Raw genomic sequence first — 240,860 nt, forward strand, 5'->3', positions numbered from 1 at the left:
TCTCTTAGTAGCCATAGATTGCCTATAGCTCTCCATCAGGCACTGGGCCTTATGAAATTTCTCCAATCCACATTGATATGTTGTATATTTTATAAGTGCATAAAATACTGAACTAGATCATCTTAAAGCCTAGGAGCCTAATAGAAGATAGTAAGCCCTCTGTCCTTGAATCAGGCAATCTCATTTAACATAGCAAGTATAATGCCCTCTGTCCTAGAATTCTGGAGCCCATACAACCCAGGCTTCCTTCTGGGCTTAGGAAGAGTGCTCTGCCAGTCCTCTTGGCCTGGTGCTCACCTTCTAGATGGGTGGTGGCAAAACACCAACCTCTCCAACAAAGTATCTGACCTTGCCCTCTATGATGGCTCATCCCTCCAGCTTCTAAGAAGGGCAGGATTCAAGAGAACCAGTGATTAAGAAACTCTTGTGTGTGAACAAGGCTGCTATCTCACAACTTTTCATCCGATTTCTACCCTAGGTGTGGATTTAAAATGTCATTATCCCTAAGGCTCAATAGATGACACTCCATGTTCATACTGTCATCATAGGCCACAGGCAACCTTCTAGAGTACTCTTCATGGGCCACAGAGCTCAGTGTGTGGTAAAAATAGGCTCTTCCAGAAATGGAGAGCAGACCTGTTCCTTCATTGGTTGGCTGAGAACCCTTGGCAGATAAACTGACAATCCTTAACCCTGGGTTTCCATTGAAAACTGAAGACAGTCGGCATCCAATTCCTTAACTTTATTTACTTAGTGATGATCACAGGCAAAGTGACATGTTAAAATTGAATAGACCCTCTTGAAGGGGGTACCTAGAGTCACCAGAGACCCTCTGTGCCTCGGGGGCACTGAGAAAACCCAGCCTGACTAGGAGCTACCCTTCTCTGGACACACCTATGCTGTTTCTGGCACAGGCTGGCAGGCTACTACATGACACATGCTTTTAGCCATTCGCTCTCACAGTTTACCCAACACCAGGCAGGCTGGGATGAAAACATCCTGGCTGAGGTTCCATCCAGATACCACAGGTTTTTCCTAGATGAAGCAGACAGCAGATCTCACTCCCACAGCTTCTCAGCACAGCTGGCCTTTGACTTGGGGGAGGCCCAGTCGGGGAAAGGTGTGGCAATCTGCTTCTGTCACAAGCACCAGTCCTACACATCGATGAGGAGGTGCAGGTAGAACCTGGGGACACCTAGAATGTGGAATGCTAGAGAAAGCCCCAGAAGAAGGGCTAATGGTACCTTCCAGGAACGGGTGTGGCTGCAGAGACATGCTAAGTCTGGTTTTAGAAAGCATAGGGCAAGTGAAAGGCCCGTACCAGCTACATCCCGAGCTCCGTCCTATGGTACTGGACTAGAGTTTAGAGACCCAGCTGTTTTTCCTAGCTTGGGTGACCAAGTCACACCGCTTCCTCAGGCTTTTATAAAACCCTGAATTGACAGGGTTGGGGATGAATCCTGCTGCTTCAATGAGCACATTGAAGCCCAGCTTCCAAAGTGGTGACAAACGGCAAATGACTCAGCCTCCCACATGCTAAGTTTACTTGGGAGTTAGGAGATTGGGAACAGTTTTTCATTTTTCAAAATAGTTTTATGAATTCTACTTCACATCCCATATGATCCACTCACTTAAAATAGGCCATCAAATGGTTTTGAGCACTCTATCACCACCACACCACCATCGGTTCTAGATCAGAGCTGTTCCTCCTTAAAAGAACCATGAGCGTTCCCTCATCACCATCTCCCAGGGCCCTGCGGCCCTCCCAGCCTCAGCAACTACTAATCTGCTTTCTGCCTCTGTATATTTGTCTCTTTTGAACATTTCATACAGATGGAGTCACAGATATGTGGTCTTGCAGGGATAATTTCTACATTAAAACAAATCATTCTGCTATGAGAAGCAGGCAGGAGATTAGAACCATTTTAAATCACCAAAGATTTATTTCAAAGACATCCTCCTTGCATCTGGCAGCTTCTTGCTAAATCTGACTTTCCTTCAGGACAGTAATTCATTCTCCCCTCCCTAGGGCCGCTTTGTGGGTGAAAGGGTCTCAATGACCTTATACCCCCATTTTGGCTCTAACCTTAGGAGACCCCAGAGCCCAACATGATAAGTTCAGAGAGCACTTCTAGAAAAATCTATTTGTGATTTTTCTCTTCTCATCATCCTCCCTCACTCCTTATACACAGAGTTTGTCCTTAGTGAGAAAATAGTATCATGTCAGTGTTTCCGACTTCTATGTATTAGCAAGAGGCTAACCAAGTGGGGCTGTTCCTTGTTTACCTCACACCATCCTCTCAGCCTCATGGAGGGGCTGCTTCCTGCTTATTTACTGAGGTACAATGTTGGCACATCTTTCTGGAGTACAGTATGAGGAATTAATATAAGCATGGATGGATACAGGATGGAGATGGTCAGGTGGGAGAATGCGTTGGGAATGCCTGTTCTTCCCGGCTGTTTGAAGGGTGCTTCCTAATCTGTCATTCACCACAACATGGAACAGTGCCATGGAATGTCATGGTGTGGATAGTGCCAGTTCAGTGAGTGTTTTCTGGAAGAAAAGGAAGGCAAGAGGATAAAGCAGAGAAAGGAAGAGAAAGAGGGAGAAAGGGAGCAAGAAGGGGGGGTAGGAGAGGTTGGAAATCTGTCTTCCTATTACCGTCTCTTGATGAAACATAAGCCCTGAACTTGCTTTTTCATAAATCTTCCCTGCCCCGAAACAGGACAATAAAACCCAGACTTGAGAACGGAGATAGAAGCAGGTTGAGAGGCATCGGGGCTGAGTTACTAACCTGACACAGGGTGCTTGTCACCCACAGAGGGCTTCTGCATCTCTTTTCTCATTAGGCTTTTCTAGAGGCCAGATGAGGCTTCTTTGGGCTGTCTTGTGTTGAAGAAACCCTTCTGTGGGGTACAATGCTTCCACCCACACTGGTCCCTTAGAGCTGTCTCCTTGACAACATGGCTTGACCTTGGTTATTCTAAGGGACACAAGCAACCAGTGGGCATCACAAAGAGAAGGGCCAGGGAGTGTCAGGGCCCATCTGCCTTCTCTCTGGAATTCTACTTTAGAATCTACCTGGCAATGTGCCATGAGTGTATCCCAGAGATCCCAGCACCGTCACTCTCTCCGTTTATGGAGCATAAAACAAGCTTGACCAAGGACAAGAGAGAAAGCTGGCAGGGCAGTCTGAGTACAGATATAGGCAGTTTCTCAAGGAAGTATTCCTGTCCCAGGCAACTTGAGGACCATCCACTGAATGGTTAGTTTAGCATATCTAAGTTTCTGTTTCCTTTGTCAATGGGTGCACTGGTGCCTCCCTCAGAAACCTGTAGTGATGGCGACAGGGAGCCTGCCCAGAAATTCTAATACATGGACTGTCCTGTGTACCCACCCACAGCTAGACGTGCTGACACTGGACCTTCAGCCACAGCTTGGTGCTCATCCAGTGCCCCCTTAGGGACACAAGGCTGTCTTGCTGTACCCAGTGCATTGCTGGCTCTGTTCACTGGACTTCAGACAAGTTTTCTGTCTTACTAGTGGATATCCACCCCAAGGCATCTGCCACTGTGGGGTGCAGGAGAGCCAAGGGATTTACCCATGAGGCACAAAGAACCTTCTCCACCCAACTCCTTCTTCTCATTTCAATAACCCAGGGGTTAAAAACAAATTTACAGAAAAAAAAATATGTGCAAAGATGAAGCATGAAGCTTGCACATACTCCAGCAAAGATTCTTAGGAGATCTTTGGTTCTTTAGCCGAGAAATGCTTGCATCGTACCTCACCCACAGGCTGGTGTGGCTCAAAGATGAGGACCTCTTCAACTAGTTTTCTTTTAGATGTGACAAAAACAGCTTAAGAAAGGGAAGGGTTTAGTGGGGCTCAGAGCTGTAGGGTATATTAATATATATATTAAAAGCATCAATGGGGTATTGTCAAATTTCTACTCCATGTTACGTGTCATTCCATCTACAAATCAGTCAGCTAACAGACACAAGCTCCACAGGCCATTTCTCCACAATCCATGCCTCAGACAATGAGCTCACAGAGCCAGCCCTCCTGCAGTGGGAAAAGAGCCTGCAGCTCCCCATGGGGGTCAAGTGACCTTTAAGGCAGTGTGGTAGCAGCCAAGGTTTAGAATCTGATTTCTGCTTATTTTATAGCAAGGTAATCCAACTTTATTCAAAATTTCACTCCCTAAATTATCTAGGAGAGAGCAGAGTTTGGGCAAGGGAGATGGCCCAATATGCAGGCATGGGATCCTACTAGGCCTCACAGAAATTGACTTAGCCTCACTCACTCTCAACTTGCTCACTGTAACATGGGAATAGCACTCTCTTGCCATGAGTCAAAGCTGTGCCACGTATAGGAAATGGAAAAATAAGAAAATTCAGTCTTTAAAGCTCACGTCTGGAGAACGGGGAGATGGCTAAGTAGATAGAGCCTATAAAGCATACACAAGGTCCAGAGTTCAGGTTGCCGAAAGCCAGATAAATTCTGGGTGGCATGGCGGCCCACCTATAACTCCAGTGCTTAGAACGTGGGGACAGGACCCCTGTAGCAAGCTGGCCAGACTCACCTGTTATCAGTGAGCTCTTGGTTCAGTAGACACACAATATACAATATACAATATACAATATACAATATACAATATACAATATACAATATACAAACTGGAAAACAATCAAGGAAAACTTCCGATACCAATCTCAGGACTCAATGTTCATACACACACACACCTGCACACATGTGTATGCTTTTTTAAAAAATATCCCTTATAGCCTCATGTCCAGCACACACAAGAATTCAGTTAATGTTGGCTAACTCAAGACTTCTACCTTGTTCTATAACTAGAACCAAGAGATAGGTGTCATAGCTTATGGATGCAATCCCAGCACTTAGAAGGTTGAAACAGGGGCATTAAGAATTCTGGGCCATCTTCAAATGTTGTAAACCCTTTTGGGAGATGGCTGCCAGTAGATCCAGTTGCCTTTGAACACATTGCCAAGTATCTGTGTCCTTGGAGTCTCCAGAGTGCACCTGCCATCCACCCTGCATTCGGGAGCACAGTGACAGAAGCTGCTCAGCATGCTGCTACAGATTGGCCACCACTAGACGTCATGTTATTGTCAAACAGCAGGGGTATGTCCAGCAAACACATCACAACAGACCTCCTCCCAACTATGGTACACAGACAGGAATGAGTGGAGAAGAGAAAGACTGAGGTTTTAGGTATGCATGTCTGAGACCTCTTGGTCCTGAACAGTCTGGAAGGGAGAGTCCGCTCTCTTGCAGATATGTCAACTGTTCTCTGGTGAGCTACCAAAATAATAATATAATGATGATAATAATAATAGTGCCAAGAGGAGCCCTCTTTATCATCCCTTAAGCCTGACTGTTTCAGAGAGAATGTGGGCCTGAGGGACAACCCAGAAGCACTAGCCTGGTTCTGACAGCATGTGCTAAAAAGCAGACTCAGTTTCTACTACTGGTGTGCTCCGTGAGCCTCCAGGAAGGGTAAGCTCCCACATAAACATCTTTGTGTTTTGCCTGGGGGTTTCTGAGAGAGTGGAGAAGAAGCCCCCTTAAACCACAGATCCAGGGAATGTGAAGCAAAGGAGGGAGCATAGCTCCCAGGCCCATGGAGCCCAAAGGTCATTAGACTAAAGCCACAGAGCTGCCAGAGTCAAACAGCAGGATACATGGCCTGAAGCAGCAAGGTGACAATCATGTGTCATGGAAAGGTGTGCATTCCCCTTCCTCCTCTCTACCTTCTTTTTAGAACTGGGCACTGCACACTCTGCTATTCCTCCATCACACGAGTTCTGTATGAGGCACTAGCCCTCTTAAGTCACCAGATGTCTCCACCACCACCTCAGTCTCCAAGGTTTACCACTGTCATGTGGGATTTTTCTTCCTTTTAACCCAGTACTGGGGATCGAACCCAGGGCCATACAATTGCTAAGTATATTCTCTAACACATTAAAACATACATATAAACATACATATACATATGAAGTTTTTTATAAACCAATAAACAGTTTTAAAGAAATTGAATAATTTCTAAATCCCAACCCAAAGATTTAAGATTTGAAAGTTATAGTTGCCAACATGTTATAATGGGGTTTGGCATCGCCAAAGACATTCTCTTAGCTGTTCCACTTTAAGAGACCTTCATTAACAGTGAGTTTCCCTGGAAATGCAGGGATGAAATCTACCCAACACCATGAACACCAGCCCCACCCCCACCTTCTCCTCAGTGCTGATGGTGAAGGGAAGGGACCTGTGTACCACACCCTCCTCTCTATGGCCCCTTCATCCTTGGCATCACTGGTGTCCACTGCAGCACGCCCTGCCTCGCCCTATGCTTATCCCAGATACATACCCCCTCGTCGTCAGTGTCCTTCTTTTCTTGGATCTGAAAGAACTGGGCAATTCCAGAATGGTTTGTGGCCATTCATTAATTTTCATTAATTAATATAGATGCATTAAGAGCTTAGAGATGCCTTGCCCTATGGAATGTGTGGAAACCCACTTTGCTTTGTGGGCTATGATCCTGAAAAATTGTTCAGTTGTTCAATTCTTCTAAAACTGCTTATTTGTTTTTAAAAACTTCATCTATATACTTTCTTTAATGCATCAAATATTATGGTTTATATCAATTGACAACTTGACGGGATCTTGAATCATGTAGGAGACAAATCTCCAAGCATAAATGCTGGTATTAATTCAGGGGAAGGACACACATAGGTAAATGTGGGCAGCATCATCCCATGGGCTAGGGTCTTGGACTGAACCAACAGGAGGAAGTGAGCTGAGCACCAGCATCTATTACTCTTTGCTTCCTGACTGTGGATACAAAGCAACCAGCACTGCGGTGCCTTCCCCACAATGACAGACTACTCTGAAGCATCAAGCCAAATAAAATCTTTTTCTTAAGTTGCTTGCATAGTTATGCAAGTGTAATGATACCTAGGTATCCTTTTACATTCTCAGTGGGTCATGTGGAATGATTTCCAGTCAGCCATTGCAGGGGAGGACAATCAGGATTATAATACTTTATTGTCTCTTTTTTAGATCTTGGATGAGATAACAATGAAGGAATTCCCTCATGAGGAGGGGGAGCAGAGGACTCTGAAACTCTGTACTGCCTGAAGGCTGGCACCCCAGGCAGTGATAGTCCTGCTTGTCCAGTTTGTACAATATACTGTCAGCAGTTGAGGCAAGGGCAGTTTCTAGCCCAAATAGCTAGCTCTGCCACAAAGAAAGCAAAATCCATATGGAGGTTCTTCAATGCCCATCATCCTTTTATGAAGTATATTGGTACTGTCAGGAGCAGGCATATTTCACTGTCATGAAAAACCCTATATTATTAAAACATTAAAATGCCATATGCTGTAGGTCTCTGAAATGTTTGAAGACCACCTACCTATTCAAAATATGTCTCTGATTGACCTTGAAAATAGACCTATCATGACTAGAAGTTTGATTGTTATAAATGACTAACCACTACCCTGTATTTCTTTATTATCCTAAATAGCTTTCAAGGACTAGAACTTAATATTACACCTTTAAAAGAGCTGAATAGGCTCTCGCCAGGCGTCCTCATTTGAGTGACATCGTCTTTAAACCCTGCGTGGCAATCCCTGACGCACCACCGTGATGCCCAGGGAAGACAGGGCGACCTGGAAGTCCAACTACTTCCTTAAGATCATCCAACTTTTGGATGATTACCCAAAATGCTTTATTGTGGGAGCAGACAATGTGGGCTCACAGCAGATGCAGCAGATCCGCATGTCCCTTCGAGGGAAGGCTGTGGTGCTGATGGGCAAGAACACCACGATGCGCAAGGCCATCCGGGGCACCTGGAGAACAACCCAGCTCTGGAGAAGCTGCTGCCCCACATCCGGGGGAATGTGGGCTTTGAGTTCACCAAGGAGGACCTCACTGAGATTAGGGACATGATGCTGGCCAATAAGGTGCCGGCTGCTGCCCGTGCTGGTGCCATCGCCCCATGTGAGGTCACTGTGCCAGCCCAGAACACTGGTCTGGGGCCCGAGAAGACCTCTTTCTTCCAGGCTTTGGGCATCACCACTAAAATCTCCAGGGGCACCATTGAAATTCTAAGTGATGTGCAGCTGAGAAAAACTGGAGACAAAGGAGGAGCCAGTGAAGCCACACTGCTGGACACGCTCAACATCTCCCGCTTCTCCTGTGGGCTGATCATCCAGCAGGTGTTTGACAATGGCAGCATTGTCAACCCGGAAGTGCTTGACATCACAGAGCAGACTCTGCACTCACGCTTCCTAGAGGGTGTCCGAAATGTTGCCAGTGGTTGTCTGCAGATTGGTTACCCGACTGTTGCCTCTGTGCCACACTCTATCATCAATGGGTACAAGCGGGTCCTGGCTTTGTCTGTGGAGACTGAGTCCACCTTCCCACTTGCTGAAAAAGGTCCATGCCTTCTTGGCTGATCCATCTGCATTTGCGGCTGCTGCCCCTGTGGCTGCCGCCACCACTGCTGCTCCTGCTGCCGCTGCAGCTCCAGCCAAGGCTGAAGCCAGGGAAGAGTCGGAGGAATCAGATGAGGATATGGGATTTGGTCTGTTTGACTGATCCCTCAGAGCAACCAACTCAGCCAGTTTGAGAAACATGGAAATAAAAGCTTACTTCTGTTAAAAAAAAAAAGAGCTGAATAGGTACAATACCATAAGCAAGAAATAGAAACATATAGTATAACAAAATGACCTCAAATTTGTATCACTGTACAAAAATCCATACCAATATAAACTGTTTGAGACTTATATTTGCTCTTTTAGTTTAAAAGTAGATTCACTAATCTATGCTTTTGTCCTATCACTCCTATATCCTCCTTTTTTATTTCCAGAATGAGGTCCTAGAATCTAATCTCTTTTGCTTAGTTTCCTCCCTGACCATGACCAAAATAATGATTTATAACCAACCCCCTTAAACAGTGGCAAACATGCTTAACCCATCTACTGAACTGAACCAACCCACCTCTTGGGAATATGGTGGCGTGTTCTTAATATTACTTCCTGCTTGGGGGGTTGTGGCAGTGACATCTTTAGGGGACCCTGAGAAAATCAAGATAATGGTCAAGTCCTGGAGGACTTAGCTGTTGTCCAGTCTTGGTGTGATGGGATAATGCAAGGCTCATTGAAAGCCCTGGCTGGGGTAGTTCTATGAGGTTGGACCATCTTAGCTAACTGCCTTGAAATTGTCTTGAACAGTTTTTAGTTCAAAGCTGATCTTTGGATGATATTTGTCAGCTTAGTGGTGTTGCCACAATGCAGGTGGAATCATCATTGTGGGGTCTCATCATCTTTTTGGAGACTTCAAAAGTTGCTGTTAGGAATGGTCACAGTTCGCTGCAGAAACCTTAAACATTTTAAATGACATATGAGCAGATCTTGGAGAGGTTAAAGGACCATAATCTATTAAATACATCCAGCTACACAAACTTAGCTCCTAGATACCTGCTTCAGACTCAAGCCCCAAATCATGTACAGGAAGCTAGGTGAAGCCTAACTCTAGAATCAGTTAGTACTCTATATGACTATTAAGATCACAAAAAGGTATATATATATATATATATATATATATATATATATATAATTTACATATATATAGTATATATTTATATCTTAAGAAAAATGTATATATGAATATATATGTAAATATTATATGTTTATATCTTAAGAAAAGTTTTAAAGAGTCAAAACAAAACAAAATGATTGTGAGAATAGTCCTAATTTGGGTTTTTCTTCTGTCCCATACCAGGTTGCTCTTCTGACATGAGACAGAGATGTTATATTTTACTTTAAAAAGTGTGCTTGGGTTTAGACAAGAAGAGACCTACACTCCAACTCCAAAGCCAACTTTAAGTTTTAATTGAATTGTGACTACAAAAAAACCATTTGCCTTGTAAGTCTGTAGAGAACGGCAGAGACAAACATTTGGGAAGATTAAGTAAATATGTATGAATATTCATATATATATGAATATATATTCATATATATATATAACATTAAAGTAAAAGGGGGCTATGTGAAAGTTGGATCCTTTTAATGGAGGAGGTACAGGCAATAAGAGAAGGTAATGGAGGGTAAGAAAAGCAGAACATCTTATGTATTATCTTGCATGCAGAAGAAGCACTTGCCAGGAGGAAAAGAACCAGTGGAAGAGGGGAAGAGGGCCAGGGGAGGGCTATGGGGGAAGTGGTATATGTGTATGAAAATGTTATAAAGAAACACTATTTTCACCAGCTACAAAAATTAATTGGAAAAAAGAAAACATAGAGACAGTGTGAACTTGCATGCAGTAGGTTCTCAGAAACCAAACACAATCACATAAACTATAAAGGGGAAGATTGGAGACTTCAAATGTCAAAATTAAGTTCTGAAACAATCTGCCAGATTGAGATCACAGCTGTGCCTCCATACCTGAGGGAGACTGGTGCCAAGATGCTCCCCACCCAACAGGGACCAAAATCAACGGGTTCTCAAGACCCTTAACACAGAATGGCTTGTTAACCGGGTGCAGTAGTGCATATTTGTAGTCCCAACTATTTGGGCATCTGAGGTAGGGGAATTGCTTGAGTTCAGGAATTCAAGACCAACCAAAGTAACATAGCAAGATCCATCTAAAAAAAAAAGAAGAAACCTTAAATAAAATGGCTTAGTATTTGCAAATCTATGCACACTTCCCTTCTGACTCTTAGACGCTTGTGGGCACTATGGGGATAAACTCAAACTCACTGTCTCCTGCCTCAGCTTCCCTAGTTCAGGGACTAATTCAGTATGCCCAGCACACAGTGTTCTTTTGTTTGTTTTGGGTACATAAGTTTATATTCTACCCAAAAAACATGTGGAAGGGGCACTCATGATATCCAAAGTTAAGGTAGAGAAATAGCCTTTCTGGGCATAGTGGTGCACACCTGCAATGCCAGTACTCGGCAGGCTGAGGCAGAGGCCAAGCTAGGCTACATAGCCAAGACCTTGTTTCAACAAGCAATGGTCATGTGTTTACAGTGGATTCTCATACTCAACATGACTCGAGCATGTACTGAGTCAGGATTTTTTGTCCCCCCCAGAACTGGCAATTGGCAAAGGCAGAAGTGCCACTACAGGACACCTCTCCCCTTCTGGTCCAAGCATTGCCAGATGGCCTTGAGAGCCAGGCAGCCTTGGGAGCCAGGGGTTACTGTATTCTCTGTTTGCCTCTCAGAAATGAGAAAAGCCTGCTTGCTCTTTCTCTTTCTTCTCTGTCTCTCCTTTCTTCGACAAGTTTTCCATCTTAAGTACATTCGGATAAACTCCCACTGACTATTCAAGAATGATTTATGTTTGAACATACGTGGTATCAGTATGAGGGGCTTAGCGTTGAAGAAAGAGACAGAAAGAGATGATGCAGTGGTCACATTGGCAAATGCCCCAAAGACCAGGCCCAGTATGAGTGCAGATATGAGAAAGCTCACCATAGCAGCCCAAAAAATGAGCAGCTGGGGGAGCAGAACCCTCTTCCATGGTGCCCTGGAATGTGCCTGGTAGATAAGCACCTGGGAAGGAAAGATCTGGGGCTCTTCGACACTGCCAACCTCATATCCTTGCATGTTTCGTGAATGATTTACAAATGCCTGAATCCTGTTGGGCCTGTCTAGAGGGTGTTTGCCTCACCCAATGCCAGGCATTGCTGTGCCTTAATTCGTCCGAAAGCAAAACTTGGCATCTGTTCTCTTTTGGCAGAAAGACAAGCCCACCCCTCTCAGGCCATTCATTCCTCGCAAGGCTGGAGTGGAAAAGGGAGGTGGTGTATGAAGCACCCCAGGGAAACCAGACCTGCTTGGTTTCTCAGTGCAGGGTTTGAGTCTGCATCAAAGGTGCAGGAGTTAGAGTTGCAGCTGCTGAGATTCTTTGGTTTTATTTATTTATTATTATTATTATTATTATTATTATTATTATTATTATTATTTCATTAGTCTTTTGGAGAAAAAAAGTTTTGAATTAGCAAGAATCAGTGGCCACATGCTTTATTATAAATATCTCCAGGCAAACGTAGGGTTAGTTCATAGGACTACCAAAGTTAAACACACTTTCTTTGGTTTCAGCAGGAATCTGGAAGGAGTACAAACAAGAAGCTCACTCTCTAGGCTTTGAGAGGCCTTTGTTTTAGAAGCTGGCACTCATTCACCTATGACAGTGACCAGTGGGGCAAATCCCAAACCCCTAAGGAGTAAAGACAGAAAAAAATTACCCATCCACACTTCCTACTAACCCACCAGTTAGAGGGTTTGGGTGATCCTATTGTTTACAATAAATTTTCAGAGTTCCAGAACTCCAGGCTCCAACTGGGTCCTCAGCTCTAAAGAAGACATCAGAGTTTGCTGTATTAAGGTCTCCCTCCTTCCTCTCCTGAGGAAGGCTGAAATTGTTAAAACAAAGATGAAGAAGGGACTCCGGGTTCTCTTCAGATACTGGGCTAGTCTTGTTCCTTCAGACCCTGAAGAGGCCCAGCACTAGGCCTGTAAGGGAGTTCACAGCAGGCCACATGTTTCTGTTCTTTCTTGTGTAGACTCCCATTTCAGCCTCTTCAGCTAGGTTTCCAGCAATATGTGTCCTGCATTACAGAGTGCCCCCTTCCTCCCCATAGCCCTCCCCAAGGTAGCAATTCCTGAAGCCAAGTTTGTCTTTCGCGAAGAAGAAACAGGCGTGTGGTGCTGGGCTTAGTACGGTTGGTGGTTCACAGGCTCTGGGGTGTGCTGTGCACCTTATCTGTCCCAGCCTCTCTGGGCATTTCATATTAAATCATCTCAATGTGCAAACAGGTTAGGTCTCCATGCAGATTCATGGCAGAGGACAGATAGCAGCTGCCCAGAATACGGCTGTGCAGCCACTCAGAGCCTGAGAAGATGCCTACTATTGTTCCTCCCTGATCTTTCTCAAAATGACTCTTTCTGGCCTCCTCCAGGGAGACCCTTACCAACCAGGTCAGTGAAGCATGAGACGTGAGAAGGTCCAGGAATTGTGCCCCCCGCCCCCCGTGGATGTTGCTGTTGAGGAATGCTAGCTTAAAATGAGTTACATTTGTTTATGCTGTGGAGCGGTTGTTTAATGATGCAAAGATGTGTTGCGTTCTCTTATATTGCATTTGTTTAACTCTGTAAAGATGTGTTATTTTGCCCTGTCTAAAATGCCTGATTTGTCTAATAAAAAGCTGAACCTGCAATAGCTAAGCAGTAGAGGTATAGGCAGGGCTCCAAGGAAGAGTAAATAAATAAGAGAAATCTAGGTGTGAGAGAGAGAGAGAGAGAGAGAGAGAGAGAGAGAGAGAGAGAGAGAGACAGAGAGAGAGAGACAGAGACAGAGAGAGACAGAGACAGAGAGACAGAGAGAGAGAAGGAGAGAAGAAGAAGAGGAGGAAGAGGAGGAGGAGGAGCAAAAAAAAAGGAGGAGAGAAGGACGCCAGGGTTCAACTACCCAGCCACAGAGCAAGAAGGCTACAGAGTAAGAAGGAAAGAGAGACATATAGAATAAAGAAAGTTTAAAAGGCCCAAAGGCACACTCCAGAGCAGCTGCCACTTGAGCCCTGCCCCGAGATGTGGTACAGAAGCAACGTATTTACCTTCTGGTGCTACAGCTTCACAAGACTGAGCCATGAGTGATAGCTGGCACCTCATCTGGGAGTCTAGTCATACACTAAAAGTCCAGACACACCTCAGAAGAGACCCCGAAGTGAGAAGCTGGCTCTTCAGCAGCCTCTGACCCCTACAGTGTTACCTATGGCCCGGCTATCACTCAGGCCTTTCTACCAACTTTTATAGTGACTGCCACATATATAGAGGCTCTGCAGGCCTGGGAAAGGACACCGACTGCCATACCCACAATGGACAGCCAGCAAATACATAACCTCCTTGGGAATCACTGAGCCAGGAGTCGCCGGAGACAGAAGAAATGCTTTCTCTCAAACTCTACTTCTGCAGGAGGCAAATGACACTTCTAGACCACAGGCTAGTCCCCTGGCAACAGAGAAGTTAGCTAGCTACTGGCTAATTGCCCATTTTGGTGCTGGGATCAAACTGGAAGTCTGGCAGGATGGAGCAGGAGGGTTTAAAGAAAAAATCTGTCCATGTTGACTGGGTCATGTGGCTTTGCTTGGGGTATAAAGGAGAACAAGGAGTGTAGTATTGGTAGTCTTTCCCCCGAGGACACACCCAGTCCTGTATGAGGTGAGGATGACATATTGCCATTGGGGTGGGGGGTATGAGGACTAGAGAAGGGTTACATCAGGAACCCATACAGTCTGTGTTCACAGTACTGCTGTGACTTACGGGGGCTTAGGAGTTAGGGGAATGTTACTATAGAACTCACTGAGAAAGGCTTTACTAGGGAGCATGGTTAAAAGGCTCAAGGGATCTTGGTGGCTGCAAGGTTCATTAAGCAAATAAAAAATGTTTTTGCGTTTGGAGTTTCTACCAGCCATGCTGAGGAGGCACCTTGGGGAACAAGCACGTGACTCAAAAGGCAGCCTGTGCTGCCACCCACAGTCAAAGGACAGCTGCCAGGCCGTCCCTGTGCTGGTTTTGACTTCTGCTGCCTTCAGGAAGTTCTATTGCAAACAAGTTAAACAAAAAGTAATAAGGTCCCTGTTGGTGGACTCCAGATCAGCCTCCATTTCTGACAGCTAAGAGGCTGAGGGCTCTTGGAGGGACTCTGCAAGTGCTAAGACCTCCAACTCTGTGGACATAATCCCTGTCTTCTGATTTTTAAGGGACATGTGTGTCCTTCTGTGGGGTTGCAGTGAAAAGCTACCTGTTATATGTTGCCAAACACCAATCACTGTATCTACACCCTAACCCCTAAACAACCTAGGAGAAGATGGAGTATGGTCCCAGAAAGAGGATAAGGGTCCTATGATCCCATGGCTCCGCAGGGCATACCTTCAAATCCTGACTCACTTGGGGGTGGGATCTTGAAGGGTACTAGGTGAAAGCAAAAGGAGATCACATAAAGACTTAGTCTTGAGCTAACACACTAGTATTTTTCTGAAAGAGAAGATGCTTACAATGCTAGTTGAGAGAATTGGCATTAAGTTGCACTACAACTCCTCTAGTTGCAGCATGTCTTTTTAAGAGCAGGTCTCCTAACATGTATCACACAGGTAACATATCTCATGTAGCATAGAGCAATGTGTGTGTCTTCCTGATACGAATCCTCTCTGAGTACTCCTCAGAATGTGATATGTATGTCATAATTTTAAAAAGTAATTATAGGCCTAAGCTATTTATTTTAAATATGTTTTTTACATGCTCTTTTTTAATTATTTATTTATTATGTACATGGTATTCTGCTTACATGTATGCCTGCATGCCAGAAGGGGGCACCAGATCTTAGATGGTTGTGAGCCACTGTGTGGTTGCTGGGAAATTGAACCCTCAACCTTTGGAAGAGCAAGCAGTGCTCTTAACCTCTGAGCCATCTCTCCAGCCCTTAAATACATTTTTGATTGATTTAGTGTGCACGTGGAGGGAGTATACATGCGCCACAGTGTGTGTGTGCTGGTCAGAGGATAACTTGAAGGAGTTGGTTCTCTTCTTCTACCGTGTGCTTCCTGGGATCACATATTTGTCATCAGTCTTGGTAGCATGCTTGCCCAATGAGCACAGGCCTAGGACTGTCTGAATAAGATAAACTGAAATTAAAAAATGGAGACACATACAGTCACAGGGATGGCAGTCAAGGCAAACACATGTCCTTGCTTTACTCTTGGCACACCCTAGTCTAACCATCACCCAGAGACTTTATCCACTGTGGGAGGAGCTCCCAGGGGGAAGATCTGTCCTCCTTTATCCTGGGCTGGTTGTATGAGATGTGCCATCTGGTGCAGTACACATCATGCATGTAAAACCAATGAACAAGAGAACTTGTGAGATGAGAATGGCAGTATCATACTTAGAAGGTGGATGGAAGAATGGTGTGAAAGGGATCTAGCTTATCAACAAGAACTCTATAGATGACAAGTGGGGGCGGAGTGCTAAAGTTAAGCTCTGTAGCTGGGGGATGGGGACTCAATGCTTTCCCAGGTGCTAGAACAAATGCTCAGATTCAGGCAGCTTCCAGGCCTCGTCCTAAGGGCACAGAGATGTGTGAGTAGCCCCAGAGGATGACCCAGGTTTTTCTATGCCAGTTTCTGCTTTGGTGTGATTATATGTAGTGCTTTGACTTGGATCATTGTCCCCAGTGTCCCATGTACTTCAGGCTTGTTTACTAGCATGTGATGAGATTATTTGATGCAGTCTTTAAGAGACAGGGCCTTCTCGGAGGAAGTTAGGGCATGGGATCTGCCCTTGAAGAGCATACTGGAACTTCACTCACCCATTCCTTTTTCTCTTGACTTCCTGGCTGTCATGATGTGAGCAGTGCTCTTATTATGTGCTCCTAACACGGAGCACTGCCTTGCACCAGTTCCAAGCAACAGGGCAACTAATTAAGGACTGAACCTTGAAATATGAGCTAATATAAACCTTTCTCTTCATGAATTACCTTAGGTATCCTATTCAAGGCTAACACAGATATTATTTATTCACCTATAAAATGAGTTGCCTGTATCAGTATCTAAAACTGCTTTGGATATATGCATCCTACCACCTCAAAAGTCCTAAAAATTTTGTGGCTAAATAATAAATGACCAGGACCACTACAAAACACAAGAAAAGTGTTTTTTGCCAGGTATTAGTGGCCCACACCTTTAATCCCAGCACTCCGGAGGCAGAGGCAGGTGGATCTCTGTGAGTTTGAGGCCAGCCTGGTTTACAGAGCGAGTGCCAGGATCCAAAGCTACACAGAGAAACCCTGTCTCGAAAAAGCAAAAAAAAAAAAAAAAAAAAAAGAAGAAAGAAAGAAAAGGAAAGTGGTTTTTAAAGATTAGATAAACGTATGAATCAAATGGAAAATTCAGTGGAGAAAGCTCGTAAGAACATAGCAAAAAAAAAAAAAAAAAAAAAAAAAAAGAACATAGCGACATTTTTTTTCACAATCATAAGCCATGCTAATAAATTCTCTCAAAAGCCCATTGAAAAATAAAATCTTTAGTTATTTTTATCACTATTAGAGTTCCTATCACAATTACTTTATTTTCACAATGTCTGATTTGTATGAGAAACTTGTGAGGGAAGTTTATGAGGGGGTTGGGGAGATGGCCACAGGTAAAAGTGCTTGCTATGCAAGTGTAAGGCTGTGCTCAGATCCCCAGCACCCATTCGAAAAGCGAAAAGCCAAGCACAGTAGTGTGAGCCTGCAATTGCAGTCCTGGGATGGGGTGGGGAGGGACCCATGCTGAAAAAACGGTGAGCTCCAGGTTCTATGAGAGACCCTGTCTCAAAGGAATAAGCAGGGAGTGGCAATGTTGAATAATGGACAACTTCCCTAGGGTTCCACACAGGCCAATGGCATTTGAATATGCATTAATATGGAAATAGAGCAGGTGAGATAGCTGAGTGGATAAAAGCATTTGCTGCCATGCTTGGTGATCTGAGCTCAACCCCTGGAACCCCCAAAGTAGAAAAGAGAGAACCACTTCCCATAGATTGTCCTCTGACCTCCACAGACGGCATTGCATGAATGTATACACAAACACACAGATACACATAGACACATGCAAATAAATGTGAAAAAAACAGAAATTCAAAATACGAAAGATGTGTAAGGAATTCTTAGGAACAAGGCAGATATTGCTAATGTCTTTTCTGACAGAAGATAACTAGAGTGCATGGTGAGTGTTGAACCCTCTCCCTGGAAGAGAGGGAGGTTAGGGTTAGGGTTAGGGTTAGGGTTAGGGTTAGGGTTAGGGTTAGGGTTAGGGTTAAGGTTAGGGTTAGGGTTAGGGTTAGGGTTAGCATTTCTCTGTGAGATGGTCCTTCTTCCTTCATCTGAGCCCTCTTGTACTTTAATGCAGTTGAAGAATGCAATCAGCGATTTTATTCTTTGCTTTAGGTTTAGAACCACTTCTTAAATATATCTGGCTTAGGAACTGACTTGTGCTGCCAGGCTGCTAATGAATTTTTTAATAGTACCAGTGTTTCTAGAATTTGTTCATAATTTGAAATGCATTCTAGTGCTGTCTTTAGGCTAATGACCTTATCTCTCTAGGTGTCAGTTTCTGGGTCTGAAATCTGACTGTGGCCAAAGTTTAGTTGTGCTTTAAGATTCCTAAGCCTGGATATGGTCTGACCCATGAGGTTATATAGGCATCAACAATTTCCTTATACTGAGAAGTCCAATATAGTTTATTTACCATAAATTAGTAAGAGTGTATTTGCACTGAAGTTCTTATCGCTTAAAACACATATGCCAATCACTTGGACATCTTGCTAAAACTCAGATTCTGATAGGGTCACCCAGTGTTTACATTTGTAATAGGCTTCTAGGTGATACTCATGCTGCTGGCCCATGGGTCACACACTAAGTAACCAGCCTGCTGGGCAAAAGTCTCCCTCCACAAAACACCCTTGCCTGTGGTCAGACTTTCCTTATGCCTGTGACACTGCCGTCTGGCCAGGTTGTCTGCAATGGGGACAGTCCCTTGACTCCAAAGCAGCCATCTCTAGCCTGCCCACTGTGCTTTGCAACCCCAAAGAAGGGTTTCTTTACTTTGAGGCAATCTTTTACTTTAGCCAGGATTTTCTTACAGAATATATGACAAACAGTAAATTTAAAAAGGTAGTTTAAATGTAGACTTATTTATGGAGTAGTTTGCCTCAAAGACGGTAAGATCTCATTTAGATCATCCTGTCACATTTAGGGTGGCTATAGGTTTAAAGTAATTGGCCCCCACAAGTTCATAGGGAGTGGCTATGAACTATTAGGAGGTGAGACCTTGTTGGAGTAGATATAGCATTGTTGGAGGAAGTATGGCATTGTGGGGGTGGATTTGAAATCACACAAATGCTCAAGCCACACCCAAGTCTCAGTTTACTTCCTGTTGTCTTCAGATCAAGATGTAGTTCTCAGCTACTTCTCCAGCACCATGTCTGCCTGCGTGCCACCATGTCTCACCATGACAATGGACTAAACCTCGGAACTGTAGCTACTCTAATGAAATGTTTTCCTTTATATGAGTTGTTGTGGTCATGGTGTCTCTTCACATCAACATAAACCCTAACTAAGATAGTGGTCAATGCCACTAAAAGGCAATAGAGAAAGAATTGAAGGGCCACAGGGCTGGCAGTTTAACACCAGAAATTAATTTCCTACAGTTCTAGAGGCTATAAATCCAAAGTCAAGACCACAGCTGAGCTGGGATGAACCAACGCAACTGTACTTGGCTTAAGATGGCCATCCCCTCCCTGTCTTTGTCTGACTTCCACTGTATGTTTGTGTCCTAATCTCTTCTTGAGAAAATACCAGTCACTATATATTATGGCCCATCCTTGTGGCTTCATTTTAACTCTACTTTTTAAACCCTCTACCTCTAAATACAATCAGATTCTGAGTTAGTTGAGGGTTAAGACTTCAACATAAGAATGGCTGTGTGTTTCACAATTCAGCCCCTAACCTTGTCATGTTCTTCTTTGGGATGGCCGCTGGGCTGGTTAGCCATAGCTAGGTATCACTATAGCAATTGCCATGACCTGCAACAGTAATTAGACACAATCACAGTTGGCCATGAAAGGATAGCAGTGCTAATTAGCAGATCAATGTTGGAGGGCAATGACATGCTTTGTGGTTTTATTACTGGCCCTGTCTTGTTCAACACATTTATGGACAAGGAATAAACACAGAAGACAGCTTATGAAGTCTTTGGAAAACATAAGGCTGAAGTGGGTATGGTGAAACATGCTTGCAATTCTAGCACTCAGTGGGTAGAGAGGTAGGATTAGGAGTTGAAGGGCAACCTCAGCTTCTCAGCAAGTTTAAAGTCAGTCTGAATTACATGATACTCTCTCAAAACAACCACTTTTAGCTTGAGAGGATTAATGAACTACATAGTTGCCTGAGTAACTTTAACTCAAATGTCTTCATCAGTGACATTGTGATGTCCTGAAAACATTTGATAGACTAAAGACTAAACTGTAATTCCTAAAAGTGGCACTTACAGGCTGGGATTGTAAGCAACAGCAGATGCAACTGAGGCTCAGCTGTCCTGCCAAAAAGAATGTGGCCACTTAAGGGAGGGATTACAATGGGAATGGGACATGTGGCTTGCATTCTTCACAGAAACCTTTGATTTGGACTGTAAATTGGATGAGGATGAGGTGGAGGTGATGGTTGCTATTTCCTAGAGGAGGGAACTGAATGGGAAAGAAAGGTCAAATTAGATCTGTTACAAAGCCTCTCCTGGGACCCAAAAACTTGGAACCAAGAATCAGACAGCAAGAGAACACAGTAAAGTTGAAAGATATGCCTCTGCTTCCATGATTGAACATGTAGGCAGGAGCCTTAGCAGTAACCCAATACAAGAAACTATGTTAATCAGGGAATACTTGGCACCCAAACTGCTTGAATTGAGAAAGCCTTTTAAACATTCATTGAAAGAGCCTGTCACAGCCTAGCTCAAGAGATTATATTGGGCTTTGATAACATTTAATTTTTATTTATTATTATTATTATTATTGGTTTTTCGAGACAGGGTTTCTCTTTGTAGCTTTGGAGCCTATCCTGGCACTTGCTCTGGAGACCAGGCTGGCCTCGAACTCACAGAGATCCACCTGCCTCTGCCTCCCGAGTTCTGGGATTAAAGGTGTGCACCACCAACGCCCGACAACATTTAATTTTTAATATCCCCTTAGCTATCCAAAACAAACATGAATGGATGGTGTTGAGCATTCAGAGAAGCTGCCCAGTCTCTAGAAAGTTTCTTTAATGCTAAGTTTACATGTCTTCCACATTTGTAAAAGCATGTGGAAAAAACAATAAGGACATTAAAAGAGCTTAAATATAGGCACTCCCCAGGAGTGGGAAAAGTTGTTGGATGAAAATCCTACTAACAGGGGTAGACTATCTCTTGCTGAAAATTCCTAAATCATAAGAGATATTGACAGTGTCTAGTGAATTCAACTATAAGCTTTAACAGCAGGACATTTTAAAAACCAACCTGAAACTGAACTGGAAGCTCCGTTCCTACTGGCTGGCTTCCATAGGTGCCATGCAGGCTGCTCAGGGAGAACAGTCACCAACAGTTCTGCTTGGCTATGGGCCCTGTGTGGCTATAACAGTACCATGCTAGGCAAGATGTAGCCAATGGTGCAATAGTGGCATGACTGCCTTGGGTGTAATCAAGAGCTTTCTTAATAGATTCAAGGTTTGTTTCCCAGGAGAGAACTCACATCTAGTACTGTATTCAGGGTATACACCTGTGACTGAGAAGGTTATAGGTCCCAGTGGGGAGATCACAGCTGTATTTTTAAGTGAATGTGATGTGCCTGCCAAACTGCCTTCTATACATGTGTTTATGCTCTATTGGCCACCGTTGGTCATGGAAGGAAACTCACATTTTTTACAGTGGGAGGTGTACTACAAGTACTCCTAACTAGTCAAACTCCTGAGAAGAAATGGCTGCTGCAGTGATGCATGGGTCTGATGCTCAGCCATAGACAGAGAGATCTCAGGGAATATCATGGAAGATGGGAGAGAAAAATATATAAGAGCTAGAAGAGGTAGAGTTGAGTAGCAATTTCCTTGGAGTTGAAACATTTCATCCTAGAAAGGCACTTTTTAAGAATCAAGAAGTAAATGAAACCTTAAAAACCTCAGTGAATAACTCAAGTCTCAGGAAGTTCCTGAAATTTATAAAATTCACAATACCCCCTCACTAAGGTTGCAAAAACAGTAAGACTAATCCCAGATTAAAAAAAAAAAAGTTTTCTTGATATTCACTTGTATATATGACTAGGAATACCAAGATGGCATTGTTTAAACTACAACAAAGACATTTCTCAGAAAGAGCCACCTGTGAAGAATTTTGGGTTTGGGTTTAAATGAAGGAGAAGGAAAAGAAAGTAATGACTAGGGCTGGAGAGATGGCTCAGATGTTAAGAGCACTGACTGCTCTTCCAGAGGACCTAGGTTCAATACCCAGCACCCACATGGCAGCTCACAACTGTCTGTAACTCCAGTACCAGGGGATCTGATAACTTCACACCAATGCACATAAAATAAAGTTAAATAATTTAAAAAAGAAAGTAATGACTAGCATCTTTATAAACCTTAAGCTTCTAAGTTCCTAGTCTAAGAAGACACAAAGTTAACCCAGTCACATCTTAACAAACTTCAAATTTTCACTATTTATTTGTGAAGTCAGAAATTGAGAGTAGAACACCTATTAGAGATACAAAATCATATATAGTATGCTTCTATGGTTGGCTGACGGGTGTCCTCCAGAAATTCAAGTCCACTGGAGCCTCAGAACACATTACTGAGGGAAAAAGTACTTACAGTGTTATTTCTAAGAGTCAAGATGAAGTCATATTGGACTAAGCACATACCCAAATCCAAGGACTAGAGTCCTTCTGGGAAGAGAAGACATAAAGACCCAGAGAATCAATGGAAGGACAGAAAAGTTCTGCTGTCACAAGCCACGCTCTACCAATAGCCAAGAGACAATGAAGGAGTGTCCTCAGGGAGGGAGTGTGGTCCTGATTGGAGCCCTGCATTTGGACTTCTGGCTTCCAGAACTGTGAGAGAGTAAGTTTCTTTTGCTGTGTGACTTAGTTTCTTTTCCAGTTGTTGTGATAAAATACTGCCAAAAGCAACTTAAGGGAGAAAGAGTTTGTTATAGCTCACAGTTCCAGGGAATAGTCCATCACAGCAGGGAAGCCAAGGCAGTGGCTTAAAGCAGCTGGTCGCATCCCATCCACCATCAGGAAGCAGAAAGGGATGAATGCTCAGCTCCTCTCCACTTACAAGGTCCAGGATCTCATCCAGGGAATAGTGCCATTCACAATGAGTGGGGCTTTCCATCTTAATTAACGCAATCAATATAATCCCCACAGGCATGTCTCAAGCTACATCTCCTTGGTGATTCAAGATTCTATGAAGCTGACAATTAAAACTAGCTACCTGTGGTATGTTTAATGAGAAATATCTGTTATAATCTCAGGTATTTGAACACTTTAGTCCCAAGTTGGTGACATTGTGGAAGTTATGGAACTTTTAGGACTAGCCTTGCTGAAGGTATTCACAGAAAAGACTTTATTGATCATTTATCAATTGTCTCCCTCCCTTTGGGAGTAGAGGCAAACATATAATTTTGTAAGAATTAACATTACTAACATCTGTGTGATGAGAGATATTTATATCACAAACTAGATGTTAAAGTTTCTTTGGATAGTGTCTTAGTTACCTGCAGACAAGACATGTTGCTGGGGCAGTAGACAAGAGCTTACATCAGATCCACAAGCACCAGGGAGACTGAGATAACATAAAAGCTTGGGCATTTGAAACCTCAAAGTACCCAGTGACACACCTCCTCCAACAAGTCCACACCTCCCAACCCTTCCCAAACAGTTCTACCAACTGAGGACCAATTATCCAAACATATGAGTCTCTGCGTGCCAATCTCATTCAAACAACCACAGAGAGAGACCCAACACAAAGGCTTCAAGAGGCCAACTAGCATCTACTTCAAGGCTTACATTTCTATACTAGCTTTCAATTTGCTAAATAATTTGCATAGAATTATGACAATTTTTCTCCCATATTACAACACATAAAGAACCACTGTTAGTAGTGACACAGGAAGGACATATTCACCTTGTTCCTAGGGTCAGCAAGATGAAATAGTTTAAGCAAATCTATGTATGTGCTCCTTGAGGGAATGAGAAACATGGCCTCCATATCACACTGAGTGATGGAACTGCACAGCTTTATGTCTCTCTCCCTATTTTTCACTCTCCCTGATGTCTCTTGTGGTATGTTCAAAATGACAGAGAGCTGCATTAATAGATTGAAAACACCTATGGTTAGCATAGGAGGAACCTGGAGAGAAATGCACTAAAGCACATTATTTTTAATATTTTAATTGCCAAATTTCCTAAGTAAGATTATATGATCCTTATATAAGGATTTGCCTTCCCCTTACATTGCCAATGTTATCTTCCATTTCCCTCCTCCATGGTTCTCAAAATTAGCCAAAGTAAATGTTTTATTTATCTTGATTATACTTAAGATCAAGTAGCATACCTTTATGCCTCATGCTGTTTTTCCTAAAGCCCTAGAATATGATTAAAACTCTTGAGGGCCAGTGAGGTGGCTCAGCTAAGCAAACCTTGACAACCTGAACTTGATACCCAGAACCCATGCAAAGATGGAAAGAAAGGATGGGCTCCTGGGTGTTGTCCTGACCTCCACATGATTAGTGTGTGCCACATTTTAAAAAAATGTCTTTTTTCCAAAGCCAAGACCAGTATTAATTTCTTTGCTGAACATGAATGATTCGCTTATATTTCCTCCCTAAAGATTCTGTGAAACCTATTTTAACCATTTTGGAAAAGAGCCCACAAAGCCATGTGTGAGTATTTATGTGGGTATTCTGTATTTCTGATAAGAGCACCTTCCTCTGTCCTGCATATTACCTCATTTACAGACGATTATTAGAGGCTGGCTGAGTAGTTTGGGTATCTGGGCAATCCCATCCATGATCACATCTAGGAGTGTCAAATTCATATCATTCCTGTTCTAACCCATTCATTGTTTGTTTTTTATAATTTCTTTATTGAATTTTTGGGGGTTTCACATCACACCCCAATTCTGTTAACCTCTCAGTCCCTCCCATATTCTCCTTCACCTCTGTTGCATCCCTCCCCCACCACAAAGGAAAGCAAAGTAAGCAAGCAAACAAAAGCAAGAACAAAGAGAGAAAACCCAATAAACAAAAACACAACAAAAAACACACCCCAAACAGCAAAATCTCCGCTTCTCCTTCTCTCCTACTTCTCTATCACCTCTTCATCCATCCTGATGGCATTGGAGGCTTCAGTGTGTCATATAGTATACTTCTTTGTCCCATCAGCTTGACTGGCAGCTGTCCAAACCAACGAGTCATTGGTTTGGTTCAAGGCCTCTGGTCTTTTGGTACACCATCCTCAATGGATCTTCACCGGAGCTCTTCAGGGGTATTCTGTGTCTTGAAGATCTTGCAGGCATCATTCAGTACATGCTAGGGTGTGTCAACCCAAGGCCTATTTGTGGGCCTGGGTGTTAGCCAGTCAGGTCAGATTGAGCCCTGCATGCATGCCCTCAGGGTAGGTTCATCCTTACCTGTGGTGAGGGGTGGGGCCCCTCTCTCTTGAGTGTAGGGGCAAGCTCTCTTGCTGTAGTGGGCATTGAGAGGCAAGGCCAGCTTTCCCAGGGCAGCAAAGGGCAAAATTGACTCAGTATAGCCCTCTGATTTCATATTGAATGATTCCTAAGGCCTCCTGAGGTGCCACTGGCCACAGATATCAACACAGACCTCAGCTGTGGCTGGACCATGAACCCAGACATGGCCCTTAGCAGAAGTTTAGCCCTGAACGATATCCTGGCTCTGCCAGCCATTGTTTTTAACTAATAGAAAGCATACGGAGAAGAGGTTGCAGTGATCTCGAAGTCAGGTTGGTTCACAGTGGGAGGATGATGCCAGTGAAGCTTCACAGTTACAACCGACATAGTGGGTCCTTCCCATAGAAGACTTTTCTGCTTATCCTGTCCTCACCACCCACCCCAGTAATATGCATAGGATACCTCTTCTCTCCTGTGGCTTTTACAGTGCTCATTTGGTGGAGGGATAAAGGAATCCACAGACATATTTTGGTGGATTTTTCTAGTGAAATAGTATAATTCACAAAATAGTAAACAAACACATACTATTAAAAAATAGTAAATAAGCTAAATCCCTCAAGGGAAATTTGTTTTCCCCTAAAGGTTATAGTAAGATTCTACTAGCATGGCTGGTCTGGAAAACAGGATAAGTGGAATTACAAATAATGGAATTGTGAAAATAGGTTAGCATACTGTCATATGCAATTAAGAGGGTAAGAACATAGGAATTGAATGGAGTGATAGATATGAAACTGATAAAAATGGACAAATCTTGAGAAGGGAATAGATGCCCTGGATAACCTACAAGAGAATAATTTTGGTGTGCCATTTTACTGTTTCAATGTGCCCTATATGTTTCTATTGTTTTCAATAAAAATATGGAAGGAATAGCAATTACTGCTTCCATCCCTACAGGGAACTTAGTAAACAAAGTCATAAACGTGGACATCTTAGTTATGGTTTCTATTGTTGTGATGAAATACCAAGACCAAAAGCAATTTGGGGAAGAAAGGGTTTATTTGTCTTCTATTTTCAGAATCACATTCTACTAAGCCAAGGTAGGAACTCAAGTCAGGCAGGAACCTGGAGACAGAAGCTGATGCAGAGGCCATAGAGCGCTGCTTATTGGCTTGCTCAGCCTGCTTTCTTATAGAACCCAGGACCACCAGCCTAGGGATGGCACCACCCACAATGAGCTGGGTCCTCTCACATCTATTACCAAGAAACTGCCTTACAGGCTTTCTTTGTTTCTCTTTTTTTTTTTTTTTTTTTTTTTTTTTTTTGAGACAGGGTTTCTCTGTGTAGCTTTGGAGCCTATTCTGGCACTCACTCTGGAGACCAGGCTGGCCTTGAACTCACAGAGATCCGCCTGCCTCTGCCTCCCGAGTGCTGGGATTAAAGGCCTGTGCCACCAACGCCCGGCTAAAACTGCCTTACAGGCTTCCTAACAGCCCCATTTTATGCAGGCATTTTCTTAATCCAGGTTCCCTCCTCTTAGATGACTTTATCTTGTGTCAAGTTGACATAAATTTATCCAGAACAGTGGGTAAGGGTTGTGACAGTTCATCTTAATTGTCAACCTGACTGGACTTATACTCACCATGAAAACACACTTCTAGGCTTGTCTATTAAATATTTTCAGAAATTTGAAACTGAGCAGGGAAGATCCATCCTAGATATGAGCTGCTCATCACACCTGCTGGGGGGGTCCTGACACCAGCATTCACCTGTTTTCTGACTGCAGATACCATATGACCATCTTTTTTACATTCCTGCTACCATACCTTCCCAACCTTGATGGATTGCTTATTTTTTACACCATGAGCAGAATAAATCCTCCTTGCATAAGAAACCTCTGGTTGGGTATTTTGTTGCAGGAACAAGTAGCTAATACAAGGATGAAGCTCAGTGGTAGAACCTTTGTATGGTAAGACTCTGAGTTCAAATCGCAGCACCAACGCACACACACGGGGGGGTGGGGGGTACACCTTAGATGGCTCTCTGTATTAAGTAATACACTCAGGTTAGTGCATTTAGCCAAATGCAGTAGTTAGGCAGGATGCAAAGCTGCGTCACTTAAAAATCTCCAAAAAGCATTACTCCTGCATTATGTTTCCTACTATATGTGATATATTGGTCTGAGTGGTTTACATACAATCACAATCATTTACTAAATGCTCACAGTCACCCCATAGGCCAGGTCTTTTTTTTTCTTTCAGAGAGAAAACAAAAGTAAAGTAAAATAATTTGCCCAAGGTACGTGTCGCAGGCTGTGATAAAACACCATGAGCAAAAGTAACTTGAGGAGGAAAGGGTTTATTTCAGTTTACACTTCCACATCACACAATCCATTACTGAAGGCAGGAATAGGACAGGAACCAGAGGCAGGAACTGAAGCAGAGGCCATGGAGGAGTGTTGTTTACTGACCTGCTCAGCATGTGTTCTTACAGCACTCAGGGCTACCACCCCAGTGGTGGCACCACCTAGAGAGCTGAACTGTTCCACATCATCAATCAAGAAAGTGCACCACAGGCTTACCCACAGGCAAACCTGGTAGGGGAATTTTCTGAATTGGGGTTCCCTCTTCTAAAAAGGACTCTAGCTTGTGTCCCGTTCACACAGAACTAGCCAACAGAATTGTCTGTGATTAGTAAGAGACCAGAGCCACAAGTGTGAAACCTTTGTTTTGCTGTGACAATTGATACTGGCCAACTGAAGCTGAGATATCAGCAGTGATTAAGAAAAGACTGGCATCATAGAGGTGAAATCTTCTGGAACTGTTTCCTCTGGGTCAGCACACAGAAGCTGTGTCCCAGAGGCATCCAGGGATGTATCATGTGCTGTTAGCTGATGTTGATAGTATAAGAGTCACTCAGGTGGTACTGGTTTTAAAGGTGTGAAGTGTTCATGGAGAGCAGTTGAGTCTTGGTACTGTGTGGGAGGGCTACAGTTCCTGAGGAGATTCCATTGGTGAAGTTACAGACTTAGTTGCTGTAGAGACCCAGGATAGAAGGGCTCATGGAGAGAAGTTGAGGCCTGGCACTATGTGGCAGCGTTAGAGTCCTTAAGGAGAGGCCATTGGAGGCTACTGGCAAAGATACAGGCTAGTTGCAGAGACCCCAGTATTTGGGGATGACAGTACCATGGGACATCCACCAAGGACTTGCTGTAGAGTGGAGCCAGCTTAAACCTATGAGACAAACTATGTGTGCTGCAGACTAGGCAATAAACTTAATCAACATAACCCCTCACAAGTTTTCCCAGAAGACTGTCTCTGACATTGACAAATGAGACAGAGTATCACAAGGCGAATGGTACAATGTAAAAACTCTCCACTAGGTTATATTCAGACATGTGACACAATTTTCCCTCTGTAGAATATAATTATAACTTTTGAGGGCAAATTTGTAGACACACTTAACTGATTCATTCTACAACAGACAAAGTGATAAAGTCCAAATCAGTGCAATCAGAACCTTGGGTTCTGTTACTTTCCTAAAAATTATGCCTTAACATTGATTGCTGTGTTTTCTGCTGGAACCATGACATCACTAGTATAAAGTCTTAGTTCTAAATAAATTTCTCTTGACAAAAATTCTAATGATACAAAAGAGTCATGCATCATAAGTTTGGAGAGTTTTATAGGTTTCAAAAGTACTTATTGGGTCACTGAAATGGCTCAGCAGGTTAAGGACACTTGCTGCCAAGCCTGATGACCTGAAGTGATCTCCAGTCCCACATAATAAAGACGACTAATTCCTGCAAGCTGTTCTCTCACCTCCACATGTTCATGCCTATAAACATAAATGGATACACACAAAATAGAAAAATATTGTCAATGTTTCTTTTGAAAAAAAGACTATTGAGGCTAGGGAGGCGACTCAGTGGGTAAAAGTGTGGCTATACAAACTTGACAACCTGAGTTGGATCCACAGCACTCACATAAAAAAAAAATTCAACACTCACTAATATTGTGTATTAAAGAAAAACACATCTTGAATCCAAATCTACCCCAAAGCCTCTATTTTGCCAACTGTGAGGAAGAATATCTTGTACATAAACATTTTTCTTTGTGTAATACACACTCTGCACCACAGGTTTCCAAACTTAAAGGCTCAGGAACTGGTTTCGTGGTTGGAGTGCCTGCTGTGTGACCATAAGGTCCCAAGTGTGGAGTCCCAGCACCCATGTAAAAAGCCATGCTGGTACGCTCCTGAAATCCCAGAGCTCAGAGGTGGGGACAGGAAGATCCAGGGCAGCTGCTGGCCACAGTGAGCTCCAGACTCAGTGAGACCTTGTTTTCAAATGTAAGATAGAGAGGTGAGAGGAAGCTATCCACACATAAACCACACATTGTGTATATCACAAAAAGATTTTATATCAAAAATTTTGAAAAAAGAGTATCTTGTTAAGAAACTCAATGGACCAAGAAAAGCTCTCATAATAACCATGTTTAGCTTTCTTTGTGAGTCAAATAGCAGGCAAATTTACAACTATTGCAAAGGAAGTGATAAAGCAACTTAGATCTAAGTGAGATTCCAGAACCAAATGTCCACAGTCCAAAATAAATAAGAGACTCACTGCCAGGCAGATCCGAGTCCTCCAGGGACTGGCTATTAATGAAACTGCTACAAAGTCAGTGACTGAGCAAAGTTTTGTGTTTTGCTGCTTTTTTTAATCATAAAATAATTATTTTAATGGTGTATTTGAAATAATTTTAAACATCTGACCAACAAGATTACACAAATGTGGGAGCATACTGCACTTTACAAAAAATAAAGCTAAGCATTTAAATATACAAACAACTTTGGGTATAGATTTCTTGTTAAGTTACTTTTTTTAACATATACACAATTTACGGCATTTTACATAACTTGCTAAAACAAAAACTGTGGCTAATTAAACTCTTAACAACAGTAATAGAATATGGCCGTAACAGACCCCATGGGAAGAACAGGATGGAGAGTGATATACTAGAGGTGTTTCCCCTGAATCCTTCCTCTAGCATTTTCCTGTAATTAGCTTCTGGGAGGGTGTGGCATTCTTTCGATATGCAATTTCAATTCCACTATTTTTTTTTTTAATGGGAGAGCACAAATGCAGTCCACTATTATTTTTTTCAATTATGATCTACACAGGCAGATTCTAAAAACTGGGGGGGGGGTACTTTAAATATCAGCTTACTCCTCAGAGAGTGGTGCATAATGTGTTGCTCACATTTAGAGCCACTTCCCTAAGGGTGAGACACTGAAAGCACCTCTAAGTAGACAATCTGAAGGGTGTCCTAGAATATTTTTGCTAGCAGTTAGAAGTTTTGAAAAGCACTAGATGCTTAAAACATAGGGTAAATGGGAGATTCTTTACAAAAGAAAGAAAGAACTCCATTTTAAAACATAGGGTAAAAGGGAGATTCTTTACAAAAGAAAGAACAAACTCCATCTTGGAAATTAAAATAATACAAAAACAAACTGTCCTCTTCTGAAATACTATAACTAAATGTTTGTCAGGTTTTCTTCTTTGGTTGATCAATAATTTTCTTTTTCCATCACCAAAACAAGGACCAGCTTTGGCATTCCAAGTGCAGCCACCCTCCCTGGGCACACAGTACACAAATCTGTTTCATAATGCTGTTTTCATTTTTCCCCTGTCAATTTGAATATAAGGCCTCCTCATATCCCTTCCAGTACTTTCTAGTTTTTACATTTTTCAGTGAGGTATATGAGTAGCAATTTCAGTTTTAAAACTTAGCTAACAAGGATTCCCCTTACTAGGTATCAGAAACAGTGCAGTGTGGGGAGCCAGAGTCAGCAACCTCAGGCACAAATGGTCCCATCCACTCTATTTGTAATTCTAGCTCAACTAACACAAGTTGAAACTGACCCTACTGTGTGGTTTGTCACACTTCAATTCCAGAAGGTAACTGTCACAATTAGCTAATTAACTTCTAATTGCAGGCATAAAATCTAACACTAGGAGACAGGTTCAGTATAAGATACATTCTGACTCTCCCTTTCTCCTACATCTAGATGCAGCCTGTATCAGAGGGAAGCACCTTATTGCTATGGTGTAGAAAAGAAAACAGAAAACGAAAGTGGTAAGAGGGAGCCCATAGCTGCTGTAATGCAGGTGGGAAGGTGATACTTCTATATATAAAGTATACTTGGTACTGACTTTCAGGAAGCATCTGAATTCTCATCTGCAAGAACCCACAGGACATACAGACAAGATGTAGGAAAAAAAAAAAAAAAACTTGTCAGTGTAAACAGAGGTCTTCCATACTGGTGACTATTTTCCAGAGTAAATTTCAGGACAGGACAACAGTGCTCTCTATATCTTCTTTGGCAGTAAACAGTGAGCAGATGGATGGATGGATATGGATGGATGGATGCAGTGAGTGATCACTTTAGAAGGGCAAGGTATAGGGCTCGAGAATACTTCATTTCTCTTTCCTGCTCCATACAGAATATCAAGTCCCTGAGGCAGATTCTTGTGATTCTTGGACGAAGCAATGGTTTGGTGGCTGTTAGGCTGGATGTCCCAGAAGCAGAAGGGTTATCTTTGAAGCCCTAAATGGGGGATGGGAGGGGGAGAGAGAATTGGTTAGTTTAAAATAATGACAAGGACTCTCATAAAGAAAAATCTGTTTCCTGTGGCACATAGGAGCCCACTGTCCATTGGGAAGGTATTATGGAAGGCTAAACCCACTGGGGTCATGACATGACATCAGTCACTCTATCTCTTGGCCTGGCAGCAGCCTCTGAAATAATTTCTTCTCTTCCAGGTGCTCTTTTGCTCCACTCCCCTGCCCCTTCCAGGTTAGACTTCCCACTTGGAAGATTTTACAAACAACTTCAAAGTGATGGATGAATTTATTTTGATCATGGTACTGATGAAGGGTTACATAAACATAAAACTCCACTATCTCAAAGGACAACAGTCTTTTGTGCATCAACAGGAAGACTAAACATAACAAAAGCCCATTATGGCTCATATCTCATCATGCCACAGTGCCAAAAATTCTTAATGGCTCCCTGGTGACCAGAGCATCACCTGAAATTTTGTCTCCTTTCTTTCATACAATATTACAGCAAGGTCTGTGAGGGCTATTTCCCACGTCTCAAACCAAACAGGAAAATGATCCTGGCCTGGTGAAGTCATGTGTCCTAAGCCTCACAGCAAGGTAGAATAGAACTCCATTTTTACTTTGATCTGAAATTAACCACTGTGCTATGCTCTATTATTTATTGATAGTGCCATTCTGGTTTCCTCCAATCATACACTTCCTATCCTCTTTTACAAGGACGCTAGCATGTTTCTCTGCAATAGGATATTTCCATACCATCACAAACCAGCAGAAGCTTTCGAAGCACAATGACTACTATTTATAGCCCCCACCCCCAACTTTGCAAGTGAGGCAACAGCATGATTATCCGTAACATTTTGTTTTTGAAAAGGGGTCTCACTATTTAGCTCTGGTTGGCCTGGAACTTTACTTGCCTCTTGCTCCCAAGTGTTGAAGTATTGGCATTAAAGGCAATGAACTACTACACTTAACCTAACAATATTTTCTTAACGAATTTACTGATTACAAACAGAACAATCAATGTAAGAATTAAATTCATCCAAGAATAAACTAAAACCCAGTACTCCTGCATTAAGACAGTTTCCTAAACACTGACATCTATGCATTATTATGCTAACTTTTTAATTTATTATTATTATTTTGTGGGGTAGAGGGGTGGCACATGCATGCTATGGTATATATGTGTGGGCCAGAGAACAACTCTGTGGAATTGGTTCTCTCCTAAATTTATGTGGGTTCTAGGAATCAAACTCAGGGTGTCAGGCTTTTGTGGCAAATACTCTATCCACTGAGCCATCTTAATGTCACTTTTTTAAAAATGAAGATAACAGCAGTCTTACTAGCTATGACATCTATGAACCACATGAGCAACCAGCGTGGCATGGTAACCCTTTGGTTGTAATAGTGCCATGCACACCTTGGCAGTGATTGATCAACGGCTCTCTAATTGGACTTCAGACTCACTCGACAAAAAGGAGATCATGCCTGGTACTGGAAACCTAGCTGACTACTCATTGCTAGTAAAATGGTGGGTACTGGAGGAGAATCTACCATCACTAATTTACTAAACTAACATAACCCCTAACCACAATCCATAAACATTTGTCAGTCTTCATCCCTCATCAAGGAAACCTCTCTTTGCAACAGTCAGAGACCACTACAGAAAGCCACAACCAATAAAAATGCAGAGTTGTAGAGCCCTGTCCCGATAGACACATCCACAACACAACTGAAATTCCACCCAAGGCTCAAAGATCATTACAGAAGAGGGATTAAGTTTGCTGTGAGATTGAGTCTTCTATTAATATCATAAGATATACAAATAAAGTCCCACCAACATGACCACCCAAATGTGAGGAAGAATGGAACATGCCAAACTGTTTAGGGAAAAGCCCATGAGGCCTCAACCCAAGAGAAAGCACCATAGGCAATTGAGGAAAGTATATGCCAATTAATTGTCCAGTGCCAAAGGGTCAGTCCTGAAAACATATATACAAGTAATATATGGATTCAACAGGCTAATTTAGCAAGGTACATGCATGTATAGAACACACACACACACACCATATACATATATATATATATATATATATATATATATGAATGAAGCAGGTGGATCTCTGAGTTTGAGGCCAGCCTGGTCCACAGAGCAAGTTCCATAATAGCCAGACAGAGCTACAAAGAGAAACCCTGTCTCAAAAAACCAAACTAAATAAATTAATAAGTAAAATAAAAATATTTTAAAAGGAATTATTATTATTATATTATTATTGTGTATGTGTGTGTGTGGTACATATGAGTGCTGATGGCTACATACCATATTAAATGTGTAGATGTCAGAGGACAACCTTTAGGAGTAGGTTCTTTCCTTCTATCATGAATTCCAGGAATCAAACTATGGTTATTGGACTTGGACAGTAAGCACTTCTACCCTCTGAATCATCTTGCTTGTACCAAACAAAGAATGATTTAGAAGGATAATTGTATAAAAGTAAAACTCTTGGTCAGTGACCAAGCCAGAGGCCCTGAAGCTGGGAGAAGGAGAGAGCCTCAGCAGCTGAGCAAGAGGCCCAAAAGCATCAACAGCAGTGACTTCCAGTCACTATCTTAGAAGTGCCTCTGGGCATGCTGAGAGACAGTAACAGTGCTGCAGTAGGCCACAGCAGGAGACAAAACTATCTAACCACCTGAGCCTTGGTCTCAGCCCCGCCTACACCTACAGGAGAGATCACCACAGTCTTGGCCCCGCCTACCCCTAGAAAAAAGACCATCTGAGCCTTGGGCCCATCACACATGAAGGAGTGATCATTGGTGATTCAACCGTACCTGCACCTGAAGGAACATTCAAGGGAGCAACAGTCCGCAACTATACCAATTGGAGGAAAGGGGCTGACCTGAAATACAGACTCTACCTGTACCAATTAGAGGAAGAGATGGATAGAGAACAGTGTAAGAATACACTCAACAATACAAAGAGCAATACAGCACTACCAGAAACTAATGGTAGTAAGAAACCAGCTGGCGTAGCTATCCTAATATCTAACAAAATAGTCTTCAAACTAAAATTAGTCAGAGAGATACAGGTCATAACATATTCATCACTGGAAAAATCCATCAAGATGTAGTATCAATGCTGAACATCTATGCCTCAAATACAGAGGCACTCACATTTGTAAAAGAAACATTACTAAAGCTTAAATCACACATCAATCTCCACACAGAAATAGTGGGAGACTTCAAGATTCCACTCTTACCACTGGACATGACTTCCCAAGCAGAAACACAACAGAGAAATAAAGGAAATAACATGTTACAACTCAAATGGGCCTAACAGACATCTATAGAACATTCCACCCAAACACAAAAGATTATAACTTTTTCTCAGCACCTTATAGAATCTTCTCTAAGATTGCAAACCTCAGCAGATACAAAAAAAATTGAAATAATGACCTGTATCTTATCGGATCACGTGGCTTAAAGTTAGTATTCAACAAAAACACTAATTGCAGAAAGCCCATAAACTCATGGAAATTGAACAATGCTCAACTGAATCATCACTGGGTCAATAAAGAAATTAAAGACTTCCTCAATTTAATGAAAATGACAACACAACATAATGAAATGTATGGGACACAGATAGCAGTGGTAAGAGCAAAGTTCATAGCAATAAGTGCCCACATGAATTGAAGAAGCTAGAAAAATCCTACACTAATTAATGACTTAACAACTGAAAGCTCAAGAACAAAAAGAAGCAAACTCACCCAGAAGGTGTAGACAGCTGAAAATAATCAAATTGAGGACTGAAATCAATAAAATAGAAACAAAAAAATAGAAAGAATCAATGAGACAAAGAACCAATTCTTTGAGAAAATCAAATTGACAAACTTTTATCCAAACTAACCAAAGGACAGAGACAGATTATTCAAATTAATAAAATCAGAAATGAAAAGGGGGACGCAAGCCAACAGCCAACATCAAATTAAATGGAGAGAAACTCAATGCAATTCCTCTAAAACCAGGTACAAGACAAGGCTGTCCACTCTCTCCATACCTCTTCAATATTGTCCTTGAAGTTCTAGCTAGAGCAATAAGTCAACAAAAGGAGATCAAGGGAATACAAATCAGAAAGGAAGAAGTCAAACTCTCACTATTTGCAGATGATATGATAGTCTACATAAGTGACCCGAAAAACTCTACCTGGGAACTCCTACAGCTGATAAACACCTTCAGCAAAGTGGCAGGATACAAGAGTAACTCAAAAAAATCTGTAGCCCTACTATATACGGATGACACATTGGTAGAGAAAGAAATCAGAGAAGCATCACCCTTTACAATTGCCACAAACAACATAAAATACCATGGAGTAACACTAACCAAAAAAGTGAAAAACCTGTACTGTAAGAATTTTGAGTCTCTAAAGAAAGAAATTAAAGAAGATACCAGAAAATGGAAAGATCTCCCATTCTTGGATAGGCAGGATCAACATAGTAAAAATGGCAATCTTGCCAAAAGCAATCTACAGATTCAATGCAATTTCCATCAAAATCCCAACACATTTCTTCACTGACCTTGAAAGAACAATTCTCAACTTTATATGGAGAAACAAAAGACCCAGGATAGCCAAAACAACCCTGTACAATAGAGGAACTTCTGGAGGCATCACCATCCCTAACTTTAAGCTCTATTACAGAGCTATAGTCCTGAAAACAGCTTGGTATTGGCACAAAAATAGACAGGTAGACCAATGGAATAGAGTTGAAAACCCTGAAATTAACCCGCACACCTACGAACACCTGATTTTTGACAAACAATCCAGATATATACACTGGAACAAAGAAAACATCTTCAACAAATGGTGCTGGCATTTGTTGGATGCAAACATGTAGAAGACTAGAGATAGACCCAAGTCTTTTGCCCTGCACAAAACTTAAGTCAAAATGGATCAAAGACCTCAACATAAACCCAGCCACACTGAACCTACTAGAAGATAAAGTGGGAAATACCCTTGAATTAATCGGTATAGGAGACGGCTTCCTGAACATAACACCAGTAGCACAGACACTGAGATCAACAATTAATAAATAGGACCTCCTGAAACTGAGAAGCTTCTGTAAGGCAAAGGACACAGTCAGCAAGACAAAACGACAGCCCACAGACTGGGAAAAGATATTCACCAACCCCACATCTGACAGAGGGCTGATCTCCAAAATATACGAAGAACTCAGGAAGCTATTCTCGAAAACACCAAACAATCCAATTAAAAAGTGGGGTACAGAACTAAATAGACAATTCTCAATAGAGGAATCTAAAATGGCTGAAAGACACTTAAAAAAATGCTCAAAATCCTTGGCCATCAGGGAAATGCAAATTAAAACAACTCTGAGATACCATCTTACTCCTGTCAGAAGGGCTAAAATCAAAAATACCAATGACAGTTTATGCTGGAGAGGATGCAGAGAAAGAAGAACACTTCTCCACTGCTGGTAGGAGTGCCAACTTGTACAGCCACTTTGGAAATCAGTATGGCGACTCCTCAAGAAAATGGGAATGAGTCTACCACAAGATCCAGCAATTCCACTCCTAGGCATATACCCAAAAGAAGCACATTCATACAACAAGGACATCTGTTCAACCATGTTCATAGCAGCACTATTTGTAATAGCCAGAAACTGGATGCAGCCTAGATGCCCCTCAACCGAAGAATAGATAGAGAAAATGTGGTACATTTACACAATGGAGTACTACTCAGCAGGGAAAAACAATGGAATCTTGAAATTTGCAGGAAAATGGATGGAACTCAAAGAAACCATTCTGAGCGAGGTAACCCAATCACAAAAAGACAAACATGATATGTACTCATTCATATGTGGACCTGCTTTATGATACATAGTAGTGACCGTGGTTTATCAGAGCTGTTTTTAATGATGTTGCTCAGAATGGTTTCCTTCCAGATGATGATTGAGAAGCTAATTAAAAAAAAAAAATGGTGCCAGGTACCACAAGAGTAACAGAACTGTACTGTTTTTCTAGGATTTTGTTTTTTATTTTTTTATTTTATTTTTTTAAATGGAGAGTGATGGATGTCTCTACAATTTTGTTCAAATGACTGCAGAACCTGGAAAAGCTGTTGCTGCTATTGATGCATAACATACTGCCATTATTGGTATGTATATATATGTATGTATATGTATATACATATGTATATATGATATATATATATATATATATATATATATAATTTGAATTTTTGGAAACTTAAAAAAAAAGAAAGAAAAGGGGGACATAACAACAGACATTGAGGAAATCCAGAGAATCATCAGATCATACTTCAAAAACCTCTAGTCCACAAAACTGGAAAATTGAAAGGAAATGGACAGTTTTCTGGATAAGTACCAAATACCAAAATTAAATCAAGACCACATAAACAAACTAAATAGACCTATAACGACTATGGAAATAGAAACATTCATCAAAAGTCTCCCAACCAAATAAGCCCAGGGCCAGATGGTTTCAGAGCAGAATTCTACCAGAAATTCAAAGAGCTAATAACAATACTCTTCAAATTGTTCCACACAATAAGAACAGAAGGAACACTACCAAACTCTTTTTATGAGACTACAGTTAACCTGATACCCAATACACAAAAAGACACAATTAAGAAAGAGAATTACAGAATAATCTCCCTCATGAACATTAATGCAAAAAATACCCAATAAAACACTGGCAATCTGAATCCAAGAACACATCAGAAAAATCATTCACCATGACCAAGTAGGCTTCATCCCAGACATGCAGGGATGGTTCAACATATGAAAATCCATCAATGTAATCCACCACATAAACAAACTGGGAGAAAAAAATTACATGATCATCTCACTAGATGATGAAAAGGTCTTTGAAAAATTCAATACCCCTCCATGACAAAGGTCTTGAAGAGATCAGGGCTACAAGGAACATACCTAAACATAATAAAAGCAATATACAGCAAGCCAACAGCCAACATCAAACTAAATGGAGAGAAACTCAAAGCGATCCCACTGAAATCAAGAACAAGACAAGGCTGTCCACTCTCTCCATATCTATTCAATATAGAATCCAAAGTTCTACCTAGAGCAATAACATAACAAAAGGAAATCAAGGGGACACAAATTAGAAAAGAAGAAGTCAAACGTTCACTACTTACTGATGATATGATAGTATACATAAGCGAAACCAAAAATTCTACGAGGGAACTACTCAACTGATAAATGCCTTCAGTAATATTGTAGGATACAAGATTAACTCAAAAACAAAACAAAACAAAACAAAAATCAGTGGCCCTCCTATATACAGATGATAAATGGGATAAGAAAGAAAGCAGAGAAACATCACCCTTTTACAGTAGCCACAAATAACATGAAACATCTTTTGATAACTCTAACCAAACAAGTGAAAGACCTATATGACAAGAACTTTAAGTTTCTGAAAAAAAAAAAAAGTTGAAGAAGACATCAAAAACTGAAAAGATCTCCCATGCTCTTGGATAGGTAGGGTTAACATAGTAAAAATGCCCGTCTTACCAAAACCAATGTACAAATTCAATGCAATACCCATTAAAATCCCAGAAAACATTTTCCACAGACCTACAAATTACAATACTCAACTTCATATGGAAAAACAAAAAAACCCAGGATAGCTAAAACAATCTTGTACAATATAGGAACATCTGGAGGCGTCACCATCCTTGACTTCAAACTCTATTATAGAGCTACAGTAATGAAAACAGGTTGGTATTGGGATAAAAACAGATAGGTAGACCAATGGAATCAAATCGAAGACCCTATCATAAACTCACACACCTATGAAAACCTAATTTTTGACAAAGAAGCTAAAAATATAGAATGGACAAAAAGAAAGCATCTTCAACAAATGGTGCTGGCATAATTGGATTCTACATGTGTAAGATTGCTAATATATCTATATCTATTCCCATGTACAAAACTCAAGTCCATATGGATCAAAGACCTCAATATAAAACCAACCACACTGAACCACATAGAAAAGAAAGTGGGGAGAAGCCTTGAACACATTGGCACAGGAGACCACTTCCTAAATAAAACACCAGTAGCAGAGACACTGAGAGCAAAAATGAATAAATGGGACCTCCTGAAACTGAGAAGCTACTGTTTTTTTTTGTTTTGGTTTTTTGGTTTTTCGAGACAGGGTTTCTCTGTGTAGCTTTGGAGCCTATCCTGGCACTCACTCTGGAGACCAGGCTGGCCTCGAACTCACAGAGGCCTGCCTCTGCCTCCCGAGAGCTGGGATTAAAGGTGTGTGCCACCAACACCCGGCCTGAGAAGCTACTGTTAATGCAAAGGACACGGTCATCAAGAGAAAATGGCAGTCTATAGAATGGGAAAAGATCTTCACCAACCCCACATCTGGCAGGGGGCTGATCTCCAAAACATACAAAGAACTTAAGAAACTGGTTAAGAAACTGGACATCAAAAGACCAAATAATCCAATAAAAAAATGGGGTTCAGATCTAGATAGAGAACTCTCAACTGAGGAATCTCAATCCACTGAAAGACATTTAAGGAAATGCTCAACATCCTTAGTCATCAGAGAAATGCAAATCATCTTACACCTGTCAGAATGGTTAAGATCAAAAACATGAGTAACAGCTCATGCTGGCTAGAATGTGGAGTAAGAGGAACACTCCTCCACTGCTGTTGGGAGTGCAAACTCGTACAGCCACTTTGGAAATCAGTATGGTGGCTTCTAAGAAAATTTGGACTCAATTTACTCAAGACCCAGCAACAGCACTTTTGGGCATATACACAAAGGATGCACACTCACATCACAAGGACATTTGCTCAACTGTGTTCATAGCAGCATTATTCATAGTAGGTAGAACCTGGAAACAACCTTAGATGCCCCTCAACTGAAGAATGGATAAAGAAAATGTGGTATTATTTACACAATGGAGTACTACTCAGCAGGTAAAAAAAAAAAAAAAGACAGCAAATGGATGGAATTAGAAAAGGCCATACTGAGTGAGGTAACCGAGACCCAGAAAGACAAATATAATATGTCTTCACTCATAAGTGGATATTAGATGTAAAGCAAAGGACAACCAGCCTACAGGCCACAACTACAGAGAACTTATAGGACCCTAAGAGAGACATACATAGATTCCAACTAGCAAGGGAAAATAGACAAGTTTCCTGAGTAAATCAGGAGCATGGGGGGGAGGCAAGGGGAGGGTAGGAAGGGAAATGGGAGGAAGGAAGGGGAGTGGGAGAAAAACCTATATAGCTCAATAATAAAATGGCAAAAGGGGGGGGGGCGGCTGTGGGCAGGGAAAAAGTAAAATCTTAATTTCATTGTGTATGTGTGTGTTATATTTAATCAAAACTCTGGGTTACAGTCCATCATAGCAGGGAAGCCACAGCAGCAGGGCCTTTAGAAAAATGGCACAATGTATTATATCCACAGACAGAAGAAAAGAGTTACAGATATGTCTATGCTTTCACTCAGCTCACACTAAGCATTATACTCTTGCACTGTTTGGATCCCTTTCTTAGGGAATGGTACTGCCCACATTGTACGTGTCTTTTAATCTCCAATAACATAATCAAGATAATCCTGCACAGGCAGGCCAGTCTAATCCAGACAATTACTCATTGAGAATCTCCAGATCATATAAATCTTTTGCCTTTTATTTCATTTCAAAACTATATTTTGTTTTGAAATTATCTTCAGGGCTGGAGAGATGGCTGTGGTAAAGGCACATTCAGCACAAGCCAGCCTGGAGACTTGTGTTTGATCCCTGGAACCTGTGTAAAAGCAGGAGAGAACTAATTTCACAAAGTTTTCTTTTGACTTCCACAGAAGAGTAGGGCATGAACACCTACACAAGTGTATCATGAATGCAAACACGACAATAAATTAATTTTGTAAAACCTTAAAGTACAAAGAAAAAAACATTTGATAGGATTGGCAACTCTGCTTCATCCACTCAAGGCTTACACAATGGTACTTAGGTAACATGGGAATCAAATCTTCCCATTCTGTTTTAACAACATTGTGTTTTAATTATTTCCTCCACAATTTTTGTTTTGCCAATGTAGAGCATGGTATGTAAAGTCTAAAAAAAAAAAAAAAAAAACAGTCAAAAGCAGGTAACCTAATTCCATGCACAACATTTTCAACTTTTGAGGGTTATACCATCCTAACCACATCTGTTCTCTCATTGGGTTGGACAGCCCATGAGGAAAAGAGGATTGTTCTCTACACCACCTACAGTTCAGGGTTCCTGCAGGTTCAGAGCATAATCTGTCTATTCCAAGTACTAAGCTATGACCAAACAAGCATGGGAGTCCAGGGTGAATTATCTGGTGTCTTTCTTCTCTGCAAGCCTTGCTACTCAGGTATGCAACAGACAGTACCTTACTACTGTTGATTACTGCCACTGAAGTATTTTTGTAAGATTTCTGTAAGATGATCTCAACAACTCAGCTTTGGAAACAATAAATACATACATTAGGATATCAGTAAAATTTATTATTGACAGTTTACAAGAGTTAGAATTATTTAAAACTTCAATGCATTCTAAAGAAGTACTAATTCCAGGCTTGGTGGCACACACCTTTAATCCCAGCATTTGGGAGGCAGAATAAGTTTCAGTACTACACAGAAAAACCCTGTCTTGTAAAAAAAAAAAAAAAATTACTGAAAGAAGGAAGGTAGGGACAAAGGAAGGATGGAAAGGAGGGGAGGGAGGGTAGGTGAGTGGGTGGACGGATGAAGGGATGGGTAGGTGGGTAGATGAATGTCATATAGTTCAGGCTAGCCCCCAAATAACCCTGCAGCCAAGGATAAACATTGAACTTTGATCCTCCTGTTTGTACCTCCCAGGTGTTAGGATCACAGATGTGTGCCACCATGACTGGTTTATATGGTGGTGGGGATCAAACCCAGGGCATTTTCAGCAAGCTGCACATGGATTTTACTTACCTAACTACATTTCCAGCTCAGAGCAGGGTTTTCTTCAGCCATAAATGATCTATTATTGACAATTGTAAATCTACACAAATTTAACAGTGTTCACACCAAGCATCTTCCTGCAACCAAGTTTACCATCTTATATAAGTTTTTAAATGACTCAGAAACACTTAGAAATGTCATTTTTACCAAAAGTCACATGTAGTGAAGTAAGCTGTAACAACTGAGAGGACCCAGGACACAAAGGAACACTACTGCCTGTGTGGTTCTAATTTTGCCAAGTCTCCATACAGGCAAGGCTTCAGGAGTCAGGCAGTGAGTTTTCTTAGACAGCAAGGAGCAGCTAGAAGGGCACAGTAGTTTTCTAAAGTTCCCATGATGCTTCCTTCTTATTCTGACCACTAATTAGGTGGGTATATTCCCCACATAAAAATTTAGTCAGGTTATGATTTGATTTTTGTTCCCTTTGCACCAGTGTTGCAATCTGATAGAAAATTAAACTACTAGCAAAAAAACAAAATCAAAAACAAAAAAACCCCACTCATCTCTGTGGGAAATTTTAAGAAGACTGTTAAATGTAAAGAAAATAGATACAATCATCTGGTTTAAGGAACAAAGGGGTCACAGTTCATGTCTGTTATGTGACAAGCTCTTCCAAGGGGAAGAGCTGCATACAGCTGGTAGCCCAGGGTTGAATAGGAGGTCATTCTAACACGATACAGCAGAAGGCCTGAGGCAACATTATAAATGAAACAAACCCCAAGGGGCATTCCACAATTTATCACAAATATCTTTCATAATTCACAACTTCACAAAGGTGATAGCATTCTCTTCTCCCCAAATCCTGACTGCCTTAGAAAGTCAAATTCTTGAATCTATGTGCAAAAAAAAAAAAAAAAAAAATTCTATCATTTTTATAATTGGGATAGTTAACAATAATGACTGGTTAGTTTAACAATGGCAAAGCCAAAATAATCAGATAATTCTTGGTTATCAGATGAAAATTTATATCCATCAACACCAAACCTGCCTCTTGCACCAGTTTTCTTTTTCTTCCATGCCACCAGCTCTTTCCCCCAAAATTCACTCAGCTCTCTAGGGCCAAGGCTGAATCACTAATGGGGTTGAGGAGAGTATACAAGGAAAAAACAGGCTTTTACAAAGAGTGCATTGTTTATTTCTAAAACAGAAGGATTCCTAATCCACTTCTCAAATGAGGATACTCTTTAATACTGACTCTTACTAAGATGAAAAAATAAAATGGTGCAACACCTAACTCACCAAATGCTAGCCAAACTTAGTGTCAGCACTCTCTAGAACTACAGACCAATTAAACTTGCTTCACTGATTTGTTTGATTGTATCACTGAATAAATTCAAACTTATTTCTACCTATAATAAAGCAGCAGGTATCTTTTCTTTTTATAAGGAGAAAGTAGTTAACAGCTTTAGATATAGCATCATTTAACAATGACTAAAAAACATCCAGTCATCCAAATTTTTATTCCCATCTACATAATAGAGCAAGCAGTATAAAATAAAATCTGTAAAAAGTCTTTCAACTTTTCCTTAAGTTATATTACTGCTACACCAAGTTAGAAGCAAAACAAGAGCTGTGTGACCCACATGGCTTCAAGAGTTCTGCCACAGGTCTCCTCACTTCATATGGGCCTTTATCCAAATGTTACCACCCTTGCAGAAGAAGAGCAGAAAGATTCTGAGAGTCAGGGTCAGGGAGAACTTGATCAAAACAGTGTCTTCTGGACATGACAGGGTCACTGCACTCATGAACTCACAACTACTGTGTTGGTCAGGAAAACAGTGGAGTGTGGCTCATGAGCTGCTTACAACAAGCAGAGAAGCTACTGACAGCTGATGGCTTCTGAGGGAGGGAGACTTAGTTTAAGGGTGTGGCCCTAGTAATCAAGCATGCTCTAGTGGATGGCCCAGCATATGTTAGTGGATGGGTAACCCAAATTGGACTTGGTGGGATATTAAAAGAGGACATGAAATTGGAAGGAGGCAGGAAGATGGGGAGTGAATTTGAAAGAATTAGGGGAAAAGTCATGGTAAATCTGATCAAAATGGATTATAAGAATTCATAAAATTCTAAAATAATTAATAAAAATATTTAACTAAAATGATGTCACCATCCAAAGTAACCTGGCTTCATGCCAAACCGCATGTGATCCAGATCAAGTATCTTGTCACAAGATACTGCACAGAAAAGACACTGTCAACTTCATAAACAACCTCAAACAAACTTCTCTGTGCTTCAGTTTCTTAAACTGTAAACAAGGGAACTAACAGCAATACCCCCATCAAAGATCTATAAGAAGATTAAATGAGAACATTTGGCACTGTGTTCGATCTCTAAGTGTTGGCCTTAATCATCTGAATGAAATAACTGGTCATTTGGGAGTCACTGACTGTTTAACAGCAGGTAGGAAAGAATATAACTTTACTCTAGAATTTTTCTCCTAATCAAATTTTACCACCTGTACCCTATTCTCTCAAGTTTTCACTAAATCACCAACTCACTAACTTAGAGAAATGATAAATGCTGTTATGCTCCTCTTCGTTTCTCAATGAACTGTTTAAATCTCAGTGGAACTTTCTGTGATTAAAGCTAAAAGGTAGACTAATGGCCACTTCCAAATATAGCTGGTGGACAATGGACATTTCTACAGACATCTTTCCTATACTTCTCCAATAACAACAGAAAAACTGCTATAATCTTATTAAACACTGTCTCTAGATGACTCTACACTGTTCCCTGAATTGGGAAAGCACAAATGTTCTCTGAACCTTAACAGTTAATCAAGCACAAAAGCTGGGGCATTTTTAATAGAAAGGAACTGGAAACAATGGTACACCACATTTCTCAGAGTCTGTCCAATTTATAGTAAGGCCCAGCGCCAAAGTCACTCTAACAGCTCTTATGATGGATTCAAGTCTTTGTAAACTCGGAGGAGGAAACAAAGGTTAGACACAGGAGTTAGGGATCAGAATGAGACCTGGTTCCATAATAAAAACTAAACATTCTCTATGCCCCAGAAGCAAGGATAAATGAGTACACTGGGACTGGCTCAGTAGATAAGAGTGAACAAGCATGAGGACCTAAGTTCAGATATCCAGAAGCCACACAAAAAAGCTGGGCATGATCATGTATATATACTTGTAATCTCAGCCGTGGAGGGAGGCATTGAAATAGGAGAATTGCTAGGGGTTACAAGCTCCAAGTTCAGTAAGAGACCCTTTCTTGAGGGAAGAAGGTGGAGAGTGATAGAATTCACCAACTTCTTCTGGTCTACATGTGTGCACATGCAGAGGTAAATACAACTGTACAGGCGTATAGCACCACCCCCATATAAATAAATGAATTTGCTGCCTGACCCAATCCAACAGAATCTATACTCAAAAGACTAAGCTTTCACCTGGAGACACAAGTCAGTTGACAGAGTGCTGGTTCAAACCTTAGCACCACATAAACCAAGTACTATGGCTCATATCTGTAAATGCAACACTTAGATGGTGGAGGCAGGGAGATCAAGAGCTCAAGGTCAACCACATTGACACAGTGAGTTGGAGATGAGCCTGAGCTACACAATAACCTGTCTCAAATCAAAAAAACAAGACTAAGCTTTCTAAGCCTTAAAGAGAATACAGCAGAACTAATGAACATTAAGACTGACTGCCCTCTGCTGGTCAAGGCGAAGAACTTTTGAAGTCTATGACTTAACACATCAAATTTATTTTATCCTTGAGAGTTGTAGCATGGCACAGGCAGTCGACATGTCTGTCCCTGCCCAAGAATTTTGTCATTCTTAAATGTATTGCAAAAGAAGTAAAGAGATTTAAGTGGCACTGAACCACACACAGGCTCTGAACTCTAATTGCAGTTCTGAAATTATGTCAGCTACAAAGGAAATACACTGGTTGTCATATGAAGTAACACTCATCTTCACCTCAGGCCCCACTATTCAGTTTTCTAGCAAAGCTTCCAAATAAATAAGCTACATATATCGCACATTCAACATGCTCTGAACCATCATTCCTTCCCTATAAAGATTTCTACAGTCACTGAAAATGAAGTGTATGCAGGTTGACCCCTGTGCAGGGTTCAGTATCACAAAATAATTTAACTGGTATTAATGAGCAATGAAATCCAGCCAATAACAGTGTCTAGATGTTACCCTTCTAAGTCAAAATGTGCTGCTAGTCTCAGCTGTAAGCCAAACAAATCTAGAAGAAAAATATAAAGTTACTGGATGGTATGGTTATAAATATTGTCCAGTCCTCTAAAAAGGTGTTTTCTTTTTTCATCTATCCACTCTCACCAAGCTACCATCAGATGGAATTTATCCAAAACCACGGTCTTTTTAAAGACCTCTCCCTCCAACACACACATTTTCAAAACAGTGAGAAGACACTTCAGCTGGCCAAGTAATAAAACACATAAGAATATTGAATGTCTAGTTTCTTGAGTTCTATGTATTTTGGAGATCAGCCCTCTGTTTCAGGTTTTGTGAAGATCTTTTCCCATTCTGTAGGCTGCCATTCTGTCTTAATGACAATGTCCTTTGACTCTTAGGAGCTTTTCAGTTTCATGAGGTTCCATTTATTAATTTTTTATTTTAGTGCCTGTGCTGCTGCTACAGCAGCCTACAGAATGGGAAAAAATCTTCACCAACCCCACATCTGACAGAGGGCTGATCTCCAAAATACATAAAGAACTCAAAAAACTAGATAACAAAATACAAAGTAACCCACTTTGGTATATGTTTCAAGGATACTCAACCATACCACAAGGACACTTGCATAACTGTGTTCACAGCAGATTTCTTCTTAATAGCCAAAAACTGGAAACAACCTAGATGTCCCTCAAAGAATGGATAAAGAAAATATGGTGCATTTACACAATGGATTATTACTTAGCTGTTAAAAACAAGGACAACAGGAAATTTTAGGGCAAATGGATAGAACTAGAAAAGAGCATCCTGAGTGAGACGACTCAGACCCAGAAAGACAAACATGGTGTATATTCATAAGTGGATATTATCCATAAAGCAAAGGAGAAACATGCTATAACCCACAGACCCAGAGAAGTAACAAAGAGGGCTGGTGAGAAGGGTGGCTTGCAAGAATCTCACTGTGAAGGGAAAATAGAATAGAACATAGCCAGTGGATGCGGGGAGAGGCCTGGAATGGGAAATAGGTATGGGAATAGGAGGGACCAGGAGGGGGAAGGATGTAGTGATAGAGTACTGGGAGGGACACCTGGAATTGGGGGCATCTCTGGAATGAGCTAGAAACCTAGTGAAATATAAACTCTCAGAAATATATGAGGGTAGCCCTAGCCAAGACCCCTAGGAATGGTTGATATGGAGTCTGAACCAGCCATGTCCTTCAACCAGGCAAGACTTGCAATGAAGGGATTGGAACACCAATCCAACTACAAATCCTTCAACCTACAAGATGTGCTGGAGTAAAGATGGCACAGAAATTTGGGACTAACCAACGAATGATGGGCACAGTTAGAGAACCATACCCTAAGAGAGAGGTTCCCCCACCCCCGACCCCAGGGCCAGGACCCAGACAGAGGCTGGGTAGCCCAGAGATCTAAGAAAGAACAAAACACCAATGGTCAAAAAAAAGTCAATGAAATGATTCCTAATGATATCCTGCTATTCTCATAAGATTGCTACCTAGCCTAATTGTCAATCAGAGAGGTTTCATCCAGCAACTGATGGGGAACAATACAGAGACCAACAGTCAAACATTAGGTGAGTCTGGGGAGTCCTGCAGAAAAGGGGAGGAAGGATTATAGGACCAGAGGGCTCAAAGACACCACAAGAAAACTCACAGGACTAACATGGGCTCACAGAGACTTTACTGACAATCCTAGAGTCGGCAAGGGACTTACCTAGGCCCTCTGTATATGTTACAGTTGTGTAGCTTGGTCTTCTTGTGAGACTCCTAACAGTGAAAGCAGAAGCTGTCTCTGACTCTGATGCCTGCTTTGGGGAGCCATTCCTCCTACTGGATTTCCTCATCCAGCCTTAACAGAAGAGGAGGAGCCTGGTCTCACTGCAACTTACTATACCTTGGCTGGCTGACATCTATGAGGCCCACAAGTATCTGAAGAGAAACAGTAGGAGTGGTAGATGGGGGGGGCGCTAGAGAGGAGGGAAGATTGGGAGGAGAGGAAACTTTGGTTGGGATGTACAAACAAATAAAACTCCACATCAATATTCAAATAGCAGCCAACTCTGAAAAGACATAGCTTGACTGCCTCCTGTGGCCAAGTAAAAAAAAATACAATTTAGGACTTTCCTAAAAAACACTTGTCAAGTTTTCAGAAAACTCACGTAAACTATGTCTTGATCTGTTTTACATTTTGTTAAAAGTTCTTCAAAGAACTGATAGTGATGGAGCGCTAGTTTCATACTTAGAGAGTCATGAAGGCCACTATGCTGAACAACTAAAGAGGAATCTATTAATAGCTCTGAATGCATTATCAGTATAGCTTCATTTATAAGTTTATGAATTATAGTTGGTGAGCTGCATACAGGATAGAAAATGCTCCTAGAAAAAAATCTGGACTGACAGAAAAACAGAGAGCACTAGCAGTGGTGCTTTTCCATATATTCTTTACGAGCTAGAGCTACATGGCTAAGCAATAGCACACCATTACAGAAGTAAGTCAAAGGCAAAGGCAAAGGCAAAGGCAAAGGCAAAATCAAAGGCGGCAGCAGCACAAAGGACAGAAAGCATATGAGTGGTGGCTCACAAGGCTGCTACATAAAATGAACAATACTATCTTCAAGGTTGGGAACAGTCAAAGATACATATTGTACACTTATACAGATATAGATACCACTAAAAAGACAAAAAAAAAAAGCTCAATTTATATGGTATTCTTAAAGACCAACTATAAATAAAGACACAGTTAAGTTAGAAGTCTGTGTGTAGAAAAGACAACCCAAAAGTCCTCAGCATAAGAAAGCTATCTTAGCTATAATAAAGGAAGCAGACTTCCAAACAAAGAATATTTCTAGAAATGAGGATCATTTCATTATGACAAAAGGACAATTTTATAAAAAAGACATAATATTTTGCACCTACACACAAGCCATCTTATAATTGAAGCAGAAATTAAAGCAGAAACAGTGGGCACATAATCATAGAAGCCTACACCTGTTTCTCTCACAACTTTATGGAATTAGCACCTCCAGCCCAAAATAAATTGTTAGAAAACAGAGGATTACAGACACTCTACTGATAATGGCATAACTTCCATGTTCCTAACTACTCATCCAAACTGACCAACACAAATAAGCAAGCGTCAACAGATTTAAAAGGGTACAGTAAGGACATCTGTATGAAAAAAATTCAACCCACACCTAACACCAGACAAGAAAATGGCAAGACAGATCAAAGATCTAAAAGGAAAAAGTTAAAACCATAAAGCTTCTAAGAGGAAAAAAACTAACAATAACATAGTAAAATTTTAAGAACATGGATCAAACCGTTTTACTTTAATACAAAAAAAAAGACTAGTCATTAAAAGCCTTTGTGATAATTGCCTTCACTTCTTCCAAGTCAACAACGAAGTACATTGCTCAAAGTTTTAGGAAGTAGTACAGTCAGTTGAAAATCACTTAGATCTTTGGAAAGTTAAGCATATGACTTTTCTATGCTCCAATACTTTACATATCCACAAAATTACTTTTACAAGCATGTTCATAGCCACTTTATCTGCACTATGCAAAATCTGTAAACCAACCAAGTATTCAATGCATAAGCAAATTATAGTCTTCATACACTATACAGCTGTTCAGCACTGACAGGACTATTACAATGGTCAGTATAAATAGATCTCAAAAACATTGTGTGGAATGAAACTACTCAGATACAAAAAAGAGTTCTTAATTCCATAATTTCAATTATACAAAACTTTAAAGCAGGTAAAACTAATGTACGGCAACAGACATTAAGGCACTGGAAGCTCAATGGCTGATAGTTCATACTACTTTTGCAGAGCATCTGAGTTCAGTTCCCAGCACCCATTTTAGGTGGCTCAGAACTGTAATTCCTGCTCCAGATGACACCTTCTTCTGGCCTTGGAGGGCAGCTGCATTCACATGTCAATGTGCACATAGGCACACACAAAATTAATCAAAAATAAACCTGAAGAAAAGAAAAATTAAAACAGTGATTGCAAAGGGGGCTGCATGATTACATGCGTGATTACACTTTCGGGAAGATCATAAAAACTGTTTTATATCTTGATTTTAATAAATAATTTTAATAGAATCCAGTACATTTTTCTGTATATAAATTATGTCTCAAATCTATTAATAAAGTTCAGTTGATTTATTTAACTTAAAATTAAGATTTCAAAGGCATCCTGTCAAGGTGTGCCCAATGGAAGATGGTAACTCAGATGTATAGTATGGTGCATTTGGTACAAAAGTCTGAGAAGTTGGTGATGCTAGAATTTTACATTCACAAACACAAAAACAAACACCCCCATGTTTATTACAATACCTGAACAGAAAACTTACAAACTAAAAAAAACTATCTGGAAGATGCTAGAGTGTAGGTTGAGACAGTAGCTCAGTTGACAAAGTTTGCCTAGCATACACAAAACTCTGGGTTTGATCCCCTAGCACTGCATAAAACTGGGCTTGGTGGTGTACACCTGTAATCTCAGCACTCAAGAGGTGGGAGGATCTAAAAGTTCAAGAACATCCTCTAATATATAGCAAGTTGGAGGCCAGCCTAAGCTACATGAGACTTGTCTTTAAAAACAAAATAAACAAAAACCAACCTAGAATTTGGTTAACTCCTCCAACTATTATTCATAAATGTAACTACCTTATTTCTCAATGGGAATAACAACAGAATTTTGGGTGTTTTCAGTGGGTGGACCTGACCCCTCACACTGCTCAACGCTTCTTCACATTAGTGGAGCCTGACTACCAAATTCTAATAACATGTCTGAAGGAAGTCACGGCACCACAGTGACAAAGTAACATTGAGTTGTAGTGTCAAAATGACATTCCACACATCTCTAAACATACCACAGGAGAAGGTACTGTCCATAGTTGAGAATACTCTAAGCTAATACTCTAACCAAAAGCACATGCAAAAGAATCCTATTAGTAGACTTATTCTATCTCATCATTCTAATTCTAAAATTGAGGACATACACAGCAAGCATGCTTGCTTAATCTCTAAGGGAGAAAATAAATAATTTTATTTGCTATGTCTAAGATTGACCCAAGCAAATGAGGAATACTGGTTTTATTGACATTTCTAAGTAGAGAAATAAAATAAAACCAATAAACACATAAAAATGTTATTGGAAATTATAAAAAGAGTTCTTAATTGGTCTAGACAGTAAAAAGCCAAAGTCAGAAACAGAGGAAAATGCTGAGAGATCAGAGAGAAGGAGCAAGCCACAGCACACCTTACCTCCTAATTGTCTCAGGAGAGAAAAGAGAAATTTCCTGTTTCTCCCTGCTTATATCCTGTTTCTGCCCAGTCACATCACTTCCTCTCTGTCTGTACAGACCTGTAGACCTCTATGGTTAGCTAGTGGCAAGCTCCATTCTCTGACCCCCAGACAGGCTTTATTTGTGGAAGAACAATATCACCACAAAAAACCAAATTACTTTGTGAAATAAGATATCCAGAAAACTTGCTGAAGGACCTGTGTATGTGTAGCACTGGCTCAAACACACAAGCACATACATGGTATTGCCAGAGTCCTCTATAGCAGTACATGGTAAACAACTAAAACCTCCTTGAATAACACAGTCTAAACTAAATCAAGCATCAATTACCTTCTCTGTGGTCCCTAGTAGGGTAGTACAGCTTCAGGAAAGTCTAGGAATCTTAGATGAAAATATCTTGATTCTGCCTCAACTTGGTATGCCAGACTTTGCTGATTCCCCAAAGAAGGCCTTACCCCTCTAAGGTATGGATTGGGGGGGGGTCTTTGGTTAGTATTTAAATTGAAAAATAATTTTAATAAAAAAATCAAAAGAATGGCCAGGTAGTGCATGCCTTTGATCCCAGCACTCGGGAGGCAGAGGCAGGCAGATCTCTGTGAGTTCAAGGCCAGCCTGTTCTACAAGACCTAGTTCCAGGACCGCCTCCAAAGCCACAGAAAAACCCTGTCTCAAAAATCCAAGAAGAGAAGAAAGAAAAAACCAGTCTGATCCTAAAATATATGAAAATTTAAGAGAGCCATGGTAGTTCCAACACTTCACAGTAAAAAAACGTTAAAGAATTCACATTTTTCAATTTCAAGACTTACTATAAAAGTTACAGTAATGAAGTAATCAAATGAAGCATAAAGATGAGGTAAAACCAACAGGTCAAAAGTAACTCTGACAATTAACTGAGTCTGAAAAGGTTGCCGAGAACCGTCAATGGGAAAAAAATGGTCTTTATAAAACTGATGCCAGACAAACTGGATATCAATGGCCAGGGAAACAGTTCAATGGCTTGCTGAACCATCAGAGAGGTTTCTTCCTGAAGCAGTTAAGAACAAATACAGAGACTCACAGCCAATGTGCAGAGTGACAGACTTTGGAACACTCAGCCCTAAAGAGTATGTCTCTATCAAATCCCTCTCCTTGGGGGATCGGGAACCCTGAGGAAAAGGAGGCAGAAATAATAAGAGCCATCGTAATGGAGGACACAAGGAAACAAGGCCTTCTAAACACTGCAGGACTGATGCACATATGAACTCACAGATACCATGGCACTTGATAACCACTCGACAGTGAAGTATTATTTTTCTCAGAGGGAGTCTCACTAGGGAAACCACTCTTAGGAACAGTTCCATGCCCACCAAGAGATGGCAAACACAAAATAAACTCAATTTAGAGGTTCTTTGTTCCATAATGTTGTGCCAGGGCTTTTTTTTTTTTTAAATCTTATAGGTCCTCTGCATATATTACTGTTCCCAGTGTTGTGTTTTTAAAGGGATTCCTGTGTTTGTGTGTGTGAACGTGGGTCTCTGTATATTTCTTTGGCTTTTTCTTCTGTTTGTTTTGTCTTATTCCAACTTATTTTATTGTACTTTATCATTCCTTAGATGTCTGCTTGTTTTCTGAGAAAAGACAAAAAGGGTATGGACTTGATGGGAGGGGATGTGGGGAGGAACTGGGAGGATTTAGGAAGGGAAACTAAAATCACAATATACATGAAGAAAATCTATTTTCAATAAAAGAGAAAAAGTAATGATTTTTAATTACTAATTCATTCATTCTGTTTGTGTTTGCATATAAGCACACCATGGCACATGTGTGGATGCTGGAGGACAACTCAGAGGGTAGGTATGAGTTCTCTTCTTCCACAAAGTAGGTCCTGGGTATTGAACTCAGCTCATCAGGCCTAACACACTTGCTGAACAATCTCCCTAGCCTAGAATGAATTTGATGTGACTCACAGTAAATCAAACAAACCAAAGATAAGGTAAACATAAGGGCCAGAATGTATTAACCTTTAAGATGTTAAAAACAGATATAAATCTTTGTAGAATTGTACTAGATAATACAACCTTTGCTCAACAATGCATGGGATGAACTCACCAGAAAAATGCAGGATCCTCAAAGCATAAACAATCAAATCAAGACTAGAATGGACTTTATTTCCACAAAATAGATGGATGAATGGTCAGTGAGCACATGAAAACATATTTACCATCTTTAGTCATCAGGGAAATGCAAAACAAATCCACAAGTGAGATATACTTCCCACTCACTAAGACAGCTATGGCTTTAAAATGCAAATGATAGTAGGCAGTATCAAGGAGAAACTGGAACCATCCTGCATTGTAAATGACATGTACAATCACCAAGAAAAGCAGTTTGTCAGCTCCTCAAACATACAAAATTTTTAGTCCCAAAGCTGATGACTAGCTGCTAATAGCTGAATAGCTAATAGCTTATAGATAATGGCCACTGTTAGTTGTGACAAATGTGTTCAAGGGTTAGAGTTGTGATAAGTACACTGTGTGGAGAAAATACTGACAAGTACTGAGTTGTACACTATAAAATGGTGAATCATCTCTGCCCAATATATCAACACCTGAAGCAGGTGGGAGAGCTGTAAGGGCAGGAGAGCTGCCCCTGCCTGCCACCGGCTGCAACACTCAGGAGAGGAGCACAATGGAGTCAACCCCATTGGTGGAGGTGTAGGTAAGGCAGTCCTGAAGTTGTAAGCAGAGGAGAACTGTCCTTATTACCCATCTGTCATGTGGCAGCATGGGTGGGGGAAAAATGCGTCTCCCACACCTCCTACCAATTTCTGAGGCAGGTGTGAGAGCTTGCCCTGGGTCATATGTTTGGCAGAGCTGCCCTGCCCCTCATCAGCTGTAGAACTCAAAAGAGTGGCCCCTATGCCATGTCTGCATAACACAATAGAGCTGACCCTGAAGGTGTAGGTATGGGAGATCTGACCCTGAGGGCATGAAAGCAGGAGAACTGGCCCTGCCCCTTGCTCATCATTGCAGGGGGTGAACGCACCAAAACAATGCAGGAGAGCTCACCCTAGTGGTAAGGATAAGGGAGAGCTGGAGGGCTGACCAACCTTGCAACTACCCCTGAACAGACTGGCCCAGCAGACCCAAAGCTGCAGGATCCCTACAACACAGGGCAACAGCAGGATGACCAAGAGGAGTCCCAGTGAGAACCCAACATTGATAGTGTAGTAGAAACCAGAGGCTTTGAACCAGACCAATAACTCTCTGCAATGAACACTTGCAAATAAAGATATATGGATAAAAGGTTTACCGAATGTCTCACTGTGTTACCACAGCTTCCATGAGGAGATTTAATTTTTTCCCTTCTCTTTTTTTCCTTTTTCTCTTAAATTTTTTTTGGGGGTAGTTGCAAGGGCAGAGGGTGGATATGATGGGATAGGGAATTGAATGGGATGGAAATGCATGATGTGAAAGACACAAAGAATAAATAAAAAGGAAAATAGTGAATTTACTGTTCATAAATAAAATATCAACAACCCTTCAAACTAAAAATTTGTAGGTATTGCAAAGTCCAAACAAAAAATAAATTCAAATAAACATTTCATTTCAAAATCAAATTATATTCTCATAGTCAATACTTTGTAATTCTTGTGGATAAAGTAAAAAATAGGAGTTCTAATGTCACAAAGCACATCTAAAGTAGATTCACTGTTCTTTATGGAAACCTATTTTTACTTTATAACTGGTAACATTAATTGAAAACCTGAACATATAATTTGGTCAAATAGCACAGGGAACTTAACTGTCATTTTAATTTAAGGAAAGCCACACTAATACTTATTACAGATAATTCTATAAAGAAGGAATTTATGCTTTTTTTTTTTTGGTTTTTTTCAAGACAGGGTTTCTCTGTATTGCTTTGGAGCCTATGCTGGCACTCGCTCTGGAGAACAGGCTGGACTCAAACTCACAGAGATCTGCCTGCCTCTGCCTCCCGAGTGCTGGGATTAAAGGCATGTGCCACCAATGCCCGTTGGAATTTATGCTTTTTAAAATCACTAAAGTGTGAGCCAAGTAGCTGCATAAAAGTAGGAAACAAAGCATTAAGGGATACTCCCAACAATATAGTGAGTTAAGTGAGACTGCCACAACATAAGACTAGTATTAGTCTAAATTACAGAAAATGTATGCATATAAGAAGATACACAACATTTCAAGAAATGCTTCTGGGATCCTGAAAGCTCACAGAAATAAATTTAAAGCTATGCAATTTTAAGCAAGCAACTTTCTCAGCATAAGCTTACCATTAAGCTAACTTTAATGAACACACTTTCAAAGAAAAAATTACAATGTAAGTTCTTAAATGTTACCTATAAACAGCATGTGCCCTCAGGAGAACCTTACCCAGAATACTTAATGTAGCAATAGAGTGCTAACAATGAAACACTCAAGAGCAGAAAGGATTCCTAAAGGCTCATAGACCACTCCAAGATGTCTCAGCTTTTATTTCCCTACACACACCAATATTCAGTTTAATCATAAGCATCTAATGGTCAACTGCTAAAAAGGAACATAATACTTTCACCATTTGTCTGTGTCCATGTCATAGTTCTAAGTTAATTCCAGAACACAAATCCAGCACTGCTTCAAAACAAGAAACCCAACTTTCAGATGATTACATTCCAAGAAAAGGAAAACTGTGTTGTGTTTTTCTCATCACTGTACATAACCCATGTTTCCCTTTTAAGTCAATCTGGCAGTCCTATGCCACTCAATTTTTAAAATTATATTTATTTATTTATTCATTCACTCACTGAGGAGAAGGGGCATGCTCAGGTAACTCCTGTGTAGGTTAGAGGACAAATTGTAGAAATAGGCTTTCTCCTTCCATCAGGTTTGATTGCAGGCAGTTACCTATTAAGCAATCTCATTGGCTTAAAAAAATTAATAATGAACATTCATTTTTACTATCAATTCTATTTCTGACATTTGAAAGAATAAAATCAAAACCATGGCCAAAAATTTAATTACAAAAGGGATCACACATTATATTAGAAACTAAACATACTTAAAGGCACAGAGAGGGGTAAATTATACAATGAAATGTATAAAGTAGCACTTAATGACTTGGGAAGTGTATAGATTAGATCAATAAATTAAAAAGTAGGCTACCAAAGACAACATAACAAAATGAATTTTGTTAAGTCATGACAGAAGCTGAGAGTGGTAGTATAAATATGCCTATAGCATTCAGTAGATGAAAGCAAGAAGACCAGAAGCTTAAGGCCACTACACTTATACAGCAGATTCAAGGCCAGCCTGGACTACATGATATCCTGTTTCAAAACAAAACAAAAAACCCAACTAACAGAATAAGGATAACTCTTAATTTCTCATAATAAAACTTTTCTAGATAAAAGTAAAAATTTTAACTTTAAACATTAAAATGAAATAGGAAAGGAAGCTAAAAGAAAAGAAGAAACAGTTGGGCAGTGGTGGCGTACTCCTTTGATGACAGCACTCAGGAGGCAGAGGCAGGATGATCTCTGTGAGTTTGAGAGCAGCGTGGTCTACAAGAGCTAGTACCAGGACAGCTTCCCAAGCCACAGAGAAACCCTGTCTCAAAAACAAAACAAACAAACAAACAAACAAAAAAACAAAAAGAAAAGAAAAGAAAAAAGAAGAAACAATCTAAGGACTTCAAAGGTAAATGGCAAAAGGAAAGTGCTCTGAGAAAAGTAAGAATGAATGGTTTGCTGGGAACAAGACAGGATTTAGCACAGTTACTAACAAGTGACACCATAGAAGAAAGCAGGCTCAGAGAAGGACAGCCTCCATACTTTATCAGAGAAGGAGTATGCTGCCTTTAAATCCAAATGCACCTCTTCTTTTTGATGGCAATGGCTAGTTGTTATTTTTTTTTATCTTAAAAAAAAAGGCACTTCAACATGATCTATGACATTCAATCCCTGAGAAATTCACCAAGAATTTTGGTGGGATTAATATTTATCATACATGTATCTTTCCAAAATGTCTATAGGAGCGGTTACTTCTTGCTTACCAGATAAGTCAACATGGTATCCAGTGCTGGCTGGCATGTGTGTTCAGGCCAGTCTTACACATAAGGCTTCAGGTAACCCTGAGAATAGATGAGACTAATGAAGGCACATTGCTACCTGGCTGCAAAAAAAAAAAAAAAAAGAAAAGAAAAAAAGGAAAAAAAAAAAGAAAGAAAGAAACACAAAAGTCTTTACTCAAAAGGTATGAAGAAAAGAAGGATGTGCCAGATAAGTCCCTGTGTGTTACAAGCTAGGGGCTGCACTCTTTTTCTTCTTTAACAAAATCACATGTAGGACAACTGTAATTCAAATGACATTAGGATTAAAGGTATGACAATCCATTGTGACTCTCAGTAGTCATCATGACTGTTTTTCTCAGGTCTCTGATTATGGCTCTACAATCCTTCAGGAGACAGTTAAACATATTAGTAGGTAGTTGTTAACTCTAGTGGCTTCCACTTGTTTCTTCATTTCCATGGACCAGTGAACCAATATGGAAATCTGAAAGTTGTTGAACTTATCCATTAAAACTATTCATTCTAGAAATGTGGAAATGTGCAAAGGACTAAGGCCTAAACTTACCCTGAATACAACAGTACTTTGGGTCTTCTAGATTTCATGTAAGATTTGGAACCAATGCCTAACAATTCCTTAAAAGTCCAATTATTTCCTTCTCTGATGCACATTCACCCTTCATATGGTTTCAAGTCCAAAGGAAAAAGAGATTAAAATATAAGTTTCTAGCTGTGTTGCATGATCTGTCTTCAAGAAGAACTGGTTTTCTTTTCACTTAAAGGTCTTCAGGTCGCCAGGTGGTGGTGGCTCACACCTTTAATCCCAGTGCTTTTGAAGCAGAAGCAAGTGGCTTTCTGTGAGTTCAAGGTTAGCCTGGTCTACAGAGAAAGTTCCAGGACAGCCAGAATTGTTATACAGAGAAACCCTGTCTTGAACTCCCCCTCCCAAAAAAAGTCTGCAGGTCTGTGAACTGGCTTATGTCTGTGCGTTGACTGACTTTACCAAATTAATCCAAGTCATACTTTTGGTCATCAGACCTAGAAGACTCTTGTTCATAAAAGTCAAGGACGACTTAATAGGCTGCTTATTAATTTCATACCTGTGAATTCTCAGAATCTATGTAGCTCAAACTATAGTGACTACTGTATTGGCTTTGCTGGTCATTAAAGTCACTATATTCATCTGTCTTTTATCACCTGGATCCCATTACTACCAATAAGTTCAAGGAACCTAGTCTGGCAGTGCAAACTCCTACCATCATTATTAGCATAAAGCAAAGAGACAGAACTTTTCAAGGATGCTGAGCCTTCCAACAAGTACATATTCTCAAGAGAACCAACTCCTACCAAGTTATCCTCTGACCTCCACATGCATGCCATAGCATGCACACGGGCATATATCATAAAGGAGTAAGTTTCTTTTTAAAGTATCCTCTAGATCTACCCATAAGACAAGTGATGAATTCTAATATAAAAAATCCCCTCTAGAATCTTAATCCCTTCAGCCTCTATAAAAACTTGCAATATACAAATATTACAAGTTACTTAGAATTAATTCTATTCCCTATTCTGTTTTGCATCTAGACATCTAGACGTCTAATCTAGCTTTAAGTCAACCAACTGAAAACCTGCTCAAGCCACTTCTAGCCCACTGCCATAAACCTTCTGTCAGAAATCGCTGCTTAGTAAGCGTCTATCAATGAATTTGGCCTGATCCAATCTACAGATTCCTCACCATTTCAGATCCATTCTCACACTATCTCTTGGGCAATGGCAGGCAAAACCTATCTCTTAGAATGGCCAGGGCCAGTTCTAAGGAAGATCAGTTACCCTTTGCAAGACAACCACCCTAAGAGAAGCCAAAACAGATTCCTTGGGAGACTAACCTCCTTCACACAGGGCCAGAAGGATTGGTTTAAATGCTATGCAGCACTGAGGCATTCAAGGTACCCAGTTAATAGGAATCTACCTACATTCCCATCCCAATGTTTAGCATCCCATCCTTTCCCCCAAAGTGTTAAACGTTAATACTACACAGCTGGAAATTCAATTTGAGTTGTAACTCAAATCCTTGTAGACTTTAGATTTGGTTTCAAGAACTCTGTGCCTTTGGCTACAAAAGATAAAAGTTTCTTTTAGGGCAACCAAGGGCTCTAACTTCCTTTTGCAGTTTCTGAGCTCAGAATTTAAAGCTTCTTTCTTCTTTTAGTCCTATAGTATACTTTGAAGAGAACAATCTATGCCATTATTCTTGTTTTTGTTACTGCAGACTTGGCTCTCTACAAACTTGATTCCTTATTTGTAGTGTGCAAAGTGTAAATGTACCTTCTTTGCCACTGAATGTCATCTGTGCCTCTTGTTGTCTAATTAGACCAGAGAACCAATTTTATAAAACCCAGAACTAACTCAAGAACTTATCCTTAAGGTTCTACTCCTTTACAGCTATTTTATGGCACATATTTCTGACTAATACTTAGTAAAAGAACGTTAACTATTATTGCAAACCAGAAGCTATATGAGAAAAGGAATTATGGGAAGCACAGTACCAATTTAGCAATATAATACAATGTCAGCTATCATCTTCACCTTTTTCTTTCTTAAATATTTTTGGAGTATTCCTACTTTAAAATTCGTAACTCTCCTATTCATTGCTTATATCTTCAAAACACTGTGTGTGTGCATGTATGTATGCACATGAAAATGCACACATATATGTGTAAGCAGAGAAGGTCAGAGGACTGCTTCTGGGTGTCAGTTCTAGCCTTTTACCTTGTTGAGGTGGGGTTTCTCTCATCACTGCTGCTGCTGCTTTAAGTACTCCAGGGTAGCTGTCTACCCAACAAAATTCCACTGGATGTCTTTGTCTCCATCACATTGTAGGTAGGAGTGCTAAGATTATAGATGTGTGCCACCACATCAGGCTCTTTGTTTTGCTTTGTTTTTAATGTGAGTCCTGGCAGATCAAACTCAGGTCATTATGCTTCGAATACTGGTACCAGCTCAAATATTTCCCTAGTCCTTATTGCTTATTTTGGTCACTACTTTCTTTCTCAAAAAAATTTTTTTTTAAGAATTATCATTTATTTTTATGTACATGAGGAACACTCAGAAAACTGGTCTTGGTAGCCTGATGAAAACAGATGGCAGTAAAAAAGTAGCAACTATCTGTGCCCCTTAAGGAAATAAAAAATTAAATCTGGACTTTTCATGTCAATAGTTTTCTAGTTAAATGACTCATGTACCTTTGAAGAATCAATGAGCAATGGAATCGATTGCTCTCAGTGTCCTGATGTTCCCCCCTACTTAGTATGGGTACATCAATGTTGGATAGAACTCTACTCAACTTTGCACCATCAAGGTCTTTTCAAGACATAACATCTAGCCTCTCTTGAATTCTTTTTTGGCTATTAGCAGGAAACCTATGCTGAACATTTTCTGTGTGCTTCTGTAAAATGAAGTGCACCATTTCTAGGGACTAAAAGCTGGCTTTTACTGCCAAAGTACAGAAATAAAAGGAATGAGAGGTGGAAAGGAATACTGCTGTAAAGATAAGCAGAGTGGGGGCTATCTATTTCACAGATTTCTTCCTAAAACCAAAATAGTTCTAGGACTCCAATCAGCAATTCTCTATTAAGTGCCTACAACATGCTAAGACACTGGTTTTGAATACAGTATCGCAAGGAATAAGAAAGGGAAATTTGTTCCATTATGATTCTGAGAATTTTTTCCCCAAAATTAGTGCAATGTCTAAGAGAGTTAGGACTATTAATGGGACTTCAAATATTTTTCTCTTTTTCAGAAGAATTAAAATTGATTTCTTTTTTCTGGTTGAGGCTATAACTCAGTGGTAGAGTACCTGCCTAGTATACACAAAGCCCTGGGTTCAATTGCTTGGGGGGAGGTAATTAATTCATTAAAGATTTTAAAATAGCAAGCACTCAATACTAATTTATCTATAAATCAATGTTAATTACTTTATTCAGCTATCTAAGGGGTCAGGAACTAATTGTCCAACATACAATGCATTTTATTACTTTTGTACTACTTTAATACTGATTTATAAGTAACTTTCAATTTTTCTTCAAACAGGCTCAGTTAACTTCTTATATATATAAAATTGTATGATGCTTGCCACTTTAAGACAGTGGTGAGATCAGGCCATGCTTCCCTGAAGGTTCTTCCTAACAGAGAGTTGAGAAAACAAAACTCTCTGTCCTGTGTCCTAATAGCAGCCCCTGACTTACATTACTAACCAGGTCCTGGCTCTTCCATGCTCTTGTTCACATACTCTACGTTGACCTAATTCATGTGATGTGAAATTTCCCACCAGAACCCAAAAAACTTATATTGAAAAGTCTGATACTCCCCTCCCCCTTCTATTTTCTTTTCTCTTACTCTTGCTCTTTATGAAGTTGCTCTCCCGGCTTTCAAAAGAAGCTGCTGTTTCCATTTAAGACCCTCATCATGCTTTGGACTCCCACATATGCTGTGCCATTTACTGTTTAATGCTTCACCTCCCACCTTGAGGCCCCATCACAGCCTGGAGGGCCTTTCTCCAAATAAACCTCATTCCTGAAAGAAATCATGTATTAGCTTTCCCTTTCCCTGGAATGACTGCTGTTGTTTTATCATTATTTCTTTGTTATTATATTTAACATATAACAGATGCAAAAAAAAAATTCTGTTAAACCCTGGTGTATCTTTGTATTTTTAATTTAAAATACAGTAGAGTCTAATAAGATCATCTCATTGTCCATATGACTAGAGGTGTTTAGTAGGGTAGAACTATATATATGACTTTTGTGTTTTGGAGCCTAGGTATGGGTACCCAAAAATGACAAAGAAAACAAGTAGAAAGGATTCTTAAATATGATTCATTTATACCATCATCATTCATTTATCCTTACTTTTATTGCTGTTTCTTCATTCATAACCTTTTAAAAATCTTCTTCTTCCTACCTAAGCTATCACTCCTAACCAAACTACCCTAAAATAACTTGGAAACAAGTCAGAGTTAGGTGGAAAATAAGTTACTACAATCACTAATATTAACAGGACCCTAAGTTTTATTCTAAAATGTTCTATCTGAATACCTAACAGAAAGTGCTGTATTTTTGCATTTTTTTTTGTACAGTGTTTTTTTTTTTTTTTTTTTTTTTTTTTTCCCCTCTACATGGTATGTTGCCATCTTGGACTTTACTAGCCATTGCCACAGCTAGTAAAGGGAGATAAGGAGTGTCACAAATCCCTAATCTCGAATTCCCTGTCACAGGTGGGGCATCTTAAAAGATACTAGATTATACAAGAGTAAGGTCAATAGAAAGCATAGCTTCATGATGCAGCTTCTAAGAGAAAGTCACCATCCATTATGGGATAGAACTTTGAGATGATGTAGCTGTTTCAGGACTCTGTAACTCCTCACCTGTGCTGTGTAAGCAAGCCCACTAAGCTCATTGGTCTCCACAAGCTGAACTTTGGTGAACTGTACTTTGATCTGTCGTTGGTACCCAACTGGAAAGGACAGATATTTGTTTCTCTCCAGGAAAAATTAAGTCAACACAGACAAATCACATAAACTGACTTTCACATTGGAACATTAAAGGCACATTCATTTCTTACCAAAGACCTGAAGACATAAATATATAATGAAGGAAAGACATGTAAAAATATATTGGGGCTGGTGAGATGGCATACATGGAGACCTAAATTCATTCCCAGAACCTGAATAAAGGTGGAATTAAAGGGCCAACTCTATCGAGATCTCTTCTGTCCTCCACAGTAATGCTGTGTCATGTGCACATACATATACATACATACTAAGTAAATTTAAAAATAAATCTTACAAGAAATCAGGATTTAATATCTCTAAAATTTGCAACAAAGTCAAATGAGATTAAAGTGAGGGCCTACAGCACTGGTTCTCAACCTGTGAGTCATAACCCTTTGAGGTCTAATGATCCTTTCACAGAGGTTGCATATCAGATATCCTGCATATGAGATATTTGCCTTACAATTCATAACAGTAGCAAAAGTAAAGTTATGAAGTAGCAGCAAAAATAATTGTATGGTTGAGTCACCACAACATGAGGTACTGTATTAAAGGGTTGCGACATTAGGAAGGTTGAGATCCACTGACCTAGAGTTTAATGGTCAGCATTTCAAACTCGCCCTGAGCCATCTGAGCTAAAACAATGATAATTCTATTATGATGACAAAGATAAACTATTAAGCACTTACTTGACACAAAAGGAAAAAGTATAGTAATAAGGCCTGTTCATAGCCATATACTTAATGAAATATCATGCTCCATCTTGATAATTATACAGACTTATGTACATATGAGCAAAAAACCAAAGGGTAGTGGGTTGGTTGCCCAATGCTAGGAAAGTAGAAAATAATTTCTCTGCTGAACTAGCTTTATCATATGTTTCAATATATTAGGATCTGAAACATTGAGGACATTAAGCTGTCAAATAAGCCAGTAGTGAAAGGAAGAATACTGTCTAATTCCACTTATGAGTAGTCAAATTTATAGAAGCATAAAAGCAAAGTGGAGTGAGGTTTACAAGGGACTTAGGGAATGGAGAGATATGGAATTGTTAAATCAGTATAGTGTTTTAGTCTTACAAGATATAAAAGTATTTGTGATCTTTCAATAATGTGAATATGTTTAATACTAATTACCTATACATTTAAAATGGTTCAGACAGTATCTAAAAACAGGTTTCAGGAATAAAATATTAATAGATAAACAGGAGCCAAGATGTATCTCACTGACAGACTATGTGGCGCTCTCAATGTAATCTATAGAACTAACAATAATAACAAACTAAAATATATACCAGAAGAATAGTCTTTTGTATTGCCCAGTAAAATAGTCGGTAGCCTATTAAACCTCATGGTCATATAAAAGTTGAGAATTTTCTTCCTTATGCCAGCTAGCTTCATTTCAGAACTAAACAACAAATGTAACAGACACAAAACATTTTTACTTATAACAAATTCTACTAGGACAGGTACACAATGTGCATAAATGATCCTAATACAAATGAATTCAATTCAAAATTGTATTTGATAAAAGTGGCATTTCAAATCAGTAAGTTAAGAATTAAGGAGATAAAACCAAATGCACATTAACAACCTTCCCCACCCTTGAGATAAATTTGCTATATAAGCAAGGCTGGCTGTTAACTCCTGGCTCCACTGAGACTGTAGGTATGCACTATTACCATGGCTAAATGACATTTCAGCTCTTATTTAGAGATTTAGAAATAAATTTAAACCAAATTTATCTTTTTTTGAGAGGAAAGATTCAATCAATCTCAGTTCCAGAGAGGTCAATTCATCAGAACAGGGAAAACATGGTAGAGTAGAGAAGTTCGCTACACTGAGCCAGAAAGAAACACTGGATAAATGTAGTGAGTATATACTGCTCTTGCAGAAGAACCAAGTTCAGTTTTTAGTGCCCATGTCAGATGGTTCAAAACCACCTGTAACACAAGCTCCAGGGGAGCTGACACCTTCTGTCCACTACAGTCATCTATATTCACAGGCACCAAAATGCACACACATACATACACACACATGTGCTTGCACACATGTCAAAACTAAGTATTTACAAATGTTAGAATACAGAGATTTTTAAAAATGGGTAATACTCAGTATACCTGGAGAGAATGACTACAAAGGAGGACAGAATATGTAACAATGAAGCTGAAAGAACACACATTTTTTTTTTTTAGAAAAAAAAAAACTGGCAAAATTTAAAAATTTAAATTTAAAAATAAAATTGGCAAAGAAGAATTTCAAGAAAAGTTTGGTAGCATATAGAGCAGGATAGACTATTTCCATGTCTTGTATCTTTTGTTTTCTTTTTGACTTATTTTCTGTACATTAAAAAAATTAAATAACAAACACTTCTATCAGTACCTCATTTCCTGATTCTAGTGGTCTCTTCTTCCGTGGTCCAATAGCTGCAAGAGCTGTGAGATTAGCATCTCTGTATTGGATCTGGGCGAGCTCCAATTGCTGCAACTAGAAGATGGGGGAAGAAAAGAAAATACATGTTTACATAGATGCTCAGCAAGAAAGAAAATGATCATAAAACCAGATGCTGTATTTATTCCCAAATAAAATTATAGAATAAAATAAATTTTGACTCCTTTGCAGCCAAGGAGTCAAAATGTCTTGACTCCACTAACTCCTAGTCCCTGATCTTTACAAAGAAGAGATAGCTAGCTCAGGGAAGAGGGAGTGCAGACAGAAGAAAAGGAAATCAGAACAGTGCTTGTACATGACAGAGCACAGTTCTACTATGTTGTAAGACTTAGAAATTATTTTCTTAAACTTCACAAACACACTGAAAGGGTAATTCACTAACTCTCAAACAGGAAAAAATTGCACAGTGAGGGTCTAAGAGATTAGTGCAACTTCATAGAAATCACCTAATGAAGATGTAGAACCAATAATCAGAGACAAATGTTAGCACTATAAACATTTACTGTTTTTGTCCCCATGGATTTACTTTGTATTTGTCTTTGTGGTAAAAATCTTGAGTGATATAGCTTAGTCTGGAATGGCCAAAACTACACGGTACAATTTTTCAGTATTTGGGAAACAGTACAGAAGGTAACCATAAATGAGGTCTTATGAAAAAGGATTTCAAAGTGATTAAGTGTGAAAATTGTTATGTATTTTTTATAAAGACCAAGTAAAAATAAAACACCACTGCATAAGCCCTTCAGCTTTTCTAGAAGAGGGAAAATGTTCAGCTCTCATGAAAATCTTACTGATATTTAAGACATTATGTTGTTGAGACAGAATGACAGTCACATTCCAACAAGGTCAAGACAGTCTACTAAGAAAAACTTACAATGGGAGTATTCTTTAGGAACAACAACAAAAGAACAAATATGAACCAAGGTTCAAACACATTATAAAAGAAGGTAAGGATCAGAGTACTGGGACCATCTATGAGGAATGGAACACCATCAGCTAATCAAACACCAAATCAGCTCTCACCTTCATTTTAGACATCCTAGCTTCCAAAGCTGTGAAAAATAAAATACTGTTGAAAATAAGCTAAGGGGCTGGAGGGGAGGGGAGGGAGAGGGAGAATGGATTGACATGTGAAGCAGGCTTGTTTCTAATTTAAACTAATAAAAAATAATAATTTCTTGGGGGAAAAAAGAGACTATAGAGTTATAGAGGAAAAGAAAGAAAATAAGCTAAGGGAGTTTGATATAGCAGCATAAATATATTAGGTAACAATTAGTCAAAGTAAGTAAACTAAGAATTATATTCTAAACTGGGCGTTGGTGGTGCACGCCTTTAATCCCAGCACTTGGGAGGCAGAGACAGAAGGATCTCTGTGAGTTCAAGACCAGCCTGGTCTACAGAGTGAGTGCCAGGATAGGCTCCAAAGCTACACAGAGAAACCCTGTCTCTAAAAACCAAAAAAAAAAAAAAAAAAAAAAATCCTATTTGCTCCACAAATTACAGGACAGAAATCCTTTTAAAGCATAGGCCTTGTTAGGTAAGGGTTTTCAGAATTTGTAAGATCTTTTGTTGCTGCTGGCCTTTTAAATAAAAATTATAGTCAAGGGTCAGATGCTGCCACAATCCAGAACTTCTGTGTACCAAAAAAAAAAAAAAAAAAAAAAAAAAAAAAAGTTAATCTAGCCTGCAGCACATATCAAATAAAAGTATATTTTAAAGGCCTTCCCATAGAGATAGGGTATCTTAAAGATAGTCATATCAAATAAGGACTTCCTCCCTCCCCTGCAAAAAAGCTTTTAAACTGAACATGTAAATAACTCTTTTACTCATAATGTTTTAGAAAATCCCCACCCCAAAAACAAGCTAAAAAAATACCTAGAAACTGACCATAGTTTTAGTTGCCTCTATAGTTATAACACTTTCTCAGAAAAAAATAAAGTTTAGTACAAAGAAAAAAAATAGAAAGAAAGAAAAGAGAAAAACAAGAAAAACAGACACGACTGGAACAAGAGAAAGTTCTGGGCATAGATTTGGTATGACTGTAGTTGAAGTTGATGACAACACGAAGCTCAGAAAAAAATTCAAGAGGACTGCAAGATTATCAATGCAGAAAAGCTAAATTACCTACGAAAACAGCAGCAACAACAACAACCCCCTTCTCTCTCTCTCTCTCTCTCTCTCTCTCTCTCTCTCTCTCTCTCTCTCTCTCTCTCTCTCTCTCTCTCTCTCTGTCTCTCTCTCTCTCTCTCTGATGGCCAGCAGACAAGATGGCTTGTGTAGCATGCTTGCTGCTGAGTCTGATGACCTGAAGTGCAATCCTGTGACCCACATGGTAGAAAAGAGAACCAGCTTCCCAAGTTGTCTTCTGATCTCCACATGTGAGCTATGACTTGATAGTATGTACACACATACACATACACATACACATACACACACACACACACACACACACACACACACACACACACACACACACACACACACACACACAGGAAAAGCATACAAACAAAATCTCCCTAATTTATTGAATGCATTCAGCAGAACTGCAAGATACAAAGTTCCCACAAACAATAATAATCATCTACCCAAGTATCAGTAGAAACAGATACAATAAAATTAAATACTGGGAAATAAATTAATTATTTATAGCCATCTCATATTGTGAGGCCCTGGGTTTAATCCCTAGAACCTAACTCCCCTACCTTATACACCAAAAGGATTTTCTGCAAACTGACTCAAGGATCTAACATAGTTGCAGTAAGTATTCCTGATGAATAGAAACAAACTGATTTTTAAGATTTATATGAGGGACAGAGTTATTAATTCAAGAGAGGGCACTTGCTTAGCATACATGGAAACTATTCAGCACTGCAAAAGTAAATGCAGCTATGTAAATGTAATCACCAGGACTACAAGTAATAAATAGAACCCTGTGAGATCTCCTGGAAAGTGGGTGCTATGTAAATAATCACAAAGGATCAGAACACCTGTCAAAGACTTTTGGGGATGCCCCACCCAACACTTTTAAAATAAAGTATTTCTTTTCCATCACACACAAAATCTGTCCTTACCACCTGAATGTCTAACATTATATCCATTCAAAAAATGGAGGAGTAAGTGGACATCCATGTATAAAATAAAGTTTAAAAACATTCCATCTGGACCTGAATGTCAAATGCTACACAAAAATTAACTCAAGGTATAAAAAGCATAAACTTATATAAAAAGCACAGAGAAAACATTCATGAGTTGGGAATCTAGCAAAGACTTCTTAGATATGGCATATCTATCCATAAAAGCACTGACAAACTGATCTTCATCAAAATTAAAATCTTCTGATCTGTGACAGATACATTTAAGAAAAATAAATGCTAGTTTTATGTCAACTTGATGCAAGCTGGAGTTATTTAATGCCCCCACCAGACTGGCCTCTGGTGTATTTCCTTAACTGATGATTGACATGGAGGGCCCAATTCACTATGGGTGGTGCCACCCCTGGGCTGGTGGTCCTGGGTGCTGTAAAAAAAAGCTGCCTGAGCAAGCCATGAAGAGCAAGTCAGTATGTAATGATCCTTCAAAGCCTCTGCTTCAGTTCATACATCCAGTTTCCTGACTTGAGCTGCCACCTCAAACTCCCTTCACGATGGACCATGATTGGGATGTATATACATTTTCCTCCCCAGGAGAGACAGAGAGAGAAAGATCTATAGAACATCCCACCCAAATACAAAAGAATATACCTTCTCAGCACCCCATGGAACCTTCTCTAAAACTGACCACATACATAGTCACAAAGCAAATCTTAACAGATATCAAAAAAAAAAAAAAAGAAAGAAAGAAAAATGGGATAACACCCTGTATCTTAATGGATCACCATGGCTTAAAGCTAGAATTCAACAACAAAAAATTCTGGAATGCCTACAAACTCATGGAAACTGAATAATACCCAATTGAATCACCCCTTGGTCAAGGAAGAAACAAAGAAAGAAATTAAAGATTTCTTAGAATTCAATAAAAAAACGAATGTACAACACACCCAAATGTATGGGACACTATGAAAGCAGTGCTAAGAGGAAAAATTCATAGCACTAAATGCTTACATATAGAAATTGGAGAAATCCCACACTAGTGAACACCTGAAAGCTCTAGAACAAAAAGAAGCAAACTCACCCAGGAGTAGACAATAGGAAATAATCAAATTGAGGGCAAATCAATAAAATAGAAACAGAGAGAACAATACAAGGAATCAATGAAACAAGGAGTTGGTTGTTTGAGAATACCAACAAGGAAGACACACCAAAAGGCAGAGAGATTATTCAAATTAACAAAATCAGTAAAGAAAATGGGGACATAACAACAGACACTGAGGAAATCCACAGAATCATCAGATTAAACTTCAAAAATCTGTACTCCACAGAACTGGAAAATTTAAAAGAATCTGACAGTTTTCTGGATAGGTTTCACTTACCAAAACTAAATCAAGACTAGATAAACAAATAAAGCAGACCTATAACCCCTACGGAAATAGAAGCAGTCATTATAAGTCTCCCAACAACAACAACAACAACAAAAACAAAAAACAAACAAACAAAAAAACCAGGCTTCAGCACAGAATTCTACCAAAAATTCAAAGAGCTAACTCCAATACTCCTCAAATTGTTCCACACAATATAAAGAGAGTATTACCAAACTCCTTTTATGAGGCTACAATAACCCTGATAGCCAAACCACACAAAGATGCAACAAAGAAAGAGAACCACAGACTAATCTCCCTCATGAACATTGATGCAAAACTACTCAATGGCTCAGTGGTTAAGAGCACTGGCTGCACTTCCAGAAGGCCCAGGTCCAATTCCCAGCACCCACATGGCAGCTCACAACTGTCTCTAGCTCCAATGGCTCTGATACCTTCATACCGATGCACATAAAATAAAGTTAAATAAATTATTTAAAAAAATATTGGCAAACCAAATCTAAGAACACATCAAAAAAATCATCTATCATGATCAAGGAGGTTTCAAGTCAGAGATGCAGGGTTGGTTCAACATACAAAAATCCACCAATGTAATCCACCATATAAACAAACTGAAAGAAAAAAACCATATGATCATCTCATTAGATGCTTAAAAAGCCTTCCACAAAAATCTAACACCCCTTCATGATAAAGGACTTAGAGAAAGCAAGGATACAAGGAACATATCTATACATAACAAAAGCAATATACAGTAAGTCAAGAGCCAACATCAAACTAAATGGAGAGAAACTCAAAGTGATCCCACTGACATCAAGAACAAGACAATGCTGTCTATTCTCTCCATATCTATTCTATATAGCCCTCGAAGTTCTACCTAGAGTAGTAAGATAACAAAAGGAGATCCAGGGGATACAAACTGGGAAGAAGTCAAACTATCACTATTCACAGATGATATGAATATATATATATATATATATATATATATATATATATATATATTCTACCCAGGAACTCCTACAGCTGATAAATACCTTCAGTAAAGTGGCAGGATAAAAGATTAACTCAAAAAATCAGTAGCCCTTGTATATACAAATGATGATGGGTCTGAAAAGAAAATCAGAGAAACATCATCCTTTTCAATAGCCACAAATACAAAGTATCCTGGAGTAACACTAACCAAACAAGTGAAAGGCATATATGACAAGAAGTCCCCAAAAAAAGAACTTGAAGAGGATATCAGAAAAGGGAAAGATCTCCCACGTTCTTGGATAGGTAGGATCAACACAATAAAAATGGCAATCATACCATACGAAATCTATAGGTTCAATGCAATCTTCATCAAAATCCCAACACAATTCTTCACAGACCTTGAAAGAATAATACTCAACTTCATATGGAAAACCAAAAAAAAAAAAAAAATCAGAATAACTAAAACAATCCTGTACAATAAAGGAACTTAATGAGGCATCACCATTCCTGACTTCAAATTCTACCATACAGTTATCGTAATAAAAACAGTTTGGTATTGGCATAAAAATCAAACATGTGGATCAGTGGAATGGAATAGAATTGAAGACTCTGACATTAATTCACACACCTATGAACACCTGATTTTTGACAAAGAACCCAAAATGGTACAATGGAAAAAGGAAAACAAACGCTGCTGGCATAACTGGATGTCAACCTGGAGAAGACTGCAAATAGATCTACATCGATTGCCATGCACAAAACTCAAATCCAAGTGGATCAAGCACCTCCACATAAATCCAGCTACACTGAACCTGATAGAAGAGAAAGTGAAAAGTGGCCTTGAACACATTGGCACAGTTGACCACTCCCTAAATACAACACCGGTAACACAGACATTGAAGGCAACAATCAATAAATGGAACATCCTGAAACTGAAAACCTTTTGTAAGGCAAAGGACACTGTCAATAAGACAAAATGACAACCTACCGAATGAGAAAAGACATTCACCAACCTCACATCTGATAGAGGGCTTATCTCCAAAATATATAAAGAACTCAAGAAACTAGACACCAAATACAAAAGAACCCAACTGGAAAATGGGGTACAAAACTAAACAGAGAATTCTCACCAAAAGACTCTCAAATGGCCAAAAGACATTTAAGAAAGTGCTCAACATCCTTAATCATCAGAGAAATGCAAATCAAAACAACTCTTATACCTTCCAGAATGGCTATGATCAAAAATACTGAGGACAACTTATATAATAGGATGTGGAGTGAGGAGAACATTCTTCTACTGCTGGGGGTAATGCAAACTTATACAGCCACTTTGGAAATCAGTATGGTAGCTTCTTAGAAAACTGGGAATCAATCTACCTCAAAACCCAGCAATACCACTCTTGGGCATATACCCAAAGGATGCTCAATCATACCAAAGGACATTTGTCCAACTATGTTCATAGCAGCATTATTCATAATAGACAGAACCTGGAAACAACATAGATGCCCCTCAACTAAAGAATGGATAAAGAAAATGTGGTACATTTACACAATGGAGTACTACTCATGATCCTCATGAACTAGAGGATCAAACTAGAAAAAAAAAACATCCTGAGTGAGATAACCCAGAATAAAAAGACAAACACCATTGGTATTCACTCATAAGTGGGTATTAGGTGTGAAGCAAAGGATAACCAGACTACAATCCACAGCTGCAGAGAGCTAGGTAACAAGGAGAACCCTAAGAAGGACACAGATGAGATCTACTGGGTAAACTGGGGTGGGGGTGGTAAGGGGCAGGGGAGGGAGGATGAGAACATAGGGGAACAGAATGGTGGGGGTGGGATGCAATGGAAGAGCAATCAAATAGATATCTTAATAGAGAAAGCCTATGTGGTTAGGGAGAAACCTGGTGCTAGAGTAATTGCCAAGAATCCACAGGATGACCCAACTAAGACTCTTAGCAATAGTGGAGAGGGTGCCTGAACTGGCCTTCCCCTGTAAATCAGATTGGTGAATGCCCCATCTTATCATAGAGCCCTCATCCAGTAATTGACGGAACCAGACATAGTTCTGGAAATCCAGTTGAAGAAAGGCAGGAAGGAATATATGAACAAGGGAGGTCAAGATCATGTTGGAGAAATCTACAGAGACAGCTGAACCAAGCTTGTGAGGCCAACCTGGTCTACACAGAAAGTTCCAGAACTACGTAAGGAGATGCTATCTCAAACAAATAGAACAAAAACAATGTCCTCCCAGGTGTAGTGATGCACACCTTTAATCCCAGAATTTGGGAGGCAGATGCAGGAGGATTTCTATGAATTCCAGGCCAGCCTAGTTGTGTACAAAGGTAGCCAGGGCTAAATATCAAGTCACTGTCTCAAAAAAAAAAAAAAATAACAGCAGCACAAGACCACACTAACACATTCTGTACTGCCTTTCTTTTACTTTCTATTCAGAAATGAGGCCTTACATGCAGTGCTCTATTAATTATACAAAGTTTTCAGCTCATAATCCATTTAGAAAAAAAATCCTATTTCAGAGTATGTTTCTGACCTGTTAATGAATTTTAATCCCCCTCAAGTTGCTATGCAAAATAAATGTGCCAGCACATACATTACTGTAGTCCTGTTCTTCCCCATTATTGTCTGATATAAAAACAAAAGTGAGAATTCCTCAAAGTGTTAAAAAGAAAATGAATAAATGCTTTGCTTCACTCTGTACAGATCTACTAAACTCATTTCTCAAATGAGGAAAAAAAGATATCCAAATGGACATAAGGATAGAAAAACATATTTTTTAAAAATCTTGGAAAAGTATCTATTTACCCCTAAATTGCAACTGTGAAAACTGTTAGGTATTAAAAAGTTTGAAGACAGGAAAAATAAAATTGTTTTTAGAGAAAAAACAAAAGCAAGACAAACAAACAAAAAACAGTGAAAATGGGAAAAGATACTCTTCAATTTTAAAATAAAATGTCTGAATTATAGAGATGGCCCCAGACATTTGCCAGATAGCAGTAAGGTTTTCAAATGGATGACCTGTCAGGTCAATGGCCACAGTGTGCAGCAGGAGCCACTGCAATGGACTGAATAGGCTAAAGGTAAACCCAAAGACAGTCAGATGAGAACAGCAACATTTGAAGAGACATCTTCATAAAAACCTGCCAATTTAACAGATTGCTCATATAAACTGAACACAAACAACAAAGTTTCTAAAACTATTTTAGGAAAAAATGAAAAACCCCAGGGGAACTATCAATATCGAAGCTGCAAGTCATTAACAATTCAAACTCCAGATTCAGGCATGATTTGAATCATGATCAGCACCCCTGGCTGAAATACCTCCAAGCATTAACAAAGCCTACAAGTTTTCTAAGTAGTTCTTTTGGACTTCTGCATTTATAATGCGGTCATTAGTCCACCCTTCCTGGGACCAGTTTGTAAAAGTAAACAAAGCCATCTAATAGAGCAACCACTACAAAACTGTGCTAATCTTCCCAAATAAACCAAGAAAACATCCTAGTTTATACCCCAAGAAACAAACCATAATATTAAAACTTCTGTAAGTTCATAAATTTATAAATTACATTTGGTAATTTATAAGGTAGAGAAAATATTTTTATAACCAAAATACAGTGACCCATGTATGACTCTGAAAGGGAGCTACTTAGTAAAGTGAAGTTGCTCACATCTCTATAGGACAGAAAGACAAGAATGACAATATTTAACTTTCAAACAACTTTGCAGCCAATATATAACACAGAATGGCTCTCTTCTTGAACCAACAATAATAAATTTGACTCCTTTTTGATCATAGAGGATTTACAGAAAAAAAAACTAAAAGACTGCAAAAATGGTTTGGAAGAAAACTATTTTCTTTTAACCTTGCTTGAAAAAAAAATACTAAATAGAGGTGCAAAGGAACAGGAAAAAAGCAGGCTTGCTATCAATCCTTTTCAGAAAAAGAAACCACACCCTACCCCACAGTATTGTTTGAAGACTGCTGTGTACCTTTTGACTTCATGGAATAAACAAAATACCAAATATATGAAACAAATAAAACCACCTCTTTCAAAGATGAAGAAAAAAAAAAAAGAATCTAAGTACCCATCTTTATGAAGCAACAACACACATGGTAAGATAATTAGCTTTCTGAGTGATACTTTTCAAAATGAGAATCAATTAAAAGAAAGATATAAGCATTCAGTCAGTCCTTAATTAAAGAAAGAAGATACCCAGGATTCAGAGCAATGACAAGTGGCACAGTTGCAAATACCTATCATTAATCTAAGTTTGCTTAAAAAGAATGCTAGATATGATTCTCAGGTTAACAGTGTGATAAATATCCATTGGGAGGAATTAGAATAAGGAGCATTTTGTTTAATGTCCTTCCTTTCTTGCCCTGGTCTTCATATCCCTCTACCCAAAGTATTTTCTTTCTCTATATTAAAGAAAATACAAAACGTTGATTCTAAGAATCATACTAGATATCCATGTGTTTTTGCCTCAGCTCCTACATTAATCCAAACAATAAGGGCTTATAGAACATCAATAAATAACCTGCTGCTGCTGCTGGCACCTAGATGCCAAGTGCAGCAATGCTGAGGACAACAGATTCATAGTTCAAGAGGCACAGTTAAGGAAAACATTGCTCAGGAAATCACTCTTATTTAGCATTAAGATGCTTAAAATTTGCATGAAATCAGTCAAGTAACTATAGAAACCAATTTCTTCAGCTCCATATCACACATCTCACACCTCAATTGTCTTTATTATCGTCTGCTGTCAGATCCTTAACCAGGAATGTGAACAGGATTGATGATTTATTCAGGAGAGAAGAGAATCTGCAGGTCAAGTGAAAATTCTCATTCTCATTCTCTCTCTCTCTCTCTCTCTCTCTCTCTCTCTCTCTCTCTCTCTCTCTCTCTCTCTCTCTCTCTCTCTCACACACACACACACACACCTTGAACCTTAGGTACTTTCATTTCATTCTGTTCTCAGTAGCTCTGGGGGTAACTCCAGTGAGATCCAATATTAAGGCTCAATTAAAATAAGCTCCAATTAGTGGAGCTTTTTTCTCTGAGGCTAGAGAAGTCAGGAAATGGATATTGGGAAATGTAAAAAGTCAGCTACTGAGAGAAGGCTGCAGACATAAATGAACTTATTTGTTGATTTCTACAGTTGCTATGCAGAGGCCTCTGGGAGTAAAAGCTTAACCAGTCTAAGCTATAAACTAAAACCCCTGCAGCTAAACATGAACTGTGTGAAACAAGGGCTCCATTCCAGAACAGAAAACTGCTGGGCCCAGAAAATTAAAAGCCAGAGGCATTTTCCATTTAAAACTAAATCCCAGTACCGCCTCCCAGCCAAAGAATTATAAGCAGTATCAGATTTACAAAACGAACAATTACCCTGGAAAAATGTAGCCTATTGTACAGTCCCAGATGCTAAATCTCAAAGTTTCTTTCTTTCTTTCTTTTAATCCCACACTATATTCCTCCAAGTATATGGTTGCAGTTTACAAAGAGCCATTTCCAGACAGGCCTAAGCCTTGAAAATAAATTTTAAAAGGAGAGCACATAGCTCACTGACCTCATTTGAAGTACTGCCCTTGCCTTCAGCAGTTCCTGTCCTTCCCCAAGGCTTTTGCAAATGGTATGCAACAGTAAAATAAACCCTGACCTAATTGCCAAGAGAGAGGCTGCCAACCTTCCCTCAAACACAAAGACCAGAATGGTAACTTGAAAGTCCTACCTCTTTGGCTTTCTGCTTTAATCTCAGCTGTTCTGGATCTTCTTTATTGGAACGGCTCTGTCAAAGGAAAAGAAAATTTTAATAGAAATCATCTAAACACTAGCATTGCTGTTAAATATTTAATAAACGATTATTTCTCCTGTGATTGAAAACCCTAGCTCCAGGGGCAATGCCTCGATCCAGTCTCACTGCACTCCAGCCCTTGCCCCCTCCTCCTCCTCATCTGGGCTGGCTGCTGCAGTTCTAGCCTGGAGGAAACACATACTGAAAATGATGCTAACAATGTCAGTCAGGTCCAGTCAAGGCATGACATTGTTCCTGCTGGAACAGGGCAAAATGAAAACTGGCCTGAACAGGAGAAAGGGGAAAGAAGTGTGGACTCAAATGAATGAAAACAAAGAACACTGGCTTATCTTTAGGTGAAGCCATTTTGGAAAAGCATATGTTATTTAAACAGCTATGAAAATCAAGAACTCAACTAGCCTTGAATCAAATCTCTTAAAAAGAGTAATTTCTGAAAGCACAAGTAGGAAACACATTCTAATATTTTTATTAGAGTTTTAGGTGCTCTATAACACTTACTAAACTAATACTTTTTGATACTATCCATGCTATAAATAAAACAAAATGTGATAAAAATGAGCATGAGGAATGTGGTAGGTACTTCTCTGGTTAGGCGGTGTGTTAGACATCTATCTCTGACAACTAACAATTGAGGAGAAGTCTGAACAACAAGAAATAGGCAATCACATTAAGTCATTAGGGAAGAACATTCAAACAGAAGACACAGTAAATACAAAAGCCTTAAAATGACAGCAAGCCTGAGAACAGATATGATGACCATGTGTTTGAGGCACACAGAAAATATGAAGGAGAAAAAGGAGGTTAAGTGTTGCCTTGTAGCCATTTTAAGAAGTAGAAGAGTTAATTGTCGATTTAACAATCAGCCACTGGAGGAAGACTATTGTTGCACAGCACAAGAATGAGAGTACACTGGAGCAACCCCTTCGAAGTGAGCTCCACTGGGCATACCACGTGTTTACTACATACATCTACAACTGAAGGGACAGGTGCCCACATAATGAAGAAACCATTCTCAAGAAATTGCTATGAATAGAGGGTGACTGAGAAAACAATGACTGCAGTCTAGAACAGCAGTAGAGCAATGATTACAAAGACAAATAGATTCAAATTCCATTTTGAAAGTAAAGTCAAACCAAATTTGTGGTAGACTAGATACAAAATACAAACCAAAGAGGAAAAAAAAAATGTTATCTTAGATTCTGGTCTAAGTAACTGAGAGGAATTCTAACTTTCTATAGCGGAAGATCTAATGAGAAGAGTACACAACAATGGAGAAAGAATTCAGCTGTCAGTTTCAGATGCCAAATCAAAGGTTGAATGCCCTAAGGTGGACACAAGCTTGGAACAGATACTTCAGTATGATAGTGGAATGAGTGAAGGAGTGTCATGAGGCAAACTCAAAGAGGGACTCAGGTCCTGTAAGAAGTTTGGATAAGTACAACCAACAAGAAATCACTAAAAGCTATGTTTGTTTTGTTTTGAGACCCAGTCTGTCCTCAAACTCAAAGAGATCCTCTTGCCTCTGCCTCCCAGGCGCTGGGATTAAAGTCTTGAGCTACCACACCCTGCAAGGCCATGCATTTTTATTATGAAAACCATTCTGATGAAATGGATATGGAAAGAAAAAGAGATCAGTTAGAATACATAAAAATCTGAGGAAACAATATATTGGACTAGAGTGGTGACAATGGAATGAAGAGAGGATGGATATTATAGACTACAGTGAGAGTTACTAAGGCATGGGCATGGAGAAAAAGCAAAGATAACACTTAGGGGTTTTCCCCCCATAAGTTAGGTAAATTAGGGTGTCTTTGAGTTAGAAAAAGCCATATTAAAAGTAAGAAAAATCAGAAGTCTATTTGGACATACACAATTTGAGAGTCCTATTGGCCAGAAAAGTGGTATCAAACAAGCAGTCAATTGTACATGCCAAAAGTTTCAGAATGTAGACCGAGCTGTAAGTACAATCTTAGGAGGCATAAGACTGAAACCCAGGGCATCCCAATATTTAGCACTCTGTCTCAAAAAAAGAAGAAAACCCCAAAAGACTAAGAACCAGTATAATATTTTATATAAATAATACCTAGAATAGTATCCAATGGTTTTATAACCTTATTTATTGTATAGTTATTAGAAATAAAGAACCAGTAAACTTCCTTGTTATGATAGCTGAGTTCTTGCTTAGAGTATTTCAAGCTTAAGAAAGAGTATTTTCCTGTCTCATCTCCCTGCCCTTCTCAGCACAGGGGTCAGTTTGGGGCTGAGACAGCAGGGCAGTGACAATGCTACAATGCCCATATCCTTGTAGAGGTTTGGGATGTCTCGATGACACACAGGCCAGTGGTTGTAATGCTAAGAAGTATGGCCAATAAAATCGCATGAAGGAAATAGTAGACAAGAGTCAGTCACTCTGGTGGCATATGGATCTCACTGATCAAATATATACACTGACTGATTACATATGCTAAAGATTATAATTAAAGTAAACTTTCTGAATCCTGAAGTAAAAAATTATTTGAAGGGAGGGAAGCAGGCAGCAAATACAAATGAATGAATATGCACATACATGAAGACCACTGAACAAGTGTACAGGTCAGAGGAACAACTTATGGGAGCCAGGTCTCCTACCACCATGTACAATTCAGGGACTGAATTCAGGTGACCAGGCTTTATAAAGTAGATATGTTTGGGTACAAAGAATGAAGTCCAGGTCGGGCAATGGTGGCACACGCCTTTAATCCCAGCACTCAGGAGGCAGAGGCAGGCAGATCTCTGTGAGTTTGAGGCAAGCCTGGTCTCCAAAGTGAGTGCCAGGATAGCCTCCAAAGCTACCCTGTCTCGAAAACCAATAAATAAAATAAATAAACAAATAAAGTCCAGAGGTATCCATATGAACTCATGATTCAATAATACAAATAGAGATACAGAAAACATTGTAGATATTTGTGTACATGTATGTATATACACATCATACAAATATTTACTAGAGCCATCCACTAATATATCCTATATAGAATGACACTGTTAAGCAATGAACATAGTGCACTGTGTGCTCTAATACCGGTTTCTGAACATCATCTTCAAGTAATAAGACGCAGAATTTCCTATAGATATGGTTGATTCCAAGATGGAAGCAGGAAGAGTAAAGGTTGGCCCTCGAATATCTTAATAACAAAATGTAGGACATGCTCAGAGAGTGAAAGAGACATGACAAGTGCCAATTTAGAAGGGTCTCCCACCTACAGGCATTATGAGCATCAAAATAAATCTTAATAGTAAGGTAATATAGACAGCTGAATTAAACAGAAACCCACAGATTCATATTTTCATTAATAGGGAGAAAAAGAAAGCCTTTTCATATAACAGAGAGTTATATGTGAAGGGAAGTTAATGAGAATAACAATTAGTACCAGGCAATCCCCACAGAAGTAGCTGATTCAGGAACTTTCGAAGGCTGATACATGAAAATTAGATGAAGAAAAGATGTTGATATAATTTGTGAACATTAAAATAACCCATGAAAAAATAAAAACTTAAAACTAAAAACTTACAGAGACAGTGGTCAATTTAAAATGGAAAGAACTGGCAGACAACTAAATGCCTGGATTATCAGGTTGCCTTCTGAGATTATTAGCTCAGAAAAATGTATCATCACCTTTGTGTATTCCTGCCAAGGGTACATAACTATAAGTCCTAAGGAAATACCAAACGAATGCAGGTGAAGGTCATGATGCAGAAAGTGAGTTGAAGGTAGGTAAGGTCTTGAAAGTGCTAAGGGAATGAGTCCATAAGAAGGACTGAGATTGCCAGAAGAAATGTGAAAAGAGAGTAAATGAAATACATATTTCTGGAGAGAAAAATGGAACACAAAGAAAACAAGTGAGACAGCTGGTGAAATCTGAACAGGGATCTGTGCAATGCACACTAGAATGTTTAAGGATGATGGGTCATTATGTCTCAGGACTGCTTTCCAAAGATTCTCTGAATTGTCTAGTATAGACAGTTACATAACTGTAAATAGATTTAAAAAAAACTCTCAACTAAGGAAGAAGGGAAGATGGACATACTGACAAACTAAAGTGTGTGTGTGTTAAGGTGCATGCAAGGGATGGGGAAATGAGTAGAGATGGAACAAATGCAAGAAAATGAGGGAATCTAAGAAAATGGACAAAATGTATAGTTTTGGTACTATAATATCAGAATAAATCATTTAAAATAAATCAAAGAAGCAATTAGAGCCAAGTATCATGACTGACCCTTGTAAATTCCAGCATTTCAGAAAAGGCAACAGGACAGTGGGTACAAAGGCTATGTGGGCTACATTAGTATTAGTACATAGATCCTGTCTTATTACAGAAGATTAAAAACAATAGGTGGTGGACTGGGTATGATGGTGCATGTCTTTAATGTCAAAAGGTCCTCAAAATAAAAATTAAGACTCTGGTGTTCAGCTTTCACAATTTCTTGTGAGACTCCAATTATGTCTACGAAGAACTGTGGGGGTACAAAATATAAAACTGTAGTAGAATTGAACTTTTATGCAGTACCCAGGCATTACTAGTCCTAGAAAACAACTTAAAAGGAAGAATACAGGTCTATGGCTCCATCTGTCATTCCTATGATTCTCCCTCTCTCTAATCCATTTCCACCAACTTATATTTGGTTCCATATACTCCAAAATAGTCTTAATTTACTATAATCTTCCTATCTTTTAAATATTGTTCTTGTTAATTTCAGCTTAGTATATTAAGAGTCTAAAATTTGTATAAGAGTTTAACCTGGGAATTGGGATAGATGGATGGAAATGACATGGGGTCCAAAAGAATATGAGGGAGGGGGAAACAAAAGATTATGACTTAGTGACTAAATTAACTGAATGCTACTACTACCCTACACCATCTTGGCTGTGAGACGCCATATTAATAATTTCATTTTAGGATATTCTCAAGAGAAATCTAAAGGCTTCATAAAAGCAAGACTGTCACATTGCCAGGCCACGTTCCTGTAAGTCACACAATGCTTACCTTGGCTGCTCTTAGTAACATCTCTCTTTCTTCTAGATCCTTCCTCTGTTTCTCCAATTGATCTAGCTTTTCAAGAAATTTGAGCTGTGATCTGGTGTCATTAGACAAGATGTAATTTTCACTTCCCTAGGGGAAAAACAGTTTTATTATTCTGGGCAATACATTTACAATAGGCATTATGATAAACAATACAATACAAAACATCAACTCACAGAGGGACCTACATTTTTCAGGAGGTAATTTTTTTTACTTTGTTAAACAAGCAAGCAAACAAAATAAAAGCCAGAAACTTTAATCATCTTTAAATTTGAGAGATGATTAGCATTTACATTTCAGAAAGATTTCCTTAGCAAGCCTACTCACAGACAGCAAAAGGGATTAAGTCAAACGAATCCTATCATTAGGAAAAAGAACCCAGTAGAATATACCATTACCTATAATTCAATCTCCCTTGGTCAAATTATTTCCTATCTACTGACATAAATATGAGTAACTAAATATTAGATGAAAAGCAAGAAACAATCCCCACACTGAAAAAGACAGCTAAGAAAAAGAGCTACCATGGATAGATTGGCTTAATTTTATTTAATCCCAACATTATGGAGGCAGAGGTGAGATCTCTTGAGCTGAGGCCAACTACAGAGTGAGTTCCAAGACAAGCAGAGCTACATAGAGAAACCCTGTCTCAAAACAAACAAACAAAAAAAATCATGAAGGCCTGCTTTGTAGATTCCTTTATGAAATCTAAATTTAGATAGCAACTTTACTCAAAATAATTCTGCATATAATTTATTTATTTACCATTTATCTATTTATAAGCAGGTTCTCACTATACAGAACAGGCTGTCCTGGAACTTGAGATCATCCTGCCTTAGTCTTCCAAGTAGTGGGGAAAGCATATAATTTACAAATGAGAATTGCAACAAAAAGCTATAATTTCTTATCTTAAATATTCCATAAAATGACAAAATTAAAAATGTCTCATTTATCCAGGTATGCTAGAATACAAAAACAGTGCTTTTAAATCTAAGTATTTTCTAGTTTTCTTCACCTATGGCTACCTAACTCCCTCTATGATGCAAATATTCGCACATGTGGGCTGTTGTGGGAGAATTTAAAATAATCAATGCATACCCTAACATCTACTCAACTCAGTAGCCAACACTTGAGGGAGACTCTTACAGTCAAAAACAACTAAACACTGAGTTCAACAGTAAGCGCCTGGCTTAGAACCCAGCACCATACATACTACTTCCATCTCCACCTCCACTTTATTCTCATGCTTATGGCTGCTTCAATTAGCTTAGACTAAGAGATTTCATATGCCCAAGATTCTTTTTAAATTAAAATTTTATTGTTGGCATTTAACTAGATCAAAAGAGTATTACATGGTTTAAGGAAGAAGGATGTATTAGTGCTACTTATTTTACTTAAAGTTTAATACAAGAATTCCCAAATGGTCTTTAAAGTTAAATAATACAAGATAAAATGTGGAATACATTATAGGTCAAGCATAGAGGTTAAGCACAATAACAGTGGTTTCCTAAATACTTCATCTTTACCATTTCTGTGTTCAGAAACTCTGGAGACAGTTTACGGACAGAAATTTAATTTAAAAGGGACAATAAACACTAAATTAAAAAGAAGCACAGGCATTCTAAATTTTAACCATATCACATTCTCATGCTGTTTCCTTTACCAATTCAGATACAACTGCCTGTGGCATTAATTTCTCCTTTTTTTCCCAGCAACAGCAAATGAGTGCCTTTCCCTAACCTACTGAATCCTTACTACCTTTGTTATCATGTTCCTCCTGTCTCTGTGAACCAACTAACTGAAGAATTCATGTACCAAAAGTATGAAAGCCAAGCCGGGTGTTGGTGGCGCACGCCTTTAATCCCAGCACTCGGGAGGCAGAGGCAGGTGGATCTCTGTGAGTTCGAGACCAACCTGGTCTACAAGAGCTAGTTCCAGGACAGCTTCCAAAAAAAGCCACAGAGAAACCCTGTCTTGAAAAACCAAAAAAAAAAAAAAAAAAAAAAAAAAAAAGTATGAAAGCCACTAGATATCCAGATGCAAGTGACATTAGCACCATCAGGTGAATCCCACCTAAAGGAACCATCACAGTACCTTTCTGCTAGAGAGTGAAACTTCTTCTCCATCCCCACAGCACAGTCTGCAGGTTCAGTGCAAAAACACAAAGCAGAGCTGGGCAGTGGTGGCACACACCTTTAATCCCAGCACTATGGAGGCAGAGGTAGGTATATCTCTGTGTTCAAGGCCAGCCTGGTCTACAAGAATGAGTTCAAGAACAGCTAGGACTACATTGTGAAACCCTGCCTTGAAAAAAAAAAACACCAAGCAGGATTTTTAAAAAAACCCTAGACTAGTGCTAGATTACTTCTACTTTTTCATTTAAATTTCAGTTTATGACCTATGACTAATTAGGACATTATACCTACCAAGTAAAAGTAACTAATATCTAGAATAGAAAAGATGGTGAGATTTTGCTTTTAATAATGGTGGCTCCTTTCTTAATAGTTTGTGGAGTAGAATTTCCTTTATTGTACAGATAAAAATAAATCCCAAGAGATAGAAAGACCAGACCAAATCTTTGATACAAATACTATAATTAAAGTCTATAAAATAATGATAAGCTTTGAAGTAAATTCAAAGTTGATTATTATTTCTTCTTAAAGAAGGATAATTCTGTCTATATAATATTCAGACTAATTATCCTAAAGAATGAGTGTTAGGGAAAGGGTGCAGTATAAATCAATAGGAATAGTAAATGTGGTTCTCAGCCTGTAGGTCATGACCCCTTGGGGGGTGTTAAACAACACTTTCACAGAGGCTACATATCCTATATATCAAATATTTACATTATAAATCCAATAGCAAAATTACAGTTATGAAGTAGCAATGAAAACAATTTTATATTGGGGTTCACCACAATATGAAGAACTGTACTAAAGGACCACAGCATTATGAAAGTTGAGAGTCACTGATACAAGTAGAGAGCCACCATATAGCAGAAAGTTAAGAAGGTATTTATCCTTAAATTAAGTGATTAAGGTCTTCCAGATAGGGTAAATACTACCCATTTTCTTAAGACTACCAAATCCTAGTAACACATGCAATTGATGCAAAGAAACAGTCTACCGGAAGTTTATGCAACAAAGCTTTGAATGGCACACTGAAATGAAATCTTTTGGGAGTATTCCCTTGGAGTTAGAAGCTGTGGTTCACAGCAGGTCAAGGCTGAATCTCATGCTGACAGCCAAACTTGATAATGTGTAAGATTCAGGCATGAGAGGGTCATAGAGTAAAAAGGTCTGTATACAAGGGCTGGAGTCCCTGAAAAGATGCCAGGAGAAGGCACTTGTAAATGTAGAGTCTCAGTGACAGTGGAGACCCTAGGATTGCAGGATTAGTCATGGAAAGAGACTATTGATACCACGTAGTAAGGTCAGAATCCCTGAAGAGAACCCAGGAGGCCACTGATGAAGGTACTGCTCGTGGAGACCCCAGCCTATGGGAGATGCCAGAACCATAAAATGACAACAAAAGACAACAGCAGCTGTGGATTCGAACTGCCCTGAGACTACAAGACAAACTGGGTGTGCTATGAATGGCAGAGCTGGAGAAATGAAAGCTTTGGAGCCAAGAAGACCATGAGTACCAGATGCCACACACGGAGCTATTTATACTTATGGAGTTGGGCTTTGCTTTGATTGTAACTGTGCTCTGGTTCTTTCTTCTTAAAGTAAGAAAGTATATAATTTATTTTTTTTATTTTATAGGAGCCTACAGTTGAGTTTTTGGACATTTAAGGAAAAGTTAGACTCTTGAGTAATGGACTTTTTTAAAGACTGGGCAACTTTTAAATTTGGAATGTTCTATGATTTGACTTAAGAACCATTCCATGAGATGAAACCATATCCAAACACTGCTTGAGTGACCAAGAATCAAGAGACTAGATAGCCCAGAGACCTAGGGTAAAACTAAATACTAGTGGTCTAAAAAAAAAAAATAGTGAAACAAAGACTTCTAATGATATTCTGCTATAAACACAGACCAATGGCTTGCTCAGCCATCAGAGAAAACAAAATTGCCTGGTTCTTTGTAATGACTAATAGGGAAGCCACTAGCTAAAATAACAAAGAAAAAAGGGAAGACACAAGTTAAGAATCAGAAAAAAAAGGACAATTATTACCACCAACTGAACTGACATAAATAATAGATAACCCACAAAAAATGGACAAATTCCTATACTCACATAAAATGGAATATTGACATTGTTTTCTACACCTTTTTATGATGCTGATTCCACATTTTTAAGTCAGTCTGACAAATTCTCACAAAAATTTTGCAAGTAAGGATCTTCCCAAATTCTACATGAAACACAATGTAAGTAAGATGATTTCTCCCCCAAGCTACTAGGGAGACAGCAGCAGATATTCTGAATTTCCTTTAATCTATATTGCCAAGCTTTGGCAATGAATGATTCTATTGTAAACTCAAAACTTCACAAAGTTACCTATTTATCAACACGTTGAAATCTATCTCTTGACAATTTTTTTTAATTTAAAAAGGGTTATTCCTTTTCATCCCATTATCTTTTCTTAAAATCCATAATCATTCAGTTATTTGCCCACCTCTGAAACTACAATTCAGAAGTGATCTTACCCTAAAGGCCAAGAAGCAATAAAAACTACAATTTAAATATACCAAGTGCCTTTGTCTCAGTTACAGCAAGTCATTTTGTTACACCATTAGGAATTAGACAGGCTATTCTTGCACTTAGTCTTTCATAATAGCAGCCAAGAGCAGTAATGAGTGACACTAGTATCAACACTTACTGTCATCACGTAAGTAAGAGCCATGTAAGTAGAGTCCAGACCACCAAAGAGAACACACACAACTGATATTCCATCCTAACACAACCTCCTTCCTAATCAAGGTGCATACTCCAATATGCAGCAACAACAACAACAAAAAAAAAACGTACTTTGAACACTATAAATCCTATTTTAATTTGATTTACTATGCAAGCATTTCCAAGTGAAGAAATTAAGGAAACTTTTTTCCTCAATCATTTTTCTAAATATACATCCAGATATGAACCCTTGTCCATGAAACTACCTTTAATATTGCTCAGGAGATGACAGTCTGTACTTCCTTAATATTTCCTTTACCTTGTAAACAGTCATTCGATGCTGAGCAATTGTAGTCAGTTTCTCAAGAAGGCCTCGTAATCTCTCTTGTGTTGCATGGGAGATCAAGTTCACAGCATCAGAGTTAAGTTCTGTAATGTCATGCTTTTTACCTGTATAGGCAGAGAAAATCCATTACATGTTTTAGTAGTGGCTTATAATTGAAATAATTAGCACAGCAGGTATTCAGTTCCCCCTGGAAGTCATACCCATTATGAATAAAGGTTCGGAGATTATGGTTTTCCTGGTAAAGTCACAACTTCAAAGATCTTAGACATTACATTAATAAAACCTAGCCTGGAGCCTCAGAAAATATAGACATTGTTTCCCTTAGCCTCTAGAATCATTCTCCTTGCAAGGTCATTTATAGGACAAAGTTAATAAGAACACAAATCAAGTTTAGTGTTCAGGGAGGAAAATGGTAACTGCAGAAATTAGTGCTATATTCTGTTAATTTTAGTAATTAAAAAAAAATGGAAAGTCACATTTTACCCTGTTAGACACTGTTAACAATTCATGGCATTAATTTCAGTGAACTGAAATTATAAATCTGTTCATTCCTTGTCTATAAAACATACCTATATTCTTTTTGTCTGTTACCAATATTTTGTACTACTCATGTTTCCATAAATTAACCTATTAAATTACAAGTTGATATATGCTCAAAACCTCATCATTTCACCATCAATTTCAATAACTTTGTTTCTTTTATGAACAAATTGTCTTATACAGGTTGTAAAGAGGAAAAATGTTTTAGGAAAATAATTTGAATGACAAACAAGGGCAGTAACTGACTTACAAACAATCCTATCAGTATTCAAACTGCATTTTTTAAGGACAATAGAACTGCCTGCATCAATAGACATGCAAACCCAAAGATACAGGCAGTTAAGAAAATTAAAGTAAATGCATTTTTAAAGGCTGGTGTAGGGTCTTTTGTTGTGGTGGTGGTTTTTGGTATGTGTGTATTCATGTGTGTATAGAGTGCTAAGGATTCACTCATACTTTCAGGGCAAGTGTTTTATCCATTAAGCCATTTCCCCAAACAGGACAGACACACAGACACACAGACACACATACAGTCACAGACACAGACACAGACACAGACACAGACACAGACACAGACACAGACACACACACACACACACACACACACACACACACACAGGTTTATATATCTTCACAGTAATTTAAAAATATTGTTTGATTTTTATATGCTAATTCATATAATACATACTCGTTTCCATCAAAGGCTGAGCTACAGCGAAAACATAATTTAATTACAACTCAAATATACTTTGACATTACCACAAAATAAATTTTAATTTAAAATATAGTCTAAGTAAACTAAGTGGGGAGAAGATTTAAAATTATCCAACTTCTTTTAAACTAAGCCTTCAAAATGTAATTCATTACTTTGTGGAAAAATTGATCTCATTTCCAATTTCAGACTGAAACAAAGGGAAAAGAAAAACCCACTACAAAGTCACAACTACTTTTAAACATTCAGCATAAACAATTAGTTGGACCTTTTATACAAGGAACAGTAAATTTTCTAAACAATCAAATGGTTAAAATTATAACTGAACATGGGTTAGAGAGATGGTATAGTAACTAAATGCTTGCTCACTGCTCTTCCAAGGACCTGAATTCAATTACTCGTTCTCATTCACTTGACCGTGACTCACAACCTATAACCCTAGCCACCTCCATGTGTATCAGCACTCACATGCAGACACACACACACACAGACACACACACACTTAAAAATAAATATAAATCACAACTAAACATAGGGTAGGCAGGGGAAGTCAACTTATTTCAAGATTAAAGAAAACCAGCATTTAAAATTATTTTTTGGGGAAAAGGAATCGGAAAATAACTATGTACTTATAAAACAAAAGTAATTTATCTATTAAAAAAATCTATACTGTTATAGAAGGCTCTGGAATTTATTTTCAACAAAACAGATAAAAATAGTAATTGGTATTTTTAAAATCTGTAATATTTTTGAAGTATTAGAAATGAACAATTGTTAATAATTCCTGAGTATAGGCAACAGCAAATGTCCAAACATATCTTCACTAAGCAACAAATTTTAAAGCATACGTTAAAAACCATAGATTAATTTCTACTTTTAATAGTTTAAAACAAAGCCAACATAATTGATTAAGGAGATCTAGTTAGTATTTGCCTGCTTACTATTGACTTTATTGAATGTCTGAAATTTCACTTAGGTAATTAGAGGAAAAATGAAGAATACAGACATTTAATCTAACCTGAACTCAGGAAAAACATTATGTCTAAAAAATTCTTTTAGAAAATGTGTAATTTCTATTTTTAGGAATGCCCTCAGTTGGTAACTATTCTGCATGAAGGAATTTTATTATAAGTAGAAAACATCTCCAGAAATAAATGAAACATTAATCCCCTGGCTGTTTCCTGTAAGGTTAGAGAATTTTTACAGTTTATATGCTTTAGAATTTTTATAGTTTATATGTTTTGAATTATATTGTTTGTGTTTCATCATTAAGAACTGAAAACAGAAAAGAATTTCTCAAATTCTGCTAAACCAGGGTTGCCAAACTATAGCCAATAGATCAAAATTCATCTTTTTAAGCACTGAGATTTATAAGAATCCAACCAACGGATTAAAAAGTTTATTTCTCTCCTTAAAACAGTAGCTTTTCTATTCAATGTGATTATAATGGTACTATTATTCTGATCATTGTCCTGTTTTATTTATTTTAATGATTTTGTAAAGTAAAATTACCTTGTTAACAATGGTTCTAATTTTTTGCATTCCATGTTACTACATTAAACTTATTTATATGACTGTAAAAAAAAAGTTTGTTTCTCTCCCAAAATGCATGCAGAAACTCTGTCTATGACTTGGTTATGATAACTGGAATGTAGCCCTTTGGGAATAGTTAATTGTAATGAATAAGGTCAGAGTAGATCACATGAGGGTACAACATAAAGAGCTGTGAAAGACCACCAAGGAGGCCCTGGCCAGAAATCCTGATGAGCATCCAGACCTGACATCCCCACGCCAGAACTGTGACAAGTATTTGTCACTGAAGCCTTGAAGGCTAAGGTATTTTGTTATAGAAGCCAGAGCCCAGTAAGACACAGTCCTGCTCATTTGTCCCTATGTTGTTCATGTTTGCTTTCCACCTGGAACAAGAGAGCCCTATGTGGAAAAAAGCTGCTGATTACTATCTTAAACTGTCTACAGACGTTAAGAAAATGATCATACAGGAACCAAAATTGGCTCAGTAGCTAGGAACACACACTACACTTGTAGAGGATTCAGATGGAGTTCCTAACACCCACACTGTAAAGCTCACAATCACCAGTAACTCCAACTTCAGGGGCACGCTACACCTCTGATCACTGTAGGCACCCACACACACACTACCAGATACACCCAGAATTAAAAATATTATTTAATTAAAAATATATCTTTTAATAAATATTTAAATCAAACTAGATAAAAAATGTGGAAGGGAAAGAGCATTCAGCCAATGCTCTGGATAATACGCTCTGGCACTATAGGCAAACTGATGGTAGTATTTTCTCAATAGAGATTCCTCTTCCCAGATAATCTAGCTTCTGTCTAACTGACAAAAACTTAGCCAGGAAAAACTATTACTAATTATAATTGCTCACAATTAATTTAATTACAATAATTTCAATTATAAAATAAAAGTGTTCAACATGTCATAACTAAAATACTCATTTATTAATTATGAAGTAGACCAAATATGGTATAATTCATGCAAAATCTCCAATCTGCCTCATTGCATTTAATATGGGGTCTTACAGTCTTTTACATAATATTGAAATCTGGCTCCAAATAATAAGAGTACATTCTCTTCCATTTTTTTTAAATTCACTGGAATCACCTAAAAAGTACCCTGTACCTAGAGAAAAATCTTAATATTCTAGCTCTATTTTCTTCTATAGTAAGAGTGAAATTAAATTTTAGGGTTGATCCAAGGAAAAGGAGATTGGCTCTCATTAGGTATTCCTCTAATTCGAAAATACAACATTTAATAAAAACTTTCATTTGTATATACACATTACTAAGGACCAACAAGGAACAAGATTAAAAAAAAAAAGCACACATAAAGTATTTGTGCAAACTATGTCTCTATTACTTTAACATAAAAAATGAAAAAAAACATTAACTTCTATTATCTATCCCAGAAACAAAAGGTTGAAGTAATGATTTATAAAATAAAATGTTTCATTCTGTAATACTCAGGAAATCTCAGAATATTTCTAGAGCCTTACCTAATCCTTAGAGTTTGGCCATGTCTTCAGATAACATTTCCCCTCAACAAACATTCCTATCAGGTCAATAATCATGATTCTATACTTACCAATATCTAAAATTTTCTTTTGTAAAGCTCCAATGAAAAGGAATGGTTCTTCTTTACATGACTGAATGAGTGTGCCAACAAATTCAGAATGTGTTGCTAAGATGCAGGCGTTTTCTTCATCAAGGTTGACATCTGCCATGCAAGTCACATCATTGATGTCATCTTCACCTCTACAGGGACAAAAAGTTATAATTTGGGGTAGTTAGTGTGTGTGTGTGTGTGTGTGTGTGTGTGTGTGTGTGTGTGTGTGTGTGTGTGTGTGTGTGTGTGTACATGGTTTCAGGGTGCAAAGAAACATACCTCTTAGCCATTACTTGGGAAGGAGAGGCAGGAGAAAACAGGAGTTAAAGGCCATCCTTGGCCACACAGTCAGTTCAAAGTCAGCCTTTGCATGGAAAAAACAAAAACAGATCTTTCTCATAAATAATACTATTTTATTGAGTTTATTCAATGAAGTGAATTGAAGAATGCTATCTTTCTCCTTAAGCTTTTAAAATTAAACTGGCATCACTAAGCAGAAGAGAAAGCTTTCTGGAAGAGAAATCAGAACCTGCTGTGTGTTCCAGAGCTTATCATTTCCTCTCTGGTGAGACATACCAAGAGGGATTGGACTTACTCCAGTCATCCACAAATCCTCTACAATGAAATACTAAGAAATGAAAACGGACTCTCTGCTTTCATCCAGGATTGTTAAAAGCCTCTCAAGATTTCCCCTGTGCACTCCACTATTCTACTTAATAGCAGAAGAAACACTCAATCATAAAATCATGTTACAGCTATTCTGAAATCAAAATTTTTAAATTAATTTTGTTTTTATGATTCACATTTTTGCATACTCCCTCTGTACCAAATAAATATACTAAAAACACACTCTCAAGCAATTGGCTACAAAGGACCTATTTTTAAAATACAAATAAAACTACACACGTTCGCATACATACACACAGTAAAATTAATTTCATATAGTACCAACAAGAGGCTACATATCTAAGAGAAGAAATATAATAAACTCCCTCTGAGAATCCTTTTCACCATATGTAATAACAGTCTAGTTACTGATCATGATTCACATACTAATTGTACAAAAGTGATTATTATAGTAAAACATATTCCCTAAAAAGATGGGCAAATGGCACCTCACAAGTCTGTGTCAAATAGATTTAAATTATATATTGCCCCAATGATGATGAACTTGTATAGAGAATAAATTATAATTATCAAACCCTCAAGAAATGAAGGCCCTTGGTGTACACTTTTTTAAAAAAACAGAACATTAAAGATAAAGAAGAAAAAATACCCAAAAAAAAAACATAGAAAAGTGAGCCCAATGAAAGAAAGGTGCCAGACACACAGCTTAAAGTTAGAGAAAGAACAATGGCGCTACCATCATGCAGCTCACTAACAGCTCAACATTTAAAGGTGTGTCTGTACTAAGAGAAAGAAAGAGAACAAATTAATATCTTAAACTACTAATGAATCATTCATAATAAGGAAAACAGATTCCGTCTATTAAATGTCATAAAGTTGTCAATGGCTCTAAAAATAAACTTCCAACTGATATAAATCAAACAGAATGTCCAGATTTAAATATTTAAACACAAAACATAAAAAATGGCAAAAATAATTACCTAAGCAAGGATCAGATCCTAAGGTTAAAAATATTCTTTTAAAAAGGCCTAATAAAATCAAAACAGCCTAGCATCCCTGGATACTAAATTAAAAGTAGAAATAATGAGTTTCACTGTTCTACTGTATGGTAAAGTGATTATGAAAACATAATGACTACATGTTGCATAAACAAACAAAACCACATGGATCTTGAATATTTTCACCAAAAAGAAATGCCAACTGATAAAGATTGAATAATTAGTCTGATTTGAACATTATATAATGTATGTATATATTAAAACTAACAGTATCCATAAAGGTATCATATTATAGATAAGTCCCAATTTTCTGAAAAACCACCATATTGATTTACAAAGTGGCTATACAAGTTTGTACTCCCACCAGCAATGAAGGAGTGTTCCCCTTGCTCTACATCCTAGCTAGCATGGGCTGTCACTTGTATTTTTGATCTTAAGAGTTCTGACAGGTGTAAGATATAATTAATCTACCTCAAGAACTAACTATATATAACACTCCTAGGCATAAACCCAAAGGACACCCCATCCTACCACAAGGACATGTAGTAGAATATATCTTAAGATGTGTGACTTTTGTTTATACTGCATTTGTTTGAGTCAGTGAATCTGTGATTCTTTGCCTGTCTAAAACACCTGATGGTCTAATAAAGAGCTGAATGGTGGCCAATAGTGAAGCATTAGCAAGGACAGGTGAGGCAGGCAGGCAGAATATATAGGAGAAACGAAAAAGAGGAGAGAACAAGGAGAGGAGGGCGTCAGGAGCCAGCCACCCAGCCAGTCATAGGGTAAGAAGGAAAGTAAGATTTACAGAAGAGGCTGGGTGTTGGTGGCACACGCCTTTAATCCCAGCACTCGGGAGGCAGAGGCTAGGTGAGTTCGAGACCAGCCTGGTCTACAAGAACTAGCTCCAGGACAGCCTCCAAAACCACAGAGAAACCCTGTCTCGAAAAACAAAACAAAACAACAAACAACAACAAAAAAAAAGATTTACAGAAGAGAAAGATAAAAGCCAGAGGGAAAAGGAAGTCAGGATAATTTAAAACAAGAAAAGCTAGTTTGAAACATGCCAAACTAAGCATTCGTATGTAAGAATAAGCCTCCTTCGTGTGTGATTTATTTGGAAGCTGGGTGGTAGGCCACTCATAAAGGCAAGAGTAAAGCTTCACACTACAAGGACACTTGCTTAATTATGTTCATAGAGCTTTATCCATAAAAACCAGAAACTGAAACAACCTAGGTGTTCCTTAACCGGAGAATGGATAAAGAAAACATAAATCTACACTACTAGTTTTACTCAGCAGTTAAAAAAACAAAAACAAGAAGCAAAAACCATGTTATGACATCCTGAAATGTGCATGTAATGGATGGAACTAGAAAAAAATCATCCCAAGTGAGGTAACCCAGATCCAGAAAAAGACAAACATGGTATGTACTCACTCATAAGTGGACATTAATAAGCTGTAAAGGATAACCATGCTGCAATCCATAGACCCAGAGAGGCTAAATAACAAGGAAAGCTCAAGGGCAATGGATGGATCTCCCTGGGAAAATGAAATAGAATAGCTTTCATGGGTGAACTGGAGGCAGCTGGGATAAGCACTGAAATCATTACCTACACAGGTAACATTATACAGACTGAGCAGGTTGTATTTATACATTTAGGTATGTGTACATGCGTGTATAATAACAAAGAAAAGGTGTCTATTATTTTAAGATAGTGCAAGGTTTGGGGGTGTGCATGGGAAGGTCTGGAAAAAAGGAAAAAAGGTAAATGATGTATTATAATTTAAAAAATAAAAAATATAAACAAATTAAAAGTTTATGCAGCTGGAGAGATGGTCCTATGGTTAAGAGAACATGTTGCACTTGAAAAGCTCCTAGGTGTGTTACCAGAACTCACATGGCAGCTTACAACTGCCTCTAGTCAAGTTCCAGGGATTTGGACACCTCCTTGAACACTGTATGTATTGTGTTACACTAACTTAGATGCAGGCAAAATATTCATAAAAATAAAAATAAACGAATCTTTAAACATAAATAAAGCTATTACATAGAAACAATTAGAACTGAATGTTTATAAATGAGTTTACAGACCCATGTAAATAGTATCTTGCTTTTCTATTAGAGTTCCTGCATAGCTCTTATTGGGAACTTAACAGCCTTTAGAGATCAGTTCCAGGCCTATGCATAAAAGTTCAAAAACCAGCACTAGAATTTAATTCGAAGAGCAGCTTTATTCAATAAATAAACAGGAAAGCAGCTACCCAATAATTATTTTTTGCCTGCCTTGTCCCAACCTAACCACAATTCCTTCTGGTACAGCTAAGAGTGGGCATTGCCACAGGAGCATGGAAGAACTCCACTGAAAAGAGAAAAGGTGTCCCAGTAAAAAGTACTCAGGCCTTTAGAAGTTCCTCATGGAAAGAGGGAGACAGGAGGAAAGCAAAGCAACACTGGCAGAAGCACTGTCAATAAAAGCAAGAAAGACAAGGACAAACTCAAGGCTATCATGTACAGGAATGTTTGTGATCCTATTTTGGTTTTATTTCATTTTAAAGGTAAAAAGTGAAAACCACTGAGCCAAGTCTGAGTGTAACACAGGGCTTTCTAGCGAAGGTATTATATCATATGGTCTATTATTTTAAAAGAAAAGAAAATTTAGTACTTTAGTAGAAAAACCTTCAAGTGTCTGTGGAGTAGCACATCACACAAATTAGGGTACCACTCACTTGTCATGTATTCTGTCTTCTGAAACTCCTCTAATTGATTTGTTCTTGATAAAGTTAAATACTACTCAATGTCTACTTCATTAAAATTTCCTACTATTAAGCTCTGCAATAGCACTAGACTAATTTTTCTGAGGAGGTAGAATGACATTCCTTTCCTGTTCATGTCTACATAAGGACACTGGTTCTCCTCTATCATTATCAACAGGTCCTCCTGATGCCAGCCTCTGTTGGAGTCCTGATTCTTGTCTAATCTTCAACTTGCCTTGCTCTCTTATTTTCAGCCAAAGACTGATTTATATGATAGGTCAACTTCAATTACATATTTTTAAAACATCTGGTTGATTTGTCTTTAAATATTTCAATTACTTCTCAAATTGGTACGACTTTTAAACTACTGAGAACATCCTTTTGCCCATTACAATAGATCTTACTATAGTATCTAATCTAATGTTCAATGTATTTGCCTTAATTTACAACAAAACTACCCTTATGGGCCATATTCCTAACAAAGCAGTATATAACTTGGTACAAAGCTATTTAAAGAATCATGTGCCTTACAATAATGTGCTGGTTGCCTAGGACAATATGATGAGCAGCAGAGACAAGTAAAAACTGGCAGTTCTGAATCACTTTGCCTACCTTGTTATCCTGACTATTCCAATTACTAAGTGAACTAAAGTTTAACTTATCTGAACCCCTACTTTCAATAAAAGTGTAGAATATTTGTCCCTACCCTCAAATTGAGGACTGAAGAGGGAATTTATGTTATACAAATAGGGAGTCCACATGCTTCTTATAAGTCCTTTGTAAACTATAACCTTCCTAATTTGAAAATACATTTAATATACCGAACATCACAGACTAGCTTAGTCTCCTGTAAACAGTTAAGAACACTTCGACTGTTTGACAGGCAAATACACTATAGCAAAAAATGAGAGGAAAAGGAAACAAGAAAAAAGACTGCAGGAAGACACAGGAATAGGCTAGCCCCCCAGACAGTGGAGCAAAAGCATGAATGGGTCTTACTTTTCCTGCTATATAACCTTTTGAGTTTTATGCAAAGTAGTATGTAAAATGCTTTATATATTAGTCAAATAATCTTTTTTAACTACCAACAAAATAAGTTAGGTATACTGGTACACACCTAGTCTCAGCCACTCAGCATCTTGCTGTGAAGGTGGCCTTCCAAGTTCTGTCCCCCAATAGTCACTCTGCTCAACTATAACATGTTTATAAAGTTGTTCATTTCTCTATGTGTATTTATATTTAAGTTAATTTGAAATTAACATACTGAAGTATTTCTCAAAATTCAATGTTTTTTAATTTATTATATGTGTATGAGTATTTTTACCTGCATATATGTTTAAATGTATATTACATGAGTGTCTGGTGCCTGTGGAGGCAACAAGTGAGTACTGGGTCTTCTGGAATTGGAGCTGTAGCCCTTATCAAATGCTGATAACTGAATCCAAGCTCTGCAGGAACAAGTATTTTTTAACTACAGAGCCATCTCTCTAGCCAACTAATATTTTTAGGATTAACTAGGAAGAATATTTAAAATAAAAGTCACATAATCAAAAACATCATATACAGCACTCAGGGTTTCTATTCAGTATAATGAAAACCAGAAATCTGAGGGGGTTTTAGTAAAAAGATGTTCAGGTTTTTAAAGACTAATGTCTAAAATTGTGTGTGTGGGGGGGGGGTTGGGTGTGTGAGAGAGAGGTAGGGGAGGCATACGTGAGGTCAAAGAAGAACTCTGAGGTATCAATTCTTCCTTCTACCTTTACTAGTTAGTACTCCTGTGAGTAAACTCAGGTCATCAGGTGTTCATGGCAAGCATGTTACCAACTGAGCCACCTCATCATCAGCCCTGCTTTATTCCTTAAAAAGCCTAACTGCATGAACCAAACATGGAAATGTACCAAGCTATAAAATGTAGAGTACTGGTCCTAGAGCTAGAGACACCAAGGTTTTTAGACTCTTTCCTACAATTGTAAGATGACTCTTCCCATCTCTACTCAACAGTTGCCCCTTCTGAAAAACAAAGATGAAGCCATACCTGTATCATGTGTTCTTGAATGAAAGCCATATTAGAAGTTAAAACTACACTAGAAACTAAGCATGTACATAATTTTAAAGATAAAATAATAAGCCTATTATATTAAAAAATAAATAACTTGAAATGTAAGCAATGTAAAATCTTAAAATAATAAGTAAAAAGAGTAGAATCATTGCCATCCTCTTTTCATAAACCTCCCTAAAATACATTTTGAGTCTCTTACTTTCACATCCTTTGGTAACATCATGCACTTAGATACTCCAAGTTTAGATTACGAAATAAAACACAACTCATAATAGCATCTCCAATAACTATGTTAGAATATGTAAGTACTGATAAGCTGTCAATTTTATGATGGTACACATATTTTTTTCAAAATTTTTTTGCTTAAAAACCAAACCTTATTACTGGAAAAAATTATTTTATTCATTTTCATTAAAATGCTAAATCTTCCAGTCAGCATAACTATAGGTTGTCATTTGTTCATTTAAGTGAAACAGTATACAATAAAAAGTGGTCAACTGAGCTCGCAACTGAAACATAAGCACAAGAAACTGTCTTGAGAAAACCATATCACTGTAACATACAGCAGAGTGTTCTGTCACCCTTTTAGGTATGTCCCCAAGGTCAAGGGTTAACAAAACAGTTTGTACTGCCTCATTAAGAACAAGATTTCCCTTTTAACTACCCTTTTCCTTTCTCCTTATTTAATGTAAGTAAATGTGCTCAAGGATAAAAAGCAAATGGCCACTAATATGAGGTGACACAGGCATGCCACAGCCAAGTCTTTTGAGGTACTAAATGTTTCACCTCTATCACCTTAGAAGCATCAACTGGCTACGCAGTGAAAATGGCAAACAATATAACATCAATACCTTGAAACACACTGAAAGAGTATGTTTCAAAACTCTTTTCTTCAGACTACATTTTGAGAGCAGTAGGTACTACTTATTAAACTGTGGTGAGTATCAGACATACCCAAAAAGGTTTTTAAAACAAGATTCCAGTTATTTTTAGTCTCCAGATGTTTCATTCTGGATAAGCTTGGAATAAAAAATTCAGCAAGTTCCTTAGGTAACTTTTGAAATTGCTGATCTATATTATACTAGCAAATGTTAAGGTAGTTTCATAAATATCCATTAGCCTTTTCCTATCTTCTCAATTAGATCAGTTCTACTAAGAAATTCGTAGCATGAATCACAACAGCATGATCAGCATCTTTGATCTTTCTCAAGGACAGGCATGACCAAAAAGCCTAACTCCAGCCCACAGAGCTTTAAACTTTGCTCATGGTGTGCTCAACATTAAGGTTCTTCATCAGTCTGTTATGTGCTTTACCACAAAAAAATTTTTCCTGAACATCATTTACTATGATAAACTATGTCTGCAATATAAATTATATTAATAAATTGCCATGTGCTGTCTGTACTTGCTTTCTGAAAGCAAGACAGAACCCCTAATCTCAGACTCAAGCAGGTTTGTCACCAGTTCCTCAAGATCCTTTGCTGGAGCAGACTGACTGTCCATCTATGACAGGAAGAAAGAAATACAACAGCTAAGGCATTAAAAACATTGTACCCCTGAGAACAGCTAGAAGGTAAACTGTTTTTGATAGCAGTTACAATTTGTTATCCAATGTTATAAAAATCCCTGCAATGGAATAAGAAGCTGGAAGCTCATTCAAGGACAGACTCTCTGTTCTGCCTAGGACTCTCAATTGGTTACTCCAGCACCATTGCTTCATCAGGGCTTCCCTAGTCATTTCTTCTGAATGCTGCAAATATCTGATTTGCTGATGATATTTAGTTGCTACTTACTATTTGTTCTTGTAATTGCTATATGCATAATAAATTCACTCACTCAAAAGCAAATGTATGACAAATGGAGAAATGTTTTTGTACAGAACAGTGTTTAACAGCTTTAAAAGACTTCATGGTCTCATCTCCAAGTCACTATGTGTAGTGCCCTGTAGTATGTCAGAAATCTAGCTTCCATCTTTTATCTGGATTTTAATACCATGCCTAATCTAAAGTCTTAGCTAACATGAATGTGTTTTCCCTGCTGCCTTACTAACTCCAAGATGAGAGAGTTTGGTTTAGCCAACAAACATTGTTTTCTCTCTTTTTAAAAAATCACTATCCTGGAAACTAGAAGAAACCATCCTGAGCAAGGTAACCCGGTCACAAAAAGACAAACATGGTATGTACTCACTCATATATGGACTTTAGACATAGAGCAAAGGATTACCAGCCAACAATTCACACTACCAGAGAAGCTAGGAAACAAGGAGGAGCCTAAGAGAGACATACATGGTCCTCCGGAGAAGAGGAAAGGGACAAGATCTCCGAAGCAAATTAGGAGCATGGGGGGAGGGGAAAGGAAGCTAGGAGAAAGAGAAAGGGACAAGAGGAGAGAGGAAGACATGAGGGAGCAGGAAGGTTGAATCGGGGGAAGAACTGAGGAGAGCAAGTTAAGAGATACCATAATAGAGGGAACCATTATAGGTTTAAAGAGAAATCTGGCACTAGGGAAATGTCCAGAGATCTACAAGGATGACACCAACTAACAATATAAGCAATAGTGGAGAGGCTGCCTTAAATGCCCTTCCCCATAATGAGATTGATGACTATCTTATATGCCATCTTAGAGCCTTCATCCAGTAGCTGATGGAAGCAGAATCAGAGACACAAGCTAAACACTAAACTGAACTCCTGGAAACCAGTTGCAGAGAGGGAGGAGTGATGAGCAAAGTGGTCAAGTCCAGGCTGGAGAAACCCAGAGAAACAGCTGACTAGAACAAGGGGGAGCTCATGGATCCCAGACTGACAGCTTGGAAACCAGCATAGGACTGACCCGGACCCCCTGATCCTGGGTGTCAGTTAGGAGGCCTGGGCAATCTATGGGGCCTCTGGTAGTGGAACAGCAATTATACCTCGTGTACAAATGGACTTTGGGAGCCCATTCCACATAGAGGGATACTCTCTCAGCCTAGACACATGGGGGAGGGCCTAGGCCCTGCTCCAAATGTTATGACAGACTTTGAAGACTCCCCCCCCCCCCCCCCCGCCACATGGAAGGCCTCACCCTCCCTGGGGAGCACAAAGGGGATGGGATAAGGGATTAGTGGGGGACAGGGGAAGAGGGGAGGAAGAGGGAACTGGGATTGACATGTAAAAACAACCTTGTTTCTAATAAAATAAAATAGAAAAAAATAAGATGCCCCCAATGGGAATCTGGAGGAGAGAAACAAAAAACAAAACAAAACAAAAAAAAACACTATTATGAAATGATTAAATATTATATCAGCAGCACAATACACTAAACAAGATGCATATGTTTAAACATTTAAAATATATTAAAGAACTTGATTATCCTTGAAATATCAAAAAACTGAGTATGAGATGCAGCAGTAATACAAGATATGAAACAGCATTACCTTGTTCTAAATGAAACCTGAATCTCTGGTGCCCTCTGGTGTTATAAACACTATACAACCTCTAATAATCATCCCAGATACACCAAAAAGCTAAATATAAGATAGAATTTTCTACTGAAAAAGTCACAAATCTACAATATCGATATAGGTTAACCAGATATCTCTGAATATAAAAAAAAATGCAGAGATCACCCTTCATTACTAAATCCCATCTGGTTTAGTTAAGACAGGGCCTAATGTGATATACTACTGTTCTTTTTTACTTAATATAAGTCAACATTAACGGTCTGTTTTTTAGTTTCATTTGGAATAAAGTAGCAGTAATTACTGTTTCCAAAAAAAACACATATTTATTAAACACACTGAAATATGTGTAAAACTACATGATCCAAATTACTAGAAAGTATTTTTAAAGTAAATCTTAATGCAAAAGTAAGGCACCTGATTTAAAAAAAAAAAAAGACAACAAAAACAAAACACTGCAGAAAACGCAGCCTCTTCAACAAATGATGCTAGGAAAACTGATATATCCACAAATAAAAGAATGAAAGTAGACCCCTACCTCTCGCCCTCTAAGAAATTGAACTTAAAATGAATTAAATTCTTAAGACTTGAAATTCTGAAACCATTAGAGGAGAATGTAGGGAATCACTCAGAAAATGATATAAACACCTGACCAATGGGGCCTCATGAAATTAAAAGGTTTCTGAACAGAAGAGAGTTAACAGGTAAACATACAACCTACACAATGGGAGAAAATCTTTACTGGACAGGAATATGACAGAGTATTAATATCTAAAACATACAAATAGCCCAATAAATAACTTTGCTTATGAAATACAGATACTTCTCAAAAGATGAAAAATAAAGTAAAACTACATTAACATTCGATGTCACCCAGTCAAAATAAGAGTAAAGAAGAAAGTAAATAAAAAATGTTGGCAAAGATATGAATAGAAGGGAAACTTTATACACTGCTAGTGAGAATGCAATCTAGTTCAGACACTCTGGAGATGAATACAGAGGTTTCCGAAATGGGCAAAAATGGAGCTACAATATGACTCAGCGACTGTACTCCTGAGTATTGTGTAGCATGCGTATCTGTAATCTCAGGGTTCATAATGGAATGACAGATGGTAAAAAGAGAATCCCCAGAGTCTAAGGACAGCTAGCTGAATAAACAATAAAGAAACCCTATCTCAAACAAAGGAGAAGATGGACACTAAGGTGTATGGTATGGTTGTCCTCTGACCTCCACACTCACACTTCAGCACATATGCCCACATTCATACATATGAATGTGCACCCACATATAAACACCCATACATACACACTGTACATGCAATAAATAATATATAATTTATAGACTTCTTAAATAGTAAGTTGAACTAAAAAAACTCATAAAAAATTTTAAAGGTATATAGAAGCCAAGTGATGGTGGTGTATGCCTATAATCCCAGCACTCGGGAGGCAGAGGCAGGCGTATCTCTGTGAGTTCGAGGCCAACCTGGTCTACAAAGCTACACAGAGAAACCCTAGCTCAAAAAATAAATAAATAAAAATGAAAGGTATCTAGAAATAGGAAGATTATAAACACTAACTTTCAAGCAAACACACACACAAGCAATAATATTGTAAATGTTCATAGATAATAAAGGAAAGGGAAATACACAGAAAGATAAGCAAATGGGTAAATTAGATAAATACCTGAGAGACAGCACAGACGTTTGAAGAAGTAACTTTATAATGATTGGCTAGGTGAATTCTCTCTAAAGGACTGTGAAATGCACAAGCCTATATATGAAGATTAGAGGCAGCTTTCTGCATATTTCATGACTATAACTACTTGGGATATAATTCCAAACCTAGAAACTGGGACTCTAATAACAACACTCTTGAGTATTTTCCCTGACTATGGGAAGTAACTTTCCAAGTTATTTATATAACTGTGGACAGGTTTCCTTCTATCTCCAAAAATATCTAATAAATATAATCAAAGATCTAATAGGAAACCCTACGAATAACAAAAAGTCAGTGTTTTCTCAAATTAACCTAAATCAAATGATTTCATTATATTATTTTCATGGAACTTTGAAGCTGATCCTAAAATTCATGTTCAAGAGTAAAAATAACAAATACCAGGATACTTTTGATTTTTTTTTTTAAAAAGGTACCACACAGTAAGGGAATTAATTTAATTTTTCTTAAAAATGCCACAGTGAGGAGATAAGCTATAACAATAACAATATAAGGGCCCATAAGGTAAAGGTACTTGCTGTCCTACAATGTAAGCCTAGCCACCTAAATTCAATTCGGAAAACCCGAATTGAAGGTGTAAAGGTGTAAAGAGAGAACAGAACTCTATGAAGTTGTCTTTTAACCTCTAAATGCATCCTGTCCCACAAGTGCCAACAATATTCTCTCTCTCTCTCTCTCTCTCTCTCTCTCTCTCTCTCTCTCTCTCTCTCTCTCTCTCTCTCTCATATTTTTTAAAAATTGAAAACTACCAAATAGTAACAAAAATAAAATTAAATAGTATTAAATGAAATATGCCCTCACATAACACAAATTTATGTCAATGATGGCATTTCAAATCAGAAAGGTAAAGCATTCCTAGTAACTAATGTTGAAAACAAAAATCCACTGGGAAAAGTTACTATCAAGAACTAAAGATGTAAAAGTAAATGCATCTATGTACAATATGTCTGTATAAATAATACCCAACAAAACACAGAAACACATCACTAGGAGCTCATAATAGGGAGGATGTTTTAGAATTCAAAAGTCATAACATGATTTTAAAATTCTCTATACCAGAAACACTAGAAACAAAATTAAAGCTAAAAGATCAGGGGAAATTTATAACATAAATAATAAAGCACTACTGTTCACTGCATACACATAAATGTGGAAATAAACAATCAAAAGAAAACCGAACAAAAGTCATTAGCTAGAAACCTCCCACTCTTACACTTCTGCATGCAGGTGGACTAAATTTACTGAAGAGCAATTATACAACATTAGAATTATATCAGGTCAGCATAAATCATCATTGTAGTCACAGAATCTGCCAAAAACATTTTTAAATCACCATGAAACCAGCAATGCGCACATCCTGAAGGAAGAACAGCCTTACAGGCAACTCTCTGTAGCTAACAAAAGTTTCTGGCACAGTAGAAGAAGTATCTTGAGCTGTCTGGATGAGAACTGGGATAAACTGATCTCCAGTCATCTCTGGTTCCTATCACAATGATAAATCTTCTATGGAATTAAGAAAACTGAATTTAGATCCTCAGGTCAATTCTGACTTACCCATATACTAAAGTTAAAATTTCAGCTACAGTTTTCATTTCCAAATGTACCAATTTACTATTTTTCACATTTTTATATTCATTTTAATAGATAATTATTGCTTTAATACATACTCAAATTTAAATACTAATATCCAACATTTGATCATGAAGTGGTTGAAGTCACTGAAATTCCAAACATGTTGCTTTTCCCTGTAATATGACTCAGGGTGACTTTGCTGTACATACTCATCCCTAAATGTGAAAACATATATGAATACTATCAAACAATGTAATGATATCTTTAAAGTATTGAAAATGCCACAAATGTCATCCATAATTAAAATCATACTCTTGACATCAGTCCATAACCTAAAAAAAAAAATCTTAAAATATTAGAAATGATAGGAAAGACCAATGGTAAAATCTTTTTGCATTTCTACTTTTTAAAGATGTATTTATTTATTATATATACAGTGTTCTGTCTGCATGTATCCCTGCACGCCAGATACCATTATAGATAGTTGTGAGCCACCATGTTGTTGCTGGGAATTGAACTCAGGACCTCTGAAAGAGCAGCCAATGCTTTTAACCTCTGAGCCATCTCCCCAGCCCTGCATTTCTTTATATTAGTAACAGAAAAGGCAATTATCAAAAATATAACTCACAATAACAAAAAGGTACCTAGAAATACAAATCTATTGGATATATGGAACAAAATCATCCATGTCTATGTGAATAAATTACATTTCATTAAAGGTATTAAAAAAAAGATAGCAACATAAATACTGTACACAGACAGCAGCTCATAATTTTAAAGAAGTCACTCAGAAAACAGAAGACCTCTGGACTCAACGTCAGGCCAAATAAAACCCTCCAGAGATTTGGGGAAACTCAACTGATTTTTAAATTTATAGGGAATGGCAAAAGCTTAAGTACAGTCAAAAGAAGGAAGAGGGGAAAGAAGGAATGTAAATAAAGGGGAAAAAATGATAGAATGCAGAGGCAGCAGGCATGGTATTAGGTGCCTGAAATCCCAGAGATCAGAGACCAAGGCAAGAGAATTGCAAATTGTTTTTTTCTATTTCCCTGATACTTGTAGAGTGCCTGAAACTCACTATGTTCTACATAGCACTTTATTCTCCAGCCTGGACTACAGAGTGAAATATCATGTCCTTCCCATAGTAGGTATGATAACAAGGATGGAAGGAAAGACATTAGATGAGTTATTTGCTAACTATAAATTTAAGCCCTTCAAAGCCCCTGAAATACATATAAGAGATGCTGTGGGTCACTGATTCTCTGATGTGGAAATAGGAACCCAGGAACCCTGATCCATAACATAAGAAAATTTAACAAATCCTGCTGACATGAATATTTAAACAGAAGGTAAACTTGGAAAAGGCAACAGTGAAGACTTCTCATGCTCTACTTGGAGGATCTCTTAATGCCTAAGAGCTTCAAAAAGTTAGCAAATTCAATTACTTTAAAATTAAAAATTTCAGAACAAACTATACCATATAAATGTGAACTGTAAAACACTAACTTTATATTTGAACTAAAACTATTAAAGTTATAAGGTTTGTAATACAATCTATATAGGTTTAAACACATCTACTATTTATAGATCATTATTTTATTAACAGGATATGCATGTGTACACATATATACATTCATACATATAAACATATGAAAAACTGATAGAACCACAACTATTCTTCAAAGGTTTTTGTGAAGGTATCAGAAAGCTGCATAGTGTATTGAAGAATAACAGTCTCATGACCAGAGACTCACTGAAGCATGTCCATTTTCCTTAAGTATATGCAATATGAACAAGACACTAACCAGACACAAAACCAGCAGCTGCTAAGGGAGTGAAAAGCCAACAGAGTATCAGGTAATTATGTGAAGACAAAGACAGAAAGTCGGAACTCAAGAGTGTCCATGGCATGAAGCATGGGCTATGAACCATATACCAATGAAGCATTCACAGAAATATTAAAGAAGCCAAGCAAGTCCGGGGATGAGGGGATCCTATGCAAAGCATAAGAAATTTTAATCACTTCACAAGTACCAGGGCAATAAAACTTGGGGTTTACAGCCCTGCAAGAAAGGCAGTATAAGTACCTACTGAAATCCTGAGGGACTACCTGATGGGGGACAAAGTTATGGTTGACAAGTAGCTTCAAAGGAACTGCTTTACAGCTTGGATTGAGATGACTTCTATAGGTTCCCTTTAGGCCTCTGAATTAATTCTTTCTAAAAGGAAACTGGGAGGAAGGGAAGGAGGGTGGGAGGGAGGGTGGAGGGTTGGAGAGGGTGGGGGAGGGAGGGAGGGAGGGAGGTAGGAAGGAAGGAGAAAAAAAACCCTTCTGTAGTAAGTAGTTTGAATGAGAATGTCCCCATAGACTCCTATGTGTGGTGATTGGTGGACTATTCAAGAAGGATTAGGAGGTATGTCCTTGTCAGGGAAGGTATATTACAGGCTTTGTTACAGGGGGTGGGCTTTGAGTCTCCAGTTCTCTTTCTGCCTCCTCTTTTGGATCAGATGTAGACTCTCCACTACTGCTCCAGCACCAAGACCAAAGAGTGACAACCTGCCACCAAGCTCTCCACCATGATGGTCATGGAAATCACTCTCTGAAATTGTTAGCAAGCTCCCAATTAAATGCCTTCTTTCATAAGCTGCTTGGGTCATGGTACCTCTTCATAGCAATAGAATAATAACTAAGAAACCTTCCAAATAACCTGGGTATTAAAAAAAAAAAACCTAGGCATTGGCTATACAGTAACTTGATTAATTATTAATTATTACACCGAGGGAAAGATAAATAAGCACACTGCAAAACAATACTCTGTTTTAAAAAAAGAAATAGGGTTATCATTTTTGTCATTTGCAAAATGTTTAACTAGTAATAATTATAAAACACTTTTTTAGAAAGAACCATTTGAAAACCAAACAAAGGCAAACAAAAATTGAAGGGATGTTAACCCCTGGGGGATGCAAACAAAATGAGTAAAACGGGTACATTCCTGTCTTATTGAGGAATCCTAAGAATCAAGGTTCAAATACACAATGTAAAAATTGACAAGAGTAACAGAAAAAGAAGCAAGTCTACAAACAGAGTTAGGTATTTTATTATTCATTCTGAGTTATGTTATAGAAAAAGCTACAGCCTAACAAATGTTAGGATGTAGATCATACCACTGGCCACCTTTAACAAATTAACATTTAAAAACCTTCTAACCAAACCAAATGCTCACAAAATAGTCATCAAGACTCACAATGAAGTCTCCTAGTGAATTTAAGATTAAAATAGTTAGATTATGTTTTCTAATCACAGAATACTTGGGAAGAAAAAGCAAAACACAGAGAGCTGTCTCAGATAATTGCACTAGTAAACAGGAAACAAAGTACCAACATGAACAAAAATGAAGAAATACTTTAATTGTCAGGACTTGAGGAAATTTGGCATGTTTAGACAAAGAAAAATTGAGTTCAATGAACTAAATCTCTAACTTTAGAGGCCAAGAAATGGGGAGCACCTTGACCCCCAATTTAACTTCCAATGTTAAGAATCAGATCAGTGGTAGTCTGGGGCCCAGGCTGGCAAAAACAAACAAACAAACAAAAACAAAAACAAAAAAGCACACAAACAAAAAAAAGAACCTTTTGGGTTATTGAAAATATTCTTTTTATCTTGATTATGGTACCTGATGCATGGATTTAGCCTTTTGTCAAAACTCACTGATCTGGAAAACACTATTGCATAAATATATCATTGTCTTCCAATATTTCCTCCAAAACCAATATAGAACAATAGCTATAACCTCTGTGTAGCCTGAAGACAAAGAATATCCAAACTACAAACATTTCTAAATGAAAAAGAGAAATACATCTCAAGGTAAAGCCACTCATCTATGATGTCTCATATTTGCCCCACATGCCATGGGCACCTGCCTCCAGTCTTGTGGTAAAAAGCAAAGACCCAGGAAAGAGAAAGTAGAAGTATCCATGGGCATAAGGACAAAATACACTATCAGAAAAAGGCTAATATACTCCAAGTCACAGAATAATTGGAAAGAGACTCTTGGCAAGAGACATGTGAAAGAGTGCCACAATAAAAAGAGAAACCACAATAAAAAGACCCTATATCAGAAAACATCTAGCCCTGAAAAGGTATCTAAGGACTGTGGAATTGGACAAGGGGGTCCTAGAACCAAGGTAGAGGTGTGTGTGTGTGTGTGTGTGTGTGTGTGTGTGTGTGTGTGTGTGTGTGTGTGTGTGTGTGTGGTGTGTGTGTGTGTGTGTGTGTGTATTCTGTTTTTTTTCCTTATATATAGACATCTACAATAAAGTTTATCTGTAAAGTAGGCACAGTAAGGCTAATTAGTAGTAATTATAACAATATACTTTAAAAAGAGTTTAATGTGGTTTTTCTCGGTCCTCAAAATAACCTGTAATCACCCTTTGTATGATAATATGAATGGAAGATACAATGCCTACATTGTGACACAGCCAAGCCTCAACTACCTGAACAAAGGCACTGACTCATTTGATAATTGTGGTGGGTTACCAGTTGACCAAGCAGTAAGTAGCATATCAACTCTGGGTACACCATACAAGGGATGATTCACCTGCTTAACATGATGACACTAGACTTTGTCATGCCATTCGGAATGATACATTAAAAATATATGAATTATTTCTAGAATTTTACATTTAATATTTTCGGAACATTCCTAACTGCCATTACCTGAAACTACAGAAGCAAACTTGGAAATAAAAGAGTAATAATATTCTACTACATGAAGTTCAGGAATAAACAAAAATGATCTCTACATTCGACAAGTCTACGAACAGGGACTAGCAGAAGTAGGGGACAGAGGTAAATGACTTGAATGGTACATGAAGGTAACAATGAACATGCTTAATACCCAAGTCTAGACTACAACTACACAGGTTTTTCAAAACAATTGAAAAAAGCATGTAAGATTTATATCTGCTATTTGTAAAGTATATTCAGTAATTTTTAATTATTCTTAAAGTAAATGGTTATACTGTCTGCATTTATGTCTGTTCACTGCATGAATGCCTGGTGCCCAGAGAGGCCAGAAGAGGCCACTGGACCCATTGAAACTGAAGTTACAGAAGGTTATGAATTGCCATGTGGGTGCTAGGAATCAAACCAGGACTATCTCTTTCAGGATTTTTAAAAGGCATTCTTTCATATGTGTTTATTTACACATTATTCTTTACCATGTTTTCCCCCTAGAACTTTACTTCCCCACATCAGACCAAGTTTTAACTACTGAATTTCTTTACCTGAAGCATGGTGCTCCATTCTCTTTTATTTTATTGTTCGGAATAGAAGATGTTTGAGCTTGAAGCGAGAGTTTATTTCCAGGCAGACTAATTTGCTTTATGATGGAAGCTGTAAAAACAAAACAATAAACAGTAGAATTAAAAAAAAAAAGCAATCATGTCACATTAGGAAAATTCAGTGCATTTTTTTTTAGTAAATATGAAATAATCAGATTATCTTAAGCTACCATAGAACTATGTTTACATTATAATAGGCTAGTGAATGTTACCCTGAATAAGAAATCATCTTATAAATAGCTCTAGATTATGTTTCATGTAGCCTCAAATTGTTTTAGAATTAGCATCATTATAAAAACATCATGCACAAAAAGTGACTGAAAAATATTTTATTTATATTGGTGTATTTTTAACACATTTACTACTAGAATGTCCTATCTAACAATACAATACCTAATAAGCAGTTATTTCAAAATAATATATACCCCTAAAGAGGGTTTCTGTAAATGTAATTGCTATCTTTCAGTCTTTGCTTAAATTCCTCTTCTCTTAATACAGAGGGTGCAAACCCTGTCATGTTCCAGATCCACTGTGACAAAGCTGGAATGACAACATGTACATATAAGAGGAAACTTACTAGTAGGCACTACAGTATTCACTGGCATCTTCGGCCCACATTTCTGAGTGGTCAATGACGACGAATGGGAAATGGTGGTCACTTGATTTGCATTGCCTCCTGAAGGCTGCTGTTGGACTACCTGAAACAATAAGAGTTCATTATAGTCAATCAAGGAACCCCACTTTAGCAATGAATAAGAACTTCCAGTTTTAATTGTTTTTATCTAGCTATATATACCTCTATCTAACACAATAAAAATGCTTACTTCAAATTTATCTCCAGGATGGCCTCTGAGACATGGGAATTCTCCTGCCTCAGCTTTCTAAATGCTAGCTAGGGTTTGGGTGTTTACCACCACATCCAGTTTAACTTGTATGCAGCAAAATTATCTCCTTCAAAACTGAAAAACATTATCACATACATTAAATATTATTTGCTATAGTGGAATTCAAATTTAAGAAAGTAATTATATAGATCTTACTTTTATTTCTTAATTTACCATGGAAAATTTCAAACACATGCAGAAGTATAGAGAACAAAATGAAACCATTTATACCACAATCTAGATTAAACAATGATTACTTCTTGCACAATCATGTTTCACCTATACCTTTTACCCACTTCTCAATTTTAAAGAAAATATAAAAAATTATTGTTTGTTTCTTGCATTTTTCTAGACATAGTTTCTCTGTGTAGCCTTGGCTGTCCTGGAGCTTGCTCTGTAGACCAGGCTAGCCTCAAGCTCAGAGATCTGCTTGCCTCTGCCTCCCAAATGATGAGATTAAAGGCATGAGCCGCTGCCACCAACACCACCACCTTATTTTAGCCATATTTCAAAATATATCTATAAAAGATAAGGGCTTTTATGTACTATTTTTAAATAGTATCATCCCTAAACCCTTCAGAAAGTACTGCTCTCCTGAATAATAGCTACAGAAATACGTAATAGTTGGGGATAAACAGAAATTAAAGTGCTAACAAGAATATTACTTTTAGCTTCAAAGAAAAGACAGAAGCTGGGCATTGGTAGCACACGCCTTTAATCCCAGCCCTGAGGCGGCAGAGGCAGGCAGGTCTCTGTGAGTTCTAGGCCAGCCTGGTCTAAAAAGTGAGTTCCAGGATAGCCTCCAAATAATACAGAGAAACCCTGTCTTGAAAAAAAAAAAAAGAAAAAGAGAAAAAAAAAGTTGTATTTTCACTTCAATGAATAAAAAGTCATCATGTATTTGGGCCAGTGAGATAATTAGAAGTTCTTAAGTTTATCTATGTTTATTATAAAGTGTGATGATCTGCCCAAGAGACATGCTTCTAAGCAAAAATTTACAAAAACAATTTATTCTATGTTATAATTATTTATAATAAAAATCAAGTGTGTACGACTAAAAAAATATAGCAAACAAGGTTTGGTAGTCCATATCTTTAATCTCAGTACTCAGGAGGCAAGAGGATCTCTTCGTTCCTTCCTAGTTTACACAGTTCCAGGTCTCAAAAAAAAAAAAAAAAGTACCAAAAAACACAAAACATTCCAATGTCTCCATAGAGAATAAACAGGATGAAATGATTGCTATCACTGTTTGGTAAAAGAGGTCTCCTAGCAATAGAGGTGTAAGTTGGAGTAACTCATTTGCCATAATTCTTTGTGTTATGTGTTTGTTTTGTTTTTGAGACAGAGTCCTAAAACTAAGTAGCTTAGGTGGGCTTTAAATGTGTGATCCTTCTGCCTCAGCCTCCTGAGAAACTAGAATCACAGATCTGAACCACAAAGTCAGGAGAGAAAAGAACTCTTGAAAAATAATATATATTTCAATTGAGAATTGAGATCTGAGATCATGCATATTCTGAAGTACTATGGCTTAGGCTTAAAGTTCATGAATACACCTTTATGCATTTAGACTGACAATCAAGAATCTCTCCTTTGATGATGTGGTAGACTTTGGGGAGCCCCTTTTGAGGGCCTTACCCTGCCTAGGGAGTGGAGGGGGGATGGCTAGGGGCAGGTGGGATGTTGGGGGAGAGGGAGAAGGGATTGACATCTGAAGCAAGCTTGTTCCTAATTTGAACTAATAAAATAAAATAAATAAAATAAATAAAAAAGAATCTCTCTTTTGACCTAGGAATCTTTGCAGTCTCTTTTGAAGCCCCCTGAACCTCATCATGGTCTCTGTCGTCTACAATATTGAGGATAGTTCTGACCTTGCTTGGCTATGTCAATGCACTGGTGTCCTTGCCCTGCCCATGTGGAAGGTGACAGCCTTCATCGGCAACAGCATCATTGTGGCCCAGATAGTAACAGGAAGAGCTGTGTATGTCCTGTGGTTCAGAGCACTGTCCAGATGCAGTGCAAGGTATATTATGACTTACTACTGGCACTGCCCCAGGACCTACAAGCTGCAAAAGCTCTGTGTCATCACCCTCCTCATTGTCCTGCTCGGCCTTTTGGTGTATCTTGTTGGAGCAAAGTGCATTACATGTGTGGAAGACAAGAATTCCCCTTGACTGGTGCTCATCTCTGGGATTATCTTTGTCATCTCTGTGGTCCTGACCCTCATTCCTGTTTGCTGGATGGCCAACTCCATCATCCAAAATTTCTACAACCCCTTGGTATCTGATGTTCAAAAGCAAGAGCTGGGGGCCTCCCTCTATTTGGGTTGGGCAGCCTCAGGCCTTTTGCTGCTTGGTGGAGGGCTACTGTGCTGTGCCTGGTCCTCTGGAGGATCCTGGGAACCTGACCATTACTACATCTGCCCCCACAGTCTCTTGGGGACTTTCCAAATACCCACCAAGAATTATGTCTAATGCTTATTTGGCAGGAGCGAGTGGTAAGGCTCTACTAGCCAGGGATCCTTAGGATGCTGAGCTTAGCCATTGAGACATGATGGTTAGTAGTTTGGGGGGGGCGGGGGGCGGTTTTTTTGTTTTGCAATACTGGGTATTGAAACCTTGGGTCCCACATATTTGGTAGGCAAGCACTCTATCAATGAGTTGGATGATATCCTGCCCCTAAGGCTGGTTCCATCTGTTTGAGACAGACTCTCATTGTGGAGCTCTGACTGACCCCCAGCTCTAGTTTCCCTGCCTCAACCGAAATCCAGACTTCACATAGCTTTCCTGTTGGCATTTCTCACTTTTAGACTGTACACTGGGAGGGATGACACTTTTAGTTTGTCTTTATTCACTCTGGGCATCTTCTATGGAACCTGTTTTGAGACTGCCTATGAAGGTGAACTTTGTCATCCTCAAGATGGTCTGTCTCCTGCAGCTGCTGCTGGAGACTCATAGGACAGACATACACTTTACTGATCAGACTTTTCTTCCCAGTCCTAGAAGGGCATGTAATAAATTTCTACCCCAAGTCTTCCAATCTTTGGCCTCTGCATCCCATTACCAAAGTTACCATATACTCTCCCCAAAATCAGGTCTCGGCTGTACTGTAGAGCCTCTACACCCCTGTATCTCTAAACTTGCACATTTCCCTGTCCACACAATGTTTTACTACATAAAATATGATTTTGTAATAATAAAAAAGAATCTCTGTATTTCTGATTTTTCTTCTTATAGTTTTGTTTTGCCATCTCCATACAACATTCAGTTTACTTTCCAAAATTATCTGCCTGGAAGGGGATGGATTTTTAATTAACTTTCTCATTCTTGAATTTTGTTTGCAAATCCTATGGATTTTTGTGTAATTTTACTTTTAATTTCATCTGGTAAAATTAATTTTAGAAATTTAAATTTTAAAAATGAACTGACTGAAATTACAATTTTGCTGTTCTGAATTAAATTACTTTTGCTAATTAAAACTGAAATTTAACTTCTGTTCAAATAAGTAAAATAATCTTTACACAAATATCTAAAAGAGAACTTTCAAGCATCAAATGGAGAAACCAGTAGTTAGAGTCCCTGGTAGGTAGAAAAATAGGTAATAAAGATGATGAACTTCTAAGGTGTAAGGCTTCTTCCTCTCCTGTCTGACCTTAGACAGACAAAAGCCTGGCAACTTAAAACAAAGACCTCCAGAGATTCCCTCCCCAGGAGGCCCCATGTGGATGCACTGGCTCAACAAGGTAAAAGCAAGGCAGGACAACTTACACAACAGTTGTTAGCTAATTGGCCATCCTGTGCTTCCACTGACCAACTCTGAAGTCTCTTCAGTGACATAAACCCTCAGCCCTAGAGACTGGATTTTCAGTTCCTGAGTTCCTTCTCTGCTTTGCAGAGAGTCTTTTTCTCTGTGTGTTTGCAGTGTGTGTTTCTTCACCCTCAATAAAAGCCTTTTTCAATTGCTGATTCTGTCTGTTTCTGTTTGTGCTGAGTTTTCTCTGCTGCTACCTGCTTCACTGGAAACTTTTCCTGCTCTTCACATCCTTAGCTGCCAGATCAAAACCGCCAGATGTTAATAAAATTTACCTGATTGTTTCTATACATAATAAGTTTAGTATTCTTTGAGTGTATAGTTACTATAGGAAAAATGATGGAGAGCCAGTAAGATTAGTCTTTATAAGAACTGAATTCTTACAAAAATCCCCAAAACTACCAAGCAGGTTCTCCTATCAACTATTTGAGTACAAAATAAAAAGCTTACACCTAAAAGAAACTGAACAATTTTAGTTCATAGAACCCCTGAATATAATATACAATAATCAACAAGGAAAAAAGATAGCATGTGAAGAAAAGAGAATATGCAGTAATAAACCTATTTTTTTTAAAGTGGTGGTAAGTAAAATGTAGAATCTCATAAGATAATATGAATTGAAACCATGTAATAGTAGTTTGGAATAATTCTTACAACTTGGAGCATAGTTAGAGATCTTATGCAAACGACTAAATGTATAAAATTCTCCAGAATTATTCTAACCAAAAATAAATATTAAGAAAGTCTTAAGCTCATGAATAAGTTTTAAAAGGATTATCATAGTATGAATATAGACACGGTCATTGATTGACTGACTGCAAAACAAAGTGTATTGAGATTTGGTTATTTTGGCAAAGAGAAGGTAAAGGAGATAAAGCTTTTGGTTAGCAGTATTGTTGGATGTCTAACCAATGGCCACATTTATGTATCAGGAGACCAAAAAGATATAACATCTTATGATGCAAAAGATGCTATTTATGTTGTTTACTAAAGAAAAGTAGTATTGAGGTGAGGCTCATCTCAGAAAGGGCCTACTATAAACAGATAGTCTCTTCCTTAAAAACAGACTGGAAAGTAGATTAGCAGGTCTGAACAAAAACGAATGTTTCATACCTTAGTTTAAGTTCAGGTACCCAGTGAAATCCTGCCACAGTTTATACATTTCTCTACTTGAAATTCAAACATAGTGTTAAGACATAAGGTGAGAGTTCTCTAAATGACTATTACCTCAACTATTTAACAGTTAAATTGTGCTTCAATTCCAGCCAACTGCTATGCCTGAAGCTGCCTTAGAGGACAATCATGTGTAGATGCAGCCTCTACCTCTTCATACAAGTATGGCTAGAAAGCACACACAGAACAGAGTGAACTAAATCAAAGAGATCCAAAACAGCATATCTAACACAAAAGTTTACAAAAGCCATAATCAAAAACCAACAACAACAAAAAAGCAGTCTGTGGTAAGAGCTTACTTAGAAAAGTGATTGCAAATTAATTCACCATGTAGTAGCTACCATGGGTTAACAATACTTTTATAGTCTTCTGATATAATGTGTGCTGGTGGCACACTCCTTTAATCTGATCAATTGGAAGGCAGAGGTAGGCAGATCTGACATTCCTTGGTCTACAAGATGGGTTCAAGCCAGGGCTATACAGAGAAACCCCATCTAGATAGATAGATAGATAGATAGATAGATAGATAGATAGATAGATAGATAGATAGATAGACAGTTTTTTCCTTAGTGAAGTAGAAAATTCTAAACAATAATCAAGTTAACAGCTAAAATTTTCTTCTTTTACCAATGAATCTATTCAACATACCAAGAATAAAAAAAATGCACTCCTGTCTTATTCCCTTCACTTTCTCCCTGACTCCTTAGCATTTTTTTTTTTAAATCAAAACTCCAAATAAGAGCCACACCTAATGAACAGCACAGGCCTATACTAGTTACTTAGTAGGATGAGAGGAGGATTGCAAGTTCAAAGTCAGCATGGCAACTGAGGGAGACCCTAGGACTTTTGATGTTTTTGTTTCTCTGCTGTCCTGGAACTTACTTTGTGCCTAGAAATCACTTAATCCACCTGCTTCTGTCTCCCAAGTGCTGGGATTAAAGGCATGTGCACCACACCTGCACCACTACTGCCTGGCTGGTTTTACAGCAAAAAGGTAGTGGAAGGACTGGTTCAATGGATAGTGCTCCCAGTGTCCACATCAAAGCTGGGAACGGTAGAGCATGTCTGTAGGTCCAATACTTGGGGCAGAAATAGGAGAATTCAACTGTGTGAAGGAGATGGAGAGTTAGCTCAGTGTTAGAGTGTTTTTTGTTCTTCCAGAGGACACAAGTTCATTTGCAGCATCCACACTAAGAGGCTCACAACTCTGTGTAATTACAAATCCCACTTTTGGCCTCTTAAGGCACCAGAAAACAGGTGGTATATATTCACTCAGATGTACATATGCAGAAATAAATACAAGGTGGACTGAAATCCAGAATAAATCCAATGTCACCCTCTGCTTTCCAAGAGAGACAGAGACAGAGAGTGCAAACACAACAAAAAGCTGGAGTTACAGCTGAATGAAAGAACACTTGACCAGAATATACAAGGCCCTAGTTTCAATTTTCAGTACTAAAATAAGGTCATCATAATAATCACCTATGTAATAGCTCCCAAAAATATTTAGACTTAATGTAATATTGAAGCAATAACACAAAACAAAGAGACTTCTATCAAATAACTAGACTAGACACTTAAATAATTACAGTAATGTAATCCCAACACTTAGGAATTAGAGGGAAGAGGATTTGAGTCCCACATATACATGCATGCAAGCAAAACACACATATGAAACAAAGCAAATAAATGTTAAAAACAATTATTTTTAAAGATTAATACTGGAACAATAAGTATTATATCAATGCTCCACATGTGGCTATGTTAATATAAAAACAATCCTTTTCATTAGGAGATACACAGTCATTTGAGGGCACAATTATGTATTATCAGGATTGAGTCTTTAAAGCCAACTTAGCAATAAGTTTTAAAAGGGCCAGTGATATAGCTCAGTGGTAGAATTTTTGCCTAGAATGCTTAAGGTATTTTTGCACTATCTCTGGCACAGAAAAAGAAGGAAGGGAAGGAATGAAGAAAGAAGAGAGGGAAGGGAGTAGGAAGGACAAATAAACAGACTTTTGAAGTACAAAATCACAACTTCCACCAGCTCCTCTCAAATGTTCAATAAACACTGTGTGTGAGCTTCTCTGAACAACTATAAAAAGGAAAACCAAACAAGTGAGTCTAAAAGAATCTCAACTAGTCAAATTTGGGAAGTATATAAAGTCTCATCAATATCCTGAATGTGTAAAGTTTTCTGAGTAAGTAGCTGAGGGAGAAATGAAATGGTACTCACTAGTTGCTTGACTTGGACGGCCTGTGGAATGCCAGGTGACTGTGGAAGGAGGGGGCCTGGCTGTGCAAGTTTGATCTGGACTGGAGTGCCAATGACGGGTTTATCAGGTTTGGTCCCAGGAGAGGTAATGGCAGGCTTCACAGATGGAAGACAAACAGGTGCAGCTGAAGTTTCTCCAAAAGTTACTGATGGCAAGGCCAGTGTAACTGCTGCCCCAGACACAACTGGCTTCTCAGGATGAATGGATACTGCTGTCACTGTATTTGGTACTGATGTTGTAAGAGGTTTTGAAGTCTGGAGCAAAACAGTTGCAGGTGTTGTACCTCCTGTTACAGCAGCTGGGGCCACAGAATGCAGTGTCACAACTCCGGTGTTTGTTCCTCCTGGACCAGAAAGTGGATTCAGGGTCTGAACAGACAGTGTTCTGGGTGCTGTTGCTCCAGAGACAAGGACTGGGGAAACGGTACTTGTCACCACAGGAGAAGTTGTTGCTGTTGTGGTACAAGAGGCAATGACCACCTCACCAGAGATTTCCTGAACACAGTTCTCAATGAAGCTCTGGGAATTAGGGAGAAGCTGTCTTAAGGTAACCACACTCTTCTAGAAACAGTAAAGAAGATAAAGGTAACAAAATAAGCTAAAAGTAAAGCAAAGTTTGTATTTAGCAACATAAAGTATATCAAGTGTTTCATCTGTTTTGTTTTCTATCATTTTGTTTTCTATCAGTATATGGATACAATAAATTTAAAGGCCAAAGTGCTTTCTCAGTGAGAAAATATTAATATAAATGAGAAAATATTAAATTTATTTTGGATATGTCAATGATCAACTTGATAAAATAACTCATCTCTCTACTCATCTAAGTCCATAAAAAGATTATTGATTATTATAACACAGAAGGATCTAGGTCATTTTAATAGCTTTTAAAGATTGGATGTAAAGCCTTTACATGAAAATAAAACACAAAATGAAAAATGATTTAATAAGTTTCAACTGGAAATGTAAAAGGAATTTCTCAGAAAAACCTAATTGAAAACAAATGTTAATGAGAGTTAAACAGACAATATAAGTGCATATTTAATAATTTCTTAGCCATGACCAAGATTAAGCTGAAATGCCAAATCTGTCCTCTCTATGTAGCATTTAAGCCCCAAGCTCTCTTCAGTGATGCCAGGAGACATCAAGTTTTTTTTTTTTGTTTGTTTGTTTGTTTGTTTTTTAAAAAAAGGAGAATTCATAGGTCCTTAGAAAGCAGATACATCCAGGTGTGGTGGTGCACGCCTTTAATCCCAGCACTCTGGAGGCAGAGGCAGGAGGATATCAATCTGAGTTCAAGTCCAGCCTGGTTTACAGAGTGAATTCTAGCACAACCAGGACTACACAGAGAAACCCTGTCTCAAAATAAGTAAGGGAAGTAAGGGAAGGAAGGAGGGAAAAAGGAAGGATGTCTTTAATTCCAGTACTTGGGAGACAGAAGCAGGCAAATCTCTGTGAGTTCCTCTACAGAGGTAGTTCTAGAACAGGCAAGGCTACACAAAACAACACTGTCTCGAAAAAAGGGAGTGGGGGGTGGGAAGAGGTTTTAGTGGGGAAAAGGATGGGAAGGGATAATAAAAAAAAAAAAAACAGTAGAAAGTATGGGATACATCTTTCAACCTGTTAGCCAAGGTTGCCCCAGAGACCCCTAAAGCAATATAGGCTATTTCCACTTGGTAAGACCCTACTATGGAAGATACCACACACTTTGGCCAGAGGACATGGAGAAACGAAGTTGGTACTTGATCAGGAAGATACCTCATTACTGATTAGCTTTCACAATACTGTGCATGCTGCTGGGGGTAATTCATCAACAGTCTTAGCTAGAGAATCCAGTGAATTACATTAACAAGTGGCTTGGCAAAAAGGCACTCATGGGTGCAATATTGGCAAGAATATTATAGAGATACACATGCCTGGTACTATAAACCTAACCAGGAACCAATGGCTCATATGCCCCAGGAGTGATCCTACTACTATTATTCAGCTAAATGAACATAGTATCAAAACTTTCTCTAAATTTTTACCTCTAAACTACAGATTAGTGCAGCTCTCAGACCTCATCAGAAAAGTTTCTTTGTGCAGTGGGTAGCAATTAGCACAGAAACTCAAAACTGTTCAAAGTGAAGAGACTCAGTCACAAATGAGACATCTATATAACAATCTTTCCCCTCAAGGCTCAGGGGACATCTCAGAGAATGAGCAGAAAGATAAGGACCAGATCAGGAGGACTGAACTGAAATAGAGTCCTCTGGACATGACAGGACTACTTCACTCATGAGCACATAACAGCTCTGGCCGCCTGCACAAGACCATCAACACCCTGTCATAAAATAAGAGAAAGTTCACAAGCCCCCACCTCCGAGGAATTATTGATAGCTGATGGTTTCTGGGGGAGAGAAAGTCAGTTTTCCTTAGGAGCGTGGCCCCTGATGGGTTGGCCTCACAACAGAGAATGTGGGTGGCACAAACTGAACTCACTGGGTTTTATAAAAAAAGAAAACAAACAAACAAAAACATGAACTTAGGAGGAGTGGCAAATAGGGACTATTAAATGGACAGAGTATCAAACTGGATGGGAAAGACATGGTGATTATGATCAAAGCATATAGTATGCATTTATGAAATTCTCAAAACAAAACCTTATTTAAAGAAAATGATCTGCACAAAATTTGTCCCTTCAACATTCTATAGTGGAAGATTAAGGGCACACAAGCCCCCACCACTCCCTGGGGACTTACTTGTAGTTAATGGTTGATGGTAGATGACCCAGGTTTGGTTACCAGCACCTACATGGCAACTCACAACCATCCATAACTACATAGGGGATCTAACACCTTCTGACCTCCTGGGACAAGAGACATATGCATGTACATGCATGCAGGTAAAACACTCAAAAATATAAATTAACAAATCCTGGGAAAACAAAATGGCAATTTAAATGGTTTTTGTTCTCTCTAAAACAGAAAATACTATTTGGTGTCTATTCTCAAAAGGTCATACGACAATCAAGTGCAAACAATACACATTATGTCTTTTGCTATGGTTGACATATATCTTCAGTACTTCTCAAAGGTTGTGTGTTAGAGGACTGGACCCCAGCTTGGCACCATGAAAAAGTACTAGTAGAAGTTTTTAAGAAATGGGGCCCAGGGTAAGTCTTCATCTTAAGGGGATTGGGGCATGGTGGTATTCACAGGACTGCAGGACTCTAGTTTCTTTCTCTTTCACTTCCAGGCCATGTGATGAGCAGTCTGATTTTTATCACATGCTGCTGTCATAATATGTTGTCACACAACTAAAACCATAGGCAATTACAAAATATAAACTCTAAAAAACTGTGTGTCAAAATATGCCTTTCTCTTAAAAAGTTTAGCACCTCAACATTTATTGTTAACAATTGAAAACTGACATCATGTGTCACACAGCAGATAGTCACCAATTTTTCTTCTCCCTTACAGTCCATACAATAGGGGCAAAGCATCAATGGACAAAGAAAAATATCACTGCTATGAACAGCACCTACAACTAAAAAACATTAGGAATGAAGGGGCCTTAGAGGTAATGCCTCTACTGTCTCAATAAGTAGTAGGTTAGGGCATCCAGACAACGTCCATGGGTGATTTTACAAACAGAACTTCACATTCTAGAAAAATCTGTCCAACCCTAGCTATGGCTCTTGATGTACAAAGACCAAATATTTCACTTTATTTAAATGTAATACTAGTTACTGTGCTAATCTTTCAACTTGTCCTACCCTAAGACAAATCTCTGGCTAATACTTTCTCAGTTTCTTGGTCCTTTTATCATGATATATTAAAAATTATAATCATAACTAATTTGGCACTAGTGAAATAGTTAAGTTATAACCACATTAAATTTGGCTCTACACTTATATAATAAAAATACATTGTCACACATCTAAAAAAAATTTGGCTCTAATAAACCATGTTTGGTTATTATTTTAATATGGATCACAAAGACCTCACCCCACCCCCACAAGTCAGGCATGTTGGCTTACATCTACAATCCCAGCCCTTACGAGGTGGAGGCAGAATTATAAGAAACTCAAGATACTCTTCAGTTACATGTTAAGCAGGAGCTAGCCTTGAAAACATAAAACCCTGTCTCAAAAAAAAAAAAAAAAAAAAAACCTAAGAAGAGTAGGGAGATGATTCAGAATTTAAAAGTACCTAATTATCTGAGTTTGAATCCCCAGCACCCATGTAAATATCCTGAAATCCTAGCACTCTGGACACAGAGACAATAAATTCCTGAAGCAAACTGGCTAATAATAAAATTACTCACATCCATGAGCTATGTTCTCAATAAGATAGAGAGCAATTTAGGGAGATGCCCTACTTCAACACACACACACACATACACACCAAAAAATCTTTGAATATACTCCAATTCAAACATTATACAATATCAAGTCATCAAGTTACATTCATGAGTAAGATGTTACTCCTCTTGGGGAGAACCAGTGGGATGGCTCAGTGGTAAACGCGTTTGCCACCAAACCTGGCAACCAGAGTTCTATGTCATGAATCTCCATGGGAAAGAAGAAAACCTATTCATTCAAGTTGCCCTCTGACCTCCACACATGTGGAGTAACTAAATGCATGTGAATTTCTCTTAAGTTACTTAATGCCTGTTTTTCTAAACTGCTCAAATCAATACTATGAATGTTGTCTTACACTTGACAAAAGTGCTTTCATTCACCATTAGTATCTTCTCACTGATTTCCAGTCACATTAAAACATTCAGATTTTAAATTAATTTAACCCAAATAATTTCTTCTCCAAAGAAATACACCCCTACCTTAAGAAAAGGTACAAGGTGTGGCTGAGGTGCACACTTGAGTTCAGTATATAATTTCCTAGTAAATTCTTCTGCTTCAATTTCTGCATCCTAAGAAATGGGAGAAAGATGACACTTTTAGGTCTACAGTTTTTTATTTAATTATTTATTTTACTCCTGACCACAGCCTCCCCAGTCTACGAATATTTTAAGAAACAAAACTAGGTACAGCGGTGAATGCTTGTGAGGCAAGCTACTCGGGATGTTGACACAGGAAAATCACTTTATCGAGGAGTCGAAGGCCAGCATAGACAGCAGTGAGCCAGTCTCTTAAAAATTAAATGAGGCAAAGTACTTAATACATGATTTTAGACAAGTTTCTTCATAAGTGGTAAATTACAACTTTAGAAGGCCTTTTTATTTCATGTCACCAGAGAACTAAATGAATAAGCAGACATGTCCAATCAGAGAATACAGTAAAAACAGTATTCTTTTCATGAAGGAAAATATTCCAATATGCAAAGAATCACAATTCTGGACAATTTATAACTTTCTCTTAACTTGATAGCGTCTTAGAATTTAAAGCTTTTCTTAAAAGACTCCTCTGTGGGTGGCTTGGCAGTGGAGGTGCATGTCTTTAATCCCAGCACTTGGGAGGCAGAGGCTGGCAGATCTCTGTGAGTTCAAGGCCAGCCTGGTCTACAAAGTAAGCTCAGGACAGCCATGACTGCTACACAGAAAAACCATGTCTCAAAAATCAAACAAAACTAAACTAAAACAAAGAATACTTATGTAACAGAGAGGTGGCTATGGTTAAGAGCTCATTGTGTTTAACAAAGACCTGAGTTTGGATTCCAACATCAACATAACAATCATATATAATCTCCCAAGCCCTTGTAACCCCAATGCTACCAGGGCAGTGACCAGATTACTAGGGGCATGTTTGCTGCCAGTCTAGCAAAAAAGCCATGAACTCCAGGTTCAGTGAGAGACCCTTCTTCAAACAAATGAAGCAAAGTGATATAGGATACCTGATACACTCTTCTGGCCTCTGTGTACAGCAGGTACATACACATTTATACACACTACAGTCACACACAAGATAGAAGGTGGGTAGGTAGACAGAGACATAGATTTATAGCTATATACAGATGTACACATGTAAACGTTGGGTGAAATTAAGAATCAATTACCTTAATACATTAAATATATGGAAACTTTTAGAAGAGCTGAATAATTCTAAGAATCAACATTTTGTCTTAAACAATACATGCATGCTGTTACAGAAATTATACATCAGTAAAAAGATTCATTCACAGTGTAACAATTAACTAATAGACTAAACAATATCCAAGCAGTTCTAGAGAAGGCTACTAAAATGCTCAATATTCTAACTACCTCTCTTCAAGAAGACAGTAATTCTCTAACAACAAATTCTCCAAGAACCCATCACAAAATAGAGTAAGAAAAGAATATCCAGCTGCTTTCTATTAAGTACAGCATCAAATTTACAAAATGCAAATCAATGTCATTTCCCACTGTTTGTTAATTTGTAAATCATAATTTTTCTTTAAATATCACATATGTTAACATTCAATGGTTTTGTTACTCTTAATTGAATAAATATCGTTAATACTTAGTTTTAATTCCAGGGACAAAAACTAAAATCTTGAGAGCGTATTTATTTTTAAGAATATTAAGGTATTCTATACCAAAATTTTGAGAACTACTGTCTGTTGGTCTGAGATCTAAAACTAAAAAGGATATTTGATGAGTTGCTATCTGTCCACAAAATATACATTAAAAATTGCCCTAAAAATATGTTCATATTATCATGTTTATCTTAGACATGATAAAATTATCACACTAAAGATTTACTTTTTATATGTTGTGATTTTCTAACTGTAGTGATTACAAAGCTCTAATGAAGCAAAAGGCTTTAGAAAGTTTATTTAAAACAAATATATGAAACATCATTTCCCATTTGAAATATGTCCTATGGACTCTCATAAAGCTTGCAAAATTACACAATCCTAACTTACCAAAAGTTGTTCCACCAGCTTCTTCACATTCTGTCCCATTTCTGGGGACTGTGATCCACTACATGCTAGTTTTATTAACATTGAAAGGAAGTTTTTGCATTTTTTCACATTTTCCAGCACTATCTGATATAGAAAAATAATCACAAATGTTAGCACACAGGAAAGAGTATATAGCAAAACCAAAAAACTATATACAAGATGCAGGTGAAAGTTTACCGGAGAAAGACTAGTCTGAGCAGCTACTGTGGTCTCTGCTTTGAGATTGGAGTCATTTGAGGGAGTAGATAATGCTCCCAAACTTGATGGCTTCAGGATAGTTACAGTATTCACTGGCTTGACAGGAGGTACAGCCACAGACTGAAAGTAAGTCAACACAAAGTTAATTGTGTATTGCTAATGATACAGTAGTGGGAACTTCACTTTACACTGAAAAGACTACAAATGAATTTTGACATCTCTGCTTTCAAGTGGTACACTTAAAAATCTAAGGCACTTTATCAGAACTCTGAACTAGAGTAGATCTTCATTTCACTCCCAGATACCATTCTACTCTTCATTGTCATTTACTACAGTATTAGTTACCAGCAAGTTACTTAAGTTTATAATCCTGATACCCATCCCCAAAAGCAAAATTAAGAATAAAATTTACTGTCCCTAGGGTGGTCTGTGAAAAACAGTGTCACACAAAAAAGTCCTTAAAATGTTAATTAAAATATATTATTAATGGAGCTGGGAAGATGGTTGAATGTAAACATAAGGTATTAAGTTCTGATCATCAGCACCCACATAAAAGCTGGGCATGGTGTTCTACTCCAGTAATTCCAGTGTTTGTAGGGTGGAGACAGGTAAATCTCAGGGTGGAGTACTCCTCACTGGACAACCTCTACAGGCCAAATGACAAGTTCCAGGTTCATTAAGAAATCCTGTCTAAAATAAGCTAAGAGCAATTGAAGAAAACTTTATTCAACACACATGCATACACAGGACATACACAAGACAACACATACATGCACACCCACAAGTACACACACATAAACATTTGCACTTTTCTAAAAATGTATTTGTATAGCAAATCTTCATACTTTTATGCACTTTCCACTTGTTTACTAGATCATGCTACATTTCAAAATCACTTTCTGTACCTGTCTGAAAGAGCAATTACATTAGCCTTGTTCATATTCAATTAGAAATACTAAGTCTAGCTGGGCAGCCATGGTCCATGCCTTTAATCCCAGCATTTGGGAGGCAAAGGCAGAGGCAGGCAGAGCTCTGTGAGTTTGAGGGCAAGTTCCAAGACAGCCAGAGCTGTTATACAAAGAAACCCTATCTTGAAAAACCAAAAGGGAGAAATGATGAAATACTAATCCTAAATTAGATCATTTAGACAATTATGTTCTTTTTTAAAAAAATTTATTTATTTATTATGTATACAACATTCTGCTTCCATGTATATCTGCACACCAGAAGAGGGCACCAGATCTTATAACAGATGATTGTGAACCACTATGTGGTTGCTGGAATTGAACTCAGGACCTCTGGAAGAGCAGCCGGTGCTCTTAACCTCTGAGCAATCTCTCCAGCCCCCACAATTATGTTCTTAACAATAGGCCTTATTATATCTTCATCATTAAGCATAAACACTGAACACAAGGTTTCAAAGTAGTTTTTTTGTGTCATACCAACAATAAGACATGTTTAACAAGTCATTTTAAACAAACACTGACACCTGTTAGTAAAAAAAATACATACTTTCTAGAAAGAATTTACAGTCAGGCCTACTCAGTACTCAGTTTAAGAATAGTTTCCAGAGTTAAGACTAAAATCCCCATTCTTTTGACATAGAAATCAGGCCGGTTTCTTCTCTAACCTATTGTCACATATATAGAGTATTCTAATTAACAAGGATGAAATGAGGTGGTTAATAGATTGCAAGATATGTAAGATACTTATGAAGTCTAAAGAACACTAAGTACTCAATAATAGATAGCCATTGTTTTTAAAAGCACTCACTGTTTTAAATCAGATTTGCTGCTTGTGACCTCAATTAGTAGAAAAGAAGGCATGTAAAAAGAGTATGATCAAAAAAACTTCAGAACACCAACAGAGGGACGGATCTATCAGTACAGTATTCTATCTAGGTAAGCACCAGGAAGATGCATCCTCTTCATGACAGGAGGAAACATGACACTGTTCTCCAGACCAAGGAACCCACTAGTGGCTCACATATAGCATTAGTCAGAAGTTGCCAACATAGCGGAGTAGTAGAACAGATTATAGCAGGCACAGATAAACTGGGCCAATATAGGGATGGGAATCTATCCTACAAGAGTAAGAGTGATCACTAAGTCAAAACATTCTACATGGTACTTTGTCCCCCCAGGGTAGAACAAAGACATGGATCAAGAAACTTAGGAGCACATGTGTGAATAGACCCTTACTCAGTCCTAATAACTACTGGGAGACTCTGTGCTTTCCATTTCTGCTCATGGGGACACAGCTTCCATAGGAAACCAGACACTACAACTGTAATACTTCCTAGTATTTCAGGTGCCTACGTACTTCAGGGACCAGCAGGAAAGACGAGTCTGAACCTGAGAGGGATAATTAACTCTAATCATCTGAAAAGATGTAGAGTTGCTATCACATAATAGAGGACACTATAGTTTAAATATCCTTTGCAAAACTCATGCTAAAATATAATTTTGAGCATACTGGTATCAAGAATGAGGCCTTAAGCCTGGCTTTGGTAGCGCACACCTTTAATCCCAGCACTTAGGAGGCAGAGGCAGGCCGATCTCTGTGAGTTCAAGGCCAGCCTGGTCTCCAGAGCGAGTGCCAGGATAGGCTCCAAAGCTACACAGAGAAACCCTGTCTCAAAAAAAAAAAAAAAGAAAAGAAAAGAAAAGAAAAAGAAAGAAAAAAGAGATGAGGCCTTTAAAAAGTGATCAGGATATGAGTACTTTTTAATTGTAAATGGGTTAAAGCTGCTATTAAAGGAGTGGGGATTCATTCCTAGAAGAAGCATCCTAATAAAAAGGTAAGTTCAGCTCCTAGTATTCCCCTCTTCTGTGTTACCTCTCCTCTTCCTGGGACAATATGCTCTCTTGGATAAAGGATATCTCTGCCATAGGATAAGGCTCTCCCCAGATAATGACACCATGATCTTAGACTTCCCATCTTCAGAATTATGAATCAAGCAAACTTCTATTCATCATAAATTACTCAATCTGTGCTATTCTGTTATGAGTGAAGAAAAACAGAAAACCCACACTAGTACAGGAACATATCCACCAAGGGATCCACAGAGATCTAAGAGAAAAATCTGATTATACTAGTAGGTGATTCCCAAGACCAGCATAGCCAGTAGGCAAGAGTGAGGGTAATATAAGGTGGACAGAGGAGAACTGACATGATTTAGTGTAGGCTGCAGAAGTAAGGCTACATAGTCTATCCTTTTAACCTCTTTGTTTCCAAAAAAGTCCACTAGCATCCCAGGACAGTTGTCTATAACATGTACAAGTATATATACAAGTGACGTAAGATATGTCAATGAATCATTGCAAGGAGAGACTTGTACGGTCTTGGCTGCTACAATTTTATTGGTAGTCATCCATTTTCTCTACTGCAAAGAAAAGACTCAGGAGAGTGCAGTAAAGCCCAGCAGAACATGTTGACTCACAGTGGGATAACACTAACAAGGTACATTCTCTATTAGTTTGGCTGAAACTTTAACACTCCTGTATCTAGCCTAAACATGCTCTCCTTCTCTTTACAAGTATTGATTCCTAAATAGTAACTTATCCATCATATTCTATTTTAGTACCTCCTTCTGGAGACTGTAACACATGGTTTTTATATTACTTGAATGCATTTATGCAATTGATGTCTAACAATAGATCACCTTTTCTTGTTTCTACATCTTCAATGGTTCACAGTCTGATAAACTGCACCATATATTATATGCCTTCAATGTCAGATAGACAAATATCTGGCAAGAAATAACTGCATAATAGTGAGAAAACAGCTAGTGCGCGCACATAACACACACACCACTTACTTGTCCTGAAGAAGCACTGGAGGCAGTGGTTGCCACAGTAGTCCCTATCTGTGTCAAATTATTAACAGGAGCCACTGGTACTTTCTTCATTAATTGTGAGCTAGAATTCTTGGGGAAAAAGGACAAAAAAAAAAAACAAAGTTATTGATACTAGTCATTTGTGGTTTTTTTATTTTTTATTTTGTTTTATTGAGAAAGGGTCTCACTATGCAGCCATGGCTAGCCTAGACCTCAATACATAAACCAGAATAGAATGGAACTCACAGAGCTCTATCTGCCTCTGCCTCAAGGCACCTGCTAACACACCCAGTCAATATTAATCATTTTATATTTTTGGTTGTGAGCCTAGCCTTTAACAGCTGAGCCATCTCTCCAGCCCATAATCATTTTAAATCAGTCAGTATTGTGAACAAAATGAAAAGACTTTAGCAAATATATAGCATGTATGCACCCACACTCATACATACAAAACATACACACAATAAGAAAATAAAATTTTAAGCTTAATTTGTTATATAGAAAACATACACATTCTTATTTAATATTTAATTATAAACAAAAATCTGTTTTTTGTTTATAGCTAAACCAAATTAGAAGGAAAATTACTGACAGAAAATAAAACTAATTGAGCAACTAGTATCAAAATTGGAAGTAGGATCACCAAGATAGCACAAAAGGTAAAAGAGCTTGATGACCTGAGTTTAATCCTGGTAGGAGAGAAGTGACTTCTGAAAGTTGTCCTCTGACCTCTACAAGTGCAGCCATGGCATGCATAGTATCCCCTACTTTCTCTCTCTCTCTCTCTCTCTCTCTCTCTCTCTCTCTCTCTCTCTCTCTCTCCCTCCCCTCCCCTCCCTCCCTCCCTCTCTCTCTAACTTCTAACACACATACACATACACACACACACACACACACACACACACACACACACACACACACACACACACAGTAATAATAAAGTTAAAAAAAGAAAAGGAGGAAGAGGGAGGGAGGGCACTGGACATCTACCTCAACTGTTCTCTACCTTAATTTTCAAGACAGTATCTCACTAACCCTTGAATTTGGCTTCACTGGCTATACAGCAAGCCCTGGGAAGCCTCTTGACTTTAGTGCTATGATCTCAGGTGTATTCAACAGCAGCTGGCATTTGTTTAGTGAGTGTTGGAGATCCAACTCAATTACCAACCAAACTATCACCCCAACACCAACATTTCTGAGTTAAATAAAGATGTTATTGTAGTTTGAATAAAAATGGCCCCAACAAGCCCATAGGGAGTGGCACTATTAGGAGGTATCGCCTTGTTGGAAGAGGTTTGTCACTTGGGGCAGGCTTTGAGGTGTCAGACACTCAAGCCTGGCCAGTGTGTGTCTCTCTTCCTGTGGATCCAGATATAGAGAACTCTCAGCTTCTTCCCAAGCAACATGTCTGCCTGCATGCTGCCATATCCTGACAGGATGATAATTAAATGTTTTTCTTTATAAGAGTTGTCATGGTCATGGTGTCTCTTCACAGTAATAGGAACCCTAAGACAGATGTTCATAAGAGTATTTTTAAATTCACTGACACTAAATTTCAGCCATATAAAAAAAATCAACAGCTAAATAAAAAAAAGTCACTTCAAAAAAGGCAAAACTAATGAAATATTAAAGCAGATCTCTATATTACTTGGAAGTAATTTGTTTAACATATGGATGAAAATGAAAACTTAAATAGGAGTCTTACTAACTACAAATTAAAAGTGAAACAGAGATAGGGAGATCACTCACTCAGTAAGCATGAAGATCTGAATTCAGACCCCAGCACCAGGTAAAAAGTAAGCGCGCACGCACGCCCGCCCACCCACCACCACCACCAAAACAAACAAGTTGGGGGACTGCTAGGGAGGCAAAGACAGGAGTACCCTGGGAGTGTGCTGATTGGCCAGTCTAGTCCACCTGTGAACTCTGGGTTCAATGAGAAACCTGTCTCAAATACAGTGAGGAGCAACTGAGGAATATACCCAATGGATATCAGCCTCTGGCCTGCATATACTCATAAGAACACACATGCAGGCATACAACCACGTGCAGACAACATTCTAAAACCCTGACGTAGAACAGTTATTTTCTTTCAGCAGACACATACTGCCCATTTGAACAATTCTTTTGGGGACAATAAGATCACTGAGCATGAAGGTACAGTTTTCATTATTTTAGCAATTACCAAGTATCAAAACTAAATTGGCTCTTAAATTTAAAATGAGCAAAATTATCTCAAATTTTTACTGGCAAACATGTCCACGTTTATAAGAAGATAGTAGCTGCAAACTAAGAAAATTAAGGTAGATTACCGGCACTGTACAGATCTTGACTGTTTGCGTGTTTGCTGGTACTGCTGGCCTTGGAGTTATGTTACTTGTGGTGTTGGCTCCTGTCACAGCTTGCTGAGGAGATACCAGCATCAACTGACCACTGTTACTTTTGATCAAAATTGTTCCTATAATTAAAAGAAAAGCAACTGTGACTCTAAAGCTGATAAATGAAAACAAGCATCACATACTTTTGTTTCCCATTCCAGCACTGGGAAATACTAGGAATAAATGTCTAACATATAATGAATGCCCTGTTCACTAATTACAATAAGATAGCAAAAGGTTTTCATTCAAAGCTATTTAAGCTGAGCATGCAGCACATACCTTAAAATTCTAAAACTAGGAAGCTGAGCCAAAAGGAATACAGGCCCAAGGCCAGATGGAAGTACACAGTAAGAGCCTACCTTTAAAAAGTAAGAATTAGCTATACAAAAATTGTTTTTAATCTAAGCATATGAAAAGATACTCCTGAAGTAGGCAAAATACTTTTCCTTGGTGATATTGATACTATAAAACTACATTAAGATGGATGAATGTTCAGTAGCACTTGCTGATCTTGCAGAACTGGAGTTCTGTTTCCAGCACCCATATGGAGGCCTTACAATCCTTTCTTTAATTCCAGTTCCAGGGAACCAATGCCCTCTTCAGACCTGAGGACATTGCACACAAGAGGTCCAGACATACATGCAGGCAAAAGAATCATATACATAAAACATTACTTAAAAGATGTTATACATATTAAACACAGAAAGTTTGAAAGTGGGCATGGTAGTAGTTCAGCATGTGGGAGGCTGAGAATTCAAGAGCATCGTGACGTATACATTGAGTTTGAGGCCAGCATAAGCTAAATATGAAGACCTACTCAAGAAAGGTGAAAAGAAATGAGAAAAATATCACACAACAGCAATCAGAAGAAAGCTAAAATAGTTATAATAATATCAAGCAAAACAGAGTCAAACAAAAAAATGATGAACTGTGATGTGGAAATATAAGTTGAATAAAACCCTTTCCTCCCTAACTTATAATTTTTGGTCATGGTGTTTCATCGCAGCAATAGAAATATTAACTAAGGCATTCATCAAGGGAAGGGATATGCACAGTTAGCAAAGACTTGCATAATCCAAGCTTGTCAATGGAAACAAAACTAAATCCCTTAGTATCCAGGCCCTTCTTCTCAACAGGAAGTCCCAAACAATTATTTAGGTCCTTAGTACACTCAATCACATGGCCAGCTGTGAATAATGATAGTGTCTCTTTCTGATATACACTATGGCTTTCTTTAGAATAAAGTTTGTTACTTTGTACCCTATGTGTATCGCCTTTATATATCATTCCTTGACTAAGAGACCAAGAATCTATAAACAACAATCTGATTCTATCATAGGTAACAAAACTACAAAGTATAAAATACATACAAAAATTGTAAATGACAAGAAAAATAGTTCAACATTTGTAAAATCACCATTTTCATTAAATGTATATATAGAACTAGACAAATTGGAAGGGGACATACCTATCTTATACAAGGCCCTAAGGACAATGCCTAGCACCACCACCAAAAACTCACAGGAGACCAACAAGGAAGACAAAGACTTGAAAAGCAGTATATATCAACTCAACTTAGCACACATTCAGAGAATATTTTACCCCACAATAAGATTGTATACAGAGAAAAAAATTAAACATGAACTATTTAAACTGGGTGTGATGGTGTACACCTGTAATCACAGCACTCAGGAAGATGAAAAAAGACCACTCAAGCTCAAGGTCAGCCTGGTTTTCTTAAATTCCAGGCCACACAGTACTACACAGTGGCAGAGGGCACTGCCGAGATGGCTTAGAAGTTAAGAATGATTGCTGCTCTTTCCAAAGACCCTGAGTTCATTAGCAGCATGGAAGAACACATCAGGAGACTCTCAAACTCTAGCTCCAGGGGACGTAACACTCTGAGAGCACTTGCTCTCATGTGCACATATCAAAACACAGAGAAACACAGATTAATAAAAATCAGATCTAAAACAAAAAAAGAGCACTACATTAGTACACAGAACAGACTATGATAAATTTAAAATTACTGAAATTATAAAATGTGTTGTGCCCAACTGCAATAGGATGAAAATAGAAATAACAGAAGAGCTGATAAATTTACAAATATACAGATATTAAACAACATAATTCCTAAAAAAAAAAAAACACCCAATGGATCAATTTTAAAAACAGAAAGGAAATTAGAAAATATACAGAGATAAGTGATAATGAAATATGAATAGCAACATTTATGGGGTGTAATCAATGTGATATTTACCAGAAAATTTATAGCTACAAATCTCTATCTTAAAAAGATCTCAAACCATTAACATCCCTCACCTTGGGGTGGGGAGGTAGGCTGGGGGTGAGGGAGGAGGGATGGGGGTGAGGGGAGGGAGAAGGAGAAGGGACTTACATGTGAAACAAGCTTGTTCCCTAAATAGAACTAATAAAAAAAAAAAAAAAAATCCCTCACCTTGGGACACTGGAAGCAGAGCAAAATAAAAACTAAAACAATTACATTTAAGAAATGACAAAGAGCCGGGCATTGGTGTCGCACGCCTTTAACCCCAGCACTCGGGAGGCAGAGGCAGGCGGACCTCTGTGAGTTCGAGGCCAGCCTGGTCTCCAGAGCGAGTGCCAGGAAAGGCTCCAAAGCTACACAGAGAAACCCTGTCTCGAAAAACCAAAAAGAAATGATAAAGATTAGAACAAAGATAAACAATATAATATGAAACAAAAAATTGAGAAAAATTAATGAACCTAAAACTTGGCTCTTTGAGCACAAACCTTTGGCCTCAGCACTCCAGAGGCAGAGGCAGGCAAATCACTGAGTTCAAAGCCACTCCTGTCTACAAAGAGTTCTAAGACAGTCAATGACACAAAGAAACCCTGCCTCAAAAAGAATTTAAAAATCCACTGAGTGGTGGTGTGCACACCTTTAATCCCAGCACTTGGGAGGCAGAGGCAGGTAGAGTTCGAGGCCAGGCTGGTCTACAGACCAAGTTCCAGGACAGTCAAGGCTGTTAAAGAGAAACCCTGTCTTGAGAAACTTAAAAGAAAAAGAGAAGAAATACATAATAATAACAAAAACAATAATAAAGTATTTATAAAAATTTAAAAGCCACTAATTTTTAAGCTAATTTTAAAATATAATTGCAAAAGAAAGTTTGAACACTTAGTTATCACATATTAGTGGACAATGCTTTCCCCAGAAAACATGAGTTATTAAAGTACCAGGTATGGGATATTTCCCTAAGAAGTTCCTGGTCATGGAGGCTCCAGAGGCCCTCAAAACTACACAAGCAAATGCCATTATTCTTGATAGCCTGCAAGAACCAGATGGCAAGACCCTGTTGCTGAAGATACTCCACACTCTGGTTACAGGACATAGAGAAACCAAGTTAGAATGGACCTGGAAACATCTTTCCTGCTGACTAATTTTCATAGTGCCAGAAGGTACTATAGCAGGCCACAGGAAGAAGTGTCAATGGTAACAGAGCAACCCATACATGAGACAAGATGTACCACCACTGCAATAGTGATACGACAGTTGAGGGTACTACTTTTGGATTGAATTTAAGGCCAGTTCCACAGGAAGGAATTCATGCCTGGAACTATAAACCTGGTCAAAAACGCACGGCTTTGGAGACCATAGGCCCTAAGGTGAAGTATCCTACTACTGCTGTCTTGCTAAACCAAGAAGATGTCAAACTGCCTTCTCAATATTTGTTTACACACATAGATTAGTGCTGCCTTCTCTCTGCAGTAGTCAGAATTTATGCAGACGCATCATAACTGATCAAAGTGCTGAGAACAAGTGACTACTGAGTACTCAGCCCTAAGTCGGGCATCTACATCAACCTCAGCCTCTGCCCAGGCTCAGAGAACACAAAGGGAGTGATGAATAGACTGTAAAAGTCAGAAGATGGGAATGAGTGCAGAATTGCTCAGGATCAAGTTCACATTCCAACAGGTAGCATTAATTAATTCAATTGTGGCTGCTTTAAAAAAAAAGAGAAAGAGAGAGAGAGACATAAACAGAGGAGTGGGCATGTTGCATGTGCCTGGGGAAAATGGAAGTGGGAACTGGGATGAATATGATGCAGACACATTGTTTACACTGTAAGAAATTATCAAGGAATAAAAGATATTCTGTGTTCTAAAGAAAAAGAAATTATACACTGGGTAACAGATTACCTTTCCTCTATAAATAATAAGATTTTAAAAGTGGACTAGTATCCATTGTCTCCCTCACACATAATCTAACAGGCTGTTTTTTAATTCTGTGAAATGTTATGTTTCAAATGGCAGAGTCTGATCTGGATGGAGGCTCTTTGATTTTTCCATGTTCTTAGCATTTGTAAATAGTGTGCTTAAAGAATAGTAGACCTATAAATATCAAGATCCAGAAAAACTCTTAACTCAACTGCTACAATTCAAATTACCTGACTCGTGACCTTCTAGTCTTTTTTCAAATAACCCAGAGTTAGGAAAACTGAGATACACAACCATCACTCTTTCAAAAGCAGACTAGGAGCACAAAGCTCTTCCTTAATATGCAAAGAGAATTTGTCTCCCTTTAGCATCCATAAGACACAAGGGTTACTTTTACAACCATACAAAATTACCTTAGTTACACTTTGACACTTAGTCCTGTAAATATGTATGTCTCAGCTGTATTCTCCTCTAGGTACTGTAAGCCAAATTCCTCTAACTTTTCATATGATAATTTCCTATGCAGAGTTTATATATTGCCCATTTCTCATTTCCTGAATTGAATAAAAAAGAAAAGCAATTACTAGGTTTTAACCACTCTTCACTGGTCAAAACAGAGCTTGATCTGCCATAGCAGGTTTTATTTCTCTATTAAATTTCACTTTTAAAAGACTTCAAGTGACTATTACTTTGCGTATTTGTTGCTAGTTTTATAAATGCATTGATTATTTTTCAAAAATAACAGTGCTAGAGGAAAATTAAGGCCAAAGTAATCCTTGAAAACCCAGAAAATCTATTAGATTTCCAAGAGAGAAATGTTTGCCTTACTTATTGTTGTATCTGTAACATTGAGCACAAATCCCAGCTTATATTGCAATTATCAGTACATAACAAAATATGCTGTTGGCCATATTATCTATCCCAACAAAAAACATAATGTATAACATAACCTAAATACAAAAACATCTACTTTAGTAAATAATAAAAAATAATAAGCAACCAGCCAGGAGGATCTGTGAGTTCAAGGCCAGCCTGGTTTACAAACCAAGTTCCAGAACAGCCAGGGCTCTGGTACACAGAGAAATCCTGTCGGTAGAGGTGGGGATTAAGGGGGGAAGCAACCAACCTAAACAGACAATAAGGGAATTATTAAATAATCAATTATGCTGCATTAAAAATTAATTTTTTTGGCTACTGAGATTGCTTAGTAGGTAAATGAGCTTACCACCAAGCCTGAATACATGAATTAAAGACCTGGCCACTCACACGGTAGAAGAGAACTGACTTCTACAAGCTGTCCTCTGACTTCCATGATAGCACCCTGCCCCAAAGTATAATATTCAACTTTTTTTTTTTTTTGGTTTGTCGAGACAGGGTTTCTCTGTGTAGCTTTGGAGACTATCCTGGCACTTGCTCTGGAGACCAGGCTGGCCTCGAACTCACAGAGATCCGCTTGCCTCTGCCTCCCGAGTGCTGGGGTTAAAGGCGTGCGCCACCAATGCCCGGCCAACATTCAACTTCTGCTGGCCATGGGAGAACACACCTGTAATCCTAGGACTCTGAAAGCAAAGGCAAGAGGATCACAAGTTCAAAACTATTCTGAGTTACATATCAACACCTTATCTCCAGGAGAGAGAATATTGATAAATATTAAGCTTTTGAGTTTATAACAAAAATTTATATAACAGTAAGTGAAAATCAGTCATAAAAATAGTATCACAGAATAGAAAAGGCATATATGTATTTTTTTTCAAAGACTACACTTTTTAGGTGGCTAAATCAAAATTTTCAGCATTCACTGAAAATAGGTTTGTTGCTTTGTTTATGAATTTTTTTTTAACAGCGTTTCTCTGTGTAGCTCTGGCTGTCCTGGAACTCAAGCTGTAGACCAGGTTGGCCTCGAACTAACATAGTTCCACCTGCCTCTGCCTCCTGAGTTCTGAGGTTAAATGTGTGTGCCAGTGCCTGGCAATTGTTCCAATTTTGAAATTATAAAAATTATATTTCAGTGAAGCTGGTATTATTATTACTATTATGATTTGGGATTTTTTTAATATATACAAAGTGTACATAGACCTGGCTGTCCTAGAACACACTATGTAGACCAGGCTGGCCTCAAACTCCAAGATCTGCCTGCCTCTGCCTCCAGAGTGCTGGGGATTAAAGGTGTGAACCACCATGCTCAGCCTAGAAGCTGGTATTTAAAACTAAGAAAGCTGAGGATGCTCAGCAGTAGACTAATTGTTTAGCACACACAAAGCCCTGTATTCAATCTCTAGCACAGCCAAAAACCTTAAATTTTTTTTACATACATCTATACATTACACACAACTCAGGAAGCTAGGAATGGTAATTCACACCTGTAATCCCAGAATGCCTGTAATCCTAAAACTAGGGAAGCTAAAGTCACTACAAAGAGTGAATTATGGCTGCAGCAAGGTTTAGTGTAGCCAGAACTAGTATTACTAGCAAGCAATAACACTAAGTTGTGCAATAGTACCATCATAGTAGGAAGACTATGAATACAGACTAGGACAAACTTGACTGCTGACACTTTCTCTGGAAGGATAATTACAGGTACAAAAAGAAAGAAAAATGAACCATGCCCATGATACTATACATTAAACTGACTCAGAAACGGCCACAACTGGACCTAAAAGTCCTACATGTTTACTGAAAAAAATACTGAAATACCTTCTAGTTCCCTAAAAATGCCCCCCTTATCTTTTATTTTAGACCACACTCCCTAAAAACCCTGTAGTTGCACATATTTAAACATCTTTCTGTTTAAGATTATTTAGTGTGGAGAGAAGCACTTATATAAAAAGCAGAGAATAACTTTCAGGGTGTCATTTCTCTCCTACCACCTTGTTCTGAGGCAATGTCTTCTTTTCCTGTCTTTGTCTCTGATCTCACTTTAGGATAACAAGGATTAAAGATGTATACCACTGCATCCAGCTTTTCACATGGGTTCTATTAAGGCACTGGCTCTCAACCTGTTGGTCTGACCCTTTGGAGACGGAATGACCCTTTCACAGGGGTTATATCAGATATCCTGCATAGCAGATATTTACAATTCATAACAGAGGCAAAATTACAGTTATGAAGTAGCAACAAAATAATTTAATGTCTGGAGGTCACCACAACATAAGGAACTGCAGCATTAGGAAGGGTGAAAACCACTATATTAAGGGAACAAATTAATGCTTTTGTTGCTAGTGCTTTTAGCAGCCACGTCATTTGCCTAGCTCCTAGTTTTGAGACAGGGTCTCACACTGCACTGTAAGCCAAGCTGGCCTCGAACCTGAGGTAATCCTCTTGCCTCAGCCTCTTCACTGAGATTATAGGCCTAAGCTTGGGCTTTCTGAATTTCCAAGTGCTCAAATTAAAGTGTTGTGTACCCTCAGACCTGGACAAATACTCCTATTTTTAAAAACAAGTTCTATTCAAAGGAAAATCTGAAAGAAGTTAAGTACTCAAAAGTATTTATCTCAGTAAATTAAGAACTGACACACACACATTCTTGAGTAACCAACTGTTAATTATCAGCACATCTGAACTGAATACAATTTATAACCTACAGTAAGTCATTGTCATTTCATTCTATTGGCTCTTCTGCTACACACCAGTAGAAATTCCCCCAAGCAACTTAGTATAAAGACTAAGGCTATGATCTTATTTTGCTATAATGAAACCCAAGGACATTTCAAATGATTAGGTTTCTGGATTTAGAAAACACAAGTTTTTACTCAGAAATCTTTAAGTTACCTTTCAGCACTGATGTTCCATGAAGTATACTGTAAATATTCATGTGGTAACCACAGCATTTTAGACAAAGTATAGCTAAATAGACCTGGATTAAAATCCACTGTTCTGAGTTACTTGACTGACATTACCTTACAGACTTCTTTCCCTTATTGCTAGCTGCACATTATGAGGAGAGAATAAAAGAACATAAATAATATATTAAAAGTGACTAGCATGGCAAGCCCTAAATAAATACTTTGCTATAACTTAACAAGTTTTCCCTCTTGATAATTTTCTATATTAGTATTTTTTAACTCTTTCTAAAAAAAAATATTTCAATGACTAGACAAGAATGTATACTGTAACAAATCAGCAGGTAATTTCATTCAAATATATTCATTACTGGTTTGTAAGACTGCAGGCAGTATAGCAATTTAGAACTGGCAAACACTGTATTCCAGTGATTACTGCTTTTTACAAAAGGAGGTACCTTGTGTACTCCACTTGTACCGAAAGTTTTGTGAAATGTGCAGAACATAATGAGCTCAGGATGTCCATAACCAAATACAGCATTACCTTCTGGTCTTATTTCCGGTTACTATTGCTATGACGAAACACCAAGACCAAAGCAACTTAGGGAAGAGAGGGCTTATTTCGCTTTCCATATAAAGTTTACCATCAAAAGCAGTGATGACAGGAACTCACGCAGGACAGGAACCCGGAGGCAGGAGCTGATGCAGAGGCCTTGGAGGAGTGCGGCTTATGCCTCCAACTCACTGATCTGCACATCTCAGCCTCCTGAGAGCTGGGATTAAAGGCGTGTCTCACCACCACCTGGCTTAATCATAGTTCTGGTATGGGCATGCTTCTCTTGCCAGATAGTTTAATACTATCAACATGTTCGATTACCACTTACTGCTTGGCAAAATTAATGTAAAACAAATTTCAAGATATTTTTCAATTAAGGAACACGTGATAACACAACAGACATTTACAATAGTTATATCATCACAAAGCAAAACAGCCCAACACAAGTCTCCAATGGATAAAAAACAACCACTCATTAACACTCGAGCATTGCATCAAATACAACAGTTGCACAGCTCAGATCTGTCAACCTAGTCATTTGTTCCCTAAAACAAAAGGAATCTTCTAATTGAAATTACACTTACTACACAGCTAAGACGGTGTAGAAAGCATCATTTGGTCAGGTGCAGAGGCGCACACACAAGTTATCCTAGCTCTTGGAAGGAAACATGAGTTGTTCAAGGTCATCCTCCCCTATACAGGGAAGTTCAAAACCAGCCTGGGCTACAAGGGATCCTGTCTCAAAGGGGAAAAAAAGTCTAATCACTTCTGTAAATTTACTGTAACTTGCTTAAATTAAAAAAAAAAAAAACTCTTCGCCTTAAGTTTGGGAAAAAAAAAAAACTTCCTTTTAAAAAGAATCTTTTCACTCGTCCTTTTTCCACACAAAGATTAACTACAGCTAGTGCCTATGTCCCCATCCAGGTACCAGCCAATGCCTCCAGGGCCATCTAGAAAGTGCGTCTTCCAGATCTGACTGTGTCACTTGGGTGGAAAGATCGTTTTCTTAAATACGAAAATGCAGTAATGAAGCTGGAGGTTACATGAATGATAAGGCCAAATCACCGCCCGCACGCTCGCACGCTCGCACGCTGGAACACCAGGATTCCGACGGGCTCTCCCTAAGTTCCTCAGAGTTACAGAGGGGCTGCCGCGACCCGGAGTCACTTCAGGCGAGCACAGATGATCACATACCTGGAGGCAGCTGCAAATTAGCAGGCAGCTGGATTGTCGTGGTGCCGGGAGTTTTCACGGTGACTATCTGAGGAGCGGGCAGCCTGGGGGCGCCGAGTTTAGGAAGAGCAGTGACAGGAACCACTTTGGTCACTAGGGTCCCCACTGGGGATGGCAGGGGCTGGGGCGCCACAGACTCCACGCAGACACTGACAGGAGCCTTAGTCACGGGGCCCAGGGCCACCGGGGTGCTCTCCACTCGCACGGGCAGCGCGGCGGCGGGGGCCATAGTCACGGCCCCCGAGGCGCTCGCCACAACCGGAGCGGCGGCGCCGGCCGGCTCCGTGAGGCCCGCCGGCATCCCCTCGGGGACTCAGCGGCAGCGGCGCTGCCCTTCCCGGAGCTGAGGCGAGATGAGCCGGGGCAGGCGGCAGCGGAGTCGGGTGCAGTCCGGGCACCGCAGCATCGCGGGGCACACGCGCGCTCCGGGCCCGGCCGGCGGCGACACCACCGGGCACTCCCTCAGAGGCGCCCGCACGTGCGCGCCTCAGACCGGTCCCGGTCCCGCCACAGAAGCTCCCGGACCGGCAGCTCCCTCGGGGCGTCACTTCGGTTCCCACCCGGGGAGCTTGCACCGAGCGCTTCCCCGCCAGAAATTTCAAAACCGTACAGACCCGCAGCGTCCAGCAGCGCCCCACGCGCGCTCCGCACCGCCCGCGGCGCGCCTCCGCCAGCCATGTTTATATAGCCACGCGGAGCCCGTGCGCACGCGCCCTGGCGGCCCCCGCCGCCCGGGGCTTCCCTGCAGTCGGACCTTCTGATTGGCTAACGAGAGGAATCGTGCTCGTGACGTCACGAGGCCGGCTCCGGAGTGGCTCCCAATCTTCCTCAGAATGCTGAGCGCTCGGCGCAGGTTCCCGTGGAGTTGTCACGTGCGGGGGGCGAGCTGCGCCCGCGGGACTGCGACACGGCGAGCCTCCGCCGGATTGTCCCGGCTGTCGCCTAGGAGAGCCTCCACCCGCCGTCCCTAGGACGTCACACTTTAGGGGAAAAGTACGGAGAACTGATTCTGGAGAAGGCAGGGTTCAGTAACTCAGTAACACACCGCTTCGGGTGTGTCTGGTTTCTGCCTTTTCACAGTCACTGAAAAGCCTGGAAATTTTTTTTATTACAGTTGACATTGTGAAAATCAGAAGAGTGTATAATGTTATTGTCTTTAAAAACGTATTTTTGGTTTCTAGTCCTGGCTTACAGCCCCTGCCTACAAAAAAACTAAGGAAAAAAATTTAAAAAAAAAAAATAGAAAAACGTATTTTTGGCCGGGCGGTGGTGTCACACGCCTTTAATCCCAGCATTCAGGAGGCAGAGGCAGGCGGATCTCTGTGAGTTCGAGATCAGCCTGTTCTACAAGAGCTAGTTCCAGGACAGCCTCCAAAGCCACAGAAACCCTGCCACAAATAAATAAATAAATAAATAAATAAATAAATAAATAAATATAAAATAAAATGTAGTTTTGTAAATATTACTTTCAATTTGAACCACCTAAAACATGAACCGGAAAACCATTGTTACTCCTCCTTACCGGTTTGTAAGTCTCCGTCCACTATTAGCATATTGTTCATTTATTGGATTTTTTTTTTTTTTTTGGTTTTTTGAGACAGGATTTCTCTGTGGCTTTGGAGCCTATCCTGGCACTCACTCTAGAGACCAGGCTGGCCTCGAACTCACAGAGATCCGCCTGTCTCTGCCTCCAGAGTGCTGGGATTAAAGGCGTGTGCCACCAAAGCCCGGTTTAAGGCCTCATTTCTTGATACCGGTATACTCACAATTATATTTTAGCATGAGTTTTGGAAAGGATATTTAAACTATAGTGTCCTCCAACGCCCGGCTTGTATTTTTTGTTTTAGATGGGGCCTCACTGTTTAGCCCTCTCTGGGACTCAGAGAGCAGAGCAGCTTATCTCTGCCTCCAGAGTGCTAGGATTAAAGGCTTGTACCGCCACATCTGGAATTGTTTTGTGACAGGCTCTCAAGCTGTGATTCAGGTTGATCTCAAACTCACTAAGTGGGCATTTTGGCCTTGAAAGTGTGGTAAGCCTTCTGACTCAGCTTTCTAAATGCTGACCATTTCCTAGTTTATTTAAACTTTACATGTCATCTTCTGGGAAATTAGGACAGGCCTTCTGATTGTTCATCTCCAAACCCCAGCTCTAAGATCTTAAGTGCAGCAGTGAAGCTTGCTAGAAGCAAGTCCCTTGGAAACAAACATTCTCCATGATTTAGCCAGAGAAGACACCTTTACTGCATACCTGTTATAAGGTCATTTTATAGCAAATTACACTATACTAAGGGAATTTTTGCAAGTAGGCAGGTGTCTAAGCACCTCAGAGAGCGTCTCTCCCAAATATATATGTTGAAATTGTAATGGTATTAGGAATAGGGTCTTTGGGAGACAAAGCATGAGGCTCTTACAAAAGAGACCCCACCCACTACAAAAGTAGCAAGTATGTGAAATATTTCTGGCAACAGTATGTAATCTTCCAGTTAGGCATGCGTGACAGCACTTTATAACCTATAAATATGCAAATAGTATTTGTGGGTGTGACCATCTAGAATTCAGTCCTGGGAAGATTCAGGCAGAAAGATTCCAAGTTCAAAGCCAGCCTTGGCTACTCTGTATCCCAGCAGTCTTGCTATAAACAGCAAGTTCCAGGCCAGGCAGAGCTACATAGCAAGATCTTTTCTTTTCTTTTCTCTTCTCTTCTTTTCTACCTTTGATGGAAGCCTCTGCCTCATGCTGAGCTAGGGAAAAACCACACCCACAAACACTGGGTCCAAATACTTTGTCAACCATGCTTTTTTGAGATTGTATTTTAATTACTGTGCTGGCTGGTTTTGTGTCAACTTGACACAGGCTGGAGTTATCTGAAAGGAAGGAGCCTTGATTAAGAAAATGCTTCCATAAGCTCCAGCTGTGATTGGTGGGAGAGAGGCCAGAACATTGTGGGTGGTGCCATCCCTGGTGTTCCTGGGTTCCATAAAAATGCAGGCAGAGCAAGCTAGTAAGCAGCACCCTCCCAAGGCCTCTGCACTAGCTCCTGCCTCCAGGTTCCTGCCCTGCTTGAGTTCCTGGCCTGACTTCCTTTGATGATGAACAGTGATAAGGAAGTATAAGTCAAATAAACACTTATCTCAACTTGCTTTTTTTTTTTTCCCAGACAGGGTTTCTCTGTGGCTTTGGAGGCTGTCCTGCTGTCCTGGAAATAGCTCTTGTAGAGCAGGCTGGTCTCAAACATACAGAGATCTGCCTGCCTTTGCCTCCCGAGTGCTGGGATTAAAGGTGTGTGCCACCATTCCCCGGCTTTGTTTTGTTTTGTTTTGGTTTGGTTTGGTTTGATTTGGTCATGATGTTTCAATGCAGCAATAGTAACTCTAAGATTATATTCCCCACTTCCCTTTCCTCCTGTCAAACCCTCCCATGTAACTCTCCCCCTTTCTTTCAAATTCATATTCTCTTTTGTCATCAATTGTTATTGCAAGCATTTATGTATTTGTGTATACACATATATTCTCAAATATAACATGTTGAGTCCATATAGTGTTACTCTCTGTTTTCAGTGCTATTTTGCACTAGACAACCAATTGGTATGCTCTTCCCTGGGGACGGCCACCCCTCCAGATCCCAGTTTTACTCAGTTGCCTATACTTCTTTGTGTATGCTTGCACTTTTCCCTGTCCACTTGGCATGTCCTTGTTTTGCTCACTTTTGGGCAGTCATGTTGGTGAGACTAAGGATGTACTGACACTACTAGGAGACACACAATTTCACAGCAAAGTTCCTGATCCTCTCTGACTCTTCCAATGCTCCCTGAGCCTTGGATACAAGTGATTTGTAAATGTATCCGTTGGGACCAGGCTCAACAACTGCATATCTGCTGGTTGTGGTCTTCTGTAGTAGTCTCCAACTGTGACAAAGAGAAGTTTCCTTGAAGAGGGGTGAAGACTACCCTTATCTGTGGATATAAAGACAAATGTCTGTAGGTTGTTATGGATTATGCTGCTTTTAGTAAATTAGTGGTTGTAGGTTCCCTTCCAATAGCCATGATTTCACTATTACCAACTAGTTAGACAGGTTTCCAGGGATAGTTTCCCTCTTGTTGAGCAGATCTTGAGAAAGCTGTTGATTACTTACTGCCAAGTTTTGTTTTTTTTTTCTTTCAGCTTTCCATATACTTCTTTTTGATATATACTTAACTGTTTTGACTGTCACATGCTATGGGGATTTTCTTTCCTGGCCTTGTCTGTTTGGTGTTGTGTACTGCTTGTATCTGTATGGGTGTGCCTTTCCTTAGTTTGGCAAGGTTTTCTTCTATGCTCTTATTGAAGATCTGATCTGTGCCATGGAGCAGGCATTCTTTCTCCCTCATCTATGCTTTTAATTCAAAAGTTTTCAGTTTTTGGTTTTCATTTCCTGTGTCTTCCTTTCCTGTGTATTTTAAATTTTCATGTTTATTATTTATTTGGTATAGATCCTCTATTTTATCTTAGAAACCTGATATTCTGTCTTCTTTGGTTCATTTTACTAATAAAGCTGTCCCTTGAGTTTTCTAGTTGGGCTACTGGCGGTTTCAACTGAATCTTCATTTCAGCTTGAGCCCTTTTCAATGTTTCTATTTCTTTATTGAATTCCATCCTCAAATCCTGAATTGTCCTCATCTTTCTATCAGCTTTATGTTTGTGTTTTGTCTGATGTTTATTCTCCTTAAACTCTTTCTCCTTGATTTTACTGAATTGTTTGTCTTCTTTCAACTCCTTGAAATCTGAGGTTTACGACTGTTCTTTTAATTTCTTTTTCCTGAAGTTCATCTTGGTAATTCTCATGGGCAAACACTCCTAAAGGACAGTAGGTTTGAGGGAGGAGACCCTGGCTTGATCTTTCACATCATTGGTAGTCCTGTGATGAGATCTGAGCATGTGGACTCCTTTGGAAGTTTTAAGATTGTTATGGACAGAGCAGTGTGGGAGAGAGGAGAAGGTGTGGAAGCAGGTTGGGATTGTCTTGAGTGAAATGAAGTCATGTGGGCAGAGGGGACTGGGCTGGTTATATACGGTTTGCTTCCTGTTCCAAGCTGGGAGTGTGGGGATGATAGGTCTGAGTGGAAAGGTTGGGTATGATGCGGGAGAGTCCTGTGGTGTGGCAGATGGGTAGAGAGGATACTGGCCCAACCCTAGAGTCCTCTGCATTGAAGGCTGGGAAGGTAAGACTAGGCTTGTGCACTGGTTGTGGGGTCCAGGGAAAAAGGCATGTATGAAAAGATCAGGGGTAGTCAGTCATCAGGCTAGACCCTAAAGGAGGATGTGGGAAGTCTGGTATGGAGTGGAATGGTAGAGGCAGTGCAAAGGGTCCTGGAGGTGGATGAAGGTCTGCCAGATCTTAGAGAAAGCCTAAATGTTGGCTAAGGTGAGGGAGAAGGTGCTGGGACTAGACCAGGACACAGATTTAGTACACTGCAGAAGCCTGGAAGTCACTACTATAAGGTGCAGGTGGCCAGACTAGGTATATGCATTTTTTTGTAGGTTGAACTTATACATTTTTTCTACTATTTGCATTATATTTTATCTAATAATGGCAGCGTCCGTTCTCTTGTTCTCCAAAATATACTCCTTCTACCTAATATTAATTGCCACTGGCCTGAATTTGGGGTTCAGTAGTAATCGTGTTGCATTTCTGTAAAAACCAAAGCAGGATGCTTGGAAACAAAATAATGCATTTATCTGTAGATGTGAAAAGAATGCAGGAAAATAATCAGTTGATTTTTTTTTTTGAGACAGGGTTTCTCTGTGTAGCTTTGGAGCCTATCCTGGCACTCGCTCAGGAGACCAGGCTGGCCTCAAACTCACAGAGATTCACCTGCCTCTGCCTCCTGCCTCTGCCTCCCAAGTGCTGGAATTAAAGGCATGAGCCACCAACATCTGGCTATCAGTTGATTTTATTATGCTTATCTACTAGTATTTATAGATGTAGTGATATTGAAAAATAGTTCTTACTAGGTGGTGGTGGCATGCACCTTTAATCTCATCTCTGGGAGGCAGAGGCAGGTAAATCTCTGAGTCAGGGCCAGTCTGGTCTACAGAGTGAGTTACAGCTCAGCCAGAGGCTACACAGAGGAACCATGTCTCAAAAAAAAAAATGAAAAGAAAAAGAAAAATACTTCTTTTATATTTGTGTTTGTATGTGTGGGGTGTGTGCATGTGAACAGGTACAGATGGCATTTGCCTTTCAAATAAGGAACATATTGTTAAATGTACAGATATCCCGAATAAAATAATTCAGTATTTGGGACATACAAAGAGAATGCAGGTTAAAATGGGCAAAAGCAAAGGCAGAAGTTAAAATTATTAAAGGAATAAAGTGAATTATTCTTATTTCGCATTCAAACTTCCAAGTGCCTAAAATGTTTCCTGGAAATGAATCACAGTTTACTATTCTGGGACTGATGACATTGCTTTGTGCTTGCTACACAAGCCTGAACACATAAATGTGATCTGTAGAACCCAGGGAAGAAGAAAACCAACTTTACAAAGTTTTTCTGACCTGTGTGGAGGCTTATGCACCTCCTCCTCTATCATATACACAAAAACAAATAATAATTAAGAACACAATTTTAAAGTTTAAAAGGGAATTAAGACTAACTAAACATAAAATCTTCTTGAGGCTAAGATGTTTCTAGCCTAGGCTTTGGATTGCATTTAGCAGCAGCTATCTTCATGGGTGATAATTTGAACCTAGTCCATGGTGTTTTTGTCATCAATGCATTTAAATACCTCCTGCAACAAAGCACTCTTTCACACAATGTGCTTCCATGTCCCTTTGAGAGGAATGTAGGTTACATTTTCTAAAAGCTTAAACTGCCTTACTGACCTCCTTTATTATTTTTTTTTTATCAGATGGGATTTTACTATGTGACCCTGGCTGGCACCTTCTGAATGCTTTAATAAAGAGCTGAACAGCCAATAGCTAGGCAGAAGAGGATAGGAGGGACTCCTGAGCAGGGATGGGAACTCTACGAAATACTCTGAGATTTTCCAGCCAGACTCAGAAAAAGTTGGACATACCATACTGAAGAGAAATAATGAGCCGTTTCATTATTCAGGAGCTGGCAGTCCAAAGAAAGACCAGTTACATGTGGTGCCTAATGTTGGGCATGTATATCCAAGTGCAGGGCCTGAGAAACCTGAGAAAAGTTCCAGACAAGGAGCCAGACACAGCTTCCTAGCATCACAGTCTCCAGGCAGGCTTGTGAGTGCTTGCTGCATGTGGCTGCCCCTTCCTGTCTGGTCAGTCAGGAGTGTGGCCTGCCACTTTAAGGCTTGGCTCACATGATCAGAGAATGGTTGCAGGTGTGTAAAAAGCCAAGTCCAGACCGAAAACAAAAACAAAAACAAAAAACCTCTGAACAGGTACAGATACAGTATGCTTGAAAATGTGCTTAGGTGCTGAAGAAAGAAAAGAAAATGGATATAGACAGTCATTAAAAATAAACAGTATGAAAATAATAAAGTCTTTTAGAGAGAGTAAAGTAATATAAGATGACTAAGCCATGTAAGGATGGGAAATACAATACCACAGGGCATTGAAGAAACTCCATACGGAGTTTGCTTTCAATGTGACCAATGAGCCACTGGGCAAGAAACTGCCCTTGCCTCAACTGTTGACAGTATGCTGTCCAAATTGGACAAGAGGACAGAAAGGAGTTGACTGCCAAAATTTGCCAAGACAAGGTAGGCCAGTCCTTCAAAAATTCCTGCTTCACAAAAAAACTGTCAGATATTCTAGGCCTGTAGTCCAAAGATGGATGCCCCAATATTGCAGAGGAACTTTGGGTGACTGTCCAGGAATCCAGCTGTCTCTTTCGTTTCTGTAGTTTGGAAGTTGCTTGCTCTGCACTCCCTGTTTACTCAGGTAATATTTATCCTTCTCAGGTCTCTGATGGGGTTGTTAGTTACAGTTTTACAGTTGTCTTTGTTACCAAATTCAGAAAAGTCTCAAAGAGATGTAAAGTTTGTAAGGTTGAGAGACATAAAAGCTTAAGTTGTTTATCTAAGAAAATGTTTTAAGGTTTAAAAGGATTATTTTAGGATGGTAATAAGAGTTGTGATAGAAAGTAATTTACATAAAAAAACTTTGGACTCACCAAGATAGGATAGATAATATAGTACTTTCTCCAAAGTTGCCAAATACAAATGGACTGGATTGTAAATGTAATTCTTACTTGATAATTGTTCTTATTGTATATAGGTTATAGATATTAGAGAAAGAGCCTTTTATTGAACTAAAATATGGAGATGTTAGGATAATCTTTTTTGTAAACTGTGAAGATGTGTCACTGTTCAATCTCACCTGCCTAAGACACCTTCTGACTGGTTTAGTAAAGAACTGAACAACCAATAGCTAGGTAGGAGGATAGGCAGGACTTCCAAGGAAAGATAGATGATCTCTGGGAAAGAATCTGAAGTGGAAGATTCTTTGCCAGCCAGATACAAAGGAAGTTGGATATACGGTATTGAGGAGAGGTAATGAGTCACGTGGCAGAATGTAGAATAATATAAACAGGTTAATTTAAGTTTTAAGAGCTAGTTGGTAAATAGACAATTCTCAATAGAGGAATCTAAAATGGCTGAAAGACACATAAGAAAGTGTTCAACATCTTTAGCCATCAGGGAAATGTAAATCAAATCAAAACAACTCTGAGATACCATCTTACTTCTGTCAGAATGGCCAAAATCAAAAACACCAATGACAGCTAATGCTGGAGAAAGGGGAACACTTCTCCACTGCTGGTGGGAGTGTCAACTTGTACAGTCACTTTGGAAATGAGTATCGCAACTCCTCAAGAAAATGGGAATTAGTCTACCACAAGATCCAGCAATTCTACTCCTAGGCATATACCCAAAAGAAGCACATTCATACAACAAGGACATCTGTTCAACAATGTTCATAACAGCACTATTTGTAATAGCCAGAAACTGGAAGCAGCCTAGATGCCCCTCAACTGAAGAATGGATAGAGAAAATGTGATACATTTACACAATGGAGTACTACTCAGTGGGAAAAAAACAAAAAACAAAAAACAATGGAATCTTGAAATTTGCAGGAAAATGGATGAAACTAGAAGAAACCATTCTGAACGAGGTAACCCAATCACAAAAAGACAAAAATGGTATGTACTTACTCCTATGTGGATTTTAGACATAGAGTATAGGTTTACCAGCCTATAATCCATACTGCCCGTGGTCCCATGGAGAAGGGGAAAGGGTCAAGATCCCCTGAGCAAATTGGGAGAATGGGAAGATGTGGGAGGGAGCTAGGAGAGTAAGAAGGGGAGAAAGAGGAGGGATGCAAAGGACATTAGGGAGCAGAAAGGCTGAGTCAGGGGAAGAATAGAAGATAACAAGAATGGAGATACCATAATAGAGGGAGACATTTTAGGTTTACAGAGAAATCAGGCACTAGGGAAATGTCTGGAGATCTACAAAGATGACACCTGCTATCAATCTAAGCAACAAAGGAGAGGCTACCTTAAATGCCCTCCCCTGATAATGAGATTGATGACTGACTTATATGCCACCCCATAGCCCTCATCCAGCAGCTGGTGGAAGTAGAAGCAGTCACCCACAACTAATCACTGAACTGAACTGGAATCCAGATGCAGAGACGGACCAGTGAAGAGCAAAGGAGTCCAGCCCAGGCTGGTGAAACCCAAAGAAACAGCTAACCTGAACATTGAGGAACTCTTGCTCCCCAGACTGATAGCTGGGGCTGATCCAGACCTCAGGAACATGGGTTTCAATGAGGAAACCTGTAGTAGTTCAGTACTTATCCCTAACATAGGTATGTATATGTATGTAAATATATGAATTACACACATATGAGTGCAGTGCACATGCAGAAGTCCTGGGCTCTGCTGGAAGTCACCAACCCCAGAAACCTTCATGTCCAAGCCTCATCACTATTCGGGAACACTCCCTTGCTACATAAGTGCTGGGACCTAAACTCTGGGTCTTCACAATTGTAGAGTAAATGCTCTTAACAAATAATCTCTCCCCCTTTGATTGATACAAGGTCTTATGTACCTGAGGCTAGCCTGCCCTCAATAAGCTTGGGATAATCTTGAACTTCTGGTCTTCCTGCCTCCACCTCCCAAGTGCTGAGGTTACTAAAAAAATGTAAATTACTTGTATTAAAAGAATTGTTTATATGTATGTGTGTGAGAGTGATTGTGTGCATTGTGTTCCACATATGATCAAGTTTCTTTAGAGGTCAAAAGAGGGTATAGTATCATCTAGAGGTAAAGTTACAGGTTACTGTGAGCTGCTTGATGTGGGTGCTGGGAACGGAACTCAGGACTTCTGGAAGTGCTCTTCATCTCTGAGACATCTTCCAACCTCATATAGTACAGTCAGGAGACACCACACTCTTTACTTGAAATGTGTGAATTTAATAAAGAGAACTTTTAATAGCTGCGCACCTATAATCTCAGCACTCTGTGGGTGGAAGATGAGTTCAAAGTCATCCTCAGCTCTATCTACAGCACAGCTCAAGGACAGGCTGGGCTACAGGAGGCCCTGTCTTAAGAAAAAATGTGTTATCCAATAGAAAATGGACAACTGCTAAAAGGAGTGGACACTTCAAAGTGTCTATATGTAAAAAAAACAAAAACCAAGTGTCTATGTGTAACAGGGGAATAGCACCAAAAACCATTGCTGGGCTTTAAGCACATTCATCCAAATCCACCTGTTGGAAACAATCCTGAATGAGAGTGTTGAAAAGTGTGCCCTTTAAAAAGTGAGGGTCTGCTGCATTAATGCTTCCATACCATCTTATATGCTAGTTATCTCAGTATGAGGGTTCTTGGTCTGGCTTTTGTTTGTTTTTATCTTGGTTTGTATTTGTTTTGTTGTGGTGGTGTAGTTAAGAACACGGAAGTAAGCCAGGCCCATGCCTTTAATCCCAGCACTCGGGAGGCAGAGACAGGCAGATCTCTGTGAGTTCAAAGCCAGCCTGGTTTACAGAGTGAGTTTCAGGACAGGCTCCAAAGCAACACAGAATACTTCTTCTGTGTCAAAAAACAGGAGGAGGAGGAGGAGGAGGAGGAGAAGGAAGGAGGAGAAAGAGGAGGAAGGGGAAGACGGAAGGAGGAGAAGGAAAGGAGGAAGGGGAAGAAGGAAGGGGAGGAAGGAGGAGCAGGAAGGAAAGGAGGAGGAAGAGGAAGAAGAGGAGGAAGAGGAGGAAGGGTCAGCATTCCTGGGATTACAGGTGTGTACCCCCCAACCCCCAAAGACTGTGCCTTGAGTTAGTCTGTGTGCTACAGAATATAAAATAGCATCAGTGACCAAAGCTGAGGTTTATAACCCCTCAAAGAGAAGCTGTCAGTGTAAAAAGTTCTGCCAGGTGATAGGATGATGTATGCAGATAAATATGTATGAAAGGAGTGTGGGGAGTGGACATCCCTAAGAATCTAACTTGAGTTCCTCTGCACTGAGTGAAGGTGGAGTGGTAAACTCCAGAGGCCCAGTACTTGCCCTGGCTATAGCCCTGCACCATAACTCAGCACCCTCTCTGGACAAAGTGTAACATTTCACCAGCTGACAAAGGAGAAAGGTTTTCACAAGTCATGTCCAGCTCCACCATCACAAAACAGGCCAAGGGGAAGCTAATTTATAGTCAACCAGAACTTGTTAACTAGCACATTTTTACCAATATTTCATATGTCAAAGACTTATAGTTTAAATTTTTTTTTAAAGAATAGTGAGATCTATATTGTTTCATATTGCTGAAAACATCTTTAATGCCTGGCATAACAACAGCTGCCTCTGTATCCATTCTATTTCAATGCTATTTTGGTTTCAATAAAGGCCAGAAAATCTTGTCTTTAGTAGATATATGGTTGGAAATGGAAGAGTATTGAATAGCCTTTTCAGATTATAATGGATAACCAAAACACGACAAGTAGTAGTTTTAAGAGGATGAATGGCAATGTGGAAGTTGAAATGTCAATCATATTTTCATACTTAGATACATTACAGTTCTTTGGATACGTCTTTTTCTTAATTCTTTTGAGCCTCACTCTCTAAGTCCCCAGATTGCTAAGATTACAGACAGGTACCATCACATTCAGCTATGCTACTGAGTGGATCTTACTCATGTAATGCATATTGGAAAAATGGTGGTTCACTATCAAAAGCCCATACAGTAGTCACTTCATGCCCAAGGTCTCTTCTTAGAGGCCTCAGTTGCTCAGAAACAGTTATTCAGAATCAACTGTAACTCAAAGAAATTAAATGGAAAGTTCCAGAAATAGTCTGTAGGTGTTACACTGTGCACTACTCTAATGATGAAATCTCCTTCCTCTTGCTCTCCTACCTAGGATGTCAATCACCAGTTTGTGTAGTATGTCCACACTGTTTGTGCTACCTGCCACTCATCACTTAGCCATCTCAGTTACCAGATGAACTGGGGTGGTACCACAGTTCTTGTGTTGAAATACAGTAATAAATGTTGTAGTCTAAGTACATCACAAGCCTGTATCACTCCCTCCCTGTCAACCAGTTACATATTTTATAATTTCATCACAAGAAAGGTGAATGCACAGCAGGTGTGATAAGCAGGTGTCAGTTGCTTTTATTTACTTACTCTTCTTACTGCTATGCCTAAATACCTGACAGAAGCAAAATGAAGAAGGAAGGTCTATTGTCTTAGTGCATAGTTTCACAGAGTCATAGCCCATCATTATGGAGAAGATAAATGGTGCTCATGATGACATGAGCATATAACAGCCACCCCTCACATGTTGGTGACTAGAACCAAAGGCAGTACAATCAACCTTCAAGGGACTACTCTGAGTGGCCTACTTCTGCCTGGTGGCCCTCACATCACAAAGGTTCTATAACCTGATGGAAAGGCCAAGGATCTGGTAGTTGTTCAGTCCAGGAGACTGGATGTCTTAGCTGTCCCAATCTGGTGCTGGAGTCCCTGGGAATTCCTTGAGAGCATATAGTCTTCAGTCTGCACTAGAATCATGAAGAAGTAGGTTCTAACACTAGTGACGGGATGCCTCAGCAGGAGGCAGGAGAGTGAGGGCAAGAAGGTCTTCCTTGTCCTCTTCTGTGGGCTGCCACCAGGAGGTATTGTCCAGATTTGGGGTGGATCCTCCCACCTCAAATGATCTGATCAAGAAAATCTCTCATAGCGTGCCAGCTGCTTGGGGTTCAGTTGATTACAAATATAGTTGTTGGGCCTAAAAAGGCTCCAATGTGAGGCCCACTGTAACCTCCTGAGCCTGGCTAGAGTTTGACAACCTGTCTTTGTCCTGTAACCCCCATATGGGAGTGACTCAGCAAGGCCTGATGTAAGACTGCCCCCTGGGAGGGCCTATGGGCCATAACAACCAGCTGACCAATCAACACAGGGCAGGTCGTCCAAGCCTGGAGGCACACCAATCCTGAGACTGTGCATGCCCCTGGACACTCCCCTTACACTGCCCTTTAAGATCCCTGTCTCGTTGTTTCTCAGGGTCTTTTCTCCAGCTATCTGCCATGGTGGATGGATGAAAGGCCTGAGCTAACGGGGTTAACACCTGCAATAATAGACTCTTTGCTTTTGCATCAAAATGGGCCTCTTAGTGATTTTGGAGTTCAGAATTTTGGGCACAACAATATACTTGGGAAACTTACAAGCTTATGTAGACTCTATTCTTGCTCTTACTAGGTGTCCCAGGCAAACATCATCTAATTGTGGCTTGTTTTGCTGCAAAATGGAGTAACTTTGGCTAGGATTTGGAGGATGCCTGCTACTATACTGTGCCCTTTCCTCTGGGCACTTTTGTGTTCCCCATTTAATGTTCCCTGAGCATTGAAGTTGTTTTGTACTTATCTCTTGCTGAGAGTAAAGCACTGAGCTCCAGTTCCACAAGGATAGATGCACATTTTGATTATTGTTGTTGTTTTTGAGACAAGATTTGTCTATGTAGTTCCAGCTGTCCCGGAACTTACTCTGTGGACCAGGCTGGCCTCAACTCAGAGATCTGCCTTTGTCTTCCTCCCAAGTGCTGCAATTAAAGGCATTCTCCACCATGCCCAGTTGCATATTTTTTATATAAACACTAATCAAGAGCAATGACTCTAACCACAAGGAATATGAATAAAACCATTCAGCTTTTTCATTATGCTACAGGTACCTTGGGCCAGGTACATTACTTCTCACTTTTTCAATTCTTTGATAGTGACTGTGGGATCCTCACATCATCTCAGCAATCCTGCTTTGTTATCTTACACAAGATCGATGGTAAGCAGCACCAGTTTCCATGTCGCCCAGCCAAATCGATGTCTTTACTGTCTGCACCTCTGGTAGAATCCTCTGGCTGTGGTGTGTCCCAGGAGCACACTCACCCCTAGAATGTTCTACTGAGAGGAGACACAAAACAGTAGCTCCTGGAGTAAAGTAGGTGCTTGCCTCTAAATAAGCCCGTCATTTTCATTCATAGTGTCTTATCTCTGTGTCTATTTTCAGTTGCCTATTGTCATGGTTTTGGAAACGGTCTTAAATTAAGTACACTGTGCTCCAGTGTTCATCAGCCTATTTGATCTATATATTAGTAATGTAGTCTATACATTCACTTACAGGGAATCTTGGCTATCTTGTTAGAGGAGCACCTGGTGTGTGCATGTGTGTGGTGTATGTATGTGGTGTGTGTGTATAGGGAAGGATGCTTCTACCCCATAAGATCATCTGCTTCTCAGGTGCAAGAAGAACTATATATATGACATGCCCTTTTTTTTTCATGCCTCTCCATTAGTTAACTGCTATTCTGTCTTTAGCATCTTTCATGAACTTAGCAAAAGAGCACTGATTGTCCATCAATTGTATGTCACAGCACACCTGCATGGATCACCCCATGACACACTACTTCTGACATCTGTTAACAATGTTTTGTTTCTTCATATAAGACAAATCTAGAGCTGGAGAGAAGGCTCAGTTGTTTATAGGGCTTACTGCTCTTCTAGGGGACCCAGCACCCATGTCTGGTGGCTCACAATCATCTGTAACTCCAGCTCCAGGAATTCTGATGCCTCTAGCCTTCAGGCACCTGCACTCCTGTGAACATGACCATACAGAGACATAAACAGACACATAATTAAAAATATTTCAAAATTTCTACAATGAAGATATATAGTCAAGAGACAACTCAACACAAAAATAAAGACAAATTTATCATTATTTTAATCCAAACCACATTTATGACAAAATGAAAGAGACTAAAACCACCAGTCTATCTATAGCAAAGCTCCAGATCTTAGTAATGCCAAATGGCATGACTACCAAGAATTGTTTATACATGTTTTCCTTGTTTCATATGAGATGAAACTTTACATTCCACCGAGAGCTGGCCAAAATAAGATTCCTAAACTATCAGTATAAACAAGAAAATGCAGAAGAGAGAAAATACACAAAGAGCCCTGATGAATGTTTAAGTATTAACCCTGTACTTGCATGTCAGGATACAAATGATGTCTGCTCCCCTGAAGACCTGGGGAGATGGCAAATCAATACTTTTGCTTAGAGGGTTGGGTGGGAAGAGGGAAAGGAAAATTGATGAGGAGGTAGGGAAGGTAGAGGTCGGAAAGGAGACTTGTCATTAGGTCAAGTGGAAGCAGACTGAACTCAGCTCTTCAAAGTACCCTCTTTTTAACCATTCTGCCTAGCCAGAGCTCCCGGAGGGATGATCTAAGTAAAACAGTCCAGCTTCAGATGTCTCACTGCCTTCAGCGGGGCCACACAACTGGTCACACAACTCTCCTACAATCTAGTCACATACTGACTGCTTTCTGGGATTATAGACTTTGGGGTTTGGGGCACCTCTCATATTCACTCTGCTGACAAAGTTCATCTAGGAGGCATGTTGATAACACCATATTATATACAGGAGGATGACCACCTCAGGATTTCTGAAGATGATCCATCCACTCTAACTCAGTCTTGCGAACGCGAAGACCCTGTTGGAACATTGAGTGTTATGTGTCTTTCTTGGGGAGATAGGAAAGTGAACAGTAACAGTATCCTTTATACTGAAATAATACCAACATTCCAAAGAAGGACTCACACAAACTCATGTAGATGATTAAAATGAGTTCATTAAGGAATGCTAGTTAGAGCAGTCAGAAGCTCTTGATGGTATGCATTGTTCCAGATATCAACCCCTCACTTACCAAGATCCTGTTCTACAAGGCTCTAACTTTACAGGACTGATGCAAACACAGGCTTCAAACTCTATCTACTGTTAAAGCAGCAGAAATGGTTACCGGCTCAAATATCATGAGGCAAGACAAAACCAGACTCAGGGCAATTAAATTTATGTGAACCCTATCCTTGCCCTTATAGATTCTAGCAATCTCAGCAAATGGTGTCTCAGCACAGGATAATTCCTTTTGCTCCAGTTGGCTATGTAGAGTAACTAATTAGAGCCTTGCCATGAAAAGGAGTTGCTGACTAGAATTCAGAAGACTAGCCAAAGCTGACAATTTCAATGTATGTATGTACATTTATAAAGTTCTACTTTTTGCTTGAAATCTTACATATATACAGGATATATAATCTTATATATTGTATGTGTAACATATATAATACAGCATATACAACCATGTATGTATTATGTGATATATATTATGTGTATGGGTGTTTTGCCTGCATATATGTATGTCTCTGCATCACATGAATGCCTAGTATCATATAGGCCAGAAGAGGATGTTGGATCCCCTGAAGCTGGAGTTACAGACTGTTGTGAGCTACTATGTGGGCGCTGTGAATCCAACCCAGGCACTTTGGGAGAATGACCAATGCTCTTAACTGCTAAGCCATCTCTCCAGCCCAAACACACACACACACACACACACACACTGTGTGTGTGAAACTAGATGTGTAGCTGAGGATGACCTTGAATTTCTATCTTCTTGCCTCCACCTCACAATGTAAGAATAGAAACCTGTGCCACTGTGCCATTTATTGTAATTCAATGCTGGGGACTAACCCAGGACTTCATGCACACAAAGCAAGCACTCTGCCAATGGAGGTACACCCCCATCTCCCTTACTTCTTCAGACAGGTCTTGCAGAGTTAATTAGGCTGGCCTTGAACTCACTGTGTAGTCCATATAGGCCTTACACTTGGGAATCTTTCCTATCTCGGCCTACTGGATAGCTGCTGAGACTACCAGCCAGCATCACTAGACCCACACTTTCTTGAAATTTTAGTCATTGCTAATAAGCAAGGTTAGCTGTTCTCCTTGAAGAGACAATTCATCATTGTTGTTTCTGAGAAAATGTCTGCCAAATATTCAAGACAGAAAATAATAGCTTGTCTTTCAGTGGGTCTTCTGAATACAAAATGGTTCATTAAAAAGTACTTAACCCAACAGAGAATTCAAACAATTATACAAATGCTTCTCTTCAAACTTGTCTTCTTACTGTGATGTGTTCTTCTCATTTATTACACCGAGAATTGAAAAGTCTTATCATTTTTACTGACTTACCTTTTTTTTTTTAAATAAAACCATGTTTTGGCAAAAGAAGTTAAAGAAAATGAAACTGAGAAGGTCAGATAGCAAAATGAATGTATAGTGGCCTATCCTATTATTGTTACAAACAACACCATTGTTAAGATCCAAAAGGCTGGGCTGGAGAGGTGGGTCAATAGTTAGGCACATGGGCTGCTCTTCCAGAGGACCCCAGGTTCAACTGTCAAGTCTTCACAGTTTTTCACACCTTCTTCCAGACTCCAGGAGGACTGCACATATGGTGCAGAGACATACACACAAAATGAAAATCTTTAAGAAAATATATCAAAAAAAGCCTTGCATTTTCATGTCTGGATCTGCTACTTGTTAAGATGTAAAATGCTGCTGCTGTTCCCAGTTCTGGACTCCGCCTACAGAGCACAACTCCTCCACCCCACCCTCCACCCAGCACAGCCTTTATTTCCTGTATCCTTATTGTACACCACCCAAGTGAATCTTTTTTAGAAACAAAATATCACAATTCAAACTGGCATAGTGAAACAGCACAGTCATGAAAATTCCAGAACCATGCCTGGATTAGGGGGCCTTGAACTGTCCCTGAACTGCTAGTGCAGCATGGGAAATGTTAATGTACAATCATTCCCATGTTTATATACAGCTCAAAGACAAGACCTATAGTTCACTATATAAATGTATCACCAAGGATTTTACAGAGAAACAAAACTATTGGAAGCTGAAGGGCTGCAATGTCTGTCTGCATGCTGGACAGTCAGTCAGTCAGCCAAAGCTGCTCAATATAAGATGAAAGCCTCAAAAAGGGTGGTCAGGGTCTGGAGATATGGTCAGCACTTACTGCTCTTGTAAAGGACCTGATCTGGGTTCCCAACACCCATAGATATCTGTAAGTCTAATTCTAGGGGAACTTACGCCTTCTATGACTTCCACTGGCACCAGGCACAAATGTAGTGCATATAGAGCCATGTAGGAAAACACTCACACACATACAATAAATATAAAAGTGGGGATAGGGGGATGGGGATGACAAATAATACAGCCCCAGTCCAAGGCTGAAATTAGGAAGCTCTGCATTGTTGCTGTTGGCCTATAACTGAGGCTGAAGATGGTGTATGATTCCACACCCCCTTGCTCAGAAACAGGGGACCTGGCATGGGATGGTTCCATTCAGATTCCCAGCCTAGTGGATGGTGACATTCACAGTGAGAAACACCCTCTAAGACACTCTGAGAAAAGTGCTTTACTGGGTATTGTTTGGTCCACTTAGGATGGCAATCAAGGTTAACCATCATACTTATCATTTGGAGAGCACGTAAAAATGTTTTACAATTGTTTTTCTCATTATTAATAAATATGGTCTTAAGCTACAATGAGTAAAAAAAAAATTAGCCAGTGATTTTACTTTTCTTGTTGTTTGTTTTCAGACAGTGTGTCTCACTATGTAGACATGGTTGTCCTAATGCTGGCTTTGTAAACCAAGCTGACCTTGAACTCAGAAATATCCACCTGCCTCTGCCTCTGGAGTACTGGAATATGCATCCTCACCCACCTACTTTACTTTTTAATCAAAACGACTGGAAAGAAGAGGCATCTGTTTCCGATTTTCAAGTTTTAATCTAAATGAATGGGCTTGTAGTATTCATTGAGGTTTTACTAAGTATCTCCTTATGTACTAGGCACTGGCCATCTACCAGTAAACAAAATGACACAGAACTTAGAATTCTAATGGGTAGTGCAGTCAGCAAGCATGTACAAATATGTATTTTACAATAGCTGGATACTATTAGGGTGGGGGAATGCAAGCACTGTCTTATACATACTGTCTTAGGGTTTTTATTGCTTTGATGAAACACCACGACCAAAGAAAAAGTTGGGAGGAAAGGGTTTATTTGGCTTACACTTCAGCATTGCTGTTCATCACTGAAGGAAGTGAGGACAGGAACTCACGCAGGGCAGGATCCTGGAGGCAGGAACTGATACAGAGGCCATGGAGAGAAGCTGCTTACTGGCTTGCTTCCCATGGCTTGCACAGCCTGCTTTCTTATAGAACCCAGGACCAGCAGCCCAGGGATGGCACAGTGGGCTGGGCCCTCCCACACTGATCAATAAATGAAACAATGCCTTACAGCTGTTTCTCAGGGAGGCATTTCCTCAACAGAGACTCCTTCCTCTGATGACTGTAACTTGTGTTAAGTTGACACATAAAAACAGCCCAAAACTGTGCTTTTTAGTCATGGTGTTTCATCACAATGGAAACCTTAACTAAAACATGGTTCCAACACTGCTCAAAGGTTTAGGTGCAGATTATCTTGTAAGTTTCATGATCTCTTAACTGTGACACCCTGTACAATAAAAGCCAAGTTACATAGTTCCAATAAACAATGGCATAGAATAAACATTGCCATTCCACAAGGGGAGACCTTACTCCAGCAAGGCTTGACCTCCTACAATTCCACAACCTTCCAAAACAGGGCCACTAGCTGGGGACCAAGTATTCAAGCACAGTGCTGTTCTCAATCGTTTGTTTCTGAGAGTCTTCCATAGAGCTGCAGTGCCTCCCCCTTCACATATATATATATATATATATATATATATATATATATATATATCCCTTAATTTTATTACTTATACACTGTTCTGCCTGCATGTCAGAAGAGGGCACCAGATCTCATTATAGATGGTTGTGAGTCACCATGTGGTTGCTGGGAATTGAACTCAGGACCTCTAGAAGAGCAGTTAGTGCTCTTAACCACTGAGCCATCTCTCCAGCCCAGCATTCCCCTTCTTCCTGAAAGATTGCTACCTTTTAAATAAACTGTCGTAGCTTACATTTTTCCTGATTTGTCCCCTTTTTTCTTCATAAAGTATTTCATTTTCTTTTTAAAAATTTAGTATCCTATGCTACATTTATTATAGAAGATTTCTTTTAAATTCCAAAACCACTAGCAACATAGCCTTTTTAAATTCACAGGTTGTAAAAGAAATAAAACTTTTAGCATTAATAAATTTGTAAGAATGAGTTCAACTATTTGGCATTATGACCTCTTCTGGACCAGGATCAGATCTTGTCAATTTTCCTATTTGCTCAGTGTGTATCAATACTATATGAAGGCCATTTCAAACTACTGTGCCTTCAGCTTTCTTAGGACCACATACTTTTATATAATAATGTCTCCCACTCCCGGAAGTGGGCCTGTTTTGACTTAAGAATCCACTTTGTATGTGTGTGTGCATATATACATATATGTGTATGCATGTATGCAAGTATGTAATTTTTCACTGACTCTGGGACCATCCCATTATGTGCCAAAGAGATGAACAAATTGAGCACTTGACAAGTAATTAGATGGGTGATTAGTCCACCTTTTTCTCCCAATGCCCAGCTTTAAAAGAGTCAATCCATAAGATAACAACTTTACAAGCATTTATTAAGTCATACCATAGGCAAACTGTCAGAACAAAGATGAATGTGATCTAGAATCAAGCCTTAAAGCTCCTATAGAACCTCTAAATTAGAAGAGAAGACAGACACAAAGAGTTTCACAACAATAATCCCAAATGAAAATCATTGTGGTTTAATGCTCATCTTTCAACTATATAGTAATAAGGACATGGCAGTACCACACCTGTAATCACTTGGGAGGTGGAGACAGGAGACTCAGGAGTTCAAGGTCATCCTCTGGCTACAAAGGGCATTTGATGCCAGCCTGTGCTAAATGAAACCCTGTCTTAAAAAAGAAAAGCCAACAAACTGAGTTTATTCTTGTCACTGTATTCTTAGCACCTATCACACTGTCACACTTGCAATCCTCCTGCCTCAGTCTCCTGAGTCAGCACATATGATTTTGTCACCAATACATTGATGTTCTTACGATTCATCCAGGGATGCAGCTTGGTGTTGCAGTCAACTTATTTTGAGATGACAAGCTCCTTAGCTAACAGCGAAGAAGAAAAAAACTTCAAAAAATTACCATCTTTCAAAATCATCTTCTTTTCTAGACTTTTCTTGTATGAAGAAAAGCATCATACTGGACATGCTTCACAGTACAGTCTCGGGCTTGTGTGAGAGTGAGGAATTTTAAAGAAAATCTTCACATGAACCTATGTTTGAAGACAATGTCAAACCTGACATTCTTGAAGATGAAGATAGAAAAACTCAGTGGTTGGTTCCAACTCATTTGTTTCTTCCAAAACCTCAGGAAGAAATTCTAATCCACACAAAACTGGAACTCCTAGAGCTCACCCTAAGAACTAGTTTGGCTTCTTTGATTTTTTCTTCTCTACTTCCTCCTTTTCTTTTTCTATTTCAGTTACCTGCAATTCAATTTCTTTGGCACTAAACATCTGAAAAAAGAAAACACAAATATTTTTCAATTATACCAATACTTGAGTATTTTCTCTCTGTATATAGCTCTGTATTATGTAACTTCAGAAATGCAACAAAATGCCTCCAAAAATACAAAGCAATGCATTTGTACTAATAAGGTCAAATCAGGTCTGTGACATCCAGATCACCGCAGGGCAGGGCAAGACACTTCATTAAGCCTTCCGATTCATGCACCTTCACTCTGCAACACTTAGATGCAAGGCTTATTTCTGAGTAAATCTTCATCCTACTGTGGGCTGCTCTTACATAGTTTAACTACTGCTGTGGTTACAGTGCAAAAGGCCCCACAGGATCATGTATTTGGGTATTTGGTGCCAACCTAGTATTGCTGTTTTGGAAAGCAATGGAACCTTTGAAATGTAGGGTCCTTGAGTATTTTAGCCTGTTGCCACTTCCTATCCTGTCTCTACTTCCTGTGCTAGAGTATATGTGAGGAAATAAGAGAGGAGTTCCAGCCCAGATTATGGGGTGGGGGGAGGAGAGACAGACAGTATGAGCACATGTGTGTACACACATCTGTGAGGACATGAGAGGAAAGTTCTTACTAGAAGAGGACTATGCTAGCACTTGATGTCAGAATTTCAGGGCTGAGAGAGTAAGTGTTTGTTGTTTAAGTCACTGAGTCAATAGTAATTCTGTTAAAGCCTCCTCAACTAACATAAGCTAACAGTAATTTTATAGTCTCCAATTAAGGGGTAAACAGCTTGTTCCAGAAACATTCACAAACCAGGCCAGGAGAGCTGAGTGTTCCATACCTGGTCCTTCATAAAGGAGTCAAAGGGATAGAACTGACTCCCTGGGGTGGGGGAGGAGAGTCTGTGACCTGCTTCCCTCTTCAGCTCTCTTGCAGTTCTGACTAACCTCTCTTGCCTCACCGACAATGGTGGCAGTTACAACCTTCTTTCATCATGTCCATGACTTCTAGAACGTGCTTACCATCATTAATCTTTATGCCAGCCCCAAGGTTTCTTTCAATTTTGCTTTGTTAAAGCTATTTTTCTGAATTTTCTGAATAAAATACATTTTATTTCCTTTTCTTTACTATCATCCCTTTTGCCCCATATTAACTGTCTTTGATTTATATTTTTGCTTGGGTCTTGCTGCTTTATCTAGGCATTACAGAAGACTGGCTCAATGGGGCTAAGAACCAGATGCTGCTATTTTCTACCTGTGTATGAGAACACATATGTAGACATATTCTATCTTTCCCTTTTGTTTAATGGCACTCATTGAAATGAGTGAGAATCTACTGATTTGCACACTACTGCCCCATGCTATTTCATTTACTAATAGTGTTGTTGTTGTTTGAGTCAGGGTCTCACTAACTGGCTTGGAACTCACTTATATGAACTAGGCTGGCCTTGAACTCACAGAGATCTGTCTGCCTCTGCCTTCTGAGTTCAGGGATTAAAACTATGCCTGTCCCATGCTCCTCTGAGATTAAAAGAACTTGCTATACAGTCATGGCTTGCCTGGAACTTGTCATCCTCTGCTTTGGCCTCCCTGGTGCTGATATGACAGGAATTCTAGGCTATACAACAACAGGAATGCTAGGCTATATACTTGGATAGAGTAATGACAAGCCTCATTTTATATATAAAGGAAACTGAAAACTAACGATGGGGGCAATTTGCTCAGTGTCATTCTGGGAACAAGTTAATATGCTAGAGTGTAGACTCAGGTCGTATACCTCAAATTTCTGTTTTTTTTTTTTTTTTGGTTTTTCAAGACAGTGTAGCTTTGGAGCCTATCCTAGCACTCACTTTGGAGACCAGGCTGGCCTCAAACTCACAGAGATACTCACAGAGATCCGCCTGCCTCTGCTTCCTGAGTGCTGGGACTAAAGGTGTGTGCCACCACTCTGCCCGGCACACCTCAAAATTTTAAAGCTGGCCTACTAGGTTCAAAGTGCTCTACTCACTATGCAGCCTATCCTGAAACATATGGAACTGTACTATAACTTTTTTTCCCAGTAAATGTACCATTCTTCCACTCATCAAGAGTACATGCATAACTTGTGTATGTATGTCTATCCCAGAAGGTATGCAGGTGACATAGCTAAAGAAATAATCTTCAGCCGGGCATTGGTGGCACACGCCTTTAATCCCAGCACAGGCAGAGGCAGGCGGATCTCTGTGAGTTTGAGGTCAGCCTGGTCTTCAGAGTGAGTGCCAGGATAGGCTCCAAAGCTACACAGAGAAACCCTGTCTCGAAAAAAAAAACCAAAAAAAAAAAAAAAAAAAAGAAAGAAAGAAAGAAAGAAGGAAAGAAAGAAATAAAGAAAGGAAATAATCCTGACTTTTGTAGCTTCTGGGACCCTCTGATCTTGGTGTGTCTGCCCCTAAAGCCTTGTCAGAAAAGGTGAAAGATGAACCCACTACCCATCTCCATAGCCTGTGCTTACACTGTTTTTTTCTGTGGGGCTATGCAGGGAAAGACTCCAAGGTCCTGTCCCCATTCCTCTTATTTATTGAAACTTTGCTGCTGTCCTATCATCTTGTGCCTGCTGTTGGAAAAGTGGTAAAACACACACCCTTATTGTTCTGCACAGCACTGAATTTGGCACAAATTTCTTCTGAAAATACTTTGCTTAAACCCAAAGGAAAGCATATATAAAAGTGATCTTCTTAAGCATATTCTAGGACAATTTCCCGTGTTTTTGGAGGTTTCGTACATTCTGTATGGAGAACTATTGACAAACTAGACTGCTAACAATTCTGCCTCAGGGACAATAGGAAAGCACATAACAAGTGCTCTTTAGCCACTGAGTCCTCCAGCATAATGATCTGACAAGTTGTTCTGAGTGTAACTCATAATGGTTGAACAAAGACATACAAGCAATGTTAGGACTGTTGCCAAGAAACATGGAAAGGTTATGATACTAGGGATTAAAATTAAAATGTGAAAGAGGCTCAAGGCATTTTCAAGTGAAATGTAGGGACAACAGATGAAAAAACCAGCACACAAGACAGGTGTGTAGCTCAGTGGTACAGCACTTACCATGCACAAGACCTAGGTTAGACCCTCAGAACAAGGGATAAAAAACATCAGTGGTCAGAAAGAGTGGAGGTTCATCTTACATACCGGTGGGAACAAGAAAACCAACTGCTCTCTGAGTGGGCAGACTGTAAGGGTTCCTACTTACAGGTATGGATACTAAATGGGTAGATCTATATGGAGCTCTCATTCCTTCTAAGTCTTCACAAAGAAAGTAAGCACCTGCTTGCAATAAGAGATTAGCAACTCCGCCCAAAAGGAAATCACTGTGCTGTCAACTGATTTATCATGCTTGCAATGGCAATTCACAGGTCCCAACAGCACTTTAACATCTATCACTCTATGCTAGAAATATTTTCTACTTTGATCAATAATTTACCTTCAAAGGTTGATCTCTTCTTATGATAGCCAGTTCAATGTTCTTCCCACCAGACTGGACAACCTAGTATAGAGCAAGCACACATCAGAACTTCTTCAGGTGGCTCGAGTTCAGCTCAGTAGTAGTGTGTACCTGGTATGTGTGTGCAGCCCAGGGTTTGATTCTTCAATACTACCCCTGAAAACTCTATGTTTAATGAACAAAACAAGATAAGGAAACTAAAAGCATATTCTCAGAACACAACTCACAAGGTCACTTACTTCTAGCAACGCTTTTATTGCTAGCTTGATAGCTTCATTGTCATTAGAAATAGCATCTTCTGTGTAATTCTTTTCTAGAAATTCCCGGACAGTTTTAGCACTCCGGCCTATTGCATTTGCCTTGAAAAATTAAAACAAAATTATTAATACAAGTGGGTTTATTGCTACCATATATGTTCAGGCTTTTTGAGTTTACTCCAGTGTTCAATAATAGAATCACAAAGTGAACTTAATAACCTAAATAAATACATAAATAAAAACAAAAATAAAAAAATATGTTCCACGACAGGCAGGCCTACACAGAGAAACCCTGTCTGGAAATTAAATAAATAAATAAATAAATAAATAATAGAATCACAAAGTGAAGATTTGACAAATGGCAGAGACTCATTTGTTATTGTGTAAATAACCCATAATGGTGACATCACTTTTATCTTCAAATTACCAATGTTTTGACCTAGACAATCTTTTCTATTTCCTTAATGTTAAGTTCCCAAGCTCTTTCTAAACAGAGAAGACTAAACTCTAAAGACAAGGGGAGCACAACCGTGTAAGGTTAAAACAGGGAGTTAAAAGGGAGAGGGGAGCCAGGCAGTGCTGGCACACGTCTTTATCCCAACACTTGAGAGACAGAGGCAGGTGAATCTCCATTGAGTTCAAGGCCAACCTGATCTACAAAACAGAGTTCTAGGACAGCCAAGGATACAAAAAAAAAAAAACCTATCTTTTTAAAACACCATTTTTTTAAAAAAAGGTAGGGAGAGAGAAAAGGAGGAGAGCCGGAGATGAGACATCAATCAATATCTATCTTCGGAAAGCTGAGGCAAGAAGATCTTTAATTTAAGGCTATCCTGGGCTACACATACAAAGTGGTGGTTTCAGCTACATGGTGAGACCCTGTGGTGATTTATTATTTATGAAATATTAGAGCTTGCCTGAGGATTCAGAAAGCAAAGACAGTCACAAGCCATAGAAGCCAGGCACACACCACTGATTGTAGCAGCCAGAAACTAGGAGTTGGTGGTACCTTTAATCACAGGACTCAGGAGATAAAGGCAGACAGATCTCTGTTAGTTCAAGGCCACCCAGGGATACATTAGCAGTCTCCTAACTATGTATTATCTTCTTTGACTTTATAATCAAAAAGGACTACTAGTCCATTCATTATTTTAGTTATTCTTTATAAGTTTTCACCAAATGAAGGAAAGAGGCAAGTAGGTTTCCCTGACTGCATGTCTACACATAGCATACAGATAGCATTTCTTCTGATCTAGACTAAATATACAGATCAAGATGTAGATGATTTACTAAACTAAGCACTATTTATATAAATCCACTAAGTATCTTAGGCAAATTATCTCATTTAATCATCATGAAAATGGCCAAACAAATACATTATGAACACCAGTTCTTGGATAGAGAAGTGTAGGTTAAAATGGGGCACTTAACTTTTGGGGCCATACAATTCTGTGTTGTCACCTGTCCTGTGAACTGCAGACTACTTCGAAGCCTTTAGGATCAGTTTCCACCTCTGTTATGAAAACTAATTGTGCCATATGTGGTAGTTTGGATCAGAAATACCCCATATGGTCTCATGCATTTGAACACTGGGTCCCCAGTTGGCAGAGATGTTTGGGGAGGTTTGAGAGATAAGGCCTTACCTACTCCCAGTTTGCTTCCTCTTCTTCATGTTTACATTTGAGGGTATAATCTCAATTCCTGCTCCTCCTCATATGATGGACAGATCCCTCTATTACTGAAAGCCCAAGTAAATCCTTTCTTCTACAAACTGCCTCAGTCATGATGCTTTATCACAGTAACAAAAAAGTAACTAACGCACCTTCCAAGACAAGTAGGAGTATCTGTAAATACTTTGCTTCCATTCAACTCTGTTAATAATATTGCAGTTAATAATTTGAGAATTTCATACAATGTATTTTGACCATATTAATTCCTCAGTTTTCCATAACGCCTCCCAGATCTACCTTCACCCCCTAACATCCCCAAATTTATGTCCTTTTTTTTTCTAACAATCCACTGACTCCAATTTGTGCTGCCCACATACTTGTGGATATGGATGTGGGGTCAGCCACTGGAGCATGGTTTACCTACTGGGAACCACACTGTCTGTCATAGCTCCTCAGTGTGGTGTGGGGGATCATGAACTCTTCCCCTCTAGAATTCATGTTGGAATGTTGACTTGATCTGGTACAGGCAACCACAGCAGCTCAAAGTTTACAGATGCAGCAGTATTGCCATGTAAAGAGGACACTGTTTCCCTCCGGTCGGAACTTATGGCTCTTACAATTTTTCTGTTCTCGCCCCTGAAATGTTCCCTGAGCCTCAGGGTAAAGTGATAGATGTCATACTGACACTTATTCTCAGCACTGTGATGAGCTGTGGATTTCTACATTAATTACATCATCCACTTCACAAAGAAGTATCTGTGATAGAAACATTGTTAAAAGATACTATCTATTAGTATGTGTATATGAATATACACGTGAGTACATGTGCCCACAGAAGCCAAAAGATCTGTCACCTGATATGAGGGCAGGGAATTGAACTCAGGTCCTGTGGAAGAGCAGTATCTTCAAGCTGAAGATCAGACGAGCAAGGCAGCCAGGCACTACTTCTCACTCTACCTCAGACTGAAAGGCGATCCTGGCTCTACCAAACCTCAGACTGCTGCCTCTCCTCAGCACTGTGAGACTGAGCCCTTCCTATCCTCAATGTGGCTGGAGAATTAATGCCAGCTCTGAAACCTTGTTCCTCTCTTAAATACCTCTCACGAGTCCTGGAATTAAAGGCATGGGATCCCAAGAGATCATCTTTGTATGAAGTATTTCTCTTTAGGACTGGATATATTTCATGTAGCTCAGTGTGGCCTTTAACTAACAGAGCTGTCTGTCTGTCTACTTCTTAATCCTGAGTCCTGGGATTAAAGGTGTGTACCACCATAGCCTGATCTCTAAGTTTGTGGCTGACTTTGCTTTCTGAATCCTCAGGCAAAATTTAATAAATCATAAATAATATATCACCACAGAAGTATGTACTCTTTTGGGGGAGGAGAGTTCAAGACAGGGTTCCTCTTTGTAGCCCTGGCTGTCCTGTAACTCACTCTGTAAACCAGGCTGGCCTTGAACCCAGACATTTGCCTGCCTCTGCCTCCCCAGTGCTGGAGTTAAAAGTGTGTGCCACCACATTTGGTTCATAACAAACACTCTTAACATTAAAAGCAACCCCTTCTGCTTGCTGTGAATATTAAGTCTAATTTCCTTCTTGTAATTTTTCATTAACCAGTTGATTCCCAGAGGAAAAGTATATAGTGGTTTATCAGAAAATGTCTCACAAACACATCTCCCAGGACTTGCCCTGCCACACATTGGCCCCATAGGCTCTCTGAAATTAAAGGAGACTCCATAACACTCATTACTCTTGCATTTTTTTCATGCATCAAAAGCTAGTACCAGGTGGAACACACTACCAAGTTTCGCTGCCAACTTGGGATGGACCCTCAACCCTGAATCTGACGTGCTTTTGTGTAGTATTGCTTTCCTGCTTTCCTTTTCCTGCCACAAGTTGGATGCTCAGCTGAGGGCCTCCTCTCCTTAAGTATGCTGACCTGAACATCGCAGCCTCTGCTCCAGCACATGCCTTCCTGCAACACGAAGCTTCCTACTTGCTGCTCTTCTACACCATCTCTCTGTTTTCAATGTCTTTCTGCCACTTGTTTTCATTGTAGAGCTGCACAACGGAAATCAGTAATAATTGCGGCACAGATTCAATGTTCTGCAGTATTGAAATCTATTTATTTAGCCCAATATTTTTAATTCAGTTTTAAGGACACAGGCAGAAGGTAGTCAGATTCTTTGCCAAAGTATCTCAAGAATGGCTTTGTATTGGTTATTTTTAGTGGCTATGACCAAACAGCAGGACCAATAGCAATTTATAAGGAAATTAATCTGGGATTACAGTTTCAGCTTTTGGAATCTATCACAGAGGGAAATACAGCAGCAAAGTACAGGCATGACAGCAGAAGCAGGAAGCTGGGAGCACAAAGCAGAGGGCCAACTGGAACGAGGATGAGACTTACACAGTCTCAAAGCTCACCCCCCCCCCCCGTGACATACTTCATCCAGCAAGGCCATATTTACTAAACCTCCCGTAACAGGGCTGTGGGGGTGTGACAGCTAGCCCTAATCTGATGGCACTGTGTCACTGCCTGCTCTATCCCAGCTGATTAGTAACACTTCCCCCAGAGTGCTCAGACCTGTGTAATAACTGATACACAACTCCTCTGTGATGGCTAAATAAACTTAATATGGTATCAGGCATCCCTTTGGGGCTGTTGACCTTTGCTCTAGGATGTTTGTGAGACCTAGCAGGCTTCAGGTGAGATGAAAATAGGATAATGGTGTTCCTGGTATGAGGAATTAACTATCTGCTTTCTGCTTTTGTAAACTCCCTTATTGCTGTGAGTCTGGGATGGCATGGTCTTTTCCTTCCTATACAACTACTATACAATGGGAAAGAGAAACAACTCGGGAGTGAAACAATTCTCTTTCCCAGCTGTGGATCTCACAGATAATTGTAATGTACACCTTTGGTATCCACTTTTAAAAACCATTCCTTTAGTCCTTCAGCATGGCATGGTGTTTGACTCTAAGGCTGCTGTCCTTTTGCTAGCAGTGAAGGGGCTAAACTTTTTACAACTGATTTAAGTTGCAGCTTTGTGAGAAGGGTAAAACAGGTGTCTTTTCCAACAGAGGGCCATTTATACTCAATGCCCTTACATTCAGGATCCAGGGAGAGAACAAACACAGAGGGTCTAAGTCAGCTTCACAGTGTCTCAAGGACAAACCCAGCAGCCCCACTCACCTAAACTTGTACAGATGTGTCCAGAAATGCTAAGACTAAACCTCAGCCAGTTAGAAATATACTAATGTAACTGCTGCTTGCTTAATCTATTACGTAGCTGACCCTGCAACTCCTTTTAGCTGTGCTTAAAAGGAGCCAGCCTGCCACTCTCAGGGCTGTCACCATTTTGTATAGGTGTTGACCCCACATACATGCTGGAATATTAAACACTCTTTGTCCTTGCATACTATTTGAGTCTGGGGTCTTCCTTCAGTGTTTCCTTGGACCCTACAGCAGTAAGAATAAATTCATTTCATCTCAATTTGAATTAATTCTGTCTTCGGTCTTTTCCAGTGAATTCAAAATGCCACAACAGAGCCAGCAACTGAGAATCAAGTGTTCAAAGAGTCAAGCCTTTGGGGGGAAATGTATTCAAACCACCACAGTCCCAGTCCCCCATAGCCTCATGGCCATATCCTATTGCAAAATTCATTTATAAAGTCCAACAACAAAAATCCTCATCGTCTTTGACAGTCCCAATGGTGTTTAAAACTCCAAAGTATCTTCCAGATTAAAAGTATTAATTTTAACCACTATAAAAATAAAATATGAATTACATACTTCCAAAATGCAATAGCATAGTATATACATTTCCTTTACAAAAGGGAGGAATTGGGTATAGTGAGGAAATACTAATCAAAACAAAATGGGAACCTAGAAAGGCAAACACCAAACCCTGCAGTTCCATGTCTGGTATCAGATAAGTATTTTGTAAATCCCAGTTGTGGGTTTCTCTGATGATGCAATAAGCCAAATCCAGCCAAATTAGTAAGACTGGGTTTAATAAATAGAGCAAAGTAACTCCTGGGTGACCTGGGGGTGGGGGGGCAGGAGAGAAATCACTTGGCAGGTCTAGAGACAAGGTCTTAAACACCTTGTAGGCATGGTCTTGAGCAGCTGTGGAAGAAGAGCCACTGCTTGGAAGCCTTTCTCAAAGGGGGCAGGGTCTGGAGAGATGAGGGGGTGCTTCCATTTAAATAATATCTGGGGCTTTAGTTTCAAAGAACTTATATGGTTGAGCCCTCCATCTTTCCTTTCCCTCTTTCTCATTCTCTGTCTCCCTCTATCTCTTTCTCTCTCACAGGCTCATTCTACTCCTGGTATGCAGCTCTCCTTGGCATGTCTCATATCTCTGACATGTCCAATATCTTGGGGTCTGAAGTCCAGGCTTCATTTTTACAGCTTCATTTAATGGCTTTCATGGTCATTTCATCTCTCAGACTCCCCTTGTCACATGTTACCTAGCCTCAGTGGTAGCCTATTTGAAATCATGAAGGAAGGATGCAGAATGGTACTGTGTGGCATCCTCCATATCTAAAGCCAGCATCATACCATCTAGTTCTGGTGCCATCTGGAGAGACTCTTGCCTCCCTTGAATCACACTGCCAGAAGCTTTTGCCTGGTGTTGGCTTTCTAGGAGCAAGAAAAAAAGTCCTGGGCTCTCTTTTTAGGAAGCTAGAAGCCTGGCTGTATAGGGTTTGGCCCTAAAGGCACCCTTTGTTCTAGTAAAGAGCAGGCCTCATCTCCTTTAACAACTACAGCCCTTCTCTCAGTACCTTGGTGCTATCACTAAAATTGTTAGTGTTTGAATTGTGTGTTTTGTTTTTCTTTCTGTCCCATTTGCTCTATTTCACTGTAGACCTCTACAAGCATCATCTGTTCAGATGGAAGCTTCACCTCAGTCCCCCCTCCCTCCCATTTTTCTCTCTCTCCAAATACTGCTGCCTCCCATCTCAGAAAACCTGCCTTGAAAGGTCAAGACAGAAACTACAGAGTATTTAAACTGCCCCTTAGAGACCAGCCATGTTTTTTTGTTCTCTTCTCTAGGGACCGAAAAATCATCCAGGAGCATTTTACCAACAAACTTGGACTTTTAACATTTAATTTGGTTTGATTTGGATTACTGTGTCAGTGGAGAGGCTTAATATTGGGGTATAGAAACCTTTCATTATTAAAGTTATACCAGATAGCAAGAGTCCCCCAAAGACCAAGGAGTCCAAATCTGTATGCAAAAGCAAAGAGCCTTTATTCAAGCTTGAGCTTGGACCCTCCATGTGTCTGATTCGGCAGTGCGATCAGAGAGCCTTGAGCTCAGTTGTGGGTGGGGTTTTTATCATAACAGAGGTTGGGTAAGGTTCAGGATCCCTGATTGGCTGACATTCATCTAGGGGTGTCTTGGTGAAAGGAGATAGGCACATGCTAGTCTAAGGAACATCTGGTGATAGCTGTAACCATTGGAATGTCAGGTATTTCCTTTGGAACATTAGGGCATTTCCCCTTGGATGTTGATTGGCCCATTCCTAGACATGAGCTGGCTATGGCAAGACTGCCAGCAGCTATGGGGCAGGCAACCTCCAGGTCCCAACTCTGTACTAAGTAGTAGTAAATTTACTGGCAGTAAATAGTGGGAGGAAGGAGAATCCTTATTGAGGATGTAGCCATTGGTGCAGTGCATAATCCCACATTCATGCACATATGGGCAACAATAACTGAAATTAGGATTTTTTAAACCACAACACACACACACACACACACACACACACACACACACAGAGAGAGAGAGAGAGAGAGAGAGAGAGAGAGAGAGAGAGAGAGAGAGAGAGAAAGGCATGAATAATAAAAGCCAAGATATTGGGGTTAAAGCTGAAGATGGAGAAGCAAGCAGCCAAGCCACTCACTAGAGAGTTCTCACTTCTACCAATGCTCAGACTGAATGGGTGATCACCAAACCTCAGACTGCTCCCAAGTGCATTGCTCCTCATACTCACCAAGACTGCATCAAACCTCAGAATACCTTCAGCTCCTGTCTCCTCCTACCTTATATTCCTCTCTAGTGTTGGGATTAAAGGCATGGGATTCCAAGTGCTGAGGTCACCTTTGTGTGAACTCTGTTTCTCATTTAGACTGGATCAGTTTTGTGTAGCTCAGGGTGGCCTTAAACTAACAGAGATCCATCTGCTTCTGTCTCCTCAGTCCTGGGATTAAAGGTGAGTGCCACCACTGCCTGGCCTGTATGGCTAACTAGTATGGCTAGTTTTATACTCTGATCAGGCAAGCTTTTGTTTGTTATATCATAAATAAAGCATCACCACAGAAGGGTGACAAGTTGAGGAAACATGGAAAGTAGAATAGGGCTAGATATGGTCATATTTAATTGTAAATATATGTATAAAAACCTTAAAAAGATGTAGAACCAATAAAATTTATCCATAATATATAAAATTAGTAATGATCCCTATAAATTTTGAAATATATACAACAGAAAACAAGATAAGCCAAGTGTTTTTAATAATAATGAGTCAGATGTTTCCATTAAATATCCTTCAGAATCTCTTGAGAGTCTGACAGGATGGACCAGCAAGGATTCACAAATGTGTTTACAACTCTGGAGTCCTTACTTCTATCTCCAAAACACACAGCAAGCTGGAATAAAACTGTTTAGGTGGGAGCTCCTCCTGGCTTCACTCTTCCCATTCCAGACACCACCCCTGACAAAGCCTGCCAAGGATCAGCTCCTCCCACTTGCTCAAGACCATGCCTATTGCCATGTGGTTCTCTTTCATAGTTTCTCCTCTTCCTCTGGGACCACCCAGGAATACTTTGCTCAGATTAAAACTTAGACTTTAATTCAGCCTGATCTAAGTTATTGCATTGGTGAAGAGACTTAATATGGGGGTGTAGAGATTTATCAATGAAGGGACCAGCTCCCCATTTCGGCAGCAATAACAGCTGAACACTTGCTTGTCTGACCTTGCCTTAGTCACTAAGAGGTTAGATGCCTGTCTCGTGGCAAGGAACCAATGAGAAGTTAGCTGGTGGTGCTATGCTTTACGGCTCTGGGTGTGCTTTATGGACAAGTGCACAGCAATGACGCGCAGAGCATAGCAACCACCCTGGGAGGGTCTATGGGCCATAACAACCAGTTGACCAACACAGGGCAGGCGCTCCAAGCCTGGAAGCACACCAATCCTGAGCCTGTGTGTACCCCTAGACACTCCCCTTACGCTGCCCTATAAGATCTCTATGCAGACGGTTCAAGCTGTTGTTTCTAGCCATCCAACATGGCGGGTGGATGAAAGACCCTAGCTAACATGGGGTTAACTCGTTAAACAACAATAAAGCCTCGTGCAGTTTGCATCAAGCTTTTGAATCCACCTGGTGATTGGGATGACTGCAGTCCTGGGCTGAGATCCCGGAGGCCTGAGCTTTCCCGGGGTCTTACAATCAATAGCCAACTCCTAAGACCTTGTGGCATACATGGGATCCCATGTGCACATGCATGTGCACACATTAATAATGGGCTGGAGCAGTGGCTCACCATTTAAGAGCTCTTGTTGCTCTTGCAGAGAATTTAGGTTCAATTCACAGAACCAACATGGCAGCTCATAATCACTCATAACTCCAGTTCTAGGGGATCTGACACCTTCTAGTCTCCATAGAAACCAGGCATGCATGTGGTGCACATAAATACATAGAGACAAAGCATCTGTTCACATAAAAAGATAAATATTTTTTAAAACTTTTTTAAAAAATCTTTTCAGGGCTAGAGAAATGGCTCAGCAGTTAAGAGCACTGACCGTTCTTTCCAGAGGACCTGGGTTCAATCCCAGCCTGGAGGCTAACAACTGTCTGTAACTCCAAAATCTGATACCCTCACACAGACATACATGCAGGCAAAACACCAATGTACATAAAAATATTTTAAATTTAAAAAATAAAATCTTTCCAGCCCTGAGGTTTGGTCTTTAAGGTATCAGCTTCAAAAGTAGGTTCCATGGATGACCAGGGTCTGGAGAGGGAAGATGCAAGATGAAGCGGTTCTAAACTAAAATAATTTGAAGAAGCCGGGTGTGGTGGCACATGTCTTTCATTCTAACACTCAAGAGGAAGAGGCAAGTGGATCTCTATGAGTTCAAGACCAGGCTGGTCTACATAGTGAGTTCCAGGATGGCCAGGGCTACACACAGAAACACTGTCTCAAAACAACAACAGCAAAAAAGAAAAATTGAAGGGACTAGTTAACTATGAAGTTAACCACATTTAAAATATCCCCAGTGCATTTTGGAATACCTAAAGGTGCTTCAATAATGAAACATTCATTTCTTTTAGAGAAACACCTCCTTCAAGTACGTGGAGCTTGTTATATACCTTTAACATCAAAAGAAAAACACTTGGAGAAAGTATTATCTTAAAGACATGTAACATACTATTTCTCAATTTTAAGCACTATGGCCAATGTTGAAAACAGCAAAACATGTCCCCAAATCATCAGTACCATTAGTGATGGGGGCCTTAGTCTATGAAAGTGAGTTTCCTGACAAAGTGGTAAATGATAATCTTTTCATTAATAACCATGTCACCCATACTAGTGTTCATTATATCCATTCATATTAGTGTTTATCAGTGTTCATTATCAGCTAATTTTAATGCTTTAAAATGAAAAATTTAAAAAAATAAATAGTAAACAAATCTTAGAATATAAAATTTGAGTGGTAATGATAAGAATATACTAAAAATTTATAGGCCATATATAAATGAAAGAAAACAGATTTTTATAAGCATGAATAATTTCATAGGTACATATTTAGGCATATATACTTCAGAACTGCTTCAGTCACATATTCAATTATAATTAAATTTTACTAAATATTACTTTTAAACATTTAAACAGTATTATAGCAAAAGAAATTCAGAATGTAATAATCTGAAAGCCATATTTTTCATCATAAAATACACGATTAGTATTTTCCATAAATCTTCAAAGCTAGCACAAACTTTCTCTAGTACATTTTTATGTAAGAGGAAATAATTAGAAAAGAATGACTTTTAAAAGAATTGATAAGGTTTCAAAAGCTCAAGAGAATACTTCCAGCTGAGATTCAAGTAGATGATGTGAAGGGACTAGCCCCCTGCTTTAGCAGCCATGACAGGCTGCAGGAAAGACTCAACATGTGCTTGCCTGACCTTGCTGGGCCTGCCCCAGTCACTAGGAGATCAGATACCTTCCTCATGGCAAGGAACCAATCAGAAGTTAGCTGGCAGGGCTGCGCTTTACAGCAGTAACATGCAGAGCATAGCAACCGCCCTGGGGGGAGGCTATAGGCCATAACAACCAGTTGACCAATCAACATGGGACAGGCTGCCCAAGCCTGGAAGAGCATCAATCCTGAGACTGTTGTGTACCCCTAGACACTCCCCTTGCTTTACCCAATGTATTCCCCACATCATGGTTTCTTGGGGTCCTTCTCCAAGCATCCACTGAGATGAATGGATGAAGGACCCAAGCTAATGGGGTTAGCTCGTTAAAAAACAACAATAAAAGATACCTGTCCCGTCTGAGCTTCCCAAGAGGCTTACAGTTAGTTCCAGAATACCTGTCCCATCTGAACCATCCAAAAGGCTTACATATTCTTATTAGAAGTCAGCAATTTATACTCCTAAATATTACTAAGCAGGACAAGGTGTGTGTGTGTGTGTGTGAGAGAGAGAGAGAGAGAGAGAGAGAGAGAGAGAGAGAGAGAGAGAAAGAGAGGAGAGAGGGGGGATTTACCAAATCATTGTTGAAAATGCTCCAGGGGTCCTGTGACAGTTAATCTTATCAACCTGACTGGATTAACAAGCCTGTAGGAGATGTCTATAGGGCACATTTTGAAGGAGTTGGCTGCATTTACAGACATAACCACATCCTCTGATGTGGTGCAGGGTTTATTCAGTTAATGAATTCAAAATCTGAGCAGACTGGTAGGGTGTGGTGGAGCTATGGAAGGCAGATCCTGGCTGGGAAAGGTGGGTCAGGGATGGGGTGGGCAGGGGATGTCTTTGGGGGATATGTCTTGCCCTGCCCCATCCCTGCTAGGGCTCTGCTCTGCTGAGACTTGAACAGATTCATTCCATTAATCCTGTGAGATTGCAGGTCAAAGGCAACCCATGCAAATATGCTATTCCTCATGTCCTCCCTGCTGTAGTAAGTGTTTCTGACTCAGGGGCATCCTGAGTCTCTTACCACAAAATTGTAGCAAGCTAATTTACATAGCATATAAATACTATGGTATAAAATCAAATATAGACCCAATAAATAGAAATAAACACTGAAACAATGTTAAAATGTTCAATTCATTTAAAATCATAAGCCCATTATTTGTTTGTTGTATTAGTCTTTTTGGTCTACATTACAAATACCACCAACTAGGTGGCTTAAGCAACAAAACTTTGCTCAAAGATCTGGAGATTTGAATTACAAACTGCTTTCAGACAGCTTTTTCTTACAAAATCCTCACATAGCTTCCCTGTCTCCATCCCCAACCCCACTCTGGAAAACACAATTTTAAATAAAAACAATAGCACTTATATCAACTTACTAGAATTTGAATTATGTTCCCTTAAATTCATAAGTTGAAGTTCTAACCATTCAACGTGACTAGTTTTGAAGCTAGGATGTTTGGTGGGAAAATTAAGGTTAAATAGCATCTTTAAAGTGGGACCTTAGTTTCCATGCCTATAAGATGAGAAAGACATCTAAGTCACCTCTTCTATGTATGTGCACAGGCCAACGTGGATGGAGCAAATCTCATAGGGCCCACATCTGTGGAGTTACTGCAGCCAATGACTGCTGAGAGAGGTAGAATTAGTCTTCCCCAGAGAGAAGCCCATAGTTGATTATCCAATACAAAATGGCTAACCCTAAAACATATACATACAAGTAACATTAAATGGGCTCATATACACACAGACACACATATACATGTGTGTGTAACAAGAATAAAGAAAAAGAGGGAGCAGGATTAGGGAGGTGATGTTGAAGGGAGGAGAGGAAAGAGAAAATTATGTAATTATTTTAATATTTAATTAAAAATAAAATAACTTTTAGAGTAGAATTCAGGACCAGGGAGATGGATAAGCAGCTAAGAGTACTATATATCACTTCCAGAGGATGTGAGTTCAATTCCAAGCAGCCACAGGACAACCAAACATCAACTGCAGTCCAGTTCCAAAGGATGAGACCCCCTCTCCTGGTATCAGACATGCACATGGATACACAGACATACATGCAAGCAAAACACCCACTCATGCACATAAGAAGAAATACATCTTTAAAAAATCCTTTAAAAAGTTGAATGCACGGACTCAGTGGTTAGGAGCACTACCTACTCTTCCAAAGGTCCTGAGTTCAATTCCCAGCAACCACATGGTGGCTCACGGCCACCTGTAATGAGATTTGGTGCCCTCTTCTGGCCTACAGGCATACATGCAAGCCAAACACTGGACATATAATAAATATATTTAAAAAAAAGTTGAATGCATGCACACACACACACACACACACACACACACACACACACACACACTAAAACGCAGAATTTTTCTATGTGTTGTTTCACATTCACTGTTTTAAATGCTATTACTTTAGTTTAATTATAGCTTCATTCAAGTGTTAGGAAAGGACTTTTTTTTTTTTTTTTTTTTTTTGGTTTTTCGAGACAGGGTTTCCCTGTGGCTTTGGAGGCTGTCCTGGAACTAGCTCTTGTAGCCCAGGCTGGACTTGAACTCACAAAGATCTGCCTGCTTCTGCCTCCCGAGTGCTGGGATTAAAGGCGTGTGCCACCACCACACGGCCAGGAAAGGACATTTTAATGTCCCTCTCAGTGAAGTATTCAAAATCCACTCAAGGTAGTTGCTCTGTAACAGTTAATTACAGGTTAGAATCTGGAACCACAGAAGGGAACATTTTAAACTGTTTACACTAACATCTCTTGGCTAACAATTATTTTAAAGTAAATTTAAAATTTCTTGGTAGGATATGGTGGTACTTGCCTATAACCTCTGTAGACAATAAGCTGAGACATGAGTTCTAAGCCAGCATGGACTACATAGAAAGAGCCTGTTAAAGACAAACAAACAGAACAAGCCCTGCATTCGTTTAGGATTTTGTTTGTTAATGGTGATATATTGCCATGCTTTTGTTTTTGCTTTGTATTTTGCAAAGGCCCCTCCCTAGGCTGGCCTGAACCCTATATACAGTTCAGGGTAGGATCAAATCTTTTATTCTCTTGACTCAGCTCATAGTGCTATGATCAGTTTTAACTTTGAATAGTCAACAGTCAACAATCAAATCTTTTATTCTCTTGACTCAGCTCATAGTGCTATGATCAGTTTTAACTTTGAATAGTCAACAGTCAACTGGTCTTGGTCACCTGGAAAACACTGGCTCACTGAATTATACAGACACTCTAACTTTTGACCCATCTCAATTCTAAAGTATCAAATAATTATTCTCGTTCATTTTACCAATAGTCTCATCAAAGGAATACTGAGAAACTGTAGGGTGCATTGTGATAAATACTTGTTTTCCAAATTTTGCTTTAACCTTGAATTGTATCATTAGCAACATATACTATCTGATGTTTTCTGCACAGAACAATCCTGAGTCTGTTCAGTCCTGAGAACATGCCCTGCCAAATTCCACATGTGAATAAACACCATTGCTGTCTATCAGACACAAATGAAGCTCCATTAAATACAGGCTGTGAAAGAATAGCCTGATTGTTTTCTCAGAGCAATCCCCACTGTACTTGCAGACGGGTAGTATGCTCATGATCATTCCATCACACAAAATGCTAAAGCACTGTGCATGTAGCCAAGATTTTCCAGCAGTGTTAATAGCATTGACTACTTCATTGAAGGTGACTCACATGTAGGTTAAATTTGTTCATTTACTCACGGCAAATTCATGATGGTGGAGAGTAAGGTGAGTACCATTGAGGCTTAGGGCTCAGGCACCAGCAGCTTTACCACACTGAATCGGCATATGTACACATATAAAAAGGGGACCGTTATCTAGTGCTGTTATAAGTTTTCCCTTTAGGTCATAGAGGCACAACTAGCCTCAGATATACAGAGGGAATTAAGGTGAGAACATACAGTGACCTAGGCCATTCACTTGAGTACTGACCTAGCATTTTTTAATTTGGTTCCAGATGTTCAATCTTGCCCATTTATAGAAATTCCAAGGAAGCACTGAGAATATCAAAGGAGCAGGAATGGGGAACTAACTCTTACAGATTTTTCTAGGTATTGGTGAGGCCTCAACCTGCAATTTGTGATATCAGGAGTAGAATCTAACTAGTCAGCTAGTGACTAAATTGTGCAGTGGTTCACCTGCTAGAGAAACAATAAAGGGGCAGTGACGTTCCCATCTGCAATCTTAGCCTTGTTATAGCTACTCACTTGATCACATTTGCAAGATGCCTCAGTCTTTACTGCCCAGAACAGACATCCCCCTGCTATTTAATTCACATGCAGGCAGTAAAGGTATCATTGGTATTTCTGGATTGATATGACACCACAATGTCCAGCTATTAGACTAAGTCTGCGTGCAGGCCTGAAGAGACTCAGTTGTAGAACCCATCTGTTCTTGGAGCAGGAGGCAGTTGCACAATAATTTAACAGTTTATTTTGGGTTGGTTTCTATAAGATTGTTTCCTACTCCCCCGCCCCCCAACTATAGAATTAGTTGTAAGTGTCGGCCAAGCTTCTTGGTCATCCTGATCTAAAAGGTCTTTTATAGACAATGCTGGGTAGCCCTGATAAGGACTTGTTGTGGGGGAGAGATGGAAGGACAAATACGAATGGAGTCCAATGATATTCATGTATGAAAATGTTAATAGAACTCAAACTTCAGTGTGGTTTTAATTCATCTGTTTAGAGGGTTTTTTTTTTTTTCCCCTGACACAAGATCTCCCTCAGGCTGACCTGAAACTCACTATGCAACCCTGGCTGCCCTACCTACCAACTATCTGGCCCCAGCTTTGTAAAAGCTGGGGTTACAGGCATGTACCACCATCACTGGTTTGAACAAAGGTCTTTTACTATCCTAAACCATCATTTCTGAGGAGCTAAATGACTACAGTCTATAGTCTGTGTCACACTCGGTATTTTAATGCAACATAATTATCCCATGTTCCTGAAAGCAATAAAGCATTTACATATATATTCGACAACTTCTATGAAAAATGAACAAATTTTTTACTCACCTTCCAAGCATGGTAAGTACCAGAGGGATCTGTCTGATACAGTCTTGGGATACCATCATCATCAAAGCCTACAATTAAGGCCGATATACCAAAAGGTCTTCGTCCATTGCTCTGTGTATACTTCTAGAAAATAAAATTTAATTTTACTATAACACTGTCTTAGTTTCTATTCTTTTACTGTGAAGAGACACCATGACCAAGACAACTCTTAAAAATGAAAGCATTTAATTGGAAGTTTGCTTACAGTTTCAGAGGCTTAGTCCATTATCATCAAGGCAGGGAGCACGACAGCAGACAGGAGTGATACTGAGAGAAGTAGCTAAGAGCTACATCCTGATCCTGTGCCTGGCACCTGTGACACAACTACTCCAGCAAGGCCACACCTCCTAATCATTATAATTCTGTTAGTCACTCCCTGGTGACTAAGCATTTATGTCTATGAGTCTGTGGGAGCCATGCTTATTCAAATCACCACAGACACATACCACTTACCAAATAAAATTCCAGTAAATAAAGCATCAACATTTACTCTTTGATTCTTTTTTTTTACAAAATGTTTTCAGTGTTTTTAATTATGTATATGTGTATGTCTTTATGTGGATATGTACATGTTGCATGCAGGGACCCTCAGAGGCCAGAGTGGATAGGATTCCCTGGAGCTGGAGTTACAGGTAGTCATTAGCTTCTAGGCACCAAATTCCAGTCCTCTGCTAAGTGCTCTTAATCACTGAGCCATCTTTCCAGCCCCTACTTTTCTGATTTTATTGTATATATTTTTTAGTGTTTCTTTGACTACTGTTAATTCATAATGACATTTTAAAGAAATTAATGTATACAATCTATAAAATATAATCACAAATTTGCTTATATATCTTATTTTTCTTAAAAGCTCCCTACTCAACTTTTAGTATTTTCCATTTTTAAATTAAAATTGAAGGTTAACATACACACTAATGTGCTTCACTAAGTCACTTCATATATATCTGCCATCAACTTTGGTCTAAGTCACCCCTTCCCCCACAAGCAGTCCCCTCTTCCCTGCCATCCTTTTCCCGGGTGCCTTCCTTCCCTTTTCTACTTTCATATTAAAACCATTTCAGTCTTTGGCCCACCCAGCATGGTCTTAAAACATGTTCTGTCTGCTCTGTATAAGAATGGTCCTCACGGGATCATCATTTGACAATGATTAAGAGGTGTGGCCTTATTGGAGTAGTTGTGGCCTTGTTGGAGAAAGTGTGACACTGGAGTATAATAGGTTTGAAACTTGAGGTTTCAAACATCCATGCCAGACCCAGTTCTCTCTCTCCTTGCTTCCTGCAGATCAGGAGGTAGAACTCTTAGCTACTTCTCCAGCACCAAGTCTGCATGTGTGGTGTCAGACTCTTCACATAACAACAATGGACTAAGCCTCTGAAATTGTAAGCCAACCCCAATTAAATGCTTTCTTAAGTAAGAGTTGCCATGGTCATGGTGTCTCTTTCAGCAATAGAACCATGACTAAGACAGTATACAATCTTTCTGACTCAGCAGAGGGCTGGGTCTTTGCTTTGCTGTCAGGGAAGTGGAGTTAATGAGCTGTGCTTTGGAAGCACGCCCTGGTTTGCCTTGAGGGACACTGCAGTTACTGTTGGGGCTACTCCTACTTGATAATATTGCTATCAAATATGCTTTGTGCTCTGTATGCCGGGTCATTTTCTTCAGTCTCAAAAAAAGGAATCTTTTGTTTCTCTTGAAAACAAGCACACATTTCCCCCACAGAAAATGCAACACTGAAACCAGTTATATTTCTTATTACTCTCATGACAGGGAACTTCCTGGATTTGTGCTCCAAAGAGTGCCATTCTCAATGAGACCGGTCCTATGAAGAGACAGCCCTGACAGAAAGCTAAGGACTGAATATGTAGGTAACCTTACTTAACTCTAGCTGGATGTAGCTCTGTATAATTCTGTGGGTTGAAACAGCTTCTTAGTGGCTTTCTTTCAGGCTTATCTATTTATGGATCTATTTTCTCATTTTTAAGTTTATTATATTTCATGTTTTACAAGCAAAGTTTGATTTTTGAATGCATATGACTGAGCTATGAACATAAATGTTCTCTTTTAAAATCAGGGTTATGTTGAATTCCTCTGCACTGTCTAATGTTTCTGTTCCAACTGAGTGAGGTATGATATAGATGCCTTTACATATTATCTTAGGAGAAAGACCTTTAACCTTACTTGTTCAATCTTCATTTTAGTGAAAAAGTGATATAAACAAAGGTGAACATGTGTTATCTCTGTCCCAGAGGCCCAGTCCTTCCCAGTGGCAATCTTATTGTCACAGACTTACAACTGTGTTTCCATAGTCTATTCAAAGCCTTGATTTCTCCAGAAGAGGCCTTAAAAACCACAGTTAAGAACCTTGTATGTATGCTGTGTCTTACTTTTTGATAGATTCTTTTGTAATAACAGAAAATTGAAACAAAATGCAAAAGTAGAAAAACAAAAATTTTGTAATTTCTTCTAAAATGAACAAAACTTTTAAAAAAATCAAAACAGGGTGACTTGATATACGTTATTTATCTCAAAAACTTAGTATTTGGACTTACAAAGAATCTATGAAAAAAATCTCCATGTAGAATCAAGGTATCTGCTCTACCAGAGTAGGTAGAGGTGCAAGCCAGTGAGCAGGTGCATTCTAACACTCATTCATATGTAAGGAGAGGCAAAGAAATGCAAAGGAATCTTCTCTTAAAGGCAGTAAGATATAGGAAAGCCAGGATTCAATCTTAACACTACAGCTTTTACAATTTGCCCTTAAGAACTGTTTGTTAACAGAAAGTATGGGTCAAGAAAATACGGTATGCATGCATACAGAATGTCCTAACCATGAAGAACCAAATTATGTCTTTTGTAGGATATTGAATGGAGCTGGAAACCATCATATTAAGTGAATTATGCCAGTCTTAAAGAGACAAGATGATACATTTTCTCTTATTTTTGGTTCATGTTTTATATAGACACAGAATCATGTATGTACATGACATGAAAGTAGAAGAGAAACTACATAGAAGAAGAGGGAACTACAGGGGTGTGGGGGGGGGAAGACGGGATAAAGATGGAGAAATTTACTCAATATACAATATATATCTACATGAATGTCTTTAAATTCAGAAAGAGGTTTGAAAAGGGAATATAGGCCTGGTGAGATGATTCAGTGGGTAAAGTTGTTTGCTACCAAGTCTGACCTGAGTTTTGTCACCAGGACCTACCTGAAGGTTTTTCTCTATGTATGTATTGTGACACATGCCCCTGCCCCCAGAATAAGTGTAATTAAAAAATATGTTTTAAAGAGAAGATAAACTGACACAAATTTTTACAGGGACCATCCTGCTCAAGGTTATGTAGCAAAAAAAAAAAAAAAAAGAAGAAGGATAATTTGCACAAGTAGAAATAAAGAGTGAACCAACATGTGGAAAATTCAGTCTCACTAACTGTGAAACACAAATTTTCCCAGATAGCTGGTTGCACAAAGAAACTAGCTCCATCCTTCTAGAAAGCATTTGGTACATATAATAAGAGCCTTAAAATCAATTATAATCTCCAATCTAGGAGCCCCCTACTAAAACTTAACAGTATAATTAAACAAAACAAAAACAAAATAAGCCAGGACCAGAATAATGTTAGGGTAGCAGAGAGGAGAATAAAAAAGAAACTGAAGTGATGTCCATTATCAAATGACCATCAGAGATGTTAACAGTTTCTAACACTATAGCTGCAAGAGAATATCCAGGAAGGAGAGTCTGCCACCACACACAGTATGCAAACAGCAAGTGAAACCTCAGCCCTATATGCATACTAACTCCCAGCTCCCAATGATACAGCCATGCATGGCTTCAGAAGAGAGCATAGCTAAACCTGTTTGCAGGTAAAATAATGGATATTTTCTTTGTAAAACTTTCAGGGAATTACACATATATGGTTCTTTTGAGACAGGGTTTCCCTGTGTAGCTTTGTAGACCGCCTGCCTCTGCCTCCTGAGTGCTGGGATTAAAGGCATACGCCATCAACACCAAGTAAAGAATGATATTTTATTGTGTTTGCACAAGTATAAAAATTTCCCTTGAAAAATTTCACACTATCTTTAAAAAATTATTCCAAGAATTGAAACTGATATTGATTTCTGGTGATTGATGCAACCCACTTTACCCCAATAGGTGAATGAATAATTCTGAGAATGAATAGGAATTTAACGCACTCAGTAGACTAAGCGCTTAGAGCTATTGCAGTATTTCTATGACAGGACCCATGACTGGAAAGCAGAAAGCCAAAGGAAGAATTGTGTTAAGAATAAGTGCCCACCTGCTTTAGAGTTGCTATGAAGCGAGTTATGTACTCCACAGTGACGGGGTCCTCCACTGTAAGCTTATGGCTCTGGCACTCCACCCGGGCTCTGTTTATTACTACCCTAGCATCAGCTGTCAAACCTGTAAAAACAGTCAAAATATATAGTTTTGTCAAAAAGTTTGAGTTACCAATTCTTGCTTACAGCATCCTTTCCCTTCAGTAACACCTTCATCAAAGAACTAGAAAATGTCATGTGCCTTAATTGTGATTTATTTCCTTTAAAGATTGAATTCCACACATCCCTGATTCATTTGTGAAGGAAATAGTAAATGGTTTAGTTTAAACATTATTAGTAAATTGGATTTTTTTCTTATGAGAGCAAGGATGGTAGTCCATCCTGAAGTACTGTATTCAAATTACACTTGATAAAACTGTGATGTATCACTCCTCAAGTTTTTGTCAAAATGAAAACTCTGAAAATCAAGGCTGTTAAGACAGACAGACTCTGACAGAGCTTCTGAAATAGCCAAAACCTCATCCAAACCATTCTCAGTCTGTCGATAAGGAGACAGTATGTGTTCTAGCTGAAATTGGAGACTGACTGCAACATGTAGCTGACAGGTTAGTCTGATTGTATAAATTAAGGACAACATTGGTATTTGACTGTTCTACAGCCATTTTGTTTCTTTCACCACTTTCTTTTTAAAACAGATTTATTTTAACTTGAAGTGTGTGTGTGTGTGTGTGTGTGTGTGTGTGTGTGTGTGTGTGTCTGTGTGTCTGTGTGTGTGTGTCTGTGTCTGTGTCTGTGTCTGTGTGTGTGCCAGAACCAAAAGAGGAAGAAAAGTACACCTCCTCTGGAGGTGGATCTAAAAGCAGTGTGAGCTGACTGGCATGGTTGCTGGGGGACAAACTCAAGTCTCTGCAAAAGTATTACACACTTTTGTAATTGCTGAGCCATCTCTGCAGAGCCTTTCACTTCTCTTTTAGTACTAATTAAAATGTACCCCGGATTCCCTCACAATGTGTTGGAATCAGGCAGTTCTCACAGAGCCACTGTTCTTTCTCATCACATACATTTCCCTTCACCATCTCGCCAAACCCTGTTTCTACATACACCTCAATCTTCACCCCTTGAAAAAGGAGGACAGGCAGGAAATGGAACTGTCTGACCATGCCCTAGTTTAAAATCACCTGACACAGGTGGGGTGTGAATCGATTAAAGGAAGAGAGAGCAATTCTCTGTACACTAGTTATCTAAGAGAAAGGACTAGCTGGAGAAGGCCAGGTCTACCCATGGGTTAATGTTTTATGCAACTAAAATAGTTCAGTAAGCTACTTGATCATATGTCCTCTTTACAGTGTGAATATGACCCACAGCTAGAGAAACGCTAACGTTAAAAATATTTAAGAGTGGGGCTGGGGAGATGGCTCCACAGGTGAATGAATGTTTGCCACACAGACACAGCAACATCAATTTTGATTTTGATATTGGCAGGCTACATGTGTCAAGGCCATAACCAAGTCCTTCTGCTAGATTTAACACTTGTGAAAACAGAGTGCTTTTTCCATTTCACCAGGATTGTGTCACCTGGCTTGTGATTGTGGCTTCAGCTTCCCCGAGCTCCAGCAGGTGGGCTGGACAGCAGACTGTTTCCACTCCCCTGAGCATTTTGCTGCTCTTTGCACTCTAGCATCTCTGTAAGATTCCTGGTGTTTTTCCTTTCCCTTTTCTGAACGATGTCCTTTATTCTCACTCATGGGATCACACAAAGAAAATCTCTCTCTCTCTCTCTCTCTCTCTCTCTCTCTCTCTCTCTCTCTCTCTCTCTCTCTCTGAGACAGGGCTTCTTTGTATAGTCCTGCCTGACCAGGAACTGGCTCTGTATACCAGGCTGGCCTCCAACTCACAGAGATCCTCCTGTCTCTGCCTTCCAGGTGCTGGATTAAAGGCGTGTGCCACCGAGCCTGGCTGAGAGACCTGTTTGCTAATCTGCCATCTCATTCCAGATACCATTTCAACTCAGTATAGCTAGCAATTCTTTGCAGAACATATAGGGTTTTCTAGATATGAAATTATATCTCCTGTAATAAGAGATGATTTTCATTTCTTTCTGAACAGTTAGACTGTTTTATTTCTTATTCTTGACTAATTACTCCAGATAGAACATACATTACTATATTGAATGCCAATAATAAAGCAGATACCCTTGCCTGTTCTTATTCTGGAGGTGAAGTTTCAATTGTTCACAAATGAATACATCAGCTGAATTTTTCACATGTGGTAGTTTGAAAAAAAATGGCCCTTAAAGGGAGTGGCACTTTTATTAGGAGGTGTGGCTTTTTCTGGAGTGGGTGTGGTCTTGGAGGAAGTATGTCACTGTGGAGGTAGGCTTTGAGGTCTCATACATGCTCAAGGTACCTCCCAGTGTCTCAGTTCACTTCCTGTTGCCTTTTGATCAAGATGCAAAAATTCTCCAGCACCATGTCTGCCTGCACACCACCATGCTCTCTGCCACGAGGAAAATGAACTAAACCTCTGAACTGCAAGACACCACCTCGATTAAATGTTTCCCTTTGTAAGAGTTGCCATGGTCATGGTGTCTCTTCACAGCAATAGAAACCCTAACTAGAACATCACATATAACTTAATTGTACTGAGGTGCATTTCTAATTTGTCCTGTTCTTTTTAACCAAGAAAGAGTACTGAATGACACCCAATACGTTCTTTCTGTATCAGTTGATATAATCAGGTAGTTCTGGTAACATGGAAACAGTCATCTTCAGATAGCTGTTGACCTGTGACTTACTGAATAACTTGGCCATTTGTGTGCTTCAAGGAACTTTGTTGGCACAAAATGGTACAGATACTCTCTTATAGCCTTTGTATTTCTGTGCAAGTGGAAGCAATGACCCATTTTATTTTCTCATTTTAATTTAGAAATAGTTTTATTTAGTCAATATACCTAGTTTTGTTCATCTTTTTTGTTTTAATTTTCTATCATCTTTCTGTTCTGTTTATCTCAGGTGTGATGATAGCTTTGGGTTTACTCTGGTCTGAATTTTCAAGTATAGAATAGCTGTTCATAAAAAACCTCCTAAGTGTTTACTTCATTTTCCTCTTAGCACTGTTTATAAATACATCCCACAAGTTTTGATGCTTTCAATGCTCATTTATATTTCTCTCAAGATGTTTACTAATTGTATTTATGTTCGCTGTTTATTTGTTTTATCCATGTTACTTTTGAACTACATTGTTTAATTGATATGTATTTGTGCATTTTAAGTTTGCCTTCAGCTATTGATTTCTAGTTTCAATCCTTTTTAAGCAGAAAAGATACTAAATATGATTTCAATCTGTCAGATTTATCAAGAATTGTTTTATGACAATTAAAGGCAAATAGGGTAAAAGTTATTTGCTGAATGAGTGTTTTAATTGTCAATATAAAATTCCTGTTTAAAAGAAAACAATTAAAAACCAAATCAAAATAAAAAAGAGTTGATGAGATATGTTGCTGAGAGTTGAGAATGCTTTGGGTGAGTGCATAGAGAGAAAATGGGGGTCCTGGGTGAATGTGTATTGAGTGGCTATGTCAAGGATAACTACCTCAGACCCATGGAAACTGGCAAAGGCTTCCTCCAAAGTCAGGCTCAGAGTGATGGAAAAGTCTTCCTCTGGTCCAAATATAGATGCTGGCGGTATGGGCAGGTAGGAGTGTTTAGGAACAATTGGTCAGTGTGTGCAAAGACTAGCAAATGCAGCTTCTTCCAGATGTTTACAGCTTGAGACTGTTTGGCTATAGATACCTCTTACCAAGACTAGCTAACTCCTTCCCCATGCTGTACTTAACAAATGTGCTGAGGTTCCAGGTTTTTGCAGTAACTAGTTCGGCTCCATCACAGCACACAGCCCACCTGACCCCAGCTTTTCTGTACATATGTCTCTGTCTGTCCTTTCTTCATTCCCTCAGTACCTTTAGTCAGGTTAAGGGGCCAAGCCACACAGAGTGCAGGACCATGTTTTATTCAGTGTAGAAAGGCAGATACGCATGGGAAAATATGTTCAGTATCATCAGTCTTGAGGAAATATAAGTTTGATCCACAGTCAAAAATCACTGAAGATTTAAAAGAATGATCAAAAAACTGCAAAAAAATCAAATGCTACTGTGTATGCAGAAAAACTGAATCACTCACATAGTGACAGTGGGAATGTAAAACAATACAGCCACAAATTGTAATTTGTCAGTGTTTTAACACTAAAGATATATTGCCACACAATCCAGCAACTATACTATTTCTGCTTCAGAGAAGTGAAATCCCACATTCCCAGACACCTATCCCAATATTCACATTTATCTGTAAGAAGCAAAAGCTAGGAGGGCCCAAACATAAATAGGCAACATGTTACCAACAGTGGCTCATTCATACCATGCAACAATACCCAACAATAAAAGCAAAAGCAGCTACTGACACATCCAACAACTTGGGGCCACTGCAGAAGAATGACACAGAATGAACAAGGATCATCTGAAAAGCTTCCACATGTGATTCATGTAAGATTCAAAATGACAAAACTATAGAAACAGACTAGGTTGGAGGCTGACACGCTAGAAAAGGTGAAAGAACGAACATGTGTTACCTTTGCAGTAATGGAGGCTTTGTGCCTTAAATACTGTGGGAACAACATGAATCTACACATGAGGTTGGTTAGTACAAACCAAACTACTGAAAGTATCTATTCTGGAGAAATGAAACCTCGATTCCCACAAATACATGTACACAAATGTCCATACTTCATTGTAACGGACAAAACCCGGAAATGGCCCAAACACCCTGCAGTAGCCAAGCTGTTAAAGGTGGCACATTCATACAATACACCACTGCTCCATGTTGCATGCACATGTAAATAATGCATATAAAGCCACTTGAAATCTCAGCAGTTTTACATTGGCTTGTGCAAATACACACTTGATGGTTCTAAAGATGGTATCACTGAGAAAAATTGGGGACATACAAAAGACTTCTCTGTTTCTTAGCAACTTCTTATGACTGTTTATTTGTTTTCAAGACAGGGTTTCTTTGTGTAACCACCCTGGCTGCCCTGGAACTCACAGTGTAGACCAGGCTGGCCTTGAACTCAAAGAGTTCCACTGCCTCTGCCTCCCGGGGGCTGGGATTAAAGTGGTGCACTACCACTATCTGCCATGACTTTTTATCTATAATACTTACAAAGTATTATGGAATAGGAAATGGTTCAGCTGCAAGTAGCTTGTTCACAAGCATAAGGATCTGAGTTCAGTGCCCCTGCACCCACATGGAAGTTTGGCACAGGCAGGAATCTCTGTAACTCTAGTGCTGGAGGAACCAGACACAAGCTGGTCTCTGGAGCCCTGAATGACCTGGAGCTCACTATGTAGATCAGGCTGGCCTCGAGCCCACAAAAAGCCACCTGCCTCTGATGGAATCAAAGGCATGCAAAAAAAGACATGATGGAAAAGCAATAAAGGAAGACATCCACCATCGACCTCTGGCTTCCACATGCATGCAAACATGTACATGCACAACCACAGGCAACTGTGTTACCCCACTCTGTTACATTAGAATACCCCACATATCACTGGAAGTTTGTACATACCTGCAAAAGCCATGCAGACGTGGTCATCAAGGGCACATATTTTCCTCACAGTTCTTTCATCTTGAAGCTTGGCCACTGATTTTTTTTCTACCCCAAGCACGACTATATTAGTTCCTCGAATTCCAACCTGCAAAGCCATTTTTACAAAGTAAATTTATAAAAAAAAAAGGTTGAGACTTAGCATGTATGTGGCCAATCTGAAACACAGCACACACAGATATATCCCTCCCCCCTCCTCCCTCTCTCTCCCCCCAAAACTGGGTTTGAAGAAATGGCTCACTAAGTTCAGTTACCTACACCCAGGTAGCTCGAGACTCCAGCTGGGGGGAATCTGACATCCTCTCTGGCCTCTGCAGGCACTTAACATACATGCAGAAACCCCCACATATATACATATACTACAAATAAAAATAAGTAAGTAGCACTTTTAAAACTGTCATCTTGACAGGCATTAAAATCGCATAGGAAATATGTCTACAGACATGCCTGGGAAGGATTATCTAGATTATGTTAAAGGAGACAGGAAGACCCCCAACATAAATGTGGGTGGCACTATTCTTAGGGGCTGGGCTTCTGGCCTGAACAAAAAGAAGACAATAAGCTGAGCACAGACATTCACTGCTCTCTGATTAATTTTTTTTTATTTTTAAATAATGTATTTTTATTTAGTTTATTGTGGGGCATGCTCATGCCACATATACAATAGGAGATCAGAGGACAACTTTCTGGACTGAGTTCCCCTCTACAGTATCATCCCACAGGCTTGTTCTCTGCCTCCCGAATGTGGCTGCAATGTGCTCAGCTGCCTTAAGTTCCTGCCACTGTGACCTGCCCACCAAGACAGACTGTACCCGGGACTGTAAGCCAGAAGAAATCATTCCTTTCCTTAGCTGTTTAAGTCAGGTACTTTGTCCTGAGAACAAGACAAGGAACGAAGGCAAGGTATTTGTGCTTCCATACAAATTCCAACTTTTTTTCCTTTTGTTTATTCTTCTCTCATATGATACATCTGGATTGCAGCTGCCCCTCCCTCTACTCCTCCCAGTTCTCACCCACCAACCCACCTCCCCTCTCCCCCAGATCCACTGCTCCTCCATTTCCCTTCAGAAAAGAGCAGGCCTCCCAGGGATAGCAGCTAATACTGCATAACAAGATTCAATAAGACTAGGCACACATCCTCATATCAAGGCTGGATGAGGCAACCCAGTAGGACAAAAAGGGTCCGAAGAGCAGATAAGAGTCAGAGACACCCCCACTCCCACTGTTGGGAGTCCTACAAAAACACCAAGCTAAACAACCATAACACATATGCACAGAACCTAGCATAGACTCATGCGGGCTCCATGAGTGTCCCTTCAGTCTCTGTTAGCCCCTTTGAGCCCTGCTTGGTTGATTATGTGGGTCGTGTTCTTTGGGTGTCCTCAACCCTTTGGTCCTACAGTCCTTCCTCCCTCTCTGTCTCAGTGTTCCCGGAGCTCCTCCTAATGTCTGGGTATGGGTCTCTGCATATGCTCCCATAAGATTTTTTTTTTCTATTTCTTGAAGAATGTTGGAATTTTGATAACGGCTAATTATTTCCACTATATTAATTCTTCCAATACACAAGCTTAAGAGTTTTCTCTAGTTTTAAGTGACTTGTTTCTTCTGTTTAAAAGATTTCATTGCAGAGGTCTTCTTTCATTGTTTATTCTAAGGGATTTCGTTTATTATTTATTTGAGAAATGATTTCATTACACAACCTTAGCTGGTCTCAAACTCTCTATGCAGATCAGCCTAGACTCAAGATCCACCTCCCTCTGCCTCTTCCTCCTGATACACCCATCCCTGTTACGATAAATCTTTCCGCCAAAAGCCGCCAAGCCCCACTGCCACATGTGCACTTTATGCAAGAGGCCCACCTGAGTTAGGGCCCAAATGAATACACAGAGAGACTTGTATTAGGTTCAATGCTGCTTGGCCAATGACTAGGATTCTCATCTGCTAGCTCAGTCTTAATTATCATAAATCTATATATTTTATAAGACTTATCTTATTGGACGACTTATTGGCGTCCCTCCTTGTCGGTGGCTCACATCCCCCTCTCGAGGAGGAAGGGGAAAAGAGGACACTTCCTGTGTCCTCGCTTAGATATGAGTCTCCTTACTATGTCACTTCCTGCATGGATCACCTCTTCTCTACTACATTTCCCAGAATCCTCTTTGACTCCTAGTCCCGTCTAACTTGCTGTCTCATTGACCAAATAGTATTTTATTTAACAATCAATAAGATAAACATACACAGTACATTCCCCATCACATCCCCTTTTTAGCAGCTGTGCATCAGATTGTTTCCCAAATTTCTTCCCTCAGGTTGTTTGCTATTGGCACACAGGAAGGCTGATTTTTATGCTAATGTTCTATCCTGCCACTTTGCTGAATGTGTTCTTTAGCTTTAAGAATTTCCTGGTGGAAACTTTAGGGTCTCATGTATAAAATCATATCATCTGCAAATAATGATCCGTTGACTTCTTTTCCTATTTGTCTCCGTTTTATTTAGTTCTCTAAGACTTGAAGCACTGGATAAAAGTAGAGCAAGTAGATACATTTGTCTTCTTCCTGATTTGAACTGTTCTCCATTTAATCTGACTCTGGCTCCAGGCTTGCCATTCATAGTCTTTTTCATGTTTAGGTAAGTTCCTTCTATTCCTAGACCCCTCTGGGCTTTTATCACCAAGAGATACTGGATTTTGCCAAAAATCTTCTCGGCATCTACTGAAAAAAAAATCACGTGATTTTTGTCTGAGTCCACTTATATTTTTCTATTTTGCTTACTTTTGTATTTGTTCTTTGAGAATTTTAAATAAGGCATTTTGTTCATATTTCCTCCTCTGCCTCTAATTCCTTTCAGATCCACCCTGCTTCCCTACCCACCTTCTAGATCCACCCTGTCCTCCCTTTAGAACCCATTTAGTTCAATTTGCCCATATACTCTTGGGTGTCTGGCCACTCCTCTGGAGCATGGCTGACCGACTCTATCAGGGGCCACAGTCTTAAAGAAAACTGACTTTCCTTTTCCTAAAAGATATCAACTGCCAGTCATCACCCAACTAGGGGTGGGACTTTGTGCTCATCTCCCTTTTCCATGATGGGATTTTGTCACTTGTGCTTACATAGGTTTTTTTTTTTTTCAGATTTTTTAAAATTTGAATTAGAAACAAGATTGTTTTACATGACAATCCCAGTTCCCTCTCCCTCCCTTCCTCCCCTAACACCCCCCCCAACTAAAACCCTACCTATCACATATCCTTTCTTCTATTCTTCCCTGACGCAACCTTTCTGCTCCCTCATGACCTTTGCATCCTTCCTCTTCTTCCCTTCTCATTCTCATAGCTCCCTCGCCCCTCCTCCCTTGCTCTCAATTTGCTCAGGAGATCTTGTCCCTTTCCCCTTCTCCAGGAGACCATGTATGTCTCTATTAGAGTCCTCCTTGTTTACTAGCTTCTCTGGCAGTGTGGATTGCAGGCTGTTAATCCTTTACTCTATGTCTAAAATCCACATATGAGTGAGTACATATCATGTTTGTCTTTTTATGATTGGGTTACCTCACTCAGAATGGTTTCTTCTAGTTCCATCCATTTTCCTGCAAATTTCAAGATTCCATTGTTTTGTTTTGTTTTGTTTTGTTTTTCTGCTGAGTAGTACTCCATTGTGTAAATGTACCACATTTTCTCCATCCATTCTTCAGTTGAGGGGCATCTAGGCTGCTTCCAGTTTCTGGCTATTACAAATAGTGCTGCTATGAACATGGTTGAACAGATGTCTTTGTTGTATGAATGTGCTTCTTTTGGGTATATGCCTAGGAGTGGAATTGCTGGATCTTGTGGTAGACTGATTCCCATTTTCTTGAGGAGTCGCCATACTGATTTCCAAAGTGGCTGTACAAGTTGGCACTCCCACCAGCAGTGGAGGAGTGTTCCCCTTTCTCCACATCCTCTCCAGCATAAACTGTCATTGGTATTTTTTGATTTTAGCCATTCTGACAGGAGTAAGATGGTATCTCAGAGTTGTTTTGATTTACATTTCCCTGATGGCTAAGGATGTTGAACACTTTCCTATGTGTCTTTCAGCCATTTTAGATTCCTCTATTGAGAATTATCTATTTAGTTCTGTACCCCACTTTTTAATTGGATTGTTTGGTGTTTTGGAGACTAGCTTCTTGAGTTCTTTGTATATTTTGGAGATCAGCCCTCTGTCAGATGTGGGGTTGGTGAATGTCTTTTCCCAGTCTGTGGGCTGATGTTTTGTCTTGCTGACTGTGTCCTTTGCCTTACAGAAGTTTCTCAGTTTCAGGAGGTCCCATTTATTAATTGTTGATCTCAGTGTCTGTGCTACTGGTGTTATGTTCAGGAAGCGGTCTCCTGTACCAATTAATTCAAGTGTATTTCCCACTTTGTCTTCTAATAGGGTTTTAGTGTGGCTGGGTTTATGTTGAGGTCTTTGATCCATTTTGACTTAAATTTTGTGCATGACGATAGGCTTGGGTCTATCTGTAGTCTTCTACATGTCCGCATCCAGTTATGCCAGCACCATTTGCGCTTACATAGGTTTTGTGTATGCTGTCGTAACCACTGTTGAGTTCATACATACAACTGTCCTGTTATGTCCAGAAAACACTGTTTACTGATGTCATCAAACACCTCTGGCTCTTAGAATCTTTCCTCCCCCTCTTTCACAACTAATTCCTGAGCCTTTGGAGGAGGGTATGTGTGATATACAAGTCACATTTAGGGCTGAGAATTTCACAGTAACTAATTCTCTGCACCTTGGTGAATTGTGGGTATCTGTGTTAGTCATACTGTACTACCAAAAGCAGCTTTTGCTTCTGGGGTTAAGAGATGCACTAATCTATGGGTATAACAATGAGCCATTAGGAATTGTTTTAATAATATGTCCGTTAGTTTGGTTAAGGTTTGTACATCATGTTTATCTTTTCAAAGAAGCAATTCTTTATCTGTCTGCATTTTTTTAATATCTCACAAATTTCTGCTCTCATCTCAATTTTTTTCTGGTTTTTCAAGACAGGGTTTCTTTATGTAGCCCTGGATGTCTTGGAACTCACTCTGTAGACCAGCCTGGCCTGGAACTTGGGGATCTGCCTGCCGCTGCCTCGCTGGTGTTGGGATTAAAGGCATGTGCCACCATGTCCAGCTTAATTCTTTCTCTCTATTGATTCTGAGTTTCTTCCAAGGCTGTAAGATTCATCATTAAGTTATTTACTTATTTTTTAAGTTAATATGAAAACAGAAACTACATAAAATTGTTTATTAATTTGATAAATCAACATTGCTTTTCCATAGTATAATATGTGAAAATATTACATTTCTGAGAAAAACTGTTTCATCATATACTGAAATAAGAAAATCATTCTTTCATTTTCCAGTTTTATGTCACCTGAATTTTATAATTTATAAAACTTGACTTCATAAGCTACCAACTGTAAGAATGTTACCTTCCCTTTATATCTTCTTTTTACATTTATTGTTTGTGGATTCATATCATTCATTCTGATTCCACTTATCTCCCTGTCCCCTTGCATACACCCTCTGCACTTTCAACACCCCCCCTCAAAAAAAAACAAAAACAAATTTAAAAGAAAAAAAACTAAAACTAAACAAAAGAAGAATAAAAACAAAACCAAAAAGAATCTTGGTGTGGAAGCTGTAGAGTGGCCTGGTTGAGTCACACAGTTTACCTTCTAGTCTATACATCTTTACTTGTAAGTGTTCATTGCTATGAGTCATTGGTCTGTCTTGAGGCATCTGGTTTCTTCTACACCACCAATACTGGGCTCTCACTGGAGCTTCTCTTGGATATCCTGTTGTTGCCCTGTGTCATGTTTGGATTTGTAGGTTAGTCTCCTTCACATGCTCCAACAGTTCATAGATTCAGTGGATGCTGGGATGGGCTGGGTGTTGCCTGGGTTGGTCAGCTCTCTAGCTTTCCCTCAATATCACTACCCCAATGAGCATCCCAGCACTGCCTTGGCTAGCTCACCCAGTGCAGCCTAGAAGCAAGAAGCAGGGCCAGTTCTCCTGCTCTCCAGCCCTCAGATCCAGGTCCCCCACACTCATTATCAGCAGGGCCATCTCTACTTTTTTGCCTGGAAAGGTGCAGGGCCCTCTCTCAGATTGCTATAGGGGGGCATATGAGGTGGGGTGGGGTCAGTTCTCCTGCTCTCACATCCTCAGGGCTGGCTCACCTGCATCCCCAACAACAGGGTCAGCTCTAGTGTGCTGCCCAGTTGGGAAACAAGTGCTTTTTCGTGCACTGCAGCTGGTGAGGGTCAGGGCTAGCTCTCCTACTTTGTGACCCCCAGGGCCAGCTCTCTCACCTGACGCAGGTGGTAAGAGTGAGGGAGGGAGGACATCTTCCTCTCACCCATTTCACCACAAGACATAGGAAGGGGGGCAGGGTCAACTCTCTTGCTCTTATAACCTCAGGAATAGCTCTCCTGTGTTGCTGACTACAGGGTCAGCCTAGTGCTTCCCAGGGGAGCTGCATGCCTATGGTGAGGTGTGAGGTCACCTTTCCCAAATGCAGGGTGAGCTCTGAGAGGCAGGGCCAGCTTGCCTGCTGCAACATCCAGCGAGGGGCAGAACCGGCAGCCCAGGGCCAGTAAAGGGTGGGACTGGCTCATCACGGCATGGTCCCCATGCTAACACCGGCCATAGACATCACCACAGAAATCAGCTGCAGCAGGTCCATGGACCATGGCCTTCAAGGGAAGCTCAGGCCCAGATGCCATCATAGCCCCAGTGGCAGCACAGGACCCTCAAATCAGCACCGGCCCAGGAGCAGCATGGCTCCCAGACATCAACGTGGTCCTAGATGGCTGGCCAGACCCTGGGCATCTGCAGAGCCCTTGTTGGCAACTGGAGCCATAGACACAACCCCAGACCTAGGCTTCCACAGGGCCATGGACCCAGACAAGGTACTAGACACTGACCCATGCCTGGAGGTCTCCATGGCTAAGGTGACAGCCCTAGACACCCACATTGGCCTGGTACCGGAAGAGGCACAGCCTTTAGACATGAACATGGTCACAGGTTGAGGCCCAGACCCTGAGAAGCAACGTGGGCCCTGGCAGCAACATGGGCCAGGGACATCAACACAGATCCCACCTGCGGCAGGACCATGGACCCAGACATGGTCCTCAGCAGCAGCCCAAGCTAGATTCTCACCATGGCCACTGGTAGTCATGCAAGTCACCCAGATTGGCATGACACTGGCAGCATGGCCTTCAGACACCAACATGAATGCCCACAGGCCGTTGCATAGCCCTCAGTGATAATATGAGCTGCAGACATCAACTCAGGTGGCCTCACTGCTCCAGGTCCCCAGATCAAGACCTGGCCCTTGGCCATAAGTCAGGCCCAGACATTTCCCTGGGCTTGGGTGGCCAGCTGGCCATTCATGTCAGCCCGTTCCTCACCACCTTTACCTCTCCCCAGCCCACAAACCATTCCGTCTTTCTCTCTCTTCCACCTTCTCACCCTGTAGTTTCTCACCACAATGGTGCCCAACTGCCCAGCAGCAGGGCTCTTGGCTGGGTGACAGGTGGTGCTTGGTTGAGTACTGCCCACCTCAGCCATAGGGGATGATGTGGAACTGTTGCCTTTCCTCTCTCACATGCCTGAGCCTAGAGATCTGGGGCAACACTTGATGATTCCTGATTGCCTGATGCCAGAGGTGCCAGGTAGGCTCCTGGTTGATTGTGGGCCCTGCAGACCCAAACGTTTGCATGTGGGGGCACCGTCTGTGTCCATTGGCATTCAGGCCCAGGTGGAGCTGGCAGCTCCTGGATGACTGTGGCCCCCGAAGACCTATTTATTTTAGACCTGACTTTTCAATATAGACATGTATAGCTATAAAAAAAATCACTCACTGCTTCTCCTATGTCATGGGATGCTGTTTTCATTTTCACTTCTAAGAATATAACTTCATTTTTGATTTCTTCTATGACACATTCATCATTGAGGAGTGTGTTATTCAATCTCTACAAGTCTGTATATACTCATTTCTATTATTTATTCTTCTTTTCCCCATTGTGGTCAGATAGTATTCAAAATTGATCGTAATTTCCTAGTATTTTAAAGACTTGCTTTGCCTCCTGCTGTATGATCTATTGTAGAGAAATTTCCACAGGCTGATGAGAATCTGTCATCTGTACAGTGTTCAAATGGAAGAGTATATGAGTGAACTGATGCTTCTGTTCAGTTTTCATTGGATGATATATTGGTGAGGATGGGTTTTGTTACCCACTATTATTTTGTTGGTGTTGAGTACCGTATCAGTAGTATTTGTTTTAGGAAACTGAGTGGACTTATGCTTGGTTTGTATATGTGTAAACTATAATGTCCTAGGCCTTGCCCAGGATGATGTGGTGGACTTTGGGGAGCCCCCGTTGAGGGTCCTACCCTGCCTGGGAGTGGGGAGTGAATGGAGTGGGAGGTAGGTCAGGGGTGGGGGAGGAGGAGTTGGGGTGAGGGGAGGGAGAGGGAGAAGGGATTGATATGTGAAACAAGCTTGTTCCTATTTGAACTAATAAAAAAAAAAACCTGTAACGTCTTTTGCAACTGCTTCCTTAACCACTTTCAAAAGTTCTCTTTTAAATCTATTTTGTGAGATATTAGACACAAGTTTATTTCCAAGTTCAATTTCCTTCTAATACTTTTTTCCATTTTTTTTTAATGACACGTTGTGTATGTTTTTGATGATAAGGTGCATTTCTTAGAGGCAACAATTAGATTCTGTGGTTTTCATTTTATGTTGTGTATGTCTGTGTTGGTGTTTTTGTTTGTTGTTATTGTTACTTTCTTTTTTGAGAGGATCTCACTATGTAGACTTACTTGTCTGAAACTATGTATACTGGAGGAGTCTTCTTGAACTCTCAGAGACCATCTTGCCTTTGTTTTCTGAGTGATAGGATTAAGTGTGTACGATGACATCTGTCTGGACCCTGTTTTTTTTTTATTTGATCTCCTATGTTGTGTCTTTAGACTAAAAAATGTAAACCAATAATATTGATTTATTACTGAAATGAGTCATACATTTGCAATGTTTGGTGTGTTTTCTTATTCTTTATTTACTTACACTGCATTCTGGTGTGGTTTCTTTAGCCTCATGGATGCATTTGTTTGTTTGTTTGTTTAATTGGAAAGATTCCTTCAAGATACCTTTAGAGCTAATAGAGTAGTCATGCGTTCCTTTAGCATATTTTTATTGTGTAAGCTTTTATTTTACTACCAACACTTTTACTGTGTATGGTAGTCTGTGTTGATAACTCTTGTCTTTTAGAACTTGAAATATACCATTAAGAACCTCTTGGATTATAAAGCTTCTGTTGAAAAACTCATGTTATTATGATAGGTTTGCTTTTGTGTGTGACTTGATTGTCTATCGTAGCTTCCAAATATCCTTTTTTCTTCTGTACATTTAGTGATTTGACTATAATATGACGTGGGGAGGTTGTCTGACCTTTTTAGTGTTCCATAGGGTGGTGAATGAAAATGGCCCCCATAGGCTCATAGGGAGTGCCATTATTTGAAAGGATTAGGGCATGTGGCCTTGTTGGAGGAAGTGTGTCACTGAGAGTGGGCTTTGAAGTTTCAGAAGCTCAAATCCAAGCCTAGTGGTTCTCTCTGTCTCTCTCCCACTCTTCCTGCTGCCTGCTGATCCATATGTAGAACTTTGGCCCCTTTGCCAGCATCATGTCTGCCTGGGTGCTGCATGCTTCCTTCCCACATGACAATGATGGGCTAAATCTCTGAACCTGTAAGCCAGGCCCAATTAAAAGTTTTCCTCTCTAAGAGCTCCCATGTTCATGACATCCTTTCATCCTAACTAAGACAGAAGTTGGTACCAGAGATTGGGGTATTGATGTTAAAGGCCTGAACATGTTTTTTTTTTTTTTTTTTTTTCCTGGAGGAATATAGAAGACTTTTGCCCTTGGTACTAGAAAAGGACCATAATAGTAAGAGCATGGTGGTAATTTAAACTGGATGGCCCAGTTCAAGATGTTTCAAAGGAGAAGATTATTAATCTGTGGGCAAGAGATCATTCTTATGATATTTAGGTGAAGAATGTGGCTGTTTTTTGCCCTTGTCCAAAAATTCTGCCTGAGGCTTAAATTCAGTGTTTGCAGAAGAGATTTCCAGACGGGCTAGTATTGACTGTGTTGCTTGGTTATTAGTGGCCACATAATACAATGGGGCAAGTTGAGCAAGGAAAAAATACAAAATGTATAGTTTGAGAAGAAAAAGGATGCCAAGAATAAAGGGAATGATGACCTCGGGGCAAGACCCCATCCAGCTAAGTTTCCAACTTGGGAAAGGGAATTAAAGAAAAGTTTAGGTACAGGCATGGTGGCACACACCTTTAATCACAGCACTCAAGAGACAGAAGTGGATGGATTTCAGAGTTTGAGGCTAGCCTGATTTACAGACAGAGTTCTAGGACAGCCCAACTTAGGCAGTGAAAGGAATCATCAAAAACAGAAAACTGATGTAAATAAATAAGGGTGCCATGTCCCAGTCCCAACAAGCAAGAGTTGGCAGCTTCAGCAACTTGGTTCTGGCTTTAGAGTCAAGGATAGAAAGGGGAGTTATGTAATCTCTTCCTGCAGTCAAGGAAAGCTACTGAGGCCAGGGGTGTCCCTGCATAGAGGCCTAGAGAGGCCATTGCATGAAGCTGTAAAGATGAAGCCTGGATTGCCTTGGAGACCCCAAAACGTTAGACATCTGAGAGCTGTGGGATACCTGCTGAGGAAAGCTGCTACCAGGGAATGAATCCAGCCAAAGAGAGAAATGTGTTTCAGTCAACAAAACTCAAAGGAGTTGGAGATCTGAAGAGTGTATTGGCATCAGACATGGAGATGCAGAGTTTGGTATTTGCCCAGCTGGTTTTTGGCCTAGCTTTGGTCTAGTATTTCCTTACTATGCTCCCTTTCCTCCCTTTTGGAATGGTAATATATATCCTGTGCCACAGTTTGTTAGAAGTATGTGATCTGCTTTCTCATTTTGATTTTATAGGAGGTAACATTTAAGAGATTGCCATAAAAATCAGAGACTGGTTGGGTGTTGGGTGGCACACGCCTTTAATCCCAGCACTTGGAAGGAAGAGGCAGGTGGATCTCTGTGAGTTCAAGGCCAGCCTGGTCTACAGAGCGAGTGCAGGACAGACTCCAAAGCTACATAGAGAAACCCTGTCTCAGATAAAAAGAAAAAATCAGAGACTGAACTTCAGACTTTGAAAGAATCAGGACATGAGGCCTTGTTGGAGGAAGTGTGTCACTGGGGCTGAACTTTGAGGTTTCAGAAGCTCAAGCCCAGCCCAGTGGCTTCACTCTCTTTACCTGATGCCTGCTGATACAAATGTAGAACTCTCAAATCCTTCTCCAGCACCACGTCTGCATGGGAACCACTATGATGATGATGAACTAAACCTCTGAAGTTGTAAGCCAGCCCCAATGAAATGTTTTCCTCTACACGAGCCGCCATGTTCACAGTTCCCTTCACAGCAACAGAAACCCTAAGACACACAGATCTAAAATGATCTGTACATGCCTTCGTATTATCTTTGTCATTGTCTGAACATTCAAATTTCTCTACATTGCCTTGACCCATTATATTGGTGAGGATTCCATAGATCTTAACAAACTTTTGATTATTTCACTTGCAGTATTTTAATTTGTAATTCTTTTCACTATTTCCCCTGATTGCATTATACCCTTATATCCTATTTTGACCTCCTTATTTTCTCTAGGGGGCTTGTGTTTTCTTAAGTTCATTCAGGAGTTTGTGTACTCTGATTTCTTCAAATACAATCATTTTTAAAAAATTCTTTATTGGAGGTTTCATCTTGTTTACCCTCATTAGGACTTTACTGAGACTGATAATTTTTAAAGGAGATATGATACCTTGATGTTTCATGTTTTTGAGTTTGAGGTGAGATCCCTATTTTGATTTTTCTAAGATATTTTTGTTTCATGTGTCTGGGCTTTGGCTACATGTATTTCTATCCACCACATATGTCCCTAGTGCCCATGGAGGCTAGAAAAGGTGAATTAAATCCCTGGGACTGGAGTTATAAGTGGTTGTGATCCACTTTGTTTGTTCTAGGATTCAAACCGGGAGCCATCTCTTGTGCCCAGATTTTTTCTTTTAAATCACTGCTCTTCTTTCAGTGGAAATGTTTGCAGTGTTCAAGAGGGACTAGGTTGTAGTACAGCTGAAGTACCATTTTTTTCTCTACTAGTCCTCTGTTCAGAACACCAGACTCAGTCTCTGGTACTCTCTTAAAAGTAAGACTCTTGGGGCTACCTTATTCTGGCCTCTGTGGGCACAGGCACACATGCAGGCAAAACACCTATACACATAAAACAAAAAACAAATAAATAGTTCCTCATTGGAAGTTCCACTCTTTCAGCATTTACTTCTAGGATACCAGATACTGGTCATATTCCCGAATGGTCAAGTCTCAGATGCTTGTCCCATCAGTGGGGGTGATATTGCTAATAATAAAAACGGTGGTCCTTCAGGGGCAAATGGTAAAGGCCGTTCCTACATCTGGGTAATCCTTTGTGAGTCTGGGGTCTCATGAAAGATACTGGTCAACTCTCTTGGCATCCTTCACGATGACTTCTAACGCTATTGTTTCTCTTAAGGAAAGCTTTGTGAGGGTCAGGATGCAGATGTTGGTTCCTGAGCTGGGCAGTCCTTCCTGATATCCCGTGTACTGCTTGGAACCTGAGTGTACTCCTTACATTGTCTTTGATCAGTTTTATGTTTTGCTAAATCCTATGTAGCTTTCAAAGTTAGGGTTAGGGGTTAGGAGTTAGGATTAGGGTTAGTTTTTTTTTAAGCTAAAAAACAAAATAATTAACTAACTAACTAATTAATTAATAAAGCTAGCTATAATGACACATGCCTAGAATCTCAGCACTTGAGAAGTGGGAGAAACAAAGTTAAGGCTCATCTTTTGCCACAGAATGAATTTCAAGGCAGCCTGGGAGACGCTGTCTCAAGAAACTAAAAGTATAGAAAAAAGAGATACAAATATTTAAGGTAGCTGCAAGTGAAAAATAAACAAGAAGCAGATATTATCAACTAGGAAAAAACAATAAAATTGCTACCAATAGCAAGCAATTTTTAAAAATAAGAGAAATCTCATGGTTAATCTAAGAAGAAAGTAAAAGACATTTTCAGAAATGTTTAAAAAGCAATTTAAAAAGCTTAACCATAAACTAATAAATTTGAAAAGTAAGAGTACAAGTTTTAAAAAATTTAATTGTCTATGCTGAAACAAGGAAAGGCAGAAAACTCATCTTCATAATAAAAATGTGATAACATAATCTGTGATATAAAACATGCAAGGATGGTGAAGATCCAAGCTGTAGGGTGGGAGAAAATATTTGCAAACTACACCTGGAAATGGACCAGTACTTAGAACACATAAAGAACTTTCAAATCTTAACAGTTAGAAAACAGGCCACAGACATGACACGTTTCACCAAAGACGACACACAGATGTCAAATGGAAGTATGCTCTGAAGTTATCAGCCGTTAATGCCGAATGTACTTTGTCAATTAAGGCCACACTGAGGTATCTCTATACCCTTAACCAGAAAAATACTGAAACCACTGAATGCTTGCTAGGAGGTGGAGAAACTAGATCAACTATACAGTGCTAGTGGGAACATAACATGGTACAGCTACTCTGGGATCTTCTGATAAAACTACCCATGTGAGTACCTTATAATCCTGCAATTACACACTTGGGGACTTATACCAGAAAAATGAGTAAGAATGTCCATAACACCTTTATTCATAGTGATGGGAAACTAGATACAGCCCACATTTTCTTCAACAGAATAGTTATCAGGTTCTCAACCAGGGGATGTCAGTAGTAGAACAGCAACATGTAGGAAGCAAGGATGACTCTTAGGGCATAAAGCCAATCTTCAACCGTTTCATACTGTGTGATAGCATTTATGTAACACGTCCCTGTGTCGGAGTCTTCCTGTGTAGCCTTCTGTTTCCCCTGTTTCAGCTTCCCAAGTTATTAAGACTACAAGATGCGTCTGGATACACATTTCTGAATTGACAAAGTTTTATATATGGACAGCCAGGGAAAGAAGACAGGACTAAAGCTGTATGTTAGGGTAGAGGCAGGGAATAAGAAAGTGGTTACATGAGGGACCTTAGTGGAATTAAAAGTGTTCAGGTCTATAACTGTAGAAGTGTGAATATATAAGAGCAAAAAACTTTCATATAAGTTAATATACATAGCAGTATCTATCTATAATCCTAGCACTAGAAAATCAGAAAGAGGCAAGATAATCAAATTTTCTAGGTCATCTTCAGCTACATAGAAAGTTCAAGGCCAGTTTGGAATACCTAAGTCTGTGCCTGGATACGGGGGGCGTAGGACAATGACCGAGATGATGACAATGAAGGCTACTACTACAGTAGTAGAGAACAGCTTGCCCAGCATGCACAGCCTCTCAGTTTGACCCACACAGTGAAGCTGCCCACTATAAACACACGCACACACAACAGCAACAACAGCAGAAAACCCAGTTGCCCCACTGGAAAGACAGGACGTGGATGTAAAGATGAAACAGGCTAGGGATTTACTTCAGTGGTAGAGGATGCCTGGGATCAATTCCCACAACTGGAGGAAAAAAGAAGATGATGATAAAATGTTTGTAATTGTTGAAGATGGGCAATAAGCTTATAGAACATTGCATGATTTCCTTTACATTGTACATTTACAATACTACAAAAGGAAAAATTGAAAATACACTTAAATTAACCTCAACATTATCTATAGGCTTTTTCTCACCAATATATTAAAGTTTCTCTTATCTTAAATAAAATCTTAAAAGATGGTTTCATTTAATCCCACATTTTTGCTTAAAAGCCAAATGTTGTTTCCAGAAACCTATACTATTCCTGATCCCCTCCCACCAGAGGCTGAGCAAGGCAATTTCCACAAAGTTCAAGGTTCAGTTCTAGGTTTTCTCTTTGGCCTCCACCTGCAGAACCAGCAGGAGGCAGAAGCAGGAGGATGCTGCAAGTTCCAAGCCAGCCTGGGTCGTAGACTAGGGCTCCTTCTTAAACAGAAGTACTTGTCTAGCCCAACTTTCAACAGAGATTTTAAAACTGGGATAGGAAGAATAGACCTCACAGTTACTATGATCTCCAGTGAAGATAAATCTTGTGAGCTTTAGATGTGTGTATTGGTTGTGTATTAGATTTTTGTTTCTTTTTTTCTTTTTGAGACAGGGTTTCTCTGTGTGTTCATGGATGTCCTAGAACTTGCGCTGTACAGTAGGCTGGCCTTGAACTCACAGAGATCTGCCTGCCTTTGCCTCCCAAGTACTGGGATTAAAGGTGTGTGCCACCACACCTGGCAGATTTTGTTTCCTAACACAAGGCCTTGCTATGTAGCCCAGTCTGGCCATGAACTCACAATCCTCCTCCTCCAGTGCCACCATACTTGGTACTGTATTTAAACAGCTGCTTTTCTGAGTTTGCTTGCCATTCAGGCCTCTGTGTATGTACACTCACAACATGGCAAATGGGCTTCCCCACAGTGAGCAATGGAAGGCAAGAGAGGGCAAGGAAAGATGAGCAAAAGCAGTCCTTTCTTTGTTACTTAGCCTCCAGAGTGGCATTCCATCACTTTTGTCTGGTCCATTCATTAAGAAGTAAGCCATTAGCATCATCCATCCAAGAGGTCATCATACAGGGTATGGACACTAGAAGGTGAGGATTAGAGGCAATTTCAGATGCACCTCAATCTCACCAAGTCCCACTCAAAATTCATGTTCCACATCCTTAGATGACTACAGCTGCACTCAGAGATGGAGGCAGCATCTTAGGGCTTCCTTCTCCCCAGCCAACACCAAAGAGTTCATCATGACATGTTTCTCTGGAGTCTGCTTTATTACCATTTCTGTTCCAACCCTAGTAAACATTAGCAACACCTTTTTATCTATACTATAGTACAGACATGTGACTGTTCACTCTGATTTAGTTAGGATTTCATTCAATCTGATGCTCACAATGTAGCCTGAGAAATCTTTGGAAAGAGTGCAGGAAGGAGAGGGGAAGGGAGGAAGAGAGAGAAGAGGGAAAAACGAAGAGAGAGGGAGGTGTGTGTATCTATCTCAGTTACCATTCTTTTTTGTTGTTATTTTTCAAGACAGGGTTTCTCTGTGTAGCCCTGGCTATCCTGGAACTTACTGCGTAGACCATACTGGCCTCAAATTCATGAAGATCCTCTTGCCTCTGCCCCCAAGTGCTGGAACTAAAGGCGTTTACCACCACCACCCAGCCAAAAGTCACCATACTTTGTATAGGTAGGAGCAGTTTCTCACTAGGCAAACCAGGACAGCACAGAGACCCAGTGCAAAAGGATCCAAGATCTTTAACATTCACCCTGTGCATAATACCTGCCCTTTGTTTTGAAGCAAACAGGCATCCTCTCAATGCACACAAACACAGCCACCAGCATCTTGGGAATCATATGCCATCAGGTCCCCAGAGAAAGAAAGTTACCAGCATCCTAGTGGTGAATTGGCAGGACTGAGTCCGTGACCAAGAGTAGAGTGGATACATACAGTCTGCATTGAGAAGAAAATGGCAATAACCTAAAAAGTGAGAATAGTCACACCAAAATCCTTTCAGGATCAAGCACATTCTCACTACAATAGCTTAAAGGTACTCTGTGGCTTGGCCTTGGTTTCTAGTTTCATCTCTTCCTGTTAATTTTCCTCAGCAGTTCTGAATGTCTTTCCACTCTATAATATAGCTGTCTAGTATGCCTTGTCTTCTCATACAGTATTTCCTTTGTCTAAAACACTCTTCCTTCTTTCCTCACTTGGCTGCCTTCCATCCCTCCAATGGTTTCTTAAATATGCTTTCTCAGGAGGGATTCTCTTACAATTGCAATTTCCGTAACATCTCATACCTTCTCTATTATTACACTCATTTAGGCCTTGTAAGGACTCTTTCTTTTTTAATACAGCATCTCTCTACATAGCCCAGGCTGGCCTGGGACCTACAGTATTCCAGTTTCTGCTTCCTGAGTGTTGGTTTACTGGAACGTGCCAGCATTCCCAAATAGGACTATTTTCTTAATCCTCTAAATTTCTTGCAAAAGAGTAAATTCTTAGAGAACGGGGATTGAGTGTATCAGTTTCACAGTGAAATCCTACAGTCCAGATTAGCATATATAAGTTTTTTAAAAGGTCTTAAAAACTGACATGCTGGAAGGACCATAGATAAAACTGAATCAAAACAGAAAATCATAAATAATAATGGATACAAGTTACTAGTTTATGTGAATTACATCTTAACATGTTTAACTTTTTTCAATACACATCAATCCTATGAGGCAGGAGCTAATTTGATGCTTCTTTTACTACTACTAAAAAACCCACATCAACAACAAAAATCTACTAGGGGATTGGAGAGATGGCTAAGTAGTTGAGTGCACTTATTACTCTCATAGAGGACTCAGCTTTGGTTCCCAACACCAACATCAGGCAGCTCACAACTTCCTGTAACTCCAGTTTCACAGAATCTTATGCCCTCTTCTGATCTCTGAGGGCACCAACATACACATGTTGCACATAAATTTATGAAGGCACACACACTCAAACACAGAAATAAAACAAATCTTAAACAATAATTAAAGGACAAAGAAAGAAAGAACCTGTATTATAAGGAAATGCCTTAGTAGTTAAAAACACTTATTGTTGCTCTTGCAGAGGGTTCAAGTTTGGTCCCCAGTATTCACAGGGTAGTTTCCTACCACACTAGGCTAGGCTGGCAGGCCAGTGAGCTCCAGGGACCCTCCTACTTCCACTCTGAGCACAAACATGTGCCATCACTCCGTGTTTTACCTAGACACAGGTTCTAGAGACTGAATCTGGTCCTTATGCTTACACATCAAGCATTTTACCCACTGAGCTATTTCTAAGCCTAAGTATGAAGATTCTTTTTCTTTTTTTAGTTTTTCGAGACAGGATTTCTCTGTGGCTTTTGAAGCTGTCCTGGAACTAGCTCTTGTAGACCAGGCTGGTCTCCAACTCACAGAGATCCATCTGCCTCTGCCTCCCTAGTGTTGGGATTAAAGGTGTACACCACCACCACCCGGCATGAAGATTCTTAAAAGTAAGGGTATTGTTCAACAGTAGAGCACGTATGTAACATGTATGTGTTGATTTCCAACACTGAGGAACAAAAGACACAAATCAACAATAAAGAAAAGTAAAATACAGACAGTAGTGGCTCATGCCTTTAATCCCAGCACTCAGGAGGCAAAGGTATATGGATCTCTGAGTTCGAGGCCAGTCTGGTCTACAGAGTAAGTTCCAGGACAGCCAGGGCTACAAAGAGAAACCTTGTCTTGAAAAACAAGTGACAGGAATATGTATTAGTGAAACCAAGAATTTACCCCTTTATTAAAGAAGTAGATGATGACCAAGAAAGACTTTGAAAGTTAAGATTATAGTGCTGAGATCTAATAAGTGAAAATACAGCCCCAGGAAGAATCTGGGGTCAGAGAAAGGATAAGACAAGGAATGAGAATAAATCTTAACCTTTTCACGACAGCATTGTGGGTCACATGTTCTCTTAAGACGGTGGCACTTTTCCAAAATGCCATTCAAACATATTTTGCCTTTATAGAAAAGGAAATCTAACCAAAAGGAAAAAGCCTTCTGGCTCCATTTCATGCTGTTAGGTAATTATCAAGCAGGAAGCAGAGCCTGTGCTCTCTAATTGTGGCCCATATAATTTTTATATTACTAAGTAACATCATGTCTGCATAGTGGTCAAAACTGATCAGTCTAGCTTACTTGTAACTCATCTTATCTGCTGCTTATAGATATAATATTTAACAGCCTATTTTAGTAAACAAATGCAGCTTTATCCTGTGTAAAAGGTCCTAGCATCCACAAGGAAACACAATGAATAACTCCATAAAAAGATGCAAATATAATTTCAGGATCCTGAGGTAAGAGTCTCATCCTTTCACTGTATCTTTAAACATGCCCACTATAGGTATTTTTATGCCCTTACCCTTTACAGCTCATTACAAAGGAACTATCAATCAGTTCTATAGCATTCTTAAAACATTTTAAATGAGTCAGTGTGGTTTCTTATTACACCCCCATCTTCTCCCATTACTCCCTTTATTTTAGGCTCTAAAACTTGGGCATTATTTTCTAACCATATGCTACACACCATGCTGGGGACTATATAACTTTTTGTTTTTATCAAAATGGTACCCTTTTGGTTTAGACTACACCAGGCTTTCTTTAAACTTACAATTCTAACAGAGCTTAACTAGTGGGTCCATTTAAACAGAAAAATACTTTTAAAAATTATCTTCTTGGTAATTATTTTTGCCAATTTACATTTGATAGATTAACAATAAAAGTGAATTAACTTCTTTCCATTATCAAGTTGGTACAGGAGTGAAACAAAGCAGACACTTGTAGACTTGAGAAATGTTCTGTCTGTGTGCTCTCACAGCTACTGTCTCAATTTCCAAAGCACAGCAAAAATTCTCATGAAATTTGAGAGGTTTTTTAAAAATCATACCCTGCTTTCATAGATCAGGCCTCAGAAGTCTGGGGGTAATAGATCTTTGGTCACTGGGGCACTTTTGTCCTTTAAATTTTTCATACATTATGATGATTATTGAACGCAGTTAAAATTTGGCAGTAGTATTACAGCTGCCCTGAGTATTTTAGATAATGTGGATCCATAAGTCTAAAACAGAGTAGACTCATGAAATTTCCAGTATTACTTGAAAACACACACACACACACACACACACACACACACACACACACACACACGTACACACACACACACACACACACACACACACACACACACGTACACACGCACGGAGCAGTCCAAAAGTGAGGATTCTTGGGGGTTGGAACTTTGAAAGGATGTCAAATGCTAAGGTTGAAATTTGAGACAGTTTAATGGAGCAATTTGGATTAGCATTTCTAACTGTTCCTCTCACTAACAGAAAGTTAGTATTCAAATTGGTGGGTGGCTGAGGGTATAGGCCTGGACAGGCTTTAACTTTTATCATTATTAAACAATGGCTTCCAACTTTACCATGGGTCAGTGGGTTCCTGAGGAAGTGGGCCATGAGCACTGAGGTAGAATGTTCTAGGTGCCTTTAACGGTCACTAACTACACACATGCACTTACAGTGTCTACAGCTGTCGTTAAACAATGGCAGTTGCAGGAGAGAAAGGGCTGAACTGTCTACCAGTTTCACTGTGTAACCTCCATCACCAACTTGAAGCTGGGTCTGCTCCAGGAACCAGTGACTGGGGGTGGGGACTGGAGCAGCTGCAGCTGAGAGAAGCAGCAGCAGCCCTGGGGGAGCAGCTTACCGCGGTGGAGCCTTTCTTCACGGCTTCCTGGGCATACTCCACTTGGAAAAGGTGTCCATCAGGGGAGAAGACGGTGATTGCCCTGTCGTACCGAGACGCCATCACGAAGGACTTTGAAAACTCTAACAGGCCTCAAAAGCTGCCTAGAACGAGGCTGGAGCCCACGAGCCACCACGTGCTAACTGCCAGAAGTGGCTACACAGGGACTTCCACGTGCTCCCAACTGCCTCCAGGAAGGAGTTCCAGACTTCAGCCCCGCCCCCTGGTCTGAGCGCCTGGGCTCCCCGCACCCCCCCCCCCAAGTCCTACTTTTCCAGGATAGGGAAGCCGGACTTACATATGTGCTGTTCATCGCATCTCTGAGCTCAAGGCCAGTCTGGTCTACAGAGTGAGTTTCAGGACAGCCAAGGCTATTTAGAGAAATCCTGTCTCAACAAAAACAAAAAGGATTTTGGTTTGGTGGTTGACTTTGAATCTAGCATCTTGCATAGTCTGACATCCCCAAGACACACCTCTAGTTCTTTCTTTAAAATTTGAGACAGTCCTACTAAGTTGTCCAAGTTAGCAAAGAAATTACAATTTTCCAATGTTATTGTTTCTTCCTTTCTTTCCCCCAGCTTTGTAAACAAAATAGAGTTATGAGCAAATAAGACACTGAGTGGAGACACTACTCCATCAAATAATACTAATAGCAAGAACTAAGGTAATACAGTTAATTAAAGAAAAATGTAAGAGTCCAAAGACATGGCTCAAATATTTTTGAAGTTGAGCTGTAGAAAAGTTATATGTAACCTGGTGCAACATTACTGCCTGGGAAACAAGTCTTTGTCCTCATCAGTAAGATGGGAATCTTAAAAATCTGCAGCAATGTGTTCTCAGCTTAGAATTTGTTTATAGGTGTAATAACTTAAAATGGTGCCAGATGGGTACTAACAGGCAGGTATATTTAGCTATTATTACTTCACATGTATTTTTTATTTGATACCATTTTCCATTGGGAAGGATCTTAAAATTGGTGAAATCAACTTTAACTAAAAAAGAAAAAGGAACATCACAAAAGATGTTCCTCAATTTCTCTCAATTCAAAATCCTAGATTTTAGTTGACTTCTGGAAGTAGTCATTCCTGGTATTCATTCCTCTTCTCCTTCAACTGTTTTCTCCCATATTAGCCACTCTTAAAAAGTTTTATGGGGGGGGCATTCTTGACCCAAATTATTTTCTCTGTGCACTTATTTTACGGTATCCTGACAAACCAGCATTTTCCAGAAGATGTTTTTGAGAAGTGTTCGATTATTCTTGTTAAACATTCACTCTCCTTTTATTAATTTGTTATAATCATAGACTCATGGGAAGTCTTAAAGTTACAGGCAGAGAAATGGCCTATTTTACCCAGCTCAGTCTGATGGTAATGCTTGCATATTTACATGATCAAAACCAGGAAACTGGCATTGATATACACCCAGCGAGCTTTCCTAGATTCCAACAACTCCGTGCACACTTTCGTATGCTTCTCTGTGTAATTTACCAGGTGTGGGTTGCTGTACAACCACCACGGTTAAGCTCCCCTGTGCTGTCCACTTGCAAAACACACCTAAATGTTCCCCATCAGCCACATTTGACAAACACTAGTCTGTACTCCATCTCTATAGTTTTCTCTGCAAAAAGTGTGTATAAAGTAATGTAAATGTTTTGTGACCTTTTATTTTAAAACACAAGTATAGACTCACAGGAAGTTAAGAGAACAAGGCAGAGTGGTCCCCTATGTTAGTGAGGTGGTTAGAACTTTCACAATTATAGATCAATGATAAAGCCATTAGTATAGGCGATGTCGGTACATTTAAAGGTTTATTTTAGTTATGTACATTGTGTGAGGGTGTGTTGTGTATACATGAGTGCAGGCTTTTAGAGGCAAAAATGGGGTGTTAGAACATTGAATATGTAGCTACAAGGCAGTGTGAGGTACCTGATGTAGGATCTGGGAACCCAATTCTGGTCCTCTATAAGAGTAACAGGTGCTCATAAACACTGAGCCATCTCTCCAGTCCTATCTCTAGTTTTGACTTTTCAAAAAGCATTTTATAAATAGAACTTCTTAGAGGACACACTTCAGAAATACCTTTAATCCCAGCACTCAGAGGCAGGTGAACCACAGCAAGCTGGTGGCCTCAGAGCATGATTCTACATACCAAGTTCTAAGATAGTGGGCAGCTATGTAGAAAGACCTTGCTTACAAAAAAAAAAAAAATACTGTATCAAGCTTCATAAACTCCATCCATTAGGATTGGTGTCTTTATATAGATATATTCCATTCATTATAATACCTACTTCACAAAGTATTAATTTGTTGCAGTGAACTAATTAATAGGTGGATTAATTCCCTATGACGATTACAGAGGAAGCTCAAAGCTCTTTAAAATGTTAGCTACTATTATTTCTCAAAGAGTTAAGTAAAGTTGGTAACTATTTAAAGGAGAGCAAACTGCAGCATGGACCAATTTATACCTCCTTAAGATTTGTGTTAAGCAGGAAGATCAGGAGGTCAAGATGACCTTCTACAAAGGGGCTCATGTGACCTAACTACATGTTATTCTGCCTCAAAAAAGTAAGAAAAGAAAAAAATCTGTATTTGGACAAATACATGTTTGGAATTGTATAGAGAAAAGAGTGAAAAGATGTATGTCAACAAAAGGAAGTTTTTTTGTTTGTTTTTCCAGAGAGTTAGAGATTAGACTGATGTGGTATAGAAGAAGAAATTGCCATTTTAAATTCTGTGCATGTGTGTGTGTTTAAAATTTTGTTCAACATTGCTTAGCTTTGCTTACATGTAACAAAAGTAACAACATGAAACAATTTTATTCCTAGAGATTTCTGACATTATCAGTCTTGATGACTTGGGCTAACTCTCCTATTAAAAACTACTAAAAACCTGAACAAAGATACTTTTAAAAATCTATATGATGGGTTGGCAAAATGGCTTAGTGGTTAGGAATGCTTGCACAGGACCCAAGTTTGGTTTTCAGCATCTATGCCAGGTAGCTCACAACTGCCTATAACTACAGCTCCAGGGGACCCAATATCTCTAGCCTTCACAGGCACCTGCACACACATGCTCATACCCATGTGAATGTTCACAATTAAAACTAAAACAAAAATGTAAAGAAGATCAGTGTCCTCTCAAAGGAACTAACAAAGTGTAGAGATTTGTGGTGCAGTGGTTCTGACAAACACAGGAAAGATAGGCTCGGCTTTTACCCTTGGGGGATTTTACTGTTCTTATAACATAGATAAAAAACTAAAGTGAACCTTTGATAGACAAAAATTGAAATTCAAAACCTGGCAAGGTGTTAGGGTACACATTTGGGCTTTTGTTGAGTCCCAAAAGATACAGCATAGAATCCAGGCAAAAGAAAAATGACCCATTCTATGTCCTTTGTGACGCAGAAGCTGTCTTTTCACATGCCTTCCTTTGCGAACATGATCACCAAAACATTTTAAGTTGATGCATGTGTGTGCGTGTGTTATTTGAGTGTGTGTGTTTGAGTGTATATTGTGTGTTAGATTTTGTTACGTGAGTGTATGTTGAGTGTGTGGTGGAGTGTGTGTTGGATGTGTGTTTTGTGAGTGTGTGTAATGTGTGTGTGTTTCAGTATATGTTGTTGTGTGTGTCATCTAAGTATGTGTGTTTGAGTGTGTGTATGTGTTATATGTGAGTATTGCCATGGCATGCATGCATGTGGGGGCCAGAGGATAACCTATGGTGGCAATCCTCCAACCTTTCGCCGTGTTTGAGATGAGGTCTCTTGCTCACTGCTGCATTATGCCACCAGGGTTGCTGGCCCTTAGGAAGGAGGGTGAAGTCATTGAAATCTAGAATAAAATTAGGGGCTGGAGAAAAGGTGCTGCAGTTAAGAGTGCTTGCTACTCCTGCAGCAACATCAGGCACCTCACACCTCCCTGTACATCCATTTCCCAGGGAGCAAGTGCTCTCTCCCTACTCTGTGCACACACATACACGTAAGAAATAAACCTTAGAAATATTTTACGATAAAAAACAAAATGCTCTAAGGTGTGCTAAAGAGGGTAAAATGCATTGTCATTGGGATTCCTGCTTTTTTAACACAAAGAATTTTATTGTAATTAACAATTTCATAAAACATCCAAATAAAAAGGTTTCAGACCTATGACAGAGACAGAAAGAGAGAGAGAGAGAGAGAGAGAGAGAGAGAGAGAGAGAGAGATGTAAGTTTAGAATGTCATTCAATAATCACTAGATTCTGTTGTTTTTTTTTAAGATTTTATTTATTTATTATGTATACAGCATTCTGCTTCCATGTATATCTGCACACCAGAAGAGGGCACCAGATCTCATAATGGATGGTTGTGAGCCACCATGTGGTTGCTGGGAATTGAACTCAGGACCTCTGGAAGACCAGCTGGTGCTCTTAACCTCTGAGCCATCTCTCCAGCCCCTCTAAGTTGTATTTTTGACTGTTGAATAACTATCTTACTGCTGAAAATGCTAAGGTGGGAAGCACACAGAAAGCAATCCTGCTGCCTTCAAATAACTCTTATTGGTTTGGAATAAGAGAAACAGTGTGTAGACCTCTCAGTTGAATGAACAAGCTTCCTTTCTACTGGAACGCTGGCTTTTTACTTGAGAGAATGACTGACTATTCATTTAGGTAGGCAGACATTTCAACATGAACCAAGTGAGCTTGTTGCTTTTTGAAAAACAGTAACGAAACAGACTTAATGCCAATGACTAAATTCAGTCTTTCAGGCAAACATTAGGATTTTGAGGACTTTTACTCATCATGATGAACTTGTCAGTCCTCAATAACCAAAGATCTTGTGATAAGAAAGTTATATTATTCAGTGTTTTTTGTTCAATCAATTTTTATGGCAAGGTTTTGCTCTGTAGCCCTGGCTCTTCTAGAACTTGCCACATAAACCAGGCTGGTCTCAAATTTGTCATGATCCTACTGCCTCTGCCTTTCAAGATCTCAAATTACAAGGGTGCATGATTACACCTTGCCATAAGTGTGATTTTTGATGTACTGTGTTTTCAAGTATATATGCATAGTTGTGTGCTAGTATTTTATGAAAAGTAAGTTTGATATGAAACCATATGTAAGTAAAAGAAACATTCAACTAGACAGACCAATGAACTTTAATCTAACAAAGCATACAAGTTTATTGATATTATTTTAGATTATGGATGCCAAGTAATGTGTAGGAAACAATTTCCTGAGTTTCGGTTTGCTCCCAAAGAATATCAAATAATATGAAAGCCCTGAATTATTGGTATGAAGTGTTCAACAAAGGCTTCAAGTACTCTTCTGCTTGCTAGTATTCTTGTAAGCATGTTTTAGCTACATATTCAGAGTACCATGTTGTTTAAATATAAAAATAGATAAGAGATTTATCAGTAATTAAACCACGAATTGAAGAGACTCCATGGTGTCTGCATAGCATATGTGTGGTCTTGAGTTCAGTCCCAAGCACTGGAAGAGACAGGAGGGAAAAAAGGAGAGGCAGTGCCACTTTTCTCACTAAAATAATGGTTTTGGGGCTGCAGAGAGAGATTGCTCAGTGGTTAAGATATATGCTACTCATGCAAAGGACCTGGCATACATGTCAGGCTCCTCACAGCTGCCTGCAACTGACAGCTTTGGGGGATCCAACACCTGTGGCCTCTACAGGCCTCCATATTCACACACACACACACACACACACACACACACAAATGGAGAGACTCACAATTGAAACAGTAAAATTGTTTTTTAAAATGAAATAATTGTTTATAGAAATATATTAAGTATGTGAGTATTAAAAAGCATTTTTTCCTGAGTAACTAAAGTATCTTTAACTTCCTAATCTTTAAATATTAATAGATATTGCAATTTTTGTTTGTTTTTGTTTTTTGTTTTGTGAGACAGGGTTTCTCTGTGGCTTTGGAGGCTGTCCTGGAACTAGCTCTTGTAGACCAGGCTGGTCTCGAACTCACAGAGATCCACCTGCCTCTGCCTCCCAAGCGCTGAGATTAAAGGCATGCGCCACCAATGCCCGGCTAGTTATTGCTATTTTAAAAGTGCTTCTTAAGACATTAAAGATGTTTTAAGAAGGAAAAATAAAGGTCACAGCTTTGAAAGCCCGAGATTGGATTACTCCTAGTGACTAGCTACCTTCCAGAAGCAAAGAGCAGCTTGGATACCGGAGGTGTTTTTCATACACAATGTCTGTACTTGATCAAAAATAACCATGAAATAAGTAACTAAAGAAATGGTGCCCCCAAATGGTAAGAAGAACAGTTAGCATAGAAACAGACAATGAAATTTAGGACACTTTAATTGACCTGGTAATAATTGATACTCATCTAATAGATCTGAGTTATGGAGCTATCAGATGCATGTCTTTAAATGTAAGATAATCATAATCAAGCAACTAAAGACAAGATTAAGACTCTCAGATGAGGTATAGAAATGAAATGTACATTAACTGAAGTAAGAGCTCCATGAATGGATTGTAAAGTGGCTCACACAGATACAGAAAATAATAGTGGTCAACACAGAGCTGAAGGCAGATGTGGGTAGATGATAGTAAAAATAAAAACTTTATGAAAGTAGAGACAGAGACAGATAGAGATGATGAGAGATTTGACTAGATGTGTTAAAACATCTACTCATGTACATACTTGGGATGCCTGGCAGAAGATTTACACAGTTGAGGAAGAATGATATATAAATGTGTTCATTTTGAATATTTCAAAATTGACAGACGAATCAAACTGTTCAGGAAAAACTGTGAATACTGTTATAATTTTTTTCCTTTTTTATTATTAATTCAAGTTAGGGAACAGGCTTGTTTCACATGTAAGTCCCTTCTCCCTCTCCCTCCTCTCACCCCATCCCTCCTCCCCCACCTCCAACCTACCCCCCACCCCATCCACCCACCCCAGGCAGGGTAGGGCGCCCAACAGGGGCTCCACAAAGTCCACCAAATCTTCCTGTGCTGGGCCTAGGCCCCTCCCCATGTGTCCAGAGACAGAGTGCATCCCTTCCCGTGGGATGGGCTCTCGAAGTCCCCCCACACACTCCAGGGAAAAACGCCAGTCCACCTCCAGAGGCTCCCCGGAGTGCAGGGGCCTCCCCATTGGCATCCATGATCAGGGGGCTGGATCAGTCCTGTACTGGCCTCCCAGACAGCATCTGGGGTCGATGTGCTTTCCCTTTTTCAGGCCAACTGTTCCTGTGGGTTTCTCCAACCTGGTACAGACCCCTTCGATCTTCATTCCTCCCTCTCTTCAACTAGGTTCCAGATTTCAGCTCAGTGTATTTCTGTGGATGTCTGTCTCTGCTTCCATCAGCCACTGGATGAGGGCTCTAGTTGCTGACGGGTCTGTGGAAAGGGCTACTGTTATAATTTTTAAAATGGTGGGAAGAAGCCACACCATACAATAGGGATGTTTATTGGAAGAGGAGAGAGGAGGGGCAGAGAAGGGGGGACAGAGAGGGAGGCAGAGAGGGGACTGAGGCCAGTCCCTGGGGACAAGAATGGTGGAGGAGAAAGAGAGAGAGGTGGGCAAGGCCCCCCTTTATAAGGGAATGTAGCAAATGTGCACAGGAGGTGCACTTAGTGGCTGCAGCTGAGGGTGTATCCTGTCAGGACCCTAAGGGCAGGCCAGGACAGATGCCTGAATACTAACAAATACCCCACATAATAAAATTTACACTTAAACAACAGTAAGCCTGTATGAAATGAAAGACAATGAGAAAATCTTAGAAACCATCTAAATATAAAAATGTAAAAGGCTTTCAGCTGATTTCTGTATTGGCAGGAATTCTGTTCCAACATGACAAAGGAAAATAACTGTACACATAACATTTTAACGTAAAGCACAGCCACCAAACTCGAAGGTAAGTGAAGCATTCTCCACACAAACAGAACATGTTAGTGACCAGATGACACTCACTAAAGGTAACACTCATAAACATTCTTCAAGAAGAAGTTATCAAAGAAGAAATGAAAATAATAATTTAACATACGTACACATATAAACTCAAATAAATATCAGTCTATAAAAGGAGCAAAATCGGGGCTGGAGAGATGGCTCAATGCTTAAGAGCACTGCTCTTCCAAAGGTCCTGAGTTCAATTCCCAGCAACCCCATGGTGGCTCACAATCACCTGTAATGAGATCTGGTGCCCTCTTCTGGCATGCAGGCATACATGCAGGAAGAACACTGTATATATAATGAATAAATAAACCTTTAAAAATTAAAAAATAAATAAATAAAAGGAGCACAATCTCTTATGAGCTTACATAGAGCATTAAACTTGGCACCAAAAATAGGATGTAATATGTAAGGTAGCAAATGAACTTCTAATTTATACTAATGCTATGATCCATTTGACATGAGTTCTGAGAATTGAACTTGGGTCCTTTGGGAGAGCAAGAAGTGCTTTTAGCTGCAGAACAATCTCTCCAGTCCTCCTAAGATCCACTTGCAATTACTAGACTTTGTGACTAGGCATAATGGCACACACCTGCAATCACAACACTTGGCAAGTAGAGGCAGGAGAGTGAAGTTCAAGACTAGCTTCAGCTATATAACAAGATTAAGGCCTACCTGGGTTACACGATGCCCTTTCTAAAAAAGTTTTATATTAATGATAGGGCAAAAGGCATGTTTGTTCTTTGGGGAAGCCACTATAAGAGTCATATAATAATGTTAATTAATCAAAGACAAGAAAAAGAGCTAGGCATGGTGGTACATGACTATGATTTCAGCACTCAGGAACCAGAGCCAGGAGCATTGTCAGAAGTTCCAGGCCAGCTTGGTCTACAAACACAGTGAGCAAGCCTGCCTGTACTACAGAGTAAGACCCTGTTTCAAAACAAAATAAAAGGGGACAGAAATGAAAGGACCTAGGGATGTAGTTCAGTTCTAGAGTGTAAACATAGCACAAACAAACTCCTGAGTTTAATCCCTAGACAGGACAATGAAAGAGAAAAGAAAATACAAGATGAAAAAATATGCCAGGCATTGGTGGCGCACACCTTTAATCCCAGAACTCGAGAGGCAGAGGCAGGCAGATCTCTGTGAGTTTGAGACCAGCTTGGTCTCCAGAGCGAGTGCCAGGATAGGCTCCAAAGCTACACAGAGAAACCCTGTCTTGAAAAAACATATATATATATATATATATATATATATATATATATATATATGGTATTCAGTTTATTTAAAGATAATTATGTTAGCATTTATATTCTCCAGAATCATTTAAATCTTTTAATTATATGACTTAGGCCTTTAAAACATTTTTAAAGAGGGGGCCTCATGTAACCCAGGCTGGCCTCAATCTTGTTATATAGCTGAGGCTAGTCTTGAATGCTTCCACTCTCCTGCCTCTACTTCCCAAGTGTTGTGATTTCAGGTGTGTGCCACTATTCCTAGTCTTGTAACTGGAGAGAATGCTCTGCAGTTAAGAGTAAAAAGACAGAAGATAGAGTCGGGAGGGCTCTCAGTGAATACTGTAGCAGACTCTAATTTATTTCTCATAACCCTTTTATACCCAAAGCAAAAGACTTCCTTTCCATGGTTCAAGGAACAAACAAGTGTAATCACCTCCCTAATTCTCAAAACATCTAGTAACCATGCCTTTGGCTAAACATCCTGTTACTTTGTCTTGAGGATCAAAAACAAGCTTGAACTCTCTGACCTTATGTCAAGATGGAATGGAGTCACTGTGGGGCTCCCACAGAGAAACCTTGTCTCAAAAAGTTTTTGTTTTTCTTCTTTGGTATTTCTTATAGGTAAGATTATTGTGACAATTTCTCAGCTGTTGCTTGTAGGGAGTGACTTAGTTTCTCCTTCATTATATCTCTGTGTGTAATGGGTGTCTGTGCATATAAGTGTATCTGGAAGGTGGGTAGAAGCCAGAAGTTGACATTGGTTGTGTTTTCCTCAATCACCTTCCAGTGTAATTTTTGAGACATGATGTCCCACTGACCCCACCCACAGTGCACAAATTTGGCCAGCCTGTCTTGCCAGTGAATTCCAGGGATCTGCCTGTTCCTGTCCCTCGTCCTGGGACTAAAGATGTACACTGCCATGCCCCAGGCTTTTTATGTAGCAATCAGGCCCTCAGACTTGTGTGGTAAGCACCTCAGCAACTGAACCATCTCCCCAGCTCTGAATTTTTCCTTGAATCCAAAACTATCCTTGAAAGATAGTTTTGCTGGATAAAGAATTCTTCCTTTGCATGCTTCTCCTGCCTTCAATTCTTATTTTGAGAAATACTGATTTTAATTGACCAGAATATTGTAGACTCAGGCAACTAGGTATCTCAGGGAGTGAAGGTGCTTGCTGTCAAGCCTGACAAAACTGAGTTTGATCTCCTGGGTCTCCATAGTGAGAGGAAAGAAGAAACTCCGGTGAGCTGTCCTCTAGTCTATACATGTGAATCATAATATACATACATGTGTGTGAACTCTCTCTCTCTCTCTCTCTCTCTCTCTCTCTCTCTCTCTCTCTCTCTCTCTCTCTCACACACACCACACACACACACACACACACACACACACACACACCCTCTCTCTCTAAAGGGAAATTCTTTCAAACTAAAATACCATGCGTATATGTTATCTTCCTTAGAAGACTATTTATTTTTATTTTATGTTTATGGATGTTTTGCCTACACACATGTGTACTATGTGCATGCCTGGTGCCTGTGGAGTCTAGAAGAGGATATTAGATCCTCTGGAACTGCAACTACAGACAATTGGGAACCATCATGTGGGTGCTGGAAATTCACAGATTCTCTGGAAGAGCACACAGTGCTTTACCCTCTGAGACATCTCTCCACCACCCTCTCTTGTCTTTCAATCTGAAGCTAGCAAAACTAGAGGGCTGAAAAGATGGCTCCGTGGTTAAGAGTGCACACTGCTTTTTCACTGAATTTTGGTTCCCCACACCTACATCTGGTGGCTTTCAACCCCCTGTAACTCCAGCTCCAGGAAATCTTATGTCCTCTTCTTGATTCCATGAGCATCTGCATATATGTATATACATATGTCATATATATATGTATATATATATCCACCGATATATATAAATAATATATAAACATATTTATATAATATTTATATATATTATATAATGCATATTATATAATATAATATAATTTATATAATATAAACATATATAAATAATGTAAAAATCTTAAAGTTAGCAAGGCTTAATAAAAAGCACAGTTCTACCTGACTTAGGCTATTTAAAAAAGGTTAACAGAGGACTGGAAAGGTGGCTTGGGCATGAAAAGTGCTGGCTGTTCCTGCAGAGGACCTGGATTGGGTTCCTATCACTCATGTCAGGCAGAAGACAACTGCTTATAAGTCCAGTGAGGGATCCAATTTCCTCCTCAGGCCTTCAAGGGCACCTAAAACTCATGTGTGCATACTGAAACACACACGCACATGCACGCACACTTAAAAAAAAAAAGAAAATGGTAAAAAAGGATGCCTGAAATTTGTTTTAATGTTATTATTTAGTTAATTCTTATACATGTACATGTGTGTGTTTCTCTCTCTCTCTCTCTCTCTCTCTCTCTCTCTCTCTCTCTCTCTCTCTGTGTGTGTGTGTGTGTGTGTGTGTGATCACACACATATGGATGCCATCAATCTCTCAGTCAGTACATTTTTTAAATGTATAAGGCCTTCCACAAAATTTGTCAGCAACATTCCTTATTGTACAAAAATAGGATCAGCATGGAGAATAATAGGTAAAACTATTACAGTGGTCCTTTAATGTAATTTGGCCTCTATCCTCCTTGAAAATAATTCATTGTGAAATAAAATTTACAATTTCTAAAGGGAAGCTTCAGCTTTTATTGCAGTTCTTGCTCTGCTGTTGTTGAAATGACGGTAAAGTACAAGCAATTTGCTTACATGCTATTGTCACCATTTCTGATTTTATGAAGGGACTTGGACATTAGTAAGCACATCACACATCTGCCTGGGGACCTGTGGCTGAGTAGTAGTCAGGGATCGTGTCATCTGAAGACAGGACTCTCACCTGAATTGATAACTCTATCCTCTCACAGATACCAAGAAGCTATACCATGATACATAATCAATGTTAGCTTATGGAACAACCTATCAATTCTTGCTGTCTCCCAAGGGTTGTCTTCAGTTACCTGAAAGAATACAGGGTTTGTGCATAACACAAACCCTGAATGTGATGATCTCATCACCCTGACAACAGGGTCATGGTGAAAAATACTTTAAATGGGCCCTCACCTGAAGAAAGCAGGCTGTAACTCTTCTGCTAAAGAAAAATAAATATGCAAAGACAGCTAATTCAAATTCAAGGAGGACATTCACATGATTCCCTCTCATGTAGCTAAAGCAACATGCCTGGGTAGCTAACATGTTTCTGCCCACACAGGCAGGTTGCCAGAAACAGGATAGGAGGCATTTGAAAGTTAATATTTTGCAGTAACTGTTTTGAGGTTGTCTGTTGCCATAAGCTGAACACCTAGATCAGTTGGTATGGTGGCATTGCTTGCCTTGCCTCTCCTGCCTTTATAGCTTCCGGTGGAAGTCAGCTGTTAGTCTCACTAGGCATCTTTGTTGGAATGAACTGTATCGTCTTGCTTTGAACATTCTGCATTTTCAATGGTCGACTCTGGTGAGTTCAAGGATGGTTGACTTACCCTACTTAACTATGTGAGGCTTCTTGGACATACAGATTTAACTTCTTTACACTCAGGGGTTTATGGATATCACTTTGGTCCTCTGTCCCTCCCGTATTGATACTCTTAGAGTTATGACACAGGTTTCGGAGGCACTGAATATGATTAATTTCCCTCATCTTTTTCTTTTCAGTTCTCACACTGTATAACTTCACATGTTCAGCTTGCTAAGTCCTTCTTCCGATAGCTTCAATCTTCTTCTTAAGCTCCTTTTAAGAATTTTCCTTTTCATATTTTACCTTTTCAATAGTATATTTTCTGTGGTTTTTAATCTCATGTTAATATGCTTTTTGTTATGTCATCCCCCCCACCCAGCCATGCTTTTCCTCTCTTGTTTTGTACTTGGCCTTACAGTTTAGCTCAGACTGGCTTGGAACTCAGGATTCTCTGGCCTCAGCTCACGAGTATTGGGACTACAGGTATGTGTCACCATGTCTTGGGATTACAGGCATGTGTCTCCATGTCTGGCTTTCCTCTAAATGCTGAAGCATTCTTTCCTTAGTTAAGTGGATACACCAACAAAGGGTGATCTTCGGCTTTTGTGTGGTGAATGAGTCACATTATCTGGACATTTTAGGGACCATTTGTCAGTCACCTCCCCTCCCAGTCTAAAAGTTTCTGTTGATAAATGTAAATTTTAAAGTATTTATCTGATAACTGTGGAAATCTGATTTTCCCCTCCACATGGTTTACTGTCATTCTTTGTTACTTTCTTAGAAGCAAGTATTTAACATTTACATTTGTATGTAGCTGTTTGATCCTCTGCTTGGTTGATTTAATTGCCAGATAATACATGGGAGACTTTTTAAGAAATGCCTTAAATCAACAAATCTCTCTCCTTCCACCAAAATACACACACACACACACACACTCACACACGTACATACATGTATACACACCCCCCCACACACTAAAATACACACATGTATACACATGCATACACTCATACATACTCACATACACACATGTATACACAGAGTCACACATGCACACTCAATTGGAAACAATAAAACACATCTTAAAAATACTTTTGTGATGATACTACTATGGTTTTATTTTTTGTTTATTGCTTTCAAAATTCATTTTGTTTTATGAGTACAAAGTAAATGCTCCAGTGGTACAAGACATCTGGGGATCTCACATCTAATGGACTGTTTCTGAGTTTCAATATTTTATGAGGTAGATATTGAGAGCTATACCCCACTTAAGCAAAGGGTCTTGGAGGCACACAGTATCTGTTAAGATTACAAAGTATAAACTGGATATGCTTGTGCATGTCTGTTATCTTAGGACTTAGCAGACAAAGAAAGCAGAGTCAGGACTTCAAGGCTATCCTCAGCTACACAGAGAGTTACCCGTGTGAGACCCTGTCTCAAAAAACAAAAACGGGGCCTGGAGAGATGGCTTAGCAGTTAAGAGCAAAAACTGCTCTTCCTGAGGATCTGGACATGATTCCAAGCATCCAAGGGGTGGCTTCCAGCTATCTGTTTCTGCAGTTCCCAGGGATCCAATGCTGTATTCTCTCTCAGAGCACCAGGCATGCATGTAGTGCTCAGACATATAAGGGGGCAAAACATCCATACTCATAAAATACAAATAATCTTAAAACACAATCAAAACAAAAACAATCAAATAAAGAGTGGAAAGTGAAGAAACTTTAAAAAAAAACAAAAAGTTTATGAATTACTAATTGTAGTATGTATATTTACAAATAATACTCTATTCTATTTTTCCATCCATTGCAATGTTTTTTATCATGGACTTTTTAAATATACTTTATTTACTTCACTATATCCAAATATTAACACCATAGCATGTAATAAATATAAAAATACTACAGAGACATTTTGCATTCTTTTTCTTATGCTTAGTTTTTGAAACCAACATAGTTTATGTAGAAAACACATCTTAATTAGGATGAGCCATGTGTCAAGTGTTGTCACTGCTGACATAATAACACCTGTTGTTATTATGATTTTTTTCTTTTTTTATTTGAATTACAAACAAGATTGAATTACATGACAGTTCCCTTCTCCCTCCCTTCCTCCTCTACCACCCCCCAACTAAAAACCCTACTTATTACATATCCTTTCTTCTAATCTACACCTGACTCAACCTTTCTGCTCCCTCATGACCTCTGCATCCTTCCTTTGCTTCCCTTCTCATTCTCCTAGCTCCCCCGCCCTTCCCATGTTCTCAATTTGCTCAGGGGATGGTGACCCTTTCCCCTTCTCCAGGGGACAAAGTTTGTCTCTTTTAGGGTCCTCCTTGTTTACTAGTTTCTCTGGCAGTGTGGATTGTAGGCTGGTAATCTCTTACTCTGTGTCTAAAATCCACTTATGAGTGAGAACATACCGTGTTTGTCTTTTTGTGATTGGGTTACCTCGCTCAGAATGGTTTCTTCGAGTCCATCAATTTTCCTGCAAATTTCAAGATTCCATTGTTTTTTTTCTGCTGAGTAGTACTCCATTGTGTAAGTGTACCACATTTTCTCTATCCATTCTTTGGTTGAGGGGCATCTAGGCTGCTTCCAGTTTCTGGCTATTACAAACAGTGCTGCTATTATCATGGACTTTTAAACTTGTGTGTGTGTGTGTGTGTGTGTGTGTGTGTGTGTGTGTGTGTGTGTGTGTAGGGTGATGTATTTTCATACCACAGTGTGCATTTGGAGGTTAGAGGATAACTTTGGTGTCTTAGTGTTTTGTTCCTGTGAAGAGACATCATGAAGACACACTTCCTAATTCTTCTCAAGTAAGTAGTGTCACTCCCAAATGACCAAACATTCAAATATATGAGCCTATTGAGGCCCTTCTTTTTCAAACTACCACATTCCACTCCACTGTAGGATTGTAGCTACAACATAACTCAAAAAAAGTATCCAGTCCATCTTCAAAAGTCCTCATAGTCTATAACTGTCTCAACACTGTTTAAAGTCTAAAGTTCAAGGTCTCTCCTGAGACTCACGGCGATCTCTCAACTGTAACCCCCTGAAAAAGCCAAATGAGAAACTAGAACACATACTTCCAACATTCAATGGCACAGAATGAATGTACACTACTTTTCCAAAAGGCAGGAAAGGCAGCATAGTGAGGAAATACTAAACCAAAGCAAGACCAAAAACCAGCTGGGCAAACGCTAAATGCATCTCAGTGTCTGATGTCAAAGTGTTCTTGGAATCTTCAGCTCCTTTCAGCTTTGTTGACAGCACACATCTTTCTTTTGGGCAAGTTCCACTTCCTGTTAGCAGCCCTCCTCAGCAGGTATCCTACAATTCTGGCATCTCCGGCATCTTGGGGTCTCCAACACAATCCAGGCTTCACAGTTTCACATGACAACCCCTCTGGGTCTCCATGTGGGGACACTCCAACACATGCCTGGCCTCAGCAGCTTTCCTTAGCATCTGAGGGAAATTCCACATCCCCTTTCTTGTTATCCTTGTTCTAAAGCCAGAACCACATGGCTAAATCTGCCAAGTTCTTCTGCTTGCTGGGGCCGGAGCATAGTTCCCTCGTTCAAATACCTTTTCATCAGTGTTCTGGTTTTGATAGTTTCCTTCACTGCTTAAGCTTTTCTTTAATTCCTCTTCACAAGTTGAAAGCTTAACTATATGGGATCTTGCCCTGGGGTTACCATTCTCTTTAGTCCATTTAGCACCACAGCTTTCTCTAAACTTTTATCTCCTACAGCACAGGACTTAGCTCCATTACACTTCCAGTTGCTCCTTTTCTCCTCAAACTGTACATTTTGTATTTTTTCTTGCTTAACTTTCTCCTTTTCTTTTTTTCCTTGACCTGTTTTTTCTTTTTATTAATTTTATTTTGACATTTCAATCCCAGTTCCCCCTCCCTCCTTTCCTCCCACTCCCTCCACTTCTCCCTCCTCCCATCTGCTCCATGGAGAGGGTAAGGCCTCCCCTAGGAAGTCTACTTACTAAGTCTGTCCCATAATCTAGTTGAAGCTGGACCAAGGCACCTCTCCACCCCCCACACTCCTATGTCTAGACTGAGCAAGGCATCTCTCCATATAGAATGGGCTCCACTAAGTCAGTTTGTGCATTAAAGTTAGATCTTGGGCCCACTTCCAGTGGCCTCATATATTGTCCCAGTTGCACCATTGTCACCTATATTAAGGGATTCTAGTTTGGTCTTATGCAAGTTCCCCATTTGTCATACTGGATTCAGTGATCTCTCATTAGCGATAGGGGGTGTCCTTCTGTATATATGTTTCTCTTATTGGTTGATGAATAAAACAGTCTGGCCAATAGAGGCATGAAGATAGGTGGGATAGGAGATGATGAGAATTCTGGGAAAGGCAGGCAGAGAGAGATACCACAAGGGAGGCCATGTAGAGGCTGGGAACATAGGACACACCAGGCATTCCCTGGTAAGATAAGGCCATGTAGAAATACATTGATTAGTAGTTATGGGTTAACAATTAAGTCTGAGTTAGCCAATAAGAAGCCTTAGCTATTGGCCAATGGGTTATAAGTTATTATAAGTCTCCACGTGTTTATTTGGGGCTGAGAAGGGTGGTGTGACCTGGTAGGACAAGAGACTCCAGTTACACACTAGCACAGGTCAGCTACGGGTTTCCCCATCATGATCTTGACTCCTTTGTTCATAGTATCACTTCTCCCTCAATTCGATTGTACTCCAGGAGCTTGGTTCAATGGTTAGTTGTGGATTTCTGCATCTACTTCTATCTGTTTCTGGAAGAGGGTTCTAGCTTCTCTGGGGTTGTGGATTGTAGGCTGGTATCCGTTTGCCTTATGTCTGGTATCTGTTTATGAGTGAGTACATACTATATTTGTCTTTCTGGGTCTGGGTTTCCTCACTCAGGATGTTTTTTTTCTAGTTCTGTCCATTTGCCTGTAAATTTATTTTTATTTATTTTTTATTAGTTCAAATTAGGAACAAGCTTGCTTCACATGTCAATTGCTTCTCCCTCTCCCTCCCTCCCCCTCCAGCCCCCTCCAGTCCCCTACCCCATCCCCCCTCCACTCCCCAGGGAGGGTAGGACCCTCCATGAGGGCTCCCCAAAGTCCACCACATCATCCTGGGCCAGGCCTAGGCCCTCCCCCATGTGTCCAGGCTGAGAGAGCATCCCTCCATGTAGGATGGGCTCTCAAAGTCCCTTCTTACACCAGGGAAAAATATTGATCCACTACCAGGGGCCCCATTGAGTGCTGAGGCCTCCTCATTGACATCCATATTTAAGAGTCTGGATAAGTCCCGTGCTGGCCTCCCAGACATCAGTCTGGGGTCCACGTGCTCCCCCTTGTTCAGGTCAACTGTTTCTGTGGGTTTCACCAGCCTGGTCCCGGCCCCTTTGATCTTCATTCCTCCCTCTCTGCAACTGGGTTCCAGAGTTCAGTTCCGTGTATAGCTGTGGGTGTCTGCCTCTGCTTCTATCAGCCACTGGATGAGGGCTCTCTGGAGAGGTCGGGCGGCCTCTTAGGATGTCATTATTTCTTATTGCTGGGTAATACTCCATTGTTTAATGTACCACATTTTCTTCAGTTGAGGGGCATCTAGGTTGTTTCCAAGATCTGGTTATTATAAATAATGTTGCAATGAACATAGTCAAGCAAATGTCCTTGTGGTGTGAATGTGCCTCATTTGGATATATGCCCAACAATGGTATTGCAGGGTCTTGAGGTAGGTTGATTCATAATTTTCTGAAATATCACCATACTGGTTTCCACAGTGGCTGAACAAGTTGGCACTCCTACCAGCAATGGAGAAGTGTTCCCCTTACTCCACATCCTCTCCAGCATAAGCTGTCATTGGTTTTTTTTTTTTTATCTTAGCCATTTGATTAGTGTAAGATGGAATCTCAGAGTTCTTTTGATTTGCATTTCCCTGACGACTATGGATGTTGAGCATTTCCTTAAGTGTCTTTCCACCATTTGAGATTGTTCTGTTGAAGATTCTCTGTTTAGATATGTACCCCATTTTAAAATTGGATTATTTGGTATTTTGATGTCTAGTTTCTTCAGTTCTTTGTATATTTTGGAGATCAGCCCTGTCAGATGTGGGGTTGGTGAAGGACTTTCTGTAGGGCTGGATTTGTGAATAGGTATTATTTAAATCTGGTTTTGTCATAGAATATCTTGTTTATTGAAAACTTGCAGGTTTAGTAGTCTGTGCTGGCATCCATGATCTCTTAGTGTCTGCATAATGCCTGACCAGGACCTTCTGACTTTCTTTGCTTCCATTGAGAAGTCAGGTGTTATTCTGACAGGTCTGCCTTTATATGTTACTTGGCCTTTTACTTTTTCAGCTCTTAATATTCTTTCTTTATTCTGTATGTTTATTGTTTTGATTATTATGTGGTAAGAGGACTTTGTTGATTGATTGATTGATTTTTGGTCCAGTCTATTTGGTGTTTTGTAGGCTTCTTGTACTTTCATAGGCATGTCCTTCTTTAGTTGGGAAAGTTTTCTTCTATGGCTTTGTTACACATGTTTTCTGTGCCTTTGAGCTGTAATTCCTCTCCTTCTTCTATGCCCATTATTCATTATTTTTCTCTCTTCTTTTTTGAGACAAGGTTTCTCTGTGGCTTTGGAGGCTGTCCTGGAACTAGCTGTTGTACTTGTCGCGTCTATCTCGACCAGCAAGAGAAACACGACCACGACTCTTCTTCAAGCAGTTTATTCAGGAACCTTGTACATCAGCTTCTCCTTCTACTTCTACCTCAGCTTCTCTCTCTGCTTCTATATCTCTTCCAGCCCCCTGGCAAGCCCTTAAAAGCAAGCTCATTACCCAATTAGCTCACGCCACCTGGCAATCCCGGATAGGTCACAGCTGGAGGAGGCACACCAGATCCACTAAGCGCTTCCAAATAAGGCTTGTTTACAGTTGAGCTCGGTCTCCGTGGCATCCAGCCAGGCGCCATCTTGGGGCTGTGGCTCCCCACAGTTGTAGACCAGGTTGGTCTCAAACTCACAGAGATCCACCTGCCTCTGCCTCCTGAGTGCTGGGATTAAAGGCGTGTTCCACCAACGCCCAGCTGGATTTAACAAAGAAACTTCCCCAGTTTCTTTGACTGATGAATGTATTTCCTCTATTGTAACTTCAACACCTGAGATTCTCTTTTCCATCTCTTGTATTCTGTTGGTTATGCTTGTATCTGTAGTTCCTGAACATTTACCCAGATTTTTCATTTCCAGAATTCCCTTGGTTTGTGCCGCTATTTTCAGTTTTCAAGTCTTGAAGTGTTTCCTTCACCTTTTTGTTTTTTTTTCTTGGCTTTCTTTAATGGATTTGTTGATTTCTTCCAATTTTTTGTCTTTTCCTCCACCTCTTTAAGGGAATTGTTTATTTCATCTTTAATGGCCTCTATCATCTTCATAAAGTTATTTTTAAGGTCATTTTCTCCTGCTTCATTTGCATTGGGATGTTCAGGTCTTCCTGTTGTAAAACCACTAGTTTCTGGTTGTGCCGTATTGCGCTTTCTGTTGTTGACTTCATTCTTACACTGTCATCTAACCATCTCTTCCTCCCATCAGTGTAGGTATGGCCTGTGCTTCAGGGGGTCCCTCTTCCTCCTGTGATTTAGGTGTTGGCTCTTCTTCCAGAGGCAGTTTGGTCCTGCGGCTCTGGTGATTGCTCCTGCAGGTACTGGCAGGGCTATGCCTCTGTTGGTTGCTCCTCCAGGTGCAGGCAGGGCCACAGTTCTGACAGTTGCTGATGTGGTGGAAGATGGTTGGGGCTGTGGGGAGGTTGTTTCCAAGTCTCTGGAGCTTTGGTGGGCCTCCATATGTGTCACTGGGGGGATAAGGCTTAGAGAGTATTCCAGTCCAGCCAGGAGCCCAGATATTCACCTCCTCCAGGTGTAGGCAGAGCCATGCCTCCAGTAGTCATTGATGTGGTTGGGGTTGTTGGGGGGGGGCGTGTTAAGCCCTAGAGAGCAAGTCTGTCCAGCTGGGAGCCCAGACACTCACCTCCTTCAGGAGTAGGCAGGGCCAGGTCTCTGGTATCACCCACCTCTGATGGGGTGGGTGATCACTTTACTCCTTTTCTAAGTACTTTATTATTTTTAAACTATTTCTTATTCTATGAATATATATATATATATATATATATATATATATATATCCTTTCTATTTTTTGTGTGCTGCCTATTTTTGTGTCCTACCTATTGCTCAAAAACCCCATTTAAGTGTTTGATAGCAAGGTCTCTAGTTTTTTACATTTTATTTTTATTTAAATTAGAAACACGCCTGCTTCACATGTCAATCCCAGCTCCCTCTCCCTCCCTTCTCCCCTGCTCCCCACCAACCCCCTACCACATTCCCCCTTTGCTCCCCAAGGAGAGTGAGCCCCCTCATGGGGAATCCCTAAAGTCTGTCATATCATCCTGGGCAGGGCCTAGGCCCTCCCCCATGTGTCCAGGCTGAGAGAGCATCCCTCCACATGGAATGGACTCCCAAAGTCCATTCGTATGCTAGGGATAAGTACTGATCTACTACAAGGGATCCCATAGATTTCCAAGGTCTCCTCACTGACACCCATGTTCATGTGGTCTGGATCAGTCCCATGCTGGTTTCCTAGCTATCAGTCTGGGGACCAAGAGCTCACCCTTGTTCAGGTCAGCTGTTTCTGTGGGTTTCGCCCCTTTGCTCTTCACTCCTCCCTCTCTGCAACTGGATTCCAGGGTTCAGTTCAGTGTTTAGCTGTGGGTGTCTGCCTCTGCTTACATCAGCTACTGGATAAAGGCTCTAAGATGGCATATAAGGTAGTCATCAATCTCATTATTGGGGAGGGCATTTAAGGTAGCCTCTCCACTATTGCTCAGATTGCCAGTTGGTGTCATCCTTGTAGATGTATGGAAATCTCCCTAGTGCCAGATCTCTCTTCAAATCTATAATGGCTCCCTCTATTATGATATCTGTTATCTTGCTCTCCTCTATTCTTCCTCTGTCTCAACCTTCCTGCTCCCCCATTTCCTCCTCTCCCCTCCTCTTTTCTCCCTCCCTTTCTCCCAGCTCCCTCTCCTCTACCCCCATGCTCCCAATCTGCTCAGGAGACCCTGTCCCCTTCCTCTTCTCTGGGGAATGGAGTACTACTCAGCGGGAAAAAAAATTGGAATCTTGAAATTCACAGGCAAATGGATGGCACTGGAAGAAACCATCCTGAGTGAGGTAACCCAGACACAAAAAGACAAATATGGTATGTTCTCACTCATATATGGAGCAGGGGATTGCCAACCTACAATCCACACCATCATAGAGGCTGGGAAACAGGGAGTACCCTAAGGTAGCAAGGTCTCTAAAAGAGCTAAACCCATGTTTGCCACTAGTTCTGAGCCAGGAAGTCACCTATTAAAGGAGCCATGCCTGTTTGCCTCAGCCTCGAGCCTATCCAAGAAAAGGTGGTTATCAACAAACCATGTTTGACCCCCTTTCTCAGGTTTTATGTGAAACTATGTTGCCTGATGGTGGGTGTCATTTTTACACAAAATTTTCTATGCCAACAGCCACTTCCAAATAACCATAATGAGACTTATATTATAATGCTCAGCTGTTAGCTTAAGCCTGTCATTTCTAGCTCTTATAATTTAAATTAACCCATATTTCTTATCTACCTTCTGCCATGTGTTGATACTGTTTTTTTCAATACGGCTTGCTTCTCTTTGAGTCTCCTCATGACTCCAAAAACTCCTGCTTCTTCCCAGCATCCTCTTTGTCTGCTTCTCCCACCTAACCTCAACCTGCCTAGCTATAGGTCAGTCATCTTCTTTATTAAACCAATCACAGTGACATATATTCACACAGTGTAAAGGAATATTCCACACCCCTACAAGAGCAGCACAAGGTGTGGTATTAACCATCAATTCATCTCTCCAGCTCCCTTTCACTCATAGTCCTCCTCAGTTTGCCAAGTGCCAGGATTGCAGACCTATAGTGTGCAATCAGTTTTTATCATGGATTTTACTTTTTAAAAGATTTATTTATTTTGTGTGTGAGTGCATGCGTACATGTGTGTGGCACAGGTATCTGCAGATGCCAGATTGATGGAAGGCATTGGATCCTTTGAGATGAGTAATGTACAGGTGAGTGTTAGCTGTCCCATTGTCCTGGACTCTTAACCCATGGACTTGACTTTTATGTATTATAATCTCTTAAGTATTCATTTTCTGTCTCTATTTCTCATACTAGGAATTGAACTCATAGTTTCGTGTACTAGGCAAACAGTCTACCACTGATTTATACTATTGGAAGAAAATTCAGTGTAATTGATACCTTTAATATGTATCAGGGTAGTATATGAAGAATTTATCAATATTTTACTAACCATTGTCATATTTATGCACAAATGTTATACTGGAAAATAACATCAAATTGATTTCCTATTTCTTTTTTTGTTTGTTTCTTTTCTTTAGACACTTTCCTACTCTGTAGCCCAGGTTGGTTCTGAACTCAATCTTTCTGTATCAGGCTCTTAACTACTAGTCTCAGAGTTTGTGCCATCATGACTGGCTCTCTAGTGAAAAATTAACAAATTATTGTAAAGGTTATCATCTAAAAAACACATACTGATATATTGCTTTAAAGTAATGGAGGCCAGATATCTGAAATAGGCCTACAGCTAAAGTAAAAGCACCAGTAACATTAACAATGGCCACTCAAGTCTTCTTCCAAATGCCCTCTTTCTGATCCCTGCTCATCGGTGTGAAGGGACCAGATCCTCACCCACCCCCCTGCAATGGCAGCCACAATGTGCCACAGAAAATACTCAACAAGACATAGGCCTCTGACTCAGCAAAATGTGCTGAGCTTCCTGACCTGGCCTGGTATCTTCTAGTCAGTAGGAGATACCCCCCATGTGGCAAGGAACCAATAAGAAGTTAGCTGGAAGGTTCTTGTAGGGGACAGTGTAAGCCACACCTGCTAGAAGCTGGCTACAGGTGTGCCTGACCATGCCTGTCAGGGTGTGGTCAAGGTGAGGTCAGGATGATGCGTGATAGAGTTTTAAGGGGCTGCAAGGCACATGGGAGGCCCTTCTCTCTGGCCTCCCTGCCTTGCTGCCCCTGGCACGCTCTGGCTTGCGTTTGGCTGGTGTTTTTCTAATAAAGGATATCTTTATCGCAAGCTCCTTTTATTTCTTAATATCTGGTGCCCAATGTGGGGCACCTGGCTAGCTCGGTAGGTAGAGCATGTGACTCTTAATCTCAGGGTCCTGGTTTTGAGCCCCACGTTGTAAAGATATATGCTGCTCTTTTTATAGTTTGAGATCTGGGGAAGCTACCACTCAAAATGACTCTTCAAATGCAACAAAGACTGTGAGTGGAAATATTTGGAAGGCAGGGTTTTGCTCTGAGCACAGTTACTAGCTGACAGACTTGGGCTCTGTCTTCTCAGTATATCCTAAAACTTATGGAGCGCAGAAGCTTAAAAGATCAGCACATTTTCTAGTACAGATGTTCTATTAATTACAAAACACTAAGTGGTAAGGAAATTCTATGCAAACATAGTTGTCTCTGACATCTGTATGTACAGGCTTTGTTTTGGGGGATTAAAACAAATTTTAATCCCATGATTTCAGTTTCACTAAATGTTGAGCATATTTCAGGAATACTCCATTTATTCAGTTTATATATTTAAAGGATACAAACAATTTGCATGAAAAATTAAAAAGTAAAATATTTGAAAGACAAACATGAAGATTCCCATTAGTACAGTGTCAGTACTAGCTTTACTATCTGTCTACATTTGTTTGTGTGAATAATCATGAATTAGTTGTTCATGCTGATAGCTTCCTCACTTTGACCCATTCTTGATGTGTTAGTATTATACTGCAAACCTTTTACACTCAGTTACACGACTGGGATTCTTCAGTGCATGAGCTGATGTATCTGTTTGGGAAGATGGCTACTTGAGAGCATTTTTTTTTTAAGTCCTCAAAACCATTTCACTTTTTGGGGCAGACTCCCAAGATTCCAGTCTCTTCACTCCCCACTCCTCTGCCAGGCACTGCCCCAGTAGTTCTTGCAGAAATAATGCTAATAACAGGGTTTGCAATACTAGTATCTTCTAGGTCAGGCCCTTTCCAGGCCTCTATCTCCCTTCTCTCTGAATTCTCTACTTTTCCAGGGAAGACTAACTGATTGGGTCTTTACCAAGGAAGTTTGAAAATGAACTAGCATCCTTTGTAGGTGCCTTCTTTCATGGAGATCATTTGCATTTTTGGATGACCCCTTCTACCAATACTCTCCAACAGATGTAATTCAAAGGAACATAGAAAATATGTTAGTGTCAGTCAGATAAACACAGAAAATGCTATGGCTGTTTCCTGCATGGGGCTGTATCCCGTTACTCCAAATACTAGAAGGCTTATAACCTATGCTTTGTAGAGTCCCTCCTTCTACTACTGGTAAGCTATGTTTTAAAGTATCTATGAGAACTCCCTGGAATGTGACAACTTTTCAGATTTATTTGGTTTTCTTTTTAAAAATTGGAATGTAGAAATTCAGACAAGTGTTGATTGGTAGGATTTCCACACTATCAGTCAAGTGTACACAAGTGGAGCAACAGGACTTTTTCAGATTCATGTTTCCTCTCTGAAATACTGACCCTAATTACTAAGGTATTATTGGTAAATCAGTTGTGACCATCCATGCCAAGCATTGGATACACAGTGTTAGCTGTGGATAGTTATAGGTTGTTTGGCCTTCAGTGGTATTCTCAGTTCCTTGTGATTGCATGAATCCACTTGTATCACAGTGCTTTCCTTAGCATAGTGAAAGGCAATAAGTTAATTCCCAAGAATAGTTACCATCATTTGGGAGGGAGAAGGTTCCACCCTTTATTCTTAGAATGGCACAAGTCTTCATTTTGTGTGTGTGTGTGTGTGTGTGTGTGTGTGTGTGTGTGTGTGTGTGTGTGTGTGTGTGTGATGTTTTACACGCACAGGGTGTGTGTTGGGGGAACACACATGAAGGTCTGAATAAAACTTGCTGGAGTTGCTTCTCTCCTTCCACCACAGTTTGTACTCAGCATGCTAGGCCTGGCCACAAGCACCTTTAGCTGCTGAGCCATCTTGAAATCCTAATCTTTTGCTCTTTAGATTTCTTCTCTTTCTCTCTCTCTCTCTCTCTCTCTCTCTCTATATTATATATAATATATTATATATATATATAATATATATATATATATATTCCTCCCTCCCTCCCTTTCCAAAATGGAGTTCTCTGAGGAGCTTTTTTTTTTTTTTTAATTTACTTAACTTTTATTTTGTGTGCATTGAATTGGTGTCAATGCCCTGGAACTGGAGTTAGTTGTGTACTTGGAATTGAACCCTGGTCCTCTGCAAGAGCAGCCAGTGCTCTTAACAGCTAAGCTATCTCTCCAGCCCTTTCTGTAGATCTCTTTAAATAAAACCGGGTTTCCACCTTCAATCACACCAACAGCCCTGTAGTTCTGTCCTTGTTTGCTAATTGTTAAACGTTACACACACACACACACACTTTGTTTCTGTTGTCTTTTCTATAACAGAGTAATATCCTTGAGAGATTCCTGTCCAGTTGTTCATTTCTACCACCAGCACTTCCAAACAGCAGGATTGGTACTCAGAATCGTTGGATGAATTAAACTCACCTGCGAAAATTTGAAATAGCCTTTAAAAATGCGTTTTCCCATTTTATTAACAATTTAGGCACTATTTTTGGAGCATCACTGAGTAATAACACAGCATATTAACCTTCCTTTTGTGTGATTGGGAAGTCTAAGTTTGAAGAATTAATCCGTAGCAACGGGTTCCTGTATTAATTTGCAGCTGTTGGTTTTATTTCCCTCATACTGACTTGAAGCCTGGCAGCTTGGGCCTAATTAACAAGCACTAAGTATTTCACTGGAAAAGAGGTTGCCTTTTCACAGCTTCCTTTGAAGGGCCCTAAGTCAGATCAAGTGGATCCACAAGTGTGGGAAGGGACTATCCCTAGGTAAGCTGAGGGTCGGGTTCCTTTCAACTGTTCGGCGAGACTTGGCGAGCTACTCCGAGGTGCGCACGTGGAGCGCAGGGAGCCATTTAAACCAGCGAATCCGCGTTCT

The 240,860-nt window shown here is 39.6% G+C and overlaps 3 protein-coding genes and 1 pseudogene across 8 annotated transcripts; 2 read left to right on the top strand and 2 right to left on the bottom strand.

Annotated features, from left to right (window-relative positions):
- Window positions 1-7,574: 7,574 nt before the first annotated feature.
- On the top strand, window positions 7,575-8,643 carry LOC100769096 (60S acidic ribosomal protein P0). Its single transcript, XM_027404370.2, is given in 3 exon segments — window positions 7,575-7,859; window positions 7,862-8,454; window positions 8,456-8,643. Coding segments are annotated over 3 exon segments (951 nt in total). The 5' UTR covers window positions 7,575-7,666; the 3' UTR covers window positions 8,621-8,643.
- Window positions 8,644-27,614: 18,971 nt separating this feature from the next.
- Window positions 27,615-142,807, bottom strand: Taf4b (TATA-box binding protein associated factor 4b). Of its 2 annotated transcripts, XR_004768374.1 has the most exons (16): window positions 142,080-142,807; window positions 132,285-132,430; window positions 129,955-130,062; window positions 126,114-126,254; window positions 125,898-126,020; window positions 123,877-123,966; window positions 119,017-119,616; window positions 111,494-111,614; window positions 110,860-110,968; window positions 92,371-92,540; window positions 87,965-88,095; window positions 82,767-82,892; window positions 77,659-77,715; window positions 66,391-66,495; window positions 58,450-58,527; window positions 31,786-31,881 (listed from the first exon to the last, which is right to left on the bottom strand). XR_004768374.1 is itself a non-coding variant. In XM_027404368.2 (15 exons), the coding sequence occupies exons 1-15, from the start codon at window positions 142,417-142,419 to the stop codon at window positions 31,714-31,716; spliced, it is 2,535 nt and encodes an 844-aa protein (XP_027260169.1). In that variant the 5' UTR covers window positions 142,420-142,806; the 3' UTR covers window positions 27,615-31,713. The 2 variants fall into 2 exon arrangements, 1 of the variants encoding a protein (XP_027260169.1); XM_027404368.2 differs by lacking the exon at window positions 58,450-58,527 and having other exon boundaries at window positions 27,615-31,881; window positions 142,080-142,806.
- LOC103162694 lies at window positions 113,634-114,271 on the top strand (annotated as a pseudogene).
- A 20,237-nt stretch (window positions 142,808-163,044) lies between the features above and the next one.
- Psma8 (proteasome 20S subunit alpha 8) lies at window positions 163,045-195,663 on the bottom strand. 5 transcript variants are annotated; one of them, XM_027404366.2, is made up of 7 exons: window positions 195,605-195,663; window positions 193,577-193,717; window positions 187,957-188,081; window positions 183,616-183,738; window positions 167,666-167,785; window positions 167,406-167,468; window positions 163,045-163,986 (listed from the first exon to the last, which is right to left on the bottom strand). In XM_027404366.2, the coding sequence occupies exons 2-7, from the start codon at window positions 193,713-193,715 to the stop codon at window positions 163,894-163,896; spliced, it is 663 nt and encodes a 220-aa protein (XP_027260167.1). In that variant the 5' UTR covers window positions 193,716-193,717; window positions 195,605-195,663; the 3' UTR covers window positions 163,045-163,893. The 5 variants fall into 5 exon arrangements, with proteins under 5 accessions (XP_027260167.1, XP_035296158.1, XP_027260166.1 ...); XM_035440267.1 differs by having other exon boundaries at window positions 193,577-193,703; window positions 195,605-195,660; XM_027404365.2 differs by having other exon boundaries at window positions 193,577-193,730; window positions 195,605-195,660.
- Between the last annotated feature and the right edge of the window lie 45,197 nt (window positions 195,664-240,860).

The sequence above is a fragment of the Cricetulus griseus genome, chromosome 2 (genome assembly GCF_003668045.3).
Source record: "Cricetulus griseus strain 17A/GY chromosome 2, alternate assembly CriGri-PICRH-1.0, whole genome shotgun sequence".
Classification (NCBI taxonomy): Eukaryota; Metazoa; Chordata; class Mammalia; order Rodentia; family Cricetidae; genus Cricetulus; species Cricetulus griseus.

What these genes read in the sequence shown, in the direction of transcription:
- Taf4b (XM_027404368.2), bottom strand. Translation starts at nt 142,419, where the DNA reads ATGCCGGCGGGCCTCACGGAGCCGGCCGGCGCCGCCGCTCCGGTTGTG. An exon ending in AATGGAGCACCATGCTTCAG is followed by an intron (nt 92,541 to 110,859) that starts GTAAAGAAATTC and finishes TTGTCCCTGTAG; the next exon opens with AGGTGAAGATGACATCAATG. An exon ending in TAAAGCAGAAAGCCAAAGAG is followed by an intron (nt 66,496 to 77,658) that starts GTAGGACTTTCA and finishes CCCATCTTCTAG; the next exon opens with TTGCAGCAATTGGAGCTCGC.
- Psma8 (XM_027404366.2), bottom strand. Translation starts at nt 193,715, where the DNA reads ATGGCTTTGCAGGTTGGAATTCGAGGAACTAATATAGTCGTGCTTGGG. An exon ending in TCATAGCAACTCTAAAGCAG is followed by an intron (nt 183,739 to 187,956) that starts GTGGGCACTTAT and finishes TTTATTTTCTAG; the next exon opens with AAGTATACACAGAGCAATGG. An exon ending in GTACTTACCATGCTTGGAAG is followed by an intron (nt 167,786 to 183,615) that starts GTGAGTAAAAAA and finishes TAATTTTTCAAG; the next exon opens with GCAAATGCAATAGGCCGGAG.